Consider the following 243,793-nt stretch of genomic DNA (forward strand, 5'->3'; position numbering starts at 1 on the left):
ACTTCGCACGCATTTGGGCCCCTAAAATGCCAGGGCAGTATAACTACCCCACAAGTGACCCCATTTTGGAAAGAAGACACCCCAAGGTATTTCGTGATGGGCATAGTGAGTTCATGGAAGTTTTTATTTTTTGTCACAAGTTAGTGGAATATGAGACTTTGTAAGAAAAAAAAAAAATCATCATTTTCCGCTAACTTGTGACAAAAAATAAAAAGTTCTATGAACTCACTATGCCCATCAGCGAATACCTTAGGGTGTCTACTTTCCGAAATGGGGTCATTTGTGGGGTGTTTGTACTGTCTGGCCATTGTAGAACCTCAGGAATCATGACAGGTGCTCAGAAAGTCAGAGCTGCTTCAAAAAGCGGAAATTCACATTTTTGTACCATAGTTTGTAAACGCTATAACTTTTACCCAAACTATTTTTTTTTTTTACCCAAACATTTTTTTTTTATTAAAGACATGTAGAACAATAAAGTTAGAGAAAAATTTATATATGGATGTCGTTTTTTTTTGCAAAATTTTACAACTGAAAGGGAAAAATGACATTTTTTTGCAAAAAAAATCGTTAAATTTCGATTAATAACAAAAAAAGTAAAAATGTCAGCAGCAATGAAATACCACCAAATGAAAGCTCTATTAGTGAGAAGAAAAGGAGGTAAAATTCATTTGGGTGGTAAGTTGCATAACCGAGCAATAAACGGTCAAAGTAGTGTAGTGCAGAAGTGTAAAAAGTGGCCTGGTCATTAAGGGTGTTTAAGCTAGGGGGGCTGAGGTGGTTAAACAGACTACTCCCCAGTTTCAACTCTGAACTCTTACAAAATGAGAAATTCTTCATCAGAAACATTAGGTTAAAGAAGAGCTCTGGGCAGGGCATGGACAAGCCGCCCTCCTTCTGGGGGAGATAGACAATGTTCCTCCTGACTATATTTACCCTATTACCCCACAAGAAGTGGAAGAAGATATTGGTCAGTCTGGTAAGTAACTTATCGGGCACTGGGAACACCACACTGACATAGAGGAATAGCGGGAGCAGGAAGCTTTTCAGCAGGCGGATCTTCTCCTGATAAGTCAGCTTCCAGGCCTCTAGCATTGCACCTTCTGCTCACACACCGCCACTTCTCCTCCCAATTCACAAAAAACAATCAAGCACATTTTCTAGTCATTCACACAGTGTAGCTGCATAGTGGAGCAAGGCTCCTGCAGCAGCCACGATTTGTCTAGAACTGTTTGTTTAATAAAATATTTCAGATATGCTCTATGTTCTTTACAATAAAATCTCCAACCATCCCTAGAAGTCATCTCCTGGTCGTAGATCTCTGGACGTTTCTTAAAAACGACGCCTCTCAGCAGCTGTGTTGGTCTGCTATGCAGGATTCTGAGGGACATAAAAGGCTCTTCACGTCTTCTGCTTTGGAAACCATTGTCCCCTAAATTAGATAGAAACATGTGGAGACCTCGCTGCTCCTGTTAGCGTGTTACCTGGTATGGGGTCCTGGAGACTCTACAGTATGGCTTCACACTACATGAGATAGCAGGCATGCTCTGAACAGGCATCCAATGTGTCTGTTATGTTGGTGCTATTTCAGAGATGAGTAGTTCACATTCAGTTTTTTTAGGTGCACAGTTATAACGCATTTCGAGCACCTCTGGTTTACTTGATAACAGGCTAAAGTCATTGTGGCGAAACCAACCTCGCCACTGGGTGGTGGAGAAGCCTGGTTACCAGCCTCTTGCCCCAGGACTATGGGCCCTCTCATCAGCTATGCTTCCTTTGTTCACAAAGGACTTTTACTAACTTTCGAACCCCTGGTCTAATTCGTGCCATTTTGAATATGTTAAATGTCTATGTGTACTGAAAAGGGTGGGACATTGTATGTTTGAGTAGTGATGTCTGTCCTATTGTCTCCACGTGTGTATTGGCAATTTCCCTTTGTCCTGAGAGATAATTGACTTACTCCTCGGTTGTCTCCAGGACAGAAGACACTGTGTATTCTCCTGCCTGTGATACAATTACATCAACCCATTGTGTAAGGTAATTATATCACAGGCAGATGGAAGGATTTTGTGTGGGTGTGTCTGAGTGTATTGTACGTGTTTATTGGTTGTTTTTACAAAACCCTGTGGGTGGTAACCTTGTTGGAAAATGTGTATAAGTCAATGCTTGTGTGTTCAATAAAGAGTTCCTGTTTTACCCTTCATCATGTTGAGGCTGGTGTTTGGGTAACTGATCGACACTGGGGATTGCTATACGCTGAAGATTTGCTATACTCCCCTAGCTATACTACTAGCTCTTGTAAGAGATGTTCCTTCTCTCTGGATTTAGGAGAGGTTCACCCACTGGAGCCTGGAACCTAGTCGTAGGTCCAGGGTGGGTATGAGACGGTGAGACCTCAACCAAGCTTCGGCGGTTCGTGGGGTCTGCAGCACTTACGGTGTCAAGTGGAGTGCTTGGATTCCTCGGGAAGTGCTAGGAGCATCCATCGACGGAGGTACGCGATCGGGGTGCCAGGAGATCCGTGACAGTCATGAAATGCGTTTTAGCTTTGTGCCTAATAAAAAATTCATTAAGGTAGATGAAACATGCATTTAATGTGAGCCCCTTTGTAATGACGCCACCCCCAGACGAAGGTCCGCCGAAAAGTGCGTCGGGGTTGGCGCCATCCCAGAGGAAGCATATAATGGGTAAGGGATTCCTCTCTATATACTATGTTATGTGAATAATTGTTGCACTGTGCACTTTAATAATATTTGAACTGTGAAGAAGTTTTTGAATCATCCCCTTTGTGCCTACTTCTTGTGGATGTCGCCTTTTTCCCTGCACTTGTTTTATGTATGGATTATGTCCTTTATGAATTGTGTTAATAAAATACATTGATTATCTTATGCGATCTGGTAATTTTTTTATAGGGATTTGTTATCTTGTGGACTGGAAAGACTTTGGTCCTAAGGAGAGGTCTTCGGAACCAGAGGAGAACATTCATGCATCGAACTTGGTAAAAAGGTTACTGTCTCGTCGTGGACTCAAGAAGAGGAGGCGTAAGGGGGTGGCGGTGGGGCATACTGTAACAGCGGCTGCTGTGCGCCGCTGTGCCCCTGCTTACCGCCGCGGTCCTGGGCGCCATGTTCAGCGGTGGTCTGCTGCCAGTGTTTCCTTTCAGCCCTGGCCACAGCATGCTTGCTGCTTGTTTCCTGCAGCATTTCCTTAAAGGGAGTCTGTCACCACATTTGAGCCTATTAGACAGATCCAATAGCGTTATATGTGCCACCCAGAAGTTTAAAACGGTACCTTTGTTGCATATACCGGAGTCTTGTTTGAGCCAAAAATGAACTTTGTAGGTTCTGTAAATGCGCCCTCTCAAGTGCCCAGGGCGGCGTCTCAATCTTCCGAGCCCAAGACCGGACCTCCCCAACGGCTCATAACCCCGCCCTCCGTGTGCCTCTGCCCGCCCGTTTACACTCCTCCTCTCTCCTGCGGCGCAGTGGAAAAGGAGTGGTGATCCAATAGTCTACTCCAGGTTCTAACAATAGCAATGAAGCCTTTTAAACATTCAGGCACTTCTTACTTCTCAACCGCGAGATGGAATTTGATTTGTTGTGATTTATTTTTTATCCTGCGCATTTCTGAAGTTTGAGGGTATGAGATGTGTAAAGAACATGTCTAACATGCCGTGGTATGAATAAAAGATGGGCGTACCACAGGCAAAATGCCCCAGGCCAGAGCATACTTTGAGTTATGAATATTAAGGAAGACATCTGATAAGTGGATTGTGGGTTTCCTCCTCACAGTCCGATGAGTTCAGAAGAACATCTTGGCCTCGCAAAGAAGTCGTGAAGGATTCCTGTGAAGTAATGTATGTTCATGTAACATTTCAAGTCATTGTATTCACATGTCAGCGGTATTTATCTACTGGTCCTTCAACTATGTCACTCCATAGCAGTTGTATTACAAGCCGATCTGCCACTAGAACATGTCTCCTTTAGGTTAGGGCATACGTTTCTCCATTCCACAGGGAGTAGTAGACTGAAATCTTGGATGACCTATATCCAGATATTGAAGGTCACAGCACCAAGGGGGTTCACTTTATTCGCTCTGAGACCTTTAACCAGGGGGCTGCTGCCTTCTTTAGGTTAGTATAGTAGTGACAGAGCTCTTTCACTGTCTGTGACCAATGTAGGGCAGAAGAGGAAGCTAGCTAACAAAATGCTATGAAAAGTGATTGAGGTAAGTACTCACTTGATGCCAGGGATAGTTTAGTGTACCCCTAGACCATCAGGGACACTACGTGTTGATTTCTAAACCCATAGGTATATTATTTATTAACTCTATGCCTTAAGGGATATCAACATTAACCTCAAGACCAAAAATATTTAGTAATAATTCCTAATCCACTCTAGACCACCAGAACATGTCTCCTGGCATGTCCCTATACAATAACAATACTGGAACACTGTTATTTTGTGGTTCCTGTGTATGCCTCCTGGAAATAAATAAATTGCCAACTAGATGGTACCATTCCCTTAAAAATATTATGCTAAACCCTTAATCCCCCTAGACTACCTGGGATTTTACATATTTACTTAGTGTGGTGATAAGGCGTGTGCTGGGAGGCGTGTATATCCCACCCAGATACCTCAGCTGGGTGAGATAACGGAAATCCAGAAAGCTGCAGTGGTTTCAGCAAAGTGTAGTTTGCTGAGACAGTTTTGTCTAGATGTTTTTCTGGGCTGGATTTCATGTGGACTGGGGGGTAGGTTTGGTAGTGGGATCTGTCAGTCCACACCCTTCCACTACATGTATTGTCTTTTGCCGGAGGTGATCGCAGGTGAGGCCTGCTGCTGTAATCACGGAGGAATAAAACAACCCTCTGTGTATGACTTGGAGGGAGAAAGGCTGAGGAAGCCTGAGAGGTTCTTTGTGGGAGGGATGAGGGGCCACAGGGCTTTGTAAAGCCTGAAGTTTGGGGGGCCCAGCGACGCCTACAGAAAGAGTGTCGCACGGTCAGAGTCGGGAGGACTTCTGGACCATCTCCCCTCAAGGTTGCTGGTGTGGTCACAGCCTGGAGGCTTCTGGACTGTATATGGCTGAGGAAGCCGGATCTAATCCCGTGTGTGAACGGTGCTCTATAGGTGAGGTAGAGACAACACGTGTATTAGGTAGAGCCCAGACAGGCAGGTGTTTATGTGTGTGATGGTGCTGAAGTGCCAAAATAAAGCACCTTTTGGATTTGAACCCCATTGTCAGAGGAGAAATCTGGGATTGCGACCCCCTGAGAGAGAGCGATCCCTTACATTAGTTATCCTTTTATTAGAGGGACGGAGTAATACACTGGCCACTAGGGATATTGCAATGTATCCCTTAACCATTCTAGTCCATCAGGGACACTAAGTATTAAGCCATAAACTCGTAGGGATATTATGTATTAACTCTATACCTTCAGGAATATCACTATGAACCCCAATATGAAAAATATTAAGAAGTAATTCCTAATCTACTTGTCCCTGTAGAATAACAATGCTGGAACACGATGTTATTATGTCGTTCCTGTGTATTCCTCCTGTAAAAACTAGATGGTACCACTCCCCTTATCAATACTATGTTAAACCCTAAATCCCCCTAGACTACCTGGAATTTTACGTATTTCCTTAGTCATCCTTTCATTAGAGGGAAGAGTAATACTTTGGACACCAGGGATATTGTAGTGTACCCCTCAACCACTCTAGGCCATTAGGGATGCGAAATATTAATCTCTAACTGGGATATAATGTATTAGCCCTAGGGCTGCGGCTATCGACTATTTTTGTAATTGAGTATTCTACCGATTAATCCAACAATTAATTGAGTACTCTAATAACAAAAAACTAATTGAAAGAATGTTTTTGTGCCACCATCTCCCCCTCCTAGCCATGTCCCCAGCGCCAGTGAATTAAAATACTTACCTTTCCTGTAGGGGCGCCGCTCCACAGCTCGTCCATTTCTTCTCCGCGCGCTGCACTGTCCTCCTGACGTCACACGTAAGCGCGCACTACGTCCTTAAGATGTGTCAGGATCCTGTGCAGTCCGATGCAGGCCGGCGGGGGACCACGGAGTGGTGAGTAATAGCAAGTGCTTCACTCCGTGGACACACGACACAAGCGAATCCTCGATGCAAAAAATATGCATCAATGATTTTTTTGTGTCAAGTTACTTGATTCAATCGAGTAATCGTTTCAATTCTAATTAGCACCTATACTGTCTGGGATATCAGTAGTAACTCTTAGACCATCGATAGTAAGAAACCCTAATGCACTCTAGTGCACCAGGGATAATAGAAAGGACCTGTCATCTTTCCTAACATGTCTCAATGAAATAACAATATTGCAGTGTATTTTCTTAAAATTCTGATCAAGGCTGTTCCTCTTTATTCTTCCTGGAAATGCATGAATAAATGAAAAACTGGTTATATTATGCTAAATACCTAACAGTCAGTCAGGGTTATTAACATTAACCACTAGATTACAAAAGGCACTAATCCTTAAAGCCCTCTATACTCTAGACCACCAGGGGTACTAGAGAGGACTTGTCTCTCCCGACATGGCTCTACTAAATAATAATAATGCTGAAGCACCTTTACTTAAAACCATGCATTATGATGTGCCTCTGTTACTCCTACTCTAAATGTATGACTTACAGTAATTGACAACTGGACGTTGCTTTTCTCCTTATTGGTAGTCTGTCTAGCCCTGGACCACCATAGACCACCAGGGATGTTAAATATTTACATAATCTCTGTAATTTTTGCTGATCAGTGGAGAGTGCAATACGTGGCTCCCTCTTCTATGTGTGACTGTCATAGGGGTTTGTTTTGCCCCCCACCAAATATACTCTAGGCCTGACCACCAATGCACTCCCAAAAAATGGTGGAAATTCTAAAATTCTTTTATTAATCCACGGAAAAAATTATGATGAAAACCTACGCGTTTCGAGCGCAAAAAGCCCTGACCACTATTGCAGCTCCCACAAGTGTTATCACTCAGTTTTCCACGACTCTCACCCATCCAGACAGCACAACGCTGTCAGCATAATCACCCGTCATACTGTACATATACATGGCTGCCTATTCCATTCCTGGATAAATACCTCCGGGGGAAACTGCACTTTAGCTAATGAATATTTCATGTCTTTATGCATACTTAGTAACATGGCTGTATTAGCCTTCAGAGCAGTAATCACTGAATACAGGTCAGGAGATCATTAAGAAGATGAATCTCTTGTCTTTTCTTGGCCATGATTATTCTTGCTCTCAGATTGACAGGAGGAAGATCACAGGGAAGGTGAAGAGGTGACGTGAAGTACCTTGGGCGGCGAATTCTGCGCCTCTGAAGTGTGCATGGACTGTGTGCAGATCGGAATATTACATTAATGCTTGCATCAGGAGGGGGTTATCTGCACCTCGAAGGGGGGTCGACTTACGTTAACATTGCCTAATTATCCCTACACATGACACAGGATAAAACGTGTGTCTGTGGAAATTACCGCGGTCCTGTGTGAAATGCAGACGAGTAGCGACGGAAAAGGTTCATCTGCTATGGCATTGACTTTAACGGGAAACTGATCTACATTTTCCGTAATCACTGCATTAAAGCTGTGACCCCTTCATTCTCCGAGACCCCCCCAAGGTGTTATCAGCAATCAGAATTTTCCTAAGATGAACCAATTCAAGTTTTTTCCAGTTCAGACCCATTTATTGCCCATAGGGGGCAGTAGGAGGCTGATCGATCTCTGCTTCCCTTCCCGACCTGTGCTGATAAGTGTCGGCAGGCCCAGAGAGGCCTACACAGGGCAATTTTAGGCCCACATTAGGTTGGGGCTACTGTTATGAATAAGGATTGATATGGGGGGGGGGGGGGTGCTCTGTTTTTGTGGTTGACCACCAGATCATTCTTGGGACCACCAAGAGGCAGCGGCTTCTGTCCTCTCTTCAGGGTTGAGAGCAGGGTATCAGGAAAGGCGGCTTAACCTGTCTGTTTGCTCCACATTTTTTAAAGGGGTTCTCGCTGACTAATGTAAAAGAAAAAATTGAAATCATACATATAGAACACAAAGCTAAAACCAGACCTGCACCTCACATGAATCCAGAAACTTCCCCATTCATTGCTATGCTAGATGATTATCAAGATGGCAGCTCAGGGAGTGTGTCCTTTTTGCTGCAGCTCTCTCTCCCTATCACCGCTCAGTAGGCAGTTGAAGGGTGAAACTGAGCATGTGCGGCCATCTCAGTGACCCGGACATAGAAATAAGAAAAAAACAAACAGCAGGTGGTGCTATACAGATACATTTTATTGAATAACTCAGTGGCTATGCTAAATTTTTAATTACATGCAATTACAAATGTATTCAGACCCAAGTGCTGGTTTGCAAAATGTAGAATATTTTTTTGGGGGCAACTCCTTTAACTGTGTTACTTTTCCCTTTTTTTTAATACTACCTTATGGTGCTTTCTGAAATTCACTACATACAAAGCTTTTTCGGGGGTGTTTTTGGTGTTGCGGTTGAGTTTTTTTTTTCAGTCATGTGTTATTTCACAAATTTTTTTACCAGAAAAAATAGCGTTAGAAAAACCCACAAAAATGCTAATCCACACATGGGCCGAAAGGGAACAAAAATATTCCAAAAATACATGTGAGGGAAGGGTAAGCAGGTTAACTGCCCTGTAATGGCTCTGGAAAGCTTCCCTGGATTTTGTGCGTTGCAGATTTTTGCTATTATGTCGGAGTTGTGGTGTCACTTACATACGGTACGCCAACTCCTTCTGTGAAAACATCGAAAACTGCAGGCATGTACAGTATATGAGAGGTATGTGAGGGGATGGGGCGTACTGGCAGATGAGTCTTGTTGGCGAGGGGAAGGAAAACATGAGCAGGAGGAGAGGAAATGCACAGCACATGGCGCAGACACAAGAATATCCCCCGGGCTCAAAGAGAATGTCTATAAAAAGTCTTCACGCCCCCCTCCTATGGAATCACATGGATTTAATAAGGCTGGTATGAGGTGGACTCTTTACTGTCCGAGTGAGAAATCTCTAACTACTGGTTTCAATCTCCTGGGCCCCAACGTAGGGCGGCGGGCCCCTGCCTAGCATATGTCATTTATAATACGCATATTTTCTTACGTGACAGAATGACCTTGAGGCCCCCTTAGTCATGGAGCTTAATGTCCAGCATGTTCAATGCCTTCTGTGAGTGGACAGCCAGATTTAAAGGGTACGTTCACTTTTGCATACAAATTTCTTTTATTGCTCTAATGCACCAACAAAATGCAGCAAATTTGCTAAGATTTTTCATGAAAAATGTCCTACGGTTTTGTGTCTACAGCTCTTATGGACAATGATGAGTTTCCGTGGTTACAGACTACACACAAACCCTGTGTAGTCTGGTGCTGCAGTCTAACACCTCTCCTTCTGCCCCTTGTGTCTTAGGGTGCATTCACACTGCCGTAACTGTTTTGCAGTCCGCAAACCGCAGTTCTGCAAACCACGGATACCGGGCATGTGCACGCGACATCATAGTGTGGATCTATTGACTTTATCTGCATGGCCATGCCGTAAAAGATAGGACATGTCCTATATTTCACCACAACATGCGGACGGCAGACCCTTTGAAGTAAATGGGTTTGCACTGTGATACAACATACACACGGCCAGTGTCCGTGTTTTGCAGATTGGTAGTTTGCGGACAGCAAAACACGGTCGCGCGAATGCCCCCTTACTAGCAAGAATTAGGGCACAGATGGCAGTATGACTGCAGGATCTGACTACTCAGGGTTGTTTGCAGTCTGTTACCATGGATACCTAAAAGTCTGCACAGCAGCTGTAGACACAAAGTGATAGAGTTTTAGTGAAAACTTGCATTGTTTTTCATTCTAAATGCATTTAAACAATAAAAAAGCAGAAAGAATAGTCAGAAATTGACACTTATTTTGAGGTATTGGCCACTTTTAGGACATTCAAGGGGTTCCCCATTTTTCAGATGGCCAGACAGGAAATAAATGTTTAAAAAAAAGCTTCTCCTTCTCCTCCGCTTCAGGTCCCCACCGGACTAAAAGTGTGATGTTCCGTCTACACAAAAGTCACTACTGCTGACTAATCGATGGCCTCCGCTGTGACGTGCGAAGGCTCGGCATCTGACCACTGAGCTTGAGGAAACTTAGAGTTTAAAGGGGTTTTCTGGGATTTTAATATTGATGTCCTATCCTAAGGATAGGTCATCAATATCAGATCGGCGAGGATACCATCATCCTGGTGGTCTAGGGTAATGTAGTGTCACATGCCAACATCACTAGTGGTCTAGGGTAATGTAGTGTCACATGCCAACATCTCTATGCAATATTTTATTTATAAATTTTTCAAATATTTTGAGAAATGAAAACAATGGAAAAACAGGGACAAACACATAACTCTTCCCCTCACGTCACGTACCATTAACAATGCAAACAGTAAATGCAAACATATTTGTAAACAAATATTGGAACTGGATCAATAAAGCTAATGACTCGTTTTCTGATAAAGCAGACCGTGACATTGGAGAGAAAAATACACACATAAAGGGAAAAGGGAAGGGAGGGAAAGAACAAAAGAACAAAGAACAAATTCAAGGGGGTGAACCCAACATAATAAAGTCGATGCAGAATTCGCCTTTAAATCTGTGAAGAGTAGTATTTACTGTTACGCCATACATCCCATCTGGAATGAAAAATGTTGAGTTTGTCCTGGACCCTTGCAATGGAGTGCTCAAAGGAACAAGTTGTATTAATTGATTGCCACACTTCCTTAATGTGGGGAGTGTCTGTTGTTTTCCAGTGGCGCGTGATCACTAGTTTCGTAGTCATTACGATATGAGCCACTATGGATCTTGACTGATATGGTACCTCCTCCAATCCCAACAGTAGTAATGCTAGTTGTGGGGTGAAATCTATATTAATCTTCAGAATACTCCGTATCAAGAATCTCGCTGCCTTCCATAGGGGTTTGATGGAGTCACATTCCCACAAAATATGCAAGAGCGTCCCCTTCTCCCCACACTGTCTCCAGCATCTATCTGAGGCACCTGGGCAAATAAAGTAAAGTTTGCTGGGGGTGTGGTACCACCTCAGGTAGGTCTTAAACAATACCTCTTTGTGGTTTGTACTATGAAAGTACTTATGAATGTTATTAAATGTAGCATACCAATCAGCCAGATCTGGTTTAATGTTTAGTTCCTGCTCCCATTTGGTCATTGGATGATTACTGGTGGAGTTGAGGGATTCCGTTAACTGGATATAAAAACTAGAGATGCCTTTTTTCTTTTTAAATAGCTTGTCTATCAAGGTCACCTGTGTAGTATTACATCTGTCTTTAATTACCAGTTTGTTGGTAAATTCCCTGATCTTAAGGTATCTATATAGATCATCTCTGCCCAAGCAGAATTTCCCTTTAAGCTCTGAAAATGGGAGTACTTTGTCATCTCTAATAAAATCTTGAAGGGAGGTGATACCTTTATCCTTCCACTCTTGGATGGGCACCATATCAGTCTGATCGTGAAGAAAGTCAAGTGTGCAATCTGTTAGGGGTGAATGAATCTTTCCCCTCCTCATATCTAGGAAAGATTTCCATATACTATCCGAGAATTTTATTATGTTAATATGAGGAGGGGGAAGGGGAATGCCTAGAATAGGTGCTAACAGTCTTGACTTCAAAGTTCCCAATCCACATATCTGTCTCTCAATCTGGACCCATATTTTGTCTGGGTTGTTGGACCACCAGTGAGAGATTTGGTCCAAAACCGCTGCATGAAAATAAAATTTAATGTGGGGAACTCCTAGGCCTCCTTTCTTTTGGTGTCTAAGGATAGTTTTAAAAGCTACCCTAGACTTTTTGTGTTCCCAAATGTATTTCCTTAACCTATCATTCAACGTCGCGAAGTAAGCTTCAGGAATGTCGACTGGTATTGACCTGAAGAGATACAGAAGTCTGGGCAGAAGTAGCATTTTATACGCTGCTACCCTGCCCAGCCAAGATACATTGCTTTTTGAGAGTTCAGCCATGTCCTTACCCATTTGGGAGGCTAGTTTGGGAAAATTATTGTCAAAGAGTTTTGAGGAAGGATGCGATACCTGTATACCCAGATATGTAATTTTAGTTTTTTGCCAGTCCAACTTAAATCGGTGTGTAAGAACAGATAGTACCTCTTGATCAATATTGATGGGGAGAGCTTGGGACTTTTCCTGATTAATCTTGTAAAAAGATAGTCGCCCAAAAGAATCGGCAATCTCAAAGAAATTTTCCAGGGATTTTAGTGGGTCAGTCAGAGTCAAAATAACGTCATCAGCAAATAAAGCTAATTTATATTCACTGTGTCCCACTTTTATTCCCTGCACACCTGGAGTGGATCTGATAGCGGCTGCCAAAGGTTCTATAGAGAGAACAAATAACAGGGGAGAGAATGGGCATCCCTGTCTTGTTCCATTTGAAATACTGAAGGATTCTGACATACACCCATTGACATACACTCTAGTTGATGGGTTACTGTACAGTGCTCCAATGCCGGACAGAATATCTCCCTTTATGCCAAAGGTCTCCAGAGTCTTAAAGGCAAACAGCCAGTTAATACGGTCGAATGCCTTTTCTGCGTCTATCGTTAGGAAGACTGCTGGAGTTCTGTACTTTTCACAGCACTGGAGCAGAGACAAAACCCGTCTTGTGTTATCAGGTCCCTGTCTATTTTTAAGGAATCCCACTTGGTCCCCATGGATTAATTCAGGCAAAATACTTTGAAATCTGTCAGCTATGATTTTTGAGTATATTTTTAAGTCTACATTAAGCAGGGAGATTGGCCTATAATTTTTGATTTCTAGGGGATCTTTGTCTGGTTTCGGAATTGTGACAATATTGGCCCCCAGCATATCTGCTGGGAAATTACCGGTACTAAATGCCAGATTGAAGATCTTGTGGACATGGGGGAGGAGTATGTCTATATATTTTTTATAATATTCTATTGGGAAGCCATCTGGGCCTGGGGACTTCTGGTTGGGGGAAGAATTAATAGCCTTGATGATTTCATCCTGGGAAATTGGGAGATTTAGTCTTTGAAGATGGTCAGGATTGATTGTAGGGAGATTAAGTTTTCCCAGAAATTCCATTATTTGAGCTTCATTTATTTGATGGTGGGGGTCTGGAGTTAAGTTATACAGATCTCTATAAAATTGAGCAAAGGCATTGGCAATATCTCTGGGAGCCAATTTGATCTGCCTCGAGATAGGGTGCATGATTTGGCGAATTTTGGATCTCTGGAATTGTGTCTTCAGACGTCTGGCTAATAGTGCACCTGCCTTATTGTGGTGGGAGTAAAAATTCAATTTAGATTGTCTCACCATCTTTTCATATTTAAACAGTAAAAGGTTATATATTTTGAATCTAATTTTTTGAAGTTCCTGCTTCAATGAAAAAGTTGGGTTAAGTTTATGTTCAGACTCCAGTTTCTTAATTAACTGCAAGGATTCATCTAGCTCCTTCTCTCTTTGCTTTTTAAGATAACAGCTAAGAGATAAAAATGATCCTCTGATCTTAGCCTTGTGTGCAGACCATATTACAAACGGATCCATTCCAGGGGTATTATTAATCTCAAAGTATTCTTTCAAATCCTTGCTGATAGAGTCCACCACTTTCTGATTTTTTAAAACAAAGGAGTCCAGCCTCCATACAAAGTCATTAGTTTGAAGTCTATTAGTCAGAATTGTAAGTGAAATAGGGGCGTGGTCAGTCCATACAATGTTCCCAATGTCAGACAATGAAACTAGATCAATAAGGGGCTTTTCAATCAAGAAGTAATCAATCCTGGAATAAGAGTTGTTCTTATGTGAAAAATGGGTGTAATCTTTCTCGGTAGCATGTTTCAGCCTCCAGATATCATACAGACCATTGTAATCTATCAAATTTTTGACCGCCGTGTCTCTATACCTGGCACCATGTGTAGAATCTAATTGTGGACACAATACAGCATTAAAGTCTCCTCCCAGTATTAGGTGTCCCCTTTTAACTTTATTAATTTTTCTGAGCAGTTTTTTAAGAAATCTAATTTGTCCAGAGTTGGGGGCGTACAAATTGACTAATGTAAAAAGTTTATTATCTATAAGTACTACCAATATGATATATCTCCCCTCAGGATCAATAATCTGCTCTTTGATTTCTACTGCCACCGTATCTTTAAATGCAATCATAACACCCCTTTTCTTTTGGCTATATGTGGAATACACGATTTTTGGGAAGCGCTTATGGCGCATGATAGGGGTATTATTGGTGGAGAAATGTGTCTCCTGGGCATACAGGACATCGCATCTACTTTTCACAGCCTCCTTCCATAGTTGGTGTCGCTTGAATGGGGAGTTTAGTCCCCTCACATTTATTGAGACTAAGGCAACAGACATGGCCGAAAATCATGCATTGCTATGTATCTCAAAATTGTCAGGTCAAAATACCAGTCATATTTACCAAAGATCGCGACGTTGAGTTCGATGGGGATCTCAGGTCCAGGACAATAGAAGAGGATGTAGGCGTGTACAGAGGCTTCATAATCTGCAGTAGTGGCATGGTGTATGTAAAAAGCTACTGGGTGAAAAACAGCAGCTGTAAAAAGAAAAAAAAAACCAAACAGCCCTTTTAAAAAAACTGGGCTAAACCGAATAGATGGGCGTGTACCATCAAAGGTAGAAAAACAGTCTATGGGGCGAATAAGTCCGGCTACCATGGGGAGTGTCCCTCCACAGTCTCAGTGCTCAATGTAGCAGCCTCAAGCTGGATTTCTTGATCTTATCTCTCTTTAGCTTCTTTGTCCTTCCTTGGTCTGCCAGGGCGTTGGCTCCTCTGTGATCTGCCGCGGTGGCCATCTTGGGATCGCGTCGCTGGAGCGATTTCCACTCCCCATTTTTCTAGAATGACTTTTGCGGAATCTGGGGAGGTCAATGCATGCATAGCCCCGTCTTTAAAAACTAAGACCTTGACCGGGAACCCCCATCTGTAATTTAACCCATTTGCAGCTAGAGATCTTGTAATATCACTGAAGGACCTCCTGGTCTTTATGGTCGCCGCAGATAAGTCAGTAAATAGCTTTAGGTCGGCAAATTGATCCGGGAGAGAGGGGTTCTTCCTCATCTCCCTCATCATCAGTTCTTTTATATGGTAAAAAGTAAAGCGGGCCAAAACGTCTCTGGGTATCTCTTTGTTCAAGAATGAGGGTTTTGGGAGCCTATGAGCCCGATCAATGCTTAGTTCATAGTCCTTGGCGTGGGGAATTAAAACTTTGACCAGGTCCATGATGTATGGGACTAGATCCCGGTTAGACACTGACTCCGGGATACCCCGGAACTTTATGTTATTCCGCCTGCTGCGGTCCTCTAAATCGTTCACTTTGGCCTGCAGCGCCTCCACTGTGTCCTCGAATGCGTTATGCCTATCAATAATATCATTCTGTGACTCCGCAAAATCTCCCATCTTATTCTCCACATGAGTGACTCTGTCCCCGATTTCATCAATGGCATGTTGTATTGGAGCTATAGCAGCTTTAAAATCATGATTAATCGAGCTTTTGAGTGCTAAAAGCATATCCTTAAGGAGCGTCGCTGATAGCTCTTTATCAGCCGCCTGAAAGCTCTCAAAAGTATCGGGGACTCGGTCAGGAGTTGGAAGTGTACTCACTGTGGGTTGAACTTTGCTTTGCTTTGGAATGGCACCAGCCGTTCGTAGAGGAGACTTTGCTTGTGCAGCAGTTAGATCCACTGTGGTACTGTCGAGATCCCCCTGTTCTCGGTCGCTCTGCTCCATAGAATCGGATGAATGGGGATTCCGGATTACATGCGCCGTCGCGTCTCCTTTGCTTTTCCCTTTGTCTAGGCCGGGTGCGATTGCGGCCCTGTCGCGGCTCTCCCTCGATGAGTCTCTAGAGTCTTTAGACCTTTTCCCTTTCTCAAGCGGGGTATAGGGAGGTTGGTGTTCTCCCCGTTCTCGATCATCTCTTTCCCCTGAGTCGGGTGCATGGGGATTCCGATTCGCATGTGCCGTCGCGTCTCCTTTGCTTTTCCCTATGGTCGGAGTGGGTGCGGCTGCGGCCCTGTCGCGGCTCTCTTTCGATGAGTCTCTCGAATCTGTATTAGCTTTCCCCCTTTTAAGCGGGGTGCATGGAGGCAATTGTAGAAACTTTCGATTGGGGTTAGTCGGAGTGGAAAAAAGCGATTTTCTATCCACTGCTGGGGCTCTCTGAGAGCTAGAGCCCGATGAGGCGTCTGATGCAGTTCCAGCATCGTCCCGGTCGTCTAGCTCATGGCTGGAAAAAGACATGCTTCTTCTCCTAGAACGATCGGATTTCTTTGCTGACCTCATTCTCCATTGTTTGGACTTCTTGGTATTGAAGAAGTTATCCATTTTGAGGCAATTTTAGTGCTTAAATGTCGCTTTTAGAGCAATTCTGTGGAGGAGCTCTTTCCTCACACGACCATCTCCTCCTGCAGTCAAGCCACGCCCATGCCAACATCTCTAGTGGTCTAGGATAATGTTGTGTCACATGCCAACATCTCTAGTGGTCTAGGGTAATGTAGTGTCACGTGCCAACATCTCTAGTGATCTAGGGTAATGTAGTGTCACATGCCAACATATCTAGTGGTCTAGGGTAATGTAGTGTCACGTGCCAACATCTCTAGTGGTCTAGGATAATGTAGTGTCACATGCCAACATCTCTAGTGGTCTAGGATAATGTTGTGTCACATGCCAACATCTCTAGTGGTCTAGGGTAATGTAGTGTCACGTGCCAACATCTCTAGTGATCTAGGGTAATGTAGTGTCACATGCCAACATATCTAGTGGTCCAGGGTAATGTAGTGTCACGTGCCAACATCTCTAGTGGTCTAGGATAATGTAGTGTCACATGCCAACATCTCTAGTGGTCTAGGATAATGTAGTGTCACATGCCAGCATCTCTAGTGGTCTAGGGTAATGTAGTGTCACCTGCCAACATCTCTAGTGGTCTGGGGTAATGTAGTGTCACATGCCAACATCTCTAGTGGTCTGGGGTAATGTAGTGTCACATGCCAACATCTCTAGTGGTCTAGGATAATGTAGTGTCACATTCCAACATCTCTAGTGGTCTGGGGTAATGTACTGTCACATGCCAACATCTCTAGTGGTCTAGGGTAATGTAGTGTCACGTGCCAACATCTCTAGTAGTCTAGGGTAATGTAGTGTCACATGCCAACATCTCTAGTGGTCTAGAATAATGTAGTGTCACATGCCAGCATCTCTAGTGGTCTAGGGTAATGTAGTGTCACGTGCCAACATCCCTAGTGGTCTAGGGTAATGTAGTGTCACATGCCAACATCTCTAGTGGTCTAGGATAATGTAGTGTCACATGCCAGCATCTCTAGTGGTCTAGGGTAATGTAGTGTCACCTGCCAACATCTCTAGTGGTCTGGGGTAATTTAGTGTCATATGCCAACATCTCTAGTGGTCTAGGGTAATGTAGTGTCACATGCCAACATCTCTAGTGGTCTAGGATAATGTAGTGTCACATTCCAACATCTCTAGTGGTCTAGGGTAATGTAGTGTCACATGCCAACATACCTGGTGGTCTAGGGTAATGTAGTGTCACATGCCAACATCTCTAGTGGTCTAGGGTAATGTATGTAGTGTCACATGCCAACATCTCTAGTGGTCTAGGGTAATGTAGGTAGTGTGACATGCCAACATCCCTGGTGGTCTAGGGTAATGTAGTATTACATGCCAACATCTCTAGTGGTCTAGGGTAATGTATGTAGTGTGATATGCCAACATCTCTAGTGGTCTGGGGGCAATGTATGTAGTGTGACATGTCAACATCCCTGGTGGTCTGGGGGAATGTATGTAGTGTGGTGCATGCCAACATCCCTGGTGGTCTAGAGTAATGTGTGTAGTGTGACATGCCAACATCCCTGGTGGTCTAGCGTAATGAAAGGGTGAATGTCAACATCTTTGATGGTTTAGGGTAATCAAGCAATTTATTCATATCTAGTGGTCCTGTGGGTTACTCACCTCTCCAGGCTCATATTTGGCTCCTACTGCCTGTTACAGGGGCTGATCACAATGAGCGGCCTCTTCCTGCTGGAGAGCACTGTGTGTCCATATAACAGTTGTCTATGAGGGTGCTCTGGCGCTTTTAAACTGCCTTTACATTTGCCTCCCCCCTCCTCACGCAAGTCCAATACTTCTCCTATTGATGACCTTGGGGCCGCAGTAGATAACGGGTCTTCGTTTCTCACGCATTGTTGATTATTGCCGCGGAACCAAAATGTCACGTTTCAGCCTGAATCGTTACAACAATGCTTTATCTAATTTATGATGTGGGTAATAATTTCATGCATTTTCCCAGATGAATCCAGCAAAGTTCACTGAATCACGTTGTTATCTCGGTCATGGATTTGCAGTACACGATCAAGTTTATGAAATAATTTGCATTGTTAAAATTAATTGCCGCAGTTACAGGACGCTCAAATACTCTAAAAGGTTTGTCATGTGATCAAAAGAATTTCAAGGCAATTTATTGTATTAATTATATTGTATTATTAGGATTATAAAATCCTAATAAATAACTATATAAAAAGAACTTAAAGGGCATCTGTCAGCAGTTTTGTTCCTATGACACCGGCTGATCTGTTACATGTGGCAGCTGAAGGCATCTGTGTTGGTCCCGTATCCATATGTGCCTGCATAGCTGAGAAAAATTATGTTTTAATATATGCAAATGAGCCTCTAGGAGCAACGGGGGCGTTACCATTACACCTAGAGACTCTGTTGTCTCTGCAACGCCACGCCCTCTGCACTTTGATTGATAGGGTCAGGCGTGATCGCCTTTATACTGCCTGGTCCTGACAATCAAAGTGCAGAGGGCGTGGCAGTTGCAGAAAGAGCAGAACCTCTAGGTGTAACGGCAACGCCCCTGTTGCTCCTAGAGGCTCATTTGCATATATTAAAACGGAATTTTTCTCAGCAATGAAGGCACATAGGAACATGGGACCAACACAGATGTCTTCAGCTGCCAAGCGCACATGTAACAGGTCAGCCGGTGTCATGGGGACAAAACTGCTGACAGAAGCCTTTAAAAAAAGAATATGCAAAAAAAAAAAAGTATACATATCAAAAAGTGTAAAAAAAATGTTTCTGTGTTTGTTGTGGAAAAATTATTGTTCGCCGTATGGTCGCCATCTATCCTATGGAGATGCGCAGATTCGTTCGCATTCACATCGCGCAGAAACTTTCGCACGACGATCTGGTCGTCCCGACCTCTTAGCTGATTTGTGCCCGGACTGGTATTACTGCAGGATACCAGTGTCATGGCGCCGGCTGAGGCGGGAGGGATGGGGACCGTCGAACAAAGGTTTCTTCATCCACGAGGATAAGCGCGGCAACGGAAAGGGCGCGAATAAGTGTGCGAACGCGCGAACATAAGTTCGCGCGATCATTCATATCTTTGCCAGCCAATCACTTCATACCATAACCTGTCTCCCCATTGGTCATGATTGTAAGACCGCCTTCCAGCCAATCACTTCATACCATAACCTGTCTCCCCATTGGTCATGATTGTAAGACCGCCTCCCATCTTCTGGTATAAATAAACCTTGCCTAGCTGTTGGAAGCAGGCACATTATTGGATCCTACTTGAGAACGTCTCTGTGACGTTATTTTGGAGGAATTGCGCACACATCGACACACACTACACCAAGGATTTCCCGATTGTACTTCTGGCGGTCGTTTTCGGTTGTGAGAACGAGACAAAGGAGCAAACGGCGATATCAGTGTTCTATTGTAAATTTTTCCTAGAAGAAATAGTAACTCAGTGTCAACACTTACAAATTATTTATACCGTATTTATATCTTACAATTGTGGAAATTCTGATAAACCTTTTTTCCGAAACGCGTTTACCCTATGATTTATTAAGCTAAAATTGGGACTCAGCATCAAATGAATTAAGAACAAGACGTGTCTGTCCATCATCCCGGAGATGAGCGGCGTGAGATGACCAAGACAAACCATGTTACTGTGTTGGGCGTTGTTTATGCTATACGTATATTTGTGAGAACGGATTTGTATCATCAGAAATTGGAGTCCAAATTTGTGGAAAAATAAGGGGGGGGGGGAGGGTGACACATCTGTACAGGAGCACAGAGTCTGACTTGTCCGCTAGAGAGGAGCAGAGAATCCTCCAGAAGGCTCAGGCACTGATATAGTAATGGACCCCTGGTCCACCAGAAGGTGATCCTCAGGGCAGATGACCACTAGGAGCTATTTATTATGGGAGGAATCCCACAATAACCAGTGAGACTGGTGTGCCCTGTCTGTACGTAGATATACGTAATAGCAAAGATTACATTATAATTATTAGTGGTTGTGCAACAGAGGTATCACTAGTAACCCCCTCCGTTACAGGGTCAAAGGTGCTGTGTAGTTCAGGCCGTACTTCCTGTACTCCCTACACAGTATGATGTACCTCCGTGCCTCCCCACACAGTATTATATACCTCCGTGCCTCCCCACACAGTATGATGGCTTCTTAATGCCCCCATGGAGTATGATGCCCTAAGTGACTCATCACAGCATTGTGCTCCCACATAGTTTGATGCTCGTTTAGTGCCCTAAATGGGCTGTGCCACCAAAAATATTCAAATTTTTTTTCAAACAAGCATCTGAATCTAAATACATTTGTAATGGCATGTAATTAAACATTTAATATAACCGCTGAGTTATTCAATGAAATCCATCTGCATGGCACCACCTGTTTGTTTTATTTTTTATTTTATTTCTTGCCCACCTCACTGAAGTGGTCGCACACGCTCAGTTTAAATCTTCAACTGTCACCAGCCATATGTTCTGTTAGAAGCTGGGACAGTTATAGGGAGAGAGGTGGATCAGAAAGGACATGCCCTCTGACGAAGGACATGCCCCTGGCCCTGAGAAAGGACATGCCCCTGAGAAAGGACACGCCAGCCTAAAATAAATCTAGCAGAGCAACTGGAGCGATGAATGTGAAGATCTCTGGATCCATGTGAGGTACAGGGCTGGTTCTAGCTTTGTTAGAAAGAGGTTGTACTGTACTATATGATCTCTGATTTCATCAGTCATGTCATAACCCCTTTTAGTGTCCCCCACTCAGGGTGATTAGCATTAAGTGCCCCTATGCAGTATGATGCCCCCATCATAGAGTGATGCCCTTTAGGTGCCTCCCACACAAAAGGATGTCCCCTTAAATCTGTTGCCAATTTTATAGTGTCCTAACTAAGGGCAACAAAAACTAGTGGCAGATCCCCTTAACCAAATGCTGGGCCATTTTTTTATACTGACCCAGCCATGTTGGTAAAATCTTGTATTGTACAGCTCTGGTGCATGCAGATGAGTCCTGGTGGTTCCGCGTAGGCGGGCGCGATGGAGTGACGTCAGACTGGAGCAGACCTGCTCCGCCCTCTTCATTGGGTTAAATGTAGGGTAGATGAGTCTTCATATTCATGAGCTCCTGGCTTTCCCTACCCTCATATGGAATCAATCAGCACCAGTCGGGCGGGGAGAGCCATGAGCTCATGCATATGAAGACACATCTACCCTACATTTAACCCAATGAAGAGGGCGGAGCAGGTCTGCTCCAGTCTGACGTCACTCCATCGCGCCTGCCTACGCGGAACCACCGGTGGAAGGGGAACGGGCGAAACGGAGCTGACGGCTCTACATTGTATTCAACTGTATCTGCGACCTCAGGACACGGATCGAAAGCAGGACATCGGACATCCACGGTATAGGTGTATATCTTTAAAACAAATGATTGGTCAAAATATATTTTTGCAAAATGTATGTATATTTATATTCAGTATTTCCATTCATTCATTTTTCAGCAGACAAAACCCGAAAACATAAAATCTAACTAATGTATTTTGACTAAACTATTATGTTTATTAGTATTATTATTTTTTATTGCTTTTGTTGTTCACTTTTTCTGTTTTGCATTTATTTTTATTGTATTTAATAATTTTTTCATTTTTGTTCAGTCAATCTCTACAGTATGAAGTCACTGGTTATGTCACCATACACAAATAACCGTAGTCCCTAGTAATTAGGCTGCCGATTTCACTAGTAATTACTGGCATATTTCAATATGGCCAACGTATACCCATGATGAGGTCAGGCTCTTCTACAGTATATATTTTAGTCAAGTCCTATTCCCGCCCCTGGTGTGCAGGAACGGACCTCCAGATGTTTCCGAGCCTCTCCTCTGAAGTTATTTCAGGAATAATATTGACATAGGCCGGTAGGACAGTGGAGAAGGCAATACCAGGGGTGCAGATTGGGCTCGGCGCAATCTCTCAGGTCGTATTTTTGAAATCCACTTCCTCCCAAGTGCCCATAAGCTTGTGTCTTTCTCAGCCGTCTGTTTCATCTGTCAGTCATTAGCATTCCACAGATGTTAAGTACATTTACAAAAAAAAAAATAGATCCAAGTCTTGGGAAGTCGAGAGAAAGGGACTATTCACTCTGAGTAATTTTTCTTCCTGAGAGCCAAATATATAGCCAGCAACTGCTGCAGAGCACAAGGATCTCCCTAATCTCCCGCAGGAGCTAAGCCATGGTCCGACCTTCCTAGGAGACAGCTTTTATAGGATAAAAAGACACAGCGACCCCCAATATCTGTCTGTCACCTGCTAAATATTAAGCTATATCTGGGTAATGCCTCGCGTCCTGTAACCGGAGGGAATTTCTGCAAGGGTAAGAAAAATATAACAATTATTCTTCATTTCTGCTGCTTGAATGTAAGTATAGCAGTCCTATGTAACATCACAGTGATAACTCTCTGAGTACAGATAATGTAGTAGATGTTACCTGCAGTCCTATGTAACATCACAGTGATAACTCTCTGAGTACAGATAATGTAGTAGATGTTACCTGCAGTCCTATGTAACATCACAGAGAACATAGCGATTACTCTGAGTACAGATAATATAGATGTTACCTGCAGTCCTATGTAACATCACAGATAAAAAAATGGATAACCCTGATTATACATAATGTGGTAGATGTTACCTGCAGTCCTATGTAACACCACAGATAACACAATTATAACTCTGTGAATACAGATAATGCAGTACATGTCATCTGCAGTCCTATGTAACACCTCAGATAACACAGTGATATCTCTCTGAGTACAGATAATGTAAAATATGTTACCAACAGTCCTATGTAACACCACAGATAACACAGTGATATCTCTCTGAGTACAGATAATATAAAATATGTTACCTGCAGGCCTATGTAACATTACAAATAGCACAGTGCAGATAACGTAGTAAATGTTCCCTGCAGCCCTATGCAACTCTACAGATAACACAGTGATAGCTCTGAATACCGATAATGTAGTAGATGTTACCTGCAGTCCTATGTAACACCATAGATAACATGGCAATAGCTCTCTGAATACCGATAATGTAGTAAATGTCACCTGCAGTCCTATGTAACACCACGGAAAACACAGTGATTACTTCCTGAGTATGGATAATGTAGCAGATATTACCTGCAGTCCTATGTAACACCACAGGTAGCAGTGATAAGTTTAACTCTATGAGTACAGATAATGTAGCAGATGTCACTTGCAGTCCTATGTAACACCACACAAAACACATCCTGAGCTGTATCACATCTGATAAATTCAGCTATGTTCAGGTGTATATAAAGATGAGCAGGTCAGATATATTATAGATCTTAGATTCACAGATATGTTGCTAAAGAGAGAACAATTAAATAAAGTCCCTGATCCCTCTCTGGGCAGAGTGACATTTCTACCAAAATATTCTTCGACTTAGAGAAGTGTCTGATAAATTTTTCATTGGTTAGAAATTGTTGCTGCCCACGCAACACTTATAGGCAGACACGTGTTTATCGGTCTTATCGGCTGCGTTTTCTGTAAATGGTCAGTTTTAGTTGACTTCTAGATGTTCGATGGTCTGGAAGTGCTAGTTTTGTCTCCATTTTCACAAATAATCACAAGTAGAGATGAGCAAATCCTTGTCAATAGGTTCTTGAAGGTGATTTTAAGAAAATTTTCATCTGTAAATTAATAATGGTCATATATCAGCAAGTTTAAAGTTAAAGCAATGGCCAAAGTTTGGTATTGATATATGATTTATCTTTTAAGATATCCCCATTTTTCTATTTAGCTGTGGCGGCCATTTTTACAAGGGTAAACAGGAAGTATTATCTGTCCCTTTTGAATTTGGTTTGCCATTACAAATAACAAAGTAACAAGTTTACCATTGACACCTGAGATGCTAATTCAAAAAAACAACCAATATGAATTTACTTTCTGTTGTCCCTTTTAAAAATGTCTGCCTTAACACAGCAGAAAACTTCTGATATCTCTGTATTTAAAAGGAATGGAATCCCCAAACTTTGGCTGATGCTCTAACTTATGATTAATATTTATATTTTAGGGGGAACCCCTTTAAATTACTTATGGCCTACCTCACAATGAAATGCCCCCCTTTAATTTATTAAATGTAGTGCAAGAAAATGCCGAATAGCCGACAATAGACATAAGCCCTCTTTACCAGTCAGCACTGCCAAAATTGTTTTGTTAGGGCAGCAGCTTAGTGGTTACCCTAGCGTCCTCTAAAGTCAAGTTATAGTAGCGTACCGAATAAACCCCCTCCTTTAAAATTAAGCCGGGCAGGTATCCCAGTATAAAGTGTGTGAATTTTGAGCACATTACCTTCTGTTCGTATGTTTTAGCAATCAATTCTAATAACGTAAGAGTCATTGGCAGCGCGTTTCACGATCTCGTAGACTCTGGAGCCATTTGTTACAACTTGTCCCGTATTAGAAGCAGATAATAATTCACTTTTCCAGAGAGAGAGGATGAAGACAGGACAGGAATTTTCATTATGCCTGTTACACATCACTTTACGATTTGTCACCAGTCAATAAATCCAGCTGCAGATTCTTAGCACATGCTAAAATATTCATTATACGTGAGCAGCTGTCAAATGCCAATGGAGATGTCAGGATTTCCACTAATACCCGTCCCATCCCCGAGCCAAGAAATCTGAAGATACTGTAAATGGGACAGACAAGGACAGTGAGCCCTAACCTAGAACCTAGCCCGCTTTCCCTACGTACTTGGCAGAACCGCAACTGGACAACGGTCCCTACTCTAAGGTGCAGAGACGGACAAACACAAATGCAGAGTGATACGGAAATGGGTGAGAACCAGACGGGCTACGCAGTACCAAATTAGAGACAGAGAGTGGTCAGAAGACAAGCCGGTGGCAGAAGCTCAGAGGAATCAATACGCAAGGAACAGGGAACAAGAAACCTTGCTAGTGAGCCAACCGAGACTATCACTGGCACTGGTGTATGGCCAGGAAAAGATTTAAATAGAGCGCCAAGTCTCTGGATCAGAACCTGAAGACACTGTGGTTGGCACTGTTAGGAGGCATAGTGGTTGTTGCTTTTATGGAGGCATAGTGGCTGCCAACGTTATGGAAGCACTGTGGAAGGCACTGCTAGGGGCACTGTGGCTGTTGCCCTTTATGAGGGTGTTGTGGCTGTCACTGTGATGGGGGTACTGTTGCCAGAATATTTGTGGAGGTACTATGGCTGTTTTTATATGCCCTCGGGGTACTTTTCTTTTCCGTTTCTCAGGGTTGTACACCCACCCATAATATCGTGTACCCTAAAACTTCTTTTTTGTTTTTTGTTTCCTCTCTCTTACATTGTCTTTGTATGTGGTCATGGTGGATTTTACTTTTCTGGGGGGCACTTTGGCTGATCACTATTACGATGGTCACTGTGTTTTCCATCAAGACTGTTGCCTCTCCCCAAACTTGCATCAATCTCATGGTTGAGTGCTCTCTGCTTTCAGCCACCGGTCACGTTCCTGCCCTGATTACATCAGATCTTTTTGGCAGAATAATGATCGAATACGTCCACAGACTGGATACTTACCTGTGTAGCTCTTTGTTGGATCGTGTTTGTTGACCAAATTTTCACCCTCGGATTGCCATCTTGGCCCTGATCTTGATCATCCTGATCTTGATTTCTGGCTTGACTCCTTGCATTCCCATCTACTGACCTTTGGGTTCTTTCACAACTTTGCTTCTCAAGATACAGTATCTTATCAGACTGCCTGCTGTCAGTCGGTGACTATTTTGGAGACTGTGACCTGGAAATCTGACCCAGAAAAACCATAACATTTGGAGATTTTGGTGTGAACAGCTGCGAGAGTCTTCAGACTTCATATCTCCGCCAGTTCCAAACTGACCTGAGTCATAGACATCTGACCAGTCAGTGTCCCTGGAACTGGGTAAGCAGACACCACAGAGTCTTGAAACCTGTACATTCCTCTATATAAGAGCCTCCAGCATTAGTAATGTCTACTTTAAGGAACAATTCATTTTTCCAGACACGTCTGAGTTCTGAACGTTGAGTTTATATTACCCAGCAGATGGATGGACGGATAATATCACGTTCCGTTTCCATTGTGTCTTATGATATTGCTACAACACCTTGTGCTGAAGTCATATTCTCGTTACGTTTTACATTCGAATGCAATAAAGGAAGCACATAATGCAGCTGCGGGTGAACTCTTGGCCTCAGCAATGAAATAATACAATTACGAGTGGAGCGCACTTGAGCTGTAGAGAAATGAATAGCTTCTCGTGTAAATCTTATCTACAGCCTCAAGTCTCTACAATAAGACACGGCGCTCATAACGGCTTAGGTTCCTTCTAGAGATGAGCAAATATAGCTTATATAATAGTACCATACAGTATGGTGCCCACCTAAAACTTCCATATAGCTCTTACAAATGAATACCATTTATCTCTGGACCGCCATCCTTTACCAGCGCAGGGACCAGGAAGTGAACCCCCACAGACCGCCACTTATCCTGCTGTGTCCATGTCAAGTCAAAGGGTTGTACCATATGGACATCTTTCATCTTTTGAGGTTCCCTGGTCACTATAGCTGGCACCCACTTAATCTTCTGAGGGCACTTGATGCTCGGTTTTCTTGCTGTAAAAAACATTGCACAAAAACATCCAGTTGGGTCATCGGTCCTCCAGGATGCAGGACAATCTGGCTAATATATGGGAGACAAGATGATGTGGGCCCTCCTAATACCATTAAAGTGAACGGCCTGAGCTGCAGTACCGGACATCAAAATTTGTACCAGGACCCCCATCTACCATGTGCACTTTTATCACTTGTGCCTTATGTGGTAGAATGGCCTTGGGCTACCCCCATGGCTACCCCCATAGCTTCACTCCTGGTTGTTACCTGGTATTCCCAAACCTTTGGATGCCATGTGCACCAATTATACAGAGAGGCATTTCTTTCTTTAGTATAAGATGCCAACATTTTGGGGATGCGACCTCCCAGGACCCTGCAGAATTAAAGGGATGTGACTCTCATGCGAGCGTCGCATCTCCTTATTATAAGCTCGTACCAAATGGGTGGATGAATGATACCAGACACAGCTGCCCACTGAAGGGGAGCTGCTATGCCTCTTCAAACAGTCAGGTGGCGCTGATGCTTTCCCACTTTTCTGATCGGCGCCGATCACACCACTACTGTTCAAACATAAGGATAGGCCATCAATGTTTAAGTCCTAGAAACCCATCTGTGGTTTCCCTAACCTGGATATGATGTGGTCCACGTTGGCCACATGCTGAACAGTAGGGTAGCCATACGGAAGCTAGCTTAGCTACCATAGACTTGAAGGGAGGTAGATGGCAGTTCAATCTACAGGGGACCACTGGGACAATACATATATATTACATATACGTGCCTCGTCTCTATCAGTCAAGGGATACAAAGCCTTCATATTCTGTGCTAAATAGTTATATCTGCTGAGAAAACCATAAAAAGCTTTCAATGTGAATTCACATTACAATAAACACCTCCTGACTGCTGGAGAAGCGACGCATGAACCCCAAAATCACCCCGGGAAAATGTATTTACCTTCATAATATGTAACTGTATGATTGGGCTTTATCAGGGGGGAAATAACTGTCCTCTGTGTAAAGGATTCCTCCTCTGTAATATCCGATACATTCTCACCCCCTGCTGAGATATTCAATTTAAACGTTCACCGAGAAAGTGGGAACGATACGCAGCTGAAAATGCAGAATTAACTCTGAGATGGGATACAATATTTTCACATTAATTCATACATAATGCGCTCAATGAAACCACCAATCATAAAATCTAAGGATCTACTCATCAAAGATGGAACCAGAATAACAAGGGAGGTGAAAATGTAATAGGGGAATTAGACTGTTACTCCCCAGGACTGCAAGCAGCAAAGTGTTAATCTTATAGAAAAGTACTGGAAGGTTCATAAGAATATTGCTACTATTATATGTACAATAATATAACTACTATAATACTGCTCCAATGTACAAGAATATATTTACTATAATACTGCCTCCTATGTACAAGAATATAACTACTATAATACTGCTCCTATGTACAAGAATATAACTACTATAATACTGCTCCTATGTACAAGAATATAACTACTATAATACTGCCTTCTATGTACAAGAATATAACTACTATAATACTTCCCCCTATGTACAAGAATATAACTGCTATAATACTGTCCCTATGTACAGGAATATAACTACTATAATACTGCTCCTATGTACAAGAATATAACTACTATAATACTGCTCCTATGTACAAGAATATAACTACTATAATACTGCTCCTGTGTACAAGAATATAACTACTATAATACTGCTCCTATGTACAAGAATATAACTACTATAATACTGCTCCTATGTGCAGGAATATAACTACTATAATACTGCTCTTATGTACAAAAATATAACTACTATAATACTGCCGCCTATGTACAAGAATATAACTACTATAATACTGCTCCAATGTACAAGAATATATCTACTATAATACTGCCTCCTATGTACAAGAATATAACTACTATAATACTGCTCCTATGTACAAGAATATAACTACTATAATACTTCCCCCTATGTACAAGAATATAACTGCTATAATACTGTCCCTATGTACAGGAATATAACTACTATAATACTGCTCCTATGTACAAGAATATAACTACTATAATACTGCTCCTATGTACAAGAATATAACTACTATAATACTGCTCCTATGTACAAGAATATAACTGCTATAATACTGCTCCTATGTACAAGAATATAACTACTATAATACTGCTCCTATGTACAAGAATATAACTACTATAATACTGCTCCTATGTACAAGAATATAACTACTATAATACTGCTCCTATGTACAAGAATATAACTACTATAATACTACTCCTATGTACAAGAATATAACTACTATAATACTGATCCTATGTACAAGAATATAACTACTATAATACTGCTCCTATGTACAAGAATATAACTACTATAATACTGCTCCTATGTACAAGAATATAACTACTATAATACTGCTCCTATGTACAAGAATATAACTACTATAATACTGCTCCTATGTACAAGAATACAACTACTATAATACTGCTCCTATGTACAAGAATATAACTACTATAATACTGCCTCCTATGTACAAGAATATAACTACTATAATACTGCTCCTATATACAAGAATATAACTACTATAATACTGCTCCTATGTACAAGAATATAACTACTATACTACAGCTCCTATGTACAAGAATATTACTACTATAATACTGCTCCTATGTGCAAGAATATAACTACTATAATACTGCTCCTATGTACAAGAATATAACTACTATAGTACTGCTCCTATGTACAAGAATATAACTACTATAATACTGCTCCTATGTACAAGAATATAACTACTATAATACTGCTCCTATGTACAAGAATATAACTACTATAATACTACTCCTATGTACAAGAATATAACTACTATAATACTGATCCTATGTACAAGAATATAACTACTATAATACTGCTCCTATGTACAAGACTATAACTACTATAATACTGCTCCTATGTACAAGAATATAACTACTATAATACTACTCCTATGTACAAGAATATAACTACTATAATACTGATCATATGTACAAGAATATAACTACTATAATACTGCTCCTATGTACAAGAATATAACTACTATAATACTGCTCCTATGTACAAGAATATAACTACTATAATACTGCTCCTATGTACAAGAATATAACTACTATAATACTGCTCCTATGTACAAGAATATAACTACTATAATACTGCTCCTATGTACAAGAATATAACTACTATAATACTGCTCCTATGTACAAGAATATAACTACTATAATACTGCTCCTATATACAAGAATATAACTACTATAATACTGCTCCTATGTACAAGAATATAACTACTATAATACTGCTCCTATGTACAAGAATATAACTACTATAATACTGCTCCTATGTACAAGAGTATAACTACTATAATACTGCCACCTATGTACAAGAATATAACTACTATAATACTGCTCCTATGTACAAGAATATAACTACTATAATACTGCTCCTATGTACAAGAATATAACTACTATAATACTGCCCCTATGTACAAGACTATAACTACTATACTACAGCTCCTATGTACAAGAATATTACTACTATAATACTGCTCCTATGTGCAAGAATATAACTACTATAATACTGCTCCTATGTACAAGAATATAACTAATATAATACTGCCTCCTATGTACAAGAATATAACTACTATAATACTGCTCCTATGTACAAGAATATAACTACTCTAATACTGCCTCCTATGTACAAGAATATAACTACTATAATACTGCTCCTATGTACAAGAATATAACTACTATAATACTGCCTCCTATGTACAAGGATATAACTACTATAATACTGCTCCTATGTACAAGAATATAATTACTATAATACTGCTCCTATGTACAAGAATATAACTACTATAATACTGCTCCTATGTACAAGAATATAATTACTATAATACTGCTCCTATGTACAAGAATATAACTACTATAATACTGCTCCTATGTACAAGAATATTACTACTATAATACTGCCTCCTATGTACAAGAATATAACTACTATAATACTGCTCCTATGTACAAGAATATAACTACTATAATACTGCTCCTATGTACAAGAATATAACTACTATAATACTGCCCCCTATGTACAATAATATAACTACTATAATACTGTACTCTATGTACACAAATAAGTAATCTATTGTAGTAAATCACAATGTCTATGCATCTGTAATAATGGACCACACCAGTTTTCCTGTTACCCTTCACTTGTCCCCTTATAGACGTAACTAATCCATAATTAGCATTGGTACAGGTGAAGTATTGATTGACTACTAAATAATTGTGAGCTTAGTGTCTCGCTCTACATCCCCCTTCACCCCTGTCCCAGAGGCCGGTGACAAGGTGCTGCTAATAATTAAGGTCCATTGATTAGTTAAATGGTGACATGTGACATGAGTCTGTGTGCTCCCTGATCCTGAAATAGACCCCCGTCTCTATTACCGTACTGGTGATTACATGTGAATCCATTAGCTCCGTCTTTGTGGCATTTTGTAATGTCTGCTCCAACACTAATGAGCAAATGGAAGAAAAATGTAAATATTGGAATTCTGCCAGAAGAGCAAAATTCCCGAAGATGGACGCACTAATTGTATATACAGTAGCGGTGCAGACGTCTGCCTGCCTTATGTGCTGCTATATTCAGACCTAAGCTATAATGGGCCAAGATGGGAGGTGCTGCGGACAGTGGAAGATCTTACATTTTTCTGTCCTTCCAGTTATAGCTAGTAGATACTGAAATAGAAATAGTGCCTACAAATGTAGCTAAAAGCATTTGCATTTCTCACCTTGCTGCTTTAATCCAGACCAGAACCCAAACTGCTGACAGCATAATTCGGACCCCAGAGCTATTATACAAACGCAATAATTCAGATCTTAGACCAAACCATAAAATTTAGACTTCAGACCAGACCCTAACATTCAGACCTCAGACCAGACCCTAACATTCAGACCTCAGACCAGATCCTAACATTCAGACCTCAGACTAGACCCTAGCATTTAGATCTTAGACCGTAACAAACTCAGGCAAGGCCCTAGACCTCAGACCAGACCATAACAAACCCTGACTAAACCCTTACATTCATAAAGACCAGACCCTAAAATTCAGAATTCGACCCTAGCATTCAGATCTTAGACTAGATCCTAAGATTCGGACGTTAGACCAGACCCAAACAAACTCAGACAAGGCCCTTACATTCAGACCTCAAGCCAGACCCTTAAATTCAGACCTTAGACCAGACCCTTAAATTCAAACTTCAGACCAGACCCTAAAATTCAGATATCAGACCAGAACCTAGCATTCAGACCTCAGTCCAGAGCCTAACATTCAGAACTCAAAGCAGACTCTTACATTCAAACGAGACCCTAAAATTCAGACCTCAGACTAGACCATAACATTCAGACCTTAGACCAGACTAAAATTCAGACCTCAGCCAAGAACTTAACATTCAGACCTTAAACCAGACCCTTAGACTCAGACCAGACCCTAGCATTCAGAACTCAGACCAGACCCTTACATTCAGACATTAGAACAGACCCTAACATTCAAACTTTAGACCAGACCCTAAAATTTAGACCTTAGACTAGACCCTAACATTCAGACCTTAGACCAGACTGTAAAATTCAGACCTCAGCCAAGAACTTAGCATTCAGACCTTAAACCAGACCAGACCCTAGAATTCAGAACTCAGACCAGACCCTTACATTCAGACATTAGAACAGACCCTAACATTCAGACCTCCGACTGGACTTTAAAATTCAGGCCTCAGACTAGACCCTAACATTCAGACCAGAACTTAAAATAGTTTATTGACCTCCTCCCCCCCCCCTTCCCCTCCTTCTCAAATAGGACAATACCTGGGACTAAAACTTGCTGGGATTTTCCAGGCAAATCCGGGACTCTTTGCCGCTATGCATCGGGCAGGCCAATGTTTTTGATTTTCCGAAATTTTTATATTTGAGAAATAGATTATGCATTCTTCCTTGGATCATCTCACAGCAGAATCCATTTTTCATTTTGGAGGAAAAAACTATGTTTTTCTTGGAAACTATCAAAGTCCTGACTCCGGGAACTATCAGTATTCTGAGATCATTGAGCCTCGAGCTCCGACTGTCAGGCGGGTGAATAATAAAAAAAACATTTTCTTATCATTACTAGTCAGATCAGCTCTACTTTAAATTTGAGGGGCCTCGAATTAGATTCCTAATACACTGACATGAACAATAAATCACTGTGATCCTGCAGCTAGCCTTCCTGTCTATTACTCATATTGGGAGACAAGCTCCGTGACTACGACCGCGTATGCCGTCATTAGGAAGTCAGCAGATTCTGTGTATGGAGATGATAAGTGTCATCAACGGATTATCGGGTTGAGGTGTGTAACTAGTAATATGAGATAAAGAACCCCTGTCCATATGGCGTGCTGGAACATGTATGGACATTTCTTCAGACACCTCTCCCTTCTCTATCAGTCTCTCTAGCAGTCTCCAGCATAGCAGATAGAAGTTCCAATAACTACTTTATTACATCCAGCAACATATCTGCTAATGGTAGTCACCTAGACAGGAAGTTGAGTAGTAGCTAGGTAATATGTGGTGCTAGACCCTACAGAATATATTTAAAGGGCACCCATCAGCGGAACAAACTTTATTAAACCAGGCATACTTCATAGTAGGGCTGATACCTGCTGATTAAAATCATACCTGTCTTGTGAAAATCGGTTCTGGCATTCCTGAGAAAAAATACTTTTATTCTTTATACAGATGAAAGCTTCAGTGCACCAAGGGGAGTGGCCAGCACTGGAAAGCTGGTGAGCTAGGCCCCACCCCTCTGTACACAGAAGCCCTCATTTGCTTAAAGAAGAAAAGTTATTTTTTTTTCGGGAACGACACAACCGATTTTCACAAGACACGTATCGTTTTAATCAGCAGGGCCAACTCTGCCAGGCAGTATGTCTGGTTTAATAGGGTTCATTTTGCTGATAGACACCCTTTAAACTGGCCATAGACTTAACTTGACCAAGTTCCCCAACTCCCAAATAAATTTGTATACAAAGCTGAACAAGGATTAGAGATACAACTGTGTTGGCACATATCTCCAAGGTGTTCAAAGGATCAGTTATAACCACTCCATCAATCTACAAGCGATACCGAAGGGCCCAGACATAGTAGATTTGCAGAAGATCCTGTCGAAGGAACAAAAATAGACGGTGGATTGGCTAAAGGAATTTTTGCCTCATCAGTAGATCTGAGGGGCCAGAGCATAACACAAGGATTCTCCTTTCACTTCCTGTGTCATGCTCCACCCCCTCGGGCCATGCAATAGGTATAACACAGTGTATCTGTTTGACTCGCAGTGTTCCTTTAAGAGGAGCTTGTGAGAAGGGGACCATAGGGATGCAGCAGAATTTTTGGGATTCTGTAATTTTTTTTATTTGCCACATTTAAAGTTTCCCAGAAGTGAAGACTGCAAGTTTCCTGCTGAGGTTGCAGTCGTAAAACCCCACATGCTCCACTTCTGGTCCTGGCAGATCTGGTGTGCCCCCTTGTTTTTACGGTTAATGGTTTTTGCTACGTTTGCACTTTCTAAACCTGAGGAAATATTCATGTAACCACATTGGGGGGGGGGGGGGGGGGGGTCATGTACAGGGTCTTAAAGGGGTATTATCCTGGGAATCATTTTTAAGGAATTTTGCAGCACAGCTTCTGTCTTACGAGCCTGAGAAATTAAAACACTTCGCTATAGTTTTTTATAGGGGAAAAAAATGTTGTGCAACTTGAATTGCTTCATGTAACTAACGTCGTATGAGCAGCGAAACAAACAAGTAAAAAAGCCAAGCGAGAGAATCAGCTCCTCATTTATATTCAATAACTGCACACGGGACACATCCTGTAGTGTGTGTGTGAATAGACCCTTATAATCTGCTATGCTGTCTTGCGCATTCCCACAAGATATCCAGAGACTCTCCTAATAATGTCCGACCTCCCTGACTCCCTGGCATGGTGGACCTGATGTAAACGTGCAGGGAAAGCAACTGATGGCAGTTCGTTACACTGTAGGGTGCTCTGCGAGCTAAACACAGCAACACAAAACTCTCTCTGAAGGTTAAAGGTCGTTTGTTACCTTAACCGGTGCATTGTAGCAGACTCTCAGCTGTGTGAGCAGGACTAGATCAGGATGTGTTACCAGCCTCTGGATGTCAACTGTAAGGCTCCTATTCACCGACAGCAAGCATGGGTCTTGAAACTGGTAAGAAATTCGAACCCAAATTATATCAGGAAGTCGCAGAGCCGGATGCTGATACATAACAGCTGAACAATATGCTAATTTGCCAGGGGGAAAACTGAGGAGTGACATCATCACGCAGCAATAGTGACATCATCATTGGCAAAAAAAAGGGGGATGCAAGGAGCCCTACAAGTCCTGGGATCTCGGTCTACCCCCCACTGTGTATCTGTTGCCCAGATAAGGGCACTCTCTGATGGTTGTGGAATGCACTTGCAGAGAAACATGATGGGAGTTATTGTCCGTCTGTAGATCTGCGCCACCTTAAAAGACGTCTCCACAAACCAGTGACTAGATCCAGAATGGCGTATTAAAGGGACCCCACTAAGCAGATGCATGTTGGAATCCATGCGTCGCCCCCGGCGGCCTTCATGAGCACCCCCCCCCTCCAGCCCGGGAATAAGTCTGTATTCAGTTTAACTCTTTCATTGGATACAAATATGAAATAATAAACAGGATGAAAGGTTTAAAGATTATACCTGCACATGGAAACAATCAGCATGCATGGATCACAAAAAAAACCATAAAAAACGAGCCATGCCTTTTTTTTGGGCCTCCAACTTCAGGACCATGGATGATACTTTGCACTGGGAAGACATTTTTTTTTGGTGTGGGGAGCTCTTTAAGAAATTGCTCTCCACGCCGTGCACTATTTTATGCAGTCCGTGTAGATACATCTATTTAACGTGGTCCCTAGGACATACGATGAATCTGTTCCCCTGTGGTATCAAGGGGGCCCAACCTCCGCCTGTACAACTATTCGTAATTCGGTTTGCAATGAAATCTGTCATGAATTGTGGGGACGGGATTGTCTGTAATCCCGGGACGTGCAGCGGTAATTGAGAGCTCTGTAAATCTGCTGATCATGATGGATGGCTCCGGAGGATCCCCTGACAGGTCCTACACCTCCGGGATCCCCGCTCTGCAGAAGACAGTATTACATATTGTGACAGAGCAAAAACCTAAAACCAAGTCAAAATGATGTTATAAATTTACCGCATCCAACCTGTTATATGGCCATATGGCAAAAAAGTGCCACAACAAGGGGGCAAATGGCTACTTGTGACCTGTGGAAACAATGGGCTCTTAGCCAGGACCCCCTTTCCTAGGGAAACCCTGAAGATGGCAACCCCAGGAGAAAATTCTAGCATTATGGTTGCTGTGTATATCAGTATTATATTGGCGCTTTGTGGCAGTATTATCTGGACTCTTGTTTTGATACTGTATATTATTTGGGCACTACAATAGAGGCTTTAGGGGGCTGTATGTATCAGTATTATATTGGCACCATATGGAAGTATTATGTGGACTCTTCTTTGGGTACTGTATATTATTTGAGCGCTATATGGTGCTATTATGGGGGCTGTATGTATCACTATTGTCTTGGTATTCTATGGCAGTATTATGTGGGCTACTGAAAATTATTTGAACACTATATAGTGCTATTATGTTGGCGGTATATATCAGTATTATCTTAGCATTATATAGGACTATTTTGTGGGCTCACATTTGGGTACTGCATATTATTTAGCCACTATATGGTAGTATTATGGGGGGCTGTATGTATTCGCGTTATCTGTATTATGTGGGCTCTTGTTTGGATTTTATATATGGTTGTATTATGTGGGTTATATATCAGTATTATCTTTACACTATATAGGGGTATTATTTGGGCAGAAATTAACTCTATATTGGCTTGATGCTCAGGACCTTGGTTCCTTGCTGATTACTTGTCTATATTGGGTGGTGGGATCTTGATGTCTATCTTCTGTCATGGCGCGGGGTTCTCTGTACCCTACTAGTGCAGCTCAGACAGAAAGTAAAGATTTAAAGGGACTGAATATTTTTCTACGCACTCTGCCGACCTCCTGCTTGATGTCCCCTGTCCCCAACATCTTTTCTAATGCATCTCTGCCTTGATATCTTGGTTTCATCTACACCTCAGAGGCACCTTGATTTCCTAATTCCTGCTCTCCGGTGGACAAATCATTGTGAGACCATCTTCAAAACACACTGGGCACACAAGGGTTAACTATAACATAAAAGGGCAGCATACAGTACAGTAATATTCCGCTATCTCTCCCCTCCCCCTGACATTTATATATCTCCTCCTGTCCGTTAATAGAGCCAGGATCAGTGGCCGGGGTCCCTCTAATTGATATGGATGCTGTGCAGCCTCATGAGGAGGTAACTGATTGTGTGTTGTACAAATGGAGGCGAGAAATCAGGAGCGATCGTGAAATACTCGGTAACAAGAGGAGATTAATTACTGAGTGTAGCCGTCCGCAGAGCATCGTCCCGCAGTACAGTGCGAGGGGCTGGACACCATTGATGGTACTACTGCATGGAGGGTGGTACAAGACCTTGTACTGATCCTACACATCCCCCCTACATGAGAGGAACTGTCGCCAAATGTACCATTGGGCCCATCCTTTTCTAGTTTTGCCCCTGTCCACTGGCCCGCACCCGCCTCCCATGGGTAGTCAAGACCACCCACGTTCAGCATATAATTCACCCTTAGTGCCCCTATCCAGTAGTTATGCCACCTAAGTGTCCCCATATGCTAGTTTTGCCTCCTTAGTACTCCCTTCACAGTAGTTTTGCCCCCATATTGTCCCCACACAGTAATTATACCACCTAAGTGCCCCGATACACTAGTTTTGCCCCCTTAGTGCTCCCTTCGCAGTAGTTTTGCCCCATATTGTCCCCACACAGTAATTATGCTCCCTTAGTGCCCCCAAATAGTAGTTTAGATCCCTTAGTGCCCCGTTCACAATAGTTATGCCCCCTTAGTGCTCCCACACAACAGTTATACCCTTTTAGTGCGCCCTTGACAGTAGTTTTGCCCCCATAGTGCCCCACCACACAGTAATTATGCCCCCTTAGTGCTCTCATACAGCAGTTATATCCCTTTAGTGCCCCAACATAGTAGTGCACCCCCTTAGTGCCTCCCTTACATTAGTAAAGCACCTGTGGTGCAAATAAAATAAAAAACAGCAATGCTCACCTAGTTCTGTTTCCCTGATGAAATGTTCACATCCTGCTGTGCCTAGCAGGAGCGATGTAGTGATGTCATCAAGTCTACAGGGCTGACAGAGCGGACAGGCTGGACAATGATCCTCACCCAGTGCGCTCTTCTACTCAGTCCAGCATGTGTAATGTCACTGCTTCAGTCCTGCTGGGAAGAGCACAGGCTCTGGAATGAGACCCAGGCCATAATGGATGACAGACATTTATTGCAGCCCGGGCCTCCATGCCACTGTAGGCCCCATAGCAGCCGCCACAGATGCTATGTCGATAATTCCACCCTTGGCAGTAGAGGCCACTCAGATGCAGGAAACTATTTTTTGGAGGGGCAAGACGATCTGGGGGCCTTCTGCTATCTAGTTCTGCTCTGCTGCAACAAAAGAATGCCAAGATCTAGTTCAGAATCTCAAGGTCCTAGTAGACCCAAATGCATCAATTATGATCCTTGTGTTATACTTGTGATATAATTCAGTCAATACAATGTTAAGTAGAATCATGAAGGATCTGGACACTTGTCAATGTCAATAAACTTCTGAAACACTGGGATGGCTGTGTTATCTTACAAAGTGATAAGATAAAAAAGACAATTCAATTATGAGACTCACAGGGAAAAAGCCTGTGGAGCAATTATACTGATTAGTCATTAGGGTCTCTCCAGGAATGTATACAGCAGCTCTATGGATCTATGATGTTCTCCATCTTTGATAGTTGCACTGTTGTATCCCATGGGTTTTCAAATAGTGTCACCTTCATATCAACTTCCACCATTTGGAATCTCCAATGACCTATTGGAGATGACGTATGTGGTGTACATCGGGGGCTTAAAGGTACCACCTATAGGTCACCAGTGTCCACCTCATCTAAGCTAGGACCAAGTAGTGTGGAAGCCCAAATGAAATGATGTGCCTGAGAAGTAGTGGCCATGAGGTGCCTCAAACTGCTGAGATGAGAATTATGGGACTTTAAGTTCATTCTTTGACCTCACTCACCTCTATTAGTCCATGTATACTAGCTAAAGCAAATATTAAGAATTGTAAGGATGGATGATTGATATTTGATTTATGGATATATAATGTACTGTATGGATGGTTGATGATCCCGCTTTCATAGTTGCATGGTCATGTCTCATGGGTTTTCAAGTAGTGTCATCTTCATGTGAACTTCCGCCACCATGGAATCTCCAGTGACCTGTTGTTGGAGATGAAGTACCTGGTGTACATCGGGGGCTTAACCACCTATAGGTGACCAGTATCGACTTGACCTAAGCTATGTAGTATGGAAGTCCAAGGAGCAAAAAAGCTTGAGGAGTGGTAGCCCTGACCTGCCACCAACCACTGTAGATGGGATCCCATAGACAGATGAGACTTCACTTTAATTTTTGGCTACACTCACTTCTATTGGTCCAGGCCTACTAGCTTAAGCAAATATTAGAGATGTTTTTATAATTCCAGTCGATCGTCTAGATATGGTGCACATCCATATTTATTACGTTTTTGTTAACTTACAGTGGTATGTACTTTTTCACAATGTTTGGATGCCATTATTGGTGTTCTTCTTAAGCGTCTAATGAGGGTGTTATAATCAGGCTCCTTACCTCTTGCAAACTGACATCTTGCCCTGGGGGATCCAAATCTAGATTTTTAGCAAAGGGAGACCACTGGTCCCTGACTATTATGAGACCTTGAGTGTTTTGGTCGAGGTCCTTTTGGAGAGAGCTTGCAACAGAATACATCCTTGTTCATCTTCTCTTTGTGGGACACTCTTGCATTTGCTATCAAGACTCTCTTGTCACTAAGTGAACCTCTTGACCATGTCTACTAGAGTCATTGGCTGATTGGATAGCTGCCTTTGCACGAAGGTGCCCTTTTTTCCTGGGGGTTCTCCATTGAAACATCTTATATTTCTTTCAGAGTATTTGGTAATTTTAGAATTTTTTTCAATTCATGTATGACTTTGGCTTTGTGTTTGCTCTGACTTCATTGTTCTCTGATTATCCACTTGTATCATCACGTCTTGGCCATAAATATTCACATTTCTATTCTATTAGTGATTTTCCAGTTGCCGTTGCCGGGTATGACTCTCTGAGGAACTCTCACATGAGGCCGCTCAGCTTCAGTCCAGAACATGTGACAATGTTCTAATATTGAGTCAGTATCAGCACAGTTGATGTGAAAGCCAAGCTTCCTACGTGGCTTCTAATGCTGATGAAATAGGGACCATGATGTTTGGTGGCAATGCTCTAAATTCAAACTCAACTTTCCTGATCTCTACCTAGATTCGATCAAGAGGTCAGGATGAATTTAACGTATAGGAGGTTCACAAAAGGGACTTTTTTTTAGTCATATCTAGAATGGTTAAAGCTACTATCAACTAATATGGCTGCTATTTCATCTTATATGGGGTTGTCATCGAACTTTCCATAAGGTCTTTATGGTAAATATGAGACACCTCAATTCAACCATCTCTATTTAAGTAGGCATAACTAGTGTGATGTGTTAGGTGACAACTCTGTTGCCTTTACCTAAAGCTATATAATTGGGGGAGCAGCCTAAAGCAAGTCTATGCAGTGTAATGTAGTCACCAAACAGAAAGACAAGTGGTCGCAAGGAAACACAGAGGTACTGTAATACTTGTCAACAGTCTTCTTAGTTGAGGGATTTGTCGATGAACAACCCTTCAAATTGAGTGGGTTTTGTGTAAATGTATATTAAAATAGCCCTTTCTTGTAGTTTTGGGGACGTCTGATGGTAGAATTTGGGAGAAGCTTACAAATTGGCTGCCTGGACCAAGGAAAAGTCTTGAAGACCTTATTCACTGGCTCATCCATGCATGATGTGATTGGCCATTTATTTGAGTGGTTGGCATGTCATACTCCATTTTCCTAGAAAAGGCTGAAGTATATGTGAACGCAATTCTCCTAGTTGATAACCAGGACTTTCCGAAGATAAAATCGTGGTAATCAGCTTCAATGCACTGGATAGGGGATAAGTATCTGATCAGTGGGGGGCCGAGTAGTGGATCCCAATCAGGGGTGCACCACCAATGAGGCCAGGTGAGGCAATCACCTCAGGCAGCACCAGGTAGGGACAAGAGGGGGCAACATAAGGACCATGGTCAATGAGCGCTTTCATTGTGGCAAAGGGGTTATGTTAAGAAATTGGCATAGGGGGGCGCCGTTTCAGTCTTTGACTTAGGCAGCAGAAAGGCTAGGTGCACCCCTAATCCCAATCCAATCCAATATCCCATGCCGCTACCACCTCATTCGTTCTCTATTGAACTGCTGGCGATAGCTAATTATAATCTTCCTATTCCTCTCATACGTATTACAAGAGATGTCCGATTTTCTCATATTGAAGACCTATCCTATCTAGGTACGAAGCCCATGAGGTAAACATCTACATAAGGTTTGTATGCTGCCATTATATTCTGGTGGGAGTCCTACCATATTTTGAAAACATACATTAATGATAAGTCATTAGGCTTCTTAAATTGTCCTTAAAGGGCTGGTCTGGATTTCCTATATTGATGACGTATTCTCAGGATAGGTCACCAATATCAGATCGATGGGAGTCCTTCAATCAGCTGTTTGAAGAGACCTCAGCACTCTTGCGGGTGCTGCGTTCTCTTCATTGTTCTCTGCATTGTTCTCTGCATCACAATCTCTTCGAACAGTTGATTGGCAGGGGTGCCAGGAGGAGGAACCCCTCTAATCTGATATTGATGAGGATAGGTAATCAATATGGGAAAACCAGACAACCCCTTTAAGGACAACTTAAGAAGCTTAACTACTTATAAGTATATTTTTGGAATATGGTAGGAATTAGTGTTGAGCGAGCATGCTCGGCCGAACACCACGTGTGCTCGAGTCAGTGTATTTAAATCTAATTTAGCCTCTATTTCTATGCAGAAGATCACTGTACAGTGAGGGAATCCCTCAGTATTAGTCCGCGGCTTAGGAGTCCCTGCTCTGACTCCATATATAGCTTTGTCCATATATGGAGTCAGTGCTTGGGGACACCCAGTGTATTTAAATCTAATTTAGCCTGTATTTCAGAAAAGTTTCTGCCGGGGTTCGAACTCACAACCAGTGATGGCCAGTTTGCAGTGTTCGCCAGCGAACACATGCGGGCTGCCATCTTGACTCACAAGTCTGGCGATGCACAGGTAAGCCCTTACCTGTGCCGCGAGCCGGTCTGAAACAAATGCGGTCACCAGGAGCAGGCAGTTCCGAGAACAGCCCGATGAAGGCACCCGGCGGTTGTTCTCGGAACTGCCTGCTCCCGGTGACCGCATTTGTTTCAGACAGGCTCGCGGCACAGGTAAGGGCTTACCTGTGCATCGCTGGACTTGTGAGTCAAGATGGCAGCCCGCATGTGTTCGCTGGCGAACACTGCGAACTCACCATCACTGCTCACAACCTTTTGCATTAGAGGCAAGACACTTAACCACTCAGCTATAATAGCTGCATAGCCAGTTACTTAAAAAAAAAAAAAAATATATATATATACACTGCGTGCAGAATTATTAGGCAAATGAGTATTTTGACCACATCATCCTCTTTATGCATGTTGTCTTACTCCAAGCTGTATAGGCTCGAAAGCCTACTACCAATTAAGCATATTAGGTGATGTGCATCTCTGTAATGAGAAGGGGTGTGGTCTAATGACATCAACACCTATATTATGTGTGCATAATTATTAGGCAACTTCCTTTCCTTTGGCAAAATGGGTCAAAAGAAGGACTTGACAGGTTTAGAAAAGTCAAAAATAGTGAGATATCTTGCAGAGGGATGCAGCACTCTTAAAATTGCAAAGCTTCTGAAGCGTGATCATCGAACAATCAAGCGTTTCATTCAAAATAGTCAACAGGGTCGCAAGAAGCGTGTGGAAAAACCAAGGCGCAAAATAACTGCCCATGAACTGAGAAAAGTCAAGCGTGCAGCTGCCAAGATGCCACTTGCCACCAGTTTGGCCATATTTCAGAGCGGCAACATCACTGGAGTGCCCAAAAGCACAAGGTGTGCAATACTCAGAGACATGGCCAAGGTAAGAAAGGCTGAAAGACGACCACCACTGAACAAGACACACAAGCTGAAACGTCAAGACTGGGCCAAGAAATATCTCAAGACTGATTTTTCTAAGGTTTTATGGACTGATGAAATGAGAGTGAGTCTTGATGGGCCAGATGGATGGGCCCGTGGCTGGATTGGTAAAGGGCAGAGAGCTCCAGTCCGACTCAGACGCCAGCAAGGTGGAGGTGGAGTACTGGTTTGGGCTGGTATCATCAAAGATGAGCTTGTGGGGCCTTTTCGGGTTGAGGATGGAGTCAAGCTCAACTCCCAGTCCTACTGCCAGTCTCTGGAAGACACCTTCTTCAAGCAGTGGTACAGGAAGAAGTCTGCATCCTTCAAGAAAAACATGATTTTCATGCAGGACAATGCTCCATCACACGCGTCCAAGTACTCCACAGCGTGGCTGGCAAGAAAGGGTATAAAAGAAGAAAATCTAATGACATGGCCTCCTTGTTCACCTGATCTGAACCCCATTGAGAACCTGTGGTCCATCATCAAATGTGAGATTTACAAGGAGGGAAAACAGTACACCTCTCTGAACAGTGTCTGGGAGGCTGTGGTTGCTGCTGCACGCAATGTTGATGGTGAACAGATCAAAACACTGACAGAATCCATGGATGGCAGGCTTTTGAGTGTCCTTGCAAAGAAAGGTGGCTATATTGGTCACTGATTTGTTTTTGTTTTGTTTTTGAATGTCAGAAATGTATATTAGTGAATGTTGAGATGTTATATTGGTTTCACTGGTAAAAATAAATAATTGAAATGGGTATATATTTGTTTTTTGTTAAGTTGCCTAATAATTATGCACAGTAATAGTCACCTGCACACACAGATATCCCCCTAAAATAGCTAAAACTAAAAACAAACTAAAAACTACTTCCAAAAATATTCAGCTTTGATATTAATGAGTTTTTTGGGTTCATTGAGAACATGGTTGTTGTTCAATAATAAAATTAATCCTCAAAAATACAACTTGCCTAATAATTCTGCACTCCCTGTATATATATATATATATATATATGAGACTTCTATTGTACTGTACTTCTACTGGGACCTATACAGTAGAAGTCTCATATATTTTTTTTTTGTGACTGGCTATGCAGCTATATAGTGTAGTGGTTAAAGTTCTGGGCTATTATGCAGAAGCTGTGAGTTCAAATCCTGTCACAAACTTTTTCAGAAATAGAGGTTAAATTAGATTTATATATTTTATATATTTTTTTTGTAATTGTAAAAAATGTATGGCACAAAATAAATGTGTAATTACTAAAAAAATTCAATATATATATATATATATATATATATAATCATATTTCTGATATACTGTATATGAATGCACAATATGTGGGAAACTACTACTGATGTTTTAGCCATAATATATTTACATATATTATAATATATTATATATTATAAATATATAATAATATGTGTAAATATATTATGGATAAAAACATATATATATATACAGTACAGACCAAAAGTTTGGACACACCTTCTCATTCAAAGAGTTTTCTTTATTTTCATGACTATGAAAATTGTAGATTCACACTAAAGGCATCAAATATATGAATTAACACATGTGGAATTATATACATAGCAAACAAGTGTGAAACAACGGAAAATATGTCATATTCTAGGTTCTTCAAAGTAGCCACCTTTTGCTTTGATTACTGCTTTGCACACTCTTGGCATTCTCTTGATGAGCTTCAAGAGGTAGTCCCCTGAAATGGTTTTCACTTCACAGGTGTGCCCTGTCAGCTTTAATAAGTGGGATTTCTTGCCTTATAAATGGGGTTGGGACCATCAGTTGCGTTGAGGAGAAGTCAGGTGGATACACAGCTGATAGTCCTACTGAATAGACTGTTAGAATTTGTATTATGGCAAGAAAAAAGCAGCTAAGTAAAGAAAAACGAGTGGCCATCATTACTTTAAGAAATGAACGTCAGTCAGTCAGCCGAAAAATTGGGAAAACTTTGAAAGTAAGGGCTATTTGACCATGAAGGAGAGTGATGGGGTGCTGCGCCAGATGACCTGGCCTCCACAGTCACCGGACCTAAACCCAATAGAGATGGTTTGGGGTGAGCTAGACCGCAGAGTGAAGGCAAAAGGGCCAACAAGTGCTAAGCATCTCTGGGAACTCCTTCAAGACTGTTGGAAGACCATTTCAGGTGACTACCTCTTGAAGCTCATCAAGAGAATGCTAAGAGTGTGCAAAGCAGTAATCAAAGCAAAAGGTGGCTACTTTGAAGAACCTAGAATATGGCATGAAAATAAAGAAAACTCTTTCAATGAGAAGGTGTGTCCAAACTTTTGGTCTGTACTGTATATGTTTAAATTAAGTTTAGCTATTTCTGAAAAAGTTTTGACAGGATTTGAACTCACAGCTTCTGCATCACAGCCCAGGACTTACACTACACTACACTACACTACACTATATAGCTGCCTAGCCAGTCACAAAAAAATAAATAAAACGAAACTTCTACTGTATAGGTCTCAGTAGAAGTACAGTACAGTAGAAGTCTCTCTTTTCTTTTTTTAAGTAACTGGCTATGCAGCTATTATCAGTAAGTGGTTAGGTGCCTTTCCTCTAATACAGAAAGTTGTGAGTTCAAATCCCAGCAGAAACTTTTCTGAAATACAGGCTACATTAGATTTAAATACACTGGGGTGTCCCCAAGCACTGACTCCATATATGGACAAAGCTATATATGGAGTCAGAGCAGGGACTCCTAAGCCGAGGACTCACACTGAGGGATTCCCTCACTGTACAGCGATCTTCTGCAGAGAAATAGAGGCTAAATTAGATTTAAATACACTGACTCGAGCATCGTGCTCGAGAACATGTGGTGTTCGGCCGAACTCCGCGATGTGCCGAGCATAGCGATGCTCGAGCCGAACTGGTTTTCGGCCGAACATGCTCGCTCAACACTAATTCCTACCATATTCCAAAAATATGCTGATAAGTAATTAGGCTTCTTAAGTCCTTAAAGGGGTTGTCTGGTTTTCCTATATTGATTACCTATCCTCAGGATAGGTCATCAATATCAGATTAGAGGGGTTCCGCCTCCTGGACATAGCTATATATGGAGTCAGAGCAGGGACTCCTAAGCCGAACTAGAGTCCCGACACCCTCCCCTCTCCAGAGCAGGGGGTGCCTAGGGTTCTCCCATTGACTTCCATTGTGCTTGGGTGCTTGGTAGAACAAAGCACTTGGGTGCTCGCTCAACGCTAGTAGGAATCCCAACAGAATATAGAGATGGCATATAAACCTCATGTGCTTCGAACCTAAAAACCAAGCTGTTGGAGTCAGGAGTTCAAAGCCCCACTGGTGCATGAAAATAGTGCTAATCAACCGTTTCCATGAAATTTTTGAGAAAAACAAACATTATATCTGTGTCAAAGGCAGGATTTCATAGTGGGCTCCTCCCGGAGAGCGTCACCGCTGTCACACTGATTATTCCATTAGAGGAACCCTAATTTACGTTGAATGATTAGGAGCTTCTCATCGTAGCCGCACATATAAATAGACTGTGGTTTGTGGTAGACAAGGAGCTCTGTGGATGGTCTGCAGCCAACACGGGGATGGGAAAGCATGTGTTTCTATTTGCAGTAATTATTGCTTTGGCAGCCCAGGCCTCCGTGACTCACGTTCCCATTAGAGTCAAGTTCAGGATTTGTGGGTTCCAAGTGTTTAGCTGCTCCTATACTACAAGGTCTTGTGGTCTCAGGCTGGAAACAAAGACATTTTTCATCTGAGAACAGTAAAGTCCATGGATTCTGTGACTGTAGCCCTGCAATTATCACTAACGAATAGGAGATGTGATAACAAAGTCTAAACCAGCACAAACTCTCCCTATAATGTTTAATGGCTCTTTATATGGAGATAATTGTACACTCCATGTATGTGCAGACTGTGTACTGTGCCTGGAAGGCTGGAATAAGGACACAAACCCAATACAAACACCTTCACAATCGAGTGTTTCCACATACTAACAGGCACCAACAAAGAGCACACGAATGCCAGAATTCTGTAGGTTACTGCAAAATTTATGTGAGCAATTATACTCACAATTACTGTTAACAGGAAAACTGCACGAATCTAAAGATATTTCTTAGACCCATAAAGCTGTTGTTATATCACACTGTCAAGAGTATAAATACTACAGTACTGCCCCCTATATAAAAAAAAGAAAATCACTACTATTATACGACCTCCTATGTAATATAATTTAACTGCTATAATACTGCTTCTATGTACAAGAATATAACTACTATAATACTGCTCCTCTACACAAGAATATAACTACTATAATACTGCTCCTATGTACAAGAATATAACTACTATAATACTGCTCCTATGTACAAGAATATAAATACTATAATACTGCTCCTATGTACAAGAATATAAATACTATAATACTGCTCCTATGTACAAGAATATAACTACTATAATACTGCCTCCTATGTACAAGAATATAACTACTATAATACTGCCCCCTATGTACAAGAATATAACTACTATAATACTACTCCTATGTACATGAATATAACTACTATAATACTGCCTCCTATGTACAAGAATATAACTACTATAATACTTTTCCTATGTACAAGAATATAACTACTATAATACTGCTCCTATGTACAGGAATATAACTACTATAATACTGCCTCCTATGTACAAGAATATAATTACTATAATACTGCTCCTATGTACAAGAATATAACTACTATAATACTGCTCCTATGTACAGGAATATAACTACTATAATACTGCTCCTATGTACAAGAATATAACTACTATAATACTGCTCCTATGTACAGGAATATAACTACTATAATACTGCTCTTATGTACAAGAATATAACTACTACAGGGAGTGCAGAATTATTAGGCAAGTTGTATTTTTAAGGATTCATTTTATTATTGAACAACAACCATGTTCTCAATGAACCCAAAAAACTCATTAATATCAAAGCTGAATATTTTTGGAAGTAGTTTTTAGTTTGTTTTTAGTTTTAGCTATTTTAGGGGGATATCTGTGTGTGCAGGTGACTATTACTGTGTATAATTATTAGGCAACTTAACAAAAAACAAATATATACCCATTTCAATTATTTATTTTTACCAGTGAAACCAATATAACATCTCAACATTCACAAATATACATTTCTGACATTCAAAAACAAAACAAAAACAAATCAGTGACCAATATAGCCACCTTTCTTTGCAAGGACACTTAAAAGCCTGCCATCCATGGATTCTGTCAGTGTTTTGATCTGTTCACCATCAACATTGCGTCTAGCAGCAACCACAGCCTCCCAGACACTGTTCAGAGAGGTGTACTGTTTTCCCTCCTTGTAAATCTCACATTTGATGATGGACCACAAGTTCTCAATGGGGTTCAGATCAGGTGAACAAGGAGGCCATGTCATTAGATTTTCTTCTTTTATACCCTTTCTTGCCAGCCACGCTGTGGAGTACTTGGACGCGTGTGATGGAGCATTGTCCTGCATGAAAATCATGTTTTTTCTTGAAGGATGCAGACTTTTTCCTGTACCACTGCTTGAAGAAGGTGTCTTCCAGAAACTGGCAGTAGGACTGGGAGTTGAGCTTGACTCCATCCTCAACCCGAAAAGGCCCCACAAGCTCATCTTTGATGATACCAGCCCAAACCAGTACTCCACCTCCACCTTGCTGGCGTCTGAGTCGGACTAAAGCTCTCTGCCCTTTACCAATCCAGCCATGGGCCCATCCATCTGGCCCATCAAGACTCACTCTCATTTCATCAGTCCATAAAACCTTAGAAAAATCAGTCTTGAGATATTTCTTGGCCCAGTCTTGACGTTTCAGCTTGTGTGTCTTGTTCAGTGGTGGTCGTCTTTCAGCCTTTCTTACCTTGGCCATGTCTCTGAGTATTGCACACCTTGTGCTTTTGGGCACTCCAGTGATGTTGCAGCTCTGAAATATGGCCAAACTGGTGGCAAGTGGCATCTTGGCAGCTGCACGCTTGACTTTTCTCAGTTCATGGGCAGTTATTTTGCGCCTTGGTTTTTCCACACGCTTCTTGCGACCCTGTTGACTATTTTGAATGAAACGCTTGATTGTTCGATGATCACGCTTCAGAAGCTTTGCAATTTTAAGAGTGCTGCATCCCTCTGCTAGATATCTCACTATTTTTGACTTTTCTGAGCCTGTCAAGTCCTTCTTTTGACCCATTTTGCCAAAGGAAAGGAAGTTGCCTAATAATTATGCACACCTGATATAGGGTGTTGATGTCATTAGACCACACCCCTTCTCATTACAGAGATGCACATCACCTAATATGCTTAATTGGTAGTAGGCTTTCGAGCCTATACAGCTTGGAGTAAGACAACATGCATAAAGAGGATGATGTGGTCAAAATACTCATTTGCCTAATAATTCTGCACGTAGTGTATAATACTGCCTCCTATGTACAAGAATATAACTACTATAATACTGCTCCTATGTACAAGAATATAACTACTATAATACTACCTCCTATGTACAAGAATATAACTACTATAATACTGCCTCCTATGTACAAGAATATAACTACTATAATACTGCTCCTATCTACAAGAATATAACTACTATAATACTGCCTCCTATGTACAAGAATATAACTACTATAATACTGCTCCTATGTACAAGAATATAACTACTATAATACAGCTCCTATGTACAAGAATATAACTACTATAATACTGCTCCTATGTACAAGAATATAACTACTATAATACTGCTCCTATGTACAAGAATATAACTACTATAATACTGCTCCTATCTACAAGAATATAACTACTATAATACTGCTCCTATGTACAAGAATATAACTACTATAATACTGCTCCTATGTACAAGAATATAACTACTATAATACTGCCTCCTATCTACAAGAATATAACTACTATAATACTGCTCCTATGTACAAGAATATAACTACTATAATACTGCCTCCTATGTACAAGAATATAAGAACTATAATACTGCTCCCATGTACAAGAATATAACTACTATAATACTGCCTCCTATGTACAAGAATATAACTACTATAATACTACCTCCTATCTACGTGTAGCTGCTATGATTAGTAATTTTCCATGATGACAGGATTACATACATCTGGAGTACAGTAGATGTATGAGACTACAAGCATTTACAATGGTACACATCTGGCATGACATCTGGTGACTGCACTGTGGCCGTGGATTTAGTGTTTGTTTGTTTTTATGTTATTTATATTTGCTGCATTGTTATTTTTACTGTCACAGTATTGGATTCTTAATCAACTTGTTTATAAGTAAATGAGCAATTAATGACTGTAATCAGAAGGCAGCGCAGTAGTTCTTCATAGCACTCAAATACATAAATAATTATTTCTATATTAAACATTTCCTTAAAGGGAACCTGTCACCGGGATTTTGGGTATAGAGCTGAGGATATGGGTTGCTAGATGGCCACTAGCACATCCGCAATACCCAGTCCCCATAGCTCTGTGTGCTTTTATTGTGTAAAAAAAAACAATTTGATACATATGCAAATTACCATAAAAGAGTCATATCTTACTTGTGTGACCAGAGAAGAGTCATATTTTCAAGCTCTGACTCATCTCAGGTTAATTTGCATATGTATCAAATCGTTTTTCTTACACAATAAAAGCACACACAGCTATGGGGACTGGATATTGCGGATGTGCTAGCGGCCATCTAGCAACTCATGTCCTCAGCTCTATACCCAAAATCCTGGTGACAGGTTCCCTTTAAGAAAAAAGTAATTATAGAAACATTAGAAACACTTCCAAGGATGTAGTAAGAGAAGCCACGTCAGTAACTGTGCGCTGTGTGCCTTTTCTGGGCACAATTGTTACCAAGAAGACCCCATGGCGCTCCAGACTTGTTGCAGTTATTCATTTGATATTTCATTAGATTTACATGTAATGTTGTAGAGGTACATGGTAACAACGTCTTTGACCACTGGTCCTTCTTCAGGCTCAAGGAAATGCAAACACCCTACATACAGTCAATAGTCAGGACTTGAGAAGATAATATAAACATACAAAGTCACATCAAAGTATTATAAATACCTCTCGTGGTAAACAAATAATAGCATACATCAATATATCCAAGTGACCATATCAAAGAAGAGCGACCTGGTCCCAACGAGCAAAGGTAGAGGGATAGGACTCAAGATTTATCTATCTGGACCTACATCCCTATAAGATTAAATCACACCAGGGGCGGATTGGCCATAGACCCTACAGGGAAATTTCCCAGAGAGCCGATGCCCAGGGGGCCACTCAAGCCTTCTTGATGGCCACAGGCCAGGAACATAATGATCTGATGCTCAAAGGCCACAGGTACCCTGCTGAACTCAACTGTATTACTGTCCTCATGACGGTGATACAATCGAATACTGTGGTTGGGGCGGCTGCCCTGTGGTATTTGGTTCTGCTGGGACAGTATTCTGTGCTGCTCTACGGTATTGCAGGCTCTGCCTACTTCTGTTGTCCCTGCCTACTTGTTTTGTCCTATCTTCCGTCAATTTGGAACCACCCGCAACAGCGCCAGCTCCACTTTAAGTTCCCAATCTATCCCTGTAGCAGATGGAAATGTTGATAGTAGCTGATAGTGCCCTACACCATGACATCTGGTGTTGGTCCTGTGTGTCTCTTCCTCCACGAGTACTAGACAGGAACAGCCATGAAATCTAATTGCACTTCCCAACGTGACATCTGCTGGTGGTCCTTTGTGTTTCCACACTATGCATGATGGCAATAGAACTGGTTCCATGGTGTTCTGGACATATTGAAGTGTGGTCAATGTTCCTTCGATGAGTACTAGATAGGAACGGCCATAAATTTAAATTATGCCCTACACCGTGATAGCTGGTGTTGGTTGTGAGTGACTCCGCACTATGCATGATGGCAGCTGGCACTCTCCAGCCTTCCTGTGAACTCTGGTGTGCAGAGACACTCAGGAACAACACCAGATGTCATGGTGTCGGGCGCCATTAGATTCCATGGTAGTTCCCGTCTAGTATTCACAATGTGAACATTGACTAGCCTTTGGTATGTCCAGGACACCATGGAACCAGTTCTACTGCCATCATGCATAGTGTGGAGACACACAGGACCAACACCAGGTGTTATGGTGTGGGGCACCACCAGATTACATACCCGTTTTTCCTCTGGTATTTGTGGAGGGAACATTGACCAGTCTTCAGTATGTCTATGACATACTGTGTTTTTTGACTCAGGAAATGTGGTGTTCCAACAAGATAACGAACAAAAAAACTGCCCTCATTACAGAATGTAAACCTGAGGGTATCCAGAAGTTTCCCTGACCATCTCCATCATCAGATCTCTCCCTCATCAAGAACGTCTGGGACTGGATGGGGCGATGGATATCCCATGCACAGAAGCCAACAACTAACTTAGCTAAACTACGGGTTCAATCTGAAAGAGTTTACAATGACCAAAGGAGGATCTGTATGACTGCTACCACACCACAGTGGCCTACTATACCACAGAAAGGGGAGATGCCACCCAGCATTTACGTGACCTTGCCTCCAAATATACCCTGGTCCAGAACCCAAAATAAAGGGGGCCCCACCTTGTGTGATTATTGACCAAGCACCACCAGCAGTTTATACTTAGTCAGTCTCCGCTCAATCTCTTGAAGGTTTCCAGGTGTTCTTCGCTCATGTTCCGGTAGAGGAGGGTCACCTCCCATAATTCTCTCCCACAACCATGTGTTAGGAACTATGAAATGCACTAGTGCGATATCTGCTTTTAGTTATTGGACTCTGGTGCACATAAGGTGTCCTCCCCAATGTCATTGTCGGTGACTGGACCCTCCTGTCTCCTGGCGAGTCCATATACTCTGACAGATCCACGTTCTGTGCTCCTCTCCAGATCCTGTGCTCTTCTGTGTCCTCATGTGAACAGAGCAGATGTTCACTGCCCTTAACTTTGTATGGAAGACTAAGTGCTCCAGGGCTGAGACAAATGTGGGTGGAGAGACCTTGAGGAATAAAGTGATATACACAAGGCGGCATTACATAGCAGGAGAGATGGGAGCATTGTGTTCTACAACATGACAATCTACAAAGCGTCAGTAATTATGGGGAAGTGACATCTCCGGTGCGGTGTGCATATATAACACTCATAGCACACTCCTGAAATCCTCTGCGCGTCTGTGAGCCATGCTTTTTGCATGATATAGCTCTCAGTCTGTGATATACACTAGCTCTGCAGTGAAGACCTCAGCCTTTTTGTGTAACACACCGAACTGCTGCGGATTCACCTACCATGTACTGCACTGTGGACATCGGGTCGGATTCTGCAACCGCAATTACATCACCATTATAATATGTATCGGCCGTAGCCAGTCTGTAACATGAATGCTCTCACACGCGGCATGCAGCAGATGTGTCTATGGCTGGTGGATGCAGGGACCGCTTGAAAACCAGTTGCCATTTCTGGGGGAGGTGAGAGTGACATTTATAGATGCGGAGGGCACTGCCATGAAGATGTGTAGATGGCACTACTATCGTAGCAGTGTGGATGGCGCTTCTATAAGGGGCAGTGTGGATGGTGCTACTATCAGAGCATTGTGGACGGCGCTACTGACAGAGCAGTGTGGATGGCGCTACTATCGGAGCAGTGTGGATGGCGCTTCTATCGGAGCAGTGTGGATGGCGCTACTATCGGAGCAGTGTGGATGGCGCTACTATCGGAGCAGTGTGGATGGCGCTACTATCGGAGCAGTGTGGATGGCACTACTATGGGAGCAGTGGGGATGGCGCTATTATCGGAGCAGTTTGGATGACGCTACTATCGGAGCAGTGTGGCTAGTGCTACTATCGGAGCAGTGTGGATGGCGCTACTATTGGAACAGTGTGGATGGCGCTACTATTGGAGCAGTGTGGATGACGCTACTATCGGAGCAGTGTGGATGGCGCTACTATCAGGGCAGTGTGGATGGCGCTACTATCGGAGCAGTGTAAATGGCGCTACTATCGGAGAAGTTTGGATGGCGCTACTATCGGAACAGTGTGGATGACGCTACTATCGGAGAAGTGTGGATGGCGCTACTATCGGAGCAGTGTGGATGCCGCTACTATCGGAGCAGTGTGGACGGCGCTACTATCGGAGCAGTGTGGATGGCGCTACTATCGGAGCAGTGTGAATGGCGCTACTATCGGAGCAGTGTGGATGGCGCTACTATAAGGGGCAGTGTGGATGGCGCTACTATCGGAGCAGTGAGGATGGCGCTATTATCGGAGCAGTTTGGATGACGCTACTATCGGAGCAGTGTGGCTAGCGCTACTATCGGAGCAGTGTGGATGGCGCTACTATTGGAACAGTGTGGATGGCGCTACTATTGGAGCAGTGTGGATGACGCTACTATTGGAGCAGTGTGGATGGCGCTACTATAAGGGGCAGTGTGGATGGCGCTACTATCGGAGCAGTGTAAATGGCGCTACTATCGGAGAAGTTTGGATGGCGCTACTATCGGAGCAGTGTGGATGACGCTATTATCGGAGAAGTGTGGATGGCGGTACTATCGTAGCAGTGTGGATGGCGCTACTATTGGAGCAGTGTGGATGACGCTACTATCAGAGCAGTGTGGATGGCGCTACTATAAGGGGCAGTGTGGATGGCGCTACTATCAGAGCAGTGTAAATGGCGCTACTATCGGAGAAGTTTGGATGGCGCTACTATCGGAGCAGTGTGGATGACGCTATTATCGGAGAAGTGTGGATGGCGCTACTATCGTAGCAGTGTGGATGCCGCTACTATCGGAGCAGTGTGGACGGCGCTACTATCGGAGCAGTGTGGATGGCGCTACTATCGGAGCAGTGTGGATGGCGCTACTATCGGAGCAGTGTGGATGGCGCTACTATAAGGGGCAGTGTGGATGGCGCTACTATCGGAGCAGTGGGGATGGCGCTATTATCGGAGCAGTTTGGATGACGCTACTATCGGAGCAGTGTGGAATGCGCTACTATCGGAGCAGTGTGGATGACGCTACTATCGGAGCAGTGTGGATGGCGCTACTATAAGGGGCAGTGTGGATGGCGCTACTATCGGAGCAGTGTAAATGGCGCTACAATCGGAGAAGTTTGGATGGCGCTACTATCGGAGCAGTGTGGATGACGCTACTATCGGAGAAGTGTGGATGGCGCTACTATCGGAGCAGTGTGGATGCCGCTACTATTGGAGCAGTGTGGACGGCGCTACTATCGGAGCAGTGTGGATGGCGCTACTATCGGAGCAGTGTGAATGGCGCTACTATCGGAGCAGTGTGGATGGCGCTACTATAAGGGGCAGTGTGGATGGCGCTACTATCGGAGCAGTGTAAATGGCGCTACTATCGGAGAAGTGTGGACGGCGCTACTATCGGAGCAGTATGGATGGCGATACTATCGGAGCAGTGTGAATGGCGCTACTATCGGAGCAGTGTGGATGGCGCTACTATAAGGGGCAGTGTGGATGGCGCTACTATCGGAGCAGTGTGGATGGCGCTACTATTGGAACAGTGTGGATGGCGCTACTATTGGAGCAGTGTGGATGGCGCTACTATCGGAGCAGTGTGGATGGCGCTACTATAAGGGGCAGTGTGGATGGCGCTACTATCAGAGCAGTGTAAATGGCGCTACTATCGGAGAAGTTTGGATGGCGCTACTATCGGAGCAGTGTGGATGACGCTATTATCGGAGAAGTGTGGATGGCGCTACTATCGTAGCAGTGTGGATGGCGCTACTATTGGAGCAGTGTGGATGACGCTACTATCGGAGCAGTGTGGATGGCGCTACTATAAGGGGCAGTGTGGATGGCGCTACTATCGGAGCAGTGTAAATGGCGCTACTATCGGAGAAGTTTGGATGGCGCTACTATCGGAGCAGTGTGGATGACGCTATTATCGGAGAAGTGTGGATGGCGCTACTATCGTAGCAGTGTGGATGCCGCTACTATCGGAGCAGTGTGGACGGCGCTACTATCGGAGCAGTGTGGATGGCGCTACTATCGGAGCAGTGTGGATGGCGCTACTATCGGAGCAGTGTGGATGGCGCTACTATCGGAGCAGTGTGGATGGCGTTTCATCGGAGCAGTGTGGATGGCGCTACTATCGGAACAGTGTGGATGGCGTTACTATAGGAACAGTGTGGATGGCGCTACTATCGGAGCAGTGTGGATGGCGTTACTATAGGAACAGTGTGGATGGCGCTACTATCGGAGCAGTGTGGATGGCGCTACTATCGGAGCAGTGTGGATGGCGCTACTATCGGAGCAGTGTGGATGGCGCTACTATAAGGGGCAGTGTGGATGGCGCTACTATCGGAGCAGTGGGGATGGCGCTATTATCGGAGCAGTTTGGATGACGCTACTATCGGAGCAGTGTGGAATGCGCTACTATCGGAGCAGTGTGGATGGCGCTACTATTGGAACAGTGTGGATGGCGCTACTATTGGAGCAGTGTGGATGACGCTACTATCGGAGCAGTGTGGATGGCGCTACTATCGGAACAGTGTGGATGGCGTTACTATAGGAACAGTGTGGATGGCGCTACTATCGTAGCAGTGTGGATGCCGCTACTATCGGAGCAGTGTGGATGGCGCTACTATCGGAGCAGTGTGGATGGCGCTACTATCGGAGCAGTGTGGATGGCGCTACTATAAGGGGCAGTGTGGATGGCGCTACTATCGGAGCAGTGGGGATGGCGCTATTATCGGAGCAGTTTGGATGACGCTACTATCGGAGCAGTGTGGAATGCGCTACTATCGGAGCAGTGTGGATGACGCTACTATCGGAGCAGTGTGGATGGCGCTACTATAAGGGGCAGTGTGGATGGCGCTACTATCGGAGCAGTGTAAATGGCGCTACAATCGGAGAAGTTTGGATGGCGCTACTATCGGAGCAGTGTGGATGACGCTACTATCGGAGAAGTGTGGATGGCGCTACTATCGGAGCAGTGTGGATGCCGCTACTATTGGAGCAGTGTGGACGGCGCTACTATCGGAGCAGTGTGGATGGCGCTACTATCGGAGCAGTGTGAATGGCGCTACTATCGGAGCAGTGTGGATGGCGCTACTATAAGGGGCAGTGTGGATGGCGCTACTATCGGAGCAGTGTAAATGGCGCTACTATCGGAGAAGTGTGGACGGCGCTACTATCGGAGCAGTATGGATGGCGATACTATCGGAGCAGTGTGAATGGCGCTACTATCGGAGCAGTGTGGATGGCGCTACTATAAGGGGCAGTGTGGATGGCGCTACTATCGGAGCAGTGTGGATGGCGCTACTATTGGAACAGTGTGGATGGCGCTACTATTGGAGCAGTGTGGATGGCGCTACTATCGGAGCAGTGTGGATGGCGCTACTATAAGGGGCAGTGTGGATGGCGCTACTATCGGAGCAGTGTAAATGGCGCTACTATCGGAGAAGTTTGGATGGCGCTACTATCGGAGCAGTGTGGATGACGCTATTATCGGAGAAGTGTGGATGGCGCTACTATCGTAGCAGTGTGGATGGCGCTACTATTGGAGCAGTGTGGATGACGCTACTATCGGAGCAGTGTGGATGGCGCTACTATAAGGGGCAGTGTGGATGGCGCTACTATCGGAGCAGTGTAAATGGCGCTACTATCGGAGAAGTTTGGATGGCGCTACTATCGGAGCAGTGTGGATGACGCTATTATCGGAGAAGTGTGGATGGCGCTACTATCGTAGCAGTGTGGATGCCGCTACTATCGGAGCAGTGTGGACGGCGCTACTATCGGAGCAGTGTGGATGGCGCTACTATCGGAGCAGTGTGGATGGCGCTACTATCGGAGCAGTGTGGATGGCGCTACTATCGGAGCAGTGTGGATGGCGTTTCATCGGAGCAGTGTGGATGGCGCTACTATCGGAACAGTGTGGATGGCGTTACTATAGGAACAGTGTGGATGGCGCTACTATCGGAGCAGTGTGGATGGCGTTACTATAGGAACAGTGTGGATGGCGCTACTATCGGAGCAGTGTGGATGGCGCTACTATCGGAGCAGTGTGGATGGCGCTACTATCGGAGCAGTGTGGATGGCGCTACTATAAGGGGCAGTGTGGATGGCGCTACTATCGGAGCAGTGGGGATGGCGCTATTATCGGAGCAGTTTGGATGACGCTACTATCGGAGCAGTGTGGAATGCGCTACTATCGGAGCAGTGTGGATGGCGCTACTATTGGAACAGTGTGGATGGCGCTACTATTGGAGCAGTGTGGATGACGCTACTATCGGAGCAGTGTGGATGGCGCTACTATAAGGGGCAGTGTGGATGGCGCTACTATCGGAGCAGTGTAAATGGCGCTACAATCGGAGAAGTTTGGATGGCGCTACTATCGGAGCAGTGTGGATGACGCTACTATCGGAGAAGTGTGGATGGCGCTACTATCGGAGCAGTGTGGATGCCGCTACTATCGGAGCAGTGTGGACGGCGCTACTATCGGAGCAGTGTGGATGGCGCTACTATCGGAGCAGTGTGAATGGCGCTACTATCGGAGCAGTGTGGATGGCGTTACTATAAGGGGCAGTGTGGATGGCGCTACTATCGGAGCAGTGTAAATGGCGCTACTATCGGAGAAGTGTGGACGGCGCTACTATCGGAGCAGTATGGATGGCGATACTATCGGAGCAGTGTGAATGGCGCTACTATCGGAGCAGTGTGGATGGCGCTACTATAAGGGGCAGTGTGGATGGCGCTACTATCGGAGCAGTGTGGATGGCGCTACTATCGGAGCAGTGTGAATGGCGCTACTATCGGAGCAGTGTAGATGGTGCTACTATCGGAGCAGTGTGGATGGCGCTACTATCGGAGCAGTGTGGATGGCACTACTATCGGAGCAGTGTGGATGGCGCTACTATCGGAGCAGTGTGGATGGCGCTACTATAAGGGGCAGTGTGGATGGCGCTACTATCGGAGCAGTGGGGATGGCGCTATTATCGGAGCAGTTTGGATGACGCTACTATCGGAGCAGTGTGGCTAGCGCTACTATCGGAGCAGTGTGGCTAGCGCTACTATCGGAGCAGTGTGGATGGCGCTACTATAAGGGGCAGTGTGGATGGCGCTACTATCGGAGCAGTGTGAATGGCGCTACTATCGGAGCAGTGTGGATGGCGCTACTATCGGAGCAGTGTGGATGGCGCTACTATAAGGGGCAGTGTGGATGGCGCTACTATCGGAGCAGTGTGGATGGCGCTACTATCGGAGCAGTGTGAATGGCGCTACTATCGGAGCAGTGTGGAATGCGCTACTATCGGAGCAGTGTGGACGGCGCTACTATCGGAGCAGTGTGGATGGCGCTACTATCGGAGCAGTGTGAATGGCGCTACTATCGGAGCAGTGTGGATGACGCTACTATCGGAGCAGTGTGGATGGCGCTACTATAAGGGGCAGTGTGAATGGCGCTACTATCGGAGCAGTGTAAATGGCGCTACTATCGGAGAAGTGTGGACGGCGCTACTATCGGAGCAGTGTGGATGGCGCAACTATCGGAGCAGTGTGAATGGCGCTACTATCGGAGCAGTGTGGATGGCGCTACTATCGGAGCAGTGTGAATGGCGCTACTATCGGAGAAGTTTGGATGGCGCTACTATCGGAGCAGTGTGGATGACGCTACTATCGGAGAAGTGTGGATGGCGCTACTATCGGAGCAGTGTGGACGCCGCTACTATCGGAGCAGTGTGGACGGCGTTACTATCAGAGCAGTGTGAATGGCGCTACTATCGGAGCAGTGTGGATGGCGCTACTATCGGAGCAGTGTGAATGGCGCTACTATCGGAGAAGTTTGGATGGCGCTACTATCGGAGCAGTGTGGATGACGCTACTATCGGAGAAGTGTGGATGGCGCTACTATCGGAGCAGTGTGAACGCCGCTACTATCGGAGCAGTGTGGACGGCGTTACTATCAGAGCAGTGTGGATGGCGCTACTATAAGGGGCAGTGTGGATGGCGCTACTATCGGAGCAGTGTAAATGGCACTACTATCGGAGAAGTTTGGATGGCGCTACTATCGGAGCAGTGTGGATGACGCTACTATCGGAGAAGTGTGGATGGCGCTACTATCGGAGCAGTGTGGATGCCGCTACTATCGGAGCAGTGTGGACGGCGCTACTATCGGAGCAGTGTGGATGGCGCTACTATCGGAGCAGTGTGAATGGCGCTACTATCGGAGCAGTGTGGATGGCGCTACTATAAGGGGCAGTGTGGATGGCGCTACTATCGGAGCAGTGTAAATGGCGCTACTATCGGAGAAGTGTGGACGGCGCTACTATCGGAGCAGTGTGGATGGCGCAACTATCGAAACAGTGTGAATGGCGCTACTATCGGAGCAGTGTGAATGGCGCTACTATAAGGGGCAGTGTGGATGGCGCTACTATCGGAGCAGTGTGGATGGCACTACTATCGGAGCAGTGTGAATGGCGCTAATATCGGAGCAGTGTGGATGGCGCTACTATCGGAGCAGTGTGGATGGCGCTACTATCGGAGCAGTGTGGATGGCACTACTATCGGAGCAGTGTGGATGGCGCTACTATCGGAGCAGTGTGGATGGCGCTACTAACGGAGCAGTGTGGATGGCACTACTATCGGAGCAGTGTGGATGGCACTACTATCGGAGCAGTGGGGATGGCGCTATTATCGGAGCAGTTTTGATGACGCTACTATCGGAGCAGTGTGGCTAGCGCTACTATCGGAGCAGTGTGGATGGCGCTACTATTGGAACAGTGTGGATGGCGCTACTATTGGAACAGTGTGGATGGCGCTACTATCGGAGCAGTGTGGATGGCGCTACTATCAGAGCAGTGTGGATGGCGCTACTATAAGGGGCAGTGTGGATGGCGCTACTATCGGAGCAGTGTAAATGGCGCTACTATCGGAGAAGTTTGGATGGCGCTACTATCGGAGCAGTGTGGATGACGCTACTATCGGAGAAGTGTGGATGGCGCTACTATCGGAGCAGTGTGGATGGCGCTACTATCGGAGCAGTGTGAATGGCGCTACTATCGGAGCAGTGTGGAATGCGCTACTATCGGAGCAGTGTGGACGGCGCTACTATCGGAGCAGTGTGGATGGCGCTACTATCGGAGCAGTGTGAATGGCGCTACTATCGGAGCAGTGTGGATGGCGCTACTATCGGAGCAGTGTGGATGGCGCTACTATCGGAGCAGTGTGGATGACGCTACTATCGGAGAAGTGTGGAAGGCGCTACTATCGGAGCAGTTTGGATGGCGCTACTATCGGAGCAGTGTGGATGGCGCTACTATCGGAGCAGTGTGGATGGCGCTTCTATAAGGGGCAGTGTGGATGACGCTACTATCGGAGCAGTGTGGATGGCGCTTCTATAAGGGGCAGTGTGGATGGTGCTACTATCGGAGCAGTGTGGATGGCGCTACTATCGGAGCAGTGTAGATTGAACGGTGTAGACATATTGTACAGTCATGTGAAAAAATTAGGACACCCTTTGAAAGCATGTGGTTTTTTGTAACATTTTTAATAAATGGTTATTTCATCTCCGTTTCAACAATACAGAGAGATTAAAGTAATCCAACTAAACAAAGAAAACTGAAGAAAAGTCTTTTCAAGATCTTCTGTAAATGTCATTCTACAAAAATGCCTATTCTAACTGAGGAAAAAGATAGGACACCCTCACATGTATTCCCTCTTAAATTGGCTCAGATCTCACACAGGTATATCACACCAGGTGCACATAATTAGTAGATCGTTACTCTGCATGTTGAATGAGGCTTGCCCTATTTAAACCTCAGACATTTAGTTTGGTGTGCTCCTGACTGTTGAAGTGAGAGTGAGCACCATGGTGAGAGCAAAAGAGCTGTCAGATGACTTCAGAAAAAAGATTGTAGCAGCCTATGAGTCTGGGAAGGGATTTAAAAAGATCTCAAAAGATTTTGAAATCAGCCATTCCACTGTCCGGAAGATAGTCTACAAGTGGAGGGCTTTCAAAACAACTGCCAACATGCCCAGGACTGGTCGCCCCAGCAAGTTCACCCCAAGAGCAGACCGCAAGATGCTAAAAGAGGTATCCAAAAACCCTAAAGTGTCATCTCGAGAACTACAGCAGGCTCTGGCTACTGTTGATGTAGAAGTACATGCCTCTACAATCAGAAAGAGACTGTACAAGTTTAACTTGCATGGGAGGTGTGCAAGGAGGAAACCTTTGCTTTCCAAGAGAAACATCGAGGCCAGACTGACATTTGCCAGCGATAAAGTTGACAAAGACCAGGACTTCTGGAATAATGTTCTTTGGACAGATGAGTCCAAAATTGAATTATTTGGACACAACAGCAGAGGACATGTTTGGCGTAAACCAAACACAGCATTCCAAGAAAAGAACCTCATACCAACTGTGAAGCATGGAGGTAGAAGTGTCATGGTTTGGGGCTGCTTTGCTGCAGCAGGACCTGGTCAGCTCACCATCATAGAATCCACGATGAATTCTACTGTGTATCAGAAGGTGCTTGAAGAACATGTGAGACCATCAGTTAGAAAATTAAAGCTGAAGCGGAACTGGACCATGCAGCATGACAATGACCCAAAACATACTAGTAAATCAACCAAAGATTGGCTGAAAAAGAAGAAATGGAGAGTCCTGGAATGGCCAAGTCAAAGTCCAGATTTGAATCCCATTGAGATGCTGTGGGGTGACTTGAAAAGGGCTGTACGTGCAAGCAACCCCTCAAACATCTCACAGCTGAAAAAGTTCTGCATTGAGGAGTGGGGTAAAATTTCCTCAGACCGATGTCGAAGACTGGTAGATGGCTACAAGAACCGTCTCACTGCAGTTATTTCAGCCAAAGGAGGTAACACTCGCTATTAGGGGCAAGGGTGTCCTATCTTTTTCCTCAGTTAGAATAGGCATTTTTGTAGAATGACATTTACAGAAGATCTTGAAAAGACTTTTCTTCAGTTTTCTTTGTTTAGTCGGATTACTTTAATCTCTCTGTATTGTTGAAACGGAGATGAAATAACCATTTATTAAAAATGTTACAAAAAACCACATGCTTTCAAAGGGTGTCCTAATTTTTTCACATGACTGTATATGTCCTGTTGTAAAATACAGTAAAACTTTTAGAAACCAATAAATCAGTCCAGTCATCACAGGGTTACAGCCTGTCCAATACGTTCTGCTCCTCTACGCCGCACACACGCGGTTGCGTTAATTATAATGGTACACGCAGGATATAAATTAGTGCCTGAAGTCATGATGACGGCTCATGAGGCATCGGATGGATATGTAAATATGCTCGTTTTATGAATTTTCTTGACCTTGCAGAATCGATCTGACGAATTAATCACTGGAAATATTCATTTAATCGCCCTGCAGGAAATATTTCAGCTTTTTACGTAATTGCCTTATTTTAGTGCCGCCATCGCATGCTAATGGGAATCTGATCTCATAAGTATGTTACGAAATGTTGACGACCGGTAAGATCGCTTCATCCCTAGGCTTCCAAAAACAGCGCCACATCTGTCCACAGCTGTGGCTCCATCCACAGGCTTCCAAAAACAGCGCCACACCTGTCCACAGCTGTGGCTCCATCCACAGGCTTCCAAAAACAGCGCCACACCTGTCCACAGCTGTGGCTCCATCCACAGGCTTCCAAAAACAGCGCCACATCTGTCCACAGCTGTGGCTCCATCCACAGACTTCCAAATACATTGCCACACCTGTCCACAGCTGTGGCTCCATCCACAGGCTTCCAAAAACAGCGCCACACCTGTCCACAGCAGTGGCTCCATCGCTCCATCCCCAGGCTTCCAAAAACAGCACCACACATTTCAACAACTGGTGCTCCATCCCCAGGCTTCCAAAAACAGCGCCACACCTGTCCACAGTCATGGCTCCATCACTCCATCCACAGGCTTCCAAAAACAGCGCCACACCTGTCCACAGGTTGTGTGCAGTCATGCAGCTGCGCTTTATTCATATCAAAGGAGACAAACTGCAATACCAAACACAACCCAAGGACAGGTGTGGCGCTGTTTCTGGAAGACGGCACCCACGTTTTTGTTTTTTTTTAATCATAGAGAAACTCTTGAAGGAATTACCCAGTTGGCAATGAGCCATAATACCCAGACATTGATGACCCCATGTGTTACTTTCGGGGCCCCTGTGGTCCAGTGTCATGATTAGTATCCACTGCACTCACTCTGTAGTGCCCTGGTGGTCTAGTGCCCAAATTTTGTGGCTCCTTGATCCACGACTCCATGAGTAATTTTTTTTATAGCGCCATAGTAAGAATTTTCAGAACTATCAATAGATAATAATCCAAAAAGTTGGATTTCCAAAAACCCCACTCCTTTTTGTCTTTTTATAGGCAGTAGCAAGGATGACCTTCACTGGTTAAGACTATGGTTGCCGCTCGGTGGTGAAATAGTTTAGCAGTTTGCCACCAATGTCTTTGACAAGACAACTCCTTTAATTTCTGCATCCCTGGTGGTCTAGGATAGTGAAAGGGTTTGCCGAGGATTAGAAAAAAAATGGCTGGTTTCTTGCAGAAGCAGCGCCACAGTATACCTGCCCATGGGTTGTGTCAGGTATTGCAGCTAGGCTCCATTAAAGTGAAAGGGGATAAGTTGCAATACCACATATGACCCTTGGACTGGTGTGGCGCTGTTTTTGGAAAAAAAATTGCTTTGATATGTGGGCCAGTGGTTTGCTTACCTCTCCAGGCCCTAGTGCTGGCTGCTGCTGTTTGATTTCTGCTCTGCACACTGCCACAAACTTTTTCCATGTGCAATGCAGTCAAAATACACGCAAGAGGCGCCATCTGGTTCTCGGGACAGAGTCAGTGCTAGAGCAGGGCATTTTGGCTGGCAATACAGTAATTTATGGGCGTAGCTAGAAGAACTGTGGTTTCTATGGCTGGCCCTTATGTGAGCACTACATACGGTACTATTTTATAGGCACTATAAATGGTACTTCTATAGGTTCCCTGTGCCTAAGACTATTTTTACGGCAAAATGGCTTGTGCGACCAAAGTTGGCAGTACTATCTGCCACTACGACTGGTACTTTCAGACGGGGACTGATATGGATAATATTATATGAATGCCACTATATGGCGGTATGGGCAGGTACTGGTATTTTTAGATTAGCCATTGATATGGCCAGTTCCCACATGCATGCAATACAGGTTATACTGTTCTATGGGCACCGTATGTTACACACAAGAGCAGACGCCACTTACCGTAGCACCTGGTTCAGGTAAATCTGCGCTGTGATACTGTTATATGAGGATTACTGTGGGGGTTGGTCAGGTTATGTTAGCAAAGTGGATGTTACTGTTATATGGTCAGTTTTATTCTGGTTCTATCACATATGCAAAATATGGCAGTATTAGTTGTGCACTATAGGGCAGTAGTATTTGAGCACTGTATGGCAAGATTATTTGACCACGTTATGGCAGTATTATTTTGGTACTGTATGACATAAACATGGGTACTGTATTAGAAATAGTATTTGAGCACGTTATAGTATTATTTAAGCACTGCATGATGGTATTACTTGAGTACTATATAGCAGAATTTTTTTAGCCCGGTATGAAAGTATTTGAGCACAGTATGGTAGTATTATTTGAGTCTGTTATGGTAGTATTATTTGAGTGCTGCACAACAGTATTATTTGAGTACCGTATGAAAGTATTATTTGAGAACTGTATGACAGTTCAGGACTGAATGTCAGTATTATTTGAGCATTATATGGCAGTAGCATTTGAGCGCTGTATGGCAGCAGTATTATTTGACAACATTATGACAGTATTGCTTGAGTACTGTATGACATATAATGGTGCTGTGTTTATTATTTTAGCCCTGTATGGGAGTAGGATTTGAGCACATTATAGTATTATTTGTGTATTGCATGGTAGTATTACTTTACTTTAGTACAGTATAGCAGTATTACTTCAACACAATATGGTAGTATTATTTGAACCTATTGTGATAGTATTATTTGAGTATTGTACAACAGTATTATTTCAGTACCATATGTCAGCATTAGCTGAGTAGTACATGGCAGAATTATTTCAGCATTTTATGACTGTATTTTATCACACTATGGCAGTATTATACGGCGGTATTATGAGTACTGTACAACAGTATTTTTAGAATACTGTATGGTCCGTATGACAGTACTACTTGACTACTGTATGATATTAATAGTTGCATAATATAAGACCTCAACCAATTAATACGAGTAAATAACGTTCCGGAATAATCAATAAATATTTATTAAAGTCTCATAATACAAACATACAATTCAGTACTACAGTATGTGGTAGGGGATACAGACAAGCCACTAAAAATGTGCCTGATCCTAATGTGCACTAATCGCCATAATAGCCGCCACCATTTTAGAATACCGCAAATTCAAAACATGTGTCCAAATGCTATAAGGCCTCTTTCACACGACCGTATCCCTTTTTCAGTGTTTTGCGGTCCGTTTTAAATGGATCCGTTGTTCCGTTTTTTGTTTCCGTTGTGTTTCCGTTTCCGTTCCGTTTTTCTGTATGGCATATACAGTATACAGTAATTTCATAGAAAAAAATGGGCTGGGCATAACATTTTCAATAGATGGCTCCGCAAAAAACGGAACGGATACAGAAGACATACGGATGCATTTCCGTATGTGTTCCGTTTTTTTTGCGGACCCATTGACTTGAATGGTGCCACGGAACGTGATTTGCGGGCAATAATAGGACATGTTTTATCTTTTAACGGAACAGAAAAACGGAAACGGAATGCATACGGAGTACATTCCGTTTTTTTTGCGGAACCATTGAAATGAATGGTTCCGTATACGGACCGTATACGGAACGCAAAAAACGGCCCGCAAAACAGAAAAAAAAAACGGTCGTGTGAAAGAGGCCTTAGGAAGAGGAGAATATATGCACCTTCAAACCAAAGTAAAAAAGTAATGCGACCCAGTACTCTCTTCACCTGAATAAGGCTAGGTCTGCACGACGACATTTGTCACGCGACACTTTGTCGCACCAATGTCGCGCGACAATTTTTAAAATGATAGTCTATGGTGTCGCACTGCGACATGCTGCGACTTGATATGGATTTTTCTGGGACTGTCGCGTTGCAGTCGCAGCATGTCGCATGTCGCAGTGCGACACCATAGACTATCATTATAAAAATTGTCGCGCGACAAAAGGACGCGCGATAGATGTTGCAGTGTAGTTGTGCCCTGTCTGTCGACCGACACATGTCGTCGTGAAGACCTAGCCTAAGAAGGGTGACAATGCAATGCAGGCTGTCAAATATTATCAGAAAAGCACGCCGAAAGTGCTGCAGTACAAGTGGCAGGGTTCCTCAACGCGCGTTTCGTGTTCTATGCTTCGTCAGGAGTAGACCTGAGGAACGTTCTTTACTCGTATTAGATGAGATATACTGTATATACATATTAAATGTTCCTCTGACATTTGGTTCGGACAATTGTTTGGATCTATTTGGTGATAACAATATAAGAAAGTAAGACACCGTATGACAGTATTACTTAAGTACTATATGACAGTATTAATTGAGTACTGTAGGACAGTTTTAATTGAGCACTGAATGGCAGCATTATTTAAGAATTGTATGGCAATATTATTTGACCCTATTAAGGCAGTATCATTGGAGTACTGCACAACACTATTATAGAAATACTGTATGAAAGTATTACTTGAGTACTCTATGGCAGTACTAATTTAGTACTATATGACATTATTACTTGAGTACTGTATGCCAGTATTAGCTGAGGACTGAATGGCAGTATTATTTGAGCACTGAATGGCCCTGTTAATCGGATAGTGTGCTATCATACTTATATATAAATATCTGGACAAACAGTGTAAATCACATAATAATTGTGCATCTCATGCCTGGAGCAGCATGTGGCCCCGCGTGTCTGACCTGAGGGGTCCTGCAGGAGAGTCACTTAATAAATCACTTCTCTCTTCTGGAGCCTCCATTATTATAACGTTGTACAGCACATCAGCATAAATGACAGCGGCATACATTACAGAGGCGAGTTATCAGGATGCTGATATCATTACACTGCCCAGAACAAGACCTGCAAATATATAATACCGCTGATCTGTGTATACTAAAGAACAGAGGAAGAAGTGATACAGGCTTTTACACCACATGTATTATAACAGTTATATTCTTGTATATAGGAGCAGTATTATTGTAGTTATATTCTTGTACATTGAAGCAGTATTATAGTAGTTATATTCTTGTACATAGGAGCAGTATTATAGTAGTTATATTCTTGTACATAGGAGGCAGTATTATAGTAGTTATATTCTAGTACATAGGGGCAGTATTATAGTAGTTATATTCTTGTACATAGGAGCAGTATTATAGTAGTTATATTCTTGTACATAGGAGCAGTATTATAGTAGTTATATTCTTATACATAGGAGCGGTATTATAGTAGTTATATTCTTGTACATAGGAGCAGTATTATAGTAGTTATATTCTTGTACATAGGAGCAGTATTATAATAGTTATATTCTTGTACATAGGAGGCAGTATTATAGTAGTTATATTCTTGTACATAGGAGGCAGTATTATAGTAGTTATATTCTTGTACATAGGAGGCAGTATTATATTAGTTATATTCTTGTACATAGGAGGCAGTATTATAGTACTTATATTCTTGTACATAAGAGGCAGTATTATAGTAGTTATATTCTTGTACATAGGAGCAGTATTATAGTAGTTATATTCTTGTACATAAGAGCAGTATTATAGTAGTTATATTCTTGTACATAGGAGCAGTATTATAGTAGTTATATTCTTGTACATAGGAGAAGTATTATAGTAGTTATATTCTTGTACATAGGAGCAGTATTATAGTAGTTATATTCTTGTACATAGGAGCAGTGTTATAGTAGTTATATTCTTGTACATAGGAGCAGTATTATAGTAGTTATATTCTTGTACATAGGAGGCAGTATTATAGTAGTTATATTCCTGTACATAGGAGGCAGTATTATAGTAGTTATATTCTTGTACATAGGAGCAGTATTATAGTAGTCATACTCTTGTACATAGGAGCAGTATTATAGTAGTTATATTCTTGTACATAGGAGCAGTATTATAGTAGTTATATTCTTGTACATAGGAGGCAGTATTATAGTAGTTATATTCTTGTACATAGGAGCAGTATTATAGTAGTTATATTCTTGTACATAGGAGCAGTATTATAGTAGTTAAATTCTTGTACATAGGAGCAGTATTATAGTAGTTATATTCTTGTACATAGGAGGCAGTCTTATAGTAGTTATATTATTGTACATAGGAGAAGTATTATAGTAGTTATATTCTTGTACATAGGAGCAGTATTATAGTAGTTATATTCTTGTACATAGGGGCAGTATTATAGTAGTTATATTCTTGTACATAGGAGCAGTATTATAGTAGTTATATTCTTGTACATAGGAGCAGTATTATAGTAGTTATATTCTTGTACATAGGAGCAGTATTATAGTAGTTATATTCTTGTACATAGGAGCAGTATTATAGTAGTTATATTCTTGTACATAGGAGGCAGTATTATAGTAGTTATATTATTGTACATAGGAGAAGTATTATAGTAGTTATATTCTTGTACATAGGAGCAGTATTATAGTAGTTATATTCTTGTACATAGGAGCAGTATTATAGTAGTTCTATTATTGTACATAGGGGCAGTATTATAGTAGTTCTATTCTTGTACATAGGAGCAGTATTATAGTAGTTATATTCTTGTACATAGGAGGCAGTATTATAGTAGTTATATTCTTGTACATAGGAGCAGTATTATAGTAGTTATATTCTTGTACTTAGGAGCAGTATTATAGTAGTTATATTCTTGTACATAGGAGCAGTATTATAGTAGTTATATTCTTGTACATAGGAGCAGTATTATAGTAGTTATATTCTTGTACATAGGAGGCAGTATTATAGTAGTTATATTCTTGTACATAGGAGGCAGTATTATAGTAGTTATATTCTTGTACATAGGAGCAGTATTATAGTAGTTATATTCTTGTACATAGGAGCAGTATTATAGTAGTTATATTCTTGTACATAGGAGGTAGTATTATAGTAGTTATATTCTTGTACATAGGAGGTAGTATTATAGTAGTTATATTCTTGTACATAGGAGGTAGTATTATAGTAGTTATATTCTTGTGCATAGGAGGCAGTATTATAGTAGTTATATTCTTGTGCATAGAGGGCAGTATTGTATTACTTTTATTAACAAGCATATGAAATTGTGCTGCACCCTGAAGTTTGACGCAGAAGTCATTGACTAAAAAGGAAATGGTATTTAGAGAATCCCTTCCCTCCTGATATCTATACTGTTTCCCTTTGAATGATTATTATAGTTACTCATATCCATTAATGAAGCATCTGCCTGTTGATCAGATAGCAGTTCTGTTATTACTCTGTGTTTAGTGCTGGGCTCTATGGATGGGGCAGGTGAGACCAGTCTGCAGCAGCGAATGCCTCTGGAATATGTTCAGGTCCATTATTTCTTGTGTGTATTCACAGTGTTTCTTGCATGTTAAGCAGGGAAATGGATAGGTCCAGGTAATGGAGGTTGGCTTCTCTCCAGTGTAGATGCAGGAACATTCACAGGAGAATACCCCAACAATAGCAACGTTATCAGAATGAAATAAATTGGAAGCCATTCCACACGTGGCCCCTGGATCTCATCGGACCCTGGCGGGCAAGGAGCACACATTTATTATCGTACATGGGACTGTCACATGGGACGACTCCGGCAAGTGCCAAGTGCTGATTTCTAAGCAATTCCATGCACTCAATGTTTGAACTTGACTCTCCTTCTAGATTGTGAGACTCGTGATGGATGAATTAATTCTATCACACCGCCAGTTCGTTAGATTTTATTTTTGTCAGTTGTTTCTCCCAGAATGCTTTGCTTCCTCTGTGTTCACGGCCAAAGCTTTGTTTTTGCAAGACCTTTACAGCATTGTCTAGTGGCATCAATTAGTTTGGCCGCTGATTAGAAATGAAGCTCACAATGCAGACGATAATCTCCGCCGATTAGTATGCATTACGTGGCTGGGCTGAGCGTCCTTCACGTGAAGCCTTCGTGCAGCTGTTCGCTGTCAGTCATTCCCAATTTAACTTGTCATGCTTTAGGGACAACTATTTTCAATGAGCTGTAAAAAGAGTGACTGAAACAGCAAAAAGAGCAACTGAATGAGAAGAAAAGAGCAAATGTAATGTCCAAAACAGAAAAAAGATGTCCAAAACATCAAAAATAGCAATTAAAACAGCAAAAAGAGCGTCTACATATAAAACAGACTAAGTATAACAGCAAAAAGAGTGACTAAAAGAGAAAAAATAGCAAATATAATCTCCAAAACAGCAAAAAGAGCAAAACAAAATGTCCAAAATAGCAAAAAGAGCATCTACATATAAAAATAGACTAAATATAACAGCAAAAAGAGTGACTGAAAAAAAAGAAGCTAATATAATGTCCAAAACAGCAAAAAGAGCAATTAAAACAGCAAAAAGAGCATCTACATATAATACAGAGTAAGTATAACAGGAAAAAGAGTGACTAAAAGAGAAAAAAGAACAAATATAATGTTTAAAACAGCAAAAAGAGCAAAACAAAATGTCCAAAATAGCAAAAAGAGCATCTACATATAAAACAGACTAAGGCCTCATGCACACGACCGTATTTTTTTGCGGTCCGCAAAACGGGGTTCCGTATTCCCGTGATCCGTGACCGTTTTTTCGTCCGTGGGTCTTCCTTGATTTTTGGATGATCCACGGACATGAAAAAAAAGTCGTTTTGGTGTCCGCCTGGCCGTGCGGAGCCAAACGGATCCGTCCTGAATTACAATGCAAGTCAATGGGGACGGATCCGTTTGACGTTGACACAATATGGTGCCATTTCAAATGGATCCGTCCCCCATTGACTTTCAATGTAAAGTCTGGAGTCCCTTTTATACCATCGGATCGGAGTTTTCTCCAATCCGATGGTATATTTTAACTTGAAGCGTCCCCATCACCATGGGAACGCCTCTATGTTAGAATATACTGTCGGATATGAGTTACATCGTGAAACCTCATTTCCGACAGTATATTTTAACACAGAGGCGTTCCCATGGTGATGGGGACGCTTCTAGTTAGAATATACTACAAACTGTGTACATGACTGCCCCCTGCTGCCTAGCAGCATCCGATCTCTTACAGGGGGCCGTGATCAGCACAATTAACCCCTCAGGTGCCGCACCTGAAGGGGTTAATTGTACTATCATATCCCCCTGTAAGAGATCAGGGCTGCCAGGCAGCAGGGGGCAGCCCCCCCCCCCTCCCCAGTTTGAATATCATTGGTGGCCAGTGCGGCCCCCCCCCCTTCCTCCCTCTATTGTAATAATTCGTTGGTGGCACAGTGTGCGCCCCCCCCCCTTCCTCCCTCTATTGTAATAAATCGTTGGTGGCACAGTGTGCGCCCCCCCCCCTTCCTCCCTCTATTGTAATAATTCGTTGTGGCACAGTGTGCGCCCCCCCCCCCCCCTTCCTCCCTCTATTGTAATAAATCGTTGGTGGCACAGTGTGCGCCCCCCATTGGCCCCCCCTCCCTCTATAGCATTAACAACATTGGTGGCCAGTGTGCGGCCTCCCATCTACCCCCCCCCCCCCCCCCCGATCATTGGTGGCAGCGGGCTACTAGCAATAGTACAATAGTAAAAGATTCATAGTTACCTGGGAGCTGCGATGTCTGTGTCCGGCCGGGAGCTCCTCCTACTGGTAAGTGACAGTTCATTTAGCAATGCGCCGCACAGACCTGTCACTTAACAGTAGGTGGAGCTCCCGGCCGGACACGAACATCGCAGCAGCCGGTAAGTATGAATCTTCTACTATTGTACTATTGCTAAGTAACCATGGCAACCAGGACTGTAGTAGCGTCCTGGTTGCCATGGTTACCGATCGGAGCCCGATTAAACTGGGACTCCGATCGGAACTCCGCTGCCACCAATGATGGGGGGGGGGGGAGATGGGAGGCCACCAATGTTGTTAATGCTATAGAGGGAGGGGGGCCGATGGGGGGCGCACACTGTGCCACCAACGAATTATTACAATAGAGGGAGGGAGGAGGGGGGGGCGCACACTGTGCCACCAACGAATTATTACAATAGAGGGAGGAAGGGGGGGGGGGGGCGCACACTGTGCCACCAACAAATTATTACAATAGAGGGAGGGGGGGGGGGCCGCACTGGCCACCAACCTATTATTACAATAGAGGGGGGGGGGGCCGCACTGGCCACCAATGATATTCAAACTGGGGAGGGGGGGAGGGTCTGCCCCCTGCTGCCTGGCAGCCCTGATCTCTTACAGGGGGCCGTGATCAGCACAATTAACCCCTTCAGGTGCCGCACCTGAAGGGGTTAATTGTGCTGATCACGGCCCCCTGTAAGAGATCGGGTGCTGCCAGGCAGCAGGGGGCAGTCTTGTACACAATAGAAGCGTCCCCATCACCATGGGAACGCTTCTGTGTTAGAATATACTGTCGGTTCTGAGTTTTCACGAAGTGAAAACTCAGCTTTGAAAAAGCTTTTATGCAGACGGATCTTCGGATCCGTCTGTATAAAAACTAACCTACGGCCACGGATCACGGACACGGATGCCATTCTTGTGTGCATCCGTGTTCTTTCACGGACCCATTGACTTGAATGGGTCCGTGAACCGTTGGCCGTGAAAAAAATAGGACAGGTCATATTTTTTTCATGGCCAGGAAACACTGATCACGGATGCGGCTGCAAAACGGTGCATTTTCCGATTTTTCCACGGACCCATTGAAAGTCAATGGGTCTGCGAAAAAAAATGGAAAACGGCACAACGGCCACGGGTGCACACAACGGTCGTGTGCAGGAGGCCTAAGTATAACAGCAAAAAAGTGACTAAAAGAGAAAAAATAGCAAATATAATGTCCAAAATAGCAAAAAGAGCATCTACATATAAAACAGAGTAAGTATAACAGCAAAAAGAGTGACTATAAGCGAAAAAAGAGCAAATATAATGTCCAAAACAGCAAAAAGAGCGTCTACATAAGGAAAAGGCCAACTACAACGTCAAAAAGAGTGACTAAGGGCTCTTGCACACAGCCAGAGCTGTTTTTGCAGTCCGCAAATTGCAGATCCACAAAACACGGATGCCGCCCATGTGCCTTTCGCATTTTACAGAACGGATCATCTGGCCCATTATAGAACAGTCTCATCCTTGTCTGTAATATGGACAAGAATAGGACATCTTCTATTTTTGTTGCGGGTGCCATGGACCTGAAATACTGCAAAAGGAATAAGTAAGACAGCAAAAAGACCCCAAAAAAACCTGTAAAGACGGTAAAAGAAATAATTTTCTGATGCTATTATTACGCAAATGTCATTGGAGAATCTCATTGATGTGTATTATGTGGAAATAATGAAAAAATTATTTGCACAGCACCACGCCCCCGGCCGGGGGGGGGGGGGGGGGGCTGTTAACTCTAAATACCTGGTCCGCGAAAGTGTGAGTCCCGAACCATTGGCAGAAAGAGATACGCCCGGACAGAGAAGGACTTCATCCGTCAGGTAAACAGGAGTCACTGTATTACTGTGGGTACCTTTCTAAAAGGGAGGACCACACAATATGCGAGGTAGATGAGTGCGCAGTATCCTTGAGATTAACCCTAAGTGTATTGTTTTGCGCGGCAGTTACGTGCGGTTCTGTTGCGATACCTCAGCCACGTCAAGTGAAATAAGGGAAGAGCGCTATTCTGTTCTAGAACCTATCACCATGGTGCAGCATTTGGCCTGATCTCCACGTCTTATCATCCAGAGAGTCCAGTAGTCCAGGATATAATATAATAGTCCCCCCCCCCTTTCATGGGCACGCAGGGTACGGTAACGTCTGGTGTCTCCACGCTGTAATAAATGTCAGCTCTGCAGAAGAAATGTCAGCGGAGCTGATTGCTCAGAAGACGTTTGGGTAAGTGATCCATTAAGTGATGGAGCGGCGTGTTCTGTATCCTCCCGGGGAGTCTAGAGCGCGGCTGCTGCTCTGCACAATGAAGACCTCTTCCTGATCTGAATGTAATCGTCGTCCTCACTTCTCATCACATCTATCGTCAATTCTCCATTTTTCCTTATTACTTACGTAGCTGATCGGAAATTCTCAAAGTGATTTTGTCATCAAATGTTTATTTTGTCAAGAAACCAACAGCATCAATGACATGAAGCCACCTCCTCATGTACCTGATAAGGATGAGGCTCTATTCCCCGATAAATCGCAGCTGCCTGCTTCCACCGCTAGGTGGCGATCTGTATACAGATGGACATGGCACCTGTTCACCTGAATAGTGGTTGTATAAAGATTGCCCTCTGGTGGTGGCAGCAGGAAGACATAGTTTCAACATAGCTTTCATCTATGCTCCAAATCTGAGTTTATACTAATGATTTCTTATGTGTGCTGTTACATAGGACTGCAGGTAATAGCTACTACATTATCTGTACTCAGAGAATTATCACTGTGGGATCTGTGGTGTTACATAGGACTGCAGGTGACATCTACTACATTATCTGTACTCAGAGAATTATCACCGTGTTATCTGTGGTGTTACATAGGACTGCAAGTGACATCTACTACATTATCCGTACTCAGAGAGTTATCACTGTGTTATCTGTGGTGTTACATAGGACTGCAAGTGACATCTACTACATTATCCGTACTCAGAGATCTATCACTGTGTTATCAGTGGTGTTACATAGGACTGCAGGTGACATCTACTACATTATCTGTACTCAGAGAGCTATAACTGTTATCTGTGGTGTTACATAGGACTGCAGGTGACATCTACTACATTATCTGTACTCAGAGAGCTATAACTGTTATCTGTGGTGTTACATAGGACTGCAGGTGACATCTACTACATTATCTGTACTCAGAGAGCTATAACTGTTATCTGTGGTGTTACATAGGACTGCAGGTGACATCTACTACATTATCTGTACTCAGAGAGTTATCACTGTGTTATCTGTGGTGTTACATAGGACTGCAGGTAACATCTACTACACTATCTGTACTCAGAGAGCTATAACTGTTATCTGTGGTGTTACATAGGACTGCAGGTGACATCTACTACATTATCTGTACTCAGAGAGCTATAACTGTTATCTGGGGTGTTACATAGGACTGCAGGTGACATTTACTACATTATCTGTACTCAGAGAGCTATCACTGTGTTATCTGTGGTGTTACATAGGACTGCAGGTGACATCTACTACATTATCTGTACTCAGAGAGTTATCACTGTGTTATCTGTAGTGTTACATAGGACTGCAGGTGACATCTACTACATTATCTGTACTCAGAGAGCTATCACTGTGTTACATAGGACTGCAGGTGACATCTACTACATTATCTGTACTCAGAGAGTTATCACTGTGTTATCTGTGGTGTTACATAGGACTGCAGGTGACATCTACTACATTATCTGTACTCAGAGAGTTATCACTGTGTTATCTGTGGTGTTACATAGGACTGCAGGTGACATCTACTACATTATCTGTACTCAAAGAGTTATCACTGTGTTATCTGTGGTGTTACATAGGACTGCAGGTGACATCTACTACACTATCTGTACTCAGAGAGCTATCACTGTGTTACATAGGACTGCAGGTGACATCTACTACATTATCAGTACTCAGAGAATTATCACTGTGTTACATAGGACTGCAGGTGACATCTACTACACTATCTGTACTCAGAGAGCTATAACTGTTATCTGTGGTGTTACATAGGACTGCAGGTGACATCTACTACATTATCTGTACTTAGAGAGCTATAACTGTTATCTGTGGTGTTACATAGGACTGCAGGTGACATCTACTACATTATCTGTACTCAGAGAGCTATAACTGTTATCTGTGGTGTTACATAGGACTGCAGGTGACATCTACTACATTATCTGTACTCAGAGAGTTATCACTGTGTTATCAGTGGTGTTACATAGGACTGCAGGTGACATCTACTACATTATCTGTACTCAGAGAGCTATAACTGTTATCTGTGGTGTTACATAGGACTGCAGGTGACATCTACTACATTATCTGTACTCAGAGAGCTATAACTGTTATCTGTGGTGTTACATAGGACTGCAGGTGACATCTACTACATTATCTGTACTCAGAGAGCTATAACTGTTATCTGTGGTGTTACATAGGACTGCAGGTGACATCTACTACATTATCTGTACTCAGAGAGTTATCACTGTGTTATCTGTGGTGTTACATAGGACTGCAGGTAACATCTACTACACTATCTGTACTCAGAGAGCTATAACTGTTATCTGTGGTGTTACATAGGACTGCAGGTGACATCTACTACATTATCTGTACTCAGAGAGTTATCACTGTGTTATCTGTGGTGTTACATAGGACTGCAGGTAACATCTACTACACTATCTGTACTCAGAGAGCTATAACTGTTATCTGTGGTGTTACATAGGACTGCAGGTGACATCTACTACATTATCTGTACTCAGAGAGTTATCACTGTGTTATCTGTAGTGTTACATAGGACTGCAGGTGACATCTACTACATTATCTGTACTCAGAGAGCTATCACTGTGTTACATAGGACTGCAGGTGACATCTACTACATTATCTGTACTCAGAGAGTTATCACTGTGTTATCTGTGGTGTTACATAGGACTGCAGGTGACATCTACTACATTATCTGTACTCAGAGAGTTATCACTGTGTTATCTGTGGTGTTACATAGGACTGCAGGTGACATCTACTACATTATCTGTACTCAAAGAGTTATCACTGTGTTATCTGTGGTGTTACATAGGACTGCAGGTGACATCTACTACACTATCTGTACTCAGAGAGCTATCACTGTGTTACATAGGACTGCAGGTGACATCTACTACATTATCAGTACTCAGAGAATTATCACTGTGTTACATAGGACTGCAGGTGACATCTACTACACTATCTGTACTCAGAGAGCTATAACTGTTATCTGTGGTGTTACATAGGACTGCAGGTGACATCTACTACATTATCTGTACTTAGAGAGCTATAACTGTTATCTGTGGTGTTACATAGGACTGCAGGTGACATCTACTACATTATCTGTACTCAGAGAGCTATAACTGTTATCTGTGGTGTTACATAGGACTGCAGGTGACATCTACTACATTATCTGTACTCAGAGAGTTATCACTGTGTTATCAGTGGTGTTACATAGGACTGCAGGTGACATCTACTACATTATCTGTACTCAGAGAGCTATAACTGTTATCTGTGGTGTTACATAGGACTGCAGGTGACATCTACTACATTATCTGTACTCAGAGAGTTATCACTGTGTTATCTGTGGTGTTACATAGGACTGCAGGTAACATCTACTACACTATCTGTACTCAGAGAGCTATAACTGTTATCTGTGGTGTTACATAGGACTGCAGGTGACATCTACTACATTATCTGTACTCAGAGAGCTATAACTGTTATCTGTGGTGTTACATAGGACTGCAGGTAACATCTACTACATTATCTGTACTCAGAGAGTTATCACTATGTTATCTGTGGTGTTACATAGGACTGCAGGTGACATCTACTACACTATCTGTACTCAGAGAGCTATCACTGTGTTACATAGGACTGCAGGTGACATCTACTACATTATCAGTACTCAGTTAAGCCTGGGTAATAAATGATGTAAGAGTTAAGTGACACACTGGGCTCTGCTGCATCTGTAGCTGCTGAGCTGTGCACTTCTGCTGGTGATGTAGTGAGGGCTCAGCTGTCCGGAGCAGCAGATGTTCTTAGACAAACACCTTTCTGGCGGAATAAATGATGCTCTGTGAGAGGAAGACGCGGCTCGGTCCCAACACCTCCCTGAAGACTCCTCATGTCCTCCTCTAAGGTCATCACATCCCGCCAGTGACGCCATATTGATTTGCACCTCGTTAATTACCGTCTTGGCTCTTCGTTATGACAGTATTTATATTCCGGTAATGGATGAGCGGAGGATTTCTTCTCCCTGAGACCAATCTCTATAAATACACCTGCATCCTGAGGTGCGTGCACCTGGACGCCAAGGAATATATAAGACGCCAGATCATCACAAGACCCTGTATGACGTATATCATTGTGGGGGGAGGGGCGTGCACCCGCAGAAACAGCATCACATTGTGCTGGTGTCACCGCTGCCATAGACCCGTCCTACCTGTTATATTAGGAGATGTCAGGACAGATTCCTCAAGGACAGAGGTTGTGGTGTCCACCCGCACCCAAACATGCAGAGGTCAATGGCCATGTGATCTTGTAGCGGTCACCGCAAGCAGTCGGCCATCTGACCGTCCCCCAATACTTCATCAGACTTCTGCAAATAAAGCTTAAAGGGATGCCCCATCTCAGACTTAACTAGGATATGCCATCGGTGTCAGATTGCAGCGGGTCCCAGAGGTGGAACCAGCAGCTATCTCCAGAACGTGGCCTCCAAGGTGAAGGAGAGCGCGCAGCGCAAGCGCAGCAACCCTCCATTGACTTTCGTGGGAATACCGAAAATAGCTGAACCAGCACTTGGCTATTTTCAGTACTCCCATAGTGATGAATGGAGGTGGCGGGGCTTGCGCAGTGCGCTCTCCATTCAGCTCTATGGGACTTCCGAAAATAGCCAAGCACGCTTCAGCAGTGAATGGAGAGCGCCCGGTACATGTGTGGTGCCCCAGAGGTAGGACCCACAAACATCCTAGCAATATGCCACCACTGTCTCAGATGGGCCATCCCCTCTGAACCATTTATAATCAGCAGATATACATTTTTCTCACCATTTTCAATATCTCTGCTTGCCATCAGTGAATAGGAACCTATCTCTGCTTCAATATCTCTGCTTGCCATCAGTGAATAGGAACCATCTTATTTGAATCCAGAGGCTGAAAACCTGCAGATACCTAAGGCTACTTTCACACCCGCGTTGCGCTGTCTGGTTCTAAGATCCGGCACAGGGTCTAAAAACCGCAGCACAACGCTTCAGTCTTGTTCCCATTCATTGTCAATGGGGAAGAAACTGAACAAACCAGAACGGAGTGCGCCAAAATGTGGTTCCGTTTTGTAGAGTTCCCATGCCAGACACAAAATAGATGTAAGCAGCGTTTTTTTTGTCTGCGGCATGGGAAAATGAACATTCCGGATCCGGCACCAAAACCCATGTAAGGGCTCGTGCACACGAACGTATTTTATTTCCGCTTCCTTCCGTTTTTTTGCGCGGACCATATGCGGAACCATTCACTTCAATGGGTCAGCAAAAACACCCGAAGGTACTCCGTGTGCATTCCGTTTCTGTATTTCCGTTCCGCAAAAAAGTAGTGCGTGTCCTATTATTGTCCGCAAATCTGAGGCCCCATTCAAGTCAATGGGTCAGCAAAAAATATTTAACGCACACGGAACACATCTGTATTTTGCTGATCCATACTGTAGAAATGCTATGCCAAGCCCATATTGCTCATGTGTTTGGTGATTACGGTAATAAGTTACTGTTTCCGTTTCCAATCCGCAAAAAACAGATCGCGTATGGAAACCATACGGATATGTTTTGTGGAATAACGGAACGGAAGAGGACTAAAATCAGAGGAAAAAAAACGCAAAACAACAACAGTCGTGTGCATGAGCCCTAAGTCAATGGTGCTAGATCCGTCTTTTTTGGACACAAAAAACCCCGGATCCGGCGGCCATTGACTTACAATGGATTTAGTGCCGGATCGGGTTTTTTCATTTTCAATATAATACAACCGGATCAGTTCTGAACGGATGCAGACAGTTTTATTATAATAACGGATGCGTTTGGCTTTGGTTTTAAGGTCCCATGCCGGATCGTAAAAACCGGACAGCAAAATCGCATAAGTGAAAGTATCCTAATTTTTGTCACAGCTGAGCATTTTGTTACAATTGTATCCAGTCTAGATAGTCTTCTGTGAGCCACGTTGCCTGGATTCCACGTTGATACGTTTTTCCTGAACTGATACGTTTTTCAAACGTTCAGGACAGGGGAAAGTTTTGTGTTGCTCCTGTCTTCCACTCATACAGGAATCCCCCTACTGGATATAGCTGTGTGGGAAGGATGTGTTCCAAAAGCGTTTTCCGCTCTCAGATGTCATTTTGAATGTTTTGTATTAATTGACAGCAAGCAGAGATCTTCAAAATGGTGAGGAATGGAACTTTTATTATCTGAACTTTTGGCAATGCCTTTAACATGTCAGCGTATGCACTAAAGTCTACTCCATCGGCGCAGCATTAACATTGACATCTCTGTGTGATCTCCAGGGTACAATGAGGCAGCTCCTTGCCCTACGTCTGACTCTGAGCCTATGGGTCGCTATATCATTCAGCTCAGGCCAAAGCGGAGATGACATCCTGGCCGATTTGGGGTCCGGTTACATCCTTGACAATCCTCAAGACCAACCCAAAGAGCCTCGATATCACCCACAGGACACAAACAAGTGTCAGCTGACCTTTGTGACCCCGCGCCAGGAATCGTGCGCCAGGAAGGACAACCCTCCAAGCGTGAAGGAGAACCTGAAGTATCTCCAGGACCTACTGCAGGACCACAACCGGGTCCTGCAGAGCCTGAAGTATACAGTGAATGCCGACGCCCAAGACATGGGGTACCAACAGGTCATCTCAGAGCATAACAAAGGAATCCGGGAGGACAACAAGGAATTCTACGGGACACTGAACAAAATCATTCACGAGCTTCACACTCGGATGGATGATGATGGTGCCGAGGTGCTCGATGAGAAGAAGAAGTAAGAATCTGCATGTTGCATGTTAGATATAGTCTATATATAATATGGAGGGACTATGACCTTCCATTCACTTCTTGTTTCATTTTGTATTCTACCCCAGTCACCTCCACACTTGAGCTCTTAACTTGGACCAACCACAATCTGCTATCCAACCTCCCTTAGCTTGTATGGGAGTGCCGAAAATTGCAGAGCTATTTCCGGAACTCCCATAGAAGTGGAGAGGTGGCTGCACTTGCACAGTGCACTATCCATTCTCTTTCTTTTCGGAAGTCCCATAGAAGTGATTGGAGAGCATGCCACACATGCACAGTGTACTCTGACATTCTAGAGATAGATGCAGGTCCCAGAGTTGAGACTCGCACCTATCTGACATTGGTGGCGTATGCTAGCGATATGCCATCAGTGTGCGAGACTGGCCAACCCCTTTAAAGGTTAATCCAGCAATGGATATTTCCTCGAAAACTCTGCAATAGTAATATTAGATTGTGGTTAGTCAAGGTTAAGAGCTCAAGTGTAGATGTGACTGGAGTAGAAGACATGAATGGCTTATTCTCCATTCTTTCTCCAACTAGATAGGGTGGCCACCACCTTATCCAATGGAATAATGGTTAAAGGAGTATTGTTCTTGACACAGGTGCAGATCCCATCCTGGAAGACTTTTATGTCACATCCCCTTTAAGAATAGGTCATCATTGTGTGATTAGTGAAAGTCTTGTGCCCAAGACCTGAATCTATTGCCAAGGACATAGCAGCTGGCCCGTACGTCTGGCACTGCCTGGTACTGCAGCTGAGCGCCATTCACTTTAAAGCATTGAAAGCAGGTACTTCCTATCAGAAAACATGGCAGCTGGGCTCAAGGAGTGTTGAATATTTAAAAAAGTGAATGGATTTTGCCATTAAAAGTGTTGTGCAGAATTGTCCTTCCATAAAACAGCGCCATACATCTGCACAGTGAAGCTATTAAGCGCTGACACTACATTGGAGATGTGGTACTGTTTCGAGTAGAAAGTAGCCATGGTTTTCGATTTCTGTAAAACCACTTAGGGTTGTATATCAACATGTGACTGTTAATTGGTAGAATTATAGGAAAAAATGGTTATCAAGACTTCATGAGACACTATAGAGATGGCTGTCAGTTAGGGCACACATGCCTTGGGCACCAGTAAAGGTTGTGTCCTTGAATGGAGACTTTCTCTAATGCTCTATGTTGAAGGTGTTGGTGTGTAAGCTACAATGCTCAGCTTATCTGTGTTGTACTCTTATGACTAGTACCACCTTCACTGCTAGCTAGCTACACGCAGGATTATTGCTGGCTTTGTTTACAGCAGCAGCTCTGTCTCGGGCACTGCTGCTTCTGAACATATGGCTGCACTTCTATTTATGTTCTTCCAGCCACATACTCTCTACAATTTAAGAACCTGAATAAATCAGATTAAGTTACGTGTTCCTAAAAAGACCCTTTTGCATCCACGTTATCCAACAGTAATAACACAATTGGTTATGTGACTGTTGCATCAATGTAAATGCAAGCACATCTGACGGTTTATAATGCAGCATGTAAATAAAAAGCAATAAAAAGTTATAGCAGCTATCACATAACAGTCCAACTAGGTGGAGGTACCAACCGCAACAATCAACGGTAAATGATGGTAAAAGAGATTACTTTTCTTGTAAGAAGGGGTGCACTTCATTTCATCCCTGTCTTGGTCATGAACGGTCTCATCGCTCATTATTTTGTAAATGTCTAGTAGTCCTCCAGATCCTATCTGTCTACAGATCACCAAAGAATAATTAGATACAAATCATCAGGACACAACCTGATTGTTAGGATGATTGATGATCTTCTGATTGCACTCTCAGGTAACGGCCTGGAAATCATCAATTCCAAAAAGTGCAAAATAATAGCAGAAACCGTCTACAATTAATGAGGTTATAATAGTGCCATTATCCCAAGTGATGGGGCTTCACTCGGCTTCTGTGGCCATTAACTCCTACTTCAGAGGATCTGGACAGTGCATTTCTGTAACATAAAAGGGGTATTCCAGCTTTGAGACCTTTTTTATTTAGGCCCTGGAATGTGGCCCATGTAAAATAAGTAATCAACTGACTTGCTCCCCGCCAGTCTGTGTTACGGATGTGTCATGGTCTTGTTGTTGTGCACCGTGACACGTTAGCCGTGCATGCTGGTTGCCAGGGGGAAACGCGTTGTGGTGCAGCATGTTTGTGCTTTCCTCCTTCTTGTGGTTCTTTGCCTGTCTGGTGCTGGAGGGGTTAACTTCCTGGCTGTTTGTTCTGGGTGTGGCCTCATGGCTCTTCTTAATCTGGTGCTTTGAGCGTGAGGTCAGTAGTTATCCAGCCTTGGTGTGTGCTGGAGCTATGCTCCTGCCCTGGATATTCCATCCTTTCAGTGTGAGGGCCACCTAGTTAGTCATCAAGGTCATCCGTTGTTTTCTCTATGTCATCCTTACGTATTTTCCCCTTCCTTCCCTTGTATTTGTTTAGTGAGGGTTTATGTACAGGGTGTGTTGTTATGTCTAGACATTCCCCTGTCTGTCTGTGCCTTCGGTGAGTGGGCCCCTGGGTTCCCCGCAGGGGGAACCACTAGTCAGTGAGCAGCTCTGCCTGGTGCCGCCATGCATTCAGTCCGCAGGGGGTTCAGGTAGTCTTGGTGCTGGTGTCCCACCTTGTTGCTGCGGCAGGTAAGTGCTTGTCGTTCCGGTGTGTTGTCGTATCACTGGGTTCTTACCTGCCGACCCAGTTGCTGCTCACTGTCTTCCCTTACCCTTGCCGCTTGGCCTGTGAGACTCCTGTTCTTCCGTGTTCTGGAGGAACAGGTCGTCTCTTGCTTCTAACCTTTATTCAGAGATCATCAGGGTGACTCAGGGTCCTAGGTTCCTGTGTATGAGCCCACCTACCATCTGGGTCTGCTCATACGGTTAGGAGTCAGTGCCAGGATTAGGGCGGCTTAAGAGGTGACCTGCTCCCTTTTCCTGATGTCCAGGCCTAGTTCTTTCCCCCACTCCCCACCGTGACAGTCGGTACCAGTGCATAGGTGATTTGACTCCCCAACATGTTAACTTCCAGACAGGGTCATGTGTGCCACTGCAGTCATTCACTGGCCTCACTGGTAACAAGTTCTTTTTAATGCCCATTAGTGCGGGAACATGAAGTAGATCACGTGCGTAATACACTGCATAGTTCTGTAGTGGAACCACTGTGTCAACCAACCAGTTTCACTTTGGGATAAACTTAAGGGCGTTATCCTGGCGACTCTCCGGTATACAGGGATCAGGACTTCACTGCAGAGAACCTCCAAGCTGCTACCTCTTGGGATAGGAGAATTGCTATGGCTGGCAGCTGATCCATGGGTGTTAGAGTGCAAACCCTTAGTCAGAAACAGGCCGGAGTCAGGCTGGCTGGATGGCAGGCTGAGTTCTTGCGAATATGTGATAAAGATCCGAGGTCAGGGCAGGCAGCAGTAAACAGGCACAGGTCAGGGCAGGCAGCTGGGAGTCTGAATCCAGTAAACAGGCACGGATCGATGCCAGACAACAGAAACCTAGCAAACTAGGAACCTTACTGCTCTGACAAGGCAATGAGGTCAGCACCACAGTCTTATAGCTGCATGCTGATTAGCAACTATAGGCAGCAAGAAAACGAGGGGAGTGGTGGTCGCAGAACTGAGAGTAGTAGTGTTTACTGGGTAATGTTTCTAATAGAAGTAGCAGAGCTGTGACAACCAGTGTAACACAAGCTGTAATAACAGCACTAACATGGCAAGCCTGGCATCTTCACTTGGCCCCTGGCTGCCATGGCAAACAATCAACACCCTACAATAGAGGGAAAGATTGGGGGGGGGGGGGGGGGGAAGGGGGCTTCTGACTTTTCAGACATATTTGTGATTATAATATTATCACAAAATCCCACTAGACTGCCAGAGATATTAGATGTTACCACATAAACTCCCTAGACCACCATGAACAATGGATATCAATATTAGCCCTTCATCAACCTACACCACCAGAGATACTAGGTATTAACCATTATGACACTCTAGACCACCAGGCATGTAATAGGAATATGATAACTAACCCCTAAACCACGCATTATAAGAATATGTTTTATGCAGCTCTCTCCCTATCACAGCTTTTGGGGTGTGTCCTTTCTGTTGCAGCTCTCTCCTTATCACATCTCAGGGGACTCGTGCTTTCTGCTGCAGCTTTCTCCCTGAAACTATTACAGCTTCTATCAGTAAATCCAGCTGGTGGCAGTTAAAGGATGAAACTGATCATGCGCGACCACCTTAGTAGGTGGACGTTCACATTATTATACAGATGTAACACCAAGGGGCACCATTATAATTAAGTAAAGAGAATATCTCACAGCTGGGAAAAAAATGTATGGTGACACAAACTTCTTTATTGTCTGATGTTGCTACTAGTTTCACACCAATTATTTTTTTGTTGTTGCTGTTTTTGATGTTTTTGCAGCTTTTCATCCCCTGTTTTTACATAGCCAGATGTTACCTTAAAGTCTATAGTGCATTATTAAATGCAATACATGCAAAAAAAATATATGTTTGCATTGCAGTTGAATTATTATTCTTTATTTCCTAGCAATTTTTCCAATAGCCTTCTCTGGAAGACTTAAAAATTCCTATACAAACCAAAACCTTAATAAAAATAGACATATATAAAAAAGAAATAAAAAAATAAACGTTTAAAAAGTTACAATAAAGAAGCTATTAGCAGTGCTAAAATGCTAAAAGATGCTTGGTAGTTTTACAAGATGCCCCAAAACTCACGTGTGAAGGAAGCACATTGTCGGCAAGTGCTAAAAAAGCTAAAGGGGTTCTCCCATGACTAATATAAAAAATGAAAATCAGAGATCATATAGGACATGACAATCTCTTTCTAACAAAGCTAGAACCAGCCCTGTACCTCACATGGATCCAGAGATCTCCACATTCATTACTCGGCTAGATTTAGATCAAGCTGACAGCATAAGGGGCGTGTCCATTCTGCTGCAGCTCAGGGGGCGTGTCTACTCTGCTGGAGCTCTCTTCCTATCAAAGCTCAGGAGGCAGTGGAAAAATGAAACTGAGCATGTGCGGCCATCTCAGTGAGCAGGACAAAGAAACTAGAAAAAAAAGAGACAGCAGGTGGCGCCATATATATACATTTTATTAAATAACTCAGTGGCTATGCAATTTTTTTTATTACATACAATTACAAAAATATTCAGATCCAGGGACTGGTTTGAAAACCGAAGAATATTTTTCATGGGACAAGCCCTTTAAATAAATGGGCCTTTGTTGCTTTAAATTGCAAAGTCAACTCTGCTACATCTGTGCATACTTGTGGGTGGCTAAGATATTGTTTCTGAACATACATGGACGATGTGATTCCCTTAGGCGTAAGGGGGTTATTATCTTTCCGTCATCTGAGATCCCCCATAATCTTATACTCTGATACACCCATTACACGCAGACCAAGCCACTGACCTGATATATATATACTGTTTATATTCATCACTCATTAACCCCTTAAGGACCGGGCTCATTTTCACCTTAAGGACCAGGCCATTTTTTGGAAATCTGACCAGTGTCACTTTAAGTGCTCATAACTTTAAAACGCTTTGACTTACCCAGGCCGTTCTGAGATTGTTTTTTCGTCACATATTGTACTTCATGTCACTGCTAAAATTGGGTCAAAAAAGTTAATTTTTTTGCATAAAAAAATACAATTTTTACCAAAAATTTTGAAAAATTAGCAAATTTCAAACTTTCAGTTTCTCTACTTCTGTAATACATAGTAATACCACCAAAAATTGTGATGATTTTACATTCCCCATATGTCTACTTTATGTTTGTAGCATTTTGGGAATGATATTTTATTTTTTGGGGATGTTACAAGGCTTAGAAGTTTAGAAGCAAATTTTGAAATTTTCAGAAATCTTCAAAATCCCACTTTTTATGGACCAGTTCAGGTTTGAAGTCACTTTGTGAGGCTTAGATAATAGAAACCTCCCAAAAATGCCCATTCTAGAAACTACACCCCTCAAGGTATTCAAAACTGTTTTTTCAAACTTTATTAACCCTTTAGGTCTTCCACAAGAGTTAATGGCAGATGGAGAAACAATTTTGAAATTTCTATTTTTTGGAAAATTTTCCAATATAATCAATTTTTTCCAGGAGTAAAACAAGGGTTAACTGCCAAACAACACTCAAAATGGGTTGCCCTGATTCTGTAGTTTGCAAAAACACCCCATATGTGGTCGTAAACTACTGTTTGGCCGAACGGTAGCACATAGAAGGAGGGGAACACCATATGGGTTTTGGAAGGCAGATTTTGCAGGACTGGTTTTGTTTATACCATGTCCCATTTGAAGCCCCCTGTTGCACCCCTAGAATAGAAATTTCAAAAAAGTGACTCCATCTAAGAAAGTACACCCCTCAAGGTATTCAAAACTGGGTTTACAAACTTTGTTAACCCTTTAGGTGTTCCACAAGAGTTAATGGCAGATGGAGAAACAATTTTGAAATTTCTATTTTTTGGAAAATTTTCCAATATAATAAATTTTTTCCAGGAGTAAAACAAGGGTTAACTGCCAAACAACACTCAAAATGGGTTGCCCCAATTCTGTAGTTTGCAGAAACACCCCATATGTGGTCATAAACTACTATTTGGCTAAACGGCAGGACATAGAAGAAGGGGAATGTCATATGGTTTTTGGAAGGCAGATTTTGCTGGACTGGTTTATTGACACCATGTACCCTTTCAAGCCCCCTGATGCACCCCTAGAGTAGAAACTCCATAAAAGTGACCCCATCTAGGAAACTACGGGATAAGGTGGTTGTTGTTTTGGGACTATTTTAGGGGTAAATTAGATTTTTGGTTGCTCTATATTACTCTTTTTGAGGCAATGTAACAAAAAAATTAAATTCTAAAATTGTTTCTACATTCACTATTTGGTTTTGTGGAACACCTAAAGGGTTAACATAGTTTGTAAAGTAACTTTTGAATACCTTGAGGGGTGTAGTTTCTTAGATGGGGTCACTTTTTTGGAGTTTCTAGTCTAGGCTACATCAGGGGGGCTTCTAATGGGACATGGTGTCAAAAAAAAAACTGTCCATCAAAATCTGCCTTCCAGAAACCATATGGAGTTCCCTTCGTTCTATGCCCTGCTGTGCGGCTATATAGCCATTTACGACCACATATGGGGTGTTTCTGCAAACTACAGAATCAGGGCCATAAATATTGAGTTTTGTTTGGCTGTTAACCCTTGCTTTATTACCGGCAAAAAAGGATTCAAATGGAAATTTTGCCCAAAAATGGGTGTTTTGGCACCGTTTTTATTTTATATTTTTAACACCGTTCATCCGAGGCGTTTGGTCAAAAGTTATTTTTATAGCGACGACTTTTACGCACGCGACGATGCCCAATATGTATGGCTCTCAGACTTTGGAGACACTAAGCAGGCATCCTAAAAACTGCGGCCCTCCAGATGTTTTAAAACTACAATTCCCACCATGCCCTGCTGATGGCTGTAGGTTGTCTGGGCATGCTGGGAGTTATAGTTTTACAACATCTGGAGGGCCGCAGTTTGAGGATGCCTGCACTAAAACTAATATTTTTTTGGGAAAAAAAAAATGTTTCCGTGTCTCCAAAGTCTGAGAGCCATAGTTTTTTATGTTCTCTAGTGGACTGTTGGGGATTATAAAAATTTAGTACTCCATGGAAGTGTGATACTCCCTGAAGCAATCGATAACGCAGAGGCCCGGATGATCGGGGCACGTGTCACACTGAGTGGTGGTGTCCTTCCGTATCCCCCTCTTGTGACACACTCTGCACTTTTTTTGGGTTCGTCCCTTCTTTCCAGTATGGGGGACCACACCTGGAAAGTGTTGGCCAGGGACGATCCGGGCGCCTCCAGTTCCCGAGGTACTCCGGCCTGCTCTTTCCCGGTCCGAAAAGATCAGGTCTTTGAGGACTGCCTCATAGAACTGAAGGAATGTCCCTGTGCTGCCAGCGCTTCGGGATAGTACAAAAGAGTTGTACATGGCAACCTGCACCAAGTAGACCGCAACTTTTTTGTACCATGCCCGGGTTTTGCGCATGGCGTTATATGGCGTGAGGACTTGATCAGAGAGATCAACTCCTCCCATATACCGATTGTAGGCGACGATACAATCGGGCTTGAGGACCGTTGCCGCGGTACCTCGCACAGGGACTGGGGTGGTGCTGTTACTGTGGATTGTGGACAGCATAAGGACATCCCTCTTGTCCTTATACCTGACCAGCAACAGGTTTCCACTGGTAAGGGCACAGGTCTCACCCCTGGGGATAGGTACCTGGAGGGGGTAGGCAGGGAGGCCGCGTTGATTTTTCCGCACGGTCCCACAAGCGAACGTGGATCTGGCGGCAAGGGACCTGAACAAGGGGATACTGGTATAAAAGTTGTCCACGTACAAGTGGTAACCATTATCCAGCAGTGGGTACATAAGGTCCCACACGAGTTTCCCGGTAACACCCAGAGTGGGGGGACATTCTGGGGGTTGAATACGGGAATCTCGCCCCTCGTACACACGAAATTTGTAAGTGTACCCTGAGGTACTCTCACAAATTTTGTATAGCTTCACGCCATACCTCGCCCGCTTTGTGGGAATGTATTGGCGGAAACTGAGTCTCCCCTTGAACGCAACGAGAGACTCATCAACCGCGACCTCCCTTCCAGGTACGTAGGCCTCCATGAATTTGGCCCCAAAGTGGCAGGGGGGGGTCTGATGGATGGATCAAAAAAAGTTTTGAAATAAAAGAACTTTTTTTTTTAAACTTTTCCCTTCTTTCCCTGCCTAACGGTGCCTCTCCCTCACTGACCCTAACCTACCTGGGTGGCGATGGGTGCAGGAGGGTGATGGATGCCGATTAGGGGGACACAGGAGCTGGTGCTGGACGATGCTGCACGGTCAGGGTGCTGGACAGGAAGAGGAGGGGAGAGAGGAGCGCAGGAAGTTTGAATCTCGCGCCTCTCTCCCCTGCTCCAATCAGCACTCTGGACAGCGGCGTTCAGCACCAGGGCCAGCACCGCCTCTCCAAATCCTCGGACTGCGATAGGTGGTGTATAATTACGCCACCGATCGCAGTCTTTTTCCGGTTCATCGGGTCACAGGACACCCGAATGGACCGGAAACGCAGAAAACCGCAGGTCTGAATTGACCTGCGGTTTTCTGCGATCGTCGATACGGGGGGGTCAAATGACCCCCCCCCCTGCATTGTTACAGGATGCCGGCTGAATGATTTCAGCCGGCATCCCGTTCCGATTAACCCCCGCGGCGCCGGAATGCCGATTTTAAGTCAGGACGTACCGGTACGTCCTGTGTCCTTAAGGACTCGGGAAATAGGGCGTACCGGTACGTCCTATGTCCTTAAGGGGTTAATGAACAGAGGGAGAAGTGACACAACAGAAAACATTCATCAAGAGGTTTCTTCCATTGAATGAACAAAATGTACCGTAGGTTATTTCTCTATGAGCAAAATCTCTATGAGAATTACTGGCTGGGAGTTTACCAGCGAAATTATATAAAAGTGAAGGCTATCTTATACCAGCTGTACATATACAATTATATACAGGAGATACCCAGGTTATACCAGCATGGTCCATATCACTATATACAAGAAGATGTATAACTTATACCAGCTGTACATATATAATTATATACAGGAGATGCCCAGGTTATACCAGCATGGTCCATATCACTATATACAAGAAGATGTATAACTTATACCAGCTGTACATATATAATTATATACAGGAGATGCCCAGGTTATACCAGCATGGTCCATATCACTATATACAAGAAGATGTATAACTTATACCAGCTGTACATATATAATTATATACAGGAGATGCCCAGGTTATACCAGCATGCTCCATATCACTATATACAAGAAGATGTATAACTTATACCAGCTGTACATATACAATTATATACAGGAGATACCCAGGTTATACCAGCATGGTCCATATCACTATATACAAGAAGATGTATAACTTATACCAGCTGTACATATATAATTATATACAGGAGATGCCCAGGTTATACCAGCATGCTCCATATCACTATATACAAGAAGATGTATAACTTATACCAGCTGTACATATATAATTATATACAGGAGATACCCAGGTTATACCAGCATGCTCCATATCACTATATACAAGAAGATGTATAACTTATACCAGCTGTACATATACAATTATATACAGGAGATACCCAGGTTATACCAGCATGCTCCATATCACTATATACAGGAAGATGTATAACTTATACCAGCTGTACCTATATAATTATATACAGGAGATACCCAGGTTATACCAGCATGGTCCATATCACTATATACAAGAAGATGTATAACTTATACCAGCTGTACCTATATAATTATATACAGGAGATACCCAGGTTATACCAGCATGGTCCATATCACTATATACAAGAAGATGTATAACTTATACCAGCTGTACATATACAATTATATACAGGAGATACCCAGGTTATACCAGCATGGTCCATATCACTATATACAAGAAGATGTATAACTTATACCAGCTGTACATATATAATTATACACAGGAGATGCCCAGGTTATACCAGCATGGTCCATATCACTATATATAAGAAGATGTATAACTTATACCAGCTGTACATATATAATTATATACAGGAGATACCCAGGTTATACCAGCATGCTCCATATCACTATATACAAGAAGATGTATAACTTATACCAGCTGTACATATATAATTATATACAGGAGATGCCCGGGTTATACCAGCATGGTCCATATCACTATATACAAGAAGATGTATAACTTATACCAGCTGTACATATATAATTATACACAGGAGATGCCCAGGTTATACCAGCATGCTCCATATCACTATATACAAGAAGATGTATAACTTATACCAGCTGTACATATATAATTATATACAGCAGACGCCCGGGTTATACCAGCATGGTTCATATCACTATATACAAGAAGATGTATAACTTATACCAGCTGTACATATATAATTATATACAGGAGATACCCAGGTTATACCAGCATTCTCCATATCACTGTATACAAGAAGATGTATAACTTATACCAGCTGTACATATATAATTATATACAGGAGATACCCAGGTTATACCAGCATGCTCCATATCACTATATACAAGAAGATGTATAACTTATACCAGCTGTACATATATAATTATATACAGGGGATGCCCAGGTTATACCAGCATGCTTCATATCACTATATACAAGAAGATGTATAACTTATACCAGCTGTACATATATAATTATATACAGGAGATGCCCAGGTTATACCAGCATGGTCCATATCACTATATACAAGAAGATGTATAACTTATACCAGCTGTACATATATAATTATATACAGGAGATGCCCAGGTTATACCAGCATGCTCCATATCACTATATACAAGAAGATGTATAACTTATACCAGCTGTACATATATAATTATATACAGGAGATGCCCAGGTTATACCAGCATGCTCCATATCACTATATACAAGAAGATGTATAACTTATACCAGCTGTACATATACAATTATATACAGGAGATACCCAGGTTATACCAGCATGCTCCATATCACTATATACAGGAAGATGTATAACTTATACCAGCTGTACCTATATAATTATATACAGGAGATACCCAGGTTATACCAGCATGGTCCATATCACTATATACAAGAAGATGTATAACTTATACCAGCTGTACCTATATAATTATATACAGGAGATACCCAGGTTATACCAGCATGGTCCATATCACTATATACAAGAAGATGTATAACTTATACCAGCTGTACATATACAATTATATACAGGAGATACCCAGGTTATACCAGCATGGTCCATATCACTATATACAAGAAGATGTATAACTTATACCAGCTGTACATATATAATTATACACAGGAGATGCCCAGGTTATACCAGCATGGTCCATATCACTATATATAAGAAGATGTATAACTTATACCAGCTGTACATATATAATTATATACAGGAGATACCCAGGTTATACCAGCATGCTCCATATCACTATATACAAGAAGATGTATAACTTATACCAGCTGTACATATATAATTATATACAGGAGATGCCCGGGTTATACCAGCATGGTCCATATCACTATATACAAGAAGATGTATAACTTATACCAGCTGTACATATATAATTATACACAGGAGATGCCCAGGTTATACCAGCATGCTCCATATCACTATATACAAGAAGATGTATAACTTATACCAGCTGTACATATATAATTATATACAGCAGACGCCCGGGTTATACCAGCATGGTTCATATCACTATATACAAGAAGATGTATAACTTATACCAGCTGTACATATATAATTATATACAGGAGATACCCAGGTTATACCAGCATTCTCCATATCACTGTATACAAGAAGATGTATAACTTATACCAGCTGTACATATATAATTATATACAGGAGATACCCAGGTTATACCAGCATGCTCCATATCACTATATACAAGAAGATGTATAACTTATACCAGCTGTACATATATAATTATATACAGGGGATGCCCAGGTTATACCAGCATGCTTCATATCACTATATACAAGAAGATGTATAACTTATACCAGCTGTACATATATAATTATATACAGGAGATGCCCAGGTTATACCAGCATGGTCCATATCACTATATACAAGAAGATGTATAACTTATACCAGCTGTACATATATAATTATATACAGGAGATGCCCAGGTTATACCAGCATGCTCCATATCACTATATACAAGAAGATGTATAACTTATACCAGCTGTACATATATAATTATATACAGGAGATGCCCAGGTTATACCAGCATGCTCCATATCACTATATACAAGAAGATGTATAACTTATACCAGCTGTACATATATAATTATATACAGGAGATACCCAGGTTATACCAGCATTCTCCATATCACTATATACAAGAAGATGTATAACTTATACCAGCTGTACATATATAATCATATACAGGAGATACCCAGGTTATACCAGCATGGTCCATATCACTATATACAAGAAGATGTATAACTTATACCAGCTGTACATATATAATTATATACAGGAGATACCCAGGTTATACCAGCATGGTCCATATCACTATATACAAGAAGATGTATAACTTATACCAGCTGTACATATATATTTATATACAGGAGATGCCCAGGTTATACAAGCAGGCTCCATATCACTATATACAAGAAGATGTATAACTTATACCAGCTGTACATATATAATTATATACAGGAGATACCCAGGTTATACCAGCATTCTCCATATCACTATATACAAGAAGATGTATAACTTATACCAGCTGTACATATATAATTATATACAGGAGATGCCCAGGTTATACCAGCATGGTCCATATCACTATATACAAGAAGATGTATAACTTATACCAGCTGTACATATATAATTATATACAGGAGATACCCAGGTTATACCAGCATGCTCCATATCACTATATACAAGAAGATGTATAACTTATACCAGCTGTACATATATAATTATATACAGGAGATGCCCAGGTTATACCAGCATGGTCCATATCACTATATTCAAGAAGATGTATAACTTATACCAGCTGTACATATATAATTATATACAGGAGATGCTCAGGTTATACCAGCATTCTCCATATCACTATATACAAGAAGATGTATAACTTATACCAACTGTACATATATAATTATATACAGGAGATACCCAGGTTATACCAGCATGCTCCATATCACTATATACAAGAAGATGTATAACTTATACTAGCTGTACATATATAATTATATACAGGAGATACCCAGGTTATACCAGCATGGTCCATATCACTGTATACAAGAAGTTGTATAACTTATACCGGCTGTACATATATAATTATATACAGGGGATACCCAGGTTATACCAGCATGGTCCATATCACTATATACAAGAAGATGTATAACTTATACCAGCTGTACATATATAATTATATACAGGAGATACCCAGGTTATACCAGCATGCTCCATATCACTATATACAAGAAGATGTATAACTTATACCAGCTGTACATATATAATTATACACAGGAGATGCCCAGGTTATACCAATACCCGCCATATAATTATTTTGGTTGTTTGTATACACCTGTCATCATTCTTATAACCATATTAGTGTAGTCTTACTCTTAATCCATTTTTTCTTTAATCCAGTTCTCATTTTCTTCTTTGACTCTTCTTCTTCCTTAGAATCAAGAAAAACTTCCTAATGATGGATGATCTTCTACAGACGACCTTCTACATGGCGGAGAAGCTGGACAAGAAGTCTCAAGATCTTGACGTCCTTCTGGAGAAACAGCTGGAAAGATCCACTGCTTTAGCCTACAGAAACATGTTGAAATCCTGATTATGGACCATCAAGCACAACTAGGGATTCACAGAGAGGAGAGTGGGTCCCAAACCAAATATCAATATGGGCTTTTACCTCCACGCTCGGAGAGGCACTACGACCCTTGGCTGGTTTCCCCTATGTGTGGCCAATGTTGCGGTGCCCTTCAGAGGAGAAGCTTTGTGTATGTTCAAACCAACCAGAGGTGATGGGCCAACCTGAGTTGGATTTCCCTCTCCGTGTGCCCCATACTAGCCACATGGGCTACCAGTATGGTACAGACACCTTGGACCACCACTGAGGGCTCACGTAATCTCAGCCAACATGTATCTGGTCAAAGCTACACTATGTACCTTCAACACAATGGCGGCTTTCATCTTCACTTACTTACAGTTTTGACGTACTTTATGTGTTGAACACAATGGTGGCTTTCATGTAATCCACACAATGGTGGTTGTTCGTTGGCATCAGCTGCCTCTTTCAGACATTGTGCTCAGAAATGTGTATTTTCCTATATAAGTGTATGCTGTGAAATATCTTTAATGCAGATTTATAGATATGTATGTCATTCATGTAGCTGATGTGATAGCGGATTAGTAATCATGCGGTGTACTCATGTTATGTATGTATAAAGATGGTGAAGAAAGCCTGTCCTTCAACCAAATATGTCTTAGAAAATAGAAATGAAAACACATGGCGTCAGTCTTCTGTCTTCAATGAGATTTTTCTTTTTTTTTATTAAATAGGTTCAGAATTCTGTATGAATTCTTAATGTGTCTTTCTTTATTATAACGGTCGGAGCTCTGTTTTTCTGATACAAAGCTCCGTTTCCTCTGCTTAGACAGAGGATGCCATGGATGTTTTCAAATCCTCCCACCACTAGATGGAGCTTAGGAGCTTTCTGCTTGCTGTTTTATACTAGAGTGTGTAATGAGCTCCCTCTAGTGGTGACTGCTGGTAGTCCAAATATTATCTTTTAAATACATGTCTAGGATTTGGAGTTGTGAGAAATGGAGCTCCGGCCCTTATAAATAAATATTAGGAAATTGTTCAGAACAGAAAGCTGAATCTAGAAATGACATCAAGATAAACGGTGCAGATTTACAGTGACATGAATGAGGATATATCCACATACACTGATACTTATGGATACAGGACATGTTGATGCTGTGTATGCTCAATCACGGACTGATTACACTTGTAGGTCCCTATGGGTCAATGGTCCTTACACCATAGATGCAGTCCATGTGGCTACCATAGATACCTTAGAGATAATGGACCCAGTCCTGGTTGATCCCATCCCCTATGTGACCGAGTGGAAAGGACCTGAACAGGACTCCCCTCTCTAGAGGAGCAAAGCATTGAGGAACTGGTCCAAAGGTCATAGATAAGGCTTGGAGAGAACTGTTCAAGGTTTTCAAACGTGGCACAGTAATGGGGGCCCATATTGATCTTTGCTATGGGGCCCCCTCTCCTTTATGAATGGCACTTCTATGTTTGATCATTTGCAGACTTGGGGTATATCCATAGGGATCCACAGGTGTATGATGCCCTTCTTCCATATGTAATCGAGCCTTGCCCCTTCCATAGCTGTGTTGGGGAGTGCCTGAAGTCCCCTCTTTTTTCTTGATAGGGTCTAGTGAGAATTGTTTTAATCATATCAGCCAATTAACATTCCAATTAACAGGGCCAGAGTGCCCCCATAAACTGCGCCAGATATGTGGCCGCTCCCATGCCATGTCCGATCTTCCGCAGAGGTACGCACTAGGGAGGTATCCTGACCACTGGCCACTTCTATAGAAGACTCCTGGCTTTTTTGGAGACTTTCCTGTCCTTCTGTTGGTCAGGAAGCTATCCCGATTTTTGGGAGGCTCCTGAACAATTTGTGAGGGTTGGATAGTAGGATACTAAGCTCATTGACATTTTGAAAAGTCTACCTCCATTTTGCTGCACCCCCATGAGATAGCAAACAACTTACAAGTTTTCTCCTTCCTGCAAATTTCCCCACTTGCCTTTGCCCTGAAGAAGTTTCTTCAGATTCTTTCCTCTTCCCTGAGTAGGAGGATCCTTGGACAAGTTGGAGAAGAAGTCTTCAGCACAGCAGATACAAATGTATGTATTTATATAGCTACCACCTACAGGTCATGATGCAAATGTTCACCTAGAAGATGAGAAGTGACTGACAAATGAACTCAACATAATCTGCGGAGGAGGAAAGGGGCACCGGAAGAAAAGTAAAAAAAGATGCCCCAGAGGTATTCAATACTAAGTAGAAGTTATATATGCAGTTTATGTAGGTAATTACATAGCTACAACACACATGTAATTATACAAATGTTCACCTAGAAGATAAGTGACTGACAACAGAACTCCACATAATCTGCGGAGGAGGGAGGGGGCACCAGAAGGGAAGTAAAAAAAAGATGCCCCAGAGGTATTTAATACTAATTAGAAGTTATATATGCAGTTTATGTACTGTAGGTATTTATATAGTTACCACACACATGTAATGATACAAATGTTCACCTAGAAGACAAATGTCTGACAACTGAACTCAACATAATCTACAGAGGAGGGAGGGGGCACCAGAAGAAAAGTGAAGGAAGATTCCCCAGAGGTATCTAGTACTTGTTAGAAGTTATAGATACAGTTACTATGAAGGGTTTAGGCTTTGAATGCTATCTGAATATTCAAGGGCATCTTCTTAGAAAAAGTGTTGGCTTTTGGAGAGCCATCTAATCAAGGATCTAATAAGGAATGGAATGAGTTTACTTAAAGTTTAACCGTCATGTTTTCATAAAAAAATCAATTTTAACATGTTTTACTGCTGGTGGAGATTATGCATAAAGCAATCTTTAGTTTCTTCACATACCACAGTTTTCTTTGAGTATTTCCCTTAGTTACATCTGTTTTAACATCTACAATATGAGGACCTTCTCAAGATGGCTCCTCTGCCAGTTCTCTGTGGCCAAAACTGCTTTCCCTCACTTCCCATACACACTTGCTGTAGCCAGCAGCTTCCTGTCAGCCAATGAGATTGGATTACTGAGAGACACGCCTCCGCACTCTGAAGCCTAAATCAGCCATGCAGTGTGAAGGACCGCCCCCACGGTCTTCCTGTCTTCTTAGCCGGAGACAGATGAGACATAGCAACGGTCTTTTAAGGGACCAGGGTAAAGGGACAGGGCACATTAATGAAAGCTGTTATTATAAGGTAATTACAGATCTTTTGACTAACTCGGGTATACATGCCGAGCTCTAGTGAACTAGCAATATAAAAAAAATATGACAGTTACACTCTTAAGGGGGTATATGTGTCTTATTAATAGGATATGTTATCACTTTATGATCGGTGGGGGTCCACTATCCTGGACCCCCACAATTTTTGAGAAGGGGTTAAAACACTGGTTTAGCACTCTGCCCCCTTCATTGTTTCCCCCTGCAAAGTGGGTGGCCAGGGCATGGCCCCAGCTACAGCTGTATGGCCAGAAGTGCCAAGAAAAAAGTACAAGGAGATGCTGCACTATATGAGTGACACCTCCTCTTCATTCTCAGAATCATGTGGGTCTCAGAGGTCAGACCTCCACCAATCATAAAGTAATGGCATATCCAAGTCACTCATTTTCCTTGGGAGTTGGTGGACAGTCTGGTCAATAGTCAATGGAATGTCGTTTCTGATTTGTTACCATCTGTATAACTGAAACCTTTGGGGCGGAGCCACATCACTGCCATATTATGATATTATTCTGTATATTTGCACTGGGGGTGAGGCCGTGTCACTGCCGTATTATTGTGATATTATACTGTATATCTTCGCTGGAGCAGGGCTGCGTCACTGCCGTATTATTGTGCTATTATTCTGTATACTTGCGCAGGGGCGGGGCCGTGTCACTGCCGTATTATTGTGCTATTATTCTGCATATTTACGCGGGGGTGGGGCCGTGTCACTGCCATATTAAGATATTATTCTGTATACTTGCGCAGGGGCAGGGCTGCGTCACTGCCATATTAAGATATTATTCTGTATATTTACGCGGGGGCGGGGCTGCGTCACTGCTGTATTATTGTGATATATTCTGTATTCTGAGCGTTAAAATAAAATACAATTTACTTGCAGGTGGCAGCGTGGCGTGCACTGAGCTGGCGCCATTTACAGAGGATGCCGGGGAGCCGCTGATTACATCTCACAATCCCCTTGGAGTAGAGCGACAATCACTGCCGGCGTCTTGTATGTATCGGTGACATTTTTCCCCATCTCCCTGGTGGAGGCGCTCCCAGTAACTGATGGCTCCATTACTGGGGGCGTCCGGGGACTCGCCCGGCAGATCTCCTCTGACGTACATTTAGACAAAATGCTCATTAAGTCAGCGGTTTGGAAGTCGTTCTCCGGTGAAATGAATTAAAGATGGGATGAATTACGGATGAACGTCCTCTGCAGATCTCCAAAGCTTGTCATTTACACAGTTTGTGCTTCTGTCAAAGACCACAGGGATCATGCGGTGCTGACAACTGACACAAAGTGGACACAGAGGGCGGTTCTGACAACTGACATGTAAAGTCCTGAAAACTAACATGTAGATAGTGTGATCCTGACAGCTGACACAAAGTGGACACAGAGGGCAGCTCTGACAACTACGGCTACGTTCACATCTCCGTTTTGGAGATCTGATAACCATAAGAGGACACATGTCTGACAATCGTGGAAGGATATGTGGCACTCCACTCATATTGTGGAGCACGTGTAAGCTCTTAGACTGTAAAGGGTTATCCTATAATTAATGTAAAAAATGAGAATCAGAGATCATATAGGACATGACAATCTCTTTCTAACAAAGCTGGAACCAGCCCTGTACCTCACATGGATCCAGAGATCTCCACATTCATTGCTCCATTTGTTCTTCTAGATTTATTTCAAGCTGGGGCGTGCACTTTCTGCAGCAGCTCTCTCAATATCACAGCACAGGGGATATACACTTTCTCTGGGGGCATGTCCTCTCTGCTGCAACCCTCTCTCTATCATATTTTAGGGGGGCATGTCCATTCTGCTGTAGCTCTCTACCTATCACAGCACAGAAGTTTACAGATCCAAGTGCTGGTTTTTGAAAACTGTAGAATATTTTTCATGGGACAAGCCCTTTAAGGCCCAGTTCACACATCAGTTATTTAGTCAGTTATTTCCATCAGTGATTGTAAGCCAAAACAAGTAGTGAAGCCTCCACAGACATAATGTTTAAAGGAAAAATTTGAACCTGTTCCATGTTTTTGACCCACAATCACTGATGGAAATAACTGAGGTGTGAACGTGACCTAATCACTGAGATAGGGCGATGTGTGCATTTATTTCAGCAATCCAGAGAAGAATATACAAATCATATTATAGTTCTGACACCTTACATGTTAACAACATGATCTGACAACCTGACAATGATGAAACTTAGGTCTTCCTAACAACAAACATTAATTAATGTAAGACCTTAACGTGTATGGAAAAAAAGTGATTCTGACAACTTGCATGTGTACATGTTCCTGAGTAAAACATACATTATGGGCCATAAACTGTTTAACAATGTACAAGAGACATGAAAGCTAAGTGGTCCTGACAACTAAAACTTACAAGTGGTTTTGAAAACTAACAAAAAGTAAGTGGTCATTACAACTTACGTGTGACTTCAGTGATTTAGGGACTAGGACATCTGAAATATGTAGATACATGGAGATGAGGAGGTCACCAGTCAAGATACACATGTAATGATACAAATGTTCACCTAGAAGATAAGTGACTGACAACAGAACTCCACATAATCTACAGAGAAAGGAGGGGGCACCAGAAGGGAAGTAAAAAAGATGCCCCAGAGGTATTTAATACTAATTAGAAGTTATATATGCAGTTTATGTACTGTAGGTATTTATATAGTTACCACACACATGTAATGATACAAATGTTCACCTAGAAGACAAGTGTCTGACAACTGAACTCAACATAATCTACAAAGGAGGGAGGGGGCACTAGAAGAAAAGTGAAGGAAGATTCCCCAGAGGTATCTAGTACTTGTTATAAGTTATATATACAGTTATATATACAGACCTTCTCAAGATGGCTCCTCTGCCAGTTCTCTGAGGCCAAAACTGCTTTTCCTCACTTCCCATACACACTTGCTGTAGCCAGCAGCTTCCTGTCAGCCAATGAGATTGGATTACTGAGAGACACGCCTCCTCAATCTGAAGCCTAAATCAGCCATGCAGTGTGAAGGACCGCCCCCACGGTCTTCCTGTCTTCTTAGCCGGAGACAGATAAGACATAGCAACGGTCTTTTAAGGGACTAGTGTAAAGGGACAGGGCACATTAATGAAAGCTGTTATTATAAGGTAATTACAGATCTTTTGGCAATTATTGACAGACTAACTCGGGTATACATGCCGAGCTCTAGTGAACTAGCAAATAAAAAAAATATGACAGTTACACTCTTAAGGGGGTTCATGTGTCTTATTAATAGGATATGTTATCATTTTATGATCGGTGGGGGTCCACTATCCTGGACCCCCACAATTTTTTAGAAGGGGTTGAAACACTGGTTTAGCACTCTGCCCCCTTCATTGTTTCCCCCTGCAAAGTGGGTGGCCAGGGCATGGCCCCAGCTACAGCTGTATGGCCAGAAGTGCCAAGAAAAAAGTACAAGGAGATGCTGCACTATATGAGTGACACCTCCTCTTCATTCTCAGAATCATGTGGGTCTCAGAGGTCAGACCTCCACCAATCATAAAGTAATGGCATATCCAAGTCACTCATTTTCCTTGGGAGTTGGTGGAGTTGGTGGACAGTCTAGTCAATAGTCGATGGAATGTCGTTTCTGATTTGTTACCATCTGTATAACTGAAGCCCTGGCTTCATCAACCATTGAATAAAAATTCCTATAATCCTGCAATTTTCTTAATCTCATGAACCATTTTCTGGAATAGTTTTAAAATCACATTGTTTTCAGATTTTCATCTTTATCACACGTATGCAGAAAAATGAGCACAAAACCCTTGAAAAAGACGCGTCTTCCAAGACGTAAGTAACACAGTGCATTCGGAAAGCCTTCTGAACTTTTCACTGTTTTCACATTTTGTTATGTTTCTTCTTGTCCTAAAATAAAATAAAAATCAAGGTCCCCATCATATTGCTCTCAATCCCCCATGATGAGAAAGTGAAAACGGAATTTTTGAATTCTCAGCGAATTTATTGAAAAAGGAAAACTACAATTTCTCCTGGACATAAGTATTCAGACCCTTTGCTACTACACTTGACATTTATCTCTGGGGCCTTCCATTTCTCTTAATCATCTATGAGATGTTTCTACATCTTGATTGGAGTCACCTGTGGTAAATTCAGTTGACTGGACATGACTTGTCAAGACACATCTCTGTCTATATAAAGTCTCACAGCTGACAATGTATATCAGAGCAAAAACCAAACCATGAGGAGGAAAGAACTGCCTGTAGAGCTCAGAGACAGGATTGTGTGGGGGCAAAGATCTGGAGAAGGGGAAAAACAAATTTCTGCTGCAAGAAAGTTCCCAAGAGCACAGTGGTCTACATAATTCTTAAATGGGAGAAGTTTGGAACAACCAGGACTCTTCCTAGAACTGGCCGTCCCACCAAATTAAGAAATTGGGGGAAAAGGACCTTGGTAAGAGAGATGACCAAGAACCCAATGGTCACTCTGGCTGAGCTCCAGAGATCCTGTGTGTAGTTGGGAGAAACTTCCAGAAGGTCAACCATCACTGCAGCCTCCTCCAATCTGGGCTTTATGGCGGAGTGGCCAGAAAGAAGACTCTCCTCAGTAAAAGACAAGCGAAGGCCATCTGGCGTTTGCAAAAAAAAGAAAATCACCTAAAAGACTAAGACTGTGAGAAACAAGATTCTCTGGTCTGATGAAACCAAGATATAAAACTTTTTGGCCTCAGTTCTAAGCATCATGTCTGGAGGAAACAAGGTGCCGCTAGTCACCTGCCTAATACCATCTCTGCATCAGGTTGGGGAGGGGGGGACAGGGAGACTAGTCAGGGTCAGGGTTGCACCTAGCCTTTCTGCTGCCTGAGGCGAAAACTGAAACGGCGCCCCTCCGATGCCAATATCTTAACCTAACCTCCTTTCCCCATGGCCCTTTCGCTGCCTCCCCCCCTCTTGCCCTTACCTGGTGCTGCCTAAGGTGATCGCCTCACCTGACCTCATTGGTGGTGCACCCCTGGTCAGGGTGGAGAGAAAGCTGAATGGAGCAAAGTACAGAGATATTCTTAATGAGAACCTGATCCACGTTGCGCTGGACCTCAGACTGGGTCGTAGGTTCACCTTCCAACAAGACAATGACGCTAAGTACACAGCCAAGACAACACAGGTGAGGCTGAGGGACAACTCTGAGAGCTCTGACCCAATGGAACATCTGACCCAATAGAGAGACCTAAGCACGGCTGTCTACACCATACTTGGACTTGAGGTGCAGCTTTTGATGTGTAATAGGATTTGCGCGAGGGTGGGGCCGTATCACTGCTGTGCTTTTGTCATATTATCCTGTAAACTTTTGCCCAGGGAAAGGGCCACGTCCCTGCCGTAATAATGTGATATTATTCTGCATATCTGCGCGGGGGCGTGGCCATGTCACTGCCATATTATGATATTATTCTGTATATTTGCACTGGGACGAGGCTGCGTCAGTGACGTATTATTGTGATATTATTCTGCATATTTATGTGGGGTCTGGAGCCGTCACTGCTCTATGATTGTAATATAAGAACTCCAGCAATAGCGTTGCAAAAAAGGAATCTTTTAATAGACACGTGCGGCTGTTTACAATTCATGACGTTTCGGCCCTATATTGGCCTTCATCAGACTACAGCAAAAAAGGAAAGAAAGAAAAATGAAATAAATAATGCGATCACATCTTGTATGTACATATTTATAAAGTGTGCCAAGGCAAGTGACATGGAGTAGGACACACAGGTATTGGGCAATAATCAAGGTCCAGAGGGTTCTGTGGTCATGTCCTCCTGTCAGTCCGTGGACGGACATATCATCGGTGCAGGTATTGTAATTCAGATCCATCATCATTGGGAGCATGTTAAGGTATATAATGTTCAACTAAACAGAAGTCCATAAAGTGCTGAAAAGTCCATGGGTATCAGCAACGCAACAGGAGTGGAAAAATGGTCTAGGTGGAGCTTAAATCAAAGTAAAATGTCCCTATATTGAGGATAGAACGCTGGTGTATAAAACCACTGGGGGTGAGAACAGTTGGCAGCAAATCCATGGATAGATAAAAGGGATTTGGGAGGGGGAAGGGGGGGAAAGAGAGAGAGAGCGTGCAGGGCAGGAAAAGAGATAATGAAAATGCATAGATATGTGGCTGGGTATCCAGGAAGGATTACATTGTCATTAGATACTAAACTAATATACACTGTTGGCATTATGCAATTGAATGATGTCCTACCTTCTGCCGCTTTGGGGTAGATATCCAGGATACAGGCGTCTGTGTGGATGTGCAATTGCACTGTCTGGGATGCGCCTCTGGTGTAGTCGGACGCGCGCCCTTATTTAAGAGAGCGCGTCCGGTGGTAAAGGGGATGGCGCATGCGCACTCAATTCCAGTGCGTGTCGCGCCTCGTTCCTGTTTCTGGATGAGATCCGGTGTGTCTGTGCCGATGCATCTCAAGCCTCGCTTGTGATGTTAGTGTTGCGCATGCGCAGATGATGTTAATGCGTACCAAGCCTCGCTCTGAACCCCGGCAGGAATATAGGGGATAGTTGGAACGTGTGGAATATTAATAGCTGGTACAGAGGGAAAGTACAAATAGGGAGATATAATGGAAAGACGACATGCTTACATAGGGGAAGGGTAAAGTGGGGAGATGAAATAAAAAGATATAGGAAACATGAGTACAGATAGATGATAATGTTATTAGAAATATGGACATACAGACATAAACCATATATAGGTAACATACCAAAAAGGATACTATACCATAACGTGAAAAGGATACTATGGATGACCCAATATTGTGAAGGGTGGTGTGACTAATGCATCTAAAGAGGAACAACAGAGAGCATGAGATTGTGGTGGAAAAATATATCCACATACTACCACTTATATAGATATACAGATACACAAATCTAGACTATACGATATATAGTATATATGATATATATGATATAATGACCTAGGTGGACTGATCGTGGGAGGGTCATTGGGTATGGTAAGAGCCGGAGTAAAATGTGTAGGGTGAGGGGAGGACGTCATGGATGCTGGCCGTTAGGTATCGTAATGTATTATCAAATAAGGCTGTGAATTTCATAGTCCCTATTTAACCCCTTGGGTTCCAAGCTGTCAAGTGTGTGAATCCAGTATGCTTCCCTCTTTTTTAACAGTTTAATTCTGTCGCCTCCCCTCCTACTAGGTGTGATCTGTTCAATTACTTGGTATTTGAGTTGCGAAAGATTGTGGCCTGCTGATTCAAAGTGTGCTGGTACCGGGAGTAGTAAATTTTTGCGTCTAATGTTGGATTTGTGCTGGCAAACCCGATCGCGTATTTTCTGGGTTGTTTCCCCCACGTATATCTTCCCACAGGGACATTTTAATAAGTAGACGACAAAATTAGTTTCACATGTAAAGAAACCGCGGATCGGGAAGCTTTTGCCTGACTGTGGGTGATGAAATTGGGGTCCTTTTAGTACATTCGAGCACTGGGTGCAATGTATGCAGGGGAAGGTTCCTATCTTTTGTTTTTGCATGAATGTTTGTCTCAGGGTAGTCTTGGCCGGGCCAATGTCAGCCTTCACAATTAGGTCCCGTAGATTCTTGGGACGGCGTGTACAAGGTAATATTGGATTTTTAAATTCGTTGATGTCTGGATAGGCTTTTTGTAAAAGGGGCCAGTGGTTACTAATGCTGTTGATTATTTTGTTAACACTCGGGTGAAAAGTGTGAACGAACGGTATCCTATTGGCTATTCCTGTCTGTTTTTTTGATTTGGGTTTGGATGTTTCATGGAGAAGATGTTGTGGATAACCGCGTGCTAGGAATCGTTGTTTCATTTCGGTGATTCTGGTTTCTTGAAGTGGGGCTGTTTTAACTATACGGCGTATCCGTTCGAATTGAGAATGTGGGAGTGACTTTTTGGTGTTTAAGGAGTGAAAACTGGAGAAGTGTAATAGGCTATTGCGATCTGTTGATTTTCTGTATAGATCTGTGGTAAGGGAACCGGTAGGAAGTTTGGTGACCATGGTATCAAGAAAGTTAATGGAATCAGAGTGGTAGTGTATAGTGAATTGTAATTCTGGGTATATAGAATTAAGGAAGGTGTGGAATTCCAGTAAGGAGTCCAATGGGCCATCCCATATGCAAAAAATATCGTCAATGTAACGTTTCCATATTTGTACTTGTGTGAAAAGTGGATGTGGGTAAACGTGGGTTTCTTCAAAATCTGCCATGTACGAATTTGCATAAGGGGGCGCCACATTGGACCCCATAGCGGTACCCTGTTGTTGTAAATAGTAAGTATCTTGGAACAGGAAGAAATTATTCAATAGGACGAGCTCAAGTAGGTCCATGTAGAAGTCAGTTAAACTAGGTTGTATGTCCTGTGAAGAGAGTAGTCTACGAGCTGCTTGTAGGCCTTTTGAGTGTTGGATGGATGTATATAGACTTACTACGTCCCATGTGACTAAAAGGGTGTTTGTGGATACTGGGGGTAGGTTGTGAAGTAAAGTTAAGAAGGAGGATGTGTCAAGCAGGAATGATTTAGTGCTTCTAATGATCGGGGTGAGGACTTTTTCCAGTAGAATGGACAGGGGTGAGAGAACCGAGTCAGTAGAGGCCACTATTGGTCGGCCTGGAGGATTCAAGAGATCCTTGTGTACCTTCGGTAGTATATAAATGACTGGCATAGTTGGATTAGATTTGGATAGAAAGGTCACTATCGACTCGTCAATAACTCCTTGTCCAAGGTAGTGTTGTAGGACTGTTTGTATTTTTTCTGACACTGATTTAGTGGGATCTTTTGTTAATTTGATGTATACGGATTGATCACTTAGTTGGCGATTGATTTCATCTATATATTTATGTTTGTCCATGACGACCAAGGCCCCTCCCTTGTCAGCTGGTTTGAGGACAAGGTCTTTCTTCTGTATGAGAGTTGAAAGAGCTTGTCTCTCTGTGTTATCTAGGTTGTGCATAAATTTATATTTGCCCATGGTTAAGTTTTTCCTGAATAGGGACATGTCACGTTGGATAAGGGTGATGAAGGTCTCAATGGCAGGTTGAGTTTTGGGGGGTGTGAAATGACTTTTGTTGCGTAGACCAAGGTCACGGATGGATATCCCTGATTTAGGCAAGGGGTCTCCTCTGTTGGTATCAATAGGATTACCGGAGAAATGGACCTTAAGTCTAATGTTCCTAAATAGTCTCTGTAGATCTATATCAAGTTGGAAGGTATCCAATTGATTAGATGGACAGTAAGAGAGCCCCTTTTCCAATAGGGACAACTCTGCCGGCCCAAGTGTGTGTGAGGATATGTTAATCACTAATGATTGTACCTGTGATCTTGTGGTGATGCCGGAATTTCCTCGTGTTGTGGTATTGGTTCCTCCTCTTTGGCCTCTTCTGCCCTGGGATCGCTGTTGTCGGTTGTCCGATCTGTATTGGAAATTGGTGTCGCCACTTGAACCTGACTGCGCTGAGTCCCTGGATGATGATCGTCGGTTGGCATAGTTGGGTCGGTTGTTGGTGACATCTGACCATCTGTAAACTCGGTTGTGTCTGTAGTCTTCAGTATCCCTGAAGAATTTGTTCCTCTTTGTTGTCTCCACTTCTTTGCGTTGCTGTGCCAGGGATGTCGTTAATTTCTCCTTGAGTTGATTGTAGTCTTCTGGTGTTATGATATCTTGTAGTTGTTCTTCAATTGCATGAATTTCTGTTTTGGTTGTGCTGATAGCGTTATGTAGATATGAAAGGGTTAGAGCCATCAGGTCAAAAGAGCACTTATTAAGTATTTGCTCGAATTTCTCACAGTATTCCTGGTTTTCTTTGAAGAATGTTGGTCTAGTGCGTATACGTAACCCTCGCGGGATCCGTTGTACCTTTAAGTATTCGGCTATCGTTACGCTGTGCAATTCGTAGTTGAGCAATCGCCGTGATTCTCGCTCTAGGTCGCGTGCCTTGAATTCAGAAGGCGGTGTTTGTAGAAAATTCCCGGAGAGTTTGACATGGGACAGGATTTCAGAAATCTCCTCCTGTTGGTATGATAATGTGCCACTTGCCATGGTTAGGCAGGTGCACCACTCCGTCAGGGAGAGTAAATATATAGGCAAAACTTCGTGGCACTCTGCCGTCTGTTTGCCGCTGGAAGTCGGGTTCCCACCCCGTATAAACAATAATATAAGAACTCCAGCAATAGCGTTGCAAAAAAGGAATCTTTTAATAGACACGTGCGGCTGTTTACAATTCATGACGTTTCGGCCCTATATTGGCCTTCATCAGACTACAGCAAAAAAGGAAAGAAAGAAAAATGAAATAAATAATGCGATCACATCTTGTATGTACATATTTATAAAGTGTGCCAAGGCAAGTGACATGGAGTAGGACACACAGGTATTGGGCAATAATCAAGGTCCAGAGGGTTCTGTGGTCATGTCCTCCTGTCAGTCCGTGGACGGACATATCATCGGTGCAGGTATTGTAATTCAGATCCATCATCATTGGGAGCATGTTAAGGTATATAATGTTCAACTAAACAGAAGTCCATAAAGTGCTGAAAAGTCCATGGGTATCAGCAACGCAACAGGAGTGGAAAAATGGTCTAGGTGGAGCTTAAATCAAAGTAAAATGTCCCTATATTGAGGATAGAACGCTGGTGTATAAAACCACTGGGGGTGAGAACAGTTGGCAGCAAATCCATGGATAGATAAAAGGGATTTGGGAGGGGGAAGGGGGGGAAAGAGAGAGAGAGCGTGCAGGGCAGGAAAAGAGATAATGAAAATGCATAGATATGTGGCTGGGTATCCAGGAAGGATTACATTGTCATTAGATACTAAACTAATATACACTGTTGGCATTATGCAATTGAATGATGTCCTACCTTCTGCCGCTTTGGGGTAGATATCCAGGATACAGGCGTCTGTGTGGATGTGCAATTGCACTGTCTGGGATGCGCCTCTGGTGTAGTCGGACGCGCGCCCTTATTTAAGAGAGCGCGTCCGGTGGTAAAGGGGATGGCGCATGCGCACTCAATTCCAGTGCGTGTCGCGCCTCGTTCCTGTTTCTGGATGAGATCCGGTGTGTCTGTGCCGATGCATCTCAAGCCTCGCTTGTGATGTTAGTGTTGCGCATGCGCAGATGATGTTAATGCGTACCAAGCCTCGCTCTGAACCCCGGCAGGAATATAGGGGATAGTTGGAACGTGTGGAATATTAATAGCTGGTACAGAGGGAAAGTACAAATAGGGAGATATAATGGAAAGACGACATGCTTACATAGGGGAAGGGTAAAGTGGGGAGATGAAATCTCATGTTTCCTATATCTTTTTATTTCATCTCCCCACTTTACCCTTCCCCTATGTAAGCATGTCGTCTTTCCATTATATCTCCCTATTTGTACTTTCCCTCTGTACCAGCTATTAATATTCCACACGTTCCAACTATCCCCTATATTCCTGCCGGGGTTCAGAGCGAGGCTTGGTACGCATTAACATCATCTGCGCATGCGCAACACTAACATCACAAGCGAGGCTTGAGATGCATCGGCACAGACACACCGGATCTCATCCAGAAACAGGAACGAGGCGCGACACGCACTGGAATTGAGTGCGCATGCGCCATCCCCTTTACCACCGGACGCGCTCTCTTAAATAAGGGCGCGCGTCCGACTACACCAGAGGCGCATCCCAGACAGTGCAATTGCACATCCACACAGACGCCTGTATCCTGGATATCTACCCCAAAGCGGCAGAAGGTAGGACATCATTCAATTGCATAATGCCAACAGTGTATATTAGTTTAGTATCTAATGACAATGTAATCCTTCCTGGATACCCAGCCACATATCTATGCATTTTCATTATCTCTTTTCCTGCCCTGCACGCTCTCTCTCTCTTTCCCCCCCTTCCCCCTCCCAAATCCCTTTTATCTATCCATGGATTTGCTGCCAACTGTTCTCACCCCCAGTGGTTTTATACACCAGCGTTCTATCCTCAATATAGGGACATTTTACTTTGATTTAAGCTCCACCTAGACCATTTTTCCACTCCTGTTGCGTTGCTGATACCCATGGACTTTTCAGCACTTTATGGACTTCTGTTTAGTTGAACATTATATACCTTAACATGCTCCCAATGATGATGGATCTGAATTACAATACCTGCACCGATGATATGTCCGTCCACGGACTGACAGGAGGACATGACCACAGAACCCTCTGGACCTTGATTATTGCCCAATACCTGTGTGTCCTACTCCATGTCACTTGCCTTGGCACACTTTATAAATATGTACATACAAGATGTGATCGCATTATTTATTTCATTTTTCTTTCTTTCCTTTTTTGCTGTAGTCTGATGAAGGCCAATATAGGGCCGAAACGTCATGAATTGTAAACAGCCGCACGTGTCTATTAAAAGATTCCTTTTTTGCAACGCTATTGCTGGAGTTCTTATATTATTGTTTATACGGGGTGGGAACCCGACTTCCAGCGGCAAACAGACGGCAGAGTGCCACGAAGTTTTGCCTATATATATGCTCTATGATTGTGATATTATTCTGCATATCTGCGTGGGGGTGGGGCCACGTCACTGCCGCATAATTGTGATATTATTCTCTATATTTACGTGGGGCGGAGCCACATCACAGCCATATTATGATATTATTCTGTATATTTGCACTGGGGGTTGGGCCGTGTCACTGCCATATTATTGTGATATTATACTGTATATCTTCGCTGGAGCAGGGCTGCGTCACAGCCGTATTATTGTGCTATTATTCTGTATACTTGCGCAGGGGCGGGGCCATGTCACTGCCATATTAGTGTGCTATTATTCTGCATATTTACGCGGGGCCGTGTCACTGCCATATTATGATATTATTCTGTATATTTACGCGGGGGCGGGGCCGTGTCACTGCCGTATAATTGTGCTATTATTCTGCATATTTACGCGGGGGCGGGGCCGTGTCACTGCCATATTATGATATTATTCTGTATATTTACGTGGGGGCGGGGCCGTGTCACTGCCGTATTATTGTGCTATTATTCTGCATATTTACGCGGGGGCGGGGCCGTGTCACTGCCATATTAAGATATTATTCTGTATATTTACGCAGGGGCGGGGCTGCGTCACTGCTGTATTATTGTGATATATTCTGTATTCTGAGCGTTAAAATAAAATACAATTTACTTGCAGGTGGCAGCGTGGCGTGCGCTGAGCTGGCGCCATTTACAGAGGATGCCGGGGAGCCGCTGATTACATCTCACAATCCCCTTGGAGTAGAGCGACAATCACTGCCGGCGTCTTGTATGTATCGGTGACATTTTTCCCCATCTCCCTGGTGGAGGCGCTCCCAGTAACTGATGGCTCCATTACTGGGGGCGTCCGGGGACTCGCCCGGCAGATCTCCTCTGACGTACATTTAGACAAAATGCTCATTAAGTCAGCGGTTTGGAAGTCGTTCTCCGGTGAAATGAATTAAAGATGGGATGAATTACGGATGAACATCCTCGGCAGATCTCCAAAGCTTGTCATTTACACAGTTTGTGCTTCTGTCAAAGACCACAGGGATCATGCGGTGCTGACAACTGACACAAAGTGGACAGAGAGGGCGGTTCTGACAACTGACATGTAAAGTCCTGAAAACTAACATGTAGATAGTGTGATCCTGACAGCTGACACAAAGTGGACACAGAGGGCAGTTCTGACAACTACGGCTACGTTCACATCTCCGTTTTGGAGATAGTTCTGACACCTAGCATGTTAACAACATGATCAGGACCAATATTAAGTGAAAGTTTTGCTCTGACAACCTGACAATGATGAAACTTAGGTCTTCCTAACAACAAACATTAATAAATGTAAGACCTTAACGTGTATGGAAAAAAAGTGATTCTGACAACTTGCATGTGTACATGTTCCTGAGTAAAACATACATTATGGACCATAAACTGTTTAACAATGTACAAGAGACATGAAAGCTAAGTGGTCCTGACAACTAAAACTTACAAGTAGTTTTGAAAACTAACAAAAAGTAAGTGGTCATTACAACTTACGTGTGACTTCAGTCATTTAGGGACTAGGACATCTGAAATATGTAGATACATGGAGATGAGGAGGTCACCAGTCAAAATATGTAGATACATGGAGATAAGGAGGTCACCAGTCAAAATATGTAGATACATGGAGATAAGGAGGTCACCAGTCAAGCTATGTAGATACATGGAGATGAGGAGATCACCAGTCAAGATATGTAGATACATGGAGATGAGGAGGTCACCGGTCGAGATATGTGGATACATGGAGATGAGGAGGTCACCAGTCAAGATAAAGAGATACATGGAGATGAGGAGGAGATCACCGGTCAAGCTATATACCGGTAGATACATGGAGATGAGGAGGTCACCAGTCAAGCTATGTAGATACATGGAGATAAGGAGGTCACCAGTCATGATCTGTAGATACATGGAGATGAGGAGGTCACCAGTCAAGATCTGTAGATATATGTCACGGGTGAAGTTTGCAGATCGCTGGAACTTATGAATAAACGAGCGACTGGCTTGATCCCAAACTAAGGAGCTTATAGGTGAGCCCTATAAAACTCTAAGAGCTCTCCCTGACTGCTATGCACATGCAAGGGTCTCGATGGTAGACGATTGCATGCCCACGTACCTAAGTCTGTGTGACACCTGAAAACCCTATAATAGTGAGGGGACACGACCACCGGCTCCCTGCACTTAATACGGACGGAGTCAGGGTCACCTAGAATCAAGCCAGCAAGGAAACACAATAAAGTAAAGGACTTATCTGAACAAACAGCAGAAGCAGCCTCCAGCAGTGAACACTTCATCCAGGAAGTAGTATAAACCGCAAAGTGAGGCAGTATGGGAGGGAATATAAAGGAAGACGATTAGTCTAAATAAGTGACACCTGGCAGAAGTAAAGGAGATGAGAAAGTGAAACCAAAACAAAGAACATCATACAAGAGGTAGAGAAGAATGTCTGCCAGACCTTCTCACAGAACTGACGGTGACAATATATGGACACTGGCGTAACTATAGGGGTTGCAGAGGTTGCAGTTGCGACCGGGCCCCTAAGCCAGAGGGACCCTCCTTGCCAGTGGTGCTGTATATTTCCCTTTATAAGATGCAGTGCATCTTATAAAGGGAATACTAGTGAGCGCTTCCATAACGAAAGCTCTCACTAGTCTGCAGGAGGAGGGGGAGAGAAGCGCTGTCCAGTCCTTCCCCCCTCCTCCTGCTCGTTCTTCCCGGGGCCCGCGCTGCTGTATCCTGGCTGCCTGCAGCGTCATGACGTACATAGTGCACTCTGACCTGATGCTGCAGGAGGTCAGGTGACTGCAGTGCGGGACCTGAGAAAAGATGAGAGCCCAGGAGACAGCCTGACCGGAAGAGGAGCGGCACAGCAGGAGAGGTAAGTTTGTTTATTTATTTTATAGTCTGATCTGAGGTCTGATTGGGGGTCTGAAGGGTCTGATTGGGGGTCTGATTAGGGGTCTGATTAGGGGCCTGAAGGGTCTGATTGGGGGTCTGAAGGATCTGATTGAGGGTCTAAAGGGTCTGATTGGGGGTCTAAATGGTCTGACTGGGGGTCTAGTTAGGGGTCTGAAGAGTCTGATTAGGGGTCTGAAAGGTCTGTTTAGGAGCCTAAAGGGTCTGAAGGGTCTGATTGGGGTCTAAAGGGTCTGATTGGGGGTTTGATTAGTGGTCTGAAGGGTCTGACTGGGGGTCTAGAGTAGTCTAAAGGGGGTCTCGAGGTCTAATGGGGGTCTGATTGTGGGTCTGGAGGTCTAATGGGGGTCCGATTGGGGGTCTGGAAGTCTAATGGGGGTCCGATTGGGGGTCTGGAGGTCTAATGAGGGTCGGAATGGGTGTCTGGAAGTCTAATGGGGGTCTGATTGGGGGTCTAGAGCTCTAATAGGGGTTAGGTATGGGAGTTTGGAGGTCAAATGGGTGTCTGGAGGTCTGGTCTGAGGTCTAATGAGGGTTTTATATGGGGGTCTGGAGGTCTAATGGGGGTCTTATCTAAGGTCTGATATTGGGGCAGAGTCTGACATTAAGGTCTAATGGGGGTCTGACAGAGGTCTAAAGGGGGTATGGTCTGAGATAGGGGGGTCTCATCTGGGGTTTAATATGGGGTTCTGATCTGAAAGGTAAGGGGGTATTTTTTTGTACTGACGCACTATCTGTGTGGTACCAGTATTTTCAGGGGGACTGTTTCTACAGTATAGTATTGGGGATGGGGGGGGGGGGCAGAATGGGGTGTTCAAAAGGTGAGGAGGATGATGGAAAAGTAGGAAAGTAAGATGTCTGTTTGTTAAACTCTGCAGAGACGAGACGCAGCTGAAAGAAGTCACCATGGCGGTCTGGTCTGAAGGAGAAGATGAGGAAAGAGAATATCTACATCAGAGGAGACATCACTGGGTGGAAGAGGTATATATGTGGGGCTGTATGACCCTGTATGTTCTGTAGTGCTGTATGTAATGTTTTCCAAGTATGTCTTTAAAGGGGTTGTCCACTTTATTTTTCGTACGAACGCTGCCTTCTCTGCTCTGTTTACCTGCTCATCACTGCAATTGCTGCGGTGAGCAGGTGAACAGAGCAGAGAAAGCAGCTCTCATATCAGCACTGCCCTCTCTTCAAACAGCTGATCTCCCGGCACCCCTGTCGGAGTGATATTAATGACCTATCTTTAGGATAGGTCGTCAGTAGTAAAAAGAGGACAACCCCTTTAACAGTAGGACTATAGGTAATGGGTTAGGTTGAGAATTTGGCATGGGAGGGGAATGTTTGAATTTTTGCCTCAGGCACCAGAAAGGCTAGGTGCACCCCTGCCACTTGCCATAAAGCACTGAGGGAAGGTGGTGGTGGGGGGCCAAAGCTGAACTCCTGCACCAGGGCCCATGAGCCTTTAGCTATGCCACTGTATATGGAGATAAGGAGGTCACCAGTCAGCATATGTGGATACATGGAGATGAGGAAGTCACCAGTCAAGATACGTAGATACATGAAGATGAGGGGGTCACCAGTCAAAATACATAGATACATGGAGATGAGGAGGTCAGTGGTCAAGATATGTGGATACATGGAGATGAGGAGATCACGTATCTGTATATGTAGATCTATGGAGAGAAGGAGGTCATCGTTCATGAGAGGTTGCTAACATAGCTTATATGTTTATACAGCTATACCTGCCAATAACCTTAATACAGTTCCTATGTTTGTGTGTTAAAGACAAAATCAGAGTTATTTACAGTGACTTCATGTTTGGATGTCATGTAATAGTTATATTTTGTGTCCCTAGAGGCAGAAAAAGATAATGTGCCTTTAAGATTCATTATATAATGTAAGGTAAGCTCAATGACACAGCAGACACAACAGGCAGCATAGAGTTAAACTGTTGTTGCTAAGCAGGAGTCTTGACCAATCCTAGCTAGCCTCACACAGCCCAGGAGTTTTGACCAATTACAGCCAGCCTCACACACAGCTTATGTGGGGAATTCCCCTAGCTGGAATCATTATTCACCAGAGAGAGGAGCTGAACAGACACACACTCCACTAAGAGCTGTGTTTTATGAAAGCAAGAGGCCAAAATAGGTATTTAAAACAGTTATATAATGTTCTTACTTTTATTATAGTGATTAGAACTGTATACTGAACCAGTTATATGTGTGTTTACTTACAGTTCCACCATACAACTTACAGCCATACAATCATACAATCCAAACAAATTGCATACAAATGCGAACTGCTCATACCAGATCATAAGCAATATAGCAAACTGCAAACCAAGTAAAGTAAGTTAACTATTGGTTAGACCTCAGATATACCTCTCAGAGAGATCATAAAGTGCTTAAATAACTTAAAGTGACAGAACAGATACTGAAATATATCCACCATTTTATGTTGAATGACAAGATTGAACAGTTGAGCCACCATCTTATGCATACCGCCATTTTGTGATATCTTTTCAACACGTGTTATGTACATGGACTATCTGCTGCGGAGGTGGCAGTGTTATATATGAAGAAAAGTTGAAGTTAATAAAGAAGTTATTTGGAGCATTTGGTGTGCTCTTTAAACCCACTATTTCCATAGAACGGAGCTAGAGGAATTACAGAGTAATAGACAGTCTGGTTAGACTAAAAGTCAGAGATATCAAAATTCTTCTAATGCCACAGCGCAAAAGGCACTTCATAGTGCTGCGCCTGCCACAGAGATCACGATCATGATATGTAGATACATGGAGATGAGGAGGTCAACAGTCAGGATATGTACATACTGTACATGGAGATGAAGAAATCACTGATCGGAATATGTAGCAGGTCACCAGTCAGAATATATAGATATATGGATATTAGGGAGTTACCAGACATGATATGTAGATACAGTATATGGAGATGAGGGGGTTACTGTTCACGATATGTAGATACATGAAGATAAAAAAGTCACTGATCAGGATTTGTACATACATGGAGAAGAGGAGGTCGCCAGTCTGGATATGTACATACATGGAGATAAGGAGATCACCTATGCATAATATTTGCAATAAATTAGCAAATTCCAAAATGATGCGCATACTTTTTGCGCAATACGTGCCACTTCACATTTTATAAGGTCTGAGTAGATATTACTGATTGGTGCACTAACTATTATTGTGACATCACAGCACTGTGTCTGTAGCCTGTATGTATGGACAGCAGAGAAACAGTAATCCCTATCACACTACCTAACACCCTGCACTGGGACCTATCAGCTCCACTATATCACTAACTAACCTACACTGACTATCTCCCCCGAACTATCTGTATTATATATATGAGCTAACTAACCAACTAACTAACTAACTAACTAACTAACTAATGTATTAGATAAGGAATAGGATCCCGATGAAAGCACAGAGCACAGCGATGTCACTGCTCTCTCTCTCAGAACTGCGGGGGAGGTTCTTATATAGTAAGGGGTAGGCAACTTTCCTATTGGTTGCTAGGGATGTTGCTAAGCTCAGACAAAGACATTGCAGCCTCCTCATTGGCCCACAAGCAAGAAAGGAGGTTACTGATGAAAAAAAATCTAGAATATTTGCGATTACGAATATATAGCACTATATTCTACATATTTGCGAATTCTTGAAGTGCCAATATTCGCGATAGAAATAATTCACATTTAGAATATTCACGATCAACACTAAGGGTCACTGGTTTGGATGTGTAGATACAGTCTGTGGGGTCACTGGTTTGGATGTGTAGATACAGTCTGTGGGGTCACTGGTTTGGATGTGTAGATACAGTCTGTGGGGTCACTGGTTTGGATATTTAGATACAGTCTGTGGGGTCACTGGTTTGGATATTTACATACCATCTGTGGATTCACTGGTTTGGATGTGTAGATACAGTCTGTGGGGTCACTGGTTTGGATGTGTAAATACAGTCTGTGGGGTCACTGGTTTGGATGTGTAGATACAGTCTGTGGGGTCACTGGTTTGGATATTTACATACCATCTGTGGATTCACTGGTTTGGATATTTAGATACAGTCTGTGGGGTCACTGGTTTGGATGTATAGATACAGTCTGTGGGGTCACTGGTTTGGATGTATAGATACAGTCTGTGGGGTCACTGGTTTGGATGTGTAGATACAGTCTGTGGGGTCACTGGTTTGGATGTGTAGATACAGTCTGTTGGGTCACTGGTTTGGATATTTAGATACAGTCTGTGGGGTCACTGGTTTGGATATTTACATACAGTCTGTGGATTCACTGGTTTGGATGTGTAGATACAGTCTGTGGGGTCACTGGTTTGGATGTATAGATACAGTCTGTGGGGTCACTGGTTTGGATGTGTAGATACAGTCTGTGGGGTCACTGGTTTGGATATTTAGATACAGTCTGTGGGGTCACTGGTTTGGATGTATAGATACAGTCTGTGGGGTCACTGGTTTGGATGTATAGATACAGTCTGTGGGGTCACTGGTTTGGATGTGTAGATACAGTCTGTGGGGTCACTGGTTCGGATGTGTAGATACAGTCTGTGGGGTCACTGGTTTGGATGTGTAGATACAGTCTGTGGGGTCACTGGTTTGGATATTTAGATACGGTTTAGGGGTCACTGGTTTGGATATTTAGATACGGGTTGAGGGCCACTGGTTTGGATGAGTAGATACAGTTTGGGGGTCACTGGTTTGGATATTTAGATACGGTTTGGGGGTCACTGGTTTGAATATGTAGATACAGGTTGGGGGTAACTGGTTTGGATATTTAGATACGGTTTGGGGGCCAATGGTTTGGATGAGTAGATACAGTTTGGGGGTCACTGGTTTGTATATTTAGATACGGTTTGGGGGCCACTGGTTTGGATGAGTAGATACGGTTTGGGGGCCACTGGTGTGGATATGTAGATACGGTTTGGGGGTCACTGGTTTGGATATTTAGATACAGTCGGTGGATTCACTGGTTTGGATGTGTAGATACAGTCTGTGGGGTCACTGGTTTGGATATTTAGATATGGTTTAGGGGTCACTGGTTTGGATATTTAGATACGGGTTGAGGGCCACTGGTTTGGATGAGTAGATACAGTTTGGGGGTCACTGGTTTGGATATTTAGATACAGTCTGTGAAGTCACTGGTTTGGATATTTAGATACAGTCTGTGGGGTCACTGGTTTGGATATGTAGATACAGGTTGGGGGTAACTGGTTTGGATATTTAGATACGGTTTGGGGGCCACTGGTTTCGATGAGTAGATACAGTTTGGGGGTCACTGGTTTGGATATTTAGATACGGTTTGGGGGCCACTGGTTTGGATGAGTAGATACGGTTTGGGGGCCACTGGTTTGGATATGTAGATACGGTTTGGGGGTCACTGGTTTGGATATTTAGATACAGTCTGTGGGGTCACTGGTTTGGATATTTAGATACAGTCTGTGGGGCAACTGGTTTGGATATTTAGATACAGTCTGTGGGGTCACTGGTTTGGATGTATAGATACAGTCTGTGGGGTCACTGGTTTGGATGTGTAGATACAGTCTGTGGGGTCACTGGTTTGGATATTTAGATACAGTCTGTGGGGTCACTGGTTTGGATATTTAGATACAGTCTGTGGGGTCACTGGTTTGGATATTTAGATACAGTCTGTGGGGTCACTGGTTTGGATGTATAGATACAGTCTGTGGGGTCACTGGTTTGGATATTTAGATACAGTCTGTGGGGTCACTGGTTTGGATATTTAGATACAGTCTGTGGATTCACTGGTTTGGATGTGTAGATACAGTCTGTGAAGTCACTGGTTTGGATATGTAGATACGGTTTGGGGGCCACTGGTTTGGATATTTAGATACGGTTTGGGGGTCACTGGTTTAGATATGTATATACGGTTTGGGGGCCACTGGTTTGGATATTTAGATACGGTTTGGGGGTCACTGGTTTGGATATTTAGATACAGTCTGTGGGGTCACTGGTTTGGATATTTAGATACAGTCTGTGGGGTCACTGGTTTGGATGTGTAGATACAGTCTGTGGGGTCACTGGTTTAGATATGTATATACGGTTTGGGGGTCACTGGTTTGGATATTTAGATACAGTCTGTGGGGTCACTGGTTTGGATATTTAGATACAGTCTGTGGGGTCACTGGTTTGGATGTGTAGATACAGTCTGTGGGGTCACTGGTTTGGATGTATAGATACAGTCTGTGGGGTCACTGGTTTGGATATTTAGATACAGTCTGTGGGGTCACTGGTTTGGATATTTAGATACAGTCTGTGGGGTCACTGGTTTGGATATTTAGATACAGTCTGTGGGGTCACTGGTTTGGATGTATAGATACAGTCTGTGGGGTCACTGGTTTGGATATTTAGATACAGTCTATGGGGTCACTGGTTTGGATATTTAGATACAGTCTGTGGGGTCACTGGTTTGGATATTTAGATACAGTCTGTGGATTCACTGGTTTGGATATTTAGATACAGTCCGTGAAGTCACTGGTTTGGATATGTAGATACGGGTTGGGGGTCACTGGTTTAGATATGTATATACGGTTTGGGGGCCACTGGTTTGGATATTTAGATACGGTTTAGGGGTCACTGGTTTGGATATTTAGATACAGTCTGTGAAGTCACTGGTTAGGATATTTAGATACGGTTTGAGGGTCACTGGTTTGGATATGTAGATACAGTCTGTGAAGTCACTGGTTTGGATATTTAGATACGGTTTGGGGGTCGCTGGTTTGGATATGTAGATACGGGTTGGGGGTAACTGGTTTGGATATTTAGATACGGTTTGGGGGCCACTGGTTTGGATATTTAGATACGGTTTGGGGGCCACTGGTTTGGATGAGTAGATACAGTTTGGGGGTCACTGGTTTGGATATTTAGATACGGTTTGGGGACCACTGGTTTGGATGAGTAGATACGGTTTGGGGGCCACTGGTTTGGATGAGTAGATACGGTTTGGGGGTCACTGGTTTGGATATTTAGATACAGTCTGTGGGGTCACTGGTTTGGATATTTACATACAGTCTGTGGGGTCACTGGTTTGGATGTGTAGATACAGTCTGTGGGGTCACTGGTTTGGATATTTAGATACAGTCTGTGGGGTCACTGGTTTGGATGTGTAGATACAGTCTGTGGGGTCACTGGTTTGGATGTGTAGATACAGTCTGTGGGGTCACTGGTTTGGATGTATAGATACAGTCTGTGGGGTCACTGGTTTGGATGTGTAGATACAGTCTGTGGGGTCACTGGTTTGGATATTTAGATACAGTCTGTGGGGTCACTGGTTTGGATATTTAGATACAGTCTGTGGGGTAACTGGTTTGGATGTGTAGATACAGTCTGTGGGGTCACTGGTTTGGATGTATAGATACAGTCTGTGGGGTCACTGGTTTGGATGTGTAGATACAGTCTGTGGGGTCACTGGTTTGGATGTGTAGATACAGTCTGTGGGGTCACTGGTTTGGATATTTAGATACAGTCTGTGGGGTCACTGGTTTGGATGTGTAGATACAGTCTGTGGGGTCACTGGTTTGGATGTGTAGATACAGTCTGTGGGGTCACTGGTTTGGATGTGTAGATACGGTTTAGGGGTCACTGGTTTGGATATTTAGACACGGGTTGGGGGCCACTGGTTTGGATGAGTAGATACAGTTTGGGAGTCACTGGTTTGGATATTTAGATACAGTCTGTGAAGTCACTGGTTTGGATATTTAGATACGGTTTGGGGGTCACTGGTTTGGATTTTTAGATACGGTTTAGGGGTCACTGGTTTGGATATTTAAATACAGTCTGTGAAGTCACTGGTTTGGATATTTAGATACGGTTTGGGGGTCACTGGTTTGGATATGTAGATACGGGTTGGGGGTCACTGGTTTGGATATTTAGATACGGTTTGGGGGCCACTGGTTTGGATGAGTAGATACAGTTTGGGTGTCACTGGTTTGGATATTTAGATACGGTTTGGGGGCCACTGGTTTGGATGAGTAGATACGGTTTAAGGGCCACTGGTTTGGATATGTAGATACGGTTTGGGGGTCACTGGTTTGGATATTTAGATACAGTCTGTGGGGTCACTGGTTTGGATATTTAGATACGGTTTGGGGGGTCACTGGTTTGGATATTTAGATACAGTCTGTGGGGTCACTGGTTTGGATATTTAGATACAGTCTATGGGGTCACTGGTTTGGATGTGTAGATACGGTCTGTGGGGTCACTGGTTTGGATATTTAGATACAGTCCGTGAAGTCACTGGTTTGGATATGTGCAGCGTACTCAAGTTGTGTTTAATAGTGTTCCTGGGTGTTGTAGTGCAATAGACACTAACCTGAGACGGCTGACTCTCTGCAAGGGCAGGTGATGGTAAGAAATGTTCGTGACGCCAGTGCCAATTAAACGGTGGCACGCCGTTTGCTGATAGCAGGAATAACTGAGGAACCACGTGATGTTAAAACAAAACTCCAACTTTAGTAGTTTCCATATAGAGACATTAATGGAAGCACAGTTCCTTTGCATACAGTTGATTTTTCAATACGGTCGATGCAGGCAATTCAGATTAAGCAAGGTGACCTCAGAGTGTGAAACACAGGACTTGCAGTACAGGAGCTTGCACTCTATTTCTGACTGATCCTGGGACATAGAAAATCTTCTCCAAGGCCCAATACCTTAACTCTGGCGTATATCCTTGGTTCTCTCTTTATAAAGTACCTCCTCTGTTATCTTGAGTACCTCTCGCTTTTCTGCGCTTTGCCTCTGTCTCCCTCTCAGCTTCCTCAGGCTCTTTAACTGAGGTATTCCTGTTTCGGCATATGGGAATTCAGGAGGGGAACCTTCTCCTTGAATCTGGAACCCGGTTACAGGGACTGCAAAACCCTCTCCTGGACCGCAGGCTTCAGGCCTGGACTTGTCTCCGACATTGTCTAGTCTCCAACCACAACTCTAGACTCTCACTTTAGACTAGACTCTAGACTCAACTCTAGACTCAACTGCCCTTCCTTTCCCTGACTGGGCCTTATATAAACTAGGGCTCCCTAGCTCCCTCTAGTGACTAAGAGCTGAAATGACACCCCTAGCAGGCCTGTACATGCAAGTGTCATAGTAACAGGGAAATACATAACATTACATTACATGACAATTTATAAAGATGACATATACCAACTTCCCCATAATTAAGGAGGGACGACAGCACACCAAGTGACCCTTTTGTAGTGACGGGCATTACAGTTCCCGTACACTACATACCCCACTGCTTTAAGCTGAGTACGACCTCGTACTCCATCAGGACTCGCCCAACTGGAATCTCTACCTGAAACAAAAAAAGAGACATGCAGGCATACATTTATGTAATTCATCTGCATTTACGTTGATATCAGGTCCAATTGGCAAAGGTGAAGGGTGGTGACAAGGGGCGTCGTTCTCTTCTTCTCAGGATAGTGAATGGAACTGGGGCGCTGACCTGGCACAGCGTAACATTATAACCAGGATAGTCCATGACAATGAATAAGTCCATAATAGAACAGCACAATAGATAAAACAGTATAAAAGTTCTTGGAGGCTCAAAGAACAAACATGAGTCCGTACCCAGGTTATTTTCCTATAAATCACAGAGGCTCTCATGAGGTGGAGTCCATCTCTGGGCACATTTCCTTTTAAAAGAGCAAAAATCTCAGAGGCTCAGGTCCTTTTGAGTCTATCTCCGGGCACGGTTCCTTAGTATAAAGTTGCACAATAAAATGACAGCAAAGACAAGTGCGGTAATACCCCTGATCAACCTGAAAAGGGGGTAAAGGGTAAAAGGTGCAACAAAGGAACAGGCACAACTTGGCGTGGGATAGCAAAAGCAGGCAGGAGGTCCTGGAAACAAACTTGGCTTTGTTGACTTTAATACTTCAGTGGTCAACACCTACCACTGAGCCATGGATAAACTGGCAGCAGCAACAAACGACCAGGGAACATAGGACTCCTGTCCTGGAAGGGTTAACAGCATATTTCGTTGGTGAAATAAATCAAAGGCCTAGCAGGCTGATTCACAGTGGTATATCACCATTACCCGGCTCTGCTGGCAAGTACGGCCTGTAGTAGTCCTCTACAGGAGGATGTGCCCACATAACAGTGTTAGGGGGCAGCTGCAACGTGAAGGGACCCCTAATAGGTATTGGCCCCATGGGCCTAGGGGTAAACCCTTGGGTGGACCGTACCAGTCCCGGCATGATAATTGTGGGATGAAGTGGAGTGGATACCGCCGCCGCAAGCGGTCCGGTGGGCTCTGTGCAGCAATTCACAGCAACAGGGGGTCTTCTTTGGGGCACTGGTGGAGCGGTGGCAGCAGAAGGTAGTCTACGGGTGGTGACAGGCACCCTTACCTCGTCCTTCTTCGGCGGCGTCTGGATCCTGGCGGTCGCGATCTTGCGCAGCTCCCGCAACTTCTCCTCCAGCCGGACAATCTGCTCACCGATGCTCTCCGTGTCAGAGTTGCTGTCATCTGCTGGCGCCGCCGGCGCAGGTACAGTCACCGATGGCGCGGACTCGGCCTCTGCAGGTTCTGGTGATGCATCGGGTCTCCGACCCCTCCGGATGTTCTCAAAGGTATTTCGAAGTCCCTTTAGATTTTCCATCTCTTGCATGGTCTTCTCCCGACGAGGCAGCTCGGGGGAAGGGTAAGGGCTCACCCATTTTTCCAACACGGTTGGCTGCCAGAAGACGTTAGGCCCAATGAAGGAGCTCCGCTCCTGGAAGGCGTGATGGGCCGGCTCTGGAGAGCGTTCCGGTTCCCGCTCGCAGCCAGAGTAGTCTTCTTCTTCTGCCTCCCAGTCCTCAGGTACTCGCTTGGGACGGGTCACGGCAGTGGCATAAGGGCCTCTCAGGCTCTCGGCAGGGGTGAACTCCACTTCCTCTCCCTCGCGGAGGCTGTGCTGATAGGAAGGGAGGTAGTCTCTCTTGACAGACCTTCTATTAACATATAGGTCTCTGCCAGTCAGGTAATCTTGTATGAACCCATAGCCACGGGCTTTGTCAAAGGACACCACCAACCCCTTTCTCCTTTCCAGGCGGGGTTGGGTGTTGGTGTGTCGTTCATGGATTGTCTTGGTCAACTCTTCATAATAGATCTTGGTCTTTGTATTCCGCTTTATAGCGGCCTCCCGGATCTCTGCCATAAGTGACGACCACTTGAAAGAGGGTTGAAAGAAGTCTTTCCATGAGCTGTAATGATGCTCTGGTTCTTTCTCCCGTGGGCGGCAGGCGGGTTTCTCCGGTCCCGGAGAGTAGGCCGGTGGAGCCTCCTCTGGCTCTACACCAATATCATACATTTTTGGGATCTCAGGCGCGGACGCTGCAGCAACGCTCTGTTCACTTTCCAACATGCTCGATCCTTCTCTGGAGAGCGATAGGGTCGCGTCAATTAAATCAGCCAGCTCCTCCCCTTGCACTGGGAGGCCGCCCCCCAGGTATTCCAGTATATGGAAGGTGGTGTCCATGCTGGCAGACATGCAAATGTCCAGATAAGCAGTGGCGCCTGACCTTGAACTCCTTCCCGCTATTTCCTCAAAAAGGCGCCAATTTTTCCCGCCTTTTCGGGACGAAGATGACGCAGCAGTAAATTCAGCAAGCTCAGCGGCCATCTTTAGCAAGAAACGCTGTCTATTCACTGACAGCAAGCAGGATGATGAAAAGTCCACAAAACCACACTCCGATGTGGCGATTTTCTTCCTCTTGGTAGCGCAACACTGCACAGCGCTTTTTAGAGGTTTTAGGAACACTTTTGGTATGATTTTCAGTTCACAAAGTCCACTTTAAATAAACAGGCAATTTGTCACTTTGGTCACAGGGCAACTGTATAAGGCACAAAGTTCACGCTTCTTGCACTATAAAGCGTGCGTATCCTGTTCGTGACGCCAAAAGAGAGGTGCAGCGTACTCAAGTTGTGTTTAATAGTGTTCCTGGGTGTTGTAGTGCAATAGACACTAACCTGAGACGGCTGACTCTCTGCAAGGGCAGGTGATGGTAAGAAATGTTCGTGACGCCAGTGCCAATTAAACGGTGGCACGCCGTTTGCTGATAGCAGGAATAACTGAGGAACCACGTGATGTTAAAACAAAACTCCAACTTTAGTAGTTTCCATATAGAGACATTAATGGAAGCACAGTTCCTTTGCATACAGTTGATTTTTCAATACGGTCGATGCAGGCAATACAGATTAAGCAAGGTGACCTCAGAGTGTGAAACACAGGACTTGCAGTACAGGAGCTTGCACTCTATTTCTGACTGATCCTGGGACATAGAAAATCTTCTCCAAGGCCCAATACCTTAACTCTGGCGTATATCCTTGGTTCTCTCTTTATAAAGTACCTCCTCTGTTATCTTGAGTACCTCTCGCTTTTCTGCGCTTTGCCTCTGTCTCCCTCTCAGCTTCCTCAGGCTCTTTAACTGAGGTATTCCTGTTTCGGCATATGGGAATTCAGGAGGGGAACCTTCTCCTTGAATCTGGAACCCGGTTACAGGGACTGCAAAACCCTCTTCTGGACCGCAGGCTTCAGGCCTGGACTTGTCTCCGACATTGTCTAGTCTCCAACCACAACTCTAGACTCTCACTTTAGACTAGACTCTAGACTCAACTCTAGACTCAACTGCCCTTCCTTTCCCTGTCTGGGCCTTATATAAACTAGGGCTCCCTAGCTCCCTCTAGTGACTAGAAGCTGGAATGACACCCCTAGCAGGCCTGTACATGCAAGTGTCATAGTAACAGGGAAATACATAACATTACATTACATGACAATTTATAAAGATGACATATACCAACTTCCCCATAATTAAGGAGGGACGACAGCACACCAAGTGACACTTTTGTAGTGACGGGCATTACAGTCCCCGTACACTACATATGTAGATACGGGTTGGGGGTCACTGGTTTGGATATGTATATACGGGTTGGGGGCCACTGGTTTAGATATTTAGATACTGTTTAGGGGTCACTGGTTTGGATATGTATATACGGGTTGGGGGCCACTGGTTTGGATATTTAGATACGGTTTAGGGGTCACTGGTTTGGATATTTAGACACGGGTTTGGGGCCACTGGTTTGGATGAGTAGATACAGTTTGGGGGCCACTAGTTTGGATATTTAGATACGGTTTGGGAGCCCCTGGTTTGGATGAGTAGATATGGTTTGGGGGTCACTGGTTTGGATATTTAGATATGGTTTGGGGGCCCCTGGTTTGGATGAGTAGATACGGTTTGGGGGACACTGGTTTGGATATTTAGATATGGTTTGGGGGCCACTGGTTTAGATATTTAGATACGGTTTGGGGGTCACTGGTTTGGATATTTAGATACGGTTTGGGAGCCCCTGGTTTGGATGAGTAGATATGGTTTGGGGGTCACTGGTTTGGATATTTAGATACGGTTTGGGGGCCCCTGGTTTGGATGAGTAGATACGGTTTGGGGGACACTGGTTTGGATATTTAGATACGGTTTGGGGGCCCCTGGTTTGGATGAGTAGATACGGTTTGGGGGCCACTAGTTTGGATATTTAGATATGGTTTGGGGGCCACTGGTTTAGATATTTAGATACGGTTTGGGGGTCACTGGTTTGGATATGTAGATACCGGTTGGGGGTCACTGGTTTGGATATGTACAGTCGTGGCCAAAAGTTTTGAGAATTACATAAATATTGGAAATTGGAAAAGTTACTGCTTAATGGGAACCTGTCATGTGGATATTTGATTATAATCTAACTAATTATATACAATCATTAACTACTAAAAAGTACCTTAGATGTATTCACTTACTGGTGTGACAGATGGTTACCTCATAATATACACACAAAGATGCCACATGCTGCATGCTAATGAGATGATTTGAGTCCAGCGTGATGTCATTGAGTCCAGCGTATATTTAATTCAGAGCTATAGCCACTCCCCTGTCCACCTGCTGCTGGTTCCTATGGAAACAAACTGTCATTCTGCAGCAGGTGGGCGGGGAGAGTCAGGAGCTCATGAATATTCAGGACTCATCATTATCAGCTGGAGCTTTTCAATACAAGATGTTGGCAGATTGACTGGGTCAATTAAAGAAAGTGACCCAGCATTTTGCTAAGAGAATCAGTCACTTATTTATGTTGCCCTTAGTTAGGACACCATAAAACTGGTGACAGGTTCCCTTTAAGTTTTTATAATAGCAATTTGCATATACTCCAGAATGTTATGAAGAGTGATCAGATTAATTGCATAGTCCTTCTTTGCCATGAAAATTAACTTAATCCCAAAAAAAACTTTCCACTGCATTTCATTGCTGTCATTAAAGGACCTGCTGAGATCATTTCAGTAATAGTCTTGTTAACTCAGGTGAGAATGTTGACGAGCACAAGGATGGAGATCATTATGTCAGGCTGATTGGGTTAAAATGGCAGACTTGACATGTTAAAAGGAGGGTGATGCTTGAAATCATTGTTCTTCCATTGTTAACCATGGTGACCTGCAAAGAAACGCGTGCAGCCATCATTGCGTTGCATAAAAATGGCTTCACAGGCAAGAATATTGTGGCTACTAAGATTGCACCTCAATCAACAATTTATAGGATCATCAAGAACTTTAAGGAAAGAGGTTCAATTCTTGTTAAGAAGGCTTCAGGGCGTCCAAGAAAGTCCAGCAAGTGCCAGGATCGTCTCCTAAAGAGGATTCAGCTGCGGGATCGGAGTGCCACCAGTGCAGAGCTTGCTCAGGAATGGCAGCAGGGAGGTGTGAGCTCATCTGCACGCACAGTGAGGCGAAGACTTTTGGAAGATGGCCTGGTGTCAAGAAGGGCAGCAAAGAAGCCACTTCTCTCCAAAAAAAACATCAGGGACAGATTGATCTTCTGCAGAAAGTATGGTGAATGGACTGCTGAGGACTGGGGCAAAGTCATATTCTCCGATGAAGCCTCTTTCCGATTGTTTGGGGCATCTGGAAAAAGGCTTGCCCGGAGAAGAAAAGGTGAGCGCTACCATCAGTCCTGTGTCATGCCAACAGTAAAGCATCCTGAGACCATTCATGTGTGGGGTTGCTTCTCATCCAAGGGTGTGGGCTCACTCACAATTTTGCCCAAAAACACAGCCATGAATAAAGAATGGTACCAAAACACCCTCCAACAGCAACTTCTTCCAACAATCCAACAACAGTTTGGTGAAGAACAATGCATTCTCCAGCACGATGGAGCACCGTGCCATAAGGCAAAAGTGATAACTAAGTGGCTCGGGGACCAAAACGTTGACATTTTGGGTTCATGGCCTGGAAACTCCCCAGATCTTAATCCCATTGAGAACTTGTGGTCAATCCTCAAGAGGCGGGTGGACAAACAAAAACCCACTAATTCTGACAAACTCCAAGAAGTGATTATGAAAGAATGGGTTGCTATCCATCAGGAATTGGCCCAGAAGTTGATTGAGAGCATGCCCAGTCGGATTGCAGAGGTCCTGAAAAAGAAGGGCCAACACTGCAAATACTGACTCTTTGCATAAATGTCATGTAATTGTCGATAAAAGCCTTTGAAACGTATGAAGTGCGTGTAATTATATTTCACTACATCACAGAAACAACTGAAACGAATATCTATAAGCAGTTTAGCAGCAAACTTTGTGAAAACTAATATTTGTGTCATTCTCAAAACTTTTGGCCACGACTATAGATACAGTTTGGGGGTCACTGGTTTGGATGTGTAGATATGGTTTGGGGGTCACTGGTTTGGATATGTAGATATGGTTTGGGGCTCACTAGTTTGGATATGTAGATACATTTGGGGGTCTCCCCTTAGGGTCACTCTTGCGTGTCTCTTCTGCCTTGTGGAGATACATTTATTTAATTGCGCTCTCTCGGATTTTCTCTGGAGGCTTCGCTCTCGATGAAGCGTAAATCATTTCTCCATCCATTGATTCCAGCGTCTTACACATCACTATGTCACCCTCATAAATAACCTCCCAGCTTTATGGGGCCTCGAAATGAAACGTAGAAGATCCAGGTCCAGCTCCTGGATACATCCAGATGTCTGCATGTCCCCAGCGCCCCCTGGTGTGCAGAGCAGGGACTGCACAGGAGTGACTGATCTGCTGGATGGTGGGGTCAGCTTGTAGAGCTGCGCAGCTCGTCACTGTGTGTTAGGGCACCCGGGGAGGGGACGGCATAGTGTTCAGCTATAAGTACCTGGAGGCCACCATCTCATGAGTATTTCATGTATTGTACTGATGTAGCAGAGCTGAGTTTATAAAGTAAGCCGGCATTGCTTGTGCATCTTGATAATTGGCAGCCATGCATCATTCCGTATATTTACCTGTTGTCGTGACATATCATGACATCCCCAAGGGTCCAGTCACAAATCGTTGCTTTACCCCCAGTCCTAGGCAAAACCACAGAAGACCTCTAGGATCACAGTAACAGATTTATTTCTGACATACTCAGCTCTGCTTTATCTGATAAACACAGCCTGCTGTATAGGACACACTGAACTGCACTTATAATCTCAGCTCTGCTACATCAGAACCAGGCTGGCTATACCTTACAGCTGAGCCTATCATTTGGATTATCCTTCTCCCACTACCCCAGCTCTGCTTTACCTGAGGCAGCCTTCCTTTGTCATACATCTGTGCTGTGCCAACTCAGCTCTGCTTCATCGGATAAACTTAGCCTGATATACATGACGCACTCAGCTCAACTACACCAGGACCTTACTTCTTCTATCTTACAACAGTGACTGTCATTCGCATCATCCTGCTACCACTAGCTCACCTCTGCTTTACCTGACGCAGACTTCCTTTATGATGCACTAACTGAGCTCTGCTTCATCTGTTAAGCCCAGCCTGCCACATATGAAACACTCAGCTCTGCTACACCAGAACCAGGTTTACTCTCACAACAGTGCCTATCATTATTATTAACCTGCCACCACTAGCTCAGCTCTGCTGTACCTTACTCAGTCTTCCTATATGTTACACTCTGCCAACTTAGTTCTGCTTCATCTGATTGCATATGACACGCTCAGCTCTGCTGCACCAGAACTAGGCTTGCTATATCTTACAACAGTGCATATACTCAGCTCTGCTACACCAGGACTAGGCCTGCTATATCTTACAACAGTGCATATACTCAGCTCTGCTACACCAGGACTAGGCTTGCTATATCTTACAACAGTGCATATACTCAGCTCTGCTACACCAGGACTAGGCTTGCTATATCTTACACCAGTGCCTATCCTTCTCATTACCCTGTACATGCTCAGCTCTGCTATATCTGTGCTAACTCAGCTCTTCCCTGCCAATACAATGATGTCAGCAGCTGCAGTTTGTCTTCTCTGCACCTGCACATCCTGGGCTCAGCTCTGCAGCCTGGCATCTCAGGGGTTAACTCTAGACGATGGCCCCCCCTGGAATGTCTTCACCCCCTCCTCCTGACAGGTTGGGTAGCCCTCTGCTTGCTCCTCCTCCAGCTTCTCTCCATCCATGGTCAGGTCTGGAGCTGCTTTATCTCAGCTGAGCCAGGGACTACCTCCTTCAATGGTCTGGAGTGTAGAGCAAGGAGCCCAGGTGTGGAGGAGGTCCAGGAGGAGCTGGGGTCTTCTGCAGAACCTTCCTCAAGTGCAACTGGCAGGTCAAGTGAGGGGTGTGAATACTTCTGCACCAGCCTGTCCTCCTGAAGCTACAGCAGGAGGGTGGTGGATCCAGTCAGGGAGCTCCTAATCTTCTGGAGGAATCTGGGGATCTGAGGCAAGAAGGTAAAGTTCTCCTGCTCCCTATGTTCTTCTGGGGTTTACTGGATGTAGCAGTGTTGATGCTGTCAGGTGTTACTCAAAACTATGCCAGGTGTGGCCAGGTGTTGCAGAGATGAGTTTGTTTTATGCATCCCAGATGAGTATCTCTGAGGTAGCAGAGCTGAGTATTTCTGGATGTGAAAAAGATGTTTATTAACAATGTAGCAGAGCTGAGTATTTTTGGATGTGGAAAAAGATGTTTATTAACAATGTAGCAGAGCTGAGTATTTTTGGATGTGAAAAAGATGTTTATTAACAATGTAGCAGAGCTGGGCAGAGCTGACACTGAAGGGATAAGTATATCTGATACGTATGATGTACCATACCTGGGCATATCTCAGGTTATGTCCAATGTAGCAGAGCTGGGCATATCAGATGTTGAGGGGATAAGTATGTGTGATGCAGCAGAGCAGGGTTTATCTGTATCTGATGTAGCAGAGCTGGGTATATTTGACATAGAAGAGATGAGTATGATTGATGTAGAAGAGATGAGAAAAGCTGACTTACAAGGGATGGTTATGTCTGATGAAGCAATGTTGGGCATATCAAACGTTGAGGGGATGAGTATGTCTAATGTAGCAGAGCTGGGTATATCGGACTTAGAAAGAATGAGTTTGTCTGATGTAGAAGAGATGAGAATATCTTACGTAGAAGGGATGATTATGTGTGATGGAGCAGAGTGGGGTATAGCTGATGTAGCAGAGATGAGTATGTCTGATGTAGCAGACATAGATATATTAAACTTGACATGGGTATTGTGTGTTCAGTGCAGGGGAGATGAGTTTGTCTGATGGAGTAGCAGATTATTATGTCAAATTAATCAAGGATGAGTCCATCTGACCTACTGGACATAATGATGTTAGACAGAGCGGAGATTATGTAGCAGAGTCAGTTATGTCACATGCAGTCCAGTGGTAGTTTATTTTTTGTTGTTGGATACAGCTGAGCCTGATACGTCCATTATAGCAGAGTAGTAGAGTAGTGTTTGTAAGGTGTGGAAAGCTATAAGAAAGCGGGGGTTATGAAATGTAGTAGAGCTGAGTATGTCAGATGTAGCAGAGATGACTCTGTTACAGTGATCTGTGGTCTTACATAGGGTTAACGGTAAAACTCCTAACAAACAATACGGCCCCAAAAAGGTTAAAGGATGCATTGCACTCTGCTACATGTGTGTAGTGCACACAACCCCCGCTCTGCTGTCAGTTTTGCGCTTGTTAGACATGGAAAAAGCAGCTGAGAAGAGACGATTATGGGAGAGAAGCATAGGAAATATGAAAATACATATTGATTTATTAATGTATAATGATTTTTATATTATCGTATTATTATTTTATGTTATATTTTTATTATTTTAATATTGTTAATATTTTTCAATGATTTATTTTTAGATTATTTTCATATTATTAATTATTTTTCATATTATTATTATTTCTATACTGTATATCATCCTCCCTTTGCCTTCTTTATAGAACAGCATACTATGCATTTCATAAGTCTGTATGCAATCCTCCCTTCGGTTCCCGCATACACACAGATGTAGCAGAGCTGAATTTGTACTCTTTGCATGTTAATACCTCTCAGTACCCTGTAATGCAGTGGGTTTACCGGCAGTCCTATGTAAAAACCGCTGACACTCATCCTGACCTCATCAGAGCATGCCAAATGACAAACCCAGCTCTGCTCTATCTCGCATATTCTGTTTTACATTATATATTATCCACTTCCAGTTTATGCAAAATGATAACTCCCAGCATGTGGCTGCCAGGACTGGCTGAGAGTTGTAGTTTTGCACCTGGAGCCAGACGTCTACTCCTCTGGATGTAGAGTGACACAGGGCTGAAGGGGCTGCTAGGGGGACGACACACCATCACCCCCAACTCTACTGTGTCTGGAGCTGCACTGAATGGGTTAATCAGCTAGGACACTCTAGGGGTCCAGTCGGGTATACTTGGGGGGTTGTGGTCTTGTTTCATGCCGGGATGAGGGGAGCAGGACCTGTGGTGCTAGTGTCAAGCAGCTCCTGAAAGCTGTCCTGTTTTTGTCTTTGCAATAACCCCCAATGTCTATGTAGGAAACTTTCCTTCGCCCAGGGACTGATAAAGGGTCACTCTACAAGCAGCACTTGTTAAGGGGATTGTGTCGCGCAACAGCAGCAAGTCGCAGAAAAGTCATGTGACACAAGATAGATTTTTTTTTTTGCAATTCTGGGGTCACGGTCGCAGCAAACATGCGAGTCATTCATTTCTATGGCTGCGATACTTGGGTGCAACACTTGTCACACGACCAAGACTTCCATGTAGCCGAACCCTACGTCATGGTGGGGATGGGGGGCTTGCCAACATGCCCTGTGTCACTGTCCCTGGACTAGCACTGACCATAGCGATCTATGTGCGTATATCTCATCCATCTTCTCTGGGCTTCTCTTAGGCTTTTTCAGCAGATAAGGGGTTAATCTGCCAGGAACCCGTTTTAAGGGGGTTTGCCCCCGATGCTTTAGTCTTGGTGGGGGGCTTGCTGACATGCACTGTGTGTATGGACTAACACTGACCATAGCGATCTATGTGGAGGTATACCTCATCCATGTTCCATGAGCTTTCCCTAAGCGTTTTCAGCAGATAAGGGGTTAATCTGCCAGGAACCCGTTTTAAAGGGTTTCTATCACTTTGTTTCACCTATTTAGCTTTCAGACACTAGCGATCCGCTAGTGTCTGCTTTATCTAACCATCCTAATATAAGAGCTTATTGTCCTGCCGTTTAGCTAAAAAAATAACTTATATAGATATGCAAATGAGCCTCTAGGTGCTATGGGGGCGTGATTAGCACCTAGAGGCTCCGTCTACCTTAACAAACTGCCGCCGCCCAGCGCGTCCCTCCAGCCCGCCCATCTCCTCCGGAATGCGATGCTCCTCGTATTCGGCGCATGCGCAGTGAATGTCTGATCGCTTCCCTGCTCAGACATCTCCACTGCGCCTGCGCCGATGACGTCATAGTGCTCCGAGGAACAGGCGCAGTGGAGATGTCTGAGCAGGGAAGCGATCAGACATTCACTGCGCATGCGCAGAACAGAGACGCGCACGGAGAGGATCGCTTCAGCTGGAGATGGGCGGGCTGGAGGGACGCGCTGGGCGGCGGCAGTTTGTTAAGGTAGACGGAGCCTCTAGGTGCTAATCACGCCCCCATAGCACCTAGAGGCTCATTTGCATATCTATATAAGTTCTTTTTTTTAGCTAAACGGCAGGACAATAAGCTCTTATATTAGGATGGTTAGATAAAGCAGACACTAGCGGATCGCTAGTGTCTGAAAGCTAAATAGGTGAAACAAAGTGATAGAAACCCTTTAAGAGGGTTTGCCCCCGATGTTTTAGTCTTGGGGGGGGGGGGGGGGCTTGCCAACATGCACTGTGTCTATGGACTAGGGCTGTTCATTGGGTTCTTTGTGCTTATAAGGCCTCATGCACACGACCGTTGTTGTGTTCCGTTCCGCAAAATGGGGTTCCGTTGTTAGGTGATCCGTTTTTGTTTCCGTGTGTCTTCCTTTATTTTTGGAGGATCACCAGACATGAAGGAAAGTAAAAAAAAAAGTCTAAGTCAAGTTTGCCATGCAAATGATAGTAAAAAAACGGACGCGGACGACAATCTTGTGTGCCTCCGCGTTTTTTCACGGTCCCATTGACTTGAATGTGTCCGCGAACCGTTTACCGTGAAAAAAATAGGACAGGTTATATTTTTTTGACGGACTGGAACCACGGACCACGGACGCGGATGACAAACTGTGCATTAGCCGAGTTTTCAACGGACCCATTGAATGTCAATGGGTCCGCAGAAAATCACGAAAAACGGAAGAACGGACACGGAATAAAACAACGGTCGTGTGCATGAGGCCTAACTCGTACATGTTCCCTGGGCTTTTCCTAAGCATTTTCAGCAGATAAGGGGTTAATCTGTCAGGAACTCATTTTTAGGGGGTTTGCCCCCGAAGTTTTAGTCCTGGTGGGAGGCTTGCAAACATGCACTGTGTCTATGGGGAAAGCACAGACCGTAGGAATCTGCTGTATGTGTGCACCCCCTCGTCCCTGTTGAGGGTCTTCCAGTGACTTGCAGCAGACAAGGGGTTAATCCCGCCAGCTTCTATTCTAATCTGCGCGGTCTTCTTGCTTTCAGGGCATCTTCCTTGGAACAAAGAGAATGTGAAGCCTTGCGCAGATTCCGGGGCCCCCTGGGGCCGCTCCTGGACCGCGCAGAGAGCGCACTCAGCCGGCAGCCGCTCCACTAATGGACAGTATGATGCACGCGGGCTCAGGCCTCCGCTCAGGTTAGGAGGGTCCCCCGAGGTTACAAGAAAAGCACTCGGAATATCAGCAGCTCCTCACCTGACAGCATGGCGGGCGGGCTGTCAGTGGCGGGGGCCGTATGCTACATCCTGTCCTGCACCATGACAGGTAAGAGACATCTGCTCTGTGTGAAAGTTTAAAGGGGAGCTCCGCTTGGTAAAGTTTTGGAGAGCTTGAAATCTCCCGGTGCCCTGGTGTAGGGACAGGTACCATCCTAGGGTGACTATGCAAAGCTTTAGGATTTACCACCTGCTGAATCTCTAATCTCTAGTCCTGGTGGGCCAGGGGATGGGGACCTCCTGAGGTCCAGCTACAGGTGACAACTATTTAGGAATGGTCGGAGGCTGCAGGCTGCATCGGCGTTGTAGATTCCGGTCAATTTGTAAACTTAAAGGGACCTCTGGTCTCCCATGACACGTCTGTTTTAGTAACTACTTGCACTCCCCGTGTAATAACAATTCCGGACCATGTATTCTTGTGAATCTATGACGTGCCATTCCTCTGTTATTCCTGCTAGAAGTTAGGACTGCAATAAAGGTCCAGCTAGGAGTTACCAGTTACCCCCCCCCCCCCCCCAGCACAATCTGGCAGCACTGACTGTATAGTATAACACTGTGCCCCACTGCATAAACTAGTTAAAGGGGTATTCCGGTTGTTACAAGTTATCCCCTAGCCACTGGATGAGGGATAAAGGTTAGATCAGTTTGGTGGCGGTCCCAGTGGTAGGACACCCATCACAAAAACGGGGACTTCATACCTCTCAGAGTCCCCAAAATAAATGGAGTGGCAGGTCGGGCATGCACACCGCTCCATGCATCTGAAAGGGACCTCCAGAGACAGCACTCAGCTATATACAGAACTTGAGATGAATGGAGTGGCAGGTCAGGCATGCACACCACTCCATGCATCTGAAAGGGAACTCCAGAGACAGCGCTCAGCTATATACAGAACTCCCGTTGAGATGAATGGAGCGGCAGGTCGGGCATGCACACTGCTCCATGCATCTGAAAGGGACCTCCAGAGACAGCGCTCAGCTATATGTAGAACTCCCGTTGAGATGAATGGAGTGGCAGGTCGGGCATGCACACCGCTCCATGCATCTGAAAGGGACCTCCAGAGACAGCGCTCAGCTATATACAGAACTTGAGATGAATGGAGTGGCAGATCGGGCATGCACACCGCTCCATGCATCTGAAAGGGAACTCCAGAGACAGCGCTCAGCTATATGTAGAACTTGAGATGAATGGAGCGGCAGGTCAGGCATGCACACTGCTCCATGCATCTGAAAGGGACCTCCAGAGTCAGCGCTCAGCTATATACAGAACTTGAGATGAATGGAGCGGAAGGTCAGGCATGCACACTGCTCCATGCATCTGAAAGGGACCTCCAGAGACAGCGCTCAGCTATATACAGAACTTGAGACGAATGGAGCGGCAGGTCAGGCATGCACACCGCTCCATGCATCTGAAAGGGACCTCCAGAGACAGCGCTCAGCTATATACAGAACTTGAGATGAATGGAGCGGCAGCGGACGGGAGGTGTGGTTCATAATTGTTTATGTATTTAATGTAAAATGTTTCAATTTTGAATTGTTTGTAAATAATTGTCTTTACTGTTATCATGTGATGTGATGCAGCTGCTGCAATGTTGCAATTTACCAAAATTAATAATCCTGACTACTAGCAGGGATGATGGGGTTTGTAGTCCAGTGGACACTGTGACGGTGTAATCTTCTAGAGCTGGGGTCTGTTATGTTTGTGCTCATTGTAAAGTCATGGGATTGTTGTGGGGTCTACGACTAGCGGAGAGCAGTGCAGTAGAGCACACGCTGGACACACGGGGTGAGGCAGCAGAGGGCAGCAGCGAGCTGGAGGGTCAGCATGGAAAGTCCGCTGGAAATCACTGGTCAGCAAGCTTGGAGCACCAGTCTCCACTACTCCAGTACGGAGCACAAGCAGCTCTGCTGAATAGGAGTGGTGTATTAATAAGATGATGGATAAAGGGGGGGGGGGGGGATACATGTCTGCAAGTCACCTCTAACCCCTAATCCCAGGGGAAGAAGTAGGATTTAACAGATGGTCGGATGATGGTTTCCTATGCTTGTTGAGGGTCTTTCAGGTGGTCCTCATTGATGCACATTGTCAATTAGTCAAATTTGGCCATATATGCCAGATACCTGTCAGCCGTACAAGAGCTATTCCTCCAGACCCCCACACACACATGCATGCTCGGTTGAGTGAAGCATACATTTTCAATGAGAGAGACGGCAACTCTGACAGCAGCTTATCTCCTCTGAGATCAAAAGGATTGGGCATGATGAAATCTAACTGCCTGATCCTTCTCTCCCCCGACATCTGGAGAGGCAGGAGGTCCCATGTGTTGGGAAACTATAACTCCCAGCATGAACACTTGCTTGGCTTTTCTCAGAAGTCCAATAACAGTAAATGTAGCATGCTGGGAGTTGTAGTCTCACAACAGCTGGATTGACATAGACTTGAAGGTGAGGATCAATAATAAGTCATGGAAAAACACGCCTTAAGATGTCATATATCTCCAGTTGCGCACAAAATGGAGTTACATTCTTAAAGGGACACTCCCATCACAGACATTTATAGGGTATCCATACCAGTTGTCACCTCTGGGATCCTCACCACCTATCACACCCGTCTGCCAATTCATGATGGCCGCATTCCCCAAAGGAATCAATAGAGAGGTGGATGAGCTGGCATGTGCATCTCTCCATTGTAGTCTATGGAAGTTATGGAAAGAGCTGATGGGAGTTGTGGGCCTGTCATTCTCCTGATAGCTGACGGGACTTACTCCCATCAAGAATCAATGCGTAAGATGAGGATACCCCTTCAAGTAACTTCTTCAACCTGCAATCTGTGGTCTCAGTGATGTCACCGCTGATCTCTAGTGAATGGACAGGCTGTATTCTCAGTGATGTCACTGCTGATCTCTAGTGAATGGACAGGCTGTATTCTCAGTGATGTCACTGCTGATCTCTAGTGAATGGACAGGCTGTATTCTCAGTGATGTCACCGACTCACCACTGATCTCTAGTGAATGGATAGGCTGTGGTCTCAGTGATGTCACCGCTGATCTCTAGTGAATGGATAGGCTGTGGTCTCAGTGATGTCACCGCTGATCTCTAGTGAATGGACAGGCTGTATTCTCAGTGATGTCACCGCTGATCTCTAGTGAATGGACAGGCTGTATTCTCAGTGATGTCACTGCTGATCTCTAGTGAATGGACAGGCTGTATTCTCAGTGATGTCACTGCTGATCTCTAGTGAATGGACAGGCTGTATTCTCAGTGATGTCACCGACTCACCACTGATCTCTAGTGAATGGATAGGCTGTGGTCTCAGTGATGTCACCGCTGATCTCTAGTGAATGGACAGGCTGTATTCTCAGTGATGTCACCGCTGATCTCTAGTGAATGGACAGGCTGTATTCTCAGTGATGTCACTGCTGATCTCTAGTGAATGGACAGGCTGTATTCTCAGTGATGTCACTGCTGATCTCTAGTGAATGGACAGGCTGTATTCTCAGTGATGTCACCGACTCACCACTGATCTCTAGTGAATGGATAGGCTGCATTCTCAGTGATGTCACCAGTCTCTAGTGAATGGATAGGCTGCATTCTCAGTGATGTCACCAGTCTCTAGTGAATGGATTGGCTGAATTCTCAGTGATGTCACTGCTGATCTCTAGTAAATGGATAGGCTGTGGTCTCAGTGATGTCACCAGTCTCTAGTGAATGGATAGGCTTGATGTCACCAGTCTCTAGTAGTGAATGAATAGGCTGCTTTCTCAGTGATGTCACCAGTCGCTAGCGAATGGATAGGTGGCATTCTCAGTGATGTCACCGCTGTTCTCTAGTGAATGGATAGGCTGCATTCACATTTGGTGACATCACTTGAGGTCAGTAGAAGGCTCAGGGCCCATTTATCCCAGACCCTTTGTTCTTTCCTGCTCGTTTCCCTCTGTTGTAGCTCATCGGGACTCCCTCCATGAAGGTTCCTGAAGCAGATGACGGGTGACACAAAATGCAGGAATCCTTTGAAATACAAATTTCTGAGCCGGCAGATTGTACATAAAAGAACGATGACATCAAAAATTAATTACCAGCAATCACTGCCGCATTTCAGTCCTTCTGAATGACTGTAATAAGCTGGCTGATAGATCTGAGGACTCGTCGTGTCATCCCACCCAATACAGGCTCTTCTCCATGATCACCAGTCCTGGCCTTACTGCACCAGTAACCAGTGGGTCTCCACAGATAAAGTGCTGCCTGAAAGTTTGTGAACCCTTCAGAGTTTTTATATTTTGCATACAGAATGAGATACAGCCTCTAGCCTGGATACAGGTTGAGATACGGCCTGTAGCCTGGATACAAGAAGAGATACAGCCTCTAGCCTGGATACAAGATAAGATACGGCCTCTAGCCTGGATACAAGATGAGATACGGCCTCTAGCCTGGATACAAAATGAGATACGACCTCTAGTCTGGATACAAGATGAGATACGACCTCTAGCCTGGATACAAGATGAGATACGACCTCTAGCCTGGATACAAAATGAGATACGACCTCTAGTCTGGATACAAGATGAGATACGACCTCTAGCCTGGATACAAGATGAGATACGGCCTCTAGCCTGGATACAAGATGAGATACGACCTCTAGCCTGGATACAAAATGAGATACGACCTCTAGTCTGGATACAAGATGAGATACGACCTCTAGCCTGGATACAAGATGAGATACGGCCTCTATCCTGGATACAAGATGTGATACGGCCTCTATCCTGGATACAAGATGTGATACGGCCTCTATCCTGGATACAAGATGTGATACGGCCTCTATCCTGGATACAAGATGTGATACGGCCTCTATCCTGGATACAAGATGTGATACGGCCTCTATCCTGGATACAAGATGTGATACGGCCTCTAGCCTGGATACAAGATGAGATACGGCCTCTAGCAATAAGCGCTTCCATCTGTATTGAAGGATGCGCTCATGGCTTCTGGACTCTGACTGCCCCCCCCCCCCCACACACACACGTCCCTTCCTTAGCACGCCACTGAGTAAGGATGATTCTGAGAAAGGTCAGGAATTAGCCCAGAACTACACGGAGAACCTGGTCAATGACCTGAAGAGAGCTGGGACCACAGTCTCAAAGATTACCGTTAGTAACACACTAAGCCGTCATGGATTACAATCCCACAGGACACGTAATGTCCCCCTGCTCACGCCACCACATGTCCAGGCTTGTTCGAACTTCACCAATGACCATCTGGATGATCCAGAGGAGGCATGGGAGAAGGTCATGTGGTCAGATGAGACCAAAATATAACTTTTTGGAGGAAGAAGGATGAGTACAGCCCCAAGAACACCCTCCCAACCGTGAAGCATGGGGGTGGAAACATCATACTATGGGGGTGCTTTTCTGCAAAGCGGACAGGACGACTGCACCATATTGAAGGGAGGATGGATGGGAGCACTGAAGATGGGTCGTGGCTGGGTCTTCCAGCATGACAATGACCTGAAACACACAGCCAGGACGACTAAGGAGTGACTCCGTAAGTAGCATTTCAAGGTTGAACCCAATGGAAAATCTTTGGAGGGAGCTCCGAAACTTGAAAGATCTGGAGAAGATCTGCATGGAGGCCTGGTCCAAAATCCCTGCTGCAGTGTGTGCAAACCTGGTCAAGACCTACAGGAAACGTCTGACTTCTCCATTTTTTGTAGGTGGGAAAACTTGCAAAATCGCCAATACTTATTTTCCCCACTGTATCTATCAATTATCTATCTATCCAAAGAAATAGATTGAGGCAGCACCCCAGAATGGGGAATAATAGGTGGACTGCTTTATTTACCCTACTTGCAACGTTTAAGCCCAACACAATGAGGCCTTCTATCTATCTATCTATCTATCTATCTATCGTGTCTTCCCCAGTGTGATGAATCTGGTGCAGGTCCAGACAGTCTACGTTCTAAGGTCTACAGACTTAATAAATCTTCCCGCAGTGTTTTCAGCCTTCATCTATCGTCTGATCTACAGACTTAATAAATCTTCCCGCAGTGTTTTCAGCCTTCATCTATCGTCTGATGGTTATATATATATGAGTTTTCTATATTCTGTGACTCACTGTGTAGCAGGACTGACTGTCCACTGATTCCAGCTGTGACCACTGGATTTGGTGGACGTGTTTATAATGCGGTTTTACAAAACGAATCTCCATCTTATAATGCCTTATTATTTGAGGGTCCTCGTTTTTCGTTATTTGAGGTCCTGAGAACAAAGGTTCTCCCTACACCTTTCCAAGTGCCCACTGGGATGAAGTCACCTGGATAAAGGAAAAAGGAGATAAAACCTTTAGCAGGTAAATTATTAAACAGTAAAGAAGGGAATAATCCGTCTGCCCATGAAATACATTGAAGTTATCCTCTAGAGTGAATGATGAGAGATGTAGTCATTTTCAATACTGAGTACATTCCTGATAAATCATCGTCTGTTCATTATGAGGGACTGTCAGCAAATGAGGGATTAGTGACGGGAAGCGAATGATACATTGTGTCAGCAGAGGGATTGCATGGAGACAATGTTTGATACATTGTAACATATTGTATTAATGGGGTTTTCCAGGAGCACAATATGGATGATGTATCCTCAGGATTGGGCATCAATGTCTGATCAGTGGGGGTCCGACTCCCACACCCCCAGCCATCAGCTGTTTGAAGAGGCTCAGGTGCCCCACCGAGTGCTGCGGCCTCATGGCCTAGGTGCGCAGCAGTCCCATTGAAGTGAGCGGGCCAGAGCTGCAATACCGAGCGCAGCCACTATACAGCGCTGCATCCTGCTCTCAGCTGAGAAGTGGATACAAATGGACCCCAATGAGACATCAATCATACTCTGGTCACTCTACACCATCAGTAACTTTAAATTAACGGGGTTCTCCATTCTGGGTCATAGAATGGGGTCCTAAGTAGGGGACCTGCTCTCGGGCATCCATTTGCCCTAATATGACATATGGATAGGGGTTGTCTCTGTGCGACCCCTTTCAATTAAAATAATATATATATATTTCTTCCACCACAAGGGGGAGCTTACTGCAAATTGATGTAGCATTGAGATGAATGGTAGCTGTATACATGTCTATGCAGTGAGCTCCCCCTAGGGGCAATTGTAGGAAGACAGAAGTTTATCATTTGACTAGGAAAAGGCAGCAGAGGATTTGGAGCTCTGTATCAGTCACATGTAGATCCAACATTTATAAGAATTGTGGACCTTTTGAGATGAAAAAAAATGGCCACCTTGTTATTACTTTGTGCGCTGTAGAAGAAAAAATCGATTTCTGTGTGGAAACCATCAACAAGTAGGTAATTTGCTGCTGATGGAACGTTATAGTTAATCTGAATACATCCAGCAGGTTAACTCATTAATTCTTAAATGGCTAGAAAGTCTGACTACCATTTCAGGACAGCAATATGAATGACACCCCCTGTCCATATGCCTTGGGAGGGCATATAGAGGTGACACAGAGACCTTCTCTCTGGACTCCCATGGAGAGAAGCCCAACTAAGCAAGCAGATCCATCAACAGCATCTTATTGTTGGTTTCCATGTGTAGTCTACAAACCATTCTGGGTCCTAAGGTAGGGCCCTCACCAACCAGGAGCCATATGCATACTAGTGCCTTCTTATATGGCAGAGGGAGTTTTGGGCCCCCTCAGGCACCAGGGCCCAAGTGTGACTGCTAAGTGTACACCCAAGGTTTCGGAGAAGTTTTGAATTGTCTACCTACTGGAAAACCAGTACAGATACCCTCATGTTCAGGGCATTGGCAAGGTCCCTGTTCCTCTAAATCTACCAATGGCACTTTCTTATATGCCGGTGGAGTGATCCTCTTAAAGAACTCTTGTCGTGGTCATACCAGTTGCCATACAGCTTTTCTAGAAGCAGTTGCTAATAGTCCCTATTTTTTGGGGACTGTGCCATGAACCAAATGGCAAAAGGTGCATGGTTTATGGTAATCTGATACACCGAGGTTCCTTGGGGGTGTTCATTGGTAAGCGAGGGTGGGGTTTAAATAATTTTTTTTATTTACTCTAGGATTCAGCAGGCTACAGAAAAGATACATATAACTCAAAGACTCTCTGTTTATTGTGGATTTAACATTGCAGATTCGGCATTCAGGGGTCTGGGAAAGCTGGGTATGACCCCTGCAGAGCTGTAATGACGGCCATATTTATTGTAACCCAGCTTTCCTAGAACAAGATATAACTAAGCAGCGGCTGCATAGGATGTTTTCTACCTTGTTGAAGATAACTGTACATTCAGAGCTGTTTTCAGCGGACTCTACCCTGGCCTGTGCTCCGTGCAGGTGTCCTGCGTACCCCGTGTGTTCCAGTCTTATTAATTCAGCTCTAATGTAATATTTGCTCAGCCGTAGAATCCATCACAATGCAGAAATAAACGGGAATAGTCACACTTCAGTGGCCAATTATAATTAATTACATCTTTAGATTCGTTTTACGGCCTCATCTCCAGTTGACGGAGCGCGCTGCTTACTAAGCACCAGAACATTTATTGTGATGTGTCTACAGCGCTGGGTACAGACTCCATGCAGAGCAGGATGCCCAGGCCGACACTTCACTCTTCACATCGATGATTCAGTATGTTATATGTCAGTGTTCATACAGTTCTGCTGCTTAGAAACAGTCAGCAATCCTGTGACCAGCCGGCATACCCCAAGTAGCTTAGCTGAGCCCCTCTTATGCAGGAAGCACTTAGCTTTCCTACATCAGATAACTGTACAGTACATTTTGTGAAAGGAAACTTCCTAGAATTTTGCAAGGTGACCTTTTTTTTAGCCCCAGAAGTCACTATTGTCCCTGGTTGACTTGTTCTTGAAGGTTCCTCAAGTGTTTTTAGAGTCTTGCAAAGTCTATGTTATGGCATAAATCCACCTTCTCATTCCAACTTTATTACATCAGATAACTCTACAATGCATTTTGTGAAAAGGAAACTTCCAAGAATTGTGTAAGGTAAGCCGTTATAGCCCCAGAGGCCACAATTTTCCCTGGTTGACCAGTTCTTGAAGGATCTTCAGGTGTTTTAAGTTTAGCAAAGCCTATGTTATAGCATAAGCCTACAGAATCATTCCATCCTTGTAGCTTTCCTACCTCAGATGACTGTATAGTGCATTTTGTGTAAAGGAAACTTCCCAGAATTTTGCATGGTGACCTGTTAAAACCCCAGAGATCACGATTTTCCCTTGTTGACAGTTCTTGAAGAATCTGTATGTGTTTTTAGTCTAGCAAAGCCTATGTTATAGCATAAGCCTACAGTCGTGGCCAAAAGTTTTAAGAATTACATTAATATTGGAAATTTGAAAAGTTGCTGCTTAAGTTTTTATAATAGCAATTTGCATATATTCCAGAATGTTATGAAGAGCGATCAGATGAATTGCATAGTCCTTCTTTGCCATGAAAATTAACTTAATCCCAAAAAAAACTTTCCACTGCATTTCATTGCTGTCATTAAAGGACCTGCTGGGATCATTTCAGTAATCGTCTTGTTAACTCAGGTGAGAATGTTGACGAGCACAAGGCTGGAGATCATTGTCAGGCTGATTGGGTTAAAATGGCAGACTTGACATGTTAACAGGAGGGTGATGCTTGAAATCATTGTTCTTCCATTGTTAACCATGGTGACCTGCAAAGAAACGCGTGCAGCCATCATTGCGTTGCATAAAAATGGCTTCACAGGCAAGGATATTGTGGCTACTAAGATTGCACCTCAATCAACATTTTATAGGATCATCAAGAACTTCAAGGAAAGAGGTTCAATTCTTGTTAAGAAGGCTTCAGGGCGTCCAAGAAAGTCCAGCAAGCGCCAGGATCGTCTCCTAAAGAGGATTCAGCTGCGGGATCGGAGTGCCACCAGTGCAGAGCTTGCTCAGGAATGGCAGCAGGCAGGTGTGAGCGCATCTGCACGCACAGTGAGGCGAAGACTTTTGGAAGATGGCCTGGTGTCAAGAAGGGCAGCAAAGAAGCCACTTCTCTCCAAAAAAAACATCAGGGACAGATTGATCTTCTGCAGAAAGTATGGTGAATGGACTGCTGAGGACTGGGGCAAAGTCATATTCTCCGATGAAGCCTCTTTCCGATTGTTTGGGGCATCTGGAGAAAGGCTTGTCCGGAGAAGAAAAGATGAGCGCTACCATCAGTCCTGTGTCATGCCAACAGTAAAGCATCCTGAGACCATTCATGTGTGGGGTTGCTTCTCATGCAAGGGAGTGGGCTCACTCACAATTTTGCCCAAAAACACAGCCATGAATAAAGAATGGCACCAAAACACCCTCCAACAGCAACTTCTTCCAACAATCCAACAACAGTTTGGTGAAGAACAATGCATTTTCCAGTACAATGGAGCACCGTGCCATAAGGCAAAAGTGATAACTAAGTGGCTCGGGGACCAAAATGTTGACATTTTGGGTCAATGGCCTGGAAACTCCCCAGATCTTAATCCTATTGAGAACTTGTGGTCAATCCTCAAGAGGCGGGTGGACAAACAAAAACCCATTAATTCTGACAAACTCCAAGAAGTGATTATGAAAGAATGGGTTGCTATCAGTCAGGAATTGGCCCAGAAGTTGATTGAGAGCATGCCCAGTCGAATTGCAGAGGTCCTGAAAAAGAAGGGCCAACACTGCAAATACTGACTCTTTGCATAAATGTCATGTAATTGTCAATAAAAGCCTTTGAAACGTATGAAGTGCGTGTAATTATATTTCACTACATCACAGAAACAACTGAAACAAAGATCTAAAAGCAGTTTAGCAGCAAACTTTGTGAAAACTAATAGTTGTGTCATTCTCAAAACTTTTGGCCACGACTGTACATCCTCATTCCATCCCTCTAACTTTCCTACATCACATAACTGTACAGTGCATTTTGTGAAAGGAAACTTCCCAAAATTTTGCATGGTGACCTGTTATAGCCCCAGAGGTCACAGTCTTCCCTGGTTGACCAGTTCTGTTGACCAGTTCTTAAAAATTCCTCAAGTGTTTTTAGAATTTTGCAAAGTCTATGTTACGGCATGAATCCACCTCCTCATTCCAGCTTTCCTACATCTACAGTGCATTTTGTCAAAAGGAAATTTTGCAAGGTGACCTGTTATCGCCCTGGAGGTCACAGTCTTCGCTAGTTGACCAGTTCCTGAAGGTTCCTCAGGTGTATTTAGAGTCTAGTAAAGCCCACCTCTTCATTTCATCACTTCAGTTCTCCATTCTCAGGTGGCTCCAGCTTGTATCTTGCTCTCACTATGGTTTTTCTGACCCACATGTGTTTTCTGCTGAAATACAAGCACCAAGAGACACTTTTCATAAAGGTCAATAAATGGAAAAACTCCAGGACCTCATCACCCTGGCTGGAGTTATATTATTTGCATGCTCTCCATATTTACTTAGAGGAGATGTTACTGTATAAATGGCTAATGAACCAGAAGAGAGAGACGGTAATGAATCCACATGTTGAGCTCATACCCAATTAAACCTTGAGTGCAGCACATTGACTCTGAGGAGACGTTCACGCCCCTGGATGAGAGGCCACAGAGAGGTGTCTGATGCTATGTGCCTTCCATCCCGGTGATTATTTCTTTATAATTGGAGACAGTCAGTGTAAGAGAAATGAATGAAGAAGAGTAAACCACTAACCTGTCACTAGCCTGGTCAGGAAAAGTCAAGGATTATCAATGCAGTTATGATTGTAGGTTACAACACATAGAGGGGCACCAGAGCAGAGATCAAAACTGACCCCATGTTACGGTATTGTGGTTAGTCACCTACCACCGAGGAACCCTCCACGTTCCTACCTTGACCCTTACAGTTACTCCACAGAGGGGAATCTCTTCAAGGACACAGAGCAGCAGCGAATGTGTCTCTGAGGCAGGTACTGCATGTCCATGACGCAGTGCCTGGTGTTTCCCAATCAACGCAGAACAGTCCCAGTAGAGAAAGGAAATCGTATGAAATAAAAATGAGCAGTATTGTAGTAGTTATATTCTTGTACATAGGAGGCAGTATTATAGTAGTTATATTCTTGTACATAGGAGCAGTATTATAGTAGTTATATTCTTGTACATAGGAGCAGTATTGTAGTAGTTATATTCTTGTACATAGGAGCAGTATTATAGTAGTTATATTCTTGTACATAGGAGCAGTATTATAGTAGTTATATTCTTGTACATAGGAGGCAGTATTATAGTAGTTGTATTCTTGTACATAGGGGACAGTATTATAGTAGTTATACTCTTGTACATAGGAGGTAGTATTATAGTAGTTATATTCTTGTACATAGGAGCAGTATTATAGTAGTTATACTATTGTACATAGGGGCAGTATTATAGTAGTTATATTCTTGTACATAGGAGCAGTATTATAGTAGTTATATTCTTGTACATAGGAGCAGTATTATAGTAGTTATATTCTTGTACATAGGAGCAGTATTATAGTAGTTATATACTTGTACATAGGAGCGGTATTATAGTAGTTATATTCTTGTACATAGGAGCAGTATTATAGTAGTTATATTCTTGTACATAGGAGCAGTATTATAGTAGTTATATTCTTGTACATAGGAGGCAGTATTATAGTAGTTATATTCTTGTACATAGGAGGCAGTATTATAGTAGTTATATTCTTGTACATAGGAGGCAGTATTATAGTAGTTATTTTCTTGTACATAGGAGCAGTATTATAGTAGTTATATTCTTGTACATAGGAGCAGTATTATAGTAGTTATATTCTTATACATAGGAGCAGTATTATAGTAGTTATATTCCTATACATAGGAGCAGTACTATAGTAGTTATATTCTTGTACATAGGAGCAGTATTATAGTAGTTATATTCTTGTACATAGGAGCAGTACTATAGTAGTTATATTCTTGCGTGTCGGCAGGGTCGGTTCTAGGTGAAATGGGGCGAAAAACAACAAAGCCCCACATGACACTTGCTGACTTTAGCACCCCCCCATCACTACAGAAATACAGTGCCCCATACCTCTTACATCCAGTGACGTCTCCTTTGATGTAGATGTTCTCTGTCCTCGTCTTCTCCTTTCAGACCTTCAGAGAAGACCACCATTTTGTCACCATTTTCTGTCTCTGCAGTTTGACAACAAAAAAAGAATCTTAGTTTACTACTTTTCCATCATGCTCCCATCTTCTGGACAAATCATCCTACTACCCCCAATACTGTGCCGCTTTGCTCCCCAATACTATACTGCAGAAACAGATAAAACTAGTACCACACAGAGCCCCCATTAAATACCCCTTCTTTGTGGCCTCAGTAGAAGCCCCCATAGTGCCCCATAATAATGGGCCAGTATCAAGTGCTTCTCTTCCACCCCATGTGCCAGTAACAAGTGCCTCTCCCTCCGCCCATGTACCAGTAACAAGTTCCTCTCCATGCCCCCCCATGTGCCAGTATCAAGTGCCAAACCCCCCCCATGTGCCAGTATCAAGTGCTAAACCCCCCCACCCCCTTGTGCCAGTATCAAGTGCCTTCCGCTCCCCCCATGTGGCAGTAACATCATCGCGCCGCCTGCACTGGCCTCTGATAGGCTGCGGGCCTTGTGCCGGCAGCCTATCAGAGGAACAGAGAAGGGAGACTCCTCTCCCTCCCCTGCCCCACAGAACAGCCATCTGTATCGCTGTCCTGAGGACGGCGATACAGATGACTATGGAGATGAACGCTTCCACAATGGAAGCGTTCATCTCCCTGTGACCTGCCGTTAGTTGCGGGCCGGGGCTGATGTCGGGTGGTGGGCTTGGGAGCCCCTAAGGACACAGGGGCCCGGGGGCAATTTCCCCCCTTGCCTACATGGAAGCGCCGGCCTTGCAGGCCTGACTGGCTCAAGGATCGAATGAGTGGGCTGCTGGAGGAGTCCACAGGAGATGAGGTTACCCCTGATGTGCGGGCTAGACGGCCGCGGTGGGTCCACCCACCGGCGCGCTTGGGCCCGGTATGCACCCCCAAGGTCTGCCGCCGAATTAGGAGCCCCTCAGTGGTTCTCCCCGGTGGGGAGCGTTGCGGCAGCCTGCAGCAATCCGCTCCCGTCGCGGAAGGAATCCGGATGGACGGCGGGACCTGGAGCAGAGTGGGGAGGCCCCTCCCCCCCCTTCCCCCTCCGCTCTCTGCAGCGCGGTCAGCAGGATTGGGACCAGGTTCTGTGGACCGGCCCAGCCTACCTTCAGTCGGGCGGTACACTCGGCAAGGTCAGCAAATCCTGGGAGTTCGGGCTGCACTGGAGATGAGGGAAGATCAGTTTAGGCCCAGCACGGCTGTTGGAGAAGAAGGAAGCTCCGCCCACCACGTGGCAGAAGCCATGTTTGCACCAGGATCCAGACCTTCCAATGGCAACCGTGCTTCCTCCCCTGTCTACAGTGAAGAGAGGCCATCTACATCCAGGAGCAGCGCATCTGGATTCCAGGAGCGTAAGGACGCAGGAACTATGGCAGCGGGAGTCACAGCGCCCGTGGTGCCTGGTGAGCTATCTGGGGGTACAGCGTTATCACAGCTTGGCTGCCCCAGGGGGATTGGGGGTGGGCAGGTAACTGGGGATTTAGTTAGGGGGTTAGGCAGGGTGGTTGACCAGTCTTGGGGGGGTTAGGGGGTCCCCGCTGCCAGCTTGGGGGGCGGTTCCTACGCCGAGTATGGTGTTAGGGTCGGCTGGTAATGCGGCGGCGGCGGTATTAGTGCAGACTCAGGCGGGCGGAGAGGAGGATAGACCACGGGTGGATGATGTGGCAAGGGGCGAGGTATACGTGTGCTTTGAAAGCCCCTTGGGGGCTCATTTGAAGCAGGAGGTGATGGAAAAAATCAGAAAAGGGGAGTATGTGGAATTTTTTTCCCTGCTACCCTTAGAAAGATTTCATTTGGATAGGAGTAGGAAAGACGACGGTAAAAAAGAGGAGGAGAAAAAAACGCTGTTATCGCTTGATTCCGCGTACTTTCACCAATTGGCTACAAGCGTTTGCTATTTTAGCGAGTGTCATTTGGGAAAAGGCGTCGGAATGCTGCTCTGTGTTATTTTGCTATCAGGATGCAATAGGGGAGGCTTACCGGGTTTATGGCGGGGTGGGTTGGCTCGCTACAACGAACAGTTTCGGTAACAGAAGGCGGTGAGGCACGATATACGGTGGGATCGCAAAGACATTGGGCTTTGCTTGACGGTGACGGCGTCAGCCAAGTCGGGTCAGCTTTTTCGAGGGGAGTTTGGGGGGTCAACATCGGGACCTTTGGTGGCGGCATCAGCAAAAGGATTATGTTTCCTTTTTAACAAAGGAAACTGCAAATTTGGGGCAAAGTGCAAATTCAAGCACGAATGCCCCTCGTGTGGGGGTTCTCATGGAGTCAGTCGTTGTTTTAGGGGAAGGCAAAAAAGGGGAGATACCGTTGGAAAAGGGACGGACTCCGGTTCGGGTGGAAAAGATGCGGGGGTAGATAGGTACCCTGATCGGGAAGCGGCGTTTTTGTTATACAATGGTTTTAGTTTTGGTTTTTCGTATTCCGTCAGCGTATGGTAAGGCGTGGTCTACGTGGGTGAGTTGGGGCAAGGGGTTGGATGCAAGTGAGGAGAACAGTGAGATGGCGTTATTGCTTTTGTCAGGACATTTCAGGGAGGGGGGTTGGTCGGTCTCCCAGTTAAACAATTTTATGGCTGGTTCGGCAAGTTCTTAAAGGTTGGCGTAGGGGAAAAAGGATTGAGGATCAGAGGAGGCCAGTTTCTTTTAAGTTACTTTTGGAGCTAGCTGACTTTGTTTACGGTTCCTGGTTGTACTCCGGTTAAGGCCTCATGCACACGACCGTTGTGTGCATCCGGGGCCGTTGTTCCGTTTTCCGTTTTTTTTCGCGGACCCATTGACTTTCAATGGGTCCGTGGAAAAATCGGAAAATGCACCGTTTGGCCTCCGCGTCCGTGATCCGTTTTTACAGTCCGTGATCCGTTTTTACAGTCCGTGAAAAAAATGTCCTATTTTTTTCACGGACAACGGTTCACGGACCCATTCAAGTCAATGGGTCAGTGAAAAATCACGGATGCACACAAGATAGTGATCCGTGTCCGTTTTTCCTATCATTTTCAATGCAAACTTGACTTAGTTTTTTTTTTCACTTTTCATGTCCGTGGATCCTCCAAAAATCAAGGAAGACCCACGGATGAAAAAACGGACACGGATCACGGAACAACGGAAACCATTTTTTGCGGACCGCAAAAAAAAAACAGTCGTGTGCATGAGGCCTTAGTGTGTGGGGGAATACAAAGGGGCTTTTGAGAGGGGTGTGACTCCTTTTCTGCGGCATGAAGATGGCTTGTTCCTGTCCCATTTTCAATTTTTAGCTATTTTAAAAAAATGCTTCAAAGCGTTAGGAATATGTGACAAAGGGTATACGGGGCATTCCTTTAGGATAGGGGCAGCGACGGAGGCAGCCAGATTTGGTTTGAGTGAGGATGTTATTATGAAGATCGGGCGGTGGGAGTCGGTGCGTTTTCGGTCGTATGTTAGACTTGTTTTTGTGTAAGGATTGTGATTGTACTGATTCCTATTTTGTTTTTGTTCCGGTGTCGTTGCAGGTTTACCGCTGCGCTAGTGTGGATCTTGGGTCACTAGTACGTGTTCTGGGGGGCACTTAGGGCAGATGTCAGGCCGAATGGGCATCAGCTTGGTTTTGGGACCGATGTGGCCGTGGTTCTGTGGATAGGTACTAGAGATATGTTGTGGGGCGGGGTGCTGCAAGGAAGTTGATCATTTTGCTCGATTGGATCGTGTCCCCGACGTTTTAGCTCTGCATGTTGGGGGTAACGATTTGGGTTCTCGGCCTTTTAGAGAATTGATTTGTGATGTGAAGTTTGACCTGCTTAGGCTTTGGGCGTTGTTCCCGCGGATGATCACCGTATGGTCGGATATAGTTCCGAGGCAGGGGGGCTAGGTCGGTGGAGGGGATTAACAAAGCCGGTATTAAAGTGAACAGGGCGGTTGGTAGATATATGGCGAGGAATGGGGCAGTCGCGGTTCGGCATGAGGAGTTAGAAGGGGGTGTCGGTGAGTTTTGAAGGAAGGATGGAGTGCACCTCAATGCGGTAGGGATAGATTTGTGGTCTCTGGGGATCCAAGGAGGCATTGAAACGGCTTCAAGGGTATGGAGAGACACGCAAGCTTATGGAGGTCAAGTTGCGCATTCTTGGAGGCGGGGAGGTCCTCGAAGTTGGGGAATATGGTGGTACTTGAGAATGGGAGGGCCCCACGGGAGGGGCTGGACTCTCATGGAGGATCTGGAAATGGAGAAATTAGGCGTCCATCAGTTGGTGCCTCCGAGCTGGTGTTCAACGGCTGGGGGCAAGATGGAGTCGCCAGTTTATCTGGATTTTGTGGTGTTATTGGGGCTTCTAGGACCTCCCTTGTCTGTGGTTAAAGGGATGTTAGGTTGGTTATTTAACTTTTTTATTATGCTATTTATTTTATTTAATAAAACGGCTGCTGTGGCCGATTAAAATCCGAACCGTTGTCTGTGGTTATTTAATAATGGGAATCAAGAGTTGGTGGTTCTTAGGGTAGTGACCCGAACAGGTAACCGATACCATTGTCATGTGATTGCTGCTCCGGCCCCCGTTTGATCACCTGATGGCCCATGTGACTGTGAGGTCACTGCTTTCTAATCACGTGACGGGTCATGTGCCGGATGGGATGCGGCTTATGTGCAATTTGTTTGTCTTTAAAAGGCTCATTTGCACACTAGCATATGTGCCGCTGCCACACGCTGCTGCAACACGCCCGGCTGGATGACTATCAGCTTCAAAGAAAGTAGAGGGCTGTGCTATGAGGACAAAACACTCCATTAGTTTGATTAGATGGAGCCTCTGCCGCTTCTGCTAAGCTAAGTTTTGGCTGTTGTTTGCACTTTAATTCTTGACTATTTTGCTTTGTGCACTTCATGTATTGCCTAATTTGTATTGCTGTACTTCATCTATTAAAGTCCCCTGATGAATTGGCCCTAGGCCAATGAAACGCGTCGGGCAGTGTGTTTTTGGGATATAGCTGTATTTTGCTTGCTATTATGGGCTCATTTATAGTATATCCCTTTAGTGTGCCAAAAGAGTTCCCTCGCTTGCTCTCTTCTCTGATGAAACTGGGCAGTCACATGGCGCAGTGTAGGGACACCTAGGGACAATTTAGGAGGTGTAGACATATAGGGAGGGATCAATAGGAGAAAGAGACCCAGTCTCCCTTCCCCTCCCACTCCTTTGCTCCCGTTCAGGCTTGTTGGCACTACATATAGCAATTGTGTACTTTTTCACCATTGAGTGATTTGTAATAAGTGTCTTGTACTGTGGCGAGCGACCTTTTCGCCTTTTTGGGGCATTTTTAATGTATTAAAAGTTAAGTCTTATTTGATGTTAACCACCAGTTCTGTTCATTTTTTTGTATTTACAATTTGGTTCCCATTTTTTGGGTTATTAATAGTGACCATTATACTCTTGTGGTTAATTTAACAGATATTCGATGACACAAACCTGTCACCTGTCTTGAGTTTGCGATCTGCTGTTTTCTTCCAACAACACCCCATCCTAGATCAGTTTGAACAGCATAGGGTTCACCCTTTCCTCCTGTGATTCGGGACAATCGTAGCCTATCAACAGTCCAACACCAAACTACTTCAGCAGGGAAATTTCATGAGATATGACAGGTAGGTGATCCAATTTATTGGCTGTTTCACAGGTAGGTATGCGATCTCGATCTAGAGGTATATCATCTTTTGTATGAGTTGGAGGTAGATCTAATGTGCAGTTTGAATGAAGTCCTCTAACTCTCAGTCCTTTGACCCTTTGACTGTTCACTGCTGTGTCTCTCCCCGTCATTGTGGTGAGTTTGAGCTTCACTGGTTCTGTAGCCACTTGTAATATCTTGCAGATTTCTTGATCAATGAAGGTGACGCCACTCTGGGCATCCAGTAGCGCATAGGGGTATACCTTCTTGTTCCTCCTTTTAGGATTTGAAATGGACACTGGTACAACCATTGATGTGCCGTTGCTTTCTCCTTCCCTCACTCAAGAGAATACCGATACTTTCTTTCCTTTTCTCAGTATCTTTAGGTATTGAGGATTTATCTTTCTTTGGACGTTCTTCATGTAGTGGTGTAAGATGGCGTCCTTTGCAAACGCTGCATGTGGACTTTTTCTTACACTCCTTAGTAACATGCCCTTTTCTTAGACATCCGAAACACAGTTGGTTATCCAGTACAAATGTTTTCTTTTCTTCTGGGGACTTCTCCTTCAATTGTTGGCACTTGTGTATGGAGTGGTTCTCTCCACAGAACATACATTTGAAGGTAGTCTGAAGATTTGTCGGTTCTGTCTCTACTGATCCCAGTAGTGACTTTGAACTTTCTCTCGTAGGTATCTGGACCTTTAGCTGCTGTGTTGGTTACAAAGCTAGCTGCTCTGGCACGTCTTTTCTCTCTTGCAGACTTTTCTTCTAAGGATCTTAAGACGTAAGATTAGTGGATTACATGCTATCCGTGCTTCCTCATTGACGCACTCAGAGAACTCTTTAAAACTTGGGAAGTTCTTACCTAGATCTAACTGTTTAGTCACATAGAGATTCCATCTAGAAGCCACCTCTTCAGGTAGCTTAATTAGCATCCTGTGGTTTTCTTGATAGTCGTTCAGTACTTCCAGTCCTTGAACATGTGGGATGGCATTGCTGCATTTGTGCAGGAAGTCACCATACTTTTGGAGTTTGAAGTGTTCTTTAGGACCTATTTTAAGCCAGTTTTTCAGTTTCTCTCTATAGGCTCTTTGTACTAAGAAAGGATGACCATATCTTGCATTACATTTTTCCCAAGCTTGCTTGTAGGCTTCTTCGTCTCTTCTATAGAAGTTACCTTCAAGAACTTCCTTGGCTACTCCACCAACATATCTCTGTAGGTAGAATAACTTGTCGACTGGACTGAAGCATGGATGCTCAATGATCATTTCAAAGCTTGCCTTCCACTCTATGAACTTCAGTACGTCTCCTGAAAATACAGTAGGTTCCGGAACGGGAAGTCTAGCAAGGACTGTTCTCTGTGGTCTTGCTAGGACAATGGTTGAAACATTCTCCTGACCGTTGCAGTGACATCTAAGAATAGAATCATCCAGTTCTATTTTCTCATTTAGTTCTGAATTAGGGGAGTCCTATTCTTCATTTTTTCCGTTAGAGATAGAAGGTAAGTTCACATACCTTTTTCCTAACACCGGACTAGGTCTCTCTTTGTCTTTCTGAGCAGAGATGGAAGGATAATGACTTATTTCCTCACTAAGTGCTGGAGATTTCCTTCCATTCTCCTGGGTGTATGGAGGAAAATAGGAATCCGTTTCTTCACTTAGTACAGATTTGAACCTAAGACTACTCTGATTCATATCCTCTTCGTGTACTCGAAGTCTGGCTTCTATGATCTTAACTTCTTTTTGCCTTTCCAGACTTTTCATCTGTTGGCGCTGTGCCTCGATTTCAGCTTCCTTTTCAGCCACCAGTTGGCGCTGCGCCTCGATGGCAGCTTCCATCTCAATTTCTGCTCTCTTGACAGCAAGTTGTTCAGCTAATTCTTTTTTTTTGGCTGAAGATCTTGAGGACTCTGATATGTAGGTGGCACTTCTGCTAGCGAAGTAAGTCCCACTTGAGATTGTGGTTCCCCCTAAGGACCTAGCATAGTCTCTCATAAAAAGCTCGTTCATTCTCCTTTTTGCTTTAACTTGAGTTCTCTCATAAGCTTTACTAAATCTTTAGTGACCGCAGTACATGTGTCCATGTTCCTTACAATGTCCTGGGAAGGTGTCGTAAGCGACCGACCGCAGGTTGACATATGCTGCATAAGCTCTGATTCCGATTCTTCTACCATCTCTACCAATATCACTCAAGTTCCCTTTTATACTTTGTTGTTTTAACTTTCCACGAATGCATTTAATGTATCATTTTCACTTCCCATACATTCTGGCGAACTTTTTTTCTTTTAATGCTGCTTCTTGCTCCACATTTTCCAGCATCTTTGGGGTCAGTTTTCTGGCACGTGATGAACGTCTTAGTTCATCTGTTTGGGCTATATTTGTTTGAGGCAAGACTAATTCTGCATCAGACTCTTCTAACTCAGACAGGTTCTCTTGCTGTTCCCCCTCTATCTATCTTTGCATCCTCTAACAGTGGCATAGTAATATCAGGTTCAGATATTTTACTTTAAATGCTATAACAATCAATACGAATATTAAAGGACCTTTCACTTTAAATACAATATTGACAAATGCAGAAATAAATGACTTTCACTTTAAATGTAACAGCGATCAATGCAGGCAATAAATCACTTTCACTTTAAATACTTTAAAGTCTATGTACTACAAACTGTCCTTTGTTTTACTTTATTCCTAAAAACGAAAATGTCTCTTAATGCCAAAGCCTATATGCAATCATAAGTAATAAAAGGAAAGCTCTAACCTTATTCTGAAGTGCAGGATACTGCGATCTAAAGGTTGCTGGAACAAATGTCTGTCTTAAAGGAGACTTGTCTTTTCTTGATGTGATGCGATGCTCTGTGCCGACTTGCGATGCTCTGTGCAGACTTGCGATGCTCTGTGCTGGCTTGCGATGCACTGGCTTGGATACGCTGCTGCAGGCTTTGGGCCTAGTGGTGGGAAACTAGCTGGCTGCAGTACGTGGTCTCTCCATGAATAGCGGTGCGGGCACTCTAGCTCTGGACTTTGGCCTCCCACCATGCATCTCTTTCTCTCTCTAGGGATCGCAGGAGAGTTGGCGCTCTTTCTCGGACTATTTTGCCTTTGACGTTCTGCCACTTTAAGAGTTGGCTGCAGTTTGACTAATGCACACGTTCTATGGCCTCTATAGTAGCTCCGCTGAGGTGTCTTTGCTTGCTCACTCAGGGAACAGTTGCTGTGCGGCGGTATATGCTGTCGCCCTGCTGCTCTAATGCGCTCTTTTCTGTGCAAGTTGAGGAGCACTATCGATTTGCCCCCTGAGGGTAATAGTTACACTGTGGCAGGCGCAGCACTATGAAGTGCCTTTTGCGCTGTGGCATTAGAAGAATTTTGATATCTCAGATTTTTTTTGTCTAACCAGACTGTCTATTACTCTGTAATTCCTCTAGCACCGTTCTATGGAAACAGTAGGTTTAAAGAGCACACCAAATGCTTGAAATAACTTCTTTATTAACTTCAACTTTTCTTCATATATAACACTGCCGCCTCTGCAGCAGATAGTCCATGTACATAACACGTGTTGAAAAGATATCACAAGATGGTGGTATGCATAAGATGGTGGTTCAACTGTTCAATCTTGTCATTCAACATAAAATGGTGGATATTTTTCTCTCTTGAGTATCTGTACTCTCACTTTAAGTTATTTAAGCACTTTATAATATCTCTTAGAGGTATATCTGAGGTCTAACTAATAGTTCACTTGCTGAATTTGGTCGCAATTTGCAATATGCAGTTACCAGTAACTATTTGCAGATTGGTTGAGCATGATCTGGTATGGTTGTATGCAATTTGGATTGCAATATGGAATTGGAATTTGGATTGTGAACTTTGTAGTTTGCAATTGGTGGAACTGTAAGTAAACACACCTAAAACTGGTTCAGTATACAGTTATAATCACTATATTAACAGTAGGAACATTATATAACTGTTTTAAATACCTATTTTGGCCTCTCTGCTTCCATAAAACACAGCTCTTAGTGGAGTAAATGTCTGTTCAGCTTCTCTCTCTGGTGAATAATAATTTCTAGCAACTCCTGCTATGGAATTTTCCACACAGGCTGTGTGTGAGGCTGGCTGTGATTGTCCAAGACTCCTGCTGTGTGTGAGGCTGGCTGTGATTGGTCTAGACTCCTGCCCAGCAACAACAGTTTAATTCTATGCTTTCTGTTGTTTCTGCTGTGTCATTGAGCTTACCTCACATCCATATAATGAATCTTAAAGGCATATTATCTTTTCTGCTTCTGTGAACACAATATATATAACAGTTATATGACATCCAAACATGAAGTCACTGTAAATAACTCTGCTTTTGTCTTTAACACACAAACATAGGAACGGTATTAAGGTTATTGGCAGGTCTAGCTGTATAAGCATATAAGCTATGTTAGCAACCTAGGACAAGTCTTAGCTGGCCAGCTACACAGTGAACCCTGTCGAACACTTTTTCAGCATCTAAGGAGACAAAGACTTTGGGGTGTCACGCGTGAGGAAAGTTAGAGAGGAAGTGCACCCCCCTGACTGCTAACCTCAACTCTGTCCCTGCCTACTTGCACTACCTGCCCTAGGCGACGGGGCGCAACTGGGCGGCGGTCCCTGACCTACGTAAGTGCAGAGTAGAGAGGACAGAGACTGAGAGGGAAACGGACAGCTGAGGCAGAGAACGGCACACGTGTGCCGTATCCAGACCGATGGACAGGGAAGTAAACAAGACGGAGGTACTCTCTGATGGAGAAGGCAAAGGCGGGTCAACTAGCCGAGGTCAGTCCGGAAAGTCACGTAAGTACAAAGGGGAAAGGCAGGAGACAAATCAGAGAACGAGCCGAGGTCAAATCCGAGAGGTAGCAACAGTACTAAGGGAGCAGGCAGTAGCGAGGTCAGAAGACGGACAGAGGTCAAATCCAAGAGGTCAAACAACGCAATAACACAGGTATATATCCAGCCTAAGTGACTAAATCATAGGCAACCTGTGGCCAGCAGGTTGCCTGTTTAAATAGTGGAGGAAAGGGATAATGTGACGTGGCCAGCGTCACATGACCCATCCCTCCTGCCTGTAGCCGAGCGCCGAGTGCCTAGCTCGGCGCTCCTGGTTCCTATGGTGACGTGGAACGCTGACCGCTCCTACAGGAGAAGTGCGGCCGGGCGTACAGCGTCCCCCGTCACCATGACAACAGAGACGCTGGGAACCAGGAAGCGCAGCTGTACGCAGCGAGCGTCCGGGCTGAAGTGAGATCGGGGAACGCCGGCAGCGCAGGGGAACGTAAGCCCGCCGCCTGCGTCTCACAACATTGGGGGCCCTGGACCAATGTGTATTCTGAAGTAAATTTATCATATGTCTAGAACCATCCCTGCATTGTCTGCCGGGCACAAAGCCTACCTGGTCAGTGGCGATCAGGGAGGGCAGAAAGTTATTGATTCGAGCGGCTAACAGCTTGGCAAAAAATTTTAAGTCAGCATTTAGTAAAGAAATTGGCCTAAAGTTTTCTGGAGCAGTAGGGGGTTTCCCTGGTTTGGGCAAGGTGACCACTGTGGCTGAGAGTATGTCAGGGGGTATATTACCAGACGTCATAAAGCCAGTATACAATTTCTCCATGTATGGGAGTAACGTAGTATTGAAAGTTTTATAATATTCTGGTGGGAACCCTTCTGGTCCCGGTGCTTTATTAGCTGGGGTGGCTTTAATGGTTCTCAGTATTTCCTCTTTAGTTATGGGTTGGTTTAAGGTGTTTAAGGCATCGGGAGAGAGAGTGGGGAGTGATATTGAGTCTAAAAAAAAGAGGATTTGCTTGCGGAAGAGGGCTGGGGGGCATGATGATCGGACCCTAGATTGTATAAGGAGGAGTAGTAAGATGCGAAAGCGTTGGCTATTTCCTATGGGTGAGTGCCTAGCGAGTTAGCATAATTCAGTCTATCAATCCTAGCTTCTGCCTGCTTTCGGTTTAACCTATGACCTAGCAGTGCACCTGCCCTGTCCCACGTATGGTAAAAATGTGCTTTGAGGCGTCTCATTCCTAGCTCTTGATATAAGAGCAGTGACCCCAAGTGTAGCCTGCATTTCTGTAACTCGGCTAACGAAGAGGCATTTTGATGTAGTTTATGCCTCTTCTCTGCAGCTTGCAGCTGTGTTCGTGCATCCCGCATTGTTAGATCCCTGCTTCTTTTCAGTCGTGCAGCAAACTGTAATAGGATACCTCTCATATATGCTTTATGTGTGAGCCATAAAGTGTCTGTATGTATTCCTGAAGTATCATTTAGGCTCATGAATTCCTGTAATGTAGCAGAGTATCCTTCAACCCTCTTAGGACAATTGAGTAAGTATGGCTTCATTCTCCACTGTGGAGGAGGGAGATTAGGAAGGTCATCTTCAATCATTATGCTCACAGGCGCGTGATCTGACCACGTAGCGCTCCCAATGTCAGCCCGCAAAACACTATGAAGCAGGTTTCTAGAGACTAGTATATAATCAATCCGTGATTTGGACATGTGTGCTGAGGAGATAAACGTATAATCGCGCTGTCCTCCATGTTGATATCTCCAAATATTATGATAAGGCGATTCATGGAAAATAGCCTGTAGATCCACCCGGTGACTACGATGTAGTCAAGGTCTGAGTTAACCGGGATGTTAAAATCTCCACCTATTACCCCTTCCCCAACAGCTTCTTTTTGCACTTTTTAAATAGTCTCCTGCAGAAGGTCAGCTGACCGACATTGGGAGCGTACACTGACACCAACGTATATGGTTTACTATCAATCGTGTAAACTAGGATGACATAACGTCCAATAAAATCGGGGATACACCTAATAAAAAAAAAACGCGAACCGTGGATTTTATACAGATCATAACCCCCGCTTTCTTTCTGTTGACAGCATGGGAGTGGAATATTCTGGGGAACCTCCAGTGTACGCATCTGTGCACATCCACCTCCAGCAGGTGGGATTCTTGTATAAAGGCCACGTCACTTTTAGACATGAGGACCTCTGTCCACAGCTGCGTACGCCTGTACGGGGAGTTCCAACCCCTCACATTAAGCGAATAAACCTATAACCCCATGGAAAATAATCACAAATTCCCTTTGACAAGCACAACCCCTCCTCATTGTAGTGACAGAGTGGAGCCTGATGTTGTATGTTACTTGGCGCATGATTGTCCATCATAGGAACACAATTAAGAGATCAAAAGGAACAACTCAAAATGGAAAATAAAAACAAAAAAGGTGATGTGCAACAATAAGCCAACATGGCAAGATATCCCTATCAGGGCTTTTGACCCAATGGTCAGGAAAAAAAATGAGGTGGTGGGGCAGAAAAAAGAAATTCCACCCCTGCCTCGGACTAACACTTTAGATCTGGTACTTTTTTATTTCCCCAGCAAACATCTGCAACTCAGGGATCAGGCAGTGTCCCATTCCGGGGTAATCTTGTCTGGACAAGCGGCGGCATCTCCCAACAGCCGTGTTTCTTCGGCAGTGAGGCCCCATTCCACTAGCTAACGGGATGTCCCTTGTGGAGAGCTGAGCACTTGTAGGGACCCATTGTAGGTGACCAACATCTTCACCAGAAAACCCCACCGATACTTTACTTGATGTTCCCTAAGTATTTTGGTGATGGGAGCAAATTATTTTCTTTTGGCCAATGTTGCTCCCGAGAGGTCTGAGTGGATAGAGATGCCCTTGAAGATATCAGATGGCGTGGGGTCTCATCTCAAAGCTCTCAGGAATGACTCCTTAATCGTGAAGAAATGAATCAGTGCAATGACGTCACGAGGTAGGGAACCGTCCAAGCCCCGCGGTGTCGGCACACTGTGGATGCGGTCTATAATTAGGTCTCTCTCAGTGACCGTCGGCAATGCTGTTTTAAGAAGCTCCTTGACTAATGGCTCCAGCTCGGCTGACTCCACATTTTCTAAAATCCCGCGTATTCTAATATTATTTCGGCGGTGCCGGTCCTCCAAGTCATGCAGTTTGGCTGACAGCTTGGAGATATCCTCCTCCATGGTCTCATGGGCGTCTATAAGAGAGTTGTGTGAAGTGACGAACTCCGCCATCTTAGTTTCCAAGTGCGCTGTGCGGTCTCCAATGCTTTGTATATCTCTTTTGAGCTCACTCAGCAATCCCATCATATCCTCTTTCATAGAAGAGCACAAATTTTCCAGCAATGACCTCATAACATCCTCGGTGAGGTGAGTATCCAATCGTCCGTCATGCCCCAGCACTTTGGCGCCAATGGAGGCACTAGGCAGGGACGTCAGAATGGCAGCAGAGGAGATAGGAGAGCGCACTGGCGGTGTGACGCTCCCTAGGCCCGGCTCCACAGAGCCTGTTTTGCCGAAGAACTCGGTCAATTTCACTGGAGCTTGGCGCCTTTTAACTTTCCACATGCCTGGTGAGTACTAGAGGTTACCCCAGGTTATTTCTGGTCTGCCAGGTGAATCGCTTTGAGACGCTTTCCAGTGTGTAGGTCCGGAGCTAAGGGATCAAGCACCCGGTGCCATCAGCGCGCAGGCCATGCCCCCATAGGAGCAGTATTTTAGTAGTTACATTATTGTACATAGGAGCAGTATTATAGTAGTTATATTCTTGTACATAGGAGCAGTATTATAGTAGTTATATTCTTGTACATAGGAGCAGTATTATAGCAGTTATATTCTTGTTCATAGGAGCAGTATTATAGTAGTTATATTCTTGTATATAGTAGGCAGTATTATAGCAGTTATATTCTTGTACATAGGAGCAGTATTATAGAAGTAATATTCTTGTACATAAGAGGCAGTATTATAGTAGTTATATTCTAGTACATAGGAGCAGTATTATAGTAGTTATATTCTTGTACGTGGGAGGCAGTATTATAGTAGTTATATTCTTGTACATAGGAGCAGTATTATAGTAGCTATATTCTTGTACATAGGAGCAGTATTATAGTAGCTATATTCTTGTACATAGTAGGCAGTATTATAGCAGTTATATTCTTGTACATAGGAGCAGTATTATAGTAGTAATATTCTTGTACATAGGAGGCAGTATTATACAGGGAGTGCAGAATTATTAGGCAAGTTGTATTTTTGAGGATTAATTTTATTATTGAACAACAACCATGTTCTCAATGAACCCAAAAAACTCATTAATATCAAAGCTGAATATTTTTGGAAGTAGTTTTTAGTTTGTTTTTAGTTTTAGCTATTTTAGGGGGATATCTGTGTGTGCAGGTGACTATTACTGTGCATAATTATTAGGCAACTTAACAAAAAACAAATATATACCCATTTCAATTATTTATTTTTACCAGTGAAACCAATATAACATCTCAACATTCACAAATATACATTTCTGACATTCAAAAACAAAACAAAAACAAATCAGTGACCAATATAGCCACCTTTCTTTGCAAGGACACTCAAAAGCCTGCCATCCATGGATTCTGTCAGTGTTTTGATCTGTTCACCATCAACATTGCGTGCAGCAGCAACCACAGCCTCCCAGACACTGTTCAGAGAGGTGTACTGTTTTCCCTCCTTGTAAATCTCACATTTGATGATGGACCACAGGTTCTCAATGGGGTTCAGATCAGGTGAACAAGGAGGCCATGTCATTAGATTTTCTTCTTTTATACCCTTTCTTGCCAGCCACGCTGTGGAGTACTTGGACGCGTGTGATGGAGCATTGTCCTGCATGAAAATCATGTTTTTCTTGAAGGATGCAGACTTCTTCCTGTACCACTGCTTGAAGAAGGTGTCTTCCAGAAACTGGCAGTAGGACTGGGAGTTGAGCTTGACTCCATCCTCAACCCGAAAAGGCCCCACAAGCTCATCTTTGATGATACCAGCCCAAACCAGTACTCCACCTCCACCTTGCTGGCGTCTGAGTCGGACTGGAGCTCTCTGCCCTTTACCAATCCAGCCACTGGCCCATCCATCTGGCCCATCAAGACTCACTCTCATTTCATCAGTCCATAAAACCTTAGAAAAATCAGTCTTGAGATATTTCTTGGCCCAGTCTTGACGTTTCAGCTTGTGTGTCTTGTTCAGTGGTGGTTGTCTTTCAGCCTTTCTTACCTTGGCCATGTCTCTGAGTATTGCACACCTTGTGCTTTTGGGCACTCCAGTGATGTTGCAGCTCTGAAATATGGCCAAACTGGTGGCAAGTGGCATCTTGGCAGCTGCCCGCTTGACTTTTCTCAGTTCATGGGCAGTTATTTTGCGCCTTGGTTTTTCCACACGCTTCTTGCGACCCTGTTGACTATTTTGAATGAAACGCTTGATTGTTCGATGATCACGCTTCAGAAGCTTTGCAATTTTAAGAGTGCTGCATCCCTCTGCAAGATATCTCACTATTTTTGACTTTTCTGAGCCTGTCAAGTCCTTCTTTTGACCCATTTTGCCAAAGGAAAGGAAGTTGCCTAATAATTATGCACACCTGATATAGGGTGTTGATGTCATTAGACCACACCCCTTCTCATTACATAGATGCACATCACCTAATATGCTTAATTGGTAGTAGGCTTTCGAGCCTATACAGCTTGGAGTAAGACAACATTCATAAAGAGGATGATGTGGTCAAAATACTCATTTGCCTAATAATTCTGCACTCCCTGTAGTAGTTATATTCTTGTACATAGGAGGCAGTATTATAGTAGTTATATTCTTGTATATAGGAGCAGTATTATAGTAGTTATAGTCTTGTACATAGGAGCAGCATTATAGTAGTTATATTCTCATGCACAGGAGCAGTATTATAGTAGTTTTATTCTTTTTACATATGAGGCAGTATTATAGTAGTTATATTCTTGTACATAGAAGGCAGTATTATAGTAGTTATATTCTTGTACATAGGAGCAGTATTATAGTAGTTATATTCTTGTACACAGGAGCAGTATTATAGTAGTTATATTCTTGTACACAGAAGGCAGTATTATAGCAGTTATATTCTTGTACATAGGAGGCAGTATTATAGTAGTTATATTCTTTTTACATAGGAGGCAGTATTATAGTAGTTATATTCTTGTACATAGGAGCAGTATTATAGTAGTTATATTCTTGTACATAGGAGCAGTATTATAGTAGTTATATTCTTGTACACAGGAGCAGTATTATAGTAGTTATATTCTTGTACATAGGAGCAGTATTATAGTAGTTATATTCTTGTACATAGGAGCAGTATTATAGTAGTTATATTCTTATACATAGGAGGCAGTATTATAGTAGTTATATTCTTGTACTCGAGCAGTATTATAGTAGTTATATTCTTGTACATAGGAGCAGTATTATAGTAGTTATTTTCTTATACCTATGAGCAGTATAATAGTAGTTTTATTCTTTTTACATAGGAGGCAGTATTATAGTAGTTATATTCTTGTACATAGGAGCAGTATTATAGTAGTTATATTCTTGTACATAGGAGGCAGTATTATAGTAGTTATATTCTTGTACATAGGAGCAGTATTGAAGTAGTTATATTCTTGTACATAGGAGGCAGTATTATAGTAGTTATATTCTTGTACATAGGAGCAGTATTATAGTAGTTATATTCTTGTACATAGGAGGCAGTATTATAGTAGTTATATTCTTGTACTCAGGAGCAGTATTATAGTAGTTATATTCTTGTACATAGGAGCAGTATTATAGTAGTTATATTCTTGTACATAGGAGCAGTATTATAGTAGTTATATTCTTGTACATAGGAGCAGTATTATAGTAGTTATATTCTTGTACATAGGAGCAGTATTATAGTAGTTATATTCTTGTACATAGGAGCAGTATTATAGTAGTTATATTCTTGTACATAGGAGCAGTATTATAGTAGTTATATTCTTGTACATAGGAGGCAGTATTATAGTAGTTATATTCTTGTACATAGGAGCAGTATTATAGTAGTTATATTCTTGTACATAGGAGGCAGTATTATAGTAGTTATATTCTTGTACATAGGAGCAGTATTATAGTAGTTATACTCTTGTACATAGGAGGCAGTATTATAGTAGTTATATCCTTGTACATAGGGAGGCAGTATTATAGTAGTTATATTCTTGTACATCGGAGGCAGTATTATAGTAGTTATATTCCTGTACATAAGAGCAGTATTATAGTAGTTATATTCTTGTACATAGACAGTATTATAGTAGTTATATTCTTGTACATAGGAGCAGTATTATAGTAGTTATATTCTTGTACATAGGAGCAGTATTATAGTAGTTATATTCTTGTACATAGGAGGCAGTATTATACTAGTTATATTCTTGTACATAGGAGCAGTATTATAGTAGTTATATTCTTGTACATAGGAGCAGTATTATAGTAGTTATATTCTTGTACATAGGAGCAGTATTATAGTAGTTATATTCTTGTATATAAGGAGCAGTATTATAGTAGTTATATCCTTGTACATAGGGAGGCAGTATTATAGTAGTTATATTCTTGTACATAGGAGCAGTATTATAGTAGTTATATTCTTGTGCATAAAGGGCAGTATGTTGTGAGAACATCCATTAGTTGCCTTTTACGCCACTTCTATCTACCGGGTTACACAGACCTGTTTTATATTGTAATATAAATAATGGTTGTAATTTTTTCCTAACACTACAGACTGTAATTCCATTTCTTCTCCGAACTCCATCTTCAACTTTAAACTTAAACTTTTCAGAGTGACATTTTTTTCCGCATTAATCACAACTTAGGTCTAATGGCTCGGCCGTCCAGGGGAGGATGCTGTGCAGGTTAATCCATCTCAGCATATGTGTCTGGACTGTCAGGGCACCATGTGGATGCAATGAACACTTCAATTAACCGTGGAAATCTTTCATCGGGCAGTCAATCCCCCGTGGGTTCCCTGTGACTGGGCGGTGTGACAGCTGCTGGATTGGTGGCTCATAGTCCCAGTCTAACTGTTCATTAAACGTTAAGACTTAAATGATCTGCATCCGGGGTCCCGTGCCGGACGACAGGCAGATCTCTTCTTGTTATCACTTCTGACTTCCCGACATGTTTTTATTTAGAAAGTAATTGTTTCTAATGGGAATTCATGAGGCTTATTATAGCTGTGGTTATTAATATATGACAGAGGAGGGGACAGGGTTGACTGGGCTCATCTACCAGATGCCCTCTATTTTGTCATCAGTCATGACTGACCTCCAGACTTGTCCAGTTTTAATCCTCCATATGGTCCAGATAAAGACAATTTACACATTATCGAGCTGCGCAATATGGTCTTGATGCAGATGTGTGCGGAATACTTGTTATATCGGTGGCCCATGCCTATTGCTGCCCCCTCTCCCGGGCAGGAACAGGTGCATCTCCACTCATCCTTTTTCTGATCTGGTGCCCATTCAATGTGCCTGCACCCACTGCATAAGGGGTTAAATGGTGTAGTTATGCTATGTATTACATTTTATTCTAATAATGGAGTTAATTATCGGCTCATAGCAGCAGTAGTTAGATATTGGCTGCTCTAGAGGGATTGCTGCACAGTTCAGTGAGTGAGAACAGTGAAGGAATGATACACAGCAGCAGCATCATCAGGCAGGGAGCAGTCAGACGGTTATATTTGGGGACAGCATCAGACTCTTGCCCCTGAGGAAGCATCAGGCTCTTGCCCCTGAGGAAGCATCAGGCTCTTGCCCCTGAGGAAGCATCAGGCTCTTGCCCCTGAGGAAGCATCAGGCTCTTGCCCCTGAGGAAGCATCAGGCACCTTTCCCTGAGGAAGCATCAAACTCTTGCCCCTGAGGAAGCATCAGACTCTTGCCCCTGAGGAAGCATCAGGCACCTTTCCCTGAGGAAGCATCAGGCACCTTCCCCTGAGGAAGCATCAGGCACCTGCCCCTGAGGAAGCAAAGGGAAATTTACTCTGGAATGATTAGCAGCCATCACAGGGAGTTGCTGGAAACACAAGCCAGTAAAGGTAACGCATGTATGCGGGCTGTGGACTTTATTGCAGTGTGTTGGGTTAGAAGCTGCAGGCTTCCTTCCATACTAAAGATGTAGAAGATAAAAGAAGGTGGGTTGAAAATGGCACTGCTCACCAAAAAGGGATCAAATAAATATATATTTTTTAAAATAACAATAAAACCATAAAATAGCATTTAAGGTAACTTGTTTTAAAGGTGATCTGCCCACTTCCTTAGGTCTGACGAAGGAGGCAGTTCGCTTCCGAAACATGTTAACTTTTTGCTCTTTTGTGATCTTGTGAAGTTGTGATATTCTAGGCCAGTGGTCGGCAAGCCGCGGCTCGCGAGCCACATGCGGCTCTTTACACACTTTAATGCGGCTCTTCTGCAGGGCTCCAGATGCCATTAGCGACTAGACCCGCCGCCGCAGCTCTGCTCAATACAGCGGCGGGCACAGGAGATGATCGTTCTCAGCAGCGCAGGAGGAGTCTCTCCCTCCCCCCTGTGCTGCTGCTGTCCCCGCCGCTGCCAATAAGAAGAGGCAGGAGGAGGAGGGGAGGGGCTGTGGCCACTGCGCCACCAATGAAGAAAACTGACCTGTTAATACAAATACAGGAGGCGGGTGCCGGAATCAAATAGCCGGCACCCGACCTCTGTGACAGGGAGCTGCGATCCGCTGCAGTTGAGTTAACCCTTCAGGTGCGGTACCTGAGGGGTTAACTGCCGCTGATCGCAGCTCCCTGTCACAAAGGTCGGGTGCCGGCTATTTGATTCCGGCACCCGCCTCCTGTATTTGTATAAGAAACGTTGGTGGCACAGTGCCCCCCCCCCCCCCAGTATAATAAACGTTGGTGGCACAGTGCCCCCCCCCCCCCAGTATAATAAACGTTGGTGGCACAGTGCGCCACCCCCCCCCCAGTATAATAAACGTTGGTGGCACAGTGCGCCCCCCCCCCCCCCCCCAGTATAATAAACGTTGGTGGCACAGTGCGCCCCCCCTCCCCCAGTATAATAAACGTTGGTGGCACAGTGGGAAGTGCCAATGAGGGTTAAAAATAATAAAAGAAAATTAACTCACCTCCTCCAGTTGATCAGGTAGCTGCCGGTCTCCTGTTCTTACTTCTTTCTAGTTTCTTCAGGACCTGTGGTGACGTCACTGAGCTCATCACATGGCCCATTACCATGGTGATGGATCATGTGATGAGCACAGTGATGTCACCACAGGTCCTGCGTCCTGAAGAAACTAGAAAGAAGTAAGAACAGGAGACGATCAATTGGAGGAGGTGAGTTAATTATTTTTTTATTTTTTAACCCTCATTGGCACTGCCCACTGCGCCACCAATGTTTATTATATTGAGGGGGGGCGCACTGCGCCACCAATGTTTATTATATTGGGGTGATGGGGGGGGCGCACTGCGCCACCAATGTTTATTATACTGGGGTGTTGGGGGGGCGCACTGCGCCACCAATGTTTATTATATTGGGGTGATGGGGGGGGCGCACTGCGCCACCAATGTTTATTATACTGGGGTGATGGGGGGGGCGCACTGCGCCACCAATGTTTATTATATTGAGGGGGGGCGCACTGCGCCACCAATGTTTATTATATTGGGGTGATGGGGGGGCGCACTGCGCCACCAATGTTTATTATATTGAGGGGGGGCGCACTGCGCCACCAATGTTTATTATATTGGGGTGATGGGGGGGGGCGCACTGCGCCACCAATGTTTATTATATTGAGGGGGGCGCACTGCACCACCAATGTTTATTATATTGGGGTGATGGGGGGGCGCACTGCGCCACCAATGTTTATTATATTGACCTTGTACTAAGCATTCTGTATTCAGAATGCTATTATTTTCCCTTATAACCATGTTATAAGGGAAAATAATACAGTGAATAGACTTTCATCCTAGGAACCATGCGTGAAAATCGCACTTGCTTGCGATTTTCACACAGCCCCATTAACTTCTATGGGGCCTGCGTTGCGCGAAAAACGCACAACAGAGCATGCTGCGATTTTCACGCAACGCACAAGTGATGTGTGAAAATCACCGCTCATGTGCACAGCCCCATAGAAGTGAATGGGTCCGGATTTAGTGCGGGTGCATTCCGGTATTTTGAATGCCGGATCCAGCACTAATACATTCCTATGGGGAAAAATGCCGGAGCCGGCATTCAGGCAAATCTTCATTTTTTTTCGCCGGAGATAAAACCGTAGCATGCTACGGTTTTATCTTTTGCCTGATCAGTCAAAATGACTGAACTGAAGACATCCTGATGCATCCTGAACGGATTACTCTCCATTCAGAATGCATGGGGATAAAACTGATCAGTTATTTTCCGGTATAGAGCCCCTGTGACGGAACTCAGTGCCGGAAATGAAAAACGCTAATGTGAAAGTACTTTAAAATATTAAGTTTAAATCCCCCCTTTCCCAATTTTACATATAAAATATATAAACAATAAATAAATAAACATATTACATAGCCTTTTTAGTCACCTTGTCACCCCAAAAAATAGCATAGGACTGTTCTATTATGGGCCGAATGTTTCATAAAATGCGAAATGCACGCGGCTTTTTTTGTTGTTTTTTTTTTTTTGCACGGTATTGAGTATCACAATACTTTTTTATGGTGACGAAAGCGAATCAAAATTTTGGTTTCAAAACAACCCTACGCCGATCTGATCGGTGTAGCGTTGTCACGATACCAAAATTTTGATTCAGTTTCGATTTGGCAACTAAAAATTTGATTTGGCTCCTAAATTTTTCAGTTCAGGAGCCAATGGCTACTTGGAATTTTTTTTTAGTCTGGAGCACTGTTCTGTGTGCCCGGCGCCCGCTCCCCTCCCTCCTCTCGGGGGCGGCAGCCTGCGGCTGTCCTGCCTACATGTGTGCCGTGCGGCGCTCAGGCCAAAGGAGGCGTCACTGACTGTCAGTGGGGCCGCGGCGGAGGGAGGCGAGGAGGCGGAGCTGCTCTGTCTGCTATGACCTGTAAAAGCTGCCCCTCCAGGCTGGCAGCAGAAGAACACAGTCACAGAGTAACACTGAGGCACGACTTGTTGGAACTTGGCCGACCCTGCTGGACTCTAGTCTGGACTCTGGAGAAGACACCTTAAGGCAGAGCCAGCTGAGATTGGAGCCAGGACCAGACCGACCCCACTCCAGCCAGACCCCAGTGATATATCAGGTACCGACTTCAACATTGTCCCTCATCATGTCACCCCCCCGATGGTGCAGACTCCAACATTGTCCCCCATTAGGGAGCATAATGGATGGGGGCTGACGGCTGTCATGGGGGGCATGATGGCTGACATGGGAGTAATGATGGATGGGTGCTGACGGCTGACATGGGCATGATGGATGGGGTGCTGACGGCTGACATGGGCATGATGGATGGGGTGCTGACATGGGGGGCTGACGGCTGACATAAGGTCATGATGGCTGACATGGGGGGCATGATGGATGGGGGCTGACGGCTGACATGGACATGATGGATGGAGTGCTGACATGGGGGGCTGATGGCTGACGGCTGACATGGGGTGCTGACGGCTGACATAGGGGCATGACGGCTGACATGGGGGGCATGATGGATGGGGGCTGACAGCTGACATGGGCATGATGGATGGGGTGCTGACGGCTGACATGGGGGGCATGATGGCTGACATGGGGGGCTGATGGCTGACATGGGGGGTAATGATGGATGGGGGCTGACATGGGCATGATGGGGTGCTGATGGCTGACATGGGCATGATAGATGGGGTGCTGACGGCTGACATGGGCATGATGGATGGGGTGCTGACATTGGGTGCTGACGGCTGACATAAGGTCATGATGGCTGACATGGGGGGCATGATGGATGGGGGCTGACGGCTGACATGGACATGATGGATGGAGTGCTGACATGGGGGGCTGATGGCTGACGGCTGACATGGGGTGCTGACGGCTGACATAGGGGCATGACGGCTGACATGGGGGGCATGATGGATGGGGGCTGACAGCTGACATGGGCATGATGGATGGGGTGCTGACGGCTGACATGGGGGGCATGATGGCTGACATGGGGGGCTGATGGCTGACATGGGGGGTAATGATGGATGGGGGCTGACATGGGCATGATGGGGTGCTGACGGCTGACATGGGCATGATGGATGGGGTGCTGACGGCTGACATGGGCATGATGGATGGGGTGCTGACGGCTGACATGGGCATGATGGATGGGGTGCTGACGGCTGACATGGGCATGATAGATGGGGTGCTGACATGGGGGGCTGACGGCTGACATAGGGGCATGACGGCTGACATGGGGGCATGATGGATGGGGGCTGACATGGGCATGATGGATGGGGTGCTGACTGCTGATATAGGGGGCTGATCTGAGGTATGATTAACATTGGGGGTCTGATTGGTGGTCTGACCTGAGGTATAATGGAAAATATTGTTTCTGATTATACTCCTCTAAAACCTATGTGCATCTTATAGGGCGAAAAGTACAGTCCTCAAACCAGATCGAAGATATCAGGACCACACAGAGGAGAAGCCAGCTGCTGCAGACAGAACCAGGACCAGGTGAGCTGCGGGCGGGGCGGTGGGAGAAGGGGGTCACCGAGATGTAGCTTCGCTTGTGTTGCCAAAAAATCCTTGCACAGGCTCTGGTCACGTCCACGTGACAGGGCCGGTGCAAAGAGTCCCACAGTACCCGACCTATGTGGATACTTGCATGCACAATATTCTCAATAAAAACTTATTGAAACTAAAAACAGTGTACCATCCTATGTATTTTCGGTTTTAAAAATGTGGCTCTCAAAATAAATTTCAATCGTGGTTTTGGCGAGATTTGGCTCAGTTGAAAAAAAAGGTTGCCCACCACTGTTCTAGGCGGAGATATAGGGCCAGATTTATCATTAGCTCAGGTCAGAATAAAGGAGTGAAAAAGTCCCAAAAAAGTCCCAAACGCTAAAACTGCGCACAAATTTGCGACTTTTTTCTGCTCTGCGCTATGCTCGCCAGTTTTCTGAAAGTGGGCGTGTTTTCTTATGTAAATGAATCTCTAGACAGATTTACTATTGGGACTATTTTAAAAAGTCGCAAAAAAGTCCCAATTTCACTCCAGTGAGGACCATGCTTATCTTATGAGACTTTTTAATAGAACATGCGACTTTTTCATAAAAACGTGCGACTTTTTCGTAAAGATGTGCGACTTTTGTAAAGCTGCTTACTGACGGATAAACTGCTACCGTCAAACCACATTTATTACAGTCTAAAAGGGCCGATCATAAATCTGACTTGGCTAAAACTGACTTTAGCCATATGTGAAAGTGGAGTGAGCTGTCAGAGTAATGATACATCTGGCCCTATGTGTATTTCTGGTGCAGATTGCGGCGCAACGTTTATTTGCGCTGCCATCTTCGACTGCTCCCTTTTCACACCAGGTGTAAAAAAAAGTGGGTGTGACATTTTCTATGTCTGTTTTAGGCATAGAAATGGTCTTAATCTACGCCAGCAAGGAAGTTGGCGTAGATTTAGAAGCGACGGTGGATGCACTGAAGTTATGTAGTGGCCGGCGCCTCTACATAACTTCGTCGGATCCACCTCCAGGGCAGGGGCTTATTAAGACTGGCGTCTAAAACGGCGGTCTTAATAAATGACCACCATTGTGTTTCTGGCTGGAGTTATGATGTTCTATAGTGGTATTATGGTGTGTCTGGAGGGTGGAGTTCTGTTGTCTCAGTTGAGTTTCTGTTTCCTGGTGGACATATGGCATTCAAAGGTGTAGTGCAGTATACATTTCTGGGTGAAGGTATGGTGTTCTAGGGTGAAATTACCTTTCTTCTGGGTAGACCTGTGGTGTTTCATGATATAGTTATGGCATTTCTAGGTGGACTTATGGTGTTTTTGAGTTGATTTGTGCTGTTTCTGGGTGAAGTTATAGGGCCAGATTTATCATTCCTCTGACAGCTCACTCCACTTTAACATATGGCTAAAGTCAGTTTTAGCCAAGTCAGATTTATGATCGGCCCTTTAAGACTGTAATAAATGTGGTTTGACGGTAGCAGTTTATCCGTCAGTAAGCAGCTTTACAAAAGTCGCACATCTTAACGGAAAAGTCGCACGTTCTTATGAAAAAGTCGCATGTTCTATGAAAAAGTCTCATAAGATAAGCATGGTCCTCGCTGGAGTGAAATTGGGACTTTTTTGCGACTTTTTTGCGACTTTTTTAAAAAGTCGCAATAGTAAATTTGTCTAGCCAATCATTTGCATAAGCCAAAACGCCCATTTACTCAAAACTGGAGTGCTTAGCGCTTGCCTTGAAAAAGTCGCAAAAAAGTCGCAAAATTTTGATTTGCGCATTTTTTTGCGACTATTTGACTCCACAAAAGTGACTTAGCCTAATGATATATCTGGCCCATAGTGTTTTTGTTTAGAGTTGGGTTGTTTATGAGCACATTTGGTCCATTTGAAGCTGGATCCATGTTAGCCTAATAGTTAAAGTGGTTTTCTGGGAGTTTAAGAAATAAAGCTAACAGGAGGAAATTAATGGCCATTTGGTGCATTTATCACAAGTTAAGACCCTTTCGGGGCACTTAAAAAGAGAAAAGAATGGAGTGCAGGGACCGATGAATGCTTTTCAGTGTGTTATTGATAGGACCGTATAAACCCTTTGGGCGAAGACAGAATATTCCAAGGTGCGGATTCTCGCTTGCCACCGTTACCTCCTTTGTGACATGATAAATAGACTCCCCTGTGCATCACTATTACTGTCCATTTATCACCCACTCTCTGTGGAGCCTGCAGTGCAGATGAAAAACTGTCCCATTCTGTACGGCAAATCTAAGCTGTTCATCAAGTGGCTTGTCTAGGACAGGAAGGCTTGGCAAGGGCTGCGGCTGTATCGAGAAATCTGTAGAGCTTTGTCTTCATGGACCCCTCACCGACTCCTGTGTCAGTAATTAGCAGTGGCAATAATTGACTTTTTGGTGAGCACCGATTAAGAAGTTTAAAAACAGCAAAACCCAACTCTGTGACTCCCTCCTATCTCAAGACTGGAGCTCAGGAGGGAACGGAGAGCACCCTGGACACGCTTATCCCCCCGTCCCCTTTATGCCATTTACCATGATTGACTTCTGAACATGGTCTACAGAAGTGAAAGGAGAAGATACTGCTCATGCGCGGTGTGCTCTCCATTCATGTTTGGGCCCTATTCTTGAGATAGGAGTGGGATCCATACCTAGCAGACATTTTTGCCATATCCCTATCGATGTGCTACAGATGACCCAGATGGGACAACCCCTTCAATGAGTCCTAACTTGTCTGAGAAGGAAAGTTTTTCTAGTTTACTTAACATACTGATGTTGCGTACGCTCTTCTATTCCCCCCAACGTCAGGTCCTACAATCCTCTTCCCCCCAATGTCAGGTCCTTTACCAGGTTTTTGGTCTGGTCTATGGATGAGATATCACTTCCGCAGCCCAGGATGGCGGAGGTGTTTTGGACGGGACGGGTCAGTAGTTTGCACATGCGCCAGTCAGACAAATACTGTAATTCTGGCCTGGTGTACAGCACCGCCCCAGCCCTGGCCTGTGGAAATTATGTCTCCATGCATAGACCAGTCCAGAAAATTTGTAAAGGACATGACATTGGAAAATGTAGAATTTTCCGAAGGGGAATGTCACGTGACAGGGTTCCAGAGCGGCTAAAGGGTTATCCAAAATCTATAATGCTTCCCCCCCCCCCCCCATATGCAGGTGATGCTAGGGAGGCTCGTTCCCATCATGGCCTGCTACTGGCTGCTCCCCCCGTCACCGAATGTTTTCATCCGCTGGACAAGGAGATGCACCAGCGGCTGTGCCGGCATAAGAAACCCTGCAGGTGCTGGGGAGCGAGGTTAGTACAACCTCTGTGAAGGACCCAGGCATATGGGGGGGGGCATTATAGATCTTGGATAACCCCTTTAAGTATATTACAAACTTTCTTTTGCAGGCAAGATACTGTATGATTAATTAAAGTGGGTAGCTACAGTTGGAAGAAAGTCAAGAAACCTACATAGTGCCCATGAGTCCACCCCAAATTAGGCTGGACTTGACTTTGCTTATTGCTTGTAACATGCTGAGTGCTGCTGCATAGGGCACAGTCTCCTGCCTCTCCTGTGCCTATGGCATTCATCTGTGGGTCTCTCTTATCCTACTCGTAATTTGGGATGATCTATAGAACTATAACCTGTGGTGGGTGTAATCTGACCACATCTCTTTATGTGATGCCTCTGCAAGGCACCATGGGCCATGGAATCACCTGCACTTTGCGGCGCAGACTGATTTCTGCAATCAAAATAGTAGAAAGAAGGTGAATTATTGTAATCAAATAAGCACATTGGAGGTAGCATTGCTAATTACTGCACAAGGAATGTTCACCTCTAGAAGGAACTGTTCTGTACTCCCCTACATGTCTTTGAATGAAAGTGCACAGCACACCCTCTGGTCAGTCCGGGCATTGCAGATATTATTACCAAACAAAACAAAATGTAGAAGAATCCAGTTTTATTTAATGCTGATTTTTAGACTTCTGTATCTTGCTAATGACCTAAAAAACCAACATAAAGGTAAAAATAGAAATATTCAGGAGGACAGGACATGAAAGAGCAGTGGAAAATTAAACCTTGCAGACCTCCAGCAGCAACAACGACTTGTCCTCCCACCTTACCCAGAAAACAAGTAGGAGACAAGTTGTATCTCAGGATGAACTTTCTACATAATGAGATGACTAGTCCTAGCGGGTTATGAATTGTAAATTGATATTTTTTTAGACTATTAGAATATTGTTAATTTATTAGAGATGAGTGATCTAGATCCAAGTCCTTCTGACAAAATTCAATGGTCTTAAATTTTTCACACAACTTTACATAAATCAGTGGTACAAGTGATCACAAGACACTTTGTAGTATTAGAAGTTTCTAGTCCTTATGTTATCAACTGTTTACCAGCTCCCCCCCCCCCCCCCCCCATCCGCTGAATTGCTTTTCACTCTTAAAAATATATTTTCCCCCCGTCCAGAACATGATCATCTCTGCAGGAGGATCATATTATACATGTAAATACAAGTTTATGGAGAGGGGTGCGGGAGGAGTGAGCAGGAAATGAGTTAGACAGGCACAGCCAGAGAGACTGCACATAGAAGGATTATTGCTCATTACAAGTGCTTCATTCACAAAAATACAGGTCAGTATGTCTCAGTAATGTCCTCCATTATCATGGGGCTGCTTCTGAGGGACTGTGAGACAGTTTAGAAGTAGATGCTCCTCTACTTTCTGCGTGTGCAGTGAATGGCAGGTAGTCTCCATCCTTCATGTCTGAGAGGACAGTAAATAGATGTTCAACAAACCCAAAGGGAAAACTGCTGAAAAATTCCAGATACAAGTGAATAGCCATAAATAGTGTTATTCCTCATGTATACCCTTGTTACTGTTGAAGTCTGTAGTAAGCTCAGTGCCGCTTTTAACCCAGTTCAAGGCCTCAGCCAATCAAAAGAGCACCATGCTTGGATTGGCTGGGAGAGCAGGAGGAGTGTGTCCTTACCTTATGAGTCAGGAGGAGCATGCCTTCCCTCTGCTCTGTCTCCAATTCGCTTGGTCTAGCCATAGAAAAGTCTTGGCTGCTGGTTAGTGGATTAGGCTGTGTTCACACTTCAGTTACTTGGTTAGTTATTTCCATCAGTTATTGTGAGCCAAAACTAGGTGCGGGTCAAAAACACAGAACAGGAGCAGATCTTTCTGATCTGAGTAGGCTTCACTACTGGTTTTGGCTCACAATCACTGATGGAAATAACTGATCAAATAACTGAAGTGTGAACTCAGCCTTACCTAATAATTACAAAAATAGTCAAACTGCCCTTGAGGGCAATTGCTGAGTAGAGAGGGCGGCAGTCTATTGGGCAAATGGGGATTGTTCAGAAATGTTTATTTTTTTTTTTTGGTGGCTGATTGCAAACAGTCCCACGATTGTGGATGTCCCTTCCACCACCAAGTAGTAAACTATGGGGGCTGAGTTTCAGCATTTTTTCCCCTTTGTTGCAAGGGTGTTAAGACTGGCTACAGATTGCAGTTATGTAGAGTCCAAAATGGTCAATTTTGACTCTTTTTTCCAAACTACTGACCAGTCTTATTGGGTAAGCATTCTAGCAGGCAATATGTCAATCGACCATTAATGTAGAATGTATGAAATGACTGCTGATCAGACATTGTAGAGGAACAGTAGTGTGCTTTTTTCTTTTTTTTTTTTTTTTGCTTCTTACTCTAAATAATGATATTTAAAGGAGTTGTCCATTTTGGACAATCATTATTAGTTACAAGGGTCCTCAAATGAATTAGATCACAGCCTTACAGCAATCAGCTGTGATCCATGGAGGATTTGGGCTGCAAGTAAGCACTTTCTCTGCAGTGCCACCAATGGAGAAATAGAGTATTACAACATGTATAAAGCCTATGACATACATTGGATGTCACTATTATACATGGACATGCTGGACTCAAGTGACAAATGCTGGTCAGAGTCACCAATCTAACGAATAGTCTGCAGTCTCAAGTGAGGGGCCCCTTTCTGTTACATATATGACATGTACTTATAGAAACTATTGTCCATTGACCAAAATAACTGAAAATGATGTAAAATACAAATATGATCTAATCAAAAACATCAAATGAGATTTATTAGGACTACTTTGCAGGTGGTGATTGCCCGGTTGATGATATGCTGTTTTCTCTTCATTCTATTTTCAATTTCCTGTGAGCATTGTCTCCTCCTACTGAGTAATCTATATGAACTACCAAAAGTAATGGGGGAAGGGAACACATGAACTCTGAACACATTTCTGACTTTCAAAAAGTTGGTTTGACCCCTTATCTTGAGACTGTTGTTAGATCCATCTTTGGGATAAAACTCTCATGTCAAATTTAGGAATGGCCTCTGTAGAAGTCAAGATATGAGGCTCAATATCACAAGTTTTGATGTTTTGGACGAGATGCATGGCCACCATGTTGAACTCTTAAGCCATAGGAGATGTGGGCATAGGCCTGATATAATGTGTCTTACTTACTTCTGCCCTCTGTTGACCATGGACCCTGACCCTGAGATGTCTTCTGTCTCCTGGCAGCATTATGTATGGAGAGGACGCGCTCCCACGCTGAAGAACGTCTTTTCAAGAACCTGTTTAGTGGATACAATCGATGGTCCAGGCCGGTACCAAATACCTCAGATGTTGTCATTGTCAAGTTTGGCTTATCCATCGCCCAGCTCATAGATGTGGTAAGTGTGAGATGAAACTAATATGGTGTATTCTTATATCAACTCCACCAGGTCCACCACACACTTTGGTGCTTACATATTTATAAAGTAAATTAAGCTGGGACCATTAGTAAAGAAGCAAAACTTTTTACTCAAGTATCCATAATATAGCATTGAAACCACTAGCAAATTTAGCATGCAGTACCATGCCATACCATGTGCTGTTCAGAGAAAAGAGTTTCCCAAGATATTACAAGGATGGCCTATCAATCTGTGGGGCCCTCCACGAATCAGGAGACTTATTTGAGTGCCACAGCCCCTTTCACCACAGCGCTGTACATACAATACTGCAGTACCAGCCACATTCATAGGGATGAAGCTGTAATGGATGGTACCGTGAAGGGGGCGTTCCAACAAGCAGGCATTAAGGGAGGGCAAACACCATTTATTGCCCAGGACCCCGATCCTATAAGGGGCCCCCCTCTGCTTCAGTCCCAGCAGATAGTTGAACAGTCCAGACTCCAGAGTGGGGAATTTCCTGACTTAGGAGTCCCTTATGCTTGGGGACACCCTGTGTATATAAATCTAATTTAGACTGTATTTTTAAATGTTTCTGTGGGGATTCGAACTCACAACCTTCTACATTACAGGCAAGAACTGTAACCTCTGGGCTATAGAGCTCAATGCTAAGTCACTGCTGAGAAGCATTTTAAAAATAGAGACTAAATAAAACTTAAATACGCAGGGTGTCCCCAACAGTGAAAAGTTTGATTTTATTGAGAAAAAAAATGGAGCAAAACGTAAAATATGATCAAATAACACCCGTATTAACTCACACCAACCTTTTTAACTTGTGTAACCAGTATTTTGTGTTGGGAAAGGTGGCAAACCTAACAGCACCCCCGCTCAGGACGTCTATAGGCCGCTCACTGCAGCAAACTAAGCCACATCGGGACTCACTTCATAAATTTTTTTTTTTCTTTTGAGTGCAATATTCTGACCCTCATAACTTTTTTTAGAGTTATGTCTATGGATATGTGTGGGGGCTCATTTTTTGCTAAACGATTTGTTGTTGTTGACAATACCATTTCGGGTTGTGTATGATGATCACTTTTTATTTAATTTTCTTGGGAGATAAAGTGATAAAAAAGTGGACGTTTTCGCATGTGGTGATGCCCATAATGCTATTTTATTTTGTTTCTTTTTATTTTGGGGAATGGGGGTGATTTTAATTTTTATGTTTTTTTTTTATATTTTCAAAACTTTTTTTTTTACTTTTTGTTAAGTCCCCCAAGTGGACCACAACTTGCAGTCATCAGATGTAAATTGCTCCATTAGTCTGTATAGAAATCACTATATCACAGTTCATTGCTGCCATCTAGTGGCCTGAACTGGGATATACTAACAATGAGCCTGGAGGCCTAGTACAGGCTGTGGCTTATTTTTAGAACAGGGTGCTTTCCCTGATCTCCGCTGGGGAAAAGTGCGCCTGAAGAGGACGCCCGCGCTTCCAGTTTTTAACACTCTCAGATGCGGTGAGTGAGGGGAACTCATTGCTGTGAGGGGAGGGGGCATGTGGTGTATTCTGTGGCCACAAGGGTAAGGAACTGTGTGAGGAGCTTTATGGGGTGTAAATCTGTGAGGGAGCGCCGGAATTGACAGAATGTAACGGTGTTGTTTGTACATTATTATAAGATTTAGGGCCCCACTTTTGATTTTGCCCAGGGCCACATTTTGTCTAAAACCGGCCCTGCCAACAAGCTTTTCCGCCTCCTTTATTCTCCTGATCATGTGGGGTGTACCCCACCCAATCATCATCATCCTAACAATAACCCCTCAATGTAATATCCTGTAAACATTTAGGGACCTGAAGCAGAATAGTAAGAATACTCCACCTAGTGGCAGAAATATTTCCAGCAGTAATTGACATTGCTCTGCAAAAATATTTACCCAGATGGGGCCTGTATATGAAATTTAAAGTGTTTACCCCATGACTAATGTAAAAAATTAAAATCAGACATCATATAGGACTATTTCTAACAAATCTAGAACCAGCCCTGTACCTCACATGGATCCAGAGATCTCCACATTCATTGCTCTGCTAGATTTCTATCAAGCTGGCGGCTCAAGGGGAGTGTCTTTTCGGCTTCAGCTCAGGGGGCGTGTCTCAGCTCTCCCTATCACAGCTCAGGGGGCGTGTCCATGATCTACCTATCACAGCTCAGGAGGCAGTTGAAGGATGAAACTGAGCATGTGCGACCATCTCAGTGAGCAGGACAAAGAAATAAGAAAAGGAAAACACAGCAGGTGGCGCTATACAGATACATTTTATTGAATAACTCAGAGGCTGTACAAAATGTTTCATTACATTCAATTACAAAAGTATTCAGATCCAGGTGCTGGTTTCAAAACTGTAGAGCTTTTTTTTATAGGACAACCCCTTTAAGGAATACTTTTAGATTTCTATTTTAAGGTCATTTTCCAGTCCCTCAGAGTGGATTACGTGGTGGTGGGGGTCAAAATAAAATGATTCTCAAACAGCCTCCATTTTCACAGCCCCTCTTCTAGTCTACTGCTTCAGAATAGTGTGGGCGTACAGATTTTGATAAGTGACATCATCGGCTGCGCACGCCCACTCCATCCATTTACAATTGTGCTGATGTCTAGTTCCTGATGTCTTGGACATGGCGGACGTTCAGGTAGATCTACCAGAGATGGCGCTGCAGATACTTGGTGGCCTAAGGGGGGGGGGGGCTTGTGGACTTGAGTGGGGGACCCCCTATCTATGATCTCTATATGTCCTGAGGTTACTATCTCTTTAACTTGGAAAAAAAAAAAATTGAAAATAACAGGACTCTGTAAATATTTGATTGTGCCGCTCCAGTTTGCACAATTACCCGCCACATACCCCGGCATCTGATACGTCCATGGCATCAGAGATAGCGCTATATTATAAAATAGCAGGATCCGCGCTGTGATGTAAAATGAATGTCAGCCATCGGGAATCTTCAATATGATGGTAACCATAGCAACGGAATGGAACAGATTGAGAGATACATTGTTGCTCTCTGGTTACATTTCTATCACGTCTCTATTGTCGCTCGCACAGCAGCTGCCTGGCATCACGAGTGCTGATGAAGTGCCGGATTATTGGATTTCCTGGATTGCTGGGAGTTCAATGGCTATGTTTGTCCACTTTTTTTTTTTTTGGATCTAAAGTGAAGAAATAGTCTGTAAGAATCTGCCACCGTTTTATGTACACAGCTCCAATACATAGCTACTTTCCCCACAGTTATTTTTCCAATGCTTGTTACCGGCCTACTGAATGAAAATGACTGAACTGAGAAGTACCGCGCTGCACTGGTGTGTGTATAGCCTGCAATCCTAGAGACACATAGTCCTGCAAAGGAGCTGTATACACAAAACGGTGGGAGATAAATGAATCAAAACTATGTGCAAAGTGGTACAATATGTATGTACCATCCCCCACCCATTAGATTAATGCATAAAGGAAAGGGGCCGAAAAGAATAAAAATGAAAAAGGAGCCCCCTACTGGTTTTATCTCCCAGTAAATTAAAGACTGGAACTGGGCCACATCTCTTCAGGGGCCCCATAGCAGCCGCACAGCTGCCTCTACGATACATAATATACCCTCTGTGCCCCTTATACCAGTCACATGATTGTGATAATGTCAGAACCGACCAGCCAAGCCAATGCTGATAAAGCCCATATAACATTACCAGCCACTTCAATGTCCATATCGCATCTGTAGCAGCCATATTGTAGCTCATCTCAGTGTCCAAATAAAAGTTTCAGGCATACCAGTGACCATATAGCAGTACCAGCCATATCACCGACCATATAACGGTACCAGCCATATCACCGACCATATAGCAGTACCAGCCATATCACTGACCATATAACAGTACCAGCCAAATCACCGACCATATAACAGTACCAGCCATATCACCGACCATGTAACAGTACCAGCCATATCACCGACCATATAGCAGTACCAGCCATATCACCGACCATATATCAGTACCAGCCATATCACTGACCATATAGCAGTACCAGCCATATCACCGACCATATAACGGTACCAGCCATATCAGTGACCATATAACAGTACCAGCCATATCACCGACCATATATTAGTACCAGCCATATCACCGACCATATAACAGTACCAGCCATATCACCGACCATATATCAGTACCAGCCATATCACTGACCATATAGCAGTACCAGCCATATCACCGACCATATAACAGTACCAGCCATATCAGTGACCATATAACAGTACCAGTCATATCACTGACCATATAACAGTACCAGCCATATCAGTGACCATATAACAGTACCAGCCATATCACCGACCATATATTAGTACCAGCCATATCACCGACCATATAACAGTACCAGCCATATCACCGACCATATAACAGTACCAGCCATATCACCGACCATATAACGGTACCAGCCATATCACCGACCATATAACAGTACCAGTCATATCACTGACCATATAACAGTACCAGCCATATCAGTGACCATATAACAGTACCAGCCATATCACCGACCATATATTAGTACCAGCCATATCACCGACCATATAACAGTACCAGCCATATCACCGACCATATAACAGTACCAGCCATATCACCGACCATATAACAGTACCAGCCATATCAGTGACCATATAACAGTACCAGCCATATCACCGACCATATAGCAGTACCAGCCATATCACCGACCATATAGCAGTACCAGCCATATCACCGACCATATAACAGTACCAGCCATATCACTGACCATATAACAGTACCAGCCATATCACCGACCATATAACAGTACCAGCCATATCACTGACCATATAACAGTACCAGCCATATCACCGACCATATAACAGTACCAGCCATATCACCGACCATATAACAGTACCAGCCATATCAGTGACCATATAACAGTACCAGCCATATCACCGACCATATAACAGTACCAGCCATATCACCGACCATATAGCAGTACCAGCCATATCACCGACCATATAACAGTACCAGCCATATCACCGACCATATAACAGTACCAGCCATATCACCGACCATATAACGGTACCAGCCATATCACCGACCATATAACAGTACCAGCCATATCACCGACCATATAACAGTACCAGCCATATCACTGACCATATAACAGTACCAGCCATATCACCGACCATATAGCAGTACCAGCCATATCACCGACCATATAACAGTACCAGCCATATCACCGACCATATAACAGTACCAGCCATATCACCGACCATATAGCAGTACCAGCCATATCACCGACCATATAGCAGTACCAGCCATATCACCGACCATATAGCAGTACCAGCCATATCACCGACCATATAGCAGTACCAGCCATATCACCGACCAGATAGCAGTACCAGCTATATCACCGACCATATAGCAGTACCAACCATATCACTGACCATATAACAGTACCAGCCATATCACCGACCATATAGCAGTACCAGCTATATCACCGACCATATAGCAGTACCAACCATATCACGACCATATAACAGTACCAGCCATATCACCGACCATATAGCAGTACCAGCCATATCACCGACCAGATAACGGTACCAGCCATATCACCGACCATATAATGGTACCAGCCATATCACCGACCATATAACAGTACTAGCCATATCACCGACCATATAGCAGTACCAGCCATATCACCGACCATATAGCAGTACCAGCCATATCACCGACCATATAACAGTACCAGTCATACCAGTGACCATGTATTGGTACCAACCATATCACCGACCATATAACAGTACCAGCCATATCACCGACCATATAACAGTACCAGCCATACCAGTGACCATATAACAGTACCAGCCATATCACTGACCATATAACAGTACCAGTTATATTATTGCTCATAGAATTGTACCGGTCACATCCATGGTCATCTCAGTGTCAATAAGCTACTGAAAGCCTGATGAGGTCTCATTTCATTGTGCCCGCCATGCTAGGACCCTGGTTGTGTTTTTTGTGTCATTTTTGTGACTTCACCCATGCCTGGAAATGGTATTGGTGTTGGTATTAGATCTCTATGACCCACTATAAACCTCCAGTTACATAAATTGTCCCAGAGGAGCCCCAAATGCAGCAAACCTATAGCCCCCTATGACCATTTAACCAGAACCCAGCTCAGCTTATTCAATCTCCGAGTGAAGACCTGGTCTTATAACCCTGACCTCATCATACGGCACTATCTCATTATCCACCCTTTAAATCAACCCCAGACTTACAATAATGGAGACGCTGTGCCTTTAAGTGCCTCCATTGCAAATCATTTAAGTGCTGCATCTGTGAATTTGTCGCCATTAACATAAAGCACATCCTACACAGCTCGATACACATGTAATCTATCAATTACCGGCCTCAGCGGCTGCTATCACATATGGTTAAGAAAAATATTGGGTCTACTGAGCATTACCGAAATGAACATTGACCTTGATCGGCGACTGAAACCAATCTAACGTGCAGGATTTATGTCATAAGAACGTATGCAAACAGTGTGTGCTGGTTTAGAGTGCACCCTGGTAAAGCTGGGTGAGATACTCTGCAGGATGAAGAGGGGCAAGGGCACTGCTATAGGGAATGCAGAAGTAGCCATTGCAGTAGACCTCAGAGATTTAAGGTTTGCCTCTGAGGAGGGGTTACTAAGGACTTTGCTTTCAAATTCATTGAGTATTAGGGTTGACGCGTATCAGGTCAGACTTCCCAAGATGGACCACAGCCGACCCCTCTGTGCATTTACACTGCCAGCAGCCTACTGTTGAGGACCAGCAATGGTCAAGATTGGAGCCAAGAGCTTTCAGGGCCTCAACATCTAAGGGATCAAAACCAAGTTTTATGTGTGTGGTTGGGGGGGGGGGGGGGGGGGGGTAGGCACTAAACCTTTGTGATTTCCCACATAGGAAAGACAAAAACTTCATAACTGCACACCCTGAAGCCAAAAAAGCTGCTGCCCCAACCTGGGGACTACTCGTCATATCCCTATAGAAGTTAGAAGTGTGCCCAGTGAGGTTGTAGTCCAGGCATCGGACTACAGAATCTGGTGTCATGGGCCACACAAAGAGACCACGTACATGGAGGTCTTTTTTTTATTACAGGAGTTGGTAGAACTTTTTGTGATTAGACATATACAGTAAATTCAGAACTCTGAGATAATAAGTCAGATTCTGAGATAATATGTCAGTGCTCAGAGAGATGGAAGGAATCCTTGCTCTGGGATACGTTAGTGTCAGGGCTATGTGATAAGATAATAAGTCAGGGTTCTTGCTTAACGTTCACCAGCCTTTGAGGTAGTAAACCACTTTTTAATATGTCAGACCGATGAGATAATAAGTCAGTAATCTGAGTCTTCCGTTGGGCATAATAAGTCAGTGCTTTGAGATCCAGAAAGTATAAGCTCAGAGATGATAATTGCTCTCATTTGAAGTCAGGATCGGAGATAATAAGTCACTGATCAGAGATAATATGTCAGAGCTATGAGGTAATAGATCAGAAATGTGAATTCATTTGTCAGAGCTGTGAGATAATATCAGACATCTGAGATAGTAACTCAGAGCTATCAGTTAGTATCTCAGAGCTTTTAGCTTATAGATCAGCTCTATGAGATATGTCAGAGCTATGGGATAATATTTCACAGCTATGCAATAATTTGTCAGAGCTGTGACATAGTAACCAAGAGCCATGAGTTAATATATTGGATAGTTAGTCAAAGCTGAGAGATAGTATGTCTGAGCTATGAGATATGTCAGAACTGTGAGATAGTAAATCAAAACTATAAGATAATAAGTCAGAGCAATAAGATAATATGTCAGAGCTGTGAGATAGTAACACGGAGCTATGAGATAATATATGGGATTAGTCAGAGCTCAGAGACCGTAAATCAGAGCTATGAAATATGTCAGAACTGTGAAATAATAACTCAGCTGTGAGATAGTATGTCAGAGCGCTGAGATCATAATTTATATATTACCTCTAAGATAATATGACAAAGCTCTGAGCTAGTAACTCAGAGACATGCAAGAATAATTATGAGCTATCAGTTAGTGTGTCAAAGCTTTAGCTTGTAGATCAACTCTGAGATAGGTATGTCACAGCTGCGGGATAATATTTCACAGCCATGCAATAATATGTCAGAGCTGTGACGTAGTAACTGAGCTATGAGATAATATGTTGGATAGCTAATCAAAGCTCAGAGATAGTAAGTCAGAGCTATGAGATAACACATCAGCACTAGGAGATATGTCAGAGCTGTGAGATAATACATCAGCACTAGGAGATATGTCAGAGCTGTGAGATAATACATCAGCACTAGGAGATACGTCAGAGCTGTGAGATAATACATCAGCACTAGGAGATACGTCAGAGCTGTGAGATAACACATCAGCACTAGGAGATATGTCAGAGCTGTGAGATAATACATCAGCACTAGGAGATATGTCAGAGCTGTGAGATAATACATCAGCACTAGGAGATACGTCAGAGCTGTGAGATAACACATCAGCACTAGGAGATACGTCAGAGCTGTGAGATAATACAGCAGCACTAGGAGATATGTCAGAGCTGTGAGATAACACATCAGCACTAGGAGATATGTCAGAGCTGTGAGATAATACATCAGCACTAGGAGATATGTCAGAGCTGTGAGATAATACATCAGCACTAGGAGATATATCAGAGCTGTGAGATAATACATCAGCACTAGGAGATACGTCAGAGCTGTGAGATAATACATCCGCACTAGGAGATACATCAGAGCTGTGAGATAATACATCAGCACTAGGAGATATATCAGAGCTGTGAGATAATACATCAGCACTAGGAGATATATCAGAGCTGTGAGATAATACATCCGCACTAGGAGATATATCAGAGCTGTGAGATAATACATCAGCACTAGGAGATATATCAGAGCTGTGAGATAATACATCAGCACTAGGAGATATATCAGAGCTGTGAGATAATACATCCGCACTAGGAGATACGTCAGAGCTGTGAGATAATACATCAGCACTAGGAGATACGTCAGAGCTGTGAGATAATACATCAGCACTAGGAGATATGTCAGAGCTGTGAGATAATACATCAGCACTAGGAGATATATCAGAGCTGTGAGATAATACATCAGCACTAGGAGATATATCAGAGCTGTGAGATAATACATCAGCACTAGGAGATATGTCAGAGCTGTGAGATAATACATCAGCACTAGGAGATATATCAGAGCTGTGAGATAATACATCAGCACTAGGAGATATGTCAGAGCTGTGAGATAATACATCAGCACTAGGAGATATGTCAGAGCTGTGAGATAATACATCAGCACTAGGAGATATGTCAGAGCGGTGAGATAATACATCAGCACTAGGAGATATGTCAGAGCGGTGAGATAATACATCAGCACTAGGAGATATATCAGAGCTGTGAGATAATACATCAGCACTAGGAGATATATCAGAGCTGTGAGATAATACATCAGCACTAGGAGATATGTCAGAGCTGTGAGATAATACATCAGCACTAGGAGATATGTCAGAGCTGTGAGATAATACATCAGCACTAGGAGATATGTCAGAGCGGTGAGATAATACATCAGCACTAGGAGATATGTCAGAGCTGTGAGATAATACATCAGCACTAGGAGATATATCAGAGCTGTGAGATAATACATCAGCACTAGGAGATATATCAGAGCTGTGAGATAATACATCAGCACTAGGAGATATATCAGAGCTGTGAGATAGTAGCTCAGCTGTCAGAGCGGTGAGATAATAAGTCAGAGCTCTGAGATCATCATTTATTTTTAAGCAGAGCTTTACTTTAATGCAACCAATTTCCAGCATTTTCCAATCTCCCGAGTTTTTTGCCCCAGTATAATGTTGACACCCCTCGGACAGAACATATTTCAGGCCCCCTCCTTCCTGCAGAGCCCCTCCATTTATACGGCAGGACCTAACTTTATCCACGAGTCCTGCGCCGATCACTTACAATAATCTAATATACAAAATATAGAATTCCGCAGATACATGGAGTATATACCGCCAGATCCTATCATCCTGTGTTCTGTCAGTGACTGTCCCCGATTACCGTGCTTGTATTATGTCTATTACAGGCATAACCTATCGCACCAGACATATCAGATACTCAGCTCTGCCTTACTAGGCCACCTGTTGCGAGGTCACCATCACTTATTTAACACACCGGTTTTTCTAGTCGCTGACTAACCGTAATGCCTCCATATACATTAATGAACCAATAAATAATAACCCGCTATTAATATGATGGCGGCACGCTCGGCTGGAGCTCCACAGTCGCTGATATAGAAACCCCATGGCGGTATTTTTCTTTCATTTTAGCTCTATAAATATTAATATGTTTCTCTGCAGCTTCTGCCGCCGTCAGGATTCTGTTCTTTATTGGTGGCGCCGGGCGGACCCACCGGGTAATGAGATCTTTGGTGACGGGTTATTTCGTGCTTAGCTGAGGCCCTTTTAAGAGCCGTTCTTCCATTTTCTCCTCCGATTACTGATAAAGCTTTGATTGCGGCGCATCTAGAGAATATTGTCTACTCTTACGACTGACCATGCCACCACTGAAACTCTAACTTTGTTTTCTGTTGTTTGCAGGATGAGAAAAATCAAATGATGACGACGAACGTGTGGCTCAAGCAGGTAGGTCTGATGGGTACACATGGCGCGGGGTAAAAAAAATTAATTGTAGGGAACTGGAGTTTTTGCCCTAAAAATATAGATCGTGAAGAAACACTGTTACTTTTCACCAGTTTTTCAGTTACTTTTGCTCTTTGTTGTGGGAAAGACAATTCTATTCTATTCTAAGCTGCTGTTGATGGATCTTTTTTTTCTTTTATGATGTATCTTTATTTAGTAGTTTGGGCCATATTTACTGGTCATGCCACCCTAGTCACATAGCCCTCTATTGAAGAGGATGTGCCACGTCTCTAATCTGAGGGGTCTGACCAATAGGATGTGAATGATCACGAGAAATGGGGGTCCCATGCCACCTGTATGAACCGAGCAGCCGCTTATGGGTGTGGTTGGGGTATGAGAATAAATTGAGTGGCAGCAGACAAGCGGAATCTGCCGCTCCTGGTATACTAGTGGCATAGGACCGCCATTCTCTTGATCAGTGAGGGTCCCAGTGATCAGACCACCACCGATCAGACATCGATTCACCATCCTATGGACGGAGGACAACATATGAACTTGGAACAAACCCTGCTTTTCTGACAAGTAGGGGTTCTTCAAAGTGGAGCAATACGATAACAGAACCAAACTTACTACATAGGTTTAGTACCCAAACTAAGCTTACTACATAGGCTTAGTACCCGAACTAAGCTTACTACATAGGCTCAGTACCCGAACCAAACTTACTACATAGGCTCAGTACCAGAACCAAGCTTACTACATAGGCTCAGTACTAGAACCAAGCTTACTACATAAGCTCAGTACCAGAACCAAGCTTACTATATAGGCTTAGTACCAGAACCAAGTTTACTACATAGGCTTAGTACCACAACCAAGCTTACTACATAGGGTCAGTACCCGAACCAAGCTTACTACATAGGCTCAGTACCAGAACTAAGCTTACTACATGGGCTCAGTACCAGAACCAAGCTTACTACATAGGCTTAGTACCAGAACCAAGCTTACTACATAGGCTCAGTACCAGAACCAAGCTTGCTACATAGGCTCAGTACCAGAACCAAGCTTGCTACATAGGCTCAGTACCAGAACCAAGCTTGTTACATAGGCTCAGTACCAGAACCAAGCTTACTGCATAGGTTCAGTACCCAAACCAAGCTTACTACATAGGCTCAGTACCAGAACCAAGCTTACTACATGGGCTCAGTACCAGAACCAAGCTTACTACATGAGCTCAGTACCAGAACCAAGCTTACTACATAGGCTCAGTACCAGAACCAAGCTTGCTACATAGGCTTAGTACCAGAACCAAGCTTCCTATATAGGCTCAATACCAGAACCAAGCTTACTACATGGGTTCAGTACCAGTACCAAGCTTACTACATGGGATCAGTACCAGAACTAAGCTTACTACATGAGTTTAGTACCAGAACCAAGCTTACTACATAGGCTCAGTACCAGAACCTAGCTTAATACATAGGCTCAGTACCAAAACCAGGCTTACTACATAGGCTCAGTACCAGAACCAAGCTTACTGCGTGGCTTTGGTACCAGAACAAAGCTTACTGGATACAGTACATGCAGGACCAAAGATAATTTCAGTCATACAGAGAAAACGTAAAACAGAAATTCCATGAGATTTGCCAATGTCCCCAAAAATTGCCATCCATGACATAAACTTTGTGACAGTTGCAGGTAGCATGCAAATTCTGTGCAATGGTTTACCTATAAGAAAAATATAAAAATGACAAAAAGCCCTGGAATAATAAAATAAGATAATATCATTTTATAGCAAAAATTGCTCCAAAAGTGAGTACTTGTGGCATAGTGTAATTTTTTTTATAGAGAGATTTGTACAATACAAAGCCATAATATAGGACAAATAGAAGTCAGAGATCAGCACTTAGGGAAAATAAAATATGGTGGCTGCCAATAGTAATGGACCACTAACAGGATTTCTCTACTTTTGTAAGTAATGAAATATTTCTAGTAGAAGCCATCACTTTCTAAACCCTAATGGTGAATGAGATCGTCAATAAAGCATCTCCCTTCCCTCTATTAGTCCTCCTGGCCAAACTACCAAGAATGGTACTGTTTCCCATCTTCCATCCAAATAGGATGCAGTACAGTATTATAGTAGTTACGGTATATAATTGTACATAGGAGCAGTATTATAGTAGTTACGGTATATAATTGTACATAGGAGCAGTATTATAGTAGTTATATTCTTGTACATAGGAGCAGTATTATAGTAGTTGTATTCCTGTACATAGGAGCAGTATTATAGTAGTTATATTCTTGTACATAGGAGCAGTATTATAGTAGTTATATTCTTGTACATAGGAGGCAGTATTATAGTGGTTATATTCTTGTACATAGGAGCAGTATTATAGTAGTTATATTCCTGTACATAGGAGCAGTATTATAGTAGTTATATTCTTGTACATAGGAGCAGTATTATAGTAGTTATATTCTTGTACATAGGAGCAGTATTATAGTAGTTATATTCTTGTACATAGGAGCAGTATTATAGTAGTTATATTCTTGTACATAGGAGGCAGTATTATAGTGGTTATATTCTTGTACATAGGAGCAGTATTATAGTAGTTATATTCTTGTACATAGGAGCAGTATTATAGTAGTTATATTCTTGTACATAGGAGGCAGTATTATAGTGGTTATATTCTTGTACATAGGAGCAGTATTATAGTAGTTATATTCCTGTACATAGGAGCAGTATTATAGTAGTTATATTCTTGTACATAGGAGCAGTATTATAGTAGTTATATTCTTGTACATAGGAGCAGTATTATAGTAGTTATATTCTTGTACATAGGAGCAGTATTATAGTAGTTATATTCTTGTACATAGGAGCAGTATTATAGTAGTTATATTCTTGTACATAAGAGCAGTATTATAGTAGTTATAATCTTGTACATAGGAGGCAGTATTATAGTAGTTATATTCTTGTACATAGGAGCAGTATTATAGTAATTATATTCTTGTACATAGGAGCAGTATTATAGTAGTTATATTCCTGTACATAGGAGCAATATTATAGTAGTTATATTCTTGTACATAGGAGCAGTATTATAGTAGTTATATTCTTGTACATAGGAGGCAGTATTATAGTAGTTATATTCTTGTACATAGGAGGCAGTATTATAGTAGTTATATTCTTGTACATAGGAGCAGTATTATAGTAGTTATATTCTTTTACATAGGAGTAGTATTATAGTAGTTATATTCTTGTACATAGGAGGCAGTATTATAGTAGTTATATTCTTGTACATAGGAGCAGTATTATGGTAGTTATATTCTTGTACATAGGAGCAGTATTATAGTAGTTATATTCTTGTACATAGGAGCAGTATTATAGTAGTTATATTCTTGTACATAGGAGGCGGTATTATAGTAGTTATATCCTTGTACATAGGAGCAGTATTATAGCAGTTATATTCTTGTACATAGGAGGCAGTATTATAGTAGTTATATTCTTGTACATAGGAGGCAGTATTATAGTAGTTTTATTCTTGTACATAGGAGGCAGTATTATAGTAGTTATATTCTTGTACATAGGAGCAGTATTATAGTAGTTATATTCTTGTACATAGGAGGCGGTATTATAGTAGTTATATCCTTGTACATAGGAGCAGTATTATAGTAGTTATATTCTTGTACATAGGAGGCGGTATTATAGTAGTTATATCCTTGTACATAGGAGCAGTATTATAGTAGTTATATTCTTGTACATAGGAGGCAGTATTATAGTAGTTATATTCTTGTACATAGGAGGCAGTATTATAGTAGTTATATTCTTGTACATAGAAGCAGTATTATAGTAGTTATATTCTTGTACATAGGAGCAGTATTATAGTAGTTATATTCTTGTACATAGGAGGCAGTATTATAGTAGTTATATTCTTGTACATAGGAGCAGTATTATAGTAGTTATATTCTTGTACATAGGAGCAGTATTATAGTAGTTATATTCTTGTACATAGGAGGCAGTATTATAGTAGTTATATCCTTGTACATAGGAGCAGTATTATAGTAGTTATATTCTTGTACATAGGAGGCAGTATTATAGTAGTTATATTCTTGTACATAGGAGGCAGTATTATAGTAGTTATATTCTTGTACATAGAAGCAGTATTATAGTAGTTATATTCTTGTACATAGGAGCAGTATTATAGTAGTTATATTCTTGTACATAGGAGCAGTATTATAGTAGTTATATTCTTGTACATAGGAGCAGTATTATAGTAGTTATATTCTTGTACATAGGAGGCAGTATTATAGTAGTTATATTCTTGTACATAGTAGGCAGTATTATAGTAGTTATATTCTTGTACATAGGAGCAGTATTATAGTAGTTATATTCTTGTACATAGGAGCAGTATTATAGTAGTTATATTCTTGTACATAGGAGGCAGTATTATAGTAGTTATATTCTTGTACATAGGAGCAGTATTATAGTAGTTATATTCTTGTACATAGGAGCAGTATTATAGTAGTTATATTCTTGTACATAGGAGGCAGTATTATAGTAGTTATATTCTTGTACATAGGAGGCAGTATTATAGTAGTTATATTCTTGTACATAGGAGGCAGTATTATAGTAGTTATATTCTTGTACATAGGAGGCAGTATTATAGTAGTTATATTCTTGTACATAGGAGCAGTATTATAGTAGTTATATTCTTGTACATAGGAGCAGTATTATAGTAGTTATATTCTTGTACATAGGAGCAGTATTATAGTAGTTATATTCTTATACATAGGAGGCAGTATTATAGCAGTTATATTCCTGTACATAGGAGGCAGTATTATAGTAGTTATATTCTTGTACACAGAAGGTAGTATTATAGTAGCTTAAAGCGAACCTTTCACCAGGATTTCACTTAATAAACTATGACCAGTACCTTATAGATTATCCTCATTGTGGTTCAATGCATTCTTGTGACGCTTTCCTGGGATGTATATTGATGAAAAAAACGACTTATAAAGTCATCGTCTCCAGCTCCTGAAGTCACGCTAGAAGTCAAGGGGGTAGCCCTTCCCTCACTCCGGGCTGTAACTCCCCTGCCCTAACCCCTCCTCTAAGTAGTGTAACTGACACCCGGCTCAGTCGCCGGGACCGCGCTTGTACAGGCGGCGCATGTGCCGTCGGTCTCAGTAGCAGCGCGATCCCGTCTATCGTGAAGACTGGGGCGCGCGCGCCTGAAGAACAGAAGACAGGGAGGCATCAGGGACGGACGGCGCATGCGCGATTCACTTACAGGATCGCGCTTCAGTCCGCGCGATAGACGGGATCGCGCTGCTACTGAGACCGACGGCGCATGCGCCGCCAGTACAAGCGCGGTCCCGGCGACTGAGCCGGGTGTCAGTTACACTACTTAGAGGAGGGGTTAGGGCAGGGGAGTTACAGCCCGGAGTGAGGGAAGGGCTACCCCCTTGACTTCTAGCGTGACTTCAGGAGCTGGAGACGATGACTTTATAAGTCGTTTTTTTCATCAATATACATCCCAGGAAAGCGGGACAAGAATGCATTTAAACAGAATGAGCATAATCTATAAGGTACTGGTCATAGTTTATTAAGTGAAATCCTGGTGAAAGGTTCGCTTTAAAAAATAGCAGTCACTTTCGTAAGTCAGGAGAGTTCTCCAAGCAGTTGTCTGTTTCCCCACCCCCTTCCTTTCACTATTAAAGGTTAGAATAAGAATCCCGACACATTAGTTATTGTGTTCCTTTTTGGTGCTGGATATTCTTAGGTGTTGGATTATAAATAGATACTGTATATCCTGTGACTTACATCAGTGGGGAGTGTAATTCTTCACACTTGGTGTTAGATGAGGTTATTTGTGCATCTGTTCCATCCATGGGTGTTTTGTATTATTTTAATCACTTGTCACAGTCATTTTATGGTATACATCATATTGCAGACATTACCTTATGTTTCCAGTGTGTCTATTCAATCCTAAAAATGGTGGAAACCACTAGATATATGTGAAGCTTCCCTGCGTGGTTAAAGGGGTTCTGCATTTTTATTTAACTGATGATCTATCCTCTGGATAGATCATCGGCTTCTGATCGGCTGGGGTCCGACACCCGGGACCCCCGCCGATCAGCTGTTTGAGAAGGCAGTGGCGCTCCAGTAGCGCCGCGGCCTTCTCACTGTTTACTGCCGGCCCACTGACGTCACGACTAGTATCAACTAGCGTGGGCGGGGCTAAGCACTGTTTACTCTCAAACAGCTGATCGGCGGGGGTCCCGGGTGTCGGACCCCAGCCGATCAGAAGCTGATGATCTATCCAGAGGATAGATCATCAGTTAAATGACAGTGCAGAACCCCTTTAATACTTGAAATAAACGGGGACATTGTTAAATTGAGGCTCTAGGATTCTGTTGAGCCACCTCTAGCCTGGATACAGGATGAGATACAGCCTCTAGCCTGGATACAAGATGAGATACGGCCTCTAGCCTGGATACAGGATGAGATACGGCCTCTAGCCTGGATACAAGAAGAGATACGACCTCTGGCCTTGATACAAGATTAGATACGGCCTCTATCCTGGATACAAGATGAAATACGGCCTCTAGCCCGGATACAAGATGAGATACGGCCTCTAGCCTGGATACAAGATGAGATACGGCCTCTGGCCTTGATACAAGATTAGATACGGCCTCTAGCCTGGATACAAGATGAGATACTGCCTCTACCCTGGATATAGGATGAGATACTGCCTCTAGCCTGGATACAAGATGAGATGAGGCCTCTAGCCTGGATACAAGATGAGATACGGCCTCTAGCCTGGATACAAGATTAGATACGGCCTCTAGCCTGGATACAAGATGAGATACGGCCTCTAGCCTGGATACAAGATGAGATACGGCCTCTGGCCTTGATACAAGATTAGATACGGCCTCTAGCCTGGATACAAGATGAGATACGGCCTCTAGCCTGGATACAAGATTAGATACGGCCTCTAGCCTGGATACAAGATGAGATACAGCCTCTAGCCCTGATACAAGATGGTGGTGTAGACCATGTAGCTGCTTTGGGACCCAGGGGGGAAGGAATCCAGTGCTGAACTCCTTCTCCTCTTCCCTACAAGGAAACGCTGCACTTTTATTTAGATGCCACTAAGGAAAGCTCAATGCAAAGAGATTATTTCAGCCTCCATTCCAGTAAATAGTAACTGTGCAAATTGCTATGCACTGAGCTCCCCCTAGTTGTGGCTGCAGGTAGCCAGCTTTGCAATAAAAGACAAGCAGATTCATCAATGTATTTTTCTAGTTGTCTGTTGACAATGCCCAGAATGAGCACCATATTTGTGAAGCACCTATTCCACTTGCAAAATTCGAAAGTGGCTGAGGTGGAGGGCAACATTTTATTAGAAGTTTTTTTTTTCTGCTTAATTTAAAAAATCATATATTTGTCAGAAATCTGGGGTGTTGCGCCTTGCACTGTCTCGGATTGATTTTCGCACACATAATGGGAAACTTGGTAGGCTTGGGTCTATACTAAGTTTTGCTTTCAGGCTCTATGAGATTTGCAAATGCCCCTGGTACAAGCTGGTCCCATAAATGCTGGATTGGCGATAAATCTGATGGAGCTGTAGCCCTCTACTAGGGTTGACTGATTGTTGTACGTGATGGCTCCCCCGATCATTACTCCATCAGTGTGTTACTCCACAGCAGAGGTAGGATTGAAACTTTTAGGCCTCCATACTCTAACATGGCTGTCATCGGATCCCAAACTGAACCTAGATTCATTTCCTATGTTTGTGGCGAAATTAAAGACAAAAGCAGAGTTATTTAGTTACTTCATGTTTTGATGTCATATAACTGTTATATATATTGTGTTCACAGAAGCAGAAAAGATAATATGCCTTTAAGATTCATTATATAATGTAAGGTAAGCTCAATGACACAGCAGACACAACAGAAAACATAGAGTTAATCTGTTGTTGCTGGGCAGGAGTCTAGACCAATCACAGCCAGCCTCACACACAGCAGGAGTTTTGACCAATCACAGCCAGCCTCACACACAGCCTGTGTGGGAAATTCCCCTAGCTGGAATCATTACACCAGAGGAGAGAAGCTGAACAGACATTCTCTCCACTAAGAGCTGTGTTTTATGGAAGCAGAGAGGCCAAAATAGGTATTTAAAACAGTTATATAATGTTCCTACTTTTAATATAGTGATTAGAACTGTATACTGAACTAGTTATATGTGTGTTTACTTACAGCTCCACCAATTGCAAACTACAAAGTTCACAATCCAAATTCAAATTCCATATTACAATCCAAATTGCATACAACCATACCAGATCATACTCAACCAATCTGCAAATAGTTACTGCTAACTGCATATTGCAAATTGCGACCAAATTCAGCAAGTGAACTATTAGTTAGAGCTCAGATATACCTCTCAGAGAGATCATAAAGTGCTTAAATAACTTAAAGTGAGAGTACAGATACTCAAGAAATATATCCACCATTTTATGTTGAATGACAAGATTGAACAGTTGAACCACCATTATGCATACTGCCATTTTATGAATCTTTATGCAACACGTGTTATGTACCTGGACTATCTGCTGCGGAGGCGGCATTGTTATATGAAGAAAAGTTGAAGTTAATAAAGAAGTTATTTCAAGCATTTGGTGTGCTCTTTAAACCTGTTTTCGTAAAAAAGAAGCTAGAGGAATTACAGAGTAACAGACAGTCTGGTTAGACTAAAAGTCAGAGATATCAAAATTCTTCTAATGCCACAGCGCAAAAGGCACTTCATAGTGCTGCGCCTGCAACAACAAATCTAGCAGTCAACAATCTCTCACCAAGAGGTTCACTACTCAAAAGTTGCCTCTGAGAGCCTTTTTATAGGTCAGTAGGAGAAACACTTTTTTACGCCCTGTTGTGGCAAGACCCCGTGTCTAATCAGACCTCTGACTGTAATTGTTTGCATATCTGCCTCAGACATAACCGCAGGACGAGTTTTTAAAACAATCCAATCCAGGGAGTTTTTCTGATGCCTGATTGGAGTCGGGGAGGATTTTTTTTTCCTCTAAATTGAGGAAAATTGGCTTCTACCTCACAGTTTTGTTTTTTTTTTACCTTCCTCTGGATCAACTTGCAAGATAACAGGCTAAACTAGATGGAAGGAAGGCTTTGTTCAGCCTCATAAACTATGTTAATATGTATGTTCTATCTGGGTGCGGTATTTTTTTGTCAGTGCATGTATATTGATAATTAAAGTAAGGATGCGGCCAGGTTAAAAAGTTTAGACTGGCTTCTCAAAGAAGATATAGGTCTTCTTACAGAAACTAGGATCACATGCTGTTTGGTACTTTTTGATGGATTTGGTTGTCCAGTTTCCTAACCAACTTTATTATTGCTCCAAAACATCTAAAAATGACGTCATCGAACCTGTTTAAAAGGTCCTGCTGTATTGTGTATACAGCTCCAATGCAGATCTATGTGTTACCATACATACCCATTCTTCGTAGTCTGATCTTGCAGTCATACTTCCTTCTTTCTTTCTGTTCCATGTACGTAGAACTTATTAGAAAGAAGTAGGGAACAGAAAACAATGAGTATTGCTGCAGGATCAGACTACACAAAGTTTTTTTGTTGTGGTCTGTTACCATGGAGACGGATAGGTTTCTACAGCATCACTAGAGCCAAAAATAATTTTTAATTCAAAACCTACTGCAAAGTTACTTCTCCTCTCCCCTTCACATGCTAATGTATGTCAAACAACAATTTTAGAAATGGGTGGAACTTATGTAATCTTTTTGTATTCTGACTTCAAGCAATGTTCTGTTTCCGGAAACATGAGCCCTGGTGGGCAGGGTCCTCTCTATCCCTCTGTACGAGTCTGTCACTCAGTTCAGGATTATAGTAAGCAACCACTGCATCCAAGGAGTTTGTCACAATGTCACACCTCCATTGCCCTCCATACCACGTCGTGCACCAGATGCTAATGGGTGGTCATGAAGAAGATTCTGGCTTACTAGCACTCCTCTGGCAGGACACAATAGCATGGCGGTTAGCATTATTTTGATGTCCATAATACTTTGCATTGCAGAAGTATTGCAGTGTGTTATATTAACAGTCAGAAAATTGCATGTTCTAGTTCCTGGAACAAAAAGCTAAAATAAAAAAATAAGAATGAAATAAAATCCACATGAAAATAAAACATTTTCCATTCAAAAAGTATTGAGAGAAAAAACTTACACATAACTGTATTGACCCGAACTATAAAACTAATGTGTTATTGATCCTGCACAGTAAATGGATGGAAAATAAAAAATGCACTGAAAAACAATACCAGAATACTGTAGTTGTTTTTTGGTAATTTCGCCTAAAAAAAATAGAATGAAAAGAGATCAAAAAGTCGAATGTACCCAAGTACCAATGAAAATTACAAATGAATCCCCCCCAAAAAATACCAAAAAGGTTTTGGCCCTCAGATGCAAAAAATAAATAATTTTTTTTTTTTAAAGAAATTAGTTTTTTATTGTGCAAAAATAGTAAAACTGGTGCTGAGCTGCAAAACCGCATACTACCTACAGACTGGTCTGGCACAGTTTTGAAAGATGACCTCTGTGTCTCCTGGTCTGCATAAATACAATGAAACTTGTGATCTTTTATAGGAGTGGAATGACTACAAACTACGATGGAACCCAGCGGACTACGATAACGTCACCTCCATACGCGTCCCATCAGAGATGATCTGGATCCCGGATATTGTGCTATACAACAAGTAAGTACAGAGGTGTAACATGTAGCTCTTGAGGTCCATACTAAAAATGGATAACCGGGACTAGTGTAATACCGGTGTCTTCTTCTGTAGGAGAGGAGCCGTTGGGTGATCACCGGCACCATGTCATGGTGTGACTTCTAACCCGTCACCCTTTATAACTATTTCTTTAAGAATTTCCATGTATACAGAATGTTAGGTGGTTCCTGAGACTGAAGATTTGCCCAAAAAAGTAGATGCTGTAGAAAATTCACCATGAGCTGTGCACGGCGTATAGCAAATGCAAGGGTGCCCATAACGTCAACTGCATGAGGTCAACCATGGCCCAATTTTATGGCCCTTTCATGACAATCCGCTGTCTTGTCTCATTGCAACTGGTGCTGACCCTGGGTATCATAATTTTTTGGGACCTACCGCCCTCACCACTAGAGATGAGCGAATCGAAGTTCGTGAAGTGGAATTCGATCCGAATTTCAGGAAAAATTCGATTCGCACCAAATCCGAATTTCCTCATGCTTCGTGGTAACGAATAGCATTTTTTCCTAAAATGGCTGCTGCACTTGTGAGGACATGGAGCAAGGAACTCTGGGAAGGCGGGATCACCCATAATGCCATGCATGCAGCCAATCAGCAGCCAGCCAGCCATGTGATGTCACAGCCCTATAAATAGCCTCAGACATTTTCCAGTGTACTTAGTGCAGGGAGAGACGTCAGCAGGCGCTAGGGACAGTGCTAGGAAAGACTTCATTGTGCTAAAAAAAAGATTCACAAGTGCAGGGAAAGGATAGGGAGGAATCATTCCACAGCATTTATGTTATACAGGGTTCAGTAGGGGATGTTATAGCCGGGGTAATAGGAACATTCCTATTACACCTTGCTGCACTGACTGGGGATCCAAATTGCCATTATACAGCTCTGTAATTCCAGCGAACTGTTCTTGTTATTAGGGTGCAAGTGCTGTGTGATACAGCCATTACCAGGGTTTATTACAAGGAAATATTTCTACGTCTTATTTGCCCTTGTGCGGTGCAGTGTATGTTCTAAAGCTGGCATGCTCAACCTGCGGTCCTCCAGCTGTTGCAAAACTACAACACCCAGCATGCCTGAACAGCCTACAGCTATCAGCCTACAGCAGGGCATGGTGGGAGTTGTAGTTTTACAACAGCTGGAGGGCCGCAGGTTGAGCATCCCTGTTCTAAAGCATTTTTTGGCTTGTATTAGTGGGAAAAAAGCTGTTGTGTGGTGAAGTGCGAAAATTACTGCCCCTTTTGCCGTGTATTGGTGGCAAAAGAAAAATATATTTGCTGTTCAGCGGTGCAGTTATCTGTTCTAAAGCCCTTTTTTGGTGTGTATTAGTGGGGAAAAAGAAAAAGGGCTTATTAACTGTTCTGTGTTGAAGTGAGAAAATTACAGCCCTTTTTGGTGTGTTTTAGTGGCAAAAAAAAAAAATATTTGCAGTTCAGCGGTGAAGTTCCATTGTACTATAGCCATTTACAGGGTGTATTAATAGGATAGATACGTACCTCTTATTAGTTGTGCGGTGAATTGTGATCGTTATATTTATTTTTTGGGGTGTAAAAAGGAAAAAAATATATGTGACCAAGTGAAGGCGGATGCTCCACTAACAGGATCCGATTTTTGGGGGTTATTGTTCTGACAGATCAGAGGAAGGGCAAAATAATCAGTGACGTCAACACAAACTTACTGCTGACACCTCTCCACTCTGTCGGGGGGCTCTACTTGTATAAGCGTTTAATAGAACAGGTTCTGTAGACATCTATGTGGAATCAGCTGATGACGGTGTAAAAGGAGTGCGCTTCTACTTGGCGCTAACATCGACCTGTAAGGCTGAGTTCATACTTGGGTTATTTGGTCAGTTTTGGCCCCGTGACTGCCCAAAGAAGTGAAGTGTGCAGTGATTCTAAGAGCGACGCCTGTCATCTGCATGTCATACGGACTCACAGTGTTATTTCACTACCACAGCAGACTCCCTATGCGTGTTACTGCAAGGGACAGTGTTCTACACCACTATAAAGGCTCTCTGCAACCAGGAGATAGCCTTTTTTAATGCGATTTGGATAAATTCGGATCAAAGCAAATTTTCAAAAAAATTTGGCGGACCAGTCGAATCGAATTTTTGAAAAATTTGCTCATCTCTACTCACCACGTTTAATGGAAGGAGTGAGTGACAGGGGTCAACAGATGAATATGGCACGGTCATCATAATGTACTGTTCTTACAGCTGATGATGATTTGGTTGACTGTGTGTTCTTTATGGGTGGCCTTAAGATTTCTCCTCAGGGGCAGGACTACATTATCGTTCATGCAAATGAGCTGGTTTTGTAGTCTCCATTCAGTACTTAAAATACTAAAATGTGATGTTCTCTTGTAAAAATGAAAGTAACCATGGAGTCCAGGTCTTGTTGTTTGGACTCTTGATACTTCAATACTGGAGTAAACTAGAGGCACCCTATAGGGTTATGTTACTGATTTCTACGCATGTTAGCCTTACCATACTGTTTCATGAAGACAGTGCCTTTCCATATGCCTTATCAGGGCATATGTATATCATAAAGGAGGACCCCACTTAGGACCCTAGATATGAGTCAGAGCAGAGTGACGATTCTCACTCTGGCAGATCCATTTGTCCATGCTTTATGTAGTCAGCCATTCATTCAAGCACCTACTGCAGGGGAAATATCTTTGAGGGCTTCTGTAGGTGGACCCATTCTGTCTCATTGGCTAGCTCAGATAACTGGGACTTATGGGATTGAACTGCCGATTAACCCAAAAAGTCTGTTCTTTTTTTGTATTGTCACCGTCAGATCGGGGGTATCAGGTGTAACGCATGGTGTAGATGGGGCAGTGAAGGACAGTAGATCGGGGCAGTTGCCCCTTTTTCCAGTCCCGTGGGGAGACATGGATCGGTGTTTCTCCCCTAAGCTCTTTTTTTTTTTTTTTTTTTTTTTAGAAGGAATGAATTGCCTTGATCTATCGAATGTCACATTAATTTAGTGGCTTAATGAGTTCAGATCACAGAGAGCGGGCGTGAAGCCTGTCAGTTCCATTCAGTGCCGTCGGTTTGCATAACAAAGCAATTATCCTGCTAGGCTGGCTCGCCACACATTTAGCAGATATAATAATCCATCATGGCATGTTTGTGGCATTGTGAAGGCGCTAATTGTCAAGGTATCAGAAACTGCAGCTCTGCGGACGCCTGGAACCTGTCGTCCAGTGGTTCAGAGGGATTAATCTGCTATCCGTATTAAATGAATTCATATTCTGCATTTCATCTAATGTATAAAGCTGAGTGAGTGTATGTGTGTATGTATGTTCGCTAAAGGAATCCGCACCGTTGCATTTACAATCTTGAAATTTGGCACACAGGTACATCAGGTGTCCGGGAAGGTTTTAGACCAGGTCTCAGCTCTCTAGCATGTACTGTTTCTGAGATATTCTCAGAAAATGCATTAGCCAATAGAAGCCTGGTCACATGACCCGTATCAGCCAATAGAAGCTCGCAGGCCCTTAGTTTCCACATACACACAGTTTTACACTAGGTTTCCATTACAACCCAGCCATTTTTCTTCACTGCTGTAGGTCAGTTTTAAAGGGGCAGGGCGCTGTGGATGACACTGTTAAGGGAGCGGAGTGCTGTGGAGGTCACAGTACAGGGGACAGGTAGGGTGGCCATTCAGGCCACCCTCAAAAGACAGACTTAAAAACCCCGCTCCCGGGTCCCGCTAAGCCACACCCCAACCTGGTTGGCCATGCTCCCTCCTACTCCACAGCCAATGGGGATTGAAAAAATTAAGGTAAAAATCTACTTGTATCAGCTGCTGGGGTGAGAGGGAGGGTGACTTTCTCCCTGCAGCTCACGCTCAGACAGCACAGTGCTGCTGTCTGAGAGTGAGCTGTTCAAAAGGACATCGCTGTGTCCGTCTAGGCCCTGCACTGGACGGAGGACAGGGAGTCTGAAAGCCGGACTGTCCAACCTAAAACCGGACCTCTGGCCACCCTAGTGGCAGGCTGCTGTGGAGGTCACAGTTAAGGGGACAATCCGCTATAGAGGTCAGTGTTAAGGGGCAGATTGCTGTAGAGGCCACTGTTAAGAGGAGAGGGTGTTGTGGAAATCACTGTTAAGGGGGTGGGATGCTGTGGAGGTCACTGTTAAAGGGGTGGGCACTGTGAAAGTCTCTGTTAAGAGGGCAGGGAACAGTGGAGGTCACAGTTAAGGGGACGGTCCGCTATGGAGGTCAGTGTTAAGGGGCGGGGTGCTGTAGAGGTAATTTAAGGGGGCGGTATGTTGCGGAGGTTACATTTTAAGGGACCGGAGCTCTGTGCAGGTCACTGTTAAGGGGTCGGGTTATTTTGGAAATCACTGTTAACGAGATGGGGTACTGTGGAGGTCACTAATAAATGGGCGGCCGCTGTGGAGGTCACTGTTAAAGGGGAGGGCGCTGTGGATGTTACTGTACAGGGGGCAGGCCGCTGTGGAGGTCACTGTTAAAGGGCCAGGGTGGTATAGATGTCACTGTTATAGTGGATACTGTCTATCTTTTAATGACACACACAAACATTAAATTAAGTAGATGAAATATACCCGAGCGAAGCCTGGTCCTTCTGCTAGTTCCTCAATAAAGATGAACCAAAGACTTTGCTTCGGTTTGACACCTAGAATGGGGTGCATATTTGTCCACAGTATTGTATACTCTGCATTCAGAGGTATAACTTTCAGCTCCTTGGTGTCCATAACTGATTCATGACATTTATAATGCTAATAGTGACTGTTGGCTCCCCTAAAGCACCAGGTTCAGGGTCCAACTTTAATGGCCTATAGCCATTCATCCATCCTTTTACCTGTAGAGTTGTCTCATAAAGTGGACCTCATCGGGATGGATTTGTGAAACATATGTCCAAAGTGGCCATTTTTGGAAGGTTTTTCAGGCCTTAATGAGCTAATTAAGTGACAATAGCCAGGACGAGCCTGGAATTAAAAAGTCCTAGAAAATATACCCCACCAGCTCACATACAGTACAATGCACCCTGTGGCTTATTTTGTTTTACCACTCGCCTTGTCTACATAAACCACATCATCAACACAAGATGGAAAATACAAGTGGAAAGTAGGAACACCTAGTCACATAATGGAGGACATTTGTTACCACTATTAGTGCCTTATACCACAGGGTATCACAAAATACTTCCTCAGCAGCGCCAAATAAAATCATAGTGCAGCACAAAATACTTAGAGTGGCACAAAAAAACAGGCTGCACAAAATATCTCCCCAGCAGCACCAAATACCACAAGGCAGAACAAAATACATCACTGGCAGTGTCAAATAAATGCTATAGTGCAGCACAAAATACAAAGAAATACTACCTACCAGCACAGAAGTTCTCCACAACAGCATGAAATACCACGGGGCATCACAAAATAAAACCACAGTGCAGCATTATCCCCCTTTCTACCTGTCCCTCATTGACAGCAGCATTGTCCCCTTCCTATCCCTCCCTCACTAAAAGCAGCATTGTCCCCTACCCACCCCTCTCCCACTGGCAGCATCATCATCCCCATTCTAATAATTGCCCCCTCAGACTTGCTGGCCTGTAGCACAAGTGATCCTAGGGTCCAAGGGGGAGTTTTAGAAGACTTCTCATGTTTTCCAGTTCTTCCTCCAGACTCCTTCTGAACTGCTCACTGGGTGAAGGACTTATTGTGAGGAATATCATTATAGGGCCTTCAGCCATTCAAACCTCGGAAACTGCACTGATACAGCAGGGCTTACATTATCTGTTAATTTTCTGCTTCGACATCTTTTGCGCATCCCCCAAACAACCGGCTCACCAGTAATCTGCCTAGTAGGGCAGATTTCCAGTCCAATCCTGTCTAAAACTACTCATCTTATTATACTACAGATGTTCTATGGTATGTGGTCTCCAACCTTTGGGTCTTCAGCATATGAAAACCTAGCATTCCCAGCATGCCCTAGGTTGGTCACAGATTACAAAACACTGATTTACAGTACATTACATGAGTTGGATTTACCTTACAGTGCCTCCTATAGGTTTTGAAAGCTATTGCAGCATAATTAAATAATTCTAGGTTCAGTAGTCTCTCAAGGTGCAGAGACACAACGTTATCGGTCCAGCATAGTGCAGAAAGTGTGGACCATTGGATTCCATGCAGCACTTTTGTTACCTTTTTGTGTTCTACTTTAAAAATTTCCCTTTTCAATTTATTTTTATTCCTCCCCCCTCCTCCCCCCCATCACAGAGTCCCCTGTCATAGTTAAACAACCTGCAGCCAGGCCACCATAGGTAATAACAATGGATCACTGTAATATACTCTCCCAGAGGCTGCAGCTATTTGGAAATAGATTTTTGTTTCTATGTTGTGTCAGATACATCTTTGTCTTTCGAAGTAAATTGGTTAATTTTCGGAAAAACTCATTTTGTTCCTTCCGACTCAACTGCGATTTATAAATCAGCAGATCCCGTGCTGCTTAAAATAAGTGGCCAAGAATAGTCTTCTGTGGATAAGAAATGATGTCCTGGGATGGGTCCTGGAAACTGAAGGAGAAATTCATTTACTGCACAGCAGAAAGTAAAATCAGATCAAAACCAATGAAGTGCATGAAGGAATGTAAGAAAAAAGGGACAAAATATGTAAAAATATTCAATCAGTTAATATTTCCACCTTTTAAAATTAGAACCAACATCATCCGGTCATTGGATTACTAACTGCAGTATGAGACTAGGAAATGTGTCCATTTAGTCTTTAGTATCAGATCGGTGTGGGTCCAACTCCTGAATATCTACCCATCAAATGATCAAAGGGGCTCTTCATTGTTTATCAGGTGTATCTCAGAATATTTTGCAGTGGCTGTGCCTGGGGATGCAGTACTATAGTAGTTATATTCTTGTACATAGGAGCAGTATTATAGTAGTTGTATTCTTGTACATAAGAGCAGTATTATAGTAGTTATATTCTTGTACATAGGAGCAGTATTATAGTAGGTATATTCTTGTACATAGGAGCAGTATTATAGTAGTTATATTCTTGTACATAGGAGGCAGTATTATAGTAGTTATATTCTTGTACATAGGAGCAGTATTATAGTAGTTATATTCTTGTACATAGGAGCAGTATTATAGTAGTTATATTCTTGTACATAGGAGCAGTATTATAGTAGTTATATTCTTGTACATAGGAGGCAGTATTATAGTAGTTATATTCTTGTACATAGGAGCAGTATTATAGTAGTTATATTCTTGTACATAGGATCAGTATTATAGTAGTTATATTCTTGTACATAGGAGCAGTATTATAGTAGTTATATTCTTGTACATAGGAGCAGTATTATAGCAGTTATATTCTTGTACATAGGAGGCAGTATTATAGTAGTTTTATTCTTGTACATAGGAGGCAGTATTATAGTAGTTATATTCTTGTACATAGGAGCAGTATTATAGTAGTTATATTCTTGTACATAGGAGCAGTATTATAGTAGTTATATTCTTGTACATAGGAGCAGTATTATAGTAGTTATATTCTTGTACATAGGAGCAGTATTATAGTAGTTATATTCTTGTACATAGGAGCAGTATTATAGTAGTTATATTCTTGTACATAGGAGCAGTATTATAGTAGTTATATTCCTGTACATAGGAGCAGTATTATAGTAGTTATATTCTTGTACATAGGAGCAGTATTATAGTAGTTATATTCTTGTACATAGGAGCAGTATTATAGTAGTTATATTCTTGTACATAGGAGGCAGTATTATAGTAGTTATATTCTTGTACATAGGAGCAGTATTATAGTAGTTATATTCTTGTACATAGGAGCAGTATTATAGTAGTTATATTCTTGTACATAGGAGCAGTATTATAGTAGTTATATTCTTGTACATAAGAGCAGTATTATAGTAGTTATATTCTTGTACATAGGAGGCAGTATTATAGTAGTTATATTCTTGTACATAGGATGCAGTATTATAGTAGTTATATTCTTGTACATAGGAGGCAGTATTATAGTAGTTATATTCTTGTACATAGGAGCAGTATTATAGTAGTTATATTCTTGTACATAGGAGGCAGTATTATAGTAGTTATATTCTTGTACATAGGAGCAGTATTATAGTAGTTATATTCTTGTACATAGGAGCAGTATTATTGTAGTTATATTCTTGTACATAGGAGCAGTATTATAGTAGTTGTATTCTTGTACATAAGAGCAGTATTATAGTAGTTGTACTCTTGTACATAAGAGCAGTATCATAGTAGTTATATTCTTGTACATAGGAGCAGTATTATAGTAGTTATATTCTTGTACATAAGAGGCAGTATTATAGTAGTTATATTCTTGTACAAAGGAGCTGTATTATAGTAATTATATTCTTGTACATAGGAGCAGTATTATAGTAGTTATATTCTTGTACATATGAGCAGTATTATAGTAGTTATATTATTGTACATAGGAGCAGTATTATAGTAGTTATATTCTTGTACATAGGAGCAGTATTATAGTAATTATATTCTTGTACATAGGGGCAGTATTATAGTAGTTATATTATTGTACATAGGGGCAGTATTATAGTAGTTATATTCTTGTACATAGGAGCAGTATTATAGTAGTTATATTCTTGTACATAGGGGATGCAGTATTATAGTAGTTATATTCTTGTACATAAGAGCAGTATTATAGTAGTTATAGTCTATACTGTCAGCTTTAATTTGAGGGTATTTACATCCAAATCAGGTGAACGGTGTAGGAATTACAACAGTTTGCATATGTGCCTCCCACTTGTTAAGGGACCAAAAGTAATGGGACAATTGGCTTTTCAGCTGTTCCATGGCCAGGTGTGTGTTATTCCCTCATTATCCCAATTACAATGAGCAGATAAAAGGTCCAGAGGTCATTTCCAGTCTGCTATTTGCATTTAGAATCTGTTGCTGTCAACTCTCAAGATGAGATCCAAAGAGCTGTCACTATCAGTGAAGCAAGCCATCATTAGGCTGAAAAAACAAAACAAACCCATCAGAGAGATAGCAAAAACATTAGGGTGGACAAAACAACTGTTTGGAACATTCTTCAAAAGAAGGAACGCACCGGTGAGCTCAGCAACACCACAAGACCCGGAAGACCACGGAAAACAACTGTGGTGTATGACCGAAGAATTCTTTCCCTGGTGAAGAAAACAACCTTCACAACAGTTGGCCAGATCAAGAACACTCTCCAGGAGGTAGGTGTATGTGTGTCAAAGTCAACAATCAAGAGAAGACTTCACCAGAGTGAATACAGAGGGTTCACCACAAGATGTAAACCATTGGTGAGCCTCAAAAACAGGAAGGCCAGATTAGAGTTTGCCAAACGACATCTAAAAAAGCCTTCACAGTTCTGGAACAACATCCTATGGACAGATGAGACCAAGATCCACTTGTACCAGAGAGATGGTAAGAGAAGAGTATGAAGAAGGAAAGGAACTGCTCATGATCCTAAGCATACCACCTCATCAGTGAAGCATGGTGGTGGTAGTGTCATGGCGTGGGCAAGTATGGCTGCCAATGGAACTGGTTCTCTTGTATTTATTGATGATGTGACTGCTGACAAAAGCAGCAGGATGAATTCTGAAGTGTTTCGGGCAATATTATCTGCTCATATTCAGCCAAATGCTTCAGAACTCATTGGACGGCGCTTCACAGTGCAGATGGACAATGACCCAAAGCATACTGCAAAAGCAACCAAAGAGTTTTTTAAGGGAAAGAAGAGGAATGTTATGCAATGGCCAAGTCAATCACCGGACCTGAATCCGATTGAGAATGCATTTCACTTGCTGAAGACAAAACTGAAGGGAAAATGCCCCAAGAACAAGCAGGAACTGAAGACAGTTGCAGTAGAGGCCTGGCAGAGCATCACCAGGGCTGAAACCCAGCGTCTGGTGATGTCTATGCGTTCCAGACTTCAGGCTGTAATTGACTGCAAAGGATTTGCAACCAAGTATTAAAAAGTGAAAGTTTGATTTATGATTATTATTCTGTCCCATTACTTTTGGTCCCTTTAACAATCAGTTATCAGTATTATAGTAATTGTATTCTTGTACATAGGGGACAGTATTATAGTAGTTATATTGTTGTACATAGGAGCAGTATTATAGTGGTTATATTCTTGTACATAGGAGCAGTATTATAGTAGTTATATTCTTGTACATAGGATCAGTATTATAGTAATTATATTCTTGTACATAGGGGCCAGTATTATAGTAGTTATATTCTTGTACATAGGAGCAGTATTATAGTGGTTATATTATTGTACAAAGGAGCAGTATTATAGTAGTTATATTCTTGTACAGTTGGATCAGTATTATAGTAGTTATATTCTTGTACATAGGAGCAGTATTATAGTAGTTATATTCTTGTACATAGGAGCAGTATTATAGTAGTTATATTCTTGTACATAGGAGCAGTATCATAGTGGTTATATTCTTGTACATAGGAGCAGTATTATAGTGGTTATATTCTTGTACATAGGAGCAGTATTATAGTAGTTATATTCTTGTATATAGGAGCAGTATTATAGTAGTTATATTCTTGTACATAGGAGCAGTATTATAGTAGTTATATTCTTGTACATAGGAGCAGTATTATAGTAGTTATATTCTTGTACATAGAAGGAGTATTATAGTAGTTATATTCTTGTACATAGGAGCAGTATTATAGTAGTTATATTCTTGTACATAGGAGGCAGTATTATAGTAGTTATATTCTTATACATAGGAGGCAGTATTATAGTAGTTATATTCTTGTACATAGGAGGCAGTATTATAGTATATTCATACACATAGGAGCAGTATTCCAGCATGTTAAAATGAAATAAAATCTTGCAAACAAAATACGCATCCATTAATAGATTTTTTTCCCTTTTCCAACAGTGCAGACGGGGAGTTTGCCATTACACACATGACTAAAGCTCACCTCTCTCACACCGGGAAGGTGCAGTGGGTTCCTCCTGCCATCTACAAGAGCTCCTGTAGCATCGATGTGACCTTCTTCCCTTTCGACCAGCAGAACTGCAAGATGAAATTTGGATCATGGACATATGACAAAGCAAACATCGACTTGGAGAGCATGGAACGAAACGTGGACTTGAAGGACTACTGGGAGAGTGGAGAGTGGGCCATAGTCAACGCTGTTGGGACGTACAACACTAAAAAGTATGATTGCTGCACTGAGATTTACCCTGACATCACCTATTTCTTTATAATTCGGAGGTTGCCCTTATTCTACACCATTAATTTAATCATCCCGTGTCTTCTGATCTCCTGCCTTACCGTCTTGGTCTTCTATCTTCCTTCGGATTGCGGGGAGAAGATCACATTGTGCATCTCAGTACTTTTATCTCTTACTGTGTTCCTCCTGCTGATCACTGAGATCATCCCCTCCACCTCACTGGTGATCCCATTGATTGGGGAGTACCTGCTCTTCACCATGATATTCGTTACACTCTCCATAGTCATCACAGTGTTTGTGCTGAATGTCCACCACCGTTCACCTAGTACTCACAAAATGCCTCTTTGGGTGCGTTCTGTCTTTCTGGATCACATTCCAAGGTGGCTGTTCATGAAGAGGCCACCAGCTCCTGTAGAGCAGATTTTTAGTCAGTATGACCCTCCCGAACTTAAACTTAGCACGTCCAAATACTGGATGGAGACAGATGTGGACGAGAAGTGGGGGGAACCGGAGGCTGAGATGCCACCTTGCCACGTGCACCACATCTCCAGACACAATCACAGTCTTCAGCATCGTTATGACTATAACCAGCCAGTGCCTGGGGGGCAGTGTCAGACCCCTCGTCAGAGCAAAGTGGACAACGTGGAACCTAATTTCTTGCTCTCACCAAGTATTTTAAAAGCTTTAGAAGGAGTACAGTACATAGCAGACCACCTACGGGCTGAAGATGCTGACTTTTCTGTAAGTAAGACTCTTAGCATTGGTGGACCCATGATGGTTGTTAGGATGCAATTTAATGATGGGGGTTGTAGTACTGAATGGTCCTCTCTAGTGTTGAGCAAAGCGAGCTTCGGATGCTTCATCCAAAGTCGCTTCGTTCAAAACTTCGTAATAATACTGTGTGGAGATCTGTCTCCATACAGTATTAGAATGTATGGGCTCAGATGAGCCGAAGTTAGTTATTCATGAAGTCGCATGTGATTAGACTTCCGAGGTACTAGTCAGAACCGAAGCCGAGTTCGTTTTCAAGTTTTCAAGTGGTTTTCCATTTTAAAAGTCAACTAACGACATTATTCAACGAAGTCACATGTGGCCCGTGATGACGTCATCACTGGGATTCGTGGACTTTGATTAGCTCAATACTAGCAGAGATCTCCACCAGGGAGAGCCCGTCACAGGGTGGTGCTAGAGCACCCAGTCCTCACAAACATGGGAGTGGCCTTTTGGAGAGATGTGGCCTATATAAAAGGACATGGCAAAATATATTCAGACCCCCTACATTATCAGACCCCAGACCAGACTCCATAAATATATACAAATTCTCTATATTAATATCTATACCCCAGACAAGAACCCCAAATTAATTTCAAACCCCAGAGCAGACTCCTAAAGATGTATTCAGACCCCCTAAATTAATATCAAATCTCATACCAGACCCCCTAAATATATTCACACACCCTATACTAACATCTATATCCCAGAATAGACCCCTAACCATAGTGATACTCCCTTTGTTAATTCCCCTGACCCCTAAATTATCAGACCCTAAACCAGACACTTTTATTAATATCAGTCCCAAAACCAGACTCCTATAGTAACAGATTCCATACTAGACGCCTACTGTATATATATTCATACTCCCTTTACTAAACCCCAGATCCCTACGTTAATATCAGACTCTCGACATTAATATTAGATCCCAGGTCACATCCCCAAAATATACTCAGACCCCTTATGTGAATCAGTCCAGGACCAGACCAATAAAAAAGTCCAGAAGAACCCCTATGTTAATATCAGACCCTAGACCAGGCTCCCTATATTAATATTAGACCTGAAACAAGACCCCCTAATAAAGTCAGAATGTAAAGACGTCTAAATCACTCTCATAGCCTGGAGCACAGACGTTAGGTTATGGAGCAGATTTGCACTTCTTAACGTCTTGTAAAAATTACCTCCAAAGTGGAGCTACAGGTTGCGGGCAATTTCACAATCCGGCATATCCTCTTACTTCTGTCCCAAATCTGATGATCCCCAAGTAGGGTCTTTGGAGTAGCATTATTATAGGGTACAGGCTGCCCCCTGCAGCAGGCTAAAGTTCTATGCATTCACTATACAATTTCCCACCACAACTGTACAATTATTTTAAGGAAGAAGAACAGTAGTAGTTATCTAGTAGTTAAATTCTATGGAGCAGTATTATAATTACTATAATACTACCTTCAATGTATGAGTATAACTACTATAATGCTGCTCCTATGTACAAGAATATAACTACTATAATACTGCCTCCTATGTACAGGAATATAACTACTATAATACTGCCTCCTATGTACAAGAATATAACTACTATAATACTGCTCCTATGTACAAGAATATATTTACTATAATACTGCTCCTATGTACAAGAATATAACTACTATAATACTGCTCCTATGTACAAGAATATAACTACTATAATACTGCTCCTATGTACAAGAATATAACTACTCTAATACTGCTCCTATGTACAATAATATAACTACTATAATACTGCTCCTATGTACAGAAATATAATTACTATAAATACTGCTCCTATGTGCAAGAATATAACTACTATAATACTAGTCCTATGTACAAGAATATAACTACTATAATACTGCTCCTATGTACAAGAATATAACTACTATAAGACTGCCTCCTATGTACAAGAATATAACTACTATAATACTGCATCCTATGTACAAGAATATAACTACTATAATACTGCCTCCTATGTACAAGAATATAACTACTATAATACTGCTCCTATGTACAATAATATAACTACTATAATACTGCCTCCTATGTACAAGAATATAACTACTATAATACTGCTCCTATGTACAAGAATATAACTACTATAATACTGCTCCTATGTACAAGAATATAACTACTATAATACGACCTCCTATGTACAAGAATATAACTACTATAATACTGCTCCTATGTACAAGAATATAACTACTATAATACTGCTCCTATGTACAAGAATATAACTACTATAATACTGCTCCTATGTACAAGAATATAACTACTATAATACTGCTCCTATGTACAAGAATATAACTACTATAATACTGCTCCTATGTACAAGAATATAACTACTATAATACTAGTCCTATGTACAAGAATATAACTACTATAATACTGCTCCTATGTACAAGAATATAACTACTATAAGACTGCCTCCTATGTACAAGAATATAACTACTATAATACTGCATCCTATGTACAAGAATATAACTACTATAATACTGCTCCTATGTACAAGAATATAACTACTATAATACTGCTCCTATGTACAAGAATATAACTACTATAATACTGCTCCTATGTACAAGAATATAACTACTCTAATACTGCTCCTATGTACAATAATATAACTACTATAATACTGCTCCTATGTACAGAAATATAATTACTATAAATACTGCTCCTATGTGCAAGAATATAACTACTATAATACTAGTCCTATGTACAAGAATATAACTACTATAATACTGCTCCTATGTACAAGAATATAACTACTATAAGACTGCCTCCTATGTACAAGAGTATAACTACTATAATACTGCATCCTATGTACAAGAATATAACTACTATAATACTGCCTCCTATGTACAAGAATATAACTACTATAATACTGCTCCTATGTACAATAATATAACTACTATAATACTGCTCCTATGTACAAGAATATAACTACTATAATACTGCCTCCTATGTACAAGAATATAACTACTATAATACTGCTCCTATGTACAAGAATATAACTACTATAATACTGCTCCTATGTACAAGAATATAACTACTATAATACGACCTCCTATGTACAAGAATATAACTACTATAATACTGCTCCTATGTACAGAAATATAATTACTATAAATACTGCTCCTATGTGCAAGAATATAACTACTATAATACTGCTCCTATGTACAAGAATATAACTACTATAATACTGCTCCTATGTACAAGAATATAACTACTATAATACTAGTCCTATTTACAAGAATATAACTACTATAATACTGCCTCCTATGTACAAGAATATAACTACTATAATACTGCTCCTATGTACAAGAATATATATAACTACTATAATACTGCTCCTATGTACAAGAATATAACTACTATAATACTGCCCCTATGTACAGGACTATAACTACTATAATACTGCCTCCTATGCAGGGCCGGTGCCACCCATAAGCAAGGTACGCCACCGCGTAGAGCGCACTCTTGCTGTAGGCGCCGGCCCGAGGCGCCGCCTCCTAGCTAATTTATTCATTTCACTTGCCTCTGTGTAATCTCGCACAGGCGCACTGGCAGAGGCATCGTCGAGCGAAGTGTGCATGCGCCAACTTCCAGCGCACCTCGTTCAACGATGCCTCTGCCAGTGCACCTGTGCGAGATTAAGGTGCTTCTCTGCAATTACACAGAGGCAAGTGAAGTGAATAAATTAGCTAGGAGGTGGCGCTGGGCGGGGAGGGGATCTGTGGATGACACTGATGGGGATCTGTGGATGACACTGATGGGGATCTGTGGATGACACTGATGGGGATCTGTGGATGACACTGATGGGGATCTGTGGATGACACTGATGGGGATCTGTGGATGACACTGATGGGGATCTGTGGATGACACTGATGGGGATCTGTGGATGACACTGATGGGGATCTGTGGATGACACTTAGGGGGATCTGTGGATGACACTTAGGGGGATCTGTGGATGACACTTAGGGGGATCTGTGGATGACACTGATGGGGATCTGTGGATGACACTGATGGGGATCTGTGGATGACACTGATGGGGATCTGTGGATGACACTGATGGGGATCTGTGGATGACACTGATGGGGATCTGTGGATGACACTGATGGGGATCTGTGGATGACACTGATGGGGATCTGTGGATGACACTGATGGGGATCTGTGGATAACACTTAGGGGGATCTGTGGATAACACTTAGGGGGATCTGTGGATGACACTTAGGGGGATCTGTGGATGACACTTAGGGGGATCTGTGGATGACACCGATGGGGATCTGTGGATGACACTGATGGGGATCTGTGGATGACATGGTATGTAGCAGGAGGGAGAAAACGTGGCCTTACCACAATGAAGGGTACAGTCTGTATAAATAGGTGGCCAACAAAAAAGTGGCGGGTCAAGGGGCATGGTCAATAGGCGGAGTCAAGGGGGTGGCAAAATTAGCTTTTGCCTAGGGTGGCAAAAATCTTTGCACCAGTCAAGCTCCTATGTACAAGAATATAACTGCTATAATACTGCTCCTATGTACAAGAATATAACTACTATAATACTGCCTCCTATGTACAAGAATATAACTACTATAATACTGCTCCTATGTACAGGAATATTACTACTATAATACTGCTCCTATTTACAGGAATATTACTACTATAATACTGCTCTTATTTACAGGAATATTACTACTATAATACTGCCTCCTATGTACAATGAGATAAGCATTTTTAATCCAGATATACATTTCTCCATAACTTTCTGTTTTTATGGTTCCTCTTAATCTCTAATGATCTTTTTACACCTGAGCTCAGACTAACTGCAGTCGTGTGTTGGAAAGCCTCGCTGTGTAGGGACACCCGGGTTCTTGCATGCCAATGGTAGTATTTAATGGTGGATATTATCACATACAGTGGATATAAAAAGTCTACACACCCCTGTTAAAATGTCAGGTTTCTGTGCTGTAAAAAATAAGACAAAGATAAATCATTTCAGAACTTTTTCCACCTTTAATGTGACCAATAAACTGTACAACTCAATTGAAAAACAAACTGAAATCTTTTAGGTAGAGGGAAGAAGACTAAAATAAAGTGGTTGCATATAACTGGGGATGTAGCTGTGTTCAGAATTAAGCAATCACATTGAAAATCCTGTTAAATAGGAGTCAACATACACCGGCCATCATGTAAAGTGCCTCTGATTAACCCCCAAGGCATTAGATATACCATGGAACACAGTGAAAACAGTCATCATCAAGTGGAGAAAATATGGCACCACAGTGACATTACCAAGAACTGGACGTCCCTCCAAAATTAATGAAAAGACGAGAAGAAAACTGGTCTGGGAGGCGACCAAGAGGCCTACAGCAACATTAAAGGAGCTTCAGGAATATCTGCCAAGTACTGGCTGTGTGGTACATGTGACAACAATCTCTCGTATTCTTCATATGTCTGGGCTATGGGGTAGAGTGGCAAGACGAAAGCCTTTTCTTACGAAGAAAAACATCCAAGCCAGGCGACATTTTGCAAAAACACATCTAAAGTCTCCCAAAAGCATGTGGGAAAAGGTGTTATGGTCTGAGGAAACCAAGGTTGAACTTTTTGGCCATAATTCCAAAAGATATGTTTGGCGCAAAAACAACACTGCACATCACCAAAAGAACACCATCCCCACAGTGAAGCATGGTGGTGGCAGCATCATGCCAAGGGGCTATATTTCTTCAGCTGGAACTGGGGCCTTAGTTAAGCTAGAGGGAATTATGAACAGTTCCAAATACCAGTCAATATTGTCACAAAACCTTCAGGCTTCTGCTAGAAAGCTGAACATGAAGAGGAACTTCATCTTTCAGCATGACAACGACCCAAAGCATACATCCAAATCAACAAAGGAATGGCTTCACCAGAAGAAGAGTAAAGTTTTGGAATGGCCCAGCCAGAGCCCAGACCTGAATCTGATTGAAAATCTGTGGGGTGATCTGAAGAGTGCTGTGCCCAGGAGATGCCCTCGCAATCTGACAGATTTGGAGTGTTTTTGCAAAGAAGATTGGGCAAATCTTGCCAAGTCAAAATGTGCCATGCTGATAGACTTATACCCAAAAAGAGTGTTGTATTAAAATCAAAAGGTGCTTCAACAAAGTATTAGTTAAGGGTGTGCACACTGACGCAACCATATTATTTTATTTTTATATATTTTTCTTCCCTCTACCTAAAAGATTTCAGTTTGTTTTTCAATTGAGTCGTACAGTTTATAGGTCACATTAAAGGTGGAAAAAGTTCTAAAATGATTTATCTTTGTCTATTTTTTTTACAGAACAGAAACCTGACATTTTAACAGGGGTGTGTAAACTTTTTTTTATATCCACTGGACATTGTTCCCCTGTCGATTTTACCATTAGTAGATGGAACACCATAGATAATATCAGGATATTTCAGGGATTGCAACCTTGAGATCTTTAAGTTGTCAGACACTTCCCTCTATAATATCCTCCCTCCCCAGCACTCCGTTATGAAATGCTCCATTGTCTCCTGTGGACATCCCAGGGGACTCTTCCTATCTGACTGAGTCAAGTATTTTAGGTTTCCTCTGACAAAGAGCCTCCCATGTAGTGACAGCCAGGCAATGTCATACAGTTTAGCGGGGAGTCATTTCCCATTGAGGAACCTAAGATTCCTGCATTGTGGTGGTTGGACAATCCCTCAGAGCAAGTGAAGAGCAAAAGAAATCCCTACATATCTTAAAGTCTAGTTCTTTCCTTGTCTTACTCTCTCTATGTAAGACTTTTTTAGCCTCCACTTCCTGACACATTTCAGGGCATAGTCCAGATACTGGGGGAGGTAGTCCTGCGTCCATCTCTTCCTCTTGAGACTTCCACCTCGTACCCAAGATTCTGCAAAAGGCAATATCCATTCCCTCACACTATTCAACAACAGAGGACTATTATTTCAGTTCAAGTCACCAAAATTAACTTTTAGGAACACCCTTGGATTTATCATATGAAGCCCACCCTCTCTCCTCTGTAGATACATTATGGCCCTCTTTATCAGGTTCAACCTGTTCCCCATAACATTTGGAAGAACATGCTAAAGAGCCTAGCTTAAAAAGATTTTGGCAAAGGGAAAATGACATACGTACAAGAGTACAGGGACCAGGTGAGTCTACAACATTTTAACCCTTTCTCTATAGGTCAGCCTCCAGTTCTTCCATCGCTGAATCTTTGTATTTCCGGCTTCCAATTTCTCTTCCCATTTATCCTGGCATTATCGTCCCTCCAAAATTTAACCTCTGAGATCTTAATATGGGTGGAGGCTTTCGCAAATTGTGGCAGATGAAACTCTGGATCCAAAAAGCTTGACTCTTCTCAAGGTTGACCAGAGACCCTGAGGCCTCTGAGTAGCTTCTGATGGCTGCAGACAACATCGGCACCTCACAAGGCTCAGATATCACCACAGTCACATCATCCACATAGGTAACAAAACTCAGAGGAAAGAAGTGGGGGACTGGCACCTCCTGCAGTGACCTTAGAAACGGGTCTAACGCAAACATATACAGCAGCGGACTCAACGTTCAACCCTGTCTCACCCCTGCCTCAACCCTAAACGTGTCACCCTGCCAACCATTGACCAGAGGAAAGCCGTCTGCCTCTCTATACAAAGTTTTCAGCCAATCAATAAATTGTCCTGGAATACCGTACTTTGACAAAGTGGCCCATAGATACTCATGGTCTACTCTGTCAAAGGCTTTAGCCTGGTCAAGACCAACAACATATCTCCCACACCGAAGAGTTTTACATCTCTTAAACATCTCCCTTATCGAGATGACTGCTCCAGAGATGTTCCACCCTTTAACTGTGCTAAACTAACAGCCTGCCAACAGTGCCCGGGACAAACAGACTAACCTAGAGAACAGAATTTTTGCTAGAATCTTCCTGTCGACATTCAAGAGGGCAATAGGCCTCCAGTTCTTGATGTCACTAGGCTCCTTACCTTTAGACAGCAGAATTAACGAGGACACCCTCATGGACAGAGGCATCAGGTGGTTTTGTAGACAATTTTTGTACACTTCCACGAGGATTGGAGCTAAGTGGTCTCTGAACTTATAAAATTCTGCTGTTATACCATCTGGACCTGGTAACTTCTTCAGATGTAACTGATTAATGGCCACTTTAACCTCCTCCATAATTAGTTATGCTGTCAAAGGAGAAAAATCCACATCCATAGTATCAGGGCCTGGAGTTGCTTTCAAGAATTCATCTTTTCTTTATCCAAAACCTTCTTCTGAAATAAAATAATAATTTCTCACCACCCCCAGGATACCCTCCCAAGATTCCTGCAGAACGCCCTGGGAGTCAGTGAGACTTGTGACCACTTTGTTGGCAACACGCTCCCGGCAGTTCTCAAAGGGATCAGGTGACCCTAAGGACCCATAATCCCATTCAAGAACTAGGGAGGTCCTTACTTTTATCCTATTCACATTACTTGAGATGATTTTAAGGTAAAAATCAGCCATCAGAGTAAGACAAAGTACAAAAAACAGAGAAACGGACCCCATCATCATAAATCAGAGTCTGAGCACTCCCGCTGACCACCACCAGTTTCCATGTCTGAATCATACTGTTGCTTAACTTGAATGGGTCTCTTTTTGAGAGAGGATCATCATTTGGGTCCCCATCATACTCAGCCATCATATACTTTAACTCTCTCTCCATTTCTGCCTCTGTGTCTGACTCAGACAAGACACTGAATCTATTGGTCATTGTCGCATCTGGTCTACTGTCCACTTTCACCTTACTTGGCTTTAGGACGGTGGGCCACTCACCCTCAGGCTTACGGCTGGACTTATCTAAATTCTTTCTTTTAGATTGCTTATTCTCCTCAGTGGTGGACACTGGAGCAGAAGAAGAGACAACGTCTGAGTCTACACCCTTTGTGACCACTTTCATGTTCCTCTCAATGATTTCTGACTCAGGTTGGGTTTGTGTTGGATCACTGTGTGGTACGTCCTGTTGAAATTGTGTCCCTGTCGGTACTGACCCTGATATCAACGCGCCCTCTTCTAGGTCATCTGTCTCTGCTAGTAAGTCATCGTCTGTAAAGTCTTTGCAGATGTTATGCCAGGCGTCAGGACAGTCCATGACCAATCTTACCACACAAATTATATCGAATGACCTGGCAATTTGCACTTACATCACCAACCTCCCCACACAGGTTGCACTTTACCATGGTGCACGCACTCCCAAGTGACCAGTCTTCCCACACTTAAAGCACTTTCTATGCTGACCTTCATAGAAACACACACCCTTCTCCCAGCCAATGAAGAAAGAAGTGGGCAGATGTTGGGTAATATTTTGGTGCTGATGAAGCTTCACCAAGACCATCCACCCCCCCAGTCCAGATATCGTCTTCATCTGTGGTCTTAGTGAGTTCTGACATAAGGTCACAATGTCTCCTCAGCCAAACTACAATGTCCTGGTGGGGCACCGACTCATTTCAGAAAATGATGGTGACATTAACGGTATTTGGCTTAGAAATGGGGATAAAACTGAACTTATTCCAGCCCTCATCTTGTCTGAACCTGGTGAAGCTAGCCCAGAAGCGGTCCAAGTCAGACCCGAGCTTGAAACTGATGTCATAGCCCTGCCTGTCCAGGAGGTTTATCACGGCCAGTATATTGGATGGCTGGAAGCCCATTTGCTTACATAGCAGCTCTCTGATGACGTACCTCCTATCGGGAAGCTCTTCCTTGGCACCTCTATGCCTGAACCTGACCACGTTCCTCCTCTTAAAAGCCTGGCCGAAATAACTGGTGTTTGATGTAAATGATGGTGACCCACTATCCTGCCGTCCTTGTGGGCCCTGTGTAGACTGCTGGACTCCTGTGCATTAGACTGGACTGCCCCCTCCCCACCATCAGTGTCACCAGCATTCACAGAGGGAACCACAGACTGGCCTGATTCCCCAGATGATCCCAGATCCCACACAGACTGTAGTGCATTCTCCCCTGACACAGCATTATCACACACAGAGTCAGCAGTATTATCACAGACTGAATCAACAATATCATCAGACACATGAAGGTCCTCACAGTCCTCAGCAGTACAGTCCTGCACAGCAGAGCCCTGAGGGTCCAGCTCTGTAATGGCTGCTGCACCGCTACCTTTGTAAGGAAAATTTACTCTCTTCCCTAACGGTGTGTCCCTAACACATGATTTCAGTGGCCAGCTTGAATTAAGCCTTACCGGTACCGGGAGAATGAAGAAGATAGACCACATGAACACATGTCTACTTCCAATCCATTCTGGTTTATTCACAGCTGGCAAACAGTTTTAATAGAGGGGGTTGAGCTTCCTTTACATCCAATCATATGTTAGCATTAGTATTTGACCAATAGTATGGTCACACATAAGCTCTGCATTAACATCATAGCTGACTCCTAGTAACAGCATTTGACCAATCAGGTATATACACATAAGCTAGCAGACACTTGAGTCAGATGTCCTTTTATGGCTAGAAGGCTGTTCATACTTTCAACATGTATGGATTTCCTGAAACAGTTTAAGGAAGTGTCTCACATTCCATAGGGGGGAGGGAGGTTTTGTAGTGCACTAACCAAATGTAATACACGTGGCTAAATGAGACTAAATGGAGTCACATATATCCCATCAAATCCCCTCTTAGAACCTTATATATATATATACTATATGGTTCTTTCTCCGCTCTTCCTTGGTTTGCTTATAAGCCTTTAGATATTCCATATACCCTTCAGGAGTATAATCCTCAGGCTTTGTTGAGGTTGTGTTTACCTCTTCTACCTCTACCGGTGTATAGAGGAATGTTAAGTGTACCCCTCTTTCGGCCACATTTTTTACATATGACAAGAAGGGAGGGCACACACTGTAGACAACAGCAGAGACCCACTATTGCAGCGACCACGGCGAGTGCCACTCCTAAAACATATCTTATTTGACCAAAGTCAGGTATTCAGCCAAAAAGCCAGTCCCACCAACCTTGGTCAACATCCTGTTTTATATGTTTCCTCATCTCCTCTAATTGGCCTATTTTATCTTTTATTCCACGGGAGTGATCTAATAAATTGAAACAACACATCCCTGCGAACGCTGAGCATCCTACACCATGTTGGAACAATAAATAGTCAATAGTTGCCCTATTCTGCAGGATAGCCTTTTCATACGATTGTATATCCAGCAGCATATCTTGCAGAACTGCACTAGTGACATTTATCTGTTTTATCATAAAACAGGCAAGTTTTGATATTGTCCTGTGGTTATATATGGCCAACCCTGGTCCTCCTATCAAAGATACCCCTAAACTCATATATTCTGATCTAGAGAGGAGATTCACATTATAATCACAATTTTACGGTAACTGTAGGGAAGTGTCTCTCGTGTGTCGTGTCTGCATTGCTGGGAATAGTGGTATCATTGCTAATGTCAGCCTAGCTATTGTACAGGGTCCCTCTGTAATATTGGCCGGTATGTATGTGTAACTAGTATTCCCACAGGCCAATACCCATGCTGCTGGTAGAGGTACATGTTTGTCTAGGGATGGTACTGTTTTTGTAATATTACATTGCATATTCTTTCCTGATATTATCTTTTTACAACTACCTAAATCTCTATCACAAATATTTGGCTTAATCTTATTCTGCATTTTTGCTTGTATGCAGGGAGGCAATAGTGTCTCATCACAGGTGAAGTTATAACATATTTCTGCTGCTGTGACAAGACCTGTAATTACTTCTATCATATTACTCTGCAGATTCTCATATGTAGGACAGTCATAACAAGCATGATAAGGATTTACATATCCATATTTAACATCATGATCCTCCAAGTCTGTGTCGTTCCATTGGGAACGTAGGAGCTCCGTCCATACGTCTAGTGGGGTGGGGACTGCTACCAGACATGTCTCCAAAATGTTAGATGCCGATAAAGTGGTTTGGAGACAAAAGTCAGTTAAGTTCAGAGTTTTGGCCAGGTACAGCCATAAGTTCTCCTTTGTCTTGCAGAGACTGTCTTCCCCTCTGCATTCTGTTTCCAGGTATATCTGTCTGTTCCACAGCCATGGGACAGTAAGTAGGAGACACAAAATTACAATTATTAAGGCACTACATCTCAGCCATCTCGAGGAATTTCCCGACTGCGTCATCTCGTTGGGGGTCAAGGCTGTCTGCCTCCGTTAGTACCCCTTCTGTATCTTCTTCGAGGTCAAGGCTGTCTGCCTCCGTTAGTACCTCTGGGCCTCGTTGGAGGTCAGGGCTGTCTGCCCCCGTTAGTACCTCTCTTTTCTTCACCAACTTAATCCTTGTGGCGTGGATCCACGTGGGCGATTGTTCAGTGAGGACCGCTGTTCTGGTGATCGCGACTACCTCGGTGGGTTGTCCGTAGGTGAAACTTCCTGGTTCCTTTCCCTTCTTTAAGATCTTGATCATCACCTGGTTGCCTATCCGGAATGGACGGGTTGATTCCTGTGAAAGAGAAGGAGACTTACAAGCAACTTTTTCTTCAGTTTTACTGAGGACTTTGATCAGATTAGTACTTCTCTCTGATCAGGTCCAAGTCCCCTTCCTGTACCACCAGGGGGCGTCTTGCCCATGGTGTGGGGAAAGGCCTACCCATGAGTATCTCAATGCTGTTTATGTCCTACTCTGTGGAATGTCCTACTCTGTGGAAATGTGCTACTTAAGATGGAAGCACTGTGTTGGGGAATGCATAACTTCCCCTCTTCGCAGACTAATCCTATCTCAGGATTTTTCTGCAATACTGGATTACACCAGTCCTGCTGTTCCTGTTCAGTGACATACCACTGAAGATCAGTAAGTATTTGCAGCATCTCAGGGGTTGGAGATGCCAAACATGGCATCTCCCAATGGTTATACAAACCTGTGAGGTTGCTTTTGGCAACTCATTTCGCCATCTTAACTGCCAGCGCATTGCCCTGTGAGACATGATCCTTACCATCTGCTGCCGTAAATCCTCTCCTCTGCCAGATCATACCATGGTCCCACACTACCCCATGTGTGTACCTACTCTCAGTATGAATGGTGACAGGTCTATCAGCATGTAGAATACATGTCCTAGTGAGTGCAATAAGCTCAGCTGCCTGCTGTGTTGAGTGCGGATGTCCTTGAGTAGGCCTACAACATCATGAGTGGTGTGCAAAATGGTGTAATGTCACATTGTGAAAGAATTTGCCGACTCTACCATCATAGCACAGGCTGCAAGAGAACGCAGACATGCCGGCATCCCCTGGACAGAGGTGGGCATTACCTTTGAGAAAAACACACAAGGACGCAACTTGCCTCCGTTTTCTTGTGTCAGTACACCCGCCATGGTTTTACAATTTTGGCGTGCAAACATGTGGAAGGGCATATTATAGTCAGGGAGGCCCAGCCCTGGACTCGACATGAGCGAACATTTCAGATAATCAAATGCATTGTACATTTCAGAAGACCATTTAATCAAATCTGGATTTCCATCCAGAGTGGCTTGCCTCAAAACATTGTCAATAGTGGGAGCAACCAGTAATCCATTGTCTACCGTTTATCATACCAAGGAAAGATAACATTTCTTTCTTGGTGTGCGGGGCGACCAAACCCGCAATAGACTGGACTCTTTCTGTGCTGATTCTCCGTTCACCTTTTGTGAGGACAAAGCCCAAGTATTCAACCTGCATTTTACACCATTGCATTTGCTTAAGTGTCACTTTGTGACCACATCCTGACAACCATTATAACAGTGATAAACCATCCTGAATGCTGGCCTCCGCTGACATGCTACACAGTAATAAATCATCGACATATTGCAGCAGCACAGAACCTTGGGGGGATGTACCATGACTCTAACATCGCTCGGAGGACTATGCTGTACACTACAGGTGAATCAGCATATCCCTGGGGCATCTCTGCACCAGGTCAGTTGGCGTCTGTCAAAGGAAAAAGCAAAAAGTAGTCTGGTTATCTTATCAACTGGGATAGAAAAGAAAGCATTTTTCAGATCTATCACACTGAACCAAACAGCGTCTGCTGGAATGGCAGATAATAATTAAGTGACATCAGGTACAACAGGGGCTATAGGCACAATGATGTTGTTGATGGCCCTTAAATCCTGTACAAAGCGGGCAGCACCATCTGCCTTTGTCACTGGATTCACGGGCGTGCTGTAGGGTGAAATCACCTCTTCCAGGATTCCCTTTTGTAGGAATTCTTCTATCATTGGCCTAAGCCCATCAAGTTTCTCTTTTAACAGCAGGTATTGTTTCTGGAACACTGAGATGACACCTGGTTTCACAGTAGCTTTGTAAGGTGTGCAAATCTATGAATCCTGTGTCATATTCATTTGAGGACCATAATGCAGGGTTAATGTTATTCTTGGTGGTCCTGTATGTTTGCAAGAATCAGTGGCACTGGTGTAGAGACTGGAATGAGACCTGAGTGTACTCTTATGTCCTGATTCTTTGCTGATACCTGCAAGTTAAGCCTAATGAACAAATCTCTCCCTAATAGGCTGACTGGGTAATCTAGTATAATGCTAAATACATGACATGATGTATTCCCTGTCCATGGTTTCTACTGGTAAGGAATCTGTTCTGTATGTCCTTGTCAGTACCCCATTTATTCCCATAGAGGGCTCACATTTCCTTCCTGACACTCTGAGTAACCTAAGTCCGCCCCTTTTGGTGGACGCTTTGGTCTGTCTTCTGTTCTGCCATTAGTATCTTAGCTGTCCATACGAGCAGAGCTCTGATGTTAAGCACAACACTGAACATGTAACATGTAACTGCAAACATTGAAACAAACAGATCTGACAATACAGACATGAACACACAAAGGGCCCATAAAAACTTTTCATTGAAATAAAAATGTACAGCTTGATCAATGCTGTTGGTACCAATAAAAAACCCAAAAACTTCCAATAAAATAAAATAAAATTCTTAATGCGCATATTTAAAAACAAATACCGTATTCCATACGCATTCATATACATTTTCATGTACTCATCTTCACAAACCAGCTCATAACCACGCCCTTATACATAAAATATGAATTACACACACAGCTCTGCTACGTACATATAACTCAGAGCCACACCCATTCACATTCCACTGAATCATGTATCTTTCACCCAATCACACAATCTCTTTGTTACATCCCAAAACTTGCAGCACAGACAAACACAGCAATTGCTGATGGTCTGTCGCTGTAAAACAATATACATGTTAATCATACAGTCATTTTGTTAAAATTAACAAATCATCTTATATGCCATGTCGTTTTTTTTTTTTTTTTTTTTTTTAGTGTTACACACATCGCCACTTATTGTATATAACTAACACTTCCCCCATTTCCTCTGCCTTGCGTCTCCTATTTCAGGAGTGTTGAAACAGGGGAAGTAAAGCAATACATCAAGGACATTCAGCTGTACCACATGTTCCTCAAACTTTTACTCACATCTGAATAAGAACTTATTGGGTGCAACCTTAGATTGTTACGAGTGGACACTTCCAATTAGCATCATCACTGCAGGCACATTTTAAACCATCGGAACATACAATTTGGAAAGATACAATTAATACTGGAGCCCTGTCTGGAATATCTTATAGATAACACAGGTTAGTATCTTCACATTGCTGCTTATGCATTACCAATTAGCAGCCCCCCTCCCCCCTCAACCCCCATATGAAATTCCTGAGCAGAGGAGAGGGGTGAGATGGGAGGGAGTTCTCTCTGAAAACACATCTCAAACAGGACAGGAAGAAGTTTTTTTTTTTTTTTTTTTTGTAGTACTACAAGTGACATTTTGGAATGTGGTGGGGGGGAGGGATGCCTCATGGCAACCTTTGTTCTCTATAGGATTCAAAATCCTCCATCTTGAAATAAGAAATGCTGCTCATTTCATTTCTCTAACTTCAAGTTCTCTCAGTCACTTCCATATACACTTTTTCACCATTACTCAGCTTGCACCAGGCTATTATTATCCTTTAACAACTTCTCTCTTCAACTATCAATACACTTATGCATTAACTGTCCATCTTTTAGTGCTGTAATCTCTAATTCTAGGACTATAAATCGTCACTATTTAAACACACACAGATCATTAGGGCAACAAAACTTAACCAGTTCATTTCTGAACGTTTAACACAAGCCCTTTCTAATTGCAAACACTGAGACACTTTTTCCCTTGCCATGAATTAACTTCCTGACTCTGCTGTGTCTTGTCACTCACTATAGCCCCCCTTCACAATCACAGGAGCTCTGATGTACACTGTCTGTAAGCTTCTAACAGATTTTTTTGCAGCCTTTCATCCCTGCCAGCCTAGCATAACATTCTGTTTCACATTTTAACTGTCAATTCTCACATCTTGCCCAATTGTCTACTCATGTGTTAACTAGAAAATAATTTGTGGGACTAGACCGTGCAACAAAGTTTACATGTTGGCAGTGATAGAAACAGAATGATTTCAAAGCGGGATGCGACCGTAAACTTACCACCCGGCCAACATCTCACACAGACAGATAATCTTAATACTTCTAAAATACTTATACTATATATACATAAGAGTTAATTCAAGCTTGTATCCTTCTGTTCCCGGAACAGATATCCTTATATAGTGCACTATCTCTTAACGATATGGACTTACTAAGCCTCTTATAATCAACATTTTTACCTAACGATATGGACTCTGATATGAGCCGCTTACAATCAACAAGCTCCCTGAGCTTTTGCGCGTGTCCCAGACATCGCAATCCACTGAAATCATAAATAGATGGTTCGACTTACTTGAATGGGATTTTTGGTCATTGCTCCCAGGTCCAAGGCGGACAAAAATTGATGTCTTTCACGGTAGACCTGAAGAGTTGACCCTCCCAATCCCGGACTGAGTCCCCAGATCTGTAAGGAAAATTTACTCTCTTCCCTAACGGTGTGTCCCTAACACATGATTTCAGTGGCCAGCTTGAATTAAGCCTTACCGGTACCGGGAGAATGAAGAAGATAGACCACATGAACACATGTCTACTTCCAATCCATTCTGGTTTATTCACAGCTGGCAAACAGTTTTAATAGAGGGGGTTGAGCTTCCTTTACATCCAATCATATGTTAGCATTAGTATTTGACCAATAGTATGGTCACACATAAGCTCTGCATTAACATCATAGCTGACTCCTAGTAACAGCATTTGACCAATCAGGTATATACACATAAGCTAGCAGACACTTGAGTCAGATGTCCTTTTATGGCTAGAAGGCTGTTCATACTTTCAACATGTATGGATTTCATGAAACAGTTTAAGGAAGTGTCTCACATTCCATAGGGGGGAGGGAGGTTTTGTAGTGCACTAACCAAATGTAATACACGTGGCTAAATGAGACTAAATGGAGTCACATATATCCCATCAACCTTCTGGTTGGAGTCGACAGTCCATCTGTACAGTGCTGCCCCCTGATGCTTGTGGTGACTGCACTGCTACTACAGGGTTACCTTCAGGTAATAGTCGACTGTCCTCCTGCAGAGTACTGGATGCTGGGACTAGTGCCGTGGTAGGGACTGCTGCAGGTGCTTGCTGGTGCTGGACGCTTGTTCCCCTCTGTACAAAGTTCCTTCTTTAAAGGAGAAACTTGCTGGCTGCATTGACGGTCTTACATGGGGCTCCCGGACGCCATTTTGGAAAGAGTCAAAACACTGCTGGTTCCTGAATGTTTCTCCAACTGTTCCCAGTTGTTCCAACACAGAGTCCATCTCCCTTACGGTATCAGCGAGCTGTATGGCCAGGGAGCTCAGCTTGCGGTCATGAAGCTCCTGGTGGTCAGGGTTTGCTGCCTTCAGTTTGTACATACAGTCTATCTTTCTCTTTCTTCAGAATCTCCATTCTCTGCACCAGTGCTGGGATCTCACCAGCCAGGCAGAGCTCTCCCATTGATTGTCCATTGCTGGGTATTGCAGGCTGTGAACTCACAGGATGACCTCTCACAGGTGTAGTAGTTGTTCCACTTGTTTCCAGCCCAAGCCTCTGTACTGCTGGTGAAGAAACGTATGGCTTTGGACTTGATGCGGCTGCCGTCACTGTGGTGGGTGCACAATCTCCATATTGGAGACCGGCTCCCAAGTTTTTTCCAGTGGCTGCACCTTCCTGCTTTCCTACCTTTGGTCTCCTCCACACTTTTTGTAACTTTTTTGCTGCTGCTCCCAGATCTTGTACGGTCAGATGGTATCAGGACATTTTGCTTCAGGTTTTGCTGTATGGTCTGTCCCTCCAGAGAAGTTCTTCTCTGTCTGCATGGGGAAGGTGAGGGCTGCACACCTGCAGGCTGCAATGGAGTCTGCTTCACCTCCTGCAAACTCTGGCCTCTTGCTTCAGAATATTCCTGCACTGTGGTTTTTCCTTCAGGACGCTGCACATTCACACTAGTAGGTGGATTCATCATACTGTTACTTACTGCTGCTTCTTTCTTCTCTGCTGTTACTTTCTTCCCATCCTGGTTTCTTTTTGCACTGGGACTGCTGACACCATGACTGGGACTGCTGAAAACATGACCACTGAGATTCTGCACATTCACCTTCTTCAGAAGAACTTTGGGATTTTCATCCACAGATTGAGAGCACGGGAATTGTTTCCCATATTAGGCCTTGGAGCCTGGGCTTTGCCTGGGGAGCATCCCTGCCCATGGTGGTCCCTCCCTGGGCTTGCTCCAGACATAAGGAGAGCTACTGAGACACAACCTCTCAGCTAGGAGGCAGAATTATAGTAGTTATATTTTTGTACATAGGAGCAGTATTATAGTAGTTATATTCTTGTACATAGGAGCAGTATTATAGTAGTTATATTCTTGTACATAGGAGGCAGTATTATAGTAGTTATATTCTTGTACATAGGAGGCAGTATTATAGTAGTTATATTCTTGTACATAGGAGCAGTATTATAGTAGTTATATTCTTGTACATAGGAGGCAGTATTATAGTCGTATATTAGATACTTTTTATCATTACCAGAAACTGCACTTTTTCACTTATCTGCAACATTGGTCCAGTCCTTCATTCTCCACGTGTGAACCTGGCTACTGGAATTGTTGTTTTCAGCATTATTGTAGTTACATTCTTCTTTATAGTAGTTCAGTATTATAGCAGTTTTATTTTTCTACACAGTAGTGCATTATTTATGTTAATCATCACTTTTCTTATTTCTGACCTTAGGTAAAAGAAGACTGGAAATATGTGGCGATGGTGATTGACCGGATATTTCTCTGGATGTTCATAATCGTGTGTTTATTAGGGACGATCGGATTATTCCTTCCCCCTTTCCTAGCTGGAATGATATAGGACATTTTTTTGACACTTTCTGGCTCCTCTGCTGACATGAGGAGGACTTTGCTATTCACATCTCAGGCTCTTTGATGGACTGTGGCCTCTCACAGACATGGCTCCTTCTGGAGGAACGCCGCTGACAATGGACGCTTGCTCATAAATTATAATAAATGGATGCCATTAATAAAGGAGGCTTCCACTCTTTCTTCTATCATTTCTCATCTGAGCTTTAATTCCACTTAAAGGGGACCCCAAGAATTGCATGGTGATTGTACCCTGATGGAAGAGTTCCCATTACATTTCATACGGGACTTTAAGGAGTTGTGCTTTCTTCTAATACAGCGCCACATTTGACCACAAGACTCATTGAGGTCAATGAGGCTGTGCTGCAGCACCACACACAACCTGTGGTCAGATGTGGCACTGTTGTACCTCTAGGATGGGCTGTTAGTATTCGATTGATGGTGGTGTTACCAGGGGTGCGCCACCAATGAGGCCAGGTAAGGTGATCGCTCAGGCAGCACCAGGTAGGGGCAAGAGGGGGGCAGCGTATGGGCCATGGGCAATAAACACTTTCATTGTGGCAAAGGGGTTAGGTTAAGGAATTGACATGGTGGGGGGGGCACCGTTTTAGTTTTTGCCTCAGGCAACAGAAAGGCTAGGTGCACCCCTGGGTCTTACTCCCAGATGGTCACTGAGTAAAGGGGCTGCACCGCTCTACCTCTGCCTGCTGTGCATCCTCTGTTTATGCAGTGACAGCGCCATTTATATGCTTGTGGCTGTTCCTGGTACTGCAGCTTAGTCTCATTCAAGTGAGATAGCTATAACCCCTCTGCTGATTGTTTGAGGTGTCGGCAGTCGGACCCCCACCCACGAAGTATAGATGACTGGACTAATAGGTCATTGAGATTCAAGTCCCCGAAAAAAACTTTGAGTAAAATAAACCTTTTTCAATATCTTTACATAGGGAAATAAGAAATTACAGTTGTGTTCAAAATTATTCAACCCCCACTGAAATTAATAAAAAAAGCAAATTAATAAAAGTATTTTACAATGAAATTTAGTGTTCTGCGTAGTTCTCTGAGACTGTATCACTCAAGATTAGATACCGTGGCTGCTGGCTATAGTCTTGTATCTGTTAGGCTTAAATACAAGAACTCAGCAGACAGCATCACACATGGTAGGATTAGATACACAGCTCAGCAGACAGTATCACACAGGATAGGATTAGATACACAGCTCAGCAGACAGTATCACACATGATAGGATTAGATACACAGCTCAGCAGACTGTATCACACATGATAGGCTTAGATACACAGCTCAGCAGACAGTATCACACATGGTAGGATTAGATACACAGCTCAGCAGACAGTATCACACAGGATAGGATTAGATACACAGCTCAGCAGACAGTATCACACATGATAGGATTAGATACACAGCTCAGCAGGCAGTATCACACATGATAGGATTAGATACACAGCTCAGCAGGCAGTATCACACATGACAGGATTAGATACACAGCTCAGCAGACTGTATCACACATGATAGGCTTAGATACACAGCTCAGCAGACAGTATCACACATGGTAGGATTAGATACACAGCTCAGCAGACAGTATCACACAGGATAGGATTAGATACACAGCTCAGCAGACAGTATCACACATGATAGGATTAGATACACAGCTCAGCAGGCAGTATCACACATGATAGGATTAGATACACAGCTCAGCAGGCAGTATCACACATGACAGGATTAGATACACAGCTCAGCAGACTGTATCACACATGATAGGCTTAGATACACAGCTCAGCAGACAGTATCACACATGGTAGGATTAGATACACAGCTCAGCAGACAGTATCACACAGGATAGGATTAGATACACAGCTCAGCAGACAGTATCACACATGATAGGATTAGATACACAGCTCAGCAGACTGTATCACACATGATAGGCTTAGATACACAGCTCAGCAGACAGTATCACACATGGTAGGATTAGATACACAGCTCAGCAGACAGTATCACACATGATAGGATTAGATACACAGCTCAGCAGACAGTATCACACATGATAGGATTAGATACACAGCTCAGCAGGCAGTATCACACATGATAGGATTAGATACACAGCTCAGCAGGCAGTATCACACATGACAGGATTAGATACACAGCTCAGCAGACAGTATCACACATGATAGGATTAGATACACAGCTCAGCAGACTGTATCACACATGATAGGATTAGATACACAGCTCAGAAGACAGTATCACACATAGTAGGATTAGATACACAGCTCAGCAGACAGTATCACACATGATAGGATTAGATACACAGCTCAGCAGACAGCATCACACATGATAGGATTAGATACACAGCTCAGAAGACAGTATCACACATAGTAGGATTAGATACACAGCTCAGCAGACAGTATCACACATGATAGGATTAGATACACAGCTCAGCAGACAGTATCACACATGATAGGATTAGATACACAGATCAGCAGACAGTATCACACATGATAGGATTAGATACACAGCTCAGCAGACAGCATCACACATGATAGGATTAGATACACAGCTCAGAAGACAGTATCACACATAGTAGGATTAGATACACAGCTCAGCAGACAGTATCACACATGATAGGATTAGATACACAGCTCAGCAGACTGTATCACACATGATAGGATTAGATACACAGCTCAGCAGACAGTATCACACATGATAGGATTAGATACACAGCTCAGCAGGCAGTATCACACATGATAGGATTAGATACACAGCTCAGCAGACAGTATCACACATAGTAGGATTAGATACACAGCTCAGCAGACAGTATCACACATGATAGGATTAGATACACAGCTCAGCAGACAGTATCACACATGATAGGATTAGATACACAGCTCAGCAGACAGCACCACACATGATAGGATTAGATACACAGCTCAGCAGACTGTATCACACATGATAGGATTAGATACACAGCTCAGCAGACAGTATCACACATGATAGGATTAGATACACAGCTCAGCAGACAGTATCACACATGATAGGATTAGATACACAGCTCAGCAGACAGTATCACACATGATAGGATTAGATACACAGCTCAGCAGACGGTATCACACATGATAGGATTAGATACACAGCTCAGCAGGCAGTATCACACATGATAGGATTAGATACACAGCTCAGCAGACAGTATCACACAGGATATGATTAGATACACAGCTCAGCAGACAGTATCACACATGATAGGATTAGATACACAGCTCAGCAGACAGTATCACACATAGTCGGATTAGATACACAGCTCAGCAGACAGTATACTGTATAACACATGATAGCATTAGATACACAGCTCAGCAGATGGTATCACACTTGATAGGATTAGATACACAGCTCAGCAGACAGTATAACACATGATAGGATTAGATACACAGCTCAGCAGACAGTATCACACATGATAGGATTAGATACACAGCTCAGCAGGCAGTATCACACATGATAGGATTAGATACACAGCTCAGCAGACAGTATCACACATAGTAGGATTAGATACACAGCTCAGCAGACAGTATCACACATGATAGGATTAGATACACAGCTCAGCAGACAGTATCACACATGATAGGATTAGATACACAGCTCAGCAGACAGCACCACACATGATAGGATTAGATACACAGCTCAGCAGACTGTATCACACATGATAGGATTAGATACACAGCTCAGCAGACAGTATCACACATGATAGGATTAGATACACAGCTCAGCAGACAGTATCACACATGATAGGATTAGATACACAGCTCAGCAGACAGTATCACACATGATAGGATTAGATACACAGCTCAGCAGACGGTATCACACATGATAGGATTAGATACACAGCTCAGCAGACAGTATCACACATGATAGGATTAGATACACAGCTCAGCAGACAGTATCTCACAGGATAGGATTAGATACACAGCTCAGCAGACAGTATCACACATGATAGGATTAGATACACAGATCAGCAGACAGTATCACACATGATAGGATTAGATACACAGCTCAGCAGACAGTATCACACAGGATATGATTAGATACACAGCTCAGCAGACAGTATCACACATGATAGGATTAGATACACAGCTCAGCAGACAGTATCACACATAGTCGGATTAGATACACAGCTCAGCAGACAGTATACTGTATAACACATGATAGCATTAGATACACAGCTCAGCAGATGGTATCACACTTGATAGGATTAGATACACAGCTCAGCAGACAGTATAACACATGATAGGATTAGATACACAGCTCAGCAGACGGTATCACACATGATAGGATTAGATACACAGCTCAGCAGACGGTATCACACATGATAGGATTAGATACACAGCTCAGCAGACAGTATCACACATGATAGGATTAGATACACAGCTCAGCAGACAGTATCTCACAGGATAGGATTAGATACACAGCTCAGCAGACAGTATCACACATGATAGGATTAGATACACAGATCAGCAGACAGTATCACACATGATAGGATTAGATACACAGCTCAGCAGACAGTATCACACAGGATATGATTAGATACACAGCTCAGCAGACAGTATCACACATGATAGGATTAGATACACAGCTCAGCAGACAGTATCACACATAGTCGGATTAGATACACAGCTCAGCAGACAGTATACTGTATAACACATGATAGCATTAGATACACAGCTCAGCAGATGGTATCACACTTGATAGGATTAGATACACAGCTCAGCAGACAGTATAACACATGATAGGATTAGATACACAGCTCAGCAGACGGTATCACACATGATAGGATTAGATACACAGCTCAGCAGACGGTATCACCTGTGATTGCCTGTCATTGTTATGGGGGCACTGGTTGTCACTCCTGTTGGGGCACTGAAAGAGGGACGGCCTATATGAATCCACGTTTTTTACGGATTCTTATAAATGAATGGGTTTTTGACTTATCCGTACAGTAAATAATGCGGATTGGACGTGGGCCCAAAATATGGTCATGTGTAGTGATAGGCTAACATCGGCCTAGACAGTTCGCGAACCGCAATTTCGGGCCCCATTCACTTTAAAGGCAGGTGAACCTGGAATACCTTCAGGTCATATTTGCAGCCACCAAATAATTACAAGAAGTGCACAAATAGTCCTACAACATGGACAGTGATATACCAGATGTATTAGTCGAATTTGCGATCTCCATTTATTATTTTTTTCAATGCGAAATATCGGCAATGTAATTTTCACCTATGCGCATGCGCAAAATAAGCACAGCCTACTACAGCAACTGGGTTTCCACCAGACCGAAGTTGGATGCGATCACAAAAGATGGTTGACATTAAAGCAGTGTATTTTATTACATTTCACATCCACGTTAGAACAATCGCTGTATATGCAGATCGAGTGTTAAAAAAGAGCGCCATTGCGAAAATCCCTAATGATGCGATTTATTTTTTTGCGGTACACAGAACTTCACATTTTATAAGGTCTCATGAGATATTAATGATTGGTGCAAGTATTGTTGTGAGAACTTGCCACTCCAGTACAGGCCCCAAAAATTAGTCAATAGGCATTCACCTGACAGCAAAGAACTTTGTATTCTGTGGCTGGAGGTACATTAGGCGGTCACAGGATTAATATGTAACTGACGGCCAGTACAGGCCTCAAAAATTAGGCATTCAACGGACATAAAAGGCCTTTTATGCCGCTGTATTTACCTAAGACAGGGACCATGATTTGTTCTGGTTGGTGGCGGATATTTGTGGGCTGGCATGAGGATTTTCAATCAAACATGGTCGACTCGTCACATGTGTTGAATTCCTCCGAGATCCATGCCTCATTAATTTTTAGAAATGTGAGGTAGTCCAGGCGAGTGCGCTTATCGGTCACGATACCCCCTGCTGCACTGAACGTCCTTTCAGACAGGACACTGGACGAGGGGCAAGCCAACAGTTCCATGGCAAATTGTGCCAGCTCTGGCCACAGGTCAAGCCTGCACACCCAGTAGTCCAGGGGTTCCTCGCTTCTCAAAGTGTCCACATCGGCCGTTAACCCGATGTATTCGGACACCTTTCAATCTAGGCGTTCCCTGAGGTGGGATCCGGAGGACGGTTGTTGATGGGTTGGCTGCAAGAATGATCTCGTATCCGAAGTGACCAACACATCTTCAAACCGCCCTCTTCTTCCATGCGCTGTTGGATTGGTATCCGCAACTGTTTCTCTGTGAGTGAAAATTCCTCTGCCAGCGCACGCAAAAGCAGAATGCAGCATTTCTCGAAGCAAGGAATGGAGGTGCTGCATTCTGACAGCCCTCTGTGATGGTGGTAACATTTCCGCCATTTTGTGTTTGTACCGGGGGTCTAAGTACATTGCCATCCAGTACTGGTCCTTTTCCTTTATGCTTTTTATACGGGGGTCCCTCTTCAAACACTGGAGCATGAAGGCCCCCATTTGCACTAAACTGAAAGCAGTGAAGCGCCATGGCTCCTGCTCATCATCCAGGATGTCGTCCTCGTTCTCCTACCCCCATCCACGGACAACACCAGGGATCCCAGAAACTTTTAAAGCATGCTCTTCTTGCTCCTCCTCCCCCTAGCCACCATCCTCCTCTGACTCCTCTTCAGACTCCTGTTGTTGACTTGTGTCAGATGGAGTAGCCCCCCCTGGGAATTCATTCAGCATTGCAACTTCCTCATCTTCCGGCTCCTGCTCCTCGACGGCTTGATTAATGACACGATGCAACGCACGCTCCAGAAAGAAGGCGTAAGGTACGATGTCACTGATGGTGCCCTGGCTGCGACTGACCAGTTTGGTGATCTCATCAAATGGCCGCAGTAGTCTGCATGCGTCGCTCATGAGCAGCCACTGGCGCAGTGAAAAAAACCAAGCTCCCCAGAACCTGTCCTGCCACAGAGTTCATACAGGTAGTCATTAACGGCATGTTGCTGCTGGAGAAGCCTATCAAGCATATACAAGGTGGAGTTCCATCACGTCAGGCAGTCACAAATCAGATGTCTGACGGGCAGGTGGTGTCACCGCTGAACGTCAGCAAGGCGAGCCATGACCGTGTAAGATCTTCTAAAATGGTCAGAGATTTTCCTGGCCTGCCGCAAGACGTCCTGGACCCCGGGGTATTTGGCAACGAATCACTGCACGACTAAGTTCAGTACGTGTGCCATGCACGGCACGTGTGTCATTTTGCCCTGTTTCTGCGCGCTCAGCAGATTGGCACCGTTGTCGCACACCACTTTACCAACTGTTAAATTGAGCGGGTTTAGCCACTGATCGGTCTCTGACCAAAGAGCTGAAGGGAGTGCAGGACCGGTGTGGCTCTTGGCTTCAAGGCACAACAGCCGCAGCACAGCATGGCAACGTCTCACCTGGCACGTTGAATAGGTTCTGGGGATCTTGGGGGGCGCAGCCGAAGAGACGGTAGCAGCGGAAAAGGAGGAGTCAGCCGAGGAGGAGACGGAGGATGGAGTAGGAGGAGGAGAAGAAGAGGCAGGCCTGCATGCAATCCATGGCGGTAACACCAAATCTACACGGGTGCCACGGGTTGCATGCTTGACGGCCTTCAGAAGGTTCACCCAGTGGGCAGTAAAAGTTATGTACCTTCCCTGCCCGTGTTTGCAAGACCATGTGTCTGTGGTCAGATGTATCTTGGCACCGACACTGTGTGCCAGAGATACATTTACTTGCCGCTGAACGTGGCCATATAGCTCTGGGATGCCCTTCTGGGAGAAATATTTCCTTCTGGGGACCTTCCATTGCAGTGTTCCAATGGCCACAAATTTTCTAAAGGCCTCCGAGTCCACCAGTCTATATGGCAGTAGTTGGTGGGCTAGCAGTTCTGACAAGCCAGCGGTCAGCTGTTGGGCAAGAGGGTTATCCGGCGTCATCATCTTTTTTCTCTCGAACATTTGGGGCAAGGAAGCCTGACTTTTGCCAGATGAACGCGACGGCGGCAAGGTGGAAGGTGGAGTGGAGGATAACTGGGAGGAGAGAGGAGAAGGAGAAGAGGCAGGAGGTGAAGCGCTGGGAGTGTGGCTTTGTGGGTTCTGACGATGTTGCTCCCACTGGGCTCGGTGATGGGAGGCCAGGTGCCTTCTTAAGGCGGTCGTCCCTAGGTGAGTGTTGGGCTTACCGCAACTTATGTGTTGACAGCACAGGCTACAGATGGCAACACTATTGTCAGCAGCGGACAAGTTAAAAAAAGCCCACACTGCGGAGCCATGTGCCGGCGTCCTGGGAGCGCTAGATGTGACCATGCATGGTGGATGGCTCGGTCCAGATACATTTGCAGTCTGCTTTTTGCCTCCTGTGCACTGCGAGTTCTGCCTGCTTCTCCTCCCTATCTGCTGCTCCGTCTCTCCCTCTGAACTCCCCTCCTCTTCCTCTCTTGTGGGCACCCACGTGATGTCCATCGACACGTCATCATCGGATTCGTCACCTTCACCACCACTTACATTAGAGATCTCGGAGTAGGCAGCAACAGCGGGGACCCCCCTCCTTGGTCTTATCTGGGTACTGTGGTCAGACCGCTGGGTGGCGACCGTTGATACCTCCTCTTCCTGATCCGATGCCAAGAATGGCTGCGCATCGGTAAGGTCTTGGAATTTATGGGAAAATAATTCTTCTGACTCAAGCGGAGGGGATATGGTGGTGGTGGTGGTGTCTTTGGGTGGGCACACAGCAGAGAGTGAAGAGGGTGCAGATAGAGAGGATGAGGAGGGTGCAGAAGCGGAAGGCTGAGTGAGCCACTCAACCAAGTCTGGTGCTTCCTTTGACGTAATCGCAATCACCTTCTCCAACTTCCCACTTAGGGTCCGGCCTGGTGCAGCTGCCCGACCCCTACCACCCTGCGGAATGGCCTGCCTCTTTCTCTGCCTGTCATTTTCAAAATTACTCTGTGACAAAAGTCCCTATAGAAGAGCAGTATTTGTGGAAGACGGTATATCACACCCCTGCCTCAATCAGTTTTTTTGGGGGGCAACTGGTATATCACACCAGTAGAAATTATTTGTTCCAATAGCGTTTGTCCCTCTATACTGCACACAACTGCTGCCTAATACAAATCCACTATAATATACTTTCTAACATAGAAAGTATATTATAAGTATATCACACCCCTCTGTATGTCACACCTATCGATATCACACCTATACCAGTCCTTAAAAATACTTTTGTGGCCCTATTAGCTAGCGTTTGGTGTCCCTAACAGTC

At 43.4% G+C, this 243,793-nt stretch overlaps 2 protein-coding genes across 3 annotated transcripts; both read left to right on the plus strand.

The window, feature by feature from the left end:
• The first annotated feature begins 22,242 nt into the window (after window positions 1–22,242).
• On the plus strand, window positions 22,243–97,660 carry LOC120997152. Its single transcript, XM_040427114.1, has 3 exons — window positions 22,243–22,780; window positions 81,916–82,397; window positions 96,739–97,660. The coding sequence occupies exons 2-3, from the start codon at window positions 81,922–81,924 to the stop codon at window positions 96,893–96,895; spliced, it is 633 nt and encodes a 210-aa protein (XP_040283048.1). The 5' UTR covers window positions 22,243–22,780; window positions 81,916–81,921; the 3' UTR covers window positions 96,896–97,660.
• Window positions 97,661–133,125: 35,465 nt separating this feature from the next.
• CHRNA2 (cholinergic receptor nicotinic alpha 2 subunit) lies at window positions 133,126–234,701 on the plus strand. 2 transcript variants are annotated; one of them, XM_040427116.1, is made up of 8 exons: window positions 133,126–133,339; window positions 137,537–137,814; window positions 181,114–181,218; window positions 181,540–181,691; window positions 192,383–192,427; window positions 203,083–203,192; window positions 214,124–215,162; window positions 234,408–234,701. In XM_040427116.1, the coding sequence occupies exons 4-8, from the start codon at window positions 181,548–181,550 to the stop codon at window positions 234,531–234,533; spliced, it is 1,464 nt and encodes a 487-aa protein (XP_040283050.1). In that variant the 5' UTR covers window positions 133,126–133,339; window positions 137,537–137,814; window positions 181,114–181,218; window positions 181,540–181,547; the 3' UTR covers window positions 234,534–234,701. The 2 variants fall into 2 exon arrangements, with proteins under 2 accessions (XP_040283050.1, XP_040283049.1); XM_040427115.1 differs by lacking the exon at window positions 181,114–181,218.
• The last annotated feature ends 9,092 nt before the right edge of the window (window positions 234,702–243,793 follow it).

Source organism: Bufo bufo, chromosome 4, assembly GCF_905171765.1.
Source record: "Bufo bufo chromosome 4, aBufBuf1.1, whole genome shotgun sequence".
NCBI classification, from domain to species: Eukaryota; Metazoa; Chordata; class Amphibia; order Anura; family Bufonidae; genus Bufo; species Bufo bufo.

What these genes read in the sequence shown, in the direction of transcription:
- CHRNA2 (XM_040427115.1), top strand. Translation starts at nt 137,754, where the DNA reads ATGGCGGGCGGGCTGTCAGTGGCGGGGGCCGTATGCTACATCCTGTCC. An exon ending in CCTGTCCTGCACCATGACAG is followed by an intron (nt 137,815 to 181,539) that starts GTAAGAGACATC and finishes GTCTCCTGGCAG; the next exon opens with CATTATGTATGGAGAGGACG. An exon ending in GATATTGTGCTATACAACAA is followed by an intron (nt 203,193 to 214,123) that starts GTAAGTACAGAG and finishes CTTTTCCAACAG; the next exon opens with TGCAGACGGGGAGTTTGCCA.
- LOC120997152 (XM_040427114.1), top strand. Translation starts at nt 81,922, where the DNA reads ATGAGGCAGCTCCTTGCCCTACGTCTGACTCTGAGCCTATGGGTCGCT. An exon ending in GTGCTCGATGAGAAGAAGAA is followed by an intron (nt 82,398 to 96,738) that starts GTAAGAATCTGC and finishes CTTCTTCCTTAG; the next exon opens with AATCAAGAAAAACTTCCTAA.